This window comes from Macrotis lagotis, chromosome 1, assembly GCF_037893015.1.
Source record: "Macrotis lagotis isolate mMagLag1 chromosome 1, bilby.v1.9.chrom.fasta, whole genome shotgun sequence".
Taxonomy (NCBI): domain Eukaryota; kingdom Metazoa; phylum Chordata; class Mammalia; order Peramelemorphia; family Peramelidae; genus Macrotis; species Macrotis lagotis.
Genome location: NC_133658.1, coordinates 811718350 through 812006707, shown reverse-complemented (window position 1 = coordinate 812006707; position 288358 = coordinate 811718350). Strand labels below are relative to the sequence as shown.

The 288358-nt window shown below is 38.2% G+C and overlaps 5 protein-coding genes and 1 pseudogene across 10 annotated transcripts; 4 read left to right on the top strand and 2 right to left on the bottom strand.

Annotated features, from left to right (window-relative positions):
* Positions 1 to 33877: 33877 nt before the first annotated feature.
* Positions 33878 to 63150, top strand: NUF2 (NUF2 component of NDC80 kinetochore complex). The gene is made up of 14 exons (XM_074217016.1): positions 33878 to 33988; positions 37544 to 37678; positions 40303 to 40377; positions 43518 to 43594; positions 45130 to 45191; positions 46293 to 46390; positions 50639 to 50712; positions 52376 to 52469; positions 53772 to 53834; positions 57089 to 57226; positions 57899 to 58039; positions 59047 to 59222; positions 61959 to 62094; positions 63006 to 63150. The coding sequence occupies exons 2-14, from the start codon at positions 37556 to 37558 to the stop codon at positions 63129 to 63131; spliced, it is 1383 nt and encodes a 460-aa protein (XP_074073117.1). The 5' UTR covers positions 33878 to 33988; positions 37544 to 37555; the 3' UTR covers positions 63132 to 63150.
* A 26557-nt stretch (positions 63151 to 89707) lies between these two features.
* On the top strand, positions 89708 to 98661 carry LOC141508412 (ragulator complex protein LAMTOR3 pseudogene; annotated as a pseudogene).
* A 1099-nt stretch (positions 98662 to 99760) lies between these two features.
* Positions 99761 to 123682, top strand: CCDC90B (coiled-coil domain containing 90B). 6 transcript variants are annotated; one of them, XM_074217010.1, is made up of 9 exons: positions 99770 to 100226; positions 106280 to 106399; positions 106598 to 106701; positions 113600 to 113701; positions 114278 to 114319; positions 114419 to 114490; positions 114576 to 114629; positions 118305 to 118419; positions 123307 to 123682. In XM_074217010.1, exons 1-9 carry the CDS (start codon positions 100118 to 100120, stop codon positions 123360 to 123362), a joined length of 774 nt encoding a protein of 257 aa, XP_074073111.1. In that variant the 5' UTR covers positions 99770 to 100117; the 3' UTR covers positions 123363 to 123682. The 6 variants fall into 6 exon arrangements, with proteins under 6 accessions (XP_074073115.1, XP_074073111.1, XP_074073116.1 ...); XM_074217015.1 differs by lacking the exon at positions 99770 to 100226 and adding an exon at positions 100300 to 100551; XM_074217011.1 differs by lacking the exon at positions 99770 to 100226 and adding an exon at positions 100648 to 100752.
* A 6908-nt stretch (positions 123683 to 130590) lies between these two features.
* On the bottom strand, positions 130591 to 212753 carry ANKRD42 (ankyrin repeat domain 42). The gene is made up of 10 exons (XM_074217009.1): positions 212673 to 212753; positions 206059 to 206178; positions 189925 to 190060; positions 184887 to 185087; positions 176995 to 177120; positions 157356 to 157461; positions 154305 to 154480; positions 147140 to 147266; positions 138311 to 138455; positions 130591 to 130916 (listed from the first exon to the last, which is right to left on the bottom strand). The coding sequence occupies exons 2-10, from the start codon at positions 206167 to 206169 to the stop codon at positions 130827 to 130829; spliced, it is 1218 nt and encodes a 405-aa protein (XP_074073110.1). The 5' UTR covers positions 206170 to 206178; positions 212673 to 212753; the 3' UTR covers positions 130591 to 130826.
* Positions 212754 to 240753: 28000 nt separating this feature from the next.
* On the bottom strand, positions 240754 to 274383 carry PCF11 (PCF11 cleavage and polyadenylation factor subunit). Its single transcript, XM_074217008.1, has 16 exons — positions 273796 to 274383; positions 269784 to 269909; positions 267505 to 267693; positions 266656 to 266850; positions 261066 to 262192; positions 260350 to 260539; positions 259750 to 260233; positions 257984 to 259557; positions 253705 to 253804; positions 251589 to 251708; positions 250994 to 251102; positions 249187 to 249370; positions 247172 to 247327; positions 246797 to 246889; positions 246411 to 246446; positions 240754 to 244680 (listed from the first exon to the last, which is right to left on the bottom strand). The coding sequence occupies exons 1-16, from the start codon at positions 273985 to 273987 to the stop codon at positions 244465 to 244467; spliced, it is 5091 nt and encodes a 1696-aa protein (XP_074073109.1). The 5' UTR covers positions 273988 to 274383; the 3' UTR covers positions 240754 to 244464.
* Positions 274089 to 279063, top strand: LOC141507241 (uncharacterized). Its single transcript, XM_074214704.1, has 3 exons — positions 274089 to 274154; positions 274217 to 275375; positions 275541 to 279063. The coding sequence occupies exons 1-3, from the start codon at positions 274089 to 274091 to the stop codon at positions 275582 to 275584; spliced, it is 1269 nt and encodes a 422-aa protein (XP_074070805.1). The 3' UTR covers positions 275585 to 279063.
* Positions 279064 to 288358: the final 9295 nt, after the last annotated feature.

Here is a 288358-nt window from a genome sequence, read left to right as displayed (position 1 = left end):
TTAAGGTAAGAAAGAAAAGTAGTAAACTAGGGTGGAGCCAAGATGGCAGAATAAAGACAGGAAATCCCAGAAGCTCTCCCCCAGACTTCTCCAAATGCCTTTAAATGCCTTTAAATAATGATTCTAAGCAAATTCTAGAGTGGCAGAAGCCACAGAAAGACTGAGTGAAACAATTTTCCAACTCAAGACCACTTGGGAGATCCATGGGAAAGGTCTGCTACACCAGGGTAGGAAAAGGCTGCTGCACAGGACAGGCAGCACTAGAGCAAACCAACTCCAGTCATCCAGGAACAGCCTATGGGGCCCCTGGGTCCTTGGGGGCACCTGGCTCCAAGGCAGTGGTGGCAGTTTCCAGAGCTCTCAGCCCAGGGATTGCCAAGGACAACTTGGAAGGTCATCAGGAAAACTCTACCACACCAGAGTGTGGAACCCAGGCCAGCACAGGCCTCAGCGTAAACTAGACCCAGGAACCAGGTCCAGGCCTAGAGAGCCCCCGGCAGCTGCTTCCAGAGCACTCAAACCACAGATGGTAAGGGGGTCTGGGGAAACTGAAGAGGTCTCTCTGCTATCTGTCTCTGAGGTAGGACTCTGTTACTTTGCCCAGACTCAGATCCCAGAAATGGGAGCTTTACTGCCATAGCAGAGCAGAGACCCTCCTCACAGTTCCAGGGCAAAAGGGAGTACTTGTGGTCATCCACAGACCACAGCACAGGTCAGGACAGTGGTCAGAGTCTCTCATAAGGTCTGGGGTGGGGGAGTGGTTAGAATGTCCTTGAGAACCACCCTAACAATGAGTTAAAATCAGGTCATAGGCTGGGGGAAATGAGCAAATGATAGAAGGAAAAGAATCTCATTATAAACAGTTACTTTGATCCTATGGAGGATCAAAATACACACCCAGAAAATGACAAAGTCAAAGCTTCTGTAGCCAAAGCCTCCAAGAAAAATATAAATTGTTCTCAGGCTATGGAAGAGCTCAAAAAGATTTTGAAAATCAAGTAAGGGAGGTAGAGGAAAATTTGGGAAGAGAAATGAGAGTGATGCAGGAAAATCATGAAAACCAGTCAGCAGCTTGGTGAAGGAGAAACAAAAAAAAAATACTGAAGAAAATAACATCTTAAAAACCAGTTAAGGTCAAATGTAAAAAGTAGTACAAAAGATAAATGAGAAGAGAATGCCCTATAAAGCAAAATTGGCCAGATGGAAAAGGAGATAAAATTTTTCTGAAGAAAATAATGCCTTCAAATGTAGAATGGAGCTAAGGGAAGCTTATGACTTTGTGAAAAATCAATAAACAATAAAATAAAACCAAAAGAATGAAAAACTAGAAGAAAATGTGAACTATCTCACTGGAAAAAAACACTGACCTGGAAAACAGACCCCAAAGAGATAATTTTAAAATTAAAAGTCACGACCAGAAAAACAGCCTAGATTTCATTTTTCAAGAAATTCTCCAGGAAAATTGCCCTGAGATCCTAGAAACAGGGGGTAAAATAGAAATTGAGAGAATCTCTCCTGAAAGAGATTCCCAAAATAAAAACTCCCAGGATTATTTTAGCCAGATTCCAGAACTCTCAAGTCAAGAAGAAAAGCAGCCAGAAAGAAACAATTCAAACATCATGAAGCTACAATTTGGATTAGACAGGATTTAGCAGCATCTGCTTTAAGAGTTCATAGGGCTTGGAATATGATATTCTGAAAGGCAAGGGAGCTTGGATTACAACTGAAAATCAATTACCCAGCAAAACTGAAATACTCTTTCAGTAAAAAAAAAAAAAAGATGGATATTCAATGAAATACAGGACTTTCAAACTTTCCTGTTGAAACAACCAGAGCTGAAAGAGAGTTTGATGTTCAAATATAGGATTCAGGTGAAGCATAGAGATGGTGAATGGGAACAGAAAATTATCAGGGGTTTAATGATATTGAACTATTTATATCCCTGCATGGGAAGATGATACTGATAACTCATATGAACCTTCTCATTTATTAGGGCAGTAAGAAGTGGCATACATAGATAAGGCACAGGAGGGAGCTGAACATGAAGATATAACATAAAGATGGAGTGGGAGATGGGCAAGAAAGGAACAAGCCTTCATTCTCATTGAAACTGACTCAGAGAGGAAATAACATACACACTCAATAGAGGAAAAAGGAGAGGAAAGAGATAGGAGAAAGGGGACAGGGGGAGGGGTTGCAGGTGATAGAAGACAGGAAAGATAATGGGAGAGAATAGTCAAATATAACACACATTTGAGGAGGGACAGGGTGAAAGGAGAGAAAGAATAAATGGGGTGGAGAGGAATAGGATGGAAGGAAATGTAGCTAGCAAAAGCACCTGCTTTAACTGGCTTCATGACCCTTGGAAAGAAGTGTTCTCTCTGTCCATTCCACCAGTGGAAGATATTATATGCTTGGGGTAAATACCCCACCACAACTCACAAGTTTTAGACTCCCTTGGTTATCTTCAACCTGGTTTAGCCCGCCTATGGAACCAGATTACCAGGGTGTGGTCACTAAGCTTCTTGGAGCCCCAGGTGAGAGTTAGGTGGCTCAGGTGGACATCAAAGGTGGAAGCTCAGCAGTACTAGTCTATGTACCAGGTACTAGCTATGTATGTGCAGTGCTTTTTCAAAATAACATATTTTTTGAATCTTCACGATAATATTGGGAAGTAAGTCCTCTTATTATTCCCATTTTACAGTTGAGAAAACTAAGATAATAAGAGTATAAGTAATCTGCCTAAAGTCATTCAAACTGGGATCTATGGCTGGATTTAAACTCAGACTTCCCTTACTCTACGTCCACTGCTGAACTCCCTGAACTAACTTGAGTTGGAAGGAATGATCTCATAAACATTCCAATCTAACCCCTAACTGAAATGGCATTTGTCTTCTTCCAGATGTCCACTAAGAGGTCACTGGGCTCTTTTTTAAAGCCATCAGTGATTAGGGAATTCTCTACCTCTGATGATAATCTGTTTTATTGTAGGACAGTTCTAATGGTTAGCAATTTCTTAAGTCATGACAAAATCTTCCCCTCTTCACATCATACTCAGTGTTTCTAGTTTTATCCTGTGGAGTTAAACAAAATGAGTCTAATCCTTACTTCATAAAATAATCCTTCTGCTATTTGAAGACAGCATTGTGAAATTTCCCACAAAATCTTTTCTAATATTCCAATCTCCCTTGTTCTGACCCTCAGTGGGGATACAGTCCTGACTTACCTCAAATTCAGGAAGCATTCTTTCAGAGAATAATTTGCTTCAATGGACAGTACAGACCTGAGTCAAAAATCACACTGTGTGTTATCCAGATGAAACTAATGTAAAATGAACCCAAAGTTAGCCTGGGGTAGGAAATTTTACAATGGGGCAACATGTAGCCTGAATAAAAAGAAAGGGGTAAGTCTTTCCACTGCCTTGATGATACAATGGAAGAAATTGGTAATGGGAAGATTGTGAGTATGTACCTGTGCTTCTTCAGCAGGGCCAGAGTCATTCCTTTTAAGTAACCATTCCTAAAGGGTTCAGAGCTCCCCAATTCCCTCATTCACTGTGCCTAGGAAATGTTCTAGTTTGTAGGGATATAAAGAGACGATTTAGTAGCTGTGTGCTCTTGAGTATGTCACATCCTCTCTGAATCTGCTTCCCATCTACAAATGGAAATAATATTGGTGCCAACCATTCCTTCCATGTTGTCATTGAGGAAAATCCTCTTTGAACCATACGGTACTAATGGAAATATGACCTATTATTTTTATTGTTTGCTTCCATTTACATTTCCTCTAGAAATAAGAAAACCAGCTGAGTTCAGATCAAGTCATCAAGGATATTAGTGTTGCCCCCATATGATAATAACCCCAGCAGAGCCTGTTTTAAAATCTATTCCAAAGCCAGAAGTGCAGCCTTCAGTGGAAATACTGTGATGTGATGACTTGGGATTACAACATTGAGGATGGAGTCTTGGATAGAGTTCTGGGTTCAAATTTTCCTCCTGACAACTACTAGTTGTGTAATCATGAGAAAGTCCCTTAATCTTTCAGTGTCTCAGTTTTAATAATAAAATAGTCAATTTACCTTCCACTTATTCTGTATACATCTATATTTATATAGTTATTTATGTGCTGCCTCTCCCAATGGAATGAACTCCTAAAGAGCAGGGACTGTGTGCTTATTCTTCTTTGTATCATCAGCATTTAGTGTAGTGACTGAAATATAGAACTTCATAAATGTTTGTTGATTGACTAAATTTGGGGTTATAACACCTATCACTTAAATGCAGTGGAAAGAATGATGGACTGGGATTGCATCCCAGTTCTATCACTTAACTACCTGAATACTCTTAGGTAAATCACTTTCCCTTTCTCCACCTCAGTTTCTTTATCTGTTAAATGAGGGGGTTGGAGTAGGTGACCTCAAAGGTCCTTCTAGCTCAAAACTGATGATTCTATGATCCTAATACCTGCTTCATTGGGCCATGGGGGTAATAAAATGAGAAAATGGTACATTTACAAGCCTTAAAATACTATGTGAATAACCGTCATTATTGTTAAATACCAGCTCTGACACTTGTGAACTCTGTGTTCTAAGTCAAGTCACTTCCTTTGTCCAGGCCTTCACTTTCCCTCTCTGTGAACTGAAGGGGTAAGCCAGATGGTCTGTCACTTCTAGCTGTGACTTTCAGATTTAAATTGAAAATCTTGAATTATCTACTCAAGTGGAAACCCATGGTAAGTTTAGGTGATGCCTAGACAATACCTCTCTGATTATAAGGAAGTCAAGGTCTGGGAAGTACAGAGAGAGAGATGCCTCCCTGTTTGAAAGATGGTAAAATTTGCTTCATGGAAGATAAACTCCTTCCCTAGACTCTTTAGCAAATAGACTGAATGAGGAGCATAGGATAATTGCACACAGGCAGATACTTCTTGAACCTCTCCTGCAGCCACAATGAAAATTCAGTTGTTTTTGACACTAAGATATTTTAACAAGCTGAATTCTCCCCCATTCCCCCATATCCACAATCTAGGATTTGTTTCAAAAGCAACTGTTTTCAAGAGAAATCTTCTTTATACTATATTCTCTAATTATTGAAAAAGCAGTAAATGATGAAACACTACTGTGCTGTAAGAAATGATGAGCTCAAAGATCTTAGAAAACACAGAGACTTGCACAAAATCACAAAGAGGTAAATGAATAGAACCACGAGAACTAAGAGAACATAGTATACAGTAACTGAAACATTTTTTAAGAATAACTTTAAGAGACAGCTAGGTGGTAAAGCAGATTAAGTACCATCCCTGGAGTCAGGAAGACCTGAGTTCAAATTTGGTCTCAGACACTTGACACTAGCTGTGTGACCTGGGCAAGCCACTAACCCTGATTGCCTCAAAAAATTAAAGTAAAATTTAAAAAATGATTTAAAAAATGACTGACTGAATAGTCATTCTGACTATTATAAATACCCAAATTAACTAAAAAGGACATATTAATAAAGACACTATCTGCATTTAGAGTAAGAAATGATAAATAGGATGATTTTAAGAATATATTCCTATTTATATCTAAGGTAGCCATCTCTAGGGCAGGGGAGAGAAGGGAAGAAAAAAAACAAAATAACTTTCTTATGTATTTGAAAGGAATAGCAAGTTGTTCATAATAAATTTGCAGTTTCATATGCAATGATCTTTTTATTATACTATGCTATGGAAATGCTTGTTTTATTCCATAAATTAAAAATAATATAAATTTTATTTTAAACAAAGGAAAGATGGGGCGGCTAGGTGGTGCAGTAGATAGAGCACCAGCCCTGGAGTAAGGAGTACCTGAGTTCAAATCCAGACTTAGGCACTTAATAATTGCCTAGCTGTGTGGCCTTAGCAAGTCACTTAACACCATTTACCTTGCAAAAACCTAAAAAAACAAAACAAAAAAAAAAAGGAACGACAGTATAAGAACATATTGGGATAATAGAAACATAGAGCTGGAAAGAACCATAGAGGTCATCATTAGCATTAATATACCAACCTCTGCATTTTACAAATGGAAAACTTTGGCATATCCCTTGCCCAAGATTATATCAGTTAATAAGTATGGGTTCAAATGGGTTCAGAATTGAATGAATGGTTGGAAGTCAAATAGTAGTGTTTTTGTGTCAACATGGTAGGAATTCTCCAATGGAGGATACCAGAGATCTATGTTTGACCTTGTGTGATTTAGCAATTTTATCAATGACTTGAACAAAGGCATAGCTGGTATGTTCATCAAATTCACAGAGAACACAAAAGGAAAAAGGATAGCCAACATACTGGATTACAGAAAATGTTCCCCCCAAAAAATGTTGACAAAACTAGAACATTGGATGGAACCTAATAAATGAAATTCAATAGGAATAAATGTAAAGCCTTGTGCTTGGATACATAATCAATTTCACAAATATTAGATAGGAGAGAAGTATAGACAATAGCAGTTCCAAAAAAGTCTGGGAATTTTAGAGGACTACAAGCTAAATATGAATCAGTACTGTGACATAGTATTCAAAAAAAAAAGATGAAATCATGGGCTACATTTTGAGCACATTGGAAAGAAACAAACATTTATTAAATACCTACTATAAATATTATAAATATATAAATATATCAAATACATTTGTAAATATAAATATATTTTAAGTATCATAAACTTATTTATAAAAATTATAAATACTCTAAAAATAGATACTTTTATCATCCTTATTTTAAAGCTGAGGAAACTGAGGCAGGCAGCAAAGTGACTTGCCCAGGCTTAAATGAGGGCAGGTTCTAGAAGGTGCTGCAAAGAGCTACAGAATATGGCTAGGAGGTGATGCTATTAATGTGAAATACAAGTTCTATCTTCACTTCTGTTTCTCCATATACTCTCACCTACTTGATGTCAGTGACTATTTCAGTTTTTACATTTATGTAAACAAACTCCTCAGACACACTGGTTTCTACTGGCCCCATAGGTTGTAGGAGGTTCAAGAAAAGGATACCATAATGTCTCAGGATGTCAGCTTTTCAGAAGTTTACAAACCAACAGAGAAGGGCAGACAGAATTTATGTCATGGAACCTCCTTTCTCCCTAGGCCTAAATTTGCTATTAAAGGAATACTATTAACAGAGTTCCCCATTCTACCATGAAAGGGATTGTATTTGGGTAAGCAGAATGAAGGGATGTTCAGGCCCCTACCCTGTTACAGTTAGAGTACTCATTCCTCAAATAAGCAAGCTTATTGAGGTTACAAAGAGTCAAACATGAGTAAAAAATACCTAGACAACTATAACACTCTGGTCATTAGATTGAATTGACTCTTCCTCCACTGAATTTTCTGAAAAGGAAGCCCAGCATTCTGAAAACACTTTCTACCAATTTTCCTTCCAAAAAAATTGAGTTTCCCCCTAATGCTATGTACTTATATCCAAACTCAACTAAATAATCAGAGCAATTTTCCAAGTGATTTGGTTCAAAAGATACCTTTTCCTCAATTGTCTATATGATTTGCACATGTAGACACAACCCAAAAGTTATTTGGACACTTCATTCTTGTCAGGAATAGGATCCTTAAAATTATCAAGTAGGACACTTGCTTAACTAAGATGCAAGACATATTTCCCATGATTAGCACATAACATTCTAGCATTTCTAATTGCAAACAAATGCTCATTGCTCATTAAAATCTTTAATTTAATTACCAGGGACTAATGTTAATAAATTCCATTAAGTCAATAAGTACTTATAAATCACCTACTATTCCCCCATCATTGTGCTAGTGCTAGAGATACAGCGAAAAACACCAACAGTCCCTGTCTGATAATAATAATAGCAACTGATAATAATAAAATAATTCCTACTTCACTAGTATTTAAGCATCACATAGTGCTAGAAACAATGTATCATATAACAAATCTTATTGAATTAAAGTCAAAACAACCCTATGAAGTGAGTAGGTAAGTTTATAAGGTTTACAAAACATCTCTCCTCACAATCCTTTGAGATAATGGATACCATAAATATTATCATAGAATCATGGAATTTGAGAGTGGAAGAGAACTTCAATGACCATCTAGTCAGCCTTTGCACTAGAGTATATTTCCTGCTATAAAATCTGTTTTTGTTTTGTTCCAATGAGCCATCTATCCCAATTCTGAAAACTATTAGGTACAGAGTCAAAGCATGTCAAAGCAGACTTTGGGACACAGATATAATCCTGGGTCCATGTGCAGTATTAATGTAAAGATTGTCAAGTAAGAATTTTAAAAGTTAAATAAAGTAGAATTAAATAGGCATGAGTGGGGGCATCTAGGTGGTAGAAAAAAATGCCAGGCCTGGTCAGGAAGACCTGATTTCGAATCTGACCTCAGATACCCACTAGCTGTATGACCCTAGGTAAGTCACTTTATCCCATTTGCCTCAGTTTGCTCATCTATAAAATGAATTGAAGAAGGAAATGGCAAGCCACTCTGGTATCTTTGCCCAGAAAACCCCAAATGGAATACTGAAGAGTCAGGCTCAACTTAAACAATTGAATAACAAAGGAGAAAGTTAAGGGAAGAAACTCCATCATCTACAGCAGCTAGGTGAAACTTAGGGGACTTAAAGCACAGGTGAATTTGGTTAGAAATTAAGAACTTTCTATTTGAAAAAAAAAATTGAGATTTAATGACACATTTTATGTCTAGAGCCCCCTTTAGAATCGAGAAAGTCTTGGATTCCTCAGAATAATGTTCTTAAATAACTGAAGAATATGCTAACTTTCAGTTCAAGGTTAGTGAAAAATGTCATTTTTTTTCTCACATCCAATGTGACAGACCCCTTGGAAACTTTGGGATAAGCACCTGTAGTGTGGGTCAATGAATCCTAAACTACATAGGAGTCTAGAGATAAGAGGCCATACCCAGGTCAATGTTTTGTTTTTTCCTAGTTTGTTGGTAATCTTTATTCTCTTTAAGTAATCATACCCAGGTGCTTTTAATATTTTTTGTATATACAATTTTTATTATTAGTGATTTTTTATTGGTAGGAAAGAACACTTAAATTATTAATTTAAAATATGAATTCTCTTTCTCTTAATTTCATGTCCATTCTTTCTAACATACAGTTCTTGCACCTTAATACAATCAATCCTTAACATCTGTTTGGACTATCATAATAGCCTTCAAAACAGAACTTTTCTTCACATTGTTTCATCTCCAATTCATCATTCAAAACTTGATCAAAAGTTGCCATGCTACTTTTCTCATAAATCATCAGTGGTTCCCTATTACTTACAAAAAAAATCTTCAAACTTCTCTTCCTGGCATTCAATCTGATTTCTGATTTCATCTTATCTTTCTTTTTTTAAGAAAGATTTTATTTATTTTGAATTTTACAATTTTTTTCCCTTAATCTCGTTTCCCTCCCCCCCACACACAGAAGGCAATCTTAATAGATTGTTTTTTAACATTGTTTCTATGGTATATGTTGATCTAAGTTGAATGTGATGAGAGAGAAATCATATAAAAATAAAGTATAAGAGTTGGTAAAATTATATAATAAGATAACGGGTTTTTTTCTTAATTAAAGGTAATACCCTTTGGATTTTGTTCAAACTCCACAATTCTTTCTCTAGATACAGATGGTATTCTCCATTACAGATATCCCAGAATTGTGCCTGATTGTTGCACTGATAGAATGAGTAAGTCCATTAAGGTTGATCATCAGATTCTCCATGTTGCTGTTAGGGTGTAAAATTTTCTACTGATTCTGCTCATCTCGTTCAGCATCAGTTCATGCAAATCCTTCCAGGTTTCCTTGAATTTCCATCCCTCATGGTTTCTAATAGAGCAATAGTGTTTTATCACATATGTTAAGCCATTCCGCAATTGAAGGACATTCATTTAATTTCCAATTCTTTGCCACCACAAATAGGGTTGCTATAAATATTTTTGTACAAGTGATGCTTTTACCCTTTTTCATAATCTCTTCAAGGTATAGACTCAGTAGTGGTGTTGCTGAATCAAAGGGTATTCACATTTTTATTGCCCTTTGGGCATAATTCCAAATTGCTCTCCAGAAAGGTTGGATGAGTTCAAAGCTCCACCAACAATGTAATAGTGCCCAAATTTCCCACATCCCTTCCAACATTGATCATTGTCCTTTCTGGTCATATTGGCCAGTCTGAGAGGTGTGTGGTGGTACCTCAGAAATGCTTTAATTTGCATTTCTCTAAATAAGTAATGATTTAGAGCAATATTTCACATGACTATGGATAGCTTTGATTTCTTCATCTATAAATTACCTTTGCCTATCTTGACCATTTGTCAGTTGCAGAATGGCTTGTTTTTTAAAAATTTTGAGTCAGTTCTCTGTATATTTTAGAAATGAGTCATTTGTCAGAAATACAGTCTTGAAAAGGAAGATAAAGGCAGCTGGTTGGGGCAAATTTCAAGACTAAAGCAGCAAACTGGATCAAAACAAGAGGATGCAGTTCTAGTTGGGAGTGTTCAAATCAGGTTACACCTAAGAAAGCCACAATTCAGGGTTTGGTTGTTTGGTTTGGTTTTCTTAATTGTTCGGACTTAACAAAATAATGCAGATTAAAAATTTACCAGCACACCCCTGGTTCTAGTCCTAATTCTCACTAATCAACTATAGGATCTTGGACAGACCTCTGGACAAGCATTTGATCTTCTACTATCTACAGTTTCCTCCCCTATAAAATGGAAACAATAAAGTTTGCCTCCTTCCCATCTTTATCGTGAGACTGTTGTGAGATAATTGAGATATAAACACTTTAACAAAATAAACTCTGCTAATGTAAGGTGTACATCCTAAGTACTAGATGGGTTCTCAGAGATTTACTGTCCTGAACCATGCCCAGGTCAGTCTTGATAGGGAAGATAAAGGCAGCTGGATGGGGAAAATTTCAGGACTAAGGCAACAAACTGAATCAAGGTTAGCATAAGAGGCTGTCAGCAACCCTGAAAAAAAAGGATAATAATACTATATTTGTGTTTCCAAGGGATTTTATGTTTCACAAACCATTTGATAGAATGTAAGCTCCTTGAAGGTAAGGACTGGTTTTTTTGTCTTGTTATCACCAATACTTGGCAGAAATGACTGTCATATTTATTAAAAACAAGTAGGTGCCTAATAAATGCTTGTTAATTGAACTCTGTTGTCCCTGATTCCATTCCTTCCCATTTTCCTTTGCAGATTGCCCTTCCCCAGTGCCACTCTCTCATTAATCTTCATTTGTTCCACATCTAATGAATGCTTTTCTCTTGCTTACAAACACATTTGTGTCTCTCTCCTCCATCCTTCAAAACCCTCACTCAATCTGTCCCTCCCATTAACTATCAACCAATATCTTTTCCTTTTGTGACTAAACTCCTAGAGAAAGCATTTCCACTTCTTTTTCTCTTATACTCTTAAGTTTTTGCAGTCTGTCTCCTGGCCCCATAATTCAACTAAAACTGCTCCGTCTAAAGTTACTAATGATTTGTTAATTGCCAAACCCAATGAATGGCCCTTTCTCAATCCTCATCCTTCTTGACCTCTCTGTAGTCTTTGCTATTGTTGATAACACTCTTTTCCTTCCTCTCTCTTCTCCACAGGTTTTCAGTACATTACTCTCTCCTGGTTCTCCTCCTACCCATCTGACAGCCAATTCCTTGTATAATTTGCTGAATCTTCAATTAGGTCATGCCTGATAACCTCAGATATCCCAAGACTCTATCCTGGGCCTTCTTCTGTTCTCCCTCTTTACTATTTCACTTAGTGATCTCATCAGCTCCTATGATTTAAATACTCTCCAAGCTGATGACTCTTAAGATCTAGATGTCCAGCCCTCTCTCCTGATCTCCAATTTCATATTACCTTTTGAACAACTTGAACCAAATCCCCCATAGACACCTTCAGTTCAACATGCCCAATGCTGAATTTATTATCTTTCCCCAAAAAATCCATTACTCTATCCTAACTTCTATATTAGTGGAGATAGCACTATCCTCTCAGTTACCCAGGCTTACAACCTAGGAGTCATATTAGTATACTCCCTTCCTGTATTACCCATATTCAATCAATCCTGTCATTTCTACCTTCTTAACATCTCTTATATATATATGCCCCTTTTCTCTAATCTGACGTTACCACCCCCCTATACCCCCCAAGGTCCTTATCACTTCATGCCTTGACTATTACAATAGACTGATGGGTTTTTTTCCCTCATTCCAGTCTCTCCCCACTCTAGTCCATCCTCCATCTTCCTAAAGCACAAGTCTTACATGTAAGACTTATCTTACATTTCTCTACAGTACAGACACTGGCCTCCTTGCTATTCCTAGAATGGGACCTGCTCATCTACCTGCTCAATCATTTTTAGTTGCCAATCTCCCTCCTTCCTCATCCCCGCCTTCTCCTTACTTGGCTTCCTTCAAGTCTCAGCTACCATTCCACTTTCTTTCTCTGCCCTTTTTCATCTTGGTGCCTGAACATAGTTGTCTATAAGTTATCCTCTCCATTAGAGGAGATTCCTTAAGAGCAGGAATTATTTTTTTGCCTTTTTTAATCCCCATAATTTAATGCAGTATCTTGCAGGGAGGCTTTGAACAAATGCTAGTGAACTTATTGACTGGTTGACCACAACCTTGTAAAGTAAATAGGTCAAAGATTACAATTCACATTTTACAAATGGGGAAAGACTCTTAGAAATAAAGTACCTAAAGTCAGCTGCAGATTGGAATATCTTATTTTTATTTTTTTTATTTTTTTTTTAGGTTTTTGCAAGGCAAACAGGGTTAAGTGGCTTGCCCAAGGCCACACAGCTAGGCAATTATTAAGTATCTGAGACCGGATTTGAAGCCAGGTACTCCTGACTCCAGGGCCGGTGCTTTATCCACTACACCACCTAGCCGCCCCTAGATAGGAGTATCAAACTCAGTTTTTTTCGTAAAGCTCTCTGCCTCTGATATTGCTAATTTAAGATCCATGAGCTTTGTCATTCCCAGAGAATGCCATCCTCTGTGAAGATACTGTCAGTCTGACTCTAGATCCTATCTAATGGTTTGCTTATTGAGGACACTCTCTTCCAAACTAACTGAAGGGAAGAGTTACTGGTTTAATGAAGTGTGACTGAATTACAAGATACAAAATCAGTGATGAAAATGGATGCTGCAGGTTGCATAGCATCTTTCATTATGCTCCCTCTGGTGTTGAGATCTTCACAGAGTCCAAGGAAGAAAATTAAATTCATTTGGTCAAGTACAGTCTCGCTCAGTGAAAAGTCTTTAAAATGTCCAGAATATCTGTAGCAGGTGTGGAAAGGCAGCATGGGATCTTTCATTAAGGACTGGCCTTGGAGACTAAAAGACCTGTCTTCTATTCTTGCCTCTGATGCATATGAGATGTATATCCATGGACAAGTAAGCCTTTAGATTCAGTGAATTGTTAGTTAGTTCAGTGAATTGTTCAAGGTCCCACAGCTGCTAAGTGTCTGCATCAGAATGACTCCAAGACCAGCCCTATATCCACTACACAACCTAGCTGATTTGTATTGGAAAAGATAGTTTCTCTGTAGCTAAAACAGTGAAATTACATTTCTGCAATTGTAATACAACAACAAAAAAGATGCAGCATTTCAGGCAAGAGGAATTATTAACCATAAGAAGAAAATCATTTAGGTTCTCTGGATCTCAGAGATCTTTTCTGTAAAATGAAGATTGAATTAGGTAGTCTCCAATTGACCCCTTAATTTTAAACTGCTGTAGTGTTATGAATAAGCATGAGTAGAGGCATAGTCCATATCACGGAGTATAGCAAATAATCATAAGATTGTAGGTTGAAGAGCCAGAAGGGATATTGAAAGGTTATCTAATCCAATTCTGTCATTTTACAGGTGAGGAAACTGAGGCCTAGAAAGTTAAGAAACCTGACTTTAGTCACACAGGTAATAAATATTAGATTCAGAATTTGAAATTTATAATACAGAAATGACAGGCTTCTGACTAGGGAAGGAAAAAAATATTATCTGGTATCTTCCAAATCTAATCAAAAGAGATTTAAGATAAGAAAGATGAGAAGGGGAGAGGGAAAAAAATGTTTAGATAGTTTTGACCAACTTAGACACCCCAAAAAATAGGAAAAGGAAGGAAGAAAAAATAACAGCTAAGAAACTAAAAAATTTACATTAAACTAAATCCAAATAATGAGCCAGTAGGAAAGCATACAACTAAAAGTTCATATGGAAATGCCCAAAGTTTAGGCAACAAGCAAGCAGAACTAAAATAAAGACACAAATTTGACCCCATGTTGTATTCTTATAAAATTAGTTTAAGAAATGCTAGCAATTAGGATGAGCTGAATTTGACAAGGAAGGTAAAGAAAGCAAATGTTTTCATTTTTTGCTTTTATAAGGAGAAAGAAAGAAGGGAATAGGACTGCTACTTGGTGCAGAGAAAAAGTTGATAACTAACAACAGAAGGAAGGCAGAAATTCTCAAATATTATTTTCTGCTGTTCTCTGTCAATGAAAATGACTTTGGGGATAAAAAAGAACAGAACAAAAGCATCTAACATAATTTTTTAAATTTATTTATTTTTATCCATATGTAGATGCATATTTCCAAGTTGCAAAATTTTCCTCTACCTTTCCTTCTGACCCCTCTCCCCTCAGAGGCAAACAATCATGTTAGCATTTTGTGTACATATTTTGATAAACATGTTTACAAATTAGTCATTTTCAGCATGAGGAATTAGGATTATGGGAAATACATAAGAGATAATTTTTTATATAATGTTCATCAGATTCAGAAGGGTTGTTTTGTTTTCTTTTGTGTGTCTGTGTGTGTGTTTTGTTTTGTTTTGTTTTGTTTTTCTTCCTCTGGATGGGTATAATATAGTCCATAGACAGTCAAATACAGTTGTCCTAGCTCTCTGGAGGAGCTGCTTCCATCATGGATGTACATCTTATAATGTTGTGGATCTGTATATTGTTCTCTTGGTTCTACTCCCTTCACTCAGCATTGGATCCCATTAAGTCATTCCATGTTTCTCTAGAGTCTGACCATTTATGATTTATTATAGAACAATAGTATTCCAAAGTATTCATGTACCATGACTTGTTTAGCCATTCCCCAATTGATAGGCATCCCCTCAATTTCCAATTCTTTGCCATTATAAAAAGAGCTGCTCTGAATATTTTAGAACATGTAGAACTTTTCCCATTTTTTTATAATTTCTTCTGGATAGAGACCTAGAATTAGAATTGCTGGGTCAAAGGGTTTGAAGTTTTTTTGTTCTTTGGGTATAGCCCATATAGCTCTCCAGAAAGGTTGGATTCCTTCACAACTCCACCAGCAATGTCTGAATTGTTAGATTGAGCTAATATAACCAAAATGACAATTGTACCCAAATTAAGTTACTTATGTCCTAATCCTCCCACAACCTCTCAATATTGATCATCTTCCTTTTTTCTCATCTTGGCTAACCTAATAGATGTGAGATGATACTTCATTCTTGCTTTAATTTGCATTTCTTTTATCAATAGTGATTGGGAGCATTTTTTCATATGATTATATATAGCTTTAATTTATTCATTTGAATTTATTCATTTAATTTATTCATTTCAATTCATTTGAAACTGTCTGTTCATATCCTTTGACCATTTCAATTGGGGAATGACTTGTGATCTTATAAAGTTGATGCAATTCTCTATATATTTTAGAAATATGTTTTATCAGAAATATATATATTTTATATATTTATATTTTATATGAAATATATATATATTATCAGAAATATATTTTTATCAGAACTCCTGGTTGTGAAGATTATTTCCCAGCTTTCTGCTTTCCTTCTAATTTTGGCAGCATTGAATTCATTAGTGCAAAAACTTTTTAAATTAATATAGTCAAAATCATTCATTTTGCAGTTTATACTGTGCTCTAATTCTTGTTTGGTCATAAATTTATCCCTTTTCCATAGATCAAATAGGTAGAGTATCTGTTGGTCTATTAATTTATCTATGGTATCGCTATTTATATCTAAATCCTGTACCCATTTTTATCTTATTTTTGGTACAGGGTATGAAATGTGGATCTATGCCTAGTTTTTGTGATACTACTTTCCAGTTTTCCCAACAATTGTCAAATAGTGAGTTCTTATCCCAAAGGCTGATGTCTTTGGGTCTGACAAATAGTAGATTGCTGTAGTCATTTACTGCAGTTTCTTTTGAACCTATTCTAATCCACTGATCTATTACTCTATTTCTTAACCAGTACCAAGCAGTTTGGGTGATTGCTGTTTTATAGTATAGTTTTAGATCTGGTAAGCTAGGCCTCCTTCCTTTACATTTTTTTTTCATCAATTCCCTTGCTATGCTTACCCTTTTGTTGCTCCAGATGAATTTTGTTACTATTTTTTCTAGTTTGATAAAGTATTTAGTAGTTTGGTGTGGCACTGAATAAGTAATTTAATTTGGGTACAATTGTCATTTTGATTATATTAGCTAGATCTAACCATGAGCATTTGACTTTTCCAATAATTTAGATGTGACTTTATTTGGGTGTGAAGTGCTTTATAATTGTTTTCATACAGTTTCTAGGTTTGTCTTGGGAGGTAGATTCCAAAGTATTTAATGTTGTCTATAATTATTTTAAATGCAATTTCTCTATCTCTTGCTCTTAGGCTTGTTGTTCATATATATAGAAATGCTGATGATTTATGTGGGATTATTTTATATCCTACCACTTTGGTGAATTTGTTAATTATTTCAAGGAGTTTTTAAGATGATTTTGTTGTATTTTCTAGGTATACTATCATATCATCTGCAAAGAGTGAAAGTTTTGTTTCCTCATTGCCAATTCAGATTCCTTCAATTTCTTTTTCTTCTCTTATTGCTATATTGAATAGCAATGGTGATAATACTATATTGAATAGTAATGGTGATAACAGATATCCTTGTTTTACCCCTGATTTTTTTGGAAAGGCTCTGAGTTTATTCCCATTAAATATATTTGTTGATGGTTTTAGATAGATATTATTTATTATTTTAAGAAAAACTCCATTTTTTCCTAAATTTTCTAATGTTTTTAATAGGAATGCATATTGTATTTTACCAAAGGTTTTTTTCAGCATCTATTGAGATAATCATATGATTTCTCTTGGTTTTGCTTTTGAAATGTTTAATTATGTTGAATGTTTTCCTAATGTCGAACCATTCCTGCCTGCCTGATATAAATCCAACCCTGGTCATGGTGTATTATCCTGGTAATAACTTGATGTAGTCTCATTGCTAAAATTTTATTTAAGATCAATATTCGGGGTGGTTAGGTGGCATAGTGGATAAAGCAGCGGCCTTGGAGTCAGGAGTACCTGGGTTCAAGGTCTCAGACACTTAATAATTACCTAGCTGTGTGGCCTTGGGCAAGCCATTTGCCTTGCAAAAACCTAAAAAAAAAAGATCAATATTCATTAGGGAAATTGGTCTATAATTTGTTTTGCTTCTTCTTGGTTTAGGTATTAGCACCATGTTGGTATCATAAAAGGAGTTTGGCAGGACTCCTTTCTCTCCTATTTTTTAAATAGTTTATGTAAAACAGGAATTAATTGTTCCTTAAATGTTTGGTAGAATTCACTTGTAGAGTCCCCTCCCTTTCCTCCAACTGAGCATCTCTTAGACCTGCAGTATAAGTGAAGACCAGAGTATAAGTGACTTGTGTGAAAACACACAGAGAATAAGGAAAAGAAACTAAACGAAAAGAGCCTATAGAAGCTCCCAGATCTGGAAGCTTGCAGGAGAAAAAATTAAAAAGAAGATAATGGAGCTGCTGTCTCTGCTGTGGAGGGAAGGGTGTCAAACAGAATGGAAGACTTTATTCTGATATATTGCTTCATTTCTTATAGCTTTCTTCACCAAGAGTTAAAGATGAAGGCATCTTCAGGGGACAAGCTCTCACCTGTGTCCACCATCTACCCATCACCCAAGGCAGGCTACCCAGACTCCTCTAACCATCACATGCTGACTCACCCCTCTCAGTAATCAGTGGCTACTGGGCTCAATATGAGGACCCCCTTCCCTACTATAGAGTTTCTGGGCTGCTGGGTACTTCTGAGCTTCTTGCAGAGTGAGGCATGGCAAGTTCTCTGGAGACTAGTAGAGGACTTCTGCAAACAATTTGATCAAATAGAGACTCCTGAGTGGGGTAGTCTCTCATTTTGATCATGATTATGTACTTTGAAGGTCTTAAGATATATCACTAGTTCAGGAACCACAGCAGAGGTTGCCACTACTGGTGGCACTGCTTCTAACTCGATAATTATTTCCTCTGGGGCAAGGGGAACCATTACCACTGATATGATCAAGCAGAGTGTTATAATAGGATCTAATGAGATCCAATGTTAACTACCACCATTGGCATCATCACTATGGGAAATTTGGGGAGTCCTAGAGCAACTGCCACAGGTTTTGCAGTAGGAATATTTGTAGTGGGAATCCCTCAATTCCAAGTCCAAGAAAGTCACTTACAGAGTAAGGGGATGATGCCCCCTCTTTAGGGCATCCATAGCATTTTTTGCAGGAAATGGCAAAGAACCAACAGAAACAGGTAGAGTCAGAAACATCTGGCAGCTGTCTTAGAGCAGCTGACAGTCTGTGTTGAGCTGGAGACACAGGTGCATAATCTGCCATACCAAATAGAGGATATGACAGTCCACTTGTACCACATACTCCCTACTATTGAGCATACTTCATTTGTAGGACATAAACAGGGCTTCAGTACACATCTCAACCAAACCCCCAGGATCACTTCCTCATCAGAGAAATGGGGTAAATGGACCTTCCACTCATTAACTGGTTCCCTACATGGTTCCAACTTTTTTCACTTCTCTCATCCAAGTTATTAATAGTCTCCCATACCTGCCCTTGTTAATATGCTTTGGGAACCCAGTCAGTAGCTAGACTTTAGAAAAGACTTATCATGAGAATAAACAAGTGTCTGGAGCAGATCATATATAAATAGAAGAAAAGAAGATTGAGGGGCGGCTAGATGGCAAAGTGGATAAAGCACTGGCCTTGGAGTCAGGAGTACCTGGGTTCAAATCCAGTCTCAGACACTTAATAATTACCTAGCTGTGTGGCCTTGGGCAAGCCACTTAACCCCATTTGCCTTGAAAAAACCTAAAAAAAAAAGATTGAAAAGAAGATAAGGAAAGAAAGGCAGGAGGGGATTAAAAGTCATTTTTTTTTTTTTTTACAAAATGAGCATAAGTTTGACCAAGGTCTAACTGATATCAGATGGGAGTCATTTTAATGGCCTTAGTTGTCCCCCTTTGGCTACATAGTATTTATAACCTCACTCCTACCTCAATCTCCTCCCCAGTAAAGCTCCCTATAAGAACAAACTTAAAACTTATATGATCTATTTCTCTCATAAGGGAGGAGTTAAAACAGTCTTTTCTTGATGGAAGCTATCAATAAGCCTTTCTTTCCAGGATTTAATTAACCTCTGACTTGTTTTTGGCAAGTTAAAGAGCTAAAAAGTGGAGGTTTGACTCTGTGTATGTGTGTGTGCATGCATGTGCCTGTTTAAATGGTAGAGAGGTATGGGAGGACATGGTGGAAAAATCAGATAATTGTTTGTATTAGGCATTGACAGTGCTTTTTTGCAGCTAGGTGGCACAGTGAATAGAGCATTGGCCCTGGAGTCAGGAGGCCCTGAGTTCAAATCTGGAATTGGACACTTAATAATTGCCTAGTTGTGTGACCTTGGGCAAGTCACTTAACCCCATTGCCTTAAATAAATAAAAAAAGGACATTAGGATAAATATGACCTTGTTATAAAGTGGTATTTTGAGTAACAGAGGGTCAGTGCCAAAATGATTGCATAGAAACATTCAAAATAGTGTAGCTTTTTTTTGGATGGGGATTGGAGACACAATTTAAGACAACATTTTATCACTGAATTTATCTGACATTTATTTTTAAAATGATTTGATGATGACAAGAATAATCCAATGTAAACTAGAGGACATCTTTGGCAATAAAAACCACAAAAGTATAACTTATCTGGATGAGAAATCCAGAAGAACCTCATTCAGATGTTTGTTGACTTGAGAGCTCTAGCTCACATGCTATCCCAAGCCAGCTCTGAGTTGGTACTTGTTTGCAGATGAATCTCAACTGTACCCAATGAAAGTACTCCTGATGTTTGTTGTTAAATTAAATTACACTTGGTTTTTTTTTCCTTCCCCTTTTCATTTGCCTTTTTCTAATGCAACTCTTGAGTTGTATATTTGATATGTAATTCATTTCTGGTCTTTGTGTCAGGAAATTCTAGAAATACTCTATTCCTTTGAACATCCATCTTTTTCCCTGACAATATATGGTGAATTTTGCAGGGTAGTACATTCTGGATTGTAATCCCAGGTCTTTTGCTCTCTAAAATATGCTATTACAATTCTTCAGATGCTTCAGTGTTGAGGCTGATAGGTCCTATATGAGTCTGATTGTGCTTCCTTTGTATTTGAATTTTTGCTTCTTGCAAAATTCTCTCCTTTATTTGGGAGTTTGGAATTTGGCTAGTACAGCCCTTGGAGTTGTTATCCTGGAGTCTCTTTCTGGAGGGGTTCTGAGGATTCTTTCAATGGTTATATTGTTATCTTGTTCTAGTAGATTTGGTCAGTTTTTCTTTATAATTTCCTGCATGATGTTTTCCAGGTTCTTTTCTTGATCCAGGCTTTCTACTAATCCAATGATTTGTAGATTGTCTCCCCTGGATCTATTTTCCAGGTCATTCATTCTCCCTAAAAAGGTTCTTTACATTTTCTTCAATTTTTTCAACTTTTTAACTTTGCTTGATGGAATCTTAGTCTTGTAGATTCATTGGTTTCTATTTGTTCAATTCCAATTTTTAGTGTTTTATTTTCCTCAATTAGCTTCTGTATTTCCTTTTCCAGTTGGTTATATTTACTTCTAACGGAGTTTATTTCTTTGGTCAATTTTTCATAATTTTCCTGCATAACTTTCATTTCTATTTTCTATTTTTCTTCTTCCTCTCCTCTTTGGTTTTTAAATTCTTTTTTAAGCTCTATGATGAGCTTTTGTATTTTAGTCCAATTTATAGACTGTTTTGATACTTCCCCTGTGAATGATTTTTCACTGTTTTCTTCTTCACACATGGCATTGCTATCCTCTTTGTCTGTAAAGTAGTTTTCTATAGTGAGCATCTTTTAGCTTCTTTGTTCCTCTTTGTTGTTTTAGCTCTGCTCCTGAGGCACAGGGAGAATAGATCCAAGCTTTTTTTTTTTTTGCTGGGGCTGCCATTGGCCAAGATGTTACCTATGAAGTCCAGCCTTGCCTTTGCAGAGCTTTTGTTTCCTCCTTTATGTCCAGGTTCTGACTTAACAGTGGTTTGTTCCTGACCCAGTCCTGTCTTTTACCCCATTGTTCTCAGAGTTCAGACTTTGTTTGGACTGGAGTCCTCTCTGCTGGCTTGCTATCTAGCTTCTGTTGTTGTTGTTAAGCTGTTGGGAATGGTATTATTGCACTGTGGTTTTTAAAAGTCTCTCACTGACTTTTCTGCTCTCCCACCTCCTGGACTTTAATTCCCCTTTCTCCCTAAAGAGACAGACCTTCACTGAAGATCTTCCACAATGTCTACAGTTGAAAACTTTGAATGTTCTCTTTTTCTTGGTGGGATCTGTATATGAATGCCAGAGTAGAGGCTTTGTTTATCTTTGGTAGGGAAAAGCTCTTGGGAGCATGTTAGCTTCACGCTGCCTTCTTGGCTCCGCCCCGGGAAGTCTAACAGAAAATTAAAGACATACCAAGAGAATACCTAGCTGCCCTTAAACTTACTGAAGAAATTGCCTGATATGATTGCTTAGACACTACGGGGATATTTTGAAGCAACAACAGGAGTACCACCAGATAAAGGTCAATATTATCTTGATTTTGAAAAGGGAGAGAACAACATCTACAAACTGTAGGCCAGGGAATTTAACTTTGATTCCTGGAAAAGTTTCAGACCAGATCATTAAAGAAATAGTCTAGGAAAGAAAATGGTAATTATTAGACTAATGCTATTTCTTTTTTTTTGGGGGGGGGGACCTATTCCACTGATATACAAGGAAGATGTTATAAGGATTGTTTAATTGGACTTTACTGAAGACTTTGATAAGGTATCCCAAATTCTTCTTTTAAAAAAAGATAGATTGGGGCAGCTAGGTGGCACAGTGGATAGAGCACTGGCCCTGGAGTCAGGAGTACCTGAGTTCAAATCCTGCCTCAGACATTCAATAATTACCTAGCTGTGTGGCCTTGGGCAAGCCACTTAACGCCATTGACTTGCAAAAATAAAAAAAATTAAAAATAAAAAAGATAGATTGTATCACACTAAACAATAATACAATTAGGCATCTTAAAAACTAGGACAGCCATCATTCAAGTGTTCTAAGACCCAATACCAAACTCAATACTAAGCTTTAATATGGGGTGTTCCCAAAGTCTTAGTGTAGTTTTAAGCTTTGATCATTTAGAATTGCAATAACTGTATCCCAAGGAGATCATTAAAAAAGGAAAAAGGACCTACATGTTCAAAAATATTATAACAGCTTTTTTTGTAGAAGCAAAGAATTGAAAATTGAAGGAATGCCCATCAATTGGGGAATAGCTGAACAAATTATGGTATGTGAATGTAATGGAATACTATTGTGCTAAAAAATGATAAGCAGTCAGATTTCAGAAAAATCTGGAAAGACTTACAAGGACTGATGCTGAGTGAAGTGAGCAGAACCAGGAGAACATTATATACAAGTAAAAGTAATATAGTTATGATCAACTCTGCTAGACTTAGCTCTTCTCAAGCAATATAAATCCAAAACAATTCAAAAAGTCTCAAGATGGAAAATGCTATCCTCATTCAGAGAAATAACTTATGGAGTCTAAATGCATATCAAAAGATCGTGGTTTTTTAACTTTTCTTCTATTTCTTCTTTCACAATATAATTTATGTGGAAATATGTTTAACATGATTGTACATGTATAACCTCCATTAATTTGCTTATAGTCTTATGGAGAAGGGAAGGTAGGCAGAGAGGGAGAAACACTTGGAAGGACTCAAAACCTTATTTAAAAAAAAAGAAAATGGGGGCAACTAGGTGGCGCAGTGGATAAGAGCACCAGCCCTGGAATCAAGAGGACCTGAGTTCAAATACAGCTTCAGACACTTAATAATTGCCCAGCTGTGTAACCTTGGGCAAATCACTTAGCCCTATTGTCTTACAGTAAAAAAATTTTTTAAATTAATATTGGATCACTGCTTGCAAAGTTATCAAAATAAATTTTTGAAAAAAGAATGTTAAGGGGCGGCTAGGTGGCGCAGTGGATAGAGCACCAGCCTTGGAGTCAGGAGTACCTGAGTTCAAATCTGGTCTCAGACACTTAATAATTACCTAGCTGTGTGGCCTTGGGCAAGCCACTTCACCCTATTTGCCTTGCAAAAACTAAAAAAAAAAAAAAATTCTACTAACATTAAAAACTATAACAAATGTTGGGGACACCATATATTTTTCTCAGTGACCTAAATAAAGGCACGATTAGCATTCTAATCAAATTTGCAGATGACATTAAGCTTATAGAGAGAAAACTAGCACATTGAGTGGCCAAATTAGGGTTCTAAACAACTAAAACATTAGGTTAAATATAGAGAGATTTTTACTTGTCATGTTTTCATTGATACAGTGAATCCCTTTCATTGATACAGATGAATCACCTTTCACCATTGCATATCATCTTCTTCTCAACAATTTCTATTCGTAGAAAGTTGTTCTAAAGACTATTACCTTCAATTTAGGGGAAAAATTATCTTATTATGTAATTTTGATCTCATATATTTTCCTTAAGGTTATGATTTTTCTCTCAACACATTTAAATGAGATCGATGGATACCATAGAAACAATGTAAAGACTAACAGAATGCCTTCTTTGGGGTGAGGGAGGGAAGAAAGAATGGGGGGAAATTATAAAACCCAAAATTAATAAAATCTTTCTAAAGAAAAAAATTTGGGGGAGGGTGGCTAGGTGGCGCAGTGGATAGAGCACTGGCCTTGGAGTCAGGAGTACCTGAGTTCAAATCTGGCCCCAGACACTTAATAATTACCTAGTCGTGTGGCCTTGAGCAAGCCACTTAACCCCATTGCCTTGCAAAAAAAAAAAAAACTAAAGGGAAAAAAAAGAAAAAAAATTTTTAAAAAGAAAGTTCTTTACAGAACCGAGAGGTTAAATGACTTGGTTGATAGACTCTATAAAGGGATTCTAAATCATTTTTCCATCATAGACCCTTTCAACAGTCTGTATTCCTTCTCAGAATAAATTTTAAAATGCATAAAAATTGCATAGGATTAAAGGCAGCAGTGAATAAGCACTGGCCCTGGAGTCAGGAGAACCTGAATTTGTCTGCCTCAGACTCTTAATAATTACTTAATCACTTAACCCCATTGCCTTACAAAAACCTAAAAAAAAAAAAAAAATGCAAAGGATTACAGAAGAAAACAAGGATATTGAAATAGTTGTTAAAAATTAAATAACAACAAATTCATGGACCCAAGGTTAAGAACCCCTAGTCTACAGGGAACATCACTGAGATCTAGCTCTGTGGTTTCTCCTTTTCCATCTCCTATGCTCATGCTCAGTTAAATCATAATTTGAGTGATATATATATATATGTGTGTGTATATAAATATATATATATATATATATATACACACACACACACACACACACACACACTGTTCATCTATTTGTCTTTTTCCTGTATGGATCTCTTCAGAGTAGCCTTGGATTTCCCTAAAGAAGTTTTATAATGCATGAAATTAAAGTACCCACACCAAACATTACCCAGTTAAAATCAGATTCACAGGAATACCATTAGGCTGTCTTGGCCAGGAAAACAAGTCACAAAAGTCTGCAGGAATAAATGATGGACACTGAAAAAGCAATCCTAGACCTTATAATTTTAGGACTAGGGGAAGAGGTTCAATCTCAGGGACTGAGATACACATACATACACACACACACACACACACACACACACACTCACACACACACACACACTTATACTTTGAAGTTTTATTAGCACCTAGTAATAGTTCACCTCCTCTCCCCACAAATGAAGTCAAATGGGTTGAAGTTACATTAACCTCACATATGTCTTAACTCTAGTCAGAGGAAGTATATAATTTCCATTTAACGACCTTCAGTAATGAGAAACTTACTCCCTTTGTTCCTTCCTTCCTCTCTCCTAAAATCCCAAGACTAAAGGGAAGAAGTTACAGAAATGCAGACATGAGTTCAATGGAAGAAAGAAATTTCTAAGTAAGGCTATCCCAGAGTGAAATGGGCTACTTTGGGCAGGAATGGGTCTCTTCTCACTTGAGATTTTCAAGCAATGATTGTTGTGTGTCAGGAAAACTGTAGAGGACAGTTTTGTTCAGTTATATGACCTTCAGAGGTCCTTTTCATGATTTTGACTGCATGATTCCGTGATTTTTAAAATCAGTGCCTCTACAGGCCAAAATAAAAAGTTAGGGAAAAGGTTATTCCTTCAGTTGGTCTTATCCATTGCTGTCTTCAGTGACCCCATGTCATTATCTTCATTGACAGAAGGAACTATTGTTATTTACAGTAAGATTCCTTCTGCCTCTAAATTCCTTTAAATGTTGATCAATCCTGCATTGTTTCATGAAAAAAGAGTACTACCTTTGGATTTGGAGTCAGGAAACATGGGCTTAAATCCTAGGTCTGTGGTCTAGCAAGTCATTTACACTTTCCAGGCTTCATTTTGTTCATCTATAAAGCAAGGGGATTGGACTAAAAGATCAGCAGGGGCTCTTCCTGCTCCAATTACTACAAACTTTTGAGTATTATCTTTTCAAGGGGATTCTTGGAGAGTTAGTCCCCTAGGAAGGGAAGGAGAAACTCACTAAACTGAATATGGAGAGATGGTTGGTGCAAAGCTGGGCAAAACAAAGCTGTCAATTATTTCATGTGTCCCAGGGTGTGTTCCTTTTCCCAGTAGAGCCAATGAACCAGGGACATCTCAGGAAGAACCTCACAGGATGCCCATTTTAACCCCACCCCCCAAAAAGGAATTCAACATATTAGGGGGCCTTAATTGCATCTGGGGTTGCCAATCTCAGGAAGAGGGATAACAGCAGGAAAGGCATATATGATCCGGGCCAAAGTGGTTAGGAAAAAAATCACAGCTCACACTCTCAAAGACAAGTCAATAAAAAATGTTCATTATTTTTATAATATAGAAAATACAACCACATAGCCTTAGGGTGATTTAAGAAAGCTGCTCTGTATTAACTGGGCTTGAAGAATTTATGTCTAATGATCAATAGTTAGTCTTTATTTGCATTGACTTTTCAAATGAGCTTACTCTGCATTTCAGCCATGTTGTAGAATTTTGTTATTTTATAGATTAAGACAAACACTGCCTGTTATATTAGCCTAATAGCAAAGAATAAGGGGGGGGGGAGAGTTTTTTTAAGTACAAAGAGAAAGAAGAGTATCTTTTCATTTCAGGTACTTGTCAAAACATTCACATGTCTTATCATTTTGAATGCATTGAAGGATTAATTTCAAAGATGGAATCACTTGTGTTAAGAAAACCTGTAGGGAGACACATGGGCACATGGCCTTTACCTTCACAACTTCCAGAAAGGAGGTACCAGGTATCAATCAAGGGACTTTAAAAAAAGCTAATTGTATCACAAAGCACACAAGCAAAAATAGTATCTTGCTAGAGAAGTTGTTTTAGGTAAACCAATTGGAGCAAAGGACTAGTCAAAGTTGAGAAATGATTTCTCTAGCCAGGAGGTGTTTAGTGAAGGGAGAAAGGTTTTATATCTGGACAGAACATTTAAGCCCAGGGACAGAAATTTATGGAAGGCAGAAAGATAAGAGTCTTTCTCATCTAGTGAACTAAAAGATAAGGACAGGAACCAAGGTGTACACAACCATAAAGACCAAGTACAAGGGAGGCAATTTACAAGTAGTTTCTAAATTTGAATCCCAGGCTGACAACTCACTAGGGTAGTCATATAAAGAAGAAAACTACTACAAGTCTATCACTCCCCACAGCTAGAGTTGAGGCAGAAAAGCAGATTCAAAGAGAATGGGACACTTGCTTAGAAGTATTGCCAAACTCATCCTATCTCTGCTACAAACAGTCTGATCCAGATTCTAATAGGTTGGGGCTGACTGCCTCCAGAAATGAGATCTTAAGTCAGAGATGAGATCTGAAGTCAGAGATGAGATCTGAAGTCAGAGATTCTTCAATCAAGCATGAAAAGATGAACTAAGACACATTAAGACCTATTTTACCTAAACATTTGTTTGTAGGACCAATGCGAATGGACAAAATCCTTTAAAACTTCTAAATTTTTGTACAAAAATATTCATAGCAGCCCTGCTTGTGGTGGCAAAGAATTGGAAATTAAGTGAATGCCCTTCAACTGGGGAATGGCTTAACAAATTGTGGTATATGTATGTCATTGTTCTATTAGAAACCAGGAGGGATGGAAATTCAGGGAAGCCTGGAAGGATTTGCATGAACTGATGCTGAGCGAGATGAGCAGAACCAGAAAAACATTGTACAGCCTAACAGCAACATGGGGGTGATGATCAACCTTAATGGACTTGCTCATTCCATCAGTGCAACAATCAGGCACAATTTTGGGCTATCTGCAAGGGAGAAAACTATCTGTATCCAGAGAAAGAACTGTGGAGTTTGAACAAAAACCAAAGATTATTACCTTTAATTTGAAAAAAAAAAAAAGGTATTTTATTATGTAATTTTGCTATTTCTTATACTTTACTTTTTTTCCTTAAGGATATGATTTCTCTATCATCATATTTAACTTAGATCAATATATACCATAGAAACAATGTAAAGACTAACAAACTGCCTTCTGTTGGGGGGGAGCAAGATTAAGGGGAAAAATCGTAAAACTCAAAATAAAATCTTTCTTAAAAAAGAAAAAAACTTATAAATTTTCCTGCTTTTTTTAAGGCTAACCCCCATGAATATTCACCTCTACTTTAATAATAAACAGAAGAAAACAAAAAACCCTAAAGGAATATATATTTCTCAGCAAGTAGGAACAGAAAGAAAACATCTATATCCACTCCCAGTGGCAAAGGTGAATACTGAAAAATTTAGGCCAGGAATAGAAGTGCTGATATATAATTAATATAATATAGTATAACATAATATCATAATATATATATGTATATAAAATATAAAAATAATAGCAAAAATAGGCTTGCATTTTATATAGGACCTAGAATGCACCAGGCATTACAATAAGTTCTTTACAAATATTATTTGTGGGTGTCTTTCTTAACTCATTTTACAATTGAGGAAACCAAGGCAAATGCACATTAAATGTCATGTATCTGATGTTCCTTTGAACTTGCATCTTCTTGACAGAAGACCCACCTGTCTAACCATTGTACCACCTAGATACCCTTAGTCAGTGAGGAACCAATAAAGGGCCCCAGTGAGCCAAGCTTTAGAGTGAGAAATAGGTTGCAACAGACCTTAACAACACTAGTATCTGCTCAGAAAGGATACTGATATACTCTTTTCTCAATACAAAATTACCCAGCTGCCCTCTACAGGTAAGTAAAACATTCATTTTCTCCTGATCAAGAAAACCAATTCCTTTAATTCAGCTATTTTTAATTTCCATTTGCAATACCACTACCTCCATGAGATTTTGTTTTCCCACATTCTCAACCCAGCAACAAGGGTATAAATCACTATTCTCTTGTGCATATGATTTGGAAAAGAATGTTCATTATAAGCAAAGTACTGGCTAGGGCCTAGAGCCTTGTTGATGGTTCAGTCAAATCAGGAAATGCTTTCTGGGACTGGCAAGGCCTGCAATCCCTATACTGATAGTAATCTGAGCAGGGAAGAGGTTGGGATATAGGAGCAAGGGAGTGCAGTAGCCCTGATGTCAAAGGAGACCTGGATTCAAACACTGCTTCAGACATTTACTATGACCCTGGCAATTCCCTTTCCCGTTTGCCAGTTTCCTCATCTACAAAATGAGTTGGGAGAAAGAAATGGCAAAACCATTCCAGCATTTTTGCCAAGAAAACCCCAAAAGGGGTCACAAAGAGTAAGACATGAATGAAAACAACTAAACAACAACAAAGACCCAGGTTTGAATTTATCATATACTCCCTCTAAATCAGAAGTTCTTGCAGTCTGTGAAGGTATTATAATATACAGCTATCTCTTCCACATCACTAGTTTCTGTATCATGGTTTTGATCCATCATAGGTCACCATAAAAATTAAATGGGAATTTCTGGGAAGTTTTGAAGAAGCAGTAGACAATATGGATGTTTAGAAATTCAGAAACACATAAAATATCTATGCAGTATTAAATAATATCAACATATTTCATCTTTTAATATCATAAACTCAAATTTTACAATAAGATGCTTTTAACACCCCATAAAAGAAAAAGAAAAAATTCAAACCTTCTCTGGTATGGAGGCAGGGCCAAAAAATTTTGATCCTATTTTCCAGATTGTGGGGATACCACAACTTTAACTCCCTCATTTGGAAGGGCTAACTGTAATTGATTTCCTTTTGAATTCCATTGTTTTCTACATATAAAAGAAATGATTCCTTATTACCTTCAAAATCAAATATAAAATGCTGTATATGAAATCCCTCTTGACCTGTCTGGTCTGATTTCAGTATGATCACACACACACACACACACACACACACACACACACAATCTCTCTCTCTCCAAAGGGTACTTTTTCCAAATGACAACAAGGTTAGCAATAGGGCAGATTCAAGTCCAAGAAAGCTGGCTGGATGGGATGGCAAAGAACTCTCATACGGAGCAAAGATTAGATTTGTGGAATGAGTTCCAAGGGTAGAAAAGCAATGGGCAGAGGTTTTAAAGACATACATTTCAAGGAGATTTCAGAAAAACCTGTACTTATATGAACTGATACTGAGTGAAGTGAGCAGAATTAGAATATTGTACATCTTAACAGCAACATTGTTCAATGCTTCTCAGCAATACAGAAATCAAAAACAATTCTAAAAGACCTATTAAGGGAAAATGACATCCACATCCAGAGAAAGAAGTATAGAATTTGAATGCAGATCCAAGTATACTATTTTTACCTTTTAAACTGTTTTTTGCTTTTTCCTTCTTGTGGTTTTCCCTTTTTGTTCTGATTCTTCTTTCACAGCATGACTAATATGGAAATATATGATTGTACATCTGTGATTGGTTGGCTGTTGTCCTTTGTTAACAAAACTAAAACATATCCCTATATTAGAAAGGAGTTACTGTGTGTCTAACTGTGGCTGAACAGCTTGAAAAGAGCTCAGAATGTTCTACCACAGGTCCAACACAAATAGTGCATGTGATCACCTGGGGTAGTTACTCTAAACTTATGTATCTCAATTTTCCTTTGAGCTGCTCCAATTCTGCCTTGCTCATAGAGCACAACACCCACTCTGAAGAAGGCAGGTCAAGCTGGGTGGTCCTGTGCCAATGCCTCCCATGCTGCACATGTATACCTTATATCAGGTATCAGACTGCTTGCTAACCTGGGGTGAGGGGAAGGTGGGAGGGATAAAACTTTGTAAAAATGAATATCTTTAGATATTCATTGGAAAATGAATTTTAAAAAGTTTTTAAAAATATATCTCAGTTCATTAAAATTAAGACTGTCCAAAATGGAATAGATGACCTTGTGAGGTAGCAAGTTCCCTATCATTAGAGACTCTCATACAAGGGATACACATTGGTCTGGCAATGAAACTAAATCACTGATACTTCTCAGTTATGGGCCAGTTCTAAGACTCAGTCCTGCTTGCCTTCTCTGATTTTCACCTTTCTGTCCTTCTCTCCTGCCAAAAGTTTGCTTAGAATATGATCTAGGAGCACCGGCCCTAGAGTCAGGAGTACCTGAGTTCAAATCTGGCCTCAGACACTTAATAATTACATAGCTGTGTGGCCTTGGGCAAGTCACTTAACCCCAATGCCTTGCAAAAATCTAAAAAAAAAATATGATTCTAGGGTAAGCTTCAGTTCAGTCACCTATAAAATACAGATAAGAGTATTTGGGGCTGCCCATGTCATGATACTGTTATAAGAATCAAATAAATTATGTTAAATATGCTTTGTGATCATAAAGTATTAAAGTACCACATTTAAATTATCCATGAATTGTACGGCCTATAACAAAATACTTTACTAAAAAATGCAACAGTATATAAACATGCTACATTTCTGCATATCAAATCCTGTGTAAAACCTAATTGTCTGGTTCCTCAGGTCAAAAGACACTTAGATGGGCAGTATACAAAACCTGGAATTAGGAAGTTGTTCAGTCCTTGTAGACTCTTTATGAGCCCAGGTGGAATTTTTTTGGTAAAGATGCTGGAGTGGTTTGCCACTTCCTTCTACAGCTCATTTTAAGGATAAGGAAACTGAGACAAAGAAGGTTAAATGACTTGCCCGGGGTCACATAGCTAGTGAGGGTCAAAGGTCGTCACATTTGAATCCAGTTCTTCCCGTCTCCAGATCCAGTGCTCTTATTAACCACAAAGCTGAGGGAAGAGCCAAGTTCAAATTTTGCTTCAGAAACTTAGTATCTGAACCTAGATAGGTTGTTTAATCTTTATCTGCCTCAATTTCCTCTGCTAGAAAGAGTGTGTAATAGTACCTAAGTTCTAGATTTGTTATGAAATGAAATGCAATATATGTGGAGTGTTTTGCAAACTTTAAAGAACCAAATAAACAGAGATGATAATCATAACTGCCCACCTGGTCTAACAATCCTCCCCAATTCCCAGGTACTTTTTTGTGCTGGGCACATTTCAGCAGCCGTACAGAAGAAAATTGGAGGGTGTCCAGGGGAGGAACAGTGGAGAAACTCAAGATGTCACCTTAAAGTCAAAGTCCAAGTACGCAGAAGTCAAGTTAGTCCTGAAGGCCCAGACTTTGTTTGACTCCTACTTTCAAGATAAGGAATATTCCAGGACTCTTGTTGGAGAGTGGATCAGGAGTTGGACCTTACCAGTGGGTCGTCTCAATTCAGATACCAGAAAGTTGAAGGCTCTCTCTTTTACCACCATCACTTTCTAAGAAAACTGCTGTCACCAATAAATGTTAACAGAATTTTTACTGAGCCAGCCTCTAAACTGGGTATAAAGAGTAGGCCAGAGACAGTGACAGTAAACAGGCAGCATGTAAATACACATATATATAAACATATATATATATATATATATATATATATATATATATATATGGATATAGATATATATACACGAGGTACTTAAAAACATTGTTTCATTTGATTCTCCCCACAAACCTGGGAGGTTAGTGAGTGATGTTACTCTCATCCACATTTGACAAATGAAAAAACTGAAGCAAACAAAAGTTATATGACTTGTGTAGGGTCTCAGAGGCAGTGACTTAGGTCAAATTTGAACTTTGGCCTTACTGACTTCTATCCATTCCCCTCAAGAACATTTCCTCCAGACCATGGATGTCTAACCTTTTAACTCTTCTGGGTCATTCACCCAACAAAAACTTATCAAAGGTCACAATATAAAATTTCTTATTTATGACAGCAATGAAAACCCCTATTACCCATGAGTAGTATAATAATAAAATGAAATAAAGTGAAATATGGCATTTACTTTTTTTTTTTTTAGGTTTTTGTAAGGCAAATGGGGTTAAGAGGCTTGCCCAAGGCCATACAGCTAGGTAATTATTAAGTTTGAGGTTAAATTTGAACTCTGGTACTCCTGACTCCAGGGCTGATGGTCTATCCACTGCCACATAGTGGCCCTGGCATTTACTTTTCAAACAAAAATAACGTGTCATTTTTAACGTGAACACCAACCTGCTTCCCCCCCCCCCATCTATTTCTGGTTTGAAAGATGTTACTATGATTTTGCAAGACACTAGAGCAAAAAAAAGTTCCTGGAAAATATACATACTCTCCAAAGAGATATCATGAACTCTATTTGTGAAATACCCAAATCTTTTTCCTTAGACAGGTACATCCAATAAATCTAATTAAGATATTTGAATAAAAAAATATAAAAAAATAAAAAAATAAAGATACTTGAATAAAATCTTTAAGTTGTATATCTGATTGCAACCCTATAACTTCTATTTACAAGTTTGCAGGCAAATTATTAACTAAGAATGAAGAAGCAAATATACTGTAATGCAGAAGCTTTTTTATCTTGAAATCTATTTTCAACTAATATTCGTATGAAGTTATCTTATTTTACATTTATATTAAATGATTATTTTATTATCTTATATTACGAGTCATATATCGGTGATTCCTACACGCTTTTCTTTTGTAAAAGACAAAACAGACAAACAAAAGCTTCGGAGGTCTGAAACCAAAGACCCGGGTGGGCTTCACCATGTCCCCCCGCCCCAGGCTTCTTGCCGCCCTCTCCACCCCCAGCCCCGGCGCTCCGAGCCCGAGCCCCAGCTCAGTCTTCTTACACCCTCTCCGCCCTAAGCTGCCCGGCCTCCAGGACCTGCCCTCCGCCGCCCCTCTTTCCCTGGGCCCGCCGAAGGCCACTCTGTCGCTTAGGTTTTATAATTGACTATAATTTTTATAATTGACTTCTCCACCCCGACCAGAACGGGCAGCAGCTACAGGTAACGGAAAGCCGCTTCCGCAGGATGTCCTCCCCTCTCCGCCCCGGAAGAACTCCCGCTCACCTCAGAAAGAAAAAAACTCTGCCTCCCGGAAATAAGGACGATGGGAGCGGAAAGCAGCGCCGTGGGAAGGGGAGGGACTTCCGGGTCACTCCTTCGCGGCCGATTTGAAAACTTCACTGGTTCGTCTGGGTCTCGGCAAGGCGGAGGCGGCCGCGGCGGCCGGAGGCCGGAGGCTTTAACAAGTGAGTGTGCGGCTTTGCCCTCCGGGACGGAGATGGGGTGCGCCCTGGCCCGCCCAGCCCGCGGGAGCGGCGCCCGCTCCACTCGGGGCTCCCCCGGTTGTGGGCCCGGGGGGCGTTTCCTAGGCCCGGAGATGGCCCCGGCCCTCTTCTCCCGCCGCCTTTTCCACTTGTGCCTTTCTGAAATCTCCTCCCGAGCCCGTGTGGCCCTGGACCGCCCCCCTGGGGAGCAGCGCCCGGCCGCTGGCTGAGGCAGATCCTTGAAGCCCAGCCCAGTGCCATCCCGAGAGGCCGGAGCTGGCGGCCCTGGCACTAGCCCCGTGGTCAGCGGTGCCCCCGACCCCAAATGACCACTCGGAGGCCTCGGAGTGGCGATTCGGTTCTTGCAAGAAGCGGGGCAGTTCTTCCCTCTGTATGAGAGAGAGAGAGAGAGCAGGAAAAGCCGCATTACAGAAGCTGAAGCAGGGTTCCAAAGCCACAACCCGCTCCACCTCCTCTTTTCTGCCCACCCTTACAACAATTGGTCAAACTTGATGGTCCAAAGAGAAGGGCAGTATACCTAAACGTCCCAGGAGGGTCCGCCTTTGTTTACATCTCCTATGGTAGGGTGACATGATTTTTCTAGCCGGGAGATCCGCACGCCACGCTCACCTGATTCTTGAGAGATAGAAACCGAGGCCCATGGCTTAGCTATGTTTCTGAAGTCAGTATTTTTGTCCCTCACAGAAAGGCTGGCCGGACAAGCCCTCAGTCTTTGAGACTCTCCGTTCCTGCTTGTCATCTCCATCTCACCCGGAGACATTTAAATAAACTCAGGGGCAGCGAGGTGGCACAGTGGGCAGAGCACCGGCCCAGGAGTCAGGAGTACCTGAGTTCAAATTCAGCCTGACACAATAATTACCTAGCTTGTGTGGCCTTGGGCAAGCCACTTAACCCCTCTGCCTTGTAAAAAAAATAAAAATAAAAATAAATAAATTTAAATAAATAAACTCAGAATATTGGCCCAAACTAGGTAAACATTACGTGAAACATTCTGAAATCCCTTTGCTCAGAAATTCTATATTTTGATATAATAAAGGTAATTTGAAGAAATAGTTTGCCATTATATAGGTCAGTTTTTTAGTTTTTATAATTGACTTAATTCCTAAAATATTATTATTCATACATCAAATTAGTAAATTATCTACTAATTAAATAAGACAAAATAAATATAATCAAATACCAAAACAAATAGCATTCTTTCCACTACTTCAATAGATGGTTTTCAGGAATTGTAACCTTTAAAGTAATAGCAAAAGTTAGATGTTTGGAATACAAAGGGCTTTCTTCTAGAAATAGTTTAAGAATAATATAGTTTGTTCTTTCTTTACTATTTCTTAACCTCGAGTGGACTTCACTAGAAATATTAACCCTGAAATGCTTATATGTGGAATATTCTACTCATAGCTCAGTGGCAAACCTGCTTATGAGCTTCTAACATATGCAGGTCAGCCCCTCAGTCAAGAGAAATATAGCCTGTCCTGTATATATATGTATAAATTCAAATGGCAAACTATACTACACTAATTTGATTCATCTCATCACCTGAAAATTACTTACATCTCGCAAAGAGAAAGTAATGGAGAGGAGCTAAGCAGATTCTTAAGCCACCTCATTAAAATGTCTACCATGTCATGATGTCATGACACATAAGAAGACACACTTTTTAAAGTTTTTAGATTTTATTCTGTCATCTTGGTAATCTTATTATAAATAACCCTATCTAGGTTTACCTTAATTTCATTCATGAAAAGAGGAAATAGTATGAATTTAATTTCCAGAAATATTAAAAATAAATTATATTCTTGAATAAGATAAAATTTAGAAAGATATCAATGAGGGAAAATGAAAGGAAAAATAAATAAAAGAACATTAAGTATCATTGACAGGATAAATGGAGAACTTTGGGAAAGACCTTGACTTATTCTCACCTATTTATCTTTTTTTATCTAAGTGGCTCATGACCACTCCATTGTATTAGATGCTACTGAAATTCCTAGTATTCTGCCTGAGTGAACCAGCTACAGATAGCCATTTATCAAACTCAGGCAGTGGATCTGCTAGAGAAGGAAATGGTGAACCGCTCTAGATCTCTGCAGAGAAAATCCCAAAGATACTCTCATTCATGGACTTCAAAGAGTTGGGACATAACTGAATGACAGAACAACTGCTATATATTTCAGCTTTCTGTTATCGTGAAATCTCTGCGATATCTGATGGATGTCTAGTAATTTTAATTCATCCTCAATCTGTTCTACCAGAATGTTTTGTAGTTTATGAGGATAGTATTGCTGTTGCATTTTTTATATTGAGAGTAGGAGTTCTTTAATATTTCTCCTCATGTACTTTCCTTATAAAATGATGCTGGGTAATAAGATGAGACAGCAGGGTGTCCCAGTGCATTAAAGGTTAGATGTGGTGTTCAGGAAGACCTCGGTTTGAATCGCCCCTCAACTAGCTCTGTTACCTTTCATAAGTCATTGTCTTCTCTTCCTCATCTGTAAAATAGGGAGAGTAAAAGGACATGTGGGGGGCCATAATGAGAATGAGATGATTAAATGTAAGTAGAATACAATGCAAACTGTATTTTTTTTAGGTTTTCTTTTTTTATTTTTTTGCAAGGCAAATGGGGTTAAGTGACTTGCCCAAGGCCACACAGCTAGGTAATTATTAAGTGTCTGAGACCAGATTTGAACCCAGGTACTCCTGACTCCAGGGCCGGTGCTTTATCCACCTAGCCACCCCTCAAATGCAAACTGTCTTGTAAGGATTTGCTATCATCATCATCATCAAAAGTTGGCAAAAGCCTTGCTGTGCTGTAATGACCTGAGCCATTTACTATTGAACTCTCATCCTAAGCCAGCTCAGTATATGAAGCAATAGCTTACAGATTTGAGTTTATTTAGGGTTTGGCATAAAATCACCCTGGTCCTACAGTGTGATGGTCCATGAAGAGTTTTCCTTTTTTTTAGGCAAACTTTTCTGACATGGGGAATGAACTTCTGTCCCTATTAACCTCTTCTTCCCCCCCCCCCAACTAATTTGGTCACTTCTTTTTCAACTGTAAACAATGTTAGTTGTCTGCTTTGTGTCCCTTGTATGTGAATTTGACCAAATTTAAATCACCCTTTTATGTTTTTCATATTCAGATTCTGTTGCTAATCCTTTCCATATTATAGCCCTCCTTTTTTTTCTCTCTTTTTTATCTTTTGTTATGGACATCAATGCATAAAGTTCAATCTTTTCTTTATTAAGCAAAAGGATATAAATTATAGACCCATTCATTCTCCAAAACCTCCCTGGCTTAATGATCCAGGGTAGAAATGGGCATGAGCATGCTTGTACATACATATAGGTAGATGCAATCAAATTGATACATACAATAGCACCAGTTCCCTTATGGATACTTAATCATGCCTATCTCCACTTCTAGATGACATTTAAAGCCATTGAGACATGCAGTTAATGGTCAATTCCTTTCTAATCTATGTTCTGTTTTTTTCTCAATCACACTGGCAGGAGGGCCTCAACATGGAAACCCTGTCTTTTCCCAGATTGAGTCCAGCTGTGATTGTGACTCATGTCCAGAATTCAATCCTGACAGGAGCTGATGGCAAATCTTTTTCCAAGAATGATATTTTTCCAAATCCAAAGGTACTAAGTATGTCATAATGTGTTCATGCAAAATTGTTGGGAAACTAAGTGAATGTAATATAAACTACTCTAAAATCAGCCAAAGAAAATACCCCCTTCTTGTTGACTTTGCAATAGGCCTTTTGATACTGAAAATACAGTATATTTTCCACTACCTAGATTATTTTAAAATAACATGGAAATAATATATGGGGTATTTTTCCTGTTTCCATTGGCATTTAGATTTAGGAAATTAAATTGTTGCCTCAAAAGTAGCCTTCTTAAAGTATGTTAAATCTAAATACTCTTAATCTTGTTTGAGGGGAGTCATTTAATATATTATGAGCTTGAAGGAGTTTATTTCATATGGTTTTCAGCCACAGAAGAGCTTAAAAGCTGTTTCCCTGGGAAACTTGGAACTTTCTTTTCTTGTGTTAGACCTTAGGGGGGGAATGGCTTTATAAGACCATTTTTTTCTTTGCATATTGAGTTAAAAAGTGAATAAGTAATACATTAGAGATTACCAAAATAAAATTCTAAGACACTTTGTTAGTTTGCATATTATAGGAAAAAAAACTTTTCCTCCATTATTAAAGAGGGACTATCTCTTTGAAGGGAAGACACTATAAGGGAGCATCAAGTTTCTCCCAACTCTAATACTTCTTGATTAATTTTGTTGGGAGGAAGAGGTGGTCCTACTCCTATGATTTTGTTGTTAAAGGGAACTTCCTCCCCCAATATGGTTGTGTCGTTCCTCTCTAATTCAGTCTTAGGGAGTGGGACAGTGGTGTCAAATTCAAATAGAAATGGATCCCTCCTGGCCACATGCTGACTTGGAAAACCACAAATTAACATTGTTTTGTTAAACATTTCCCAATGACATTTTCTTCTGGTTCTTTGGAATTGGACTCCTCCGACCCAGAATGCCATGCCAAGGCTTTAAGTGTCTTGCCCATGATCACACAGCTAGTTTGTGTCAGAAGTTGGACGTGAGCTCATGTCTTAGACTCCAAATTTCACCCCCAATCCACTGCTTCATTCTCCCTCTTAATTTTTTTTTTAAATCAAATGAATTTTTTTCCAATTAACAAAAATCTATTTACCCTTTAAATTTTTATCTTCTCAAAAACCTATACTTTATCTCAACACGCTTCAGGTTCCTTTATCCTGCAAAATAACGTTACATGTTGAACTGTGTTTAGTCACTGAGGTAACATATTTACTAATTTTTATGAACAATTATAGAACTTATAGAGCAACTAGGTGGCACAATAAAAAGAGCTCTGAGTTTAGGGTTAGGAAGACTTGTGTTCTAGCCTCAAGACACTTGGCTAACTGTGTGACCCTGGGCAAGTCACTTCACCCTCTTTACCTCAGGTTCCTCATAAGCTGAAGAAGGAAATGGCAAATCACTTCAGCATCTTTGCCAAGAAAATCCCAAATGATATCACAAGGAGTCAGAAATGACTGGAAAATGACTGAATAATAGAGATAGGTTTTTAAGACTAGTTCAGCCTGTTTTACAAGGGATGGAACTGTAGTCAGAGAACATAGAATTATCCAAGATCACACCGCTTGTATCTAAGGCAGAATTTGAACCCAGTTTTCTCTGCATCCAAATTCAACACTGTCCACCAAACTTCTCTAATTTATGTCAATATGATGTGATAGGGTGTAGGATAGCACTTCTCCTAGTATTTTGCCAGTCTGGCAAAATAAAAAATCTAATGTATTAATATTGTAATTTGGATTTTATGGTAGTGATATTGTTCATTCATTTCAGTTGTATCTGACTCTCCAAGATTCCATTTGGGGTTTTCTTGGCAAAGATATTGAAGAGGTTTACCTTTTTTTTTACCATTTCTTTCTCCAGCTCATTTTACAGATGAGGAAACTGAGGCAAGCAGGTTTAAGTGACTTGCCTAGTGTCACATGACACTGAGGCCAGAATTGAACCCAGGAAGATAAGTCTCTTCGTTTGCAAGTCCAGTGCTCTATCCTCTGTGCCACCCAAATGTGAATAATATTTGTTACCAGATCTGCACTACTATGCTCGTTGGGATATCAGCTTTTTACCAGTCTCTGTCATCTGCTACTTCTTTGGATTGAGCTGGTTCATAGAACTTCTGGAAAGTTTTTAGCATGCCAGGCTTGGCCTGTGTAATCCTCTTAAATTGAAATTACTGGAACAAGATGTTCACTTGCAAATCAGGACATTAAATAATACTACTTGTACTAATGTCCCTGAATCACTTCTTACGTTTTCTCTACCTGTTGGAGGTTTTGCATTTATAAATTTGCACAACTCCCAACTAGACTAATCCTATTCTCTATTTCTCCTAGTGGAAGAAATTACAGGTATCTGCATATGATGTTTTTAAAGGAGTTTAGATATGTTGACTTTCGTGATGCTGCTTTGTGTGAACTTAAGCAAACAATAAATTCAAAGTCTTTATCATTCATTGTTTACAAAGAAAGTTCATCATGCTATATTGAAGTTGGAAATTAATTTGAGGGAGAATAGAATTGGGTAATTTAATTGTCCTTATCCTTTTTTTATAAATATATTCATCACCAAATGCTGTAACATTTATTTCAATTATAAGATTGATGGGGTTTTTAAGATAGATATTTTTCTCTTGCAGCCTGAAGTTGTGCGAAAGATTTTCTTGCGAACCCTACAAATCGTATATGGGATTCCACTGGACCTTTTTTCCATGGTGGGTTTGTTTAGAAGCTTAGATGACATAATGGATGGCAAAGTATTGTATCAACGTGGTTATTAAGATGAAACAAAAAAGTTCTTGCTGCTTCTTTCCTTAACATCATGCATAGTTGATTCTTTGGATGGACATTGCATTTCAATTCAGTTGAAGTTCAGCCTTTCAGTTCTGTTAGCATGAGGTTCAGTTAGATGGATATTTAAGGTTGAATTAACCCTACAATGGAGATCATCCATATTCAGAGATTATTTAAACCAGTCAATGTTTTTAGAACTGTCTTTAGAGATTAACAGTAAGCCAGTGCAGACTTCTGTTATTATCTTATTTTCAAGGAGCTGGCCTAAATTGGAAAACAGTCGAATAAAGGCAGCAATACATTTGAAAATATCAAGGAGTCCGTGTCTTCTTGAGTTACCAAATTTTCTATATTTGCCCTTCATTCTCGAAGAAGGCCATGACATCAGGAAGGTGATGCCATGACAAGGATGTGAATAAGATTTGAGTGAAGGGGTACTGTGCTAAGTCAACAGTCTCACTTTCTCCTCCAGAGCCATCTGGGTCCAGTAGCCAGATATGAATCAGCACAACTGGAGATGGCCTTGGATGGTTTTAGCTGCCTACCCTCTGGCATAGTGGATAGAGCACTGAACTTGGAGTCAAGAGGAAGGGAGTTTGAATCTGGCCTCAGACACTTGACACTAATTAGCTGTGAGACCCTGATTTTCTATAAACATTGAACCTGGAGTGTGCAGGAGACCCTAAGTGTGTCAAGAACACCCTCCCCTGAGCTGACATAATTTATTATTTGGACCCATACCAGGGTATGTCCTTGGAAGTCAAGAGAGGCACCAGGCTGAGAAAGTGCTTGTGTAGCTAGGACCCAGGGGAAAAGAATGTGGCTTTTGCCTTCACCTTGCTTTTCCCACCCTCTGGCCTCCCTTCTTCCCTGCCCCAAATGCTCCTTGCTCTTGTTTAGAAGTTCCCCTTGCATGTCCATTTCCCTGTAATAAATCTAGTTTCAATGCATGTCTCATGGACTTGTGGTATTATTTTCGGCTAACAAAACAACCAGGGTGGTTGGTATCTCCAGATGGAATGATTTTTCCTGTGATCAAAACCAAATTTGGTTCAGTTCAGTAGACATTTCTGCACTAGTCCTGCCTCAAGAAAGGGACTGCACTTGGCTCTGGAGTCACACAGACCAGAAGCAGAATTATCCTTTCCTTCAAGTAGTTTGCTACAAAGTGAAGGAAATGTCTGTCTTTTCAAAATTCTTAAAGCATGGCTTTGGAGGATTCACATCAGGAGATCCAGGTTTCTGTTTGATGGGGTTTGTGTGTGTGGGTGTGTGTGCTCCTCTCTGAAGACTCGACTTTCTTCTAAAATGAATAAAGGAGGGATAGACAATTGTCTTAACTGAATATTAAATGTGTATTACCTTGATGACTTTGGGATTTGGTTAATATAGAGTCAGTGTTTTCATTTTCTTTAGTTTGTACATAAAATCAGTGATACATTTATAGACATCAGGCATATACTGGGCATGCTCTCAAGGAACCTTTATTCTCACCCATAAGACTGAGTTTCTTGAGTTCAATGTCTGGCTCACAGTGGACACTTTAATATGTTTAGTTATTGCTTTCTTTCTTTATCAATCATGAGAACTCAGTGTGTGCTGGGCAGCTCAGGAAGTTCTGCCAAACCTAGGTATAAGGGACCTGGCCTAAGCTAGGATTAGGGCTAGAAAGGAAGAAACACACTTTAGCTTAAACTGCTATGGGCCTAGTCCCCATAATGCCCCTTGTACACCACTATCTCTCCGAAACTGCTGCCACTCCATCACTTTTTGTCTGTAATAGTCTACTAGAGGGTTTCCATTCAATAAGTTCAGTTCACTAAACACTTTTTAAGCATGCATTATATGCCAGCACCAGGGATTGGAAGGTGCAGGGGGTGCACAGCCTGTTTGGTGGAGTTGAAACCCAGCAGAGGAGCTGATGCAGAGTCTCCCATTGTGGCCAGTCCTCAGCTGCCAAAATGTTCTTCCCAAAGCACAGGTCCCCTCCCAAAATCAGCTCCAGGTATTCCCTTGCAACTTAAGCATCAAATATGAAATCCTGTATCTTACTTTCAAAGCTCCTACTTTTTCTGGCTTCTTCACTTAACTGTCCTCTCTGCAGCCCCAGTGACACTGGCCTTCTTGCCATTGTTTTAACAGGACAGTTTGTCTCCTGTTAGTCATGCCCATTCTTCATGGCTCCATTTAGAGTTTTCTTGGCAGAGATATTGAAGTGTAGTTAGCCTTTCCTTCTCCAGGTCATTTTACATATGAGGAAACAGAGGCAAAACAGGTTAAGTGATCTGCCCAGGGTCACACTAGGCAGTGTCTGAGGCCATATTTGAACTCAAATCCTCCTGCTCCAGGGTGGGAGCTCCATCCACTAAGCCACTTAGTTAAGCCCTCATCTCCTAAACACAAGTATAATCTCTCTTTATCCCTCCTACCTGGTATTCTCTCCTTTTCATCTGCCGCCTGGCTTCCCTGACTTCTCAAATCCCAGCTTCTACAAGATGTCTCTACCAAGCTTCCTTAATGCTTGTGCCTTCCCTCTCTGGATTGTCAGCCCACCAGTGAGCTTCTTGAGAGCCTCTTTCTATCTTCAATGCTTAGCAAAGTAGCTAGCACATACTAGGAGCTCAGTGAATACTTTTTTGACTGATCAATTCTGATTCATTTAAACTTGTCACCCTTTCCCCTGGGAAAATACACTTGCAGGTAGTGGCTGATGCCACTATATAGTCCATAGGATCATAGGTGTCTAGAGGGACACAAGACAGCTGCCCAGTGCTGTGCCACTAGTTAAAAGCTAAAGTTTGCATGAAACAAAGAAATCTTTATGCATGAGGTATAGGAGGAGGGACTTCCTGGCTCCTCCCTCAGACCTGCTTACTCCCCTGGAAAGTATATAGATCTGTCCATGGTTACCAACCTCAGTGTTCTGCATTAAAAGCCTTTTTATTTGGGGTTCACACTGAAGTTGTGGGATTGATGATCAAGGCTCTTGACGGTTGAAAATAAGTTGTGAATCTGACTACTATACTGACCCTCCTGACATTTCCTACATTTTTATCTTTAGATGCCAGTGAACGTTGAAGTTATGTATCCACAGATAATGGAAGGTTATTTACCATTATGTAACTTGTTTACTTATATGTAAGTAAAAATGTTTTTTTGAGTTTTTTTTAAACTTGTCATTGACTGCATCAGTTTAATCTTTTAAAAATTAACAACCATTGGAAAGATTTTGTTTTTCTTCTTCTACTTGGACTTTCAGATTTATGGACTTGAAGCATTTCAAGTAAAATATAGTCAGATTAAGTTCTTTCATTGTGAGAAGGAAACATTTGTTCCAGGTTATAACAATACTTTCAACTTGGGTTGTCAAGTTTCAGAATTGACTCCTCTATGTGGGCTCGGCCTAATGGCATCTTTGTGGCCAACAATGCCTGTCATTTTAGAAACCAATAATAAACCAACTAACTTATAATAACATAACCAGAAGATAAAATTGTTAGGTCAGCACTTTTGTGACTGTAATCCTTCTGAAAGCTTGTTGTCTGGCAACAACAAAGTCAACAAATATCCACCAATAAATATCCTTATGGATGTAACATGACTTAGAAACGACAGATTAAAATAAAAGATGATTTAAGGTTTGTGAACTAACTTGCTTAAAGTTGCACAGTCATGTAGGGAAAAGCTGGGGACTCAGACCAAAGGCTTTCTACTTTGAGTCAAATATTATTTCTTATATGACTTGCTGACCTTAGTCTCAAGAATCAGGATTGAGATTCTTCTTTAGTAGTTACCTGTCTTCCAATAATTCTCCTGAACCAACATAATGATTAACCTCTATAAATAGTATGGAAATTTTTACATATTATCTATTCTAACTACAAACCTGTGAATTAATACTAAAGATATTCATCTTTTTTAATAATAGCTAACATTTATAAAGTTTGTTTTAAATGCTTCTAGCCTTGAGCAAGCCACTTAACCCCATTTGCCTTGCAAAAAAAAACCTAAAAAAAATTAATAAAATGCTTCTAATTCATTTTATGATGACAATGACCCTGGGAAGTAAGTGTAATGATTACCTTCATTTTACACAGGAGGAAACTAAGGCTAAGAGAGGTACTCAGTGAGTATCTGAGGCTGTATTTGCACTTAGATCTTCTTGATTTCAGATACAGTGCTCTATCCACTGGGCAACCTGGCTTCCTTCTGCTTCACAGATAAGAAACTCTGGCTAAGAAAAATTGCCATATGTCCGTGGTTTTAGCCAGGTATTGTCAGAAAACATTTGAACACTAGGCACTCTTGATTTCCTTATTGAAAGTACAAAGACTGTAGAAATATGCAACTGTATGAATAATGCCAAATGAGAAAAGAAGAACCAAGAGCACTACATACATATGTTCAATACAACTATATAGGATCTAGGCTTAACAAGTATCATCCCAAAGACTGGGCAAATGAAGACAAAGTGCAAATTACTGATAATTTGTATTAGTGATTGTCTGCATTATCTGGGCTTGATAGTGCTATCCCAAGGACTGGGGAGAGGGAGGTAAAGTACATGCTAGCAATAATTGTATTATTGTATAATTGCATAATAATTGTATCTGCATTTGTTTCTTAATATAAAATTAAGTAAACATACAAATTTGTTTTATCCAAATCCTCAGGCAGTCTTTTCTTCGCATCTGCCGGGTGAATGATTTTGAGTTTGCTGATATTCTGTATCCAAGTAAGTTGAAATGTTTGTTCATAGCTAAATCTATCTTTTAACTAATGCATTGTTTACTTTCATATGCAGAAATATCGTAGGAAATTCATGATTAAAATATTCACATTTATTATGCCAATTATTATTTTGTAGCACTCTAATGAACCTCTTCTGAAGAAGAAACCCCCACTATGTTACAATAATGGTAAGCACTTGATGTGCTCCCAAGACCAATACTTCCTTCATTTTCTCGTTAGAAAAATAAGAGATACACATTGATCGAGAGCATTTATTAAATGCTGAGCATTGTGAACCTAAATTACAAAGGCAAATACTGTCTTTGCCCTCAGCAAGCTTACATTTTGTTTGACAAAACTTCACACATAGAGGAGTGATATCCAGTGTGGGGCACTTTGCCTGGAATAGAGATGTTGATTGAGGCAGTGGGGAAGTAGATGAACATACCCCCTCCTGGAGAAATGAGCGGAAGTGGTTCTTGAAGGAAGGCTGTTACATCATGAGCATACAGCAGGGCAAATGTGAGGAGCCCGTGAAAGAGGAAGAAGTGAAATGAAGCCTGGCTATCCTGAAATAATATTATTGAAGAGGCAGTCACCAATGAGGAGAGCCATGCTGCTGAGTGGAAGGTCCTCAAGGACATAATCTCTGCTTTAGGTTGAGGCTAAGAGGCAGTTGAAGGATACTGGAGGAAGGAGATGACTGGAGAGGAAGAGCCTAGCTCAGGGTCCAATACATAGGAAGTGTAATCTGATGTTAAGATTTGCTTCATTCTTCCATTTCACTTAAACTATTTAGTAAGCTAATTCATTTTTTTAAAGCCACTCCTCTATTCTTACCCCACTATTACCCCTCTGTGTACATATTGGTCTACACGAGCAAACTGGTTGCAAAATTTCAATGAGAAAAATGAAAACAGTTGTTGAATCTGCTGTTTTTTGGGATAAGATTAGTTATTAACTGTACATGAAAGTTGCATTATCTTTATTTTACAAGCTGAATGGATATTCTGCCAACAACTGAGAAATGAATTCTCAGTTTTAGACAGGCCTGATGTCCATAAGAACTAGATTTTTGCTAAGATTACTTTGTTTTATATTTCAGAAGGAAAACGTACATGTCGGTTTTTAAGTGCCATTATCAACTTCATTCACTTCAGAGAATCACGTCGAGAAATATACATGAAACATTTATGGGAATATGTAAGATGAAACTTAATTTTTTTTTTTTACTTACTATGGGAGCACTTTTCTAAAATCATTTCCTGAATTATAGATGCCCTTTGTGATCACAAAAAGCCAAGAGAATCCATTTGTTAATTCATTAATTTGTAGGTACATTTCAAGACACTGAGGAATAGCAAGTTGACTGAGACAGTCTATTCCCAAAAAATAACTTAGAAGATAAGACAAGTATAAAAATACAAAATGAAATATAACTACACAGAAGATGTAGGAACCAAATTGCTATGAGAAATCCAAGAAGGAAAAAACTTAAGACTGGAGGAGGCACTCCCTACACTTTAAGATTGAGTGGAAATTTCTAGGTGGAGTTGATGAGAAGTACATTCCAAGTGACAGTCTGGTTGGCATCACTGGACTGCACCAGAATATCTTGGCTTAAGCTTTGGCTGTATTCTTGATTAATCATTTATTGGGTGTGTCACATTAGGAAAATTTTTATCCTCTTTGAGCCCTCATTTCCATATCTGTAAAAAAAGGGAATACAAAATACTTATAAATACTTTACAATCACTCTTTAAAAAAGAGCTGGCTATTTGTATTCTAAGTATCAGGAGACTTACATGTTCCAATGACAGGACAAGTTAGAGGAACAGTGAAGAAGAAACTCCTTTGTCAGTAGTTTGTAAATAGGGTTAGGAAGGTTGGCAAAAGAAAATGTGGAAAGTCTTAAGTGGTTGTTTAAGAATTGTAAGGTTTAGGGCAACTAGGTGATGCAGTGAATAGAGCACCGGTCCTGGAGTCAGGAGTACCTGAGTTCAAATCCAATCCAGCCTTAGACACTTAATAATTACCTAGCTGTGTGGCCTTGGGCAAGCCACTTAATCCCATTGCCTTGCAAAAAAAAAAAAAGAATTGTAAGGTTTAATCCATGTTAAGTAGCCATGTGGCTAAAGGTTGAAAATAATCTACATCTCCATTTAGGGTCCTGTTAAAAAAAAATAAAAAGATATTAATTTAAGGAAATGTGTGGGCTTCATATGTGTGTGTGTGTGTATACACACATACATATATGTATGTGTATGTATATATATATGTATATATATATGTATATATGTATATGCCATCTAATAGTCATCTCGAAGCCAAGAATTTTAGGAATTCATCATCTAGGCAGAAGAGGACAATTGGCTTGTTGAGGAGATAGAAGACACTGTTATAATACAAGAAATTGGGAAACAGTTTGTAGATGTACAGCCTGAAGTCTTAGGAGTGGCTTAGAGCACAGTAACCTTAAAGTGTTCCAGAAGCAGAATAATGAGGAAGGCCTTAGAGTTAGGAAAGATGACCTGGATTTGACTTGCTATGGTAACACATATAAGTTGACCTCTCTGAGTTGGTTTCTTTATCTGTAAAATGACTGCAGGTAGACCTGAATTGGGGAATTTATTGAGTCCCTACTATATGGCACTAGGCATCACATTACAAACATAGACAGAAAATGAAACTATTCTTTTTTCTCAAAAAATATTTTATTTAAGGGCATAAATATAAAATTTGGGGGGTTTTGAGAACATGAGTTAATGAATGAAAAAGTATTTATTAATATTTCTAAATTAATATTATCAATATTTCTAAAAGGGGCAGCAAAGGGGAAGATGTGCACATAGCAAGTATGTGAGGGAATTGATTCTAGACAAAAGTTTATCGTTCAGAGCCTTAGGTCATGGGTGCAGATCTGATTTCCAGTGGGAAGAATATTGAGAAATAGCCAGATTTCAGGTGTGACATGGTTTGGAAAAGGCCAGAAAGTATTAACATTTAAGGGTATCAGGGAGGTTTTGTGTAGGAGGTCCAAGAATCACATGACAATGTATAGGAAACATTCTATAAACCTCATTGTGCTGTAAATTAGACAGTAATGACAAGTATTTGAAGGGTTGAAATGGGAGAAAGTGAACAATCTAGTATAGAACTAAGAATAAAGGGCAGAATTTGCAGAGGGAGATAGGCAGTTATATCCCAAATTCTAAGACTTTAGGGATACCATGTTTGTAGCATACATGTATTTACATGTGTATGTGTTTTTTTAAATCACCAGAGGTTTCAAAGAAACAAAATTAAACTGTAATACTAAAATTAGAAGAATGAGTTCTAAAACAAAAAAAAAAATTATTGTCACTTCTAAATAAATATTACAGGGTCAAGGGAATTAGACCAGTACTTGATGAAAAACAGAACTGTGGTATCTCAGGAAGGAGGGGAGAGCAAAACAGAGATGTAATGGGGAGCTTGGAGGGTAAGATCAAGGGCCAGTATTTGGGTCACATAATTTCTACCATGGGGCAATGCTTCTATCTTCATTACTTCCATTATAAAGTGACACTTTTAAAGAGTAAGGTAGAAGTAGTAACATACATAGTTTTTAAGAGGGAGGTCAAACTTAATATATCAGAAACTTTAATTCCATGAAGACTAAAAAGAAGAAATTTCTCAAAAAAAGAAATTTCACAATAGACAAGAGAAGAAAGTAATTAAAGAAGACAAAGTCAAGAAATCCTTAGAAAAATTCAGAAAAACCAAATAACTCATTGTGAAAAAATTTAACATCGAATGCTAAATCCTACATTTGTGGACCCTGACCTCTATAAATGAACTAAAAGATGTCAGTTGTTCTATTAAGAATAATAAAATAATTTTATGTTGTGAATTTTTATAAATTAAGGCATTTAATTAATTATGAAGAGGTCTTTTGCCCCTCTCCATCCATCCTCAGGAAGAGATGTGGCATCCCTTGAGTTCCCTTGTGAGAAGTCAGGGTCCACAGGTAGAAACCATTGCAAAGGCTATTAGTCCTTTTCAGTGAGTTTATTAGTTTTTCTGAATTTTTTCTTTGACCTTTTTTTAAACATTCTTTGTTATAAGGTATAGTTTTAGGGGCAGAGTAAGGAGATGCAAAGGATAATCTAGATGATAACAAAAGCAATTTTTTTTTCAATAAAAGGAGCCAAACCCCAGCACTGTAGTTATTGGACAAAGTAAACATCATTTGTTGTTTTTATTCTTTAATTTTTTCTAATTAAGAAAAAGTTATATTGATACTTTTTTGTGTTTTATACCACAGTCATATCCCAACATACAAATTGCCCACCCATCGCTTAAAATATTATAATGCTTAAGGTTAGATAATCTAAGGACCAATCTTGCTCTTAAGATTCTCTGATTCTGGGGCAGCTAGGTGGCACAGTGGATAGAGCACCGGCCCTGGAGTCAGGAGTACCTGAGTTCAAATCTGGCCTCAGACACTTAATAATTACCTGTGTGGCCTTGGGCAAGTCACTTAACCCCATTGCCTTGCAAAAAAAACTAAAAAAAATAAGATTCTCTGATTTTAATAAGGGCATTAACTATATAATCAATTCTTAGGTCTATAAAATTTTCCTAGGGCCATGGTAATTTTAAAAGTCTTCTGAACCACTACTAGTATTATAGAATAAATTCACAAGTCTATAAATGTTATGTAATAGCAGTTTGATACTTCTAATTAGAATAGGTTATTTTAGTTAAGACTTCATTCTGTTTATAGAATAGATTGTTTTAGTTATTAGTTTATTTACTACGTATTTAGTATTGCATATAAAAATCAGTCTAAATCTCTCAAATCTGCAAAAATGCATCAATAATGTTCTCTTTCACAGAAACTACTAAGGAAGATCAAAAGCTTCACTGGAAGTTGTCTTTATCACAAAAAAATGCAGTAATAAGCTCTAGAAACCATATTCCTATCTCTTTAAACATATAGAGATAGACACAGAAAAATCAGAAACTTTATTTTTCCTAAGGTATATAATACACTGGTAGTTCTTAATGCTTATTGAATATTCATTGAATAAATTTAATAACACAGTGAATTATGAGTTCAATTTTGTTCTCTTCTCTACAGTATAATGCTCAAAAACAATCTGAAAAGGCAAGAACAAATCCTTTATGTCCCCAATAGCTTTTCAAAATGTAGATTCAGATCTAAGAGGGAAGGTCTCACTGGTGGTGTCTTCCCTTTATAGTGTTCAATCCAATTTTTGTTTTTCTTATGAAATTCTCTATATATGACCAAGAATCCCTTTGTTACTAATCCCAGTCATGTCTTAGAGCTCACTTCTGATGGGTGCTATAGAATGCAACAGTAGTCAGATTACCACATTTTGGAATTTTTATGTGACAGGTTACATAGAAATGGACAAATGTTAGCTCATAAAATTACTTTTGCAGAAATCCGCTATGGACAAAATGCAGCAGCTACAAGTAGCGCAACAGGAAGCATTGGTGAAATTGGAGAAACTTGAGTAAGTAAAAGACATATTCACATGATAAAATGTTGAATTTAAATGATTGGTGTCCAGTATTGCATTCTAAAACTACTTCTTAATGTTGAGTAGAGTAGAGCAATACAGCTTTTCTTTTTTATTTTTTTATTTATTTTTTTTTTAGGTTTTTGCAAGGCAAATGGGGTTAAGTGGCTTGCCCAAGGCCACACAGCTAGGTAATTATTAAGTGTCTGAGACTGGATTTGAACCCAGGTACTCCTCACTCCAAGGCCAGTGCTTTATCCACTATGCCACCTAGCCACCCCTTAGCTTTCTTTTTTTTTAAAAGAAAAAGCTTTATTTTACTTTTACTAAAATAATCTCATTGACCACTTTTCTAGCTGTAACTCTACATTACATTACTTTGTCCAAGAAAAGTCATCTTGCCCTCCTAAATTTCTGAAAGTATTTCTCTTAGAAAAGAGAAAAGAAAAGAGAAAGACTAGACTCTTTTCTTCTGACTAGCTGATCCCAATCATTTTTTTTTAATGTGTCACTCACCAACTCATAAGTCAGGAAAAAGAAAATCATTCTGAAATTGTGACTTATAGACGTTCTATGTGAGTTTCTAAATAAATTAAAACAAAAGAGTAGCATTTTTCTTTCTTTCTTGGTATCTTTGTGTTCACCTATTTTAGGGAAGACCTTATCTGTCATCCCTTTAGAGGTCTATCAGGTCAATAGAACAAATTGTAATGATAGAGAATACTTGACCCTGAACTGTCTCCCCAACTCCAGAGGTAGCTAGAATAGGATCAGGTTGGGTTATAGTTGTCTGAAGTGGACTACCAGCTCTAATCAGCTCTTTATTTTAATAAAGTGGTGAAACACAATTCTTTCTGCTTGTATTCTCCTTGTATTCCTCCTTATTTTTCCTCTGAATTCCATCCAGCTTCTTAGGGAAATAAAGAGAAATCCCCTGTTTTGCTAACTTGTGACTCCTTTAATGATGTGAAATTGAAAGTGAGAGCTAAAGGAGTAGTCACAGACAAGAACTTGCTTATGGAACATAGATCAAACTGTCTTGCTTATATGTTTCTTCTGATGTTTTCTTCTCTGCATTTTAAAAAAAAGTGCTTCAGTAATCTTCCTTTCTTTAGCAGTACTATGACCAACTTGCCTTTTCCCCTCAAATGTCCCATTCCCAACCACAAATACACACACACACACACACACACACACACACACACAAACATATCGATGCATCATAGACCCTTTAGAATCATTATCAGTTGTTACATTAATTAGAATTCTTAAGTCTTTCAAGATTGTTGTTACTGTGTAAATTATTTTCCTGGGTCAGTTCTCTTCACTCTTCATCAGTTAAATAAAAAAATCTTTCTAGGTTTTTCTAAAACTTTTCTTGCAGTATACTAATATCTCATTATATTCAAATGCCAAAATTGGTTCACTCATTTCCCAATTAATGGACATTGCCTAGTTTCCAATTTCTTGCTCTTACAAAAATAACTGCTGTCAATATTTTTGGACACAAATCCTTTTATTTTTCTTTGACCTCTTTGGGCTGTAGACCTAGTAGTTGACTGACTTTTGGGGTAATTTCAGATTATTTCCAGAATGATCCTGTAAATTTATAGCTCCCTGATCTACCATGATCTGATTCCTCTCTCTTTATTCCTAGCTCTGTCCCAGCTGAAGAGCAAGCTGAGTTCAAGCAACTCTTAGATGATATCCAGGAGCTGCAGCAAACACTGAATGGGTTTCGTCAAAAAACAGTATGAGCCCATTGTTCTTAAAATCCTTTGGGAATTTCTCAACTTTGGACTGGTAGAATCATGGAATGTATTTGGTTTGTTTTCACCTGCTCAAATAAAGTTCAGACATTGTGCTTGTCATTGTCAGAGCCCAGAAGAGGAGCCCTGACTTAGAAACAGGGACTAGGCTGGCAAGGATCCCCCCAGAATCTGGAGCTGGTACAGTTCATTCTAAAAGAAATTCACCAAGTGGAGAAATAATGTATCCTAGGGATTAGGAAGCAGGCAAGGATATTTCTTAAATCCAGTCCAAGTCAAGACTCGTAGGCAGATAACGTTATCAAGTATGACATTAAAAAATGATATTTTAGCATGGAGTTAGTGATTTGGGCACATGATTTCCTCATTCTAGACCTCAGTTTCCCTATAATGTAAAATGTATATAAAATGTAACTTCTGTCAATTGAGTGAGTTAATGTTCTTAATCTTTTTTTTTTGTTTCGACTACTTTGGAGAAGCCCAAAAGTTTGTCCAAAGAATTTTTTAATTAGATCTGTAGAATTACAGAGGAAATCAGTTAAATTGAATTAAAAGTTCACAGTCTCTAGATTAAGAACCCTGGGATGGTCTGTAAGGTCTCCTTCCTGTTCAACATTCTTTGGCTGTGCTCTGTTGTTATAACTTTCACAGATAGAGTGTAGACAAGGAGTCAAAGGGTAAGAATTTGCTAGTGTTTCCTCAGCCCTCTCAAGGATGAGGGTGCTCTAGTTCTGAACACATGTTAGTGATTCTTAATACAAAAAAGTTTATGAAACAGAAGAAGGCATTTTATTTAGCTTCTGACTTTATGGAAGATCTTCAGGAATATGTCCTTTCCTTTGTTCTGATACTATGCTCATCAAGCAACTGTTTCTTCTACAATCTAATTTCCTGAAATGATTTACCTGCTAGGAGAGAGTGTTTTTTTCAAGTGACCAATAAGAGTTCTAATGCCAGGTATACCTCCCACCCTAAATTTATATTCTGGTGTGGTCATTAGATATGTGAGTTTAGTTAACATGAGCCTTTCCCACAGCCCAATCATCTTTGAATCTTCTGGCAAATACACATACACTGTGTATAATGATTCTACCATTCATGTGCTAGTGCTAATTGAATATTGTTAAAGCTATGTACTGTCTCTTAGATTGGATAGTTGTGCTAGTTATAAGTGAGGGAGTGGAGGAGTAAGGAAAAAATTGTTCTGTTTAAATCAGTGATTGATTTTATTTAAAAATATTTCTGGATGATTAAACAATTCTTAATTACTGTTTTCTGACCTAGGTAACAATACAGGAAGGAATTTCCCAAAAGAAGTTAGACCTTTCTGAGACCACTAAACATCTGGTAAAAATTTTCATTAATTTCTATTTAACTCAACTTGCAGCAGTGAACCTGGGGAGTCAGTTTGACAAACTGAGGCTGGTGATTGACCTATCAGCCACCCCCAGTCAAAGTGCAATGGAGCGTTCATTGGACAGCAAACATATCCTTATCTGAGGAATCCATCCACTTCCATAAGGTTTCCTTGTCCTAGTTGAAACAAGAAAACAATCTTTTGTCCATAAAGTGACAATAGTCAAGTTATTTTAAAAAGAGCATAGGACTAGAACTTACGAATTCTGAGTTCTACTCTTTATGTTGCCACTATGTGATCTTGGGGAAGTCATTTGTCTCTGGGCCTCAGCCTATTCATCTAAAATTAAAGTCACACTACATGCATATATTAAGCTCTTACTGTGTGTGCTGGACATTGTGTTAAGCCCTGACAATACAAATCCAAGCAAATAGACAAAGTCCCTGCCCTCATGAAGATTGCAACACATGAAAGGAGGTTCTGAAAGGGGAAAGAGGACCAGAGACATAATGGCATAAGGCCGACTGACCTGGATGCCCTCCTTAAATGGAAGTTCTGGACTGAGCCCTGCAATCAGAGGAGGAAACCCTGAACAGGGGTCCAAGATAAAAAAATCGCTGGGGGCATGATGGACTCTAGATGGGTTGTATGGTGGGAAATAGAGAGGTTGGCAAACAAGGGATAGAGGAGATCACAGAAGTCAAAATTTAGTTACATAAAATCAAATAAATTTTGCATAAATGAAATCAATGCATCTAGGATAAGGAGGGGTAATTTTTTAAACTGAATTTTTAGTAATAACTTTTGTTTTGGGGGTGGCTAGGTGGCACAGTAGATAGAGCACCAGTCGTGGAGTCAGGAGTACCTGAGTTCAAATCCGGCCTCAGACATTTAATAATTACCTAGCTGTGTGGCCTTGGGCAAGCCACTTAACCCCATTGCCTTGCAAAAAAAAAAACTAAACTAAAAAAAAAAAATAATAATAATAACTTTTGTTTTTACATTACCCAAAATTCTCCACATAATTTCTTCAAGAAAAAATAAGAGAGAGAAGGGAGAAAAAAAAATCAGGAAAAACAATCAGTACAACAAAAAAGTGTGAAAATATATGCAAGTGTTCCACACCTTGGGACCTCCCACCACTCCAGAGGATTTGGAGATGTCAAGTTCTTAGATATTTCTATAATCATATTATTTCTTACAGTACAATAAGGAATTACATTACATTCATATATCACAGTTCGCTTATCCATTCCTCATGTTTGGACATTAACATTGCTTCTAGTTGGTTCTTTCTTACCATAAAAATGGGTGGGTGGGTGGGTAGGTGTGGTTATATATTATGCTAATTAGTTCAATGAAAAGGTTAAAATATATGGGCATTTTAGTGGTGTTTGAATAATTCCAAAGCTTGCCAAAGTTATTGTACTGATTCACTGTTCCACCTACAAAGCTAGAGAAGTAAAACTATTGTTTCGGGGGGTGGGGGGGGACATGCATCAAATATTTCACTTAAAGGATCTGATAGTCCAGTATGTAGAGTAGTTACACACAAAGCGCTATTCTCCAAAAGTGCTCAAAGGATATGAAAAAGTTTGCAAAAAAATTGAAACTATTTACACCCATAGAAGACTGCTTTAAATAATTGAGAAATTCAAATTTTAAAAAAGTTTTACCCAAAACCCAGCAAAGTAGCTCCAAAACTAAAACAGTATTCAAGGAGTTATAAAAAGACGAGTTCACTGTTGGTGAAGTTGTTAATTAATCCATTCATTCTGTAGTGATTTGGAATTGTTTTAAAAAGTGATTAAAATATCTATACCTTTTGACTCAAATTCCTCTGCTAAGCATATTCCTGGAGGAGATCAAACTTAGGGAAAAAGTCCCTATATACATCAAAATATTCATGTCAACACTTTGTAGTGGCAAAAAATTTGAAACAGATATTTACTAATTGGAGAATAGCTAAAGAAATTATGGTACTGTTTTGTGATAGAATATGATTTTTGCTATAAGAAACAGTGAAAATGAAGAATTCAGAAAATTGTGGGAAAAATTAAATACAGAGTGAAATAAGTGGAACCAGGATACAAAGTGACTACAGCAATAATTAACAGGATTAGAGAACAATTGAAAGTTGTAGAGGTTTGGGACTATGGAGATAGAAAAATATATATGATCATACACAGTTAATGTGTTGATGGTTTTCTTGTCTTTTTAAGGTTTTTGTTATAACCTAATGGCATCTTGGTTAAGGGAGTGGCAGCATTATATTCAGAAATTAACTTATTGTAAAAACATAAGGTTCAAAAAAAAGTGATTAAAATGAAAAAGTTGAAAATACCAAAATCTCTGCAAACTTCTGTCATTAAACCTATAATCCTAGGGGCAGCTAGATGGCGCAATGGATAAGAGTACATACCCTGGAGTCAGACTTGAGTTTAAGTGTGGACTCAGACACTAGTTATGTTAACCATGGGCAAGTCACTTAATGCCAGGTGCCTCCAAAACAAAAAAATAAAATAAATTTATGATTACAGCAGGTGTGATTTTTAGTTTTAATAATATAAATATTATGGAAGATGAGGCTATTATCAGTGGAAATATCTTGCCATTTTGTTTTTTTAGTAAGTATAAAGTATTAGACATTATGAATGAAGTAATAAAAAGATATATTTTTTAGTAATTTCTTCATGATTTCTGGTTTTACAAATCCCCAAGTATAGTTCACTAGTAAAATTGGAATTATGGCAAGATAAGTTTGCATTAGCATTCACATGCACCAGCATTGAAATTATTCTACATTACAGGGAAAACAAAGTTAAACATTTTGTTTTCTGGTTCTTCCATCTGTGAGAAGTGCCAAGGCAAAGACTTTTCAGTTTCATGACAGGAGTATGGTATTTTATATTGTTCTCCAGGATTCATGCACTGGTTTATCATTGTCCTAGTTCAAAGCAGTATACCTCAGTTTGCAGTAGTGACCCAACTTATTTTAGGGGAAATGCCCAAGGTCATAAATCGATTGGGTGGCAGAATGTAGCCATAACACAACTTCACAGCCTCAGACCCAGTCCAGTGGTCTTGATGCTTCACAACTAAAAGCAACTTGTATTACCACATTGGCTATCCATTGATTTGATTTATCCATCTTTATCCTTGAATTTCCTTATTGTGGAGAAAGAACCCTGCTGTCTCAAATAGATTCTCTAATGTAATATTTTTTAATATGTTTTCTCAACAGAATGAATTAAAATTGTCATTGGTTACTTTGAAAGAAGAACAGGAGAGTTTGAAAACTAAAATTGTGGATTCTCCAGAGAAGTTAAAGAATGATAAAGAGAAAATGAAAGAGACAGTGCAGAAACTCAAAACTTCAAAGGTGAATAATTTTGGAGTTACTCTTTTTTTTAATATTTTTCCCTATGTTAAGTAGTTTATGGACATCTTTCACTGAATCATAGGTTTATAGCACTAGAAAGAACTTTGGAAACCATCTAGTCCAATTCCTAATTCATTCAGGAAAATTTTCAATTTATAAAAGATCTAAGCCCAACCTTAAAATCATTTCTCCGCCATCTGGTCCAACTCCCTGACTTGTTCAGGAGTGATTTTCCAATTCACAAATGATCTAAACCATCCATATAGTTATATCTTGCTTCTCTCCAGTCTTCTTTTTTGAAAGAAAGAAAGAAAGAAAGAAAGAAAGAAAGAAAACAATTGTTCTACATTTTAATATCTGTAGTTAAATTTTATTGGGAGAGAGTAATCAAAATCTATTGCCAAAAACAAGGTAGAAGATTATCTTATGAATTCAGTTATTAAGACTGTTAACATTGTTCCATATAAGACTAAGGACCTTTTGGCAATTTAGAAGTATAGCAGTGTGCATTAAACTTAGGAGACTTCTCTCACTAGGAAAATTCATTGCTCCATATATAGTTCTGTGTTCTCTGTCAAGTACAGATATTATTTAACAGCAAACAAAGTGACATTACTACAGTTTATATAAAGATTTTTAAACTGGTTTCTATCAAGTATTTTTTCTTTTTAGCTTGAAGTGACTGAGAAGTATGAAGCCTATCGAGATGCAATTGAGGGTATGCCTTCATTCCAAATGGAGCTACAGTTATATCAAAAGAAAATGCAAGAACTTGCAGAAAGCATGGACAAAGTAACAAGGATCTTGAAAGAGGTTTGTATTGTATAATGTACCTCAGCTGCCCTTTACTACTTCCTGCTGTGGAGATAAAACCTGGTTTGCAAAGATTCTGCTAGCTAAATTCCAGTTCTAGCATTTTCTTTTTTTGTTTGTTTAAGGTTTTGGGGGGTGGCAATGGGGTTAAGTGACTTGTCCAAGGCCACACAGCTAGGTAATTATTAAGTGTCTGAGACCGGATTTGAGCTCAGGTACTCCTGACTCCAAGGCCGGTGCTCTATCCACTGCAACACCTAGTCGCCCTAAGTTCTAGCATTTTCTGACAGGATTTTAAGTGATCTCCCCCAAATCCTCTGTTTTCATTAAGGCTGCTCTCAAAACCTGTCTAAGCTGTTCTCATAAAGATGAGAAAATAGGCATATAGTTTGAATTAAGATTTCTTAATAATCTCGGTGACAGTAGGAATGTCTATTTTTTTTTCCCATTAGTTTAGTGTACCCCAGATAATGAATATCCCAAGAAACATCCCTCAAAGTTCTCAAAATGGTGTTCCTTTCAAAATGGACCTCTGTCTTTGTGTGTGTGTGTGTGTGTGTGTGTGTGTGTGTGTGTGTGTGTGTGTACACTTCACTACTTTTTTCCCTTTTCTTTCTCATTAATGTCATTTTTCTCCTTCCCTATTATCACATTAGAGACTGTGGTAATAGAGTCCAAATATAGCAGCAAATAAATGATCTGAAATGGACAGCCATGATTTCCTTATACAATTCCTTCTGTATTTTGCAGTATAAATGGAAATGCTCTTTTTTTTATATTTTAAGTTTAGACCTTTTATTCCAGAGGGAGAAAAAAAAACCTATCATTCCCTGTTAACAATCAAGTTCAGATTCCTTTTTTCTCAATTCTCAAGGTAAAAGCCATTTAATCTTGTGTTAAAATTGTATTTCGTTGTTCCATGGTACAAGAAAAACAAAGAAAGAAAAAACTTCATTTTCCTAAACCCTCACTGGTTTGGTTGATCCTGAATACACTATCTTCCACAGAACCAATCCTTGGAAGATCAGATTGAAAGTGCTCAGACGGAATTAAAGAAATTGAAGACTGAGGAAACCTCATTGAAAAGATTAGTCATTGTAGAGAAAGAGAAGCTTGCCACGACCCAACTGAAGATAAATAAGAAACATGAGGATGTCAAGCAATATAAGCGCTTAGTACTTGAGTATGGTTTTTAATTACTTTCAATTGCATGATGTCAAATCAGTGTTCTAAAAGTTGGGACCTTTTAAAAAAATGATTGCTTTCATAATTAGTCAAAAACATAAACTTAAGTAACTATGATGTTCATTAATATCCCCCAATTTAGAAAAAAAGTAATTCCATTTCTTTTATGTAATTTTTAAAAAGAGGTCTTCTATTTACAACTTATTTCAGTTCCATTAAAATTAACTTTAAGAGCTGTCCAAATTATTTTCTTGTGTTGGACAAACTGGATCCTTTCTTGAAACTGTTTCCAAAGCAGTAACAATTAATATTCTCAGATAACTAGAAGACTATTAACTCAGTATTGAAATATTATAGGGGGAAGTGCTTCAACTGCCTGTCTTTACCATAGTAATGAAAATATCCTGTATTGTCAGTTGTTTTATTGCATCATAGGTTTGAAAAAAGAAAGGAGAGATGGAGTGGGACAGATGAAAGCAGAGAGAAAATAGACAAGGGAATGGAGATAAGGAGACATAAGAGGACAGTGGAAACAAGAATGAGAAAGAACATGATAGAAGAGAAGAAACAGGTCTAGAGAGAGAGAAAGTTGTTAAAAGAAGTGAGATAAAAGAGTAACAGAAGAAAGAAAGGTGAAAAAAGGAAAAGAAGAAAGGAGAAAGGAGAAGAGAGACAGTGGGGCAAGAGAAAGGATTAAAAAAAAGATGGACTTAGAAGAGAATAGAGGAAACAAAATGGGACAAAGAAAGAAGAAAATAAAGGTCAAAAGAGAAAGAATGGGAAGAGAGACAGGAGAGGAAAGGGGTGGGGGAAGGGAAAGAAATTGAAAAACAAAATTTTGTTTGCTCCATATTTCTAAAAGAGAAGGGAGCAATATAACTATTGCCTTCTCCCTGCCCCTTTCAAGAGTCCAGGATCTGTAAAGCAACTGACTCAGTCCTATGGCTCCAGACATGAGAACAAACAGGAACTCTGATCATTCCTCATACTAAGGTCATAAAGACAATGAAAATTTGGAAGCATTTTGATTTAAAAGAGAATTGTAGAGAAAAGGCAAATTTCAATCCAAAGGAATGACTTTCTAATGGTATATCTACAGGTATTAGAATTAGCAAAGAGACCTTTATGACATCTTTTAAATAAAACCATTTTATCCTATTTTTTCTTAATAGGTTGATCCCTCTTAACGTTAATATCATTCCTTCTCTTTTCTTGCTGCCTATAAATATGCCCATATCTTCCCTCATTCTCAAAAAAAACCCACTCCATCAATTTATCCATACTAAGTTATCATGCTATACTCTTCCTTTAAGTGGCAAAACTCCTTTAGAAGGCCTTGTACACTCAATCCCTTCATTTTCTTTCTTTTCTCTTCTTAACTATTTTGATTCTGGCTTCTGACTTCATCATTCAGCTGAAATTCTCTCTTCAGTGTTATCAGTGACTTCTTGTCAAATCTAAACATTTTCTCAATCCTTATACTATTCTCTACAATCTTTTATACCATTGATTACCCCCTTTTCCCAGATCTTCTCTTCTGTCTTAAGTTTTTGTGACACCATTTTCTCTTGGTTCTTCTCCTACCTATCTGGCCACTCTTTCTTAATCTCATTTGTAGGATGCTAACCATGGGATCCACAAAGGCTCAGTTCTAGATTCTCTCATCTCTTCTCCCTCTATGCAGTATTGCTGGGTGATCTCAGCATTTCCCAGGCTTTCATTAATAATCTCTATGCAAATGATTATCAGACATTTTATCCAGCCCTCACTTTCACATCTCCAGCTACTAACTGAACTTCAAACTGGATGTCCAATAAGCATCTTAAATTCAATATAGCCAAAGCTGCATTTTTTTCCCCAGGCTCAGTCACTTGACACTTACCTGCCCCACTTTCTTCTCCAGAGCTATTTGGATCCAGTGGCCAGCCTTGAATCAGGACAATTGGAGATGGCCCTGGATGTAAGGCAATCAGGGTTAAGTGACTTGCCCAAGATCACATAACTAATAAGTTTCAAGTGTCTGGGGCTGGATTTGAACTTCCATCCTCCTGATTCCAAGGCCAATGCTCTATCCACTGTCTCACCTAGCTGCCCAGCTGGTCATTTATTAAGCTTGAGAATCACCCATATTTTTTAAAAAATTATCCGAAAAATAACTTGGGATCTTCTAAAGCCACCCTTCATATTCTAACATACAAATGAAGAGATAAAAGATTCCACCTCAACTAACCACTTATGCAAACATAGTTAGTTGCTTTAGAAATTTGAAATGTTAGTCTTTTGCCAACAAAGATTAGAGAATGAATTCACTGAATTATATATATATATATAGAAAAATCCTGTTGTAAACGCCCACAGACCAGATTTAGCACTGTTTGGAGACATTGCATTGTATTGGAGTCTGACTATATGAGATATGATGAATTTTCCAAGGAATCTTAGTCTAGTCTGACAGAATTGGTAATTTATTAACTTAGAAGTTACATTTTAAGTACCAGTTTTTAACTGTTAAAACTCAGTAGTATGAAACGATTCTAACACTTTTGCTTAACTATCTGTTTTTATATCTTGAGTATAGTTGAAAGTTTTATTAAGCAAAGTTTTTTACTTGATAGAAATAAGAAAAACTCACTTTCAAGTATCTTGAATTTCCATATAAAGTTTGTCTTTTTCTATTTGACCATTTGCTCAAAAAAGCAGCCATCAAATTCTAACATTTTTATTTTTCCTGTAGGGAATGTAATAAGCTTCAAGAGAAGAGAGGAGCCATTTGTGAACAGGTGACAGCAATTAATTGTGATGTCCAGAAAATCAGACGTGAAATACAACAGCTCAAAGATGTCACTGAAAGTGAGAAACTAAAATTCCAGGTGAGGAGAGATTTGATGTTTTAGGTCAGGGGCAGAGAACCTTTGGGCCATATTGGTCTGGCATTGCCAAGGCAACCATAAGTGGGACTCAAAATTCAGTAAATCTAGTAGCTTTTTAGGGGGGAATTAATTAAATGTTTGACCAAATATAGCCCATGATTGATGTTAAAAAGATTCATATGCCCTTGGCAGAAAAAAGGTTCCCCCACCCCTGTTTTAAATGATGAATTGTAAATGCCAAGTAAAGGAAATTACAACTCAGGTAACCTTGGTGTACATCGGTGTTCTCTTCAGTCATTCATTTCTAGGCAAAGGATGAAATCATAAGCATAGCCAACAGACAGAATCTCTTCAAAATACTTGGTTCTCACAATTACTTTTAAGAATTCTTAAAAACAAATTCATTTCTTAGAAATTAAAGTTTGACTGAGGCTACTATCTTAAAAAATACTCTAGGGGCAGTTAAGTGGCACAATGGATAGAGATCGGCTCTGAAGTTAGGAGGGCCTGAGTTCAAATGTGGCCTCAGACACTTAATTACCTAGCTGTGTGACTTTGGGCAAATCACTTAACCCCACTGCCTTGCAAAAACCAAATGAATAAAAAAAAATTTAAATACTCTAAAGTAAATATTTGTTCTGATTTTTAAAAAAAAGGATCTGAAAAGTACCTGACTTGGGTACCACCTAAGACCTTTTATTCCACTTAACATTTTTGTGATTAGACTATTCCCAGACTATAACTCTCCTTCCCAGCCTTCACTTTCCCCAGAAGTGATGTCTCCACCACAAGAATGTTATGATCTGAGTCAGTAGAGCCTATGTATACTGTCACCACTGATTTTTATGAAATACTGAGGTAAAATGTAGTTTATTGAAAATAAAACTCATGGCCTTTCTTTTTCCCTCTAGGAAATCTTTCTCACCTTAAAAAGTGCTGTGGAGAAATACCATGAAGCCATGGAAAAAGCAGCTGAGGAGGGCAAAGCTAGAATTAGTGAAAAAGCTGCTGAGCTAGAGAAAGAATTTATCATTTAAACTATGCTGAATTGCTTTATTTTATTTATTCAGAGCTTATACAAGGCATGTGAAATTCCATAGTTTGAGAAACAAAATAACCAAGTAAGATAGTCTAAGTATTAAGCAAAGTATATTGGGGCTTTCTTTATAGAAATTAAAACTGCTTTGATGCATAATGATGTTCTAAAATTATAATGTACTTTAAAACTCCTTTTAAAGAAGTAGCTTGTCAATAAAGTAATTTTCCTTGGGAGTCATGTGTCTGGACTCTAGTCCTTTGTCAGAAGTAGTGAGGAGATTCAAACTCTTTACAAAGTAGAATTGGTCAGAAGAAAAGGGAGATACAAAAACTCGCTGAGGAAAATAATTCCATAAAAATTAGAATTGGGCAAAATAGATGACTGAGACATGAAGAATCAAATGAAAGAATGAAAAAAAAAATTGAAGACAATGTGAAATATTTCATTTGGAAAATAATTGGCCTGCAAAATAGATCCAGAAGAGATAATTTAAGAATTATTGTAGAATCTGAAAGCTATGATCAAAAAAAGAGAACCTATTGTATCCTGAAGAGATCATGAAAAGAGGAAGGAATCCCACATGTACAAAAATATTTATAGCTGTTTGTGGTGGCAAAGAATTGGAAATTGAGGGGATGCCCATCAGTTAGGGAATGGCTGAATAAATTGTGGTTTATGAATGTGATGGAACACTAATGATTGATCTATAAGAAACCAGGAGGGATGGGAATTCAGATGCCTGGAAAGACTTGCATGAATTGATGCTGAGTGAAATTAGCAGAACCAAAAGAACATCATGCACCCTAACAACATGGGATGATGATCAACCTTGATGGACTTGCTCACTCCATCATTGCAATAATCAGGGACAATTTTAGGGGCTCTGTGATGGAGAATATTACTGTATCCAGTGAAGGAACTGTAAAGTTTAAACAAAGACCAAAGATAATATCTTCAATTTTTAAAAATTGTCTCATGTATTACATAATTTTGCTATCTCTAATGTTTTGTTTTTTTCCTTTTGGATCTGTTTTCAACATACTCAGTTTTAATCTATGTACATCATGGAAGCAAATGTAGACTATCAGATTGCCTTCTGTTGGGGGGTGGGGAGAGAAGAGGGAAGGGAGGAAGGGAGAAAAACTGTAAAATACAAAACCTTGCAAAAAAAAGATTGGAAGATACTACCATTGTATATAATTGGAAAACAAATAAAATATATAATTTTTTTTTAAAAGAGAACCTAAACATTTCCTTTCAAGAAATTATCAAGGAGGGGGCGGCTAGGTGGCACAGTAGATAGAACACCAACCCTGGAGTCAGGAGTACCTGAGTTCAAATTTGGTCTCAGACACAATAATTACCTAGCTGTGTGGCCTTGGGCAAGTCACTTAACCCCATTTGCCTTGCAAAAATCTAAAAAAAAAATTATCAAGCAAAACTGCAGGTCAATGAGAAAATATTTCAAACAATCATAAAGTCATTCAGCTATCATGGAACCATAGGCAAGATAACATAAGATTTTAGCAGTCATTTTAAAGGATCAAAGGGCTTGTATGTGTAATTCTGGAGGGCAAAGAGCTAGGATTACAGCCAAGGATTATAGCTATTCAGCAAAACAGGATAATCTTTCAGTGGGGGACAATGAACATTTAATGAAAAAGGACTTGATAATGCAAATCTTCCCATGTTTTTCTAAAATCAGCCAACTCATTTCTTATGACATGGTAGTATTCCATCACAATCATGTGATAAAATTTGTTTAACCATTTCCTAGTCACAGCCATCTTCTCAAATTCCAATTCTTTGTCACACAAAAAGTGGGCTATAAATATTTTAGAACATCTAAGTTCTTTCCTTCCAGATTGTTCTCCAAAATGGTTGACTCAGTTCACTTCACCAACAGTATATTAGTGTCCCAATTTTTCCATGTTCCCTCCAACATTTGTCATTTTCCCCCCTATCATTTTAGCCAATCTAATCTTATTAGAGATGGGACCTTAAAGTTATTTTATTTTGCATTTTTCTAATTGACGATCTAGAGAATTTTTTATATGACTATATGTAGTTTTGATTTCTTCTTCCAAAAACTGCCTGTTCATAATCTTTGACCAATTGGGGAATGACTCATTCTTATAAATTTATTTTCATTTCCTATATAATTGAAATGTGACCTTTATCTGAGAAACTATAAATTTTTTCTACAATTTTATGCTTTCCTTCTAATCTTGGCTACTTTGGTTTTATTTGTACAAAATTTTTAAATTTAATATTGTCAAAATTATCCATTTTGTATCACAATGCTATATCTTTTATTCCTAAATTCTGTTCCATAAATATGAGAGGTAATATGTTCAATAATGTTATAGTTTAATAATAATTTATGGCTTCCTTTTATGTCTAAGTCATGTTTCCATTTTGACCTTATATTGATAGTGAAAAATATTTATCTAGATCTATTTTTGCCAGTCTGCTTGACAGTTTTCCCAGTAATTTTTCCAAATAGTTCTTTTCCTGAAAGCTTAGATCTTTATGTTTATCAAGCAAAAAGCTACTATACTATTGTATACTGTATACCTTCTCTATTCCACTGATCTACCATTATATTTCTTAGCTATTACCAGATAGTTTTAATAATTACCACCTTATAATGCAATTTAAAATCTTAAGTGATCTAGTACTATTAGACCTCCTTTTACTTTATTTTTATTAAGCCCTTTGATATTTTTGACTTTGATTTTTCCAAATGAATTATTTATTTCTAGATCAAAAATATAATTTTGGGGGAGTGGCTAGGTGGCACAGTAGATAGAGCACCAGCTCTAGAGTCAAGAATACCTGAGTTTAAATCCAACCTCAGATGCTTAAAAATTACCTAGCTGTGTAACCTTGGGCAAGTCACTTAACCCCATTGCCTTGCAAATCAATAAATAAATAAATAAATGTATTAATACAATTTAGGTAGTTTTAATTAGAATAACACTGAATAAATTAGTTTGCATATGAACCCATTAATTCACATGAATAATGATTATTTTTCCATTTATTTAAGTTTGACTTCATTTGTAGTAATTGTTTCATAATTATGTTTATATAGTTCCTGGGTTAATTTTGAATGGTATGCTCTCAGGTATTTTATATTGTCTATGGTTATCCATTTATACCTAAACTTTCAAGTGATTTAAATAGAAATGAGTTTTGTACTTTGTCAAAAGCTTTTTCTAAATCTATTGATAAAATAATATGTTTCTATTATTGATATAATCAGTTATGTTAAGAGTTGTCCTTATATTGAACCAGCCCTGAATACCTGGTATAAATCCTACTTGGTTACAATGTATCTGGAATATATTGCTGCAATATCCAAAGAAACTATTTTATTTAGAATTTTTGCATCAATATTCATTAGTGAAAAATGTCTATAATTTTCTTTCTCCATTTTTGCTCTTCCAAAAGGCAAATTATTTAATATTGGGATTAGTTGATTTTTAACTGTTTAGCAAAATTTACTAGTAAATCCATCTGGTCCTGATGCTTTTTTCTTGGGAATCTCATTTTTGACCTGCTTATTTTTCTAAACTAGGCTTATTTAGATACTCTACTTTCTCTTATGTTAATCTGGGCTGTTTATGTTTTTTAAGTATTCTTCCATTTCACTTAAATTATTAACATATAATTGGTTTAGACAGGATCTCAGGCCTGTAGCCAATTCACAGCTCAACCCTGATCCCAGTTCCAGGGTCAAGAGGAGTAGTCATGAGCAAGAGAGTTCTTGAGCTATGGTGAGCAAGGAACAACTTCCAAAAACTCAGACTCTTTGAATCTGAGCCCAAAAGCAAGCTGTCATCCTTAACCTTCAGCCCTGCATGTAAAACTACAGTGGAATGGCCTGGCCAGCACACCAACACCAAAAGAGAGCCACAGGGAGCCAGCAGTTCAGTCTCTCTAATTTCCTAGGAGACTAACAGTGACAGAATCCAATAGTAATCCACTGAAACTCAACCTTACATTAAGCAATAGTCTGCCTACATCTGAAATTTTTTTCCACATTGATTGCATTTCTAAGGTTTCTCTGCAGTGCAGATTCTCTAATGTTCAGCAAGTTTCTCTTTCTGTCTGAAAGAGGTTTTTCCACACTGATTATATTCATAAGATTTCTCTACAGTATTAATTCTTTTATGTTTGTTAAGACTGGTCTTCTGTGTAAAAACCTTTCCACACTGATTACATTCATAAGGTTTCTCACCAGTGTAATACTCTTCCTACATCTGAAAGTTTTTCCACATTGATTACTTTCATAAGTTTTCTCTCTAGGGTGGATTCTCTCATGTAAAGCAAGATGGGAGCTCTGTGTGAATGTCTTTCTGCACTGACTACATTTATAAAGTTTCTTGCCTATGTGGATTTTCTGATGTATAGTAAGGCTGTAGCTGCACCTGAAAGCTCTTTCACACTGAATACATATATAAGGTTTCTTTTTATTGTGGATTTGTTCATGTAATAGTTTACATGGGAGTTTAGATGGGAGGTCTGAGAGGAAGTTTTTCTTCACTGACTAAATTCATAAGCCTTCTTCCTAGTGCAGATTCTCTGATGTTCAGCAACAGATTTTTCTCCAAGTGACATCATAGGAACCATCACTCATGAATCTTTGCCTATGAGTTTATTCCACAGAAAAGTTTAGCTCTGGAAGAGTTTCTTTCATTTCAAGTCTGATCTCTTCTGAAACAAACATACAACAAAACATTCACAGACGCGTATACATACATACATAATTCCACCTTTCCTCCATGGGCAGAAAATAAACTATTTACATTCTGTTTCCCTGGACAAAGAAAAAAATTCCTCAAACTCAAATGGGCAGAAGCAATCATTTGAATATGCCATCAGCTCCCATCACAACTTCAACTTGGATCCCTACAACAGGTGAGGTTGTGGGACACAGGTGGGCTGACATTCTCTTTACATTCACAACTCAGACCATGAGCTCAATGGCTCGGAGTGATTTGACCCAAATATCAGTAGGTGAAACTAGAAGTCAAACTCTGTGACTAGTCTACAGTACTTGCTGTTGTCCTTCCTACTTGGAGAGGACCAAAACAGCATCACTATGTTAGGGTTTTATAGCATGTCAGTCTGTAGGTGATCAGACCAATTCAAGTTCGGAATGTTCTTCCATAGATCAGGCACAAATAGTCCATGTGAATACCTTGGGTGGACTCTTAACTCTGCACATCTAACACTTCCTTTGAGCTACTTCAGTTCTAATCAGATTGTCAATACTAGAGAGATTGTCTTCACTTTCGATCTTCCCTTTCACTTTCCTTATCTGCACTTTCAATCCTTTCTTCATAAATATGCCATTCATATTATTTCATGATCTATAATATCTGTAAACACAATTTCCCTGGTGATGACTTTCAATCTTATTTTTTTTCTGATACAAATCTGAGATCACACAATGAATGCCAGCACTGTTTTATGTTACTTGAGATATATTTTGCTTTGGTCCATTACTTTTTTGGAATAGGCATTCTTTTTTTAATTTTTTTATTTTAATTTTTTTTATTTTTGGTTTTTGCAAGTGTCACACAGCTAGGTAATTATTAAATGTCTGAAGCTGGATTGAACTCAGGTCCTCCAGACTCCAGGGCCAGTGTTCTATCCACTGCACCACCTAGCTGCCTCCCTACTTATTACTTTTTAAACAATTTATATTTAAATGGCCCTGTCCACTAAAATAAAAATAAAATCCTTGAAATAAACACATTTTTTAAAAAAATGCATGGCATTTTCCAAGTTTGATACTGTTTCTTACAAGAACCTGAGTCCTTTTGTAAGGAAGACAGCATGCTTCACTATTAGTCCTTTCATAGCTCTTCCCATTTAGTCATTCTGAAGCTCTTTGGAGCTTTGAGACAATTGTCCAAGGGATTTGAACTAAAAATTTGTTCACGGCATTTTAAGCAGTAAATAATGGCTCAACTTGATTACAAAGATATTTTTCCTCTTGGATAATAAGCATGCATGCACATGCTTCAACCATAACAGGTTTCTTTCTGAGGTGATTTCAAACTGTCCTGATCAATCATATATAATGCTTTTGAACATCATTCAATGAATATGTCAAGCTCTGACTCCTTTTTACTAAAGGCAACATATTCTTTCAGTTTCTCAACTTAACATCAAATTGTTTCCAAACTTCCAGGAAGGTCGGACATTCTTGTACAGGGGCTGTGCAGACTCCCACTGACTGGCAGTGTGTCCCTACACAAGAGGAGTGCCCTCATTATGGGTTCACCTTGCAATCACCTCTCATCAAAGCTATAATCACCAGATCAAGATGTTACTCTTGCAAGAGAGACAACTCTTTGAAAACCATGGTTGCTAGGCATGGACAGTAGAGTCCAAATCATCCTGGACCCCCCCCTCAACTACCCTAAAAAATCAGACCTTAAATTGCCACTTGTCACAATGTTGGGGTTGTTTTCTGATTATCCTCCACTTATGTTACTGTTCTATTTGGGAGATTTTCAAATTAATTGATTCACAATACGGGTTAGTTTTTCAGGAGAGTTTTAATAAGAGTGTAGCCATTTTGCTAGTAGTAGAAAAAAAGTTATCTTGAAGAAATATTCTTACAGAGTGGTTTTATATATAATCAATAATAAATTGTTATTTTAAAAAGTAAAATGTTATTAAAAAAAGTAAAATTGGCCAAATACATTCATCATTTAATATACTAATTGTCATGAGCCAATATAAAAATAAATCGTTTATATAGTAACTAACAATTCATAAACAAAACATAAAAATGAATTTCCATCCCTTAGCAAAAGAGCTTGTCCAATTATCCTCCCATTTTCCACTTCATATATGTGTGTAAGCATTTTCATGGTATTATTTAAAAATCAGAATACAATCAGGAAGATTTGAGTTCCAATCCCAATTTGGAAACTCACTAGTGCTATGTCCTTAGGCAAGTCACAGGACCTCCAGTTTATTCCATTTGCAAAACAGGCATAATAATATCACCTAACTTCTGGGGTTCTTATGAGGATCAAATGAGATAATATTTATAATGTGTGTGGCATACAGTAGATTCTATGCAAAATATTTGTTATTATATAATTATTATTTTGATTTTGACTATTCTCTACACAATTCTGCTCTCTTCTTAAACTGTTATTATCCGTACTTTGTATTCCTTTATTTCCCTATTGAACTAATTATATTTCCATTCCAAAATACTCATTTTCCTGCATCAGCTGAAAACAAGATTAAGGATGTGTTGCTTCTTCTCAAACCATCTCTGTGTTTGTAAATTAGATTCTGAGCTCTGTGACAGGGACTCAGTTGTAATCCTAGGGCTTAACATATGGCCTAGAAAGGTGCTTAATCAAGGGTTGTTGACTGACTGGGCCCAGAGCTCCAGCTTCTACCTCAGTCCCTATATTCTGATCTCTCTTCTAGATGTCAAAAGCATCTTTGGGCCTCAGCTCAGTTTCTGTCTCTTTCTTGCCCTGGCCCCTCATTGTGGCAAGGCAATCCTTTCACATCTCCCTGACTCCAGACTCCATATGCCACTCACCACAGCAGCTTTTACAGATATTCTCCTTCCTCCCCAACCCTCCCTTACGACTTACTTGTACCTGCCTTCCCCATCTACACACCTGAGGTCCTTCACCATGGCCTACTTCACTGAAAAAACTGGACCATTTAACAAGAGCCCTCTTATGTTCCTCATCTCACCTGAATCAAATGTCTTCTTTTCCTTTGTGATCTCAGTACCAGATAAAAAGATCATTTTCTCTACTTGCTAAATGGTAAGGTAACCTGTGGAAATAATTCCATTCCATCTCATCATCTATGTCATTATGGTCTGTCTTCTGATATCCCCATTTTTCACTATTTTTTCACACTCTCTCCCACACCAGTCATCTTTCCTATTGCCATAAATAGCACCATTCCTCTCTAACCCTCAAAACACCTTCACTAGATCCATATATCCCCCCGGGGAATAGCATCTGATACCTTACCTCCTTTCCAGGGTTGAGTTGACTATTTACAACTGGTGACTCCATCCTTTGTCTTGCTTTCTTTAACATAATGTTCAATTGAAACTTCTCTCTCCAAAATAACCAGTAATCTTGACACTGTTAAATCCAATGGCCATTTCTTAATCCTCATCTTTCTTGATTTCTCCATAGGCTTTGACACTGTCAATCACCCTTTTTTCTTAATACTCATACTCTCCTCTCCAGGTTTTAATGCCACTACTGTCCCCTGGTTCTCCTACCACATCCAAAACTACTCCCATTTTCTTTCCCCTAACCTTCCCATCTTCCTACTTTCCCAATGCTATCTGAAGCATCTTCCCAATAATCAAAGTTCAGAAATGAGCCTGCTCATGTACTCTCACACCTTCACCCTACTGACCCCTATGTTCAATCTTGCAAAGTCCCGTTGATTCCATTTTTGTGAGATCTCTCACATATACTACCTTCTGTCCCAATGCTGTCATTTTCATGGGTTTAGGCCACAATCAACCCCCCTTTGAGGTATTACAAGAGTCTGCCCGTTGGGCTAGCTGCCTCAAATCTTCCCCAGTCCAGTCAATCCAAGTTCATCTTCCTAAAGTGCCTGACCATGTTGAAAAAACTCCATGGCTCCTTAGCAAAAGAATCAAACAGAAAATCCTCCCTAGGTATGTCAAAGCACATCATCATCTACTCCTCTCCAAATCTTCCAGTCTTCTTTCACCCTATTTGGACCCCTCATCCATATATGCTCTAACCCAGTGGCAGGAGTCTTTCTGTCCTGTGAATAGGACAATCTACTACCTGACTTGGTGGGTTTTCCTCCCTCTTCCTGTTGCTTCAAATGCTTGCCCTAGCTTCCCTGAAGGCCCAATTAGAGTCCATTTTCCACAATAAGCCTTTCTAGTCCTCCTTAACTTTGGTATCTCCTCTCTCTTGACTAGCTCCAATTTATCTCTAGAAAGGTTTGAGAAAGATATAATTTCTAAGTAATTTAATCATTTTATTAATAAGGCCAAGATGTTTATTAATAAAAGGATGGTCATTTGGTCATCTCTCTTAGACCAAAGACCCCTCATAATTTTGGGCTCATAGTTTATATGCCCTTGGAAGAGTAGGTGTTCCTCAGAGAGTCAATTAACATTGATTGGTTAACAATTATGAGACAAAAAATATTGCAATAAGAGGGCAGGCTATATTGCAATAAGGTACATGATGCGTCACCCAAATCTTGATTAAAGATATTTATTAATTTCCCTATCACCTGACAAAAGGAAGAATCAACACTAACCAGATCTATCTGAGCAAACACAATGAGCAGTACTCAGTCTAAATTTAAAATTTCTTTTACTGTCTAAAGAGTTTTCCCACAGTGGTTGATTTCTGGATGAGAAAGTAGAAAAAGAGAAAAACCTTGGTTCTAATACAATATTTAGTTTCTTAGATACTAGAAAATTAATTGCTTCTCACAATAGCATGTTTCCACGTGACTGTTGGCATGGAGTCTGCCCCACCAGACAGTCCATAGGAGCATGGATGTTTCTGCACTTCTTTATTTCCCAGTGCTTAGCCCCAAAGTCTGGCACATAGTAGAAATTAATTGTTTGTTGACTTGAAAAGGTCTAAGAAAGACTTTCAGGAAAATTCCATGACCCCAAATTCCAAACAATGACTTCTTAGAGGATCATAAATTGATCCCTAGAAGAGAACTGAAAGGCCATGGAGTCAACCCCCTAGAAAGCCACTGTTAAAAAATACCTGGGCAACAAAAATGTGCATACCCTTTGATCCAGCAATACCACTACTGGGTCTATACCCTGAAGAGATGATGAAAATGGGTAAAAACATCACTTGTACAAAAATATTCATAGCAGCCCTGTTTGTGGTGGCAGAGAATTTGGAAATCAAGTAAATGTCCTTCAATTGGGGAATGGCTTAACAAACTGTGGTCTATGTATATCATGGAACAGTATTGTTCTATTAGAAACCAGGAGGGGGGCGGCTAGGTGCACAGTGGACAAATCACCAGCCCTGGAGTCAGGAGTACCTGGGTTCAAATCCTGCCTCAGACACTTAATAATTACCTAGCTGTGTGGCCTTGGGCAAACCACTTAACCCCATTTTCCTTGCAAAAACCTAAAAAAACTAAAAACCAGGAGGGATGGGAATTCAGGGAAGCTTGGAGGGATTTGCATGAACTGATGCTGAGTGAGATGAGCAGAACCAGAAAAACACTGTATACCCCAACAGCAACATGGGGGTGATGGTCAACCTTGATGGACTTTCTCATTCCATCAGTGCAGCAATCAGGGCCAATTTGGGGCTGTCTGCAAAGGAGAGTGCCATCTGTATCCAGAGAAAGAACTGTGGAGTTTGAACAAAGACCAAGGACTATTCCCTTTAATTTAGGGAAAAAAACTGATATCTTACTGTCTGATCTTGTTATCTCTTAAACTTTGTTTCTTCCTTAAGGATATGATTTCTCTCTCATCACACTCAATTTGGATCAACGTATACTATGGAAACAATGTAAAGACTAATAGACTGCCTTCTGTGGAGGGTGGGGGGAGGGAAGTGAGATTAGGGGGAAAATTGTAATACTCAAAATAAATATAATCTTTAATAGAAAAAAAAATTTTTTTAAATACCTGAAAAAGAATTCCAAGGTGGGTCCTCCTGCCCCTGAGCCTAGCACTTGCTCCATCAAAACCTCTAGAGGCCTTTTGAAATCACAGCTCTCATCTACCTGCTCTTAGCTCATTCACCTCAACAGTGGGGTCCTTAGGTCTTCTTGTTCCATTATCCAAGGTACTTTCCTTTGCACAAAATAAAAGATCACATCTTCTCTGATAACTGGAAGCCCTGGTTGAGGAGTTGGTTAGGGATGAGCTTGGAAAGAAACTTGTAATTTAGTTCTCTTAGGGAAAGAGGTGTGAATTCAGAGCTGCTCCTCTTTGAGAATCATTCTATTATGTTTACACAAAAGTACCCACCCGTGCATCAGTGCCTTGTAATACAAGTAACCCAAAACTGGGTGTGCCACATGCACAACACACACACACACACACACACACACACACAGATATATAGACACACAGACACATAGACACACAGACATAGACACACACAAGCACATACAAACAGATACACAGACACACATAGACATACATATAGACACAGACAAACACACTCAGACATATACACAGATAGACAAACACACACAAACACATAGACACAGACAGACACAGACACACAGATACATCCCCTCTATCTTGTTCTATTCTGGCAATAACTCCTAACCGCAAAACTAGGTAAAAGGGTGATTATACCAGATTAGCCTTGAGCCCCAGCAACAATTATCTTTTGCCCTCTCCTTCTGCCCAGATCCCCATTGCCAGAAACCTAGATAAATCTTGTATACTGTTCATTAGAGAAGTGTTTGCATCTTTGAGTGAGATTCTCCTGCTGGCAAATTCAACAAACCCTAGTTGGTCCAAATTCTGATTCTCTGCCGGTCTGTTATTCCTAGCCACACCACGGCCATGAAACCAAGGACCAGAGAGTGGTTGGGTGGTTCCCAGGACTCCTGAAAGACAGCTTCCCTAGCATTTATTTGGGGAGGATCTTTGAGGAAAGTTGGAAGAGAAGATCATGGACCCAGTTTGGAATTATTGGTCTTGGTTCACCTTCTTTATAGAAGGATGAGCTTAGGGGGCAATGGATGGCTGGGTGGGACAGTGGATAGAGCACCAGCCCTGGAATCAGGAGGACTTGAGTTCAAATCCAGCCTCAGACACTTAATAATTACCTAGCTGTGTGACCTTGAGCAAGTCACTTAACCCCATTACCCTGTAAAACTTTTTTTTTAAAAAAGGATGAACTCATTGGATAGTTTCCATTCTCTAGAAATTAGAGGCAGCTTACAGTAGAGAGAGCTCTGGGCCTGGATTCAGGAAGCCTAAGTGTAAATCTGGCCTCAGATAGTTACTAATATTGTGCCCTGTTCAATCAATTAACCTCTGTCTGCTTCAGTTTCCTCACTTGTTAAATAGGGATAGTAATATTATCTAACTTGAAAAGTTATGATGAGATTGAAGTGACGTAATACTGTACACTGGGTAAGGAGTAGAGCAACAAGAAGGAAGATTAAGGAAAAATCCTGCTCTATCAGGCACAAGTAAGAGTTGTGAGCCACAAACTGATGCATGTTAAAAAGAAAAATATTCCCCAAACTAGACCCATCCCAGGGAGAGGAGGGTTGCAAGGAAAAGCTCATTGAGCAACCTTCAGAGATTTGCAGACAAAATTCACATCCAGGTAGAGGTTAAACTAAATAACTTTTGAGATTAGTTCCATATCTCCACATCTAGGTGCTTCAATACTGATTTGATCTTTGACCTGAAATTACCATAACTGGTAAAACAAAACAAACAAAAAAATTCCTTCAGGAGCAACAAAGGAATCCCTCAGGTTTCTGTTCCACACTGCCTTTTATAGAAAACCAGACTGCAGGAGGACAATTTTAAAGACAAGAGACTTTTTCCTTTCTGTTGATTGATAAATCCTCCAAACCCTGCCCAAATGGAAATGAAAACTCAAGAGTCACTTGGGGAAGAGTCCTTACCCAGGGAGAGCAGGTTCTGGGCATTCTCCATCCTCATCTTCTTGTACAATTCTTTCTGAGGATGGTCGAAGAGGTCCCCCTCCTCCTGAGTGAAGTCCACGGCCACATCTTTGAATGTCACCCTCTCCCAAATTGTCAAAAATCATAAGAGGTAAGAGTGAAAGACACTTGAGAATCATATAGTCAAAGTCTCATCAATTCACAGGAGAAAACTGAAGCACAGAGAAGGGATTTTCCCAAAGTCCATATCCTTTATGAGAGCCTAACTGAATTTTGAGAAGAGCACTTTATATGATCAGTTAGAATAAATGTGAGAAATGTCATATTATGGAATGTCTCCCTATGGAAATCAGAGAGAAGGTACATCTTCTATTGTGATCTGCGGAGGAGAGAGAGAGAGGTGATTTGAAATTTCTTCTTTATCAGAACTGATGTAAGAGATACGTTTTAAAGAAAATTTTGTGAAGAATTTGTGAGAAGCTGGCAAGGGTATTCTGGGGGAAAACATTTTATATGATGACTTAATAGAAAACAAAGTTAAAGAAACTCTCTAGTTTGTTTTCTGAATGGCTAAAATAAAGTGCTACCTGTATGAAAACATGAAGAGGATTCTAAAGAGATAGTCATAAAAATCTGAACTGCACTGAGTGGTATGAGACAGTTTATAGTCAAGTGAAGAAGAGGGCTCTGTTGTGTCAGTGAGGTCACTCTGGGGATGATATCATAGCCTGAACAGTTTATGACTTTGCTTTATGATTGTCTATGGCATATATTCATTATATTCATTACAAAGAAATAAAGTAACTAGGATGGTGAAAGAAGGGTTCCTTCATTGATTAAAAAAAAATATTCATTGGTGGCAGCTAGGTGGTGCAGTGAATAGAGCACCAGCCCTGGAGTAAGGAGTACCTGAGTTCAAATCCGATCTTAGACACTTAATAATTACCTAACTGTGTGGCCTTGGGCAAGCCACTTAACCCCAGTGCCTAGCAAAAGCTTAAAAAAAAAAGTTAGAAAAAAGAAATATTCATTACCGTAAATTTTGTTGAATTAATTCATAAGGAAAATGTGATCATTTTCTTTCTGGGAAATAAATGATCTAAAAATACTCCTAGAAGTCTAGAAATTTAAGAGAATAACAGTCAAGAGGATGCCTGATGGGCCATATACAGGAGAGGCTGGTGAGATCTGAGTACCCTGACACTTGGGAGGGGTCATCTATGTTTCCAATTTGCTACATACACAACATGCTTTTGAATCTTTATGATCTTCCATTCAACTGTCTTCCATTTCTATCATAAGCACATGATTCACTTTATCAGAGATTCTGATGTTTAGAGTCAATTCTCAATCCTGTATACAAAGTTGTCCTTTCATTTTTCATCATGATTTTTTCTTAAAACATCTGATTTATAATCTATTTATAATACATATTTCACCCTTCACTTCTTTTATTAATTTATTTCTGAACAGCTGAAGAATTTGTGCTCTTTTACATATTTTGAGATTCTCAAGAATTTATAAATCTTTCCTTTTTTCTAAGGTCTCTGGAGTCACTCTTCTTTGCATAATATTCATAGTGTGAGTTCTCACTAAAGGAAGTCAGTCCTTTTATTTAATAATTGATCTCTAATTGATTCCTTAACACAACTTACAAAAGTATTCCAAACCTTTTTCCTTCTCAAATAGCTTCCTCAGTCATCCTTTATCACCATGGGTTCGGTTATGTACTCCAAATCTCTTTAAGAAAAGTCAACTCGTAAAGAAAAAGGGTAAAAACATCACTTGTACAAAAATATTCATAGCAGCCCTGTTTGTGGTGGCAAAGAATTGGAAATTAAGTAAATGTCCTTCAATTGGGGAATGGCTTAGCAAACTGTGTATATGTATGTCATGGAACACTATTGTTCTATTGGAAACCAGGAGGGCTAGGAATTCAGGCAAGCCTGGAGGGATTTGCATGAACTGATGCTGAGTGAGATGAGCAAAACCAGAAAAACACTGCACCCTAACAGCAACATGGGGGTGATGATCAACCTTGATGGACTCACTCATTTCATCAGTGCAACAATCAGGGACAATTTGGGGCTGTCTGCAATGGAGAATACCATCTATATCCAGATAAAGAACCGTGGAGTTTGAACAAAGTTCAAGGACTATTCCCTTTAATTTAGGGGGGAAAAACTGATATCTTATTGTCTGATCTTGTTATCTCTTATACTTTATGTTTCTTCCTTAAGGATATAATTTCTCTCTCATCACACTCAATTTGGATCAATGTACAACATAGAAACAATGTAAAGACTGATAAATTGCTTTCTGTGGGGGGGAGGGAAGTAAGATTGGAGAAAAATTGTAAAACTTGAAATAAATAAAATCTTTAATTAAAAAAAAGTCATTTCAGACATCTCATTTTTTACCTATCTGGGGAAGGAGTTATATTCCTAGCCAAACAAAAAAGTAGAGACAATGACAAAAATAAAACAGAAAATTTTGATTACTTGAAACTGAACAAGCATCTGCACAGACAATATTAATGGATCCAGGATAAGAAAAAGTAATCAAATGGTGAAAACTTTTGAGAGAAGTAATTCTTTTTCTATTATATATTAATAATCAATTATTAAATTAGGATTCTCCATTTCCTCCTACAGGGGCCAGCCCCTGTAGGTCAATCAATCTCTGAGGGTCATTGATAATAGATAAGATTGACAAAATCCTTGGAGTTTACAAAATCCTTGGAGTTTACTTACTCTGGGTGGGACCCCATCCAACTAGGAGACCTTACTTTTATTTAGATTGTAAACAGTATCTAATCTAGGTAAATGCAAGCCCCAAAGTATTAAGCCCATGTCCTTGTACCTTTCCATTGAAGTCTAAGATAACTGAACTCATATGGGGAAAAAACCAACTGGAGTGGTCTGGGTAGAGATAAACTCCTTTCTACAGATTGCTGGAGGCAGCTGTAATCAAACCACTTTTTCAGTAGGAGGAAATAGCTTACAGCCCATCTCATTTTAAGGTCAGCCCCCTCATTAATTGTTCAATAGTGGATGTACTGCCTTTTCCTAAGATATTTAATCATTCAGTGATCTCCGAGGTTGGCTCTTTGGTTACCAAAAGAGACCACTAACCATCAATTTTTTTGATTATCAGCTAACCTAATTAATTAATAAATTCATTATTAATTACCCAGAAATTCTGTCTCTCCAATTTTTCATTTCTCTCACCTCAGTATAAAACTCTCTGATAAGAGTTTGATAACCAAGATATATAAACATAAGACTAATAGCCATTCTCTAATAGATAAATGACAAAAGATATGCACAAAACGTTCTCAAAAAAAAGAATTGCCCAAGTATTAAAAAAAATGCTCCAAATTAATAATAAGAGAAATGTAAGCCAAATCAAAACTTAAGATTTCATCTCATAATCTGAAAATTGGCAAAGATCACAAAAATGGCAATAGTCAATCTTGAGTTATGGGAAGATAGACACTAAAGACAATATTGATGGAGCTGGGAAATAGTAGAAAATCATGAAGATATGAGTTCAAATGTGGCCTCAGAAATCTATTAGCTATATGACCCTGAACAGTCATTTAACTTCTGTTTGTTTCAGTTTCCTGATGTAAACTGAAGATAATAAAATAAGATAATAACACCTACCTCATAAAGGTTGTTTCAAGATGGTCAAAAGTGGGGTTTTGGAGAGCATAAGTCACTCTAGTGTGTCTGAATTACCTTTAAGGATTCTCTGATGTCTCCTTACCTCCTTCCCTCTTTGGAGAAGGAAACTCCCAGGATGGTCCATGGGTTCCATTAACTCACCCCTTTCTCCTCTTCCTTTCTCCTCATCCTTTCTAACAAGGGAAATAAATCCTAATTAAGAGTTTGGTCAGGTGGGGCAGCTAGGTGGCACAGTGGATAAAGCACAGGCCCTGGAGTCAGGAGTACCTGGGGTCAAATCTGGTTTCAGACACTTAATAATTACCTAGCTGTGTGGCCTTGGGCAAGCCACTTAACCCCATTTGCCTTGCAAAACCCTAAAAAAAAAAGAGAGAGAGAGAGAGAGAGTTTGGTCAGGTAAAGGCCCCTGAAACTCCTCTTGAAAAGGAAAAAAAAAGCACCATTTCTCAATTTTTCTGACTAGGGACCCTACTTGGTCTTACCCCAAACCCTTTGACTCTCTTTGGGTTCTAGGTTCAATTGTGTGTACATGTGACCACACACACACACACCTCTGTCGAACGGAAGGTCACGAGTGTCCATCCCCTTCTTATATATTGCCCTTTGACACTTCCCTCTCTCCTTCTCTTTGAGATGGGACCCCTGTCCTCTTGGCTGATCCTTGACCAGGACCCTCCATCTCTTGACTGTACTTTTTCAAAGGTTAGCTCCAGTGCTGGCAATGCTCTCCCTCCTCACCTCAGTCTCCTGACTTCCTTCAAGTCTACTAAAATTTCACCTTCTGAAAAAAATTATCTTGGTCCCCAATATTGTTAGAACCTTCCCTCTCAGAGGACCTCCCTTCTATACTGTTCAGAACTTGCTAGACAGTCTCTGATGTTGTCTCCCCCCGTTAGACTGGGAGCTCCTTGAGGGCAGGGACTATTTTTGCCTCCCTATGTAGTCACTGAAGTTTTGAACAGTATCTGGCAGAGTCTTCCTAAATGTTTGTTGACTTGACCTAACAACTGGTAAAGGAGAGGGATTCAGAGAGACCTGGGAAATCTTGTGTGACCTTGAGGCAGAAAAACATGAGGATAATTTCTGCAAAGGACAAGAGTTGGGGAAGCCTTCAGGACTCTGCCCCAGACCTATCCAGACAAGACTGGGTGTGAAGGGTTGCCCTGGATGGTCAGGTTCCCTTCTTCCATGGCCATCTAGTCGTCTGGTCCTTTAGTTGCTGGGATCAGATAGAGAACCAGTCCAAGAGAGTCAGAGAAGGGAGAATTTGGCCACAAGAAATGAGGATGGGGAGGGGGTGTTTTGGGAGGGGTGCTGGGTCAACACAAAGATATGCTCCCTATGGAAGAGAGACTATTGAGTGCAGTGCTCATCCTCATGAGTCATTTGTAATGAGGGAGAACTTAAAAACAAACAGGGTTGGGCAGCAATTTGGGGAGAGGGGAGAGCTGGTTTTGAGATACCAAAATGCCAATGAACAGAAGCAGAGCACAGGGCAGTGTGGTGCCACTGTATTCAATTTCAAGTTGATTTTTTTAAAGAAATGATCCCTAAGTAAGGCATTGCTAGCTTTATGCACTCAGCTGGGGCTATTCTCATTGAATCCATGCTCCTTGGTGGGGTAGCAAAGTCACCAAAGTAACTTCATTTCATTAAGTTTCTCCATCTTGTCTGTGACCTTTCTCAACCTCCGGGTCCTGTTTTCCCCACCTTTAGGGCTCCCCCAAAGTAGCAACAGCCAAAGTTCTTATGAACAGAAGTCACACCTAAACATAGAAGACTTTAAATATAAATCTTTCTGATAATACCTGGAGCCAGGAAAATTCCTTCCTTCTCTACCTCAGCATAGAAAAGGCCATCTTCCCCACTCCATAATCATAGCCCTAGGCTGACTGCATTTCTGTTCATACTCTGGGTGACTGCTATTTGTGAACCTTTACCATAAAACTGTTTTCCCCCATCCTTGAAGATTGGATTTGAGCCAGTACCTGCTTGGGCCAGGCCGTGGTCCTCTGCAGACTGAGCTGGAGAGAGACAAGGCTCCCAGAGGATGGGAGCCACCAGGGACCAGGGGATTCCTGAGACTGGAAGTTTCCTGACAAGGACTGGGGGAGGGGGAGGGCTTTGGAAAAAAGGACAGAGAAGCAGAAGGCCGGGCAAAGGGGTCCAGAGTGAGGTATCTGGAAGCAAGGTAGTCTAACCCAGGTCCTGGCAGGGAGGTCAGGGACACTGGAAGGACAGAAGGATTCCAGGTGGACACTAAGCCTGGGAAAGAGAATGACTGCATCCAGAGATCTAACTAGTAGCTGAGGAGGGCTCCTGGGCCCCCTGAAGTTGAGTTTAGGTTTGAAATCCCTCAGGGGAAAATGGAGATGGGAAGCCACAAGCCTGGGATCTGATAGAGAACCAGCCCAAGGGCAACAGGTTCATTAAGAGGGTCAGGCAGGTGCTTTGGTGAATTGGGGGGGCAGGAAAGTCAAATTTGTGGATCCTTATAGGGAGCCAGGTCGGAACCAAATTTCTTTTTGGGGGGGCGGTTTTGCAGGCAATAGGATTAAGTGACTTGCCCAAGGTCACACAGCTAGGTAGTTATTAAGCATCTGAGACTAGATTTGAACTCAGGTCCTCCTGACTCCAGGTCCAGTGCTCTATCCACTGTGACACCTAGCTATCAAATTCCTAACCAGAAGCTAGGGACAAGGAGATAGGACACCAGGATCCTAGTGGAAAGGTTGAAGGCAAGATTTCTAGGTTCCTATGGGTACAGCTTGAAGTTTGGGAAAAGTTGACTCCCATAGTAAAGCTGGGGAGGATAACCCTGTAAATTTGGGGAGTGATTGGGAATCTGGAAAAGAATTAAAACCCAGGAGATCAACCAGTAACCAGGCCTGGAAGGGAGGTGTGCTCCTGGCAGACTTGGAGGATACATCCAGGAGGTCAAATAAAGAGGATGAGACCCAGTTGCAAGAGCAGCCAACAGAAGCCAGGACATGTTCATGGTGTGGCTCAGACATATCTGGAATCTGTAATCACAGACCTGGATTCTAGAAGGCAGAGAGATCTCAGCTCCGAGGGAAGGAAAGGTGATCTTACCTCCTAGGGGGAAAGGCAGAAATATCTCAGCTCCAGGGAAGGCAGAGCCATTGATCTCACCTCCAAGCTTTCAAGCCCACCAGTCCACTCTGGGAGGGCCCTCCTAGCCCTACAGCATCACCCTAGAGCACCTGCCCCCAAGGTTTTCCAGGATGAGCCCTTTCCTCCAATGAGGACCAGGACTCAGGACACTACTAGCCTCTCCTCTCCAACTCTGACGTCCTTCTCACCCATCTTGTGGAATACCTCCACTACTGGAGTTACTCCCCTTTTCTGCCCTAGATACCTCCCAGATCTCTAAACTCCAATCCAGGGCTATATTACACCTGGGCCACCACCCTTTCTTGCCCCCCCCCCACACCAATTCCATCTTGGAGGAGGAATCAAAGAGTTCCTCTTCCTCAATCTCTCCACCATTTTCCTCCCTGCTTCACCTTGGTCTGGGGCTCACAGAGCAGAAAGATGCCAGGAAGAAACTTGGGCACCAGACTGCAAATGACTCTTGGAAAAACTGGGATTCTATTTATCAATTGTTATTGTAAATCCAGATTTGATTAGACTGCCTTTCTCCTAATCTAAATTAGAATGTGAGTTCACTGAGAGTCAGCTGTGTTCTCCCATCAGGATAACTAGGATCAGACAGACCTTAATGCAAAATACACTTTAAATTTGACTTTAAGGTGATATTGTTAGGAACTATAAGAATGTAATTAGATCAGAGTTATTCTATCCACTCTAAATGCAATCAATCTTGAGAGTTAAATGGACAGATGGATGAAGAAATGATTCCATGTAAGATAATTCAAAAATGCAAGGAACTAAATTGATGTCATTTGATGATTTTGTTTCATGTTTAAATCTATAACATTATGTAAATTAAAAACTTCTGACTTTTCTCATTGGGAATTTTGGGAAATTGTTGCATAAGAAACACTGTTAATTTGAAAAATTAAAATGATGCAATTGTATAGTTAGAAAATTCCTCTTTTGATCTGGATGCATGAAATTATGAATTAAATATCATTAATATGTTAACTACATATGTAATTGGTTACAGTTTACTTTAAAATGAATAATAAGAAGAAAAATGCAAAGAACCCTGTAAATTCTCCTTAGGGATGAAGTTGTTTGGAAACTTACCATGTGAGTGCCTTGGGACCTTCTCTGCTGAAAGAAGATTGTCCAGTTTCCAAAGGTGGTTTATGAGTAACTGAGACCTCTCATAGCTGAAGGGGAAGGAGGTAGGGGGTGGCAACCTGATTGATGACAAAGGGCTAGTGTCAGTCACCTGATGTTGGGCTCCAAGAAGGCTCCTTCTTGGAGAGTCTCCAAAAGGAGACTGTCTGAGAACTGAAGCTCTCTCCTTTCACCAACTACCATGTTCCTCACACAAGGCAGGACTTTCCTCTATATCTATAAGAAGAGGGAACCATACCAATGGGTCTTGGGGCAGGGTTGCATTCATTTATCTTGCCAGTCACCCAAGGTCACAATCTTACTCTCACTCCCATATGAAATCAAGCACCAGATCCCATCCTTTCTATCAGTGCAATATATCTTAGCTAAAGTACTTGGTCCCTCTCCTTTTCTAAGATGCTGCTCAGGCACCCTCCTCTATTTCAAGCCTCCTGATCCCTCCCCAATTGCTAGCACCATACTTCCCTGACTAGCTTGCATTTACATATGATAATGATGAGGATATTTGTCCTTTATTGCTGAAGAAAACCATGACATCAGGGGAGATGTGCACTTGCTGGGTTGGGGGTGGGGTTGCTGTGCTAAGTCACCAGCCTCATTTTCTCCTTGAGACATCTCCAGTGGCCAGATATGAATCAGGACAACTGGAAATAGCCCTGGATATAAGGCAATGGGGTTAAATGTTAAACGACTTGCTCAAGGTCACTCAGCTAGAAACTGTCCTGTATCTAAGGTCAGATTTGAACTCAGGTCCTCCTGACTCTAGGATAAAATAGAATGAAATGGATTGGAATAGAATGGATAGAAAAAAATATAATGAATAGAATAGAACAGAATAGAATAGAATAGAATAGAATAGAATAGAATAGAATAAAATAGAATAGAATAGAATAGAATAGGAATAGAATAGGAATAGAATAGTAGAATAGAATAGGAATAGAATAGAATAGGAATAGAATAGAATAGAATAGAATAGAATAGAATAGAATAGAATAAAATAGAATAGAATAGAATAGAATAGAATAGAATAGAATAGAATAGAATAGGAATAGGAATAGGAATAGGAATAGAATAGAATAGAATAGGAATAGAATAGTAGAATAGAATAGAATAGAATAGGAATAGAATAGAATAGGAATAGAATAGTAGAATAGACTAGAATAGGAATAGGCTAGAATAGGAATAGAATAGGAATAGGAATAGAATAGAATAGAATAGAATAGAATAGAATAGAATAGAATAGAATAGAATAGAATAGAATAGAATAGAATAGAATAGAATAGAATAGAATAGAATAGAATAGGATAGGATAGGATAGGATAGGATAGGCTAGGATAGGATAGGATAGGATAGGATAGGATAGGATAGGATAGGATAGGACAGGACAGGACAGGACAGAACAGAACAGGACAGGACAGGACAGAACAGAACAGAACAGAACAGAACAGAATAGAATAGAATAGAATAGAAAAGAATAGAATAATATAACAGAATAGAACAGAATAGAATAGAATAGAATAGAATAGAATAGAATAGAATAGAATAGAATAGAATAGAATAGAATAGAATAGAATAGAATAGGAGGTGGCTAGGTAGCACAATGAATAAAGCACCAGCCCTGGAGCCAGGAGTACCTGGGTTCAAATCCGGTCTCAGACACTTAATAATGACCTAGCTGCATGGCCTTGGGCAAGACACTTAACCCCATCACCTTGCAAAATCCTAAAAATATATATATAAAATAAAATAAAAAGAATAGAATGGAATTGAGTGGAGTGGAATAGAATAGAATAGAGTGAATAGAATTGAGTAGAGTAGAATAGGAGTAGAATAGAAGAGAAATGGATGTTTGTGTGTACATATATGTGTATTGTGCACATATTGTAAAAATATATGGTGAAATCATATAGAGGTGTAGATGTGATATGCATGAATAAACATGAGTGCACATGTTGTGTATTCATATGCACACACGGGTAAAGTGTGTCTTTGTGTACATGTATGTGGTTTGTGTGTGTTGTGTGCATGTGGTATGTTCATGTATGTGTTTTGTGTGTGTGTGTGGAATGTGTGTGTGTGTATATATATATATATATATATATATATATATATATTTACAACAGATAGATAACAATACATCCAAAAGAAAGGTGGAAGTTCAGAATGAGAGGCTGCCCCCACCCAAAGGGCAGAGGTCTCCACATCAGCCCCTTGGGCATGCTCAAAAGGTCAGTCTAGGCTACAATGCCTGTTGCAGATCATTGACATTAGTCTGTCAGTCACTCTGCTCTAAAAAATTCTTAGTTGCAATGGGAATTTGTATAATGAGTTCCTTTATTTCAAATATTTCTCCCTTGTCAATGATCTGCCCATCTTCTGAGATATCTTTTTCCTTCGAACTCCTTCTTACTAGTCAGAGGATTAGAGGTAGTTAGGGTGCAGAGAGCTGAGAAAAACCCAAGTTCAAATTCAGTCTCAAACATAATATTTGTAAATGGAGATTATAATAGCACTTCCCTTCGAGTGTTGTTGTTAGCAGAAATAATGGAATGATTTGTCTTTTCTTTCTCCAGCCCATTTTACAGATGAGAAAACTGAGGCAAAGAGAATTAAGTGACTTGCCCAGGGCTACATAGCTAGTAAGTGTCTGAGACATGGAGGTTTCCTAACTTCAGGCCACTATGTCACTCAACACCTCACCCCTGGTGATGAGTCTCTCCAAATTTACCTAGCCTGGCCTTTGAAAACACAGATATTCTTAAACAATGTAGGGAAAGCTTTTCCAAACAAACTTTCAAATTAAAAAAATGTTTATTAAAGGTCTCCCATGTGCCAAGCAAGCACTGTGATGATAGGGAAACATCACTGTGCCAAAATCCATATGACAAAGACCATGTTCAGTTTGGGATAAGTTAGCAGTATTATTTTTTTTTCTCCCATATGCTTTATATGGAGGACATTAGATAAAGAGGGGATGGTCCCAGCCCCTAGTGAGCTTACATTCTAACAGGGATGCATCTGTTAGAGTGCACTCTCTGTTGGCAGTGATATGGACCAGGATCATTACTATAATGGTGCATCATAGTGAGATTTTAGGAAAGGATCTGATTCCCCAGGAACATAAGAGAGATGCTTCTTATTCAGAATACTCAACCAGTGACTGAATTGTTAGGGCTCAATATATTTGTAAGATGGTGAAGAGAGCCAGCCTTGGAGCCAGGAAGATCTAGTTTAAAGTTCTGTCTCATGTCTTAATTCTTGTTGCTTCAGTGTCAATGACAGAGGGTTGCCCATTGTGTCTGTAGAGGAAGTTTCAATATCTGGAATTTTCCCCCTTCCCATGAAAGAAATCAAGAGGATCTGTCTATCCTGCTTAGGTGAGGATGTTCGGCATAGGCTCCAAATTTCCATTTTATTGTACCATTTTTATCAAGTATATATTTGCCATTTGTCTGATGGCTAATGAGCTTGCTTAGTAAATATTTGAAAGATTGGGAGAGGGGCAAAGGCAGCATTTCACATTAAGATGCTGTTAGGTTACAGTTTACGAAGAGTGATCAGAGCAAGAAAATTAAGCACTTAATCTGAAAGTGGACAGAAGATCAGAAGTTAGCAACTGTTGGTAAGATTAATGGAAAAAGAATGTGCCCATTAACCATGGCTAAAATTCATTATTGTACCCACTCATCTGGATTCATGAAAAGACTGAACTTGATGCTCAATAATTTAATCTCTTCCACATGGTCCTACTTTCTCCTTCCTTAACAGAGATTCCTTGGGCAAGAAGTATAATAGTGGGAATGTAATCTAAAGTCTTTTTACATTAGATTACAGTAAATTGAAAGATACAATGATCTGAGCATAACCAATTTATAAATTTGTCTAGTTGGAACCAATAAATGAGTCGTTGACATCACTCAATGACCAAAGGCCCTGAGGTAGAGCTTATTAGCTTACACACAGTTTTATGAAGTGGAAGAGAACAAAGACTAGAATTGAATAGACTTTGATTACAGGGTAGGCAGTATCACAAGGTAGGAATAACATAATTGGTTGGAAATTGGAAATAAGAGACTAGCAATAACTCCTTCCCCTCCTGTGACCAAGAAATATTCATTGTTTGAGTCCACCTCCAAAGTTAGAGATAGTGGACCAGACTTCTTTGGATAACAAATCAGATATCCCTGAAGAATAGCTTCTGGTGTGAAGATACTAAACCAAATTCTCTGGTGTCCACCTGTAACCCTCCAGAATAACAGATTTCCTTGAAGGAAGAATAGAACAGTGATTAGAGGGAGAACAGAATTTCTAAATTTAGCTCATAGGTAAGAAACCAAAGAAATGTGACTTGGGCAATCATATAAAATGGGTCAGTGATACAGAACAGAATCACTTACAGAAGAGAATCAATTATAAAATTATACAGAATCCAATATTTTTTAGTAACATTAGGACTTTCATCTCCATAAGTGCTTTTTGCTTTTTCAGAGAGGATTCCAATTCTGAAAAGCATGAAGGAATTTGTCAAACATTACTACCCAAATAATATCCATAGCATACATTACCTTCTACTTTCATGTCTGTATAAGCTGAGACTTATGTCTGGACAGAATCCCCATCCTCTCCCCCCAACCCCCACCTCTGTCCCCATCTATTGGAATCCCTAGCTCCCTACAGCTCAGCTCAACTCAGATGCCACTTCCTATGAGAAATCTTGAAAAAATAATTTGAAATTGAATTTGTAATATAATTGATTTCCTTTGTAATCATATGAATTTTATTCATTTAAAAATATCCCTAGACTTTACCAGTCTGACAAAAATACTTTTATGGAATCATAGTCTGAACTGGGAGGTTTCTTTAGAAGTTGAGTTCAAACTCTTCAATTCACAGTTGAGTAATAAGGTCTAGAGCAGATGTGTCCAGCCTGCTGGCCACAGGCTGCATGCAGCCCTCCAAGTTTAGCCCTTGTTACAAGTAGCTAGTAAATGAAGGAACATCACAGACCAGCTTAACCCTTAACTAACAAGGCTCCACTTTTTCACATAACTAACATTGTGCCCTCTCGTTTTGTTTTTTACACAAGATATGCATATAGAAATTAGGATCTTTATTTTAAAATGTTATATGACTTGCTTGTGATTGCAACAGACAACTTCCGTTGTAGAATTAATTGCTCTTTTGTCACAGGACTTTGAGAAAAGATTTCAAGATTATAGAAAACATCAACTGCATTTCGGTCTATTTGCTATTCCATCTTCAGTTAACGAGTTGCCTGCAAACTTGCAAATAGAATGTATTGAGTTGCAATCAGATGTGCAACTTAAATAATTAATCAAGTGTCTTTATTAGAATTTTATAAATTGGACCTGCCTAAAGAAAAATAAACAATTCACAAATATGTCCTGCTCATGACCTCTCTTTGGTATTTGTGAAGTACATTTTTCTCCATGTACAAAAGGAATAAATAGAATAAAAACTTCAGACCTGCATTTTGAAAATATTCTTCACATCACTATAACTGCTATCAAATCTTGATATATCGGATGTACTGGTATCGAAAAAGGAGGCTCGGCGTTCACATTAAAAATGGCATCTTCTTATTTTTGTTTAAAAAGTAAATGTTTTACTTTAATAATACACTCATTTTATATTATACTTGATTATTTTATTACATATTTTATTCATTGATATGTGTTACGTCGTAAATAATTAAAAATTAAATTATATATGCGACCCTTGACAAGTTTTCTTTGGGCGTAAAACCCACGAGACCCTAAAAGGTTGGACACCCATGCTCCAAATGCCAAGGCTGAGTCTCCAAGACTGGAGGGGAAAGCAAGAAGGCATCAGAGTCTTCGGTTCGCCTGGACTACATTTCCCATGAGGCCTCCAGCTCCCGAGATGCACCTCGGCCAAGCAGGAAGTACGCTTCCCAGAGGGTCGTTTGCGTCCGGAACAGATAATATCCTGTCCCAAGACCCGCGCCAAAAAACTGCCCGGGGCTTCCCTCCAGAAAAATCCCAGTTGCTCCTTGGGGCGGCTGCAGGAGAACACAGGTCCGGTAGCGGGACTGGGAAGGGCGGAAGGGAGGAGAAGGACGGAAGTGCGCAGGACCTTGCGCAAGGTGGGCGAATTTCACCGAGGCTCCGGCACACGTCATCGGTCCGTCAAGTGGCTAAAGCAGATTGAAGACTACATTTCCCAAGGAGCTGTGCGGGAAAAGACTCTCGCGTGAGCGGATCTGTTTCCGGGTCCTTCACCGCTCAATCCCGCCCCAGCCCGCCGGAAGCGCCGCGGCTGCAGAGATAGGAGGCTTCCGGCTCTCGTCCTTTCCGCGGGCCTCGGTGGTCCCGAGCAGCGCGGGGGGAAGGGTTCCCGCGCCACGCTTGCCCCTTCCTCCCTTTCCCTGCGGGCTTCCCTAGGCCTCCGTCCCCTCCGCCTAGCCCGGCTGGGGAGGATGCTACTGGCGACTCCGGGACGGAAGGAGGAGTCAGGCGGGCCGGGGAGGCCACGGCGCGGAAGGTGGTGCCGGCGACCGCCGCCGAGAGTCTGCTCCATGGGGCGCCGTGAAGAGCACCGGCCCTGCAGTCAGGAGGACCCGAGTGCAAATCCGGCTCAGACGCACAATAATTACCAGGCCTTGCGGCCTTGGGCAACACTTCACGCCGCTGCCTTAAATTAAAAAAAAAGAGAAAAACGACATCCTGCTCCATAGAAGGAACACTTGGCTTAGCATGTCCGGAACCGCCTGGGGCCTTCCTTGGTTACAGGTGTTTTCTCGCTCTCCTCGGGGGCACCTTCCTCAGTACCCCCAGCCGCCCCCCCGCACGAGCCTCGGGCTTGACCCGGTACCGGATGTGCGCCGGTGACCCGTGAGAGCCGGCTTACACTGGACGGACCCCCGTGACAGTGACAGGCGCGGACGGAGCCGGCGTGGGGGGCGTCGGGGTGCCGGTCACTGGGGTGGCAGGGGCGTCGGGGCGGGCCGGACCCTGAGAGCACCGGGGATCCCCCGAGCTGCAGGGCCCTGGGGGGGGGGGGCTCTTGTCACGGCCCAGTGAGCATCCAGGGAAATGGCAGGTAGGATGCCGCTCACAAGCAGCACAAAGGTGACAACACTGAATAAATCATTGTCACATTCAGGTACACAAACGTTTTACCCGGGTTTTAGGAAGATTTGAAGTGGGGCCCACTTCCTCCTATGGGGATGAAGTAGGATGGACAAAGGTCTAGAAATAAAGTAAAAAAACGAATTTGACTAAAGCAAAGATGGGAGGTGGGTAGGTTTGGGCCAGATTGTGGAAGGTCCTAAATGCTAAATTTAAGTTTTAATTTTATTAGGCAAACCACAGAAGCCTAAATTTTAAATTTCTAGTTAAAGGGTTATTATTTAAAATAGTTTAAGGACACAGTGAAGCAGAATATGAAACAATTCACTATTAATTCCCAAGGGAGAGAAGTATAATATTTAATCTTTATTATAGTCTTGTAGATTGGAAGACAAAGACAAAATAGTACCTGATTTTGAGCTTATATTCTGCTGGTGCAGATACAACCTGGAATTGAAAAGAGAGTCTGTTCCTAAAACAGGGTTCTTAGCAAGCATGGACTTCCTGCATATAAAACGTTCTTCTGAGGAGTTCAAGGCTTCACCAGATTTACAGAGGGATCCATGGTGTGAAAAATATTAACTCCCATCCTAAAGGTTTTATGGTTGTTAGGAGATGGATATGGAACTCGGAGCTAAATGAAGATATGTATATGAAAAGCATTAATAATCAGATCATATGCTGAAACAAATACAAAAGGTAAATTCCTTGAAAAGAATATGAGCTCAAAATGTAATGAGAAATCAACCATGCATTCATACTAACATTGTCTTGGTTTCTGAGATTTTGTATACCAACGTCTGCCTAAGCCAGAGTCTCCTCTAAAAAAATAATCAGCAAATGTTTATCCGGGTTTTTTTTTCTGTTCTTGTTTTTTAGGTTTTTATAAGGCAAATGGGGGTCTAGTGGCTTGCTCAAGGCCACATAACTAGGTAATTATTAAGTGTCTGAGGTCAGATTTGAACTCAGGTCCTCCTGCCTTCAGGGCTGTTGCTCTATCCACTGCATGACCAAGCCACCCCCTGGGGTTTTCTTTAGGTGCCATTAATAGAGAAAGCTCCTTGTGGGGAAGCCATTTACACTCTTGTTCATCTCTAATGATTGGGAAGTTCTTTATTATGAACCAGAATCACCTTTCACTACCTGTTAATTTCTAGTTGTTTCTTACCTCTGGGGCCAAAGTGAGTAAGTCCAGTCCCCTCTTAGGAATCACAGCCATTCAATTACCATATTTAGCCAACTAAGGTTGCTCTAGTCCAACCATCCCCAAAGTTCCTCTGACAGATGGTTATATGGCATGATCTTTGATCCTCTCATAATCCTGATCACTATGGTTTTTGATGAGCTCCAGTTTGTCAACTTCCAGGATATGGCACCTAAAAGTAAAAATGATGACTCCATAAGACATATGAAAAGACCTCACAAGTCATCAGGTCTAATCCTCCACTGACTAGATAGAATATAATTCACTGAGACAGTCATCTCAGACTGCACATGCAGTATCTAGTAACAGGGCCTTAATTGTATTAGACAATTTGGCTTCTCAAACTGTTGGCATTGATTTTGCAGTCAGCAAACTTTTATCAAGTGAATACTTTATGCCAAAGCACTGGGGATACAAGGAAAGAGTAAAACAAGTTCCTTCTCTCAAGGAGCTGAGAATCTGATGTGGGGAAGCATGCAAACAGCTATGTACAAGATTTAGATGGGACACTTATGTACACAGTCTCAGAAGAAAGCCATGGAAGTTAGGTGCAAATGAGTCAGGAAAACATGGTAATGAGGGTGGGGTGGGTAGAAGGGGATCTGGGAGCCAGTGAAACATCAAGGAACAGCAAGGAGGCTGGGGTCATTTTTACAGAGTTTACTGCAGGAATTAAGATGCAAGAAGACTAAAAGGTGGGAAGGGGCAAGATTTTACATTTGATTCTGGGAGGCAATAGGAAGCCACTAAAGTTTACTGAGAATTTACAGAATTTTAACTGAGCCATTCTTTAACCTAGGCAAAAAAGGGCAGGCCAGAAACTGCCAGTAATCAAGTAATTTAATTACTTTCATTGCAAGGAACAGATTTGCAAATCGGAATTGCTCCATCTTGTTACAGTTAAAGCAGAGAATACATATATGAATCGTAAGGGGGCAGATGGATCACAAAAACAATCATTTTTAGGGCTTGAGTGCTTTTCTCAGGATAAGCCCATTAGTGCAAAACAATACTTACAGCAAGTTTTGGAAATCATAATCACTGAAGTAGGACAACATAGGTGCCCTCAAGTTCTGTGGGAATGGTTATTGATTATTTAGTTTTGGGGACAATTTATTATTTTCCTTGCTATAAAACAGGTTAAATATTTTTGTGATTCATCACAACACAAAGCAAAAACAGGAAAGAATGCGGACTTATCAGTATTAAAGATTTTACTCCTGGGGGGTGGCTAGGTGGCGCAGTGGATAGAGCACCAGCCCTGGAGTCAGGAGTACCTGGGTTCAAATCCTGCCTCAGACACTTTAATAATTACCTAGCTGTGTGGCCTTGGGCAAGCCACTTAACCCCATTACCTTGCAAAAAAATATTTTACTCCAGACTGCTTTGTTATCTCTGATTCCCAAACCAGAGTAAAGGATCTCTAGAAACTAAATTATTAGTAAATTCATTACACATATAATATTGATTAGTATGAAAATCATAGCAATCATTTGACAAAGGGAAAAAGGGGTGATATGGTCAGACCTGAATGATCAGTTTGGGGAAACATTTTGACAACTGAGATTTGAGAGGGAGAGTAAACAACAGGATACCCAGATGGCTTTTACTAAACTCTTCTTCAGCAGTACTTCCTTAATCCCATAGTTGATTGTAATGCAAACAAATTTCTCCCTACTAAGTATCTTATTCTCTTCTGTCTTGATGTTAGCTTTGATCTCTTCTTGAATTCTGTCATCCTGTATATTTGTGTTATGTGCATTTTTGACCACATAATAGAAAACATGGAATCTGATTTCAGTATCCCTGGAAAACCTGTTTTCCACCTGTCCAAATCCTGTCGGTCCTTTCACCCTAGTTCCAGATTCATCTGATTTTCAATGGATATGTCGCCTACTTCTTTCTTCTCTGTACTACTATGGAATATATTCTGTGAATCACACTTCAATAATCTAATGGCTCTGGGATCTTATCACTGTTCATGTTCTTTCCAGTGATGAAGCTCAGTTAATATATCTGCCCATCCTGCATCCTTCCCAAATGTTTTCTATGTAGAGTTTACCCAATGTTCTGAGTACCTTCTTTACTTTATCCTGATATCTCAAAGAAACCAATGTAACACACAGGCTGTCCAGTTATCTTATGATCTCTCCATGCACCCCCCCATCTTCTTGTTCATTTATGCATTTCTAGATGACATCCTGTACTCAAGTTATTCACACATGAATTGAAGGATTCATTATTCTATATAATACATGTTTACTGCATCTGAGATTAGAATGTTTCATTCAAAGATATAACACAACCAGAATAAAATTGATATTAAAAATATTATAGGAGAACTTGGAGGTTATTAAAGGAGCTTCACAAATTTCACAAAGACAACACAGCCCACTCCTTTTTAATTCTGGCCCAATTCATTGTCCATGTATATCCTGTCTGTCCAAGATATAGTGATGAGCTTTATGTATTGTTCATTTATCTGCATTTCATAATCTGGCTAAGAGGTATTTTTCAAACAATTGTTTCTATGTAATTTAGACCAATTGGATGCAATCAACACAAAGTCATTCCCAAACCAGAGGATTTGGAGGACCTTACCATCTCTAGGAAATTCTTCAATTTAGATTTCTGTTTTGTTTTTTTCTTCTAAGACCCTAGTGAATACCTTTAATCAAGAATACATCTTATAATTTATGCCTTGTCTGCTAATTATGATCAGGATTAAACAAATCTCTGATGATTATGAGCAGTCAGTTTGTTGAACAAAGTTCTCTTGAAATAACTACATTTACCAAGGTTATTGGATCTAGATATAAAAGAGAAGATGGAATATATTACTATCAGATAGAAGAATTTATGAATGAGACAACATTGTGAGATGTAAAATGCATGGTTTTTGATACATTAAATTTAAAAAGTTTTATACAAATGAAACCAATGTAGCCAAGACTTAGAAGGAAATTAAGGGAATGTCTATTGGTTGGGGAATGACTAAACAAGTTGTGGTACATAAATACAGTAGAATACTATTGTATAAGAAATAATAAGCAAGATGATTCTGTTAATTCACATGAACCTCATTTATTAGAGCAGTTAGAAGGAGCATATGTAGACAAGGCACAGGAGGGAGCTGAATATGAAGGGATACTACATTATAAAGATGGACTTAATGGGTAAGAAAGGAATGTACTAGGAGAAAGGGAAAGGAGAGGTAGAATGAGCTGAGATATTTTATCTTAAGCAAGAAGGGGTGGCTAGGTGGCCCAGTGCATAGAGCACCAGCCCTGGAGTCAGGAGTACCTGAGTTCAAATCCTGCCTTGGACACTTAATAATTACCTAGCTGTGTGGCCTTGGGCAAGCCATTTGCCTTGCAAGAAAGTTTTTGTCATGTAGTATGGGGGGGGAAAGTGAGGGAGAATTCTCATCAGAAGTGGCTCAGAGAGGAAATAACACAATAGGGTATAGAAATCTATCTTATCCTAGAGGAAAGGGATGGGAGAAGGGGGACAGGGGAGGGAAGGTGGGGTGTAGGTAATAGAAGATCAAGGGAGAGTTGGATAAACACATTTGAGGAGGGACAGGGTGAAAGGAGAGAATAGAATGGGGGTGGGGAGGAAAAAGATGGAGGGAAATACAGCTAGCAATAGCAACTGTGGGAAAAAATATTGAAGCAACATCTCTGACAGACTTATGATAAAGAATGTGATCCATACCAGAGACAGAGCTGATGGTATCTGAACATTGACTGAAGTACACTTTTTTGCCTCACTAGTTTTCTTGAGGTTTCTCTATCCTTGTGTAGGGGAGGAGGGATTATGGATATTATGTGATATTAAAATTTTTTAAAAGGAAATGAACAAATTGATTTACAGATGACACTAGAGTGTATCTTTGATCAAAATGAGGAAATGGCTAAATCTTATTCTGTATTTCCAATCAAAAATTGGTTTCCCAGCCTCCAACTAATAGTTAAGTTCTCTGAATGTTGTCTCTGTATAAAAATGTCAATCTGCCATGACAAGGCCTGCCTGTTTCTTCCATCTGAATTTGACTTGGCCAATGTCAATACTACCTGATCTTTTTAATAGCACCAACAAATTACCTGGGTTAACAAATCACAAGATAAGAGACATCTTGGATGAGGAGAGAGAATTATCATAGGTTTATTTGTAAACCTTACCTCTCCAGCCCAAGTGGGATTCTTAGTAATAGGAATTTGAAACAAATGTTTTAACTTATGAAAGGACCATAATGTAGAACGATGTCATCTATATGAAATCTCATTGATTGCTTAACTCAATTTTATGATTCTTTGTCCTTTCTGTATAAAATGACCCTAAAATTTTGTATCAGGGTTGGCATCTTTAATGATGCCATCCATCTGGGGTTTTGGTAAGATACTAGAAAATAAAACTACATGGATAAAACTAATTTTTATTTCATTTCTAGCCTAAGAAAATTATGTTTAATACTATTAAAATGTGTGTTCTGACATTCTGTACATAGAACATTCCTGTAGAAATAGACATGTTCTGCTATTTCCTTATCTCTTCTTCCTTAAAAAGTTCCATGTACATTCAACAAATTTATTTAAAAGATTAAAGGGAGAAAGAGGAAGCGGTCGCGGCCGAGGACAACAGCGGCTTGGGCAGCCGGAGCTGGGTGCAGGGCCACCGGCAGGAAGGTCTCGTCATGGCGGATGGTTTGAAGAGATTCCTGTACAAAACGTTACCAAGTGTTGAAGGTCTTCACGCCATTGTAGTTTCAGACCGAGATGGAGTGCGGGTTATCCAAGTGGCTAATGATAATGCTCCAGAGCATGCTTTGAGACCTGGTTTCCTGTCAACTTTTACACTTGCAACAGACCAGGGCAGCAAACTTGGACTTTCAAAAAATAAAAGCATCATTTGCTATTATAACCCATACCAAGTAGTCCAGTTCAATCGGTTGCCATTGGTGGTGAGTTTCATAGCAAGGAGCAATGCCAATACTAGACTGATTGTCAGCCTAGAAAAGGAACTTGCCCCCTTGTTTCAAGAATTGAGACAGGTTGTGGAAGGTTCTTAACCTGAGTAAGGCCTAATTAACCATGGCAATGTTGTGGTCCCAGTGAGTCCAGTCTGGCAACTTTGACTTCTTCAAGTAATGTAACTCCACACACACACACACACACACACACACACACAGAAAAGACAACTTCCCCACCTTAGATTGAAGAAGTTTGTATTTATTATTTCTGAATCAGTGGACTGTTGTGTTGGGTTTTAGGCTCAATTCTTCTCTAGTATGATTTCTGGGGAGACCACTAAAATGGGTCATATCTATCACAGCTCCCATGGAGTTTAACTCAGCCATCAGTGAGGGATGAGATTCTTATCCAGTGCATCAGAATCGCAATGTAACTCGTGATCCATGAGCCCCCTAAGGCTCCCCTGTTATGTACAGTCCATGCTGGCTTGCAGTAGGCAGGCCCTGCTCTGTATATGCTATTGCTTTGTTGTGAATAATAGAGAACTTATTTTTGTGAAAAAAAAAGATTAAAGGGAGAGAAGGGAAAATACCCATTTATTGAATATATAGCCATTAAACTAAAATATAATACAAATATTCACTGCTGACAAAATAGAATCTCTTAATTGTGAAGTTATGCACTGTACTCCCCATGTATAAGGCACACCTTAATTTTGGGGCCCAAAATTTGAAAAAATAATATTACATAAAGTTATTGAACTCAAGTTTTATTCATCATGAAATTCAAGGACCTGCTCATAGCTTTCAGCATCTTTTGGATGTCTGGTGCATGGACGCATGCTTAGTCCATTCCATTCCATTTCATAACCTGAAGCACCAATTGTGTCCTTCTTTGAAATCAGTCACTTCTTTTTCATCAGCAATTCTTGCCTCATGCTGAACCTTCTTTGTGGACACAGGAATTCCAATGGTCCTTTGCTCTTCAATCCATCTCTTCATTTCCCTCTCTAAATCAGGTCATTTGGTTAACTTGCCTCTCATGGTTTTCTTCTGTTGGGGCAGTCTTCCCATAGCCAGCCTCAGATTGTTTTCTCAAGTTGGAGGAGGACCAAAATGATGGTCAGCAGCTCAATTTCCATTCACTTTTGCAAATTGGATCACTTTGAACTTGAATTCAACACTGTATAATCTTTTCTGAGCCATTTCTGGGCAGAACGTGGTAAAAAGGTAACCTAATCTACTGGTAACAAATGTGAAACAATGAATGTCAAGACAAGCAAGAAAAATCAGGAAATGACAGTTAAAAAAAATCTACAACTACTGTCTAAGAAACTCCCAGTTTTTAGACTCCAAATTTTTCAAAAAAGGATGTGTCTAATACATGGGGGAATACTGTACTTACTCTGAGGCCCATATACCCTGAGTTACATAATAGTGACATAATTGTCTCATTTCGGGCCAATTAACAGACTACTGCATACAGTTTATCAGCAAGAAAAGCACTTGCATTTTCTGTGATTCTTCTAATCTGAATATCACAAAAGAAAAATAAAAAATGTAGGCTATTTTGTTTCGTTTTCAAAGGTGCATCAAGAGGAAACACTCAGATCAAGAAGTTCATATTCTTGAGGAAGAATGAAGAATTAATTTACAGCCTGAGTATGTAAATTAATTCTTCAGAACTGGCTCTGCTGGTCAAATAGTTTACTTTCCAAAATTGAATGTCTCATATGTAAACCAGGGTTATTAACTAGGATCAGGTATCCATGAATTCATTTTTATTTTCACCCTCTTTGAACTGAAATTTAACATTTTTTAAATTAGGAATTTGTGAAGTAAAAACAAAAAAAAAAAACACAACATGAAGGGGCCAGGGGCTTTCCCAGACTGCCCAAATGGTCCGTGACCCCAAAAAGTTAAACATCTCTGGACAATTATAAGACTAACAGCTATCCTCCCCATAGATAAAAGGCCAAAAGATAGGAGCTGTCTTCAAAAGTATTGGAAAGTATTCACAGCGTAAAATGGTGCTCCAATAATAGAAAGACAAAGCAAAATAACCCTGAGGTTTCATCTCACATCCTGTAAATTGGCCAAAAAAGAAAAAATAACGACAAGACCTAAACATTAGCAACAGCCAGTGTCGGAGGTAAGAAGATTGGCACAATAATGTATTTTTGGAGTTGGTGAAATGATGCAATCACTTTGGAAGGCAATTTGAAATTATTCAAATAAAGTGATTAAAAATCCATTCTCTTTGCGCTAAAGACTCTTGAGGAAAACATCTATAAGAAAAAAAGTCTTCATATATATTCCAGAATATTTACAGCAACTTTTATTTTGTGATAGACTTAAGAATCGGGGTAGGGGGGAATCGATGCACATCCATTGTGGAATAAATATCTAAAGAAATCGTGGAGATAGAACAGAATGTTGCTGTGCTAGAACGGATGCTGGTGACGCATCAAAAGCAAAAGTACTACAAAAACCGCTGCAGCGAGAAGTCAGCGGAGCCAAGGAAATCGCATAGGAAGCAAGGTCAATGGAAATGGCAACAAGTCCAAAGGAAATGTCCCCGAATTCTAAAGATCCAAGTGGGGCTTTAAGTTGGAGATGCGGGAAGGACTACATTTCCCGTGAGGCTCGAGGCTCAAGAGGACTTCCGGCCCTCGAGACGCACGGAAGGGAAGAGCTGGGATCAACCGGAAGCACTCTCACCGACAAACCGCCGGACGGGTCAAGATTTTTCCTCCTGGAAATTCTTTGCTAGTCGGCGCGCGCCGGTCGGGAAAGCAGGAATGGGAAGAGTGGAAGGGACAAGAAAAGGGAGTATGCCAACCTTTGAATGCACCTTGCGTAAGGCCGGCGAGTTTCCCCGGCAGGCATTCCGGGTCCCCTGAGGAACAGGCCGAACGACCTTTTCTCCCGGTGACTGTAACGGAGCGGGACTACATTTCCCAGCAGGCCCTGCGGGCAAAAGAACTACGCTCCCCAGAAACCCTTGCGTGACCGACCTAGTCTTCCGGGCCCTCCCCGCCGTCTCCAGAAGCTATGAGGGCTCGGTGGGCGCCGGGGCTTCTTCACGGGGGCCTCTCGGGGGCCCTTTCCCTTCCCGGGAGACCCGTCGGCGGAGCGGGCGGCCCACTGGCCCCGTGCAGAGGTGAGAGAAGCCTCCCACCGCCCGCGAGCCCGGGCCGGCGGGGCCCCGGCACCGGGAGGAGGGCGGCGGTCCGTGTGTGGGGGAGGACCCGGGGCCGGGGCCGGGCTTGGGGCACCGTCCTCAGTGGCCCCGGCCGGCCCCGGCACGAGCCTCGGGCGGACCGGGGCCGGCCGTGACAGGGACAGGCGCCGGGGGCAGCGCGCGGAGCCAGAGGCCGGAGCCGGGCCGGGCCCTGGACCCTGCAGGCCCGGGCCGGGGGCGCTCGTCACGGCCGCGGCGAGCATCCGGGGAAGCGGCAGGTCGGAGGCCGCTCACGAGCGCGAAGGTGACAGCATCGAATAGAGCATCGTCCCCTTCAGTTAGGAAGACAAACGTTGTACCCGGGTTTGGGGGGGCGGGTAGGAAGATTTGAGGTGGGGCCCACTTCTTCTTGTGGGGAGGAAGTAGGATGGACAAAGGGTGTAGAAGTGGTGGAAAGAAACACAAAAGTAAACAAATTTGGCTAGAACAAAGATGGGAGGTAGAGGTAAGTTTGGGCCAGGTTGCGGAAGGTCCTAAATGCTAACTTTAGAAGCTTTGATTTTACTAGGCAAAGCATAGAAGCTTAAATTTGACATTTTTACTTAAAGGGTTATTTACAATAGTTTAAGGACACAGTGAAGCAGAAGATGAAGCAATTCATTATTAAATTCCCAAGGGAGAGAAGTATAAATTTAACCTTTATTATAGTCACGTAGATTGGAAGACAAAGAGTTTGAGTTTATATTCTGCTGGTACAAACACAATCTGGAATTGAAAAGAGAGACTGCTCCTAGAACAGGGGTTCTTAGCAAGCATGGACTTTTCTTTTTTAGAATTTATCTTCTGCACTTCTTGCATTTAAAATGTTCTTCTGAGGAATTCAAGGCTTCACCAGATTTACAGAGGGTTCCATGGCATGAAAAATATTAACTCCTATCCTGAAGTTTTTTTATGATTGTTGGGAGATGGGCATGGAACTCAGGGCTAAATGAAGATTTGGATAATGAATATGAGCTCAGAATGTACGGAGAAATCAACCATGCATTCTTACTAACATTGTCTTGGCTTCAGAGATTTTGTATTCCAAAGTCTGCCTAAACCAGAGTCTCTTCTACAAAAACAATCAGCAAATGTTTATCTGGGTTTTTTTTTTTTTTTAATTTTAAGTGTCATTAATGGAGAAAGCTCCTTCTGGGAAAGCTATTTACACTTTTGTTCAGCTCTACTGATTAGGAGCTTCTTTCCTTATTATGAGCCAGAATTACCTTTTTCCATCTGTTCATTTCCACAGCCCTTCTGTTATCTGATTTGGATTACCCCTAAGGCTGCTCCTGTCCAACCATCCCCAAAGTTCTTCTGACTGATGGTTATGTGGCATGATCTTTGATCCTCGAATAATCCTGATCACTATGGTCTTTAATGAGCTCCTGCTTGTTAATTTATAAAAGTAAACCTGATGACTCCATAAGAAGTCTGAAAAGACACAGTCACCTCCTCAGAGTGCATATACTATCTAGTAACAGGGTCTTAATTTCATTAGACAATTTGGCTTCTCTATCAAACTGTTGACATTGATCTTGCAGTGAGCAAACTTTCAGTAAGTTAATACTTTGTGCCTAAGCCTTCTCTCAAGGAACTGAGCATCTAATGGGGGAAGCATGCCAACAACTATGTACAAACAAGATTTAGATGGGACACTTATGTGGGCAGTCTCAGAAAGAAGGCATTAGTATTGAAGAATGGGAAAGACTTTTTGCAGAAGGTGGGTTTTAGCTAGACTTGAAGAAAGCCATGGAAGTTAGGAGGTGCAGAGGCTGGGGTCCTAGGGGAATCTGGGAGCCACTGAAAACATGAAGGAACATCAGGAGGTCACTATCCCAGAATATCCTGAAGGAATTAAGATGTAAAAACACTAGAAAGATCAGAAGGGACAGGATATGAAGAGCTTTGAAAGCCAAGCAGGATTTTATATATGATCCTGGGTGTAGTAGGAAGCCCTTAAAGTTTAATGAGGTGCTGATATCTTATTGTCTGATTTTTCTATCTCTTATACTTATGTTTCTTCCTTAAGGATATGATTTCTCTCATCACATTCAATTTGGACCAATGTATACCATGGAAACAATGTAAAGACTGACAAATTGCCTTCTGTGAGGGGTGGGGGAAGTAAGATTAGGGGAAAAATTGTAAAACTCAAAATAAATAAAATCTTTAAAAGTTTAATGAGGAACAAAGGGAATATGGTCAGACCTGAGTGAAGAGTTTGAGGAAAATCAGTTTGACAGCTGAGACTGGAGATAGGGAGACCAACAGGACCCCCCCCCCACACATCTCTTTTAAATCAACTGTTCATTAGCAGCACTTCCTTAATCCATAGTGGTGAAGTTGGTTTTAATGTAAACAAATTTATCCTTATTAGTATTCTTATTCTCTTCAGTCTCTGAGGTTAGCTTTGATCTCTTCTTTAATCTGTCTGTGCTACCTGTTTCTCTTTGTGTTATGTTCATTTTTGTCCACATTATAGAAAACATAGGATCTGATTTCAGTAACATGTTTTTCACCTGTCCAAATTTCACCCTAACTCAGGATCCATCTGATCTTCCCTGAATATACCAACTGTATATAGCAACTGTACTACAAGGAATATATACTCTGAAGCACACGTAAATAATCTAATGGCTCTGGAATCTCAACACTGTGCATCACTATTCTTTCCAGTGATGAAGATCAGTTATATATGCCTGCCCATCTTGCATCCTTCCCAAATGTTTTCTTTGTAGGGTTTACCCAATACTCTGAGGACCTTTGTTACTTTGACCTGATGTCACAAAGAAACCAATGTAATACACAGACTGTCTATCAATCTCATGCTCTCTCCATGTGCCATCCCCCCATCTTCCTTTTCACTCATACATTTCTAGATGACATCCTTTATTCAACTTCTGCACATTTCTGTCATAAATGGAAGGATCCATTATTCTATATAAGACCTTTACTGCATCTGAGATTAGAATGTTTCATTACTCAAAGCTATGTAAAAACCAGAATAATATTGACATTAAAAAATCATTTTAGGAGAATTTGGAAGTTATTAAAGGAACTTCACAAAATTTCAACAAAGGCAATAGAGCCCACTCCTATTTAGTTCTGGCCCAATTCATTGTCCATGTATGTAATGTCTGCCCAAGATATACTAATGAGCTTTATATTTTGGCCTTTTATCTACATATCATAATCTGAATTAGATTTATTATTATTTTTTTTTTAGGTTTTTGCAAGGCAAATGGAGTGGCTTGCCCAAGGCCACATGGCTAGGTAATTATTAAGTGTCTGAGACCAGATTTGAACCCAGGTACTCCTGACTCCAAGGCCGGTGCTTTATCCACTGCTCCACCTAGCTGCCCTAGATTTATTATAAGATTAAATCTTTATCCTATTAGTTATTTCTGTAAATAGTTAGGCAAAACTCCTGAGTTGTCAGGTTTTCTGGAGTCTCTACAATGTCACTCACAAACCAGAGGATATGAAGGCCCTCGCCATGTCTAGGAAATTCTACTTTAATTTCTATTTTGTTTCTCTTCCAAGACCCCAATAAATACTTTTTGGCAAGAATGAATCTTTCTAATTTATGCTTTGCCTAATAATTATGCTTAGGAGTTGTTAAAAAATGTTCTCTCTGTTAAATCTTTTCAAGAAATCTTGAAATATCTTAACCTATTTTCTAAGATTAATGGATACTTGATTTAGATATAAAGGGAGTTAGAAGTAAATTAGAAGAACATGGGACATATCTCAGATTTATGATTAGGAGAAGAATTTATGACTAAATGAGATAGCATAGTGAGATTGTAAAATGGATGGTTTTGATTACATTAAATTTAAAAGGTTTTAGTTCATGAATGTAAAAGAGTACTATCCATTGTTCTATAAGAAATGATGAGCAAATAGATTTCAGAAAAACCTGCAAAGACATCTATGGGCTGATGCTGAGTGAAGAACATTGTACAGAGTAACAGTGATATTGTATGATGGTCAGTATAATAGACATCTCTTCTCTGCAATATAGTGATCAAAAACAGTTCCAAACAACTTGTGACAGAAAATGCCTTCAAAGTCTGAATGAAGCTCAAATCATACTTTTTTTTCAATTTTTTTCCTTTTTCACAGTTTTTCTCTTGTTCTGATTATTCTTTCACAATATGACTAAATGGAAATATATTTAATATGGTTGTACATGTATAATCTATATCAAATTGCTATCTTGGATAGGGGGAGGTAGGGAGAAAATTTTTCAAAAATAAGTGGTGAGAACTATATGTAATTGGAAAAAATAAAATACTATTAAGATTTTAAAAAGTTGTAGTATATGATTGTGATGAAATACCACTATGCTGTAAGAAATGATCAGATTAATTTTAGGAAAACATGGAAAGACTAGCATGAAATAATGAAATGAGCAAGACCTAAGAAAATGTTTTATGTAATAAAAACAATATTGTTCCAAGAATAATTGAATAAATAAGTTAACTGAACATTATAAATATTCAACTATAAAAGAACATGCTATCTACCTCCAGAGAAAAAAATTGATATATAGAAGTATGCATTGGATGGTGATCTCTAATGTGGGGTGGGAAAGGAGGGAGACAATAACTTAAAATGCAACAAATTAATAAAATTTTGAAAAAAGGTATCTTGTTTAATTTTGATCTCTTCATGGGAAGTAACTTTAAAGCAATGTTTTGCTTTCCAACTTCAAGCATTTTTTTTTTAGGTTTTTGCAAGGCAAATGGGGTTAAGTGGCTTGCCCAAGGCCACACACAGGTAGGTAATTATTAAGTGTCTGAGACCAGATTTGAACCCAGGTACTCCTGACTCCAGGGCCGGTGCTTTATCCACTACACCACCTAGCCGCCCCAAGAATTTTTAACATTAAGGGTAGTGAGATTTTCTATGCATTAGTCAATTGTGTGATAAAAAAGATATGGCCTAAACTAGCTGAATTTCCTATCTGTGGTCTCTTTAGTTTCTATCTCCAATCCAAGCATATTTAGGACAATAATGTTTGAGTGATGTAATACAACTCTGCTTTCCTCAGTGGTGAAAAGAGTTGCTAAAAATCTTTGCAGATTTCCCCCATTTTTCTATTTTTCATCCTTCCATTTTAATCTTTAAATGCCCTCAGGTTAACATTGCTTATTATCTCTCTCCAGTCTTTCTTTAAACTGACTTCACCCTCCACTGCTTCTCTCTGGTTTTTCCCTTATTAGTCACACTGTGAAAGAAGAATCAGAACAAAAAGGGGAAAACCACGAGAAGAAAAAAGCAAAAAATAAATTTAAAAAGGTGAATATAGAATGCTCTGATCTGCATTCAGACTCTATAATTCTTTCTCTAGATGTCAATGGCATTTCCCATTGCATGTTTTTTAGAATCATCTTTGATCACTAAATTGTTGAGAAGAGCTAAGTCTGTCATAGTTGATCCTTGAACAGTGTTGCTGTTAAGATGTATAAAGTTCTCCAGGCTCTACTGTATTCATTCAGCAATAGATAATATTATTTTAGTTGATATCTGCGCCTCTATCCATCTGTCATTTTTTGCCATCAATAATTTAGTTAAATAGGTCAACCTAGATTTGATTTAATTGAATAGGGATGGTAAAACAAGACTGGCCCTCTAAATTTCTTTGATACAGTGTACTCTCAATGAGGCACTTCTCTCTATTGCCTTCTCTTCAGCTTAGAGCCTTGGAGAGCTTCCTAGAGCACTGACTTGCCCAGATTTCAACAGCCAGGCTGTGACAGAGATGGAATTTGAAGCTGGATCAGTCAAGTTAAGAGGGCAGCTCTGTACTTCTTATAGGCTTTCACTGTTGCTCAGATATAAGGTAGCAGCACAGTTAAAAATAACTTGTTTTCAACAAAAAATTATTGGGATAAAAAAGTGAGAGACCACTAAATGCTATTTTGACTTTTTGATAAATCATTTTCATAAGAAAAACCTGACCCATACATAATCTCTCTTTTCAGGTTTGCTGACCACTAGCTCCAGGAAAAGTTACAACATTCGGAGGGTAGACATAGCTCCTTTAGAGCAAAGGAAGTTAAATTTTGATACCCATGGATTGGTTCAGGATTTGGAAAGTCAAGGTGAGAAACCATTTATTGAGTACATACTTCCAAAGATGAAATAGTATTAAAGTCATATAATAATCTATTATCTTATCAAGTTGATTATGATTCATAGTATCATTTCTAAGCTACAAAAATTTATAGTGTGGCATAAAGTTCTATTCTGATAATCGATTTATTACTTTAAAAATACTAATACTTATTCCCTGCCCACAGGATTCGAGAAAGCACAAGCAGAAACCATTGTCTTTGCATTAACAGTTCTGTCAAATGTCAGCCTAGACACAATCTATAAAGAGATGGTCACTCGAGCTCAGCAGGTAATTGATTATTTATTATTTATAATATGTTAAGCCAAAAAAAACTCCTGCAAATAGTTCACTCTGCTGCCCTTTAACTTTTTTTTTAGTCTGTTTCCTATAAGATGTAAGATACAAAAATTCCTCCTCCTGGAAAACCCAAGTACATAATTAAGGCAGTAAAACAGATCTGTGGATATTCAGTTTTTAGAAATTAAAGCCTAGAATACTTAGAATAGTGGTTCTTCAATTTAAGAAGGGGTTGAGAAAATATAGAAATAATTATATTTCGAACTGAAAGAGATTTTGGAAATCACATAATAGCCAAACCCTACCCCTATTTCATTCTCATTTTACGTATGTTAACATGTAAGGACATAGAGTTTAATTGATTGCCTAGAAGCACATAGCTGATATAATTATAATGACCAAATAGAGCCCCCTGCCGCCCCTGCCCCCCCCCCCCGAAAGGGGTGAAAAAAAAATCTAAGTGGTAGACTGTAGGTTGGACTTTGTTAATGTTTTAGTTGGTTTTGTTTGATTGCATTTTTACCCTTTCTTCTTTGATTCTTTGTTTAAAGGAATGGCTTAGTTAGAGATTAGAAAGGAGAACATTTAATAAATAATCACTTGACTTCTTTATTCTTTCAAAGATCATACAGCTAATATCTCTGCCCATTAAGTCCTTCATATTTTAAAAGTCCCAAGTACATGTTTCACATTAGTTAAAGCTTTCTGCCTGCTTTTTATGGAATTTTAGAGCTGGAAGGAAACTTAGAGATTATCTAGTTCAAATATCGAGAGGCTAAATTAAGGTAAATATCATACAGATCTGATTTAATTACTTTATAAGTATTCATCAAAGCAAATGCCCTTTGATATATCCAAATAAAAATAGGCATTTGACCTAATAGCCGTCAATTTTGTACAGTGATTACCTAAGTTAATCACTAAACTAACTGATGGTTTCATCTTTTGCATAATGATTTGTTTGTTAACCATGCATTAATTGGTTCTGACTCAGTGTTATACAATATTTTCTAAAGAATGGAATCTGTTATTACTTAGAATTATATTTCAAAGAATATTTTAAAATGAATTCTGCCCTCCTTAGTACTGTAATCCATTGAAGAGATAGGAAGATTTTATTCTTATGACATTTTAATACTGTCTTGGGCTGTGGAGTGTACTCTGCTCTTTAAAGTTTTCATTTAACTTTTCAGGCTAAACAGACTCAGAATTGAAAGAATTCAAACCCTTTATTTAAGTTGCTTTTAAATTTATAAATGTATTGTTAATTTAGCAATTTTTTTTTCACAATTTTTCACTGTGTGAGGAAATAATGATATAATAGGAATAGTATTGACCTTAGACATGAGGGTCTGAATCTTCCCTCTGATATCATTTGTCTGATTGTGGGCATATGACCATCTCTAAAACTCAGTTTATTCATCTGGAGAATGGAGGTAATGCTGATAGTACCTACCTCACAGAGATGTCATGAGGATCAATTAGGAATTGAGGTTAATTTGCTTGGGAAAGAAAAAGGAAGACTCATCTGAGTCATGAGATCTTCATTTTAAGTATTTAAAGAACTATATTTGGGAAGGGGGTTAGAGTGGTTATTTTTGGCTTCAAAGGCCAGAACTGGGAGGAGTAATGGTGAGAAATTGCAAAAAGGTAGATTGAGGTTTGATATAATGACAATGTCCTAACAGACCCAGAAGTAGAATGGGCTGTCTCAGTGAGAAATGGACTCTCCCTCACTACAGTTTTCTTCAGGCAAAGGGTACATGACCCTATGTCTTCTATTGTTGAGATTCTCATTCGGCTATGGATTGGACTAGACAACTTCAGAGGGTCCTTCCAACTCTGAGAGTCTGAAGTCAAATGAGAAAATATTCATCATGATTAATAGTAATAATTGGGGAAACAGTTCCCCATAGTGTTGAGAAATTTTGGAGAAGTTGAGGAGCTGTTGCTATCTTCAAGAAGCTTACTTAAAACAGCTTCATAAAGAGTTCTTGCACAGGTAATGCTCATATATTTGTTAAGTGTATGTTAAATTTGTTAAATGTATGAAAGTCCTCTAAGAGGATGCTGTTTCTTAATGACAGTTGTGTTGCTGTTTAAAGTAATTTGAATCTTTAAAGTGATGCAGTTAGGGGTGGTTAGGTGGTGCAGCAGGGTTCTACCAGCCCTGGAGTCAGGAGTACCTGGGTTCAAATCCAGTCTCAGACACTTAATAATTACCTAGCTGTGTGGCCTTGGGCAAGCCACTTAACCCCATTTGCCTTGCAAAAACCTAAAAAACAAAAAACATTAAAAAAAAATAAAGTGATGCAGTTAAAAAAAAATACCCTTTCCCATTACCTTCCAGAGGTAGAAGAAGGAATACCAAATTTAGAATTGTCAAGAAACGTTTTATGATTACTCTCTGGAACTGTTTCATATGCCTCGCTATCATGAGTTGTAGCATATTTGAAGTAGTTCAATAAGAGGTTGCTTGACCCTAGTGTCTAACAAAGCTGCTATCGACTGTTAATTTTCTTGACTTTAAAGAGTGGGTTTTTTCCTCAGCCTTTTTCTAAAGGAGTAGGATTACTTCTCCATTTGTTGAATGAATGGTAGACAGTTCCTTTATACTGAATATATGTAAGAATACCCTTATAATATTCTTCAACAATAAAATTACATCACCACCTGTTTTTTTTTTGTTTTTTTTTTTTAGGTTTTTGCAAGGCAAATGGGGTTAAGTGGCTTGCCCAAGGCCACACAGCTAGGTAATTATTAAGTGTCTGAGGCCGGATTTGAACCCAGGTACTCCTGACTCCAGGGCCTGTGCTTTATCCACTGTGCCACCTAGCCGCCCCCTGCTTTTCTTTTATTAGAAAAATGAGTGTATTTTTGTAATAGACTCTCATACTGTTAATTTTAAGAAAGATAAGAAGTATTAGAATGGTAATATTTTATTAGCCAAGTTTCTTTAAACCAGTCTTATGATTTAACTTGTTATCTTTTCTACTACTTGTAACTGGTATCTCTAGCTGGATAAAGCCTTACAAATGCCACATGACTTCCTTGAAGGTGGGTTTGGAACCACCTTTTAAAATGTTCTCTCCAATATAAAGCATAGTATAAGGATGCCTAATAAATGATCCATAAACTATCCAGCTGAATTGATGCTTAAGGTGATCAGGCAAATACATTCCAACCAGTTGCTTAATTACCATTTTCTGACTTTCATATAGCACTTTGGGAATTCCTATTTTGTTATCCAAAAGAAATGACAAATCCATGAAACTTACAAGGCAACTGGATTTATTTCAAGAGAAATGGATATGCAAGTGGGACTCCTATGCAAATGCAAAGAATTCATAATCCAGACAGAAGCTTACATATTTATGAATTTGCAACAAAGGGGTGAATGCTAGACAACAACCCCTCCCATTTGGGAGTGGAATGGGAGGAAGAAAAGAGTGATACAGATTGAGGAGAAAGGACTAATCCCCTCAAAAAGGGAAGGATAAAGTTGAAAAAAAGAAAGAGGGAACTTAAGAGAGGATGGCAGAAACCAGTTTTCTTCCCTTGGGAACTACCTGTCTATGAAGATATAATGATTTGTTTATCTACAAGAGTCCCAGCTACACAGTTTCTTAGTCTGGTGAAGCTTGACTGGCACTTGCCTTGATTCCCAAGGACAGACCAGTCCAACTTTGGTTGCAAACAGCAAATTATGTCAACTCGGGGTGGGGGTGGGGGTGGGGGTGTCTTTGTGCCTGATACTTTTAGAGTGTCCTTCATACACCAAATCTAGTATTTCTATAAAATGTGACTGCTCAAGAAGACAAGTTCAGAGAGCTTCTTAACATCTTTTAAGTAATAGCTCGTGTTTCTGTAGTGTTGTAAGCTTGACAAAGAGCTTAACTTCATAAACCTATGAAAAGCAGGCAGTATAAGCATTACTCTTGTTAATTTATAGATAAGGAGATTCAGATGCAGAGAGTTTGTGACTGTATGGTTAACCAATAATTGTGAATCAGGATTCAAATCCAGGGCTTCTGAGTCCAGTTCCAACACTCTACTTTTATTGCTTTTCTGTCTTATGATAGGATTGCTTTTACAGCTAAAGAAGTGAATTTCAAGATTATTCTCTTACACTCTGATGAAACCTAGTCCTTTTTTTCATTCCTAGAAAATACTCTTACCCACTTTGGTATTTATATTCCCCAAATTTGACATTTATATCCCCAAATATATAACAATTTTCATATTTATTACTGTTCTTCAGATTATCAAAACAGTATGATTTTCATATATGTTAACGAATATTCTAATTTCCATGAATAGCATAGGGCCTAGCAATTTTATTGTGTGGTTTTTATTATTTTATTTTTCCCCATTTATATGTAAAAACAAATTTTAACATTCATTTTTAAAACATTAAATTCCAAATTCTCTCCCTCCTGCCCCAGCCCCTACACCCCTCCTTGAAAGCAAGCTATTTGATATAGGTTATAAATGTGTAGTTATTCAAAAGATTTTCATAATGGTTAAGACCCCCCCCAAAAAAAAAAGAAAACTTCAAAAAATTTTTAAAAGTTACCTTCAATCTGAATGTAGACACCATGAGGGGATGAATAGTATTCTTCATCTTTATTCCTTCAATATTGTCTTGGTCACTATTGCTGAGAAAAGTGAAGTCATTCACAGCTGATCATCCTACAGCATTGCTGTTTCTTTGTACAGTTACTTTGTACACTACATTTCACTTTGCATCTGCTCATGTAAATCTTTCCAGGTTTTTCTGAGAGTCTCCTGCTCATCATTAAAATTGCAGTGTAGCATTCCATCATACTTAACGTACTGCAATTTGTTCAGCCATTCCCCAACTGATGGGCATCCCTTCAATTTTCTATTCGTTTCCCCCTGAAAGAACTGCTATAAATTTTTTTTCATCTCTTTTGGAATACTGTTGGAATGGTAGAGTCATTGCTAGGTCAAAGGGTAGGCATGATTTTATAGCCCTTTGTGCATAGTTCTAAATTACTCTAATAGAATGGTTGAATCAGTTTACAACTATACCTACAGTACATAAATGTCTCATTTTTCCTAGCTCCCCTTCAACATTTATCATTTTCCTTTTCTGATCTATTAGCCAATCTTGGTTGGTTGGTTCTTGTCCTTTGTTATCAAAGAAAATCAAAATGATATCACTGTTTTGAGACAAATTACAGTGTGTCCAACTATGGCAAATCAAATCAACATGAGCTCAGAATGCTCTAAACTTACAGATGTCACATTTCCTTTGAACTGCTTCAATTCTGCCTTATAGAAGTTGTAGCACCCTTACTGATGAGGGCACACCATGCTGGGCTGCCCTCTGATAATGTCTCCCAAACTGTACAGTCAGTTCTAAAGTACTTCAATAAGACCTTCAGGGTGTCTCAGTATCACGTCTTCTGAATCCCTTGTAAGCACAGCTCTCCATAAAATAGTTTTCATAGTTGTACTCTCTGTAGTAATGTTGGAACTCTAGGCAGTTTAGTTTGAGAAAGGACCTTAGTGTCTGGTATCTTCTCCTGGCAGGTGATCTTCAGCATCTTCCTAAGACAGTTTTAAATGAAAGCAATTCATTTTCCTGATATGGTGCTGATAGACTGTCCAGGTCTCACAGGCATACAGCAATGAGGTCAGCACAACGGCTCTGTAGACGTTCAGTTTGGTAATCAGTCCAGTACCTCTTCTCTCCCACACTTTCTTTTGGAGCCTCCCAAATACTGAGCTAGCTTTGGCAATGCATGTGTCAAACTCACTGTCAGTATGGACCTCCCTGTAAAGGACACTGCCAAGGTAAGTGAACTTGTTCATAGTACTCAAAACTTATCCATTTGCTGTAATCAGTGATTCTACATATGGATGGTGGGGTGCTTGTTGATGTTTTCTTGATGTTAATTAGACCAAAATTAGCAGAAGTAGCAGAGAATCAAGTGATATTTTGTTGCATCTCAGCTTCAGAGGCTGTATTGAGGGCACAATCATCTACAAACAAGATCATGTACCAGCATGATCATGTAATTTGGTTTTGGCTTGTAGCCTTTTCAAGTTGAAGAATTTGCCATCAGTGTGGTAGCTGACCTTGAGGCCATGTTCATCCTCATTGAAGATGTTTGATAACATGGCTGAAAACATCATGCTTAAATGCTTGAGAGCAAGAACTCATCCTTTTACTGCATTGCTGATGGGGAAATCTCAAGAGCATCATCGTACACTATCCAGAACCCAGGCAAGCACATGGCATGAAATTGATGAACAATACCAATGAACTTTTTTGGGCAACCAAATTTTGACAAAATTTTCTATAAACCTCCGCAATTGACAGTATCAAAGACCTTGGTCAGATCTACAAATGTTGTATTCATTTATTGTATTCAGACCTCTGTTCTGTTCCTGGCATTTTTGTTGGAGTTGTCAGGCAGCAAATACCTTATCAGCAGTTCCTTGACTCTTTCTGAAGCCACACTGACTCTCAGGGAGGTGACCATCTTCCAGGTGAAGGATCTTACCAACAATGACTAAAAGAGAAATACCCTGTGATTGTCACAGGACAGTCTATTCCCTTTACCTTTATAGAGGTAATATAATTCATGGAGGCATCTTTGAATTCTTGGGGGATGACCTCTTCATGCCATATAACCTGGAAAATCTAATCTAATAGGTATAAGGTGGTACCTCAGAATTATTTTAATTTGCATTTCTCTGATCTATATAGAACCAGAAAAAAATTTTTAATACAGCTGTAGATCACATTGATATAGCACTGACAACCTCAATTGTTCATATATTTTGATTATTCAACAATTGGGGAATAGGTCTAGCATTTCTTATTTCAGTGTATAAATACTGTATTTTTTCTTAGGAAATTACTGTCCAGCAATTAATGGCACATTTGGATTCAATCCGGAAAGATATGGTCATCTTAGAGAAAAGTGAATTTGCAAATCTAAGAGCAGAGAATGAGGTAATATAAACATTTAAATAATGATACTTATACTGAATATCACAAAAGATTCTGTTTAAAGTAACATCTTTAACAAGATAAGTGGAAAAAATATATTTAATAAGAATATAATATAATAAAGAACATCTGAATCTTTATGTTTAATTTATAGTTGTTGACAGACATACAAATATACGCATACACAGATACACGGACATACATCTCTATAGTTACAGTTTAGGAAATTTCTCCAGCCTTGTGTACATTTATTACTTAACTAATATCAAAAAGATTTCATCAAACTCCTATTTCAAATTCATTTAAATTTTATACCTAATGAAACATTTTAGTTTTCCATTAATTTTCTCTGTCCCCCAAAGAGAAAAAATATTTCTTTACTTATCAGATTGAGATTTTCATTTCAAATAAAATTATAATACAAATTCTCATCTTCAGAGAATTTCTGTGATTTCCCTTTTTAATCATGGGACAGCTCTATTGTAGAAATCCACTGATTGAACATATTTTTTAGTAATTTTATGTTTCAGAATCGTCTTTTGATTAATAATAACATTCAGTGGTCTCTTTTATACCTAGAAAATGAAAATTGAACTAGCCCAAATTAAACAACAACTAATAGTAAGTAAAAAAAATTTGCTTTTACCATACAAGAATAAATTCTAAATTCCCAAAAGAGCAAGATGTCATTTTAAAATATACTCTTCATTTTCTTTACAGGATGAAACTACTCGAATGAGATCAAATAATAAACTGGACATAAACCTAGAGAGGAGCAGAGTGACAGATTTAGTAATATTCATTTAAGATTTCTTTCCTCATTATTTGTTCTTTTTCGTTTCTTTAATTTTTAATCTTTCTGCATTAAAATTTTCAGTTTACAGATCAGGAAAAGAAACTTATGGAAGCAACCACTGAATTTAGCAAAAGGGTAAGTTAGCATATGTTTCCTAATTAATTATGAGTATAGCAAAAAAAAAAAACCTAAATTATGCGTATAGCTTTCTTAGATCCATTATTTGTTGTTCCTTTCTGAGTTTAGGGTTTTTTGGTTATTTTATTTTTTCCAATTACAAGCAAAGATAGTTTTCAACATTCATCTTTTTGTAAGCTTTTCAGTTCTACATTTTTCAGTCATCCTCCCTTCCCTTGCTCTTCCCCATGGCAGTGAGTAATCTGATAGAAGTTGTACATATACAATTCATGTTTAACATATTTCCATAGTAGTCATCTTGTGAAAAAAGAATTAGAATGGGGGGGGGGATCATGAAAGGGGAAAAAAAAGTAACCTTTGCTCTGCATTCAGACTCTGATTTTTTTCTCTGGATGTAGATGTCATTGTCCGAAGCAGGTCTCTTGGGATTGTCCTTGATCTTTAAACTGCTGAGAGGAGCTAAGTCCATCATAATTGATCATTTCAGTGTTGCTATTAACTTTCTCCTGGTTCTGCTCACCTCACTCAACATCAGGCTTTTCTGAAGTTCCAGGCCCTCATGATTTCTTAACTCCATTACATTCATATAACCATAGTTAGTACAAAAAGAGTTGCTTTAAATATATTTGTGCAATCCTGGTAGTAGTATTGCTGTGTAAATGGTTTTATGGCCCCTTTGGTCATAGTTCCAAATTTCTCTTCAGAATGGTTTAATCAGTTCCAAACTCCACTAGGGGCACATTAGTGTCTCATTTTTCCTACAGCCTCTTCAGTATTGATCATGTTTCTTTTTTTGGTCATTTTAGCCAATCTGATAGGTGTGCATGAGGATAGGGTTTCTTAAACTTAATTGTCTAATAAAACTCCAGGTCCAAAACGGGATTAATTTTCTTTCCCCTAAATTCTCTCCCTTCTCTTCCTGATCACTGTATAGTGCAACAGCATCCTTCCAGGTCCTCAAGGCTTACAATCTAGGAATCATCCTGGATTTCTCATAATTCATATCCAGGCTTTTACCAAGAGCTGGTGATTCACTTTTGTAACATCTCTTCCATACACCCCCCTTCTCGCGTGTATAGAACACTATAGAGCACTACCTGTGGAGTCAGGAGTATCTTGAGCTCAAATCCAGCCTCAGAAACTTAATAATTGTCTAGCTGTGTGACCTTGGGCAAGTCACTTAAGTCCATTGCCTTAAATAAAAAATAAAAAAATATACACTCCCCCCCCCCTTTCTCTCCTCTGACACTGCCTCCATCCTAATGCAGGCTTCATCACCTTATACCTGCATTACTCCAATAACTTGCTTTTGGATCTGCCTGACTTAAGTCTTTGCCACATTCAATTCATCCCTCATTCAGCCACTAAAATGATTTTGCAAAAGCACATCCTGATCACATCACCTCCTCCTAGGTTAACTCCAGTGACTTCTGTTACCTTCAGGAGAAAATACAAAATGCTCTCTTTCTCTTTCAGAGTTCTTTGTGACCTAGTCCCCTCCTAATTTTCCAGTCTTTATATACCGTGCATCCCAACTCTTTAATCCAATATCAATAGTCTCCTGACTGTTCTATGTACAAGACCCACCACCTCCCAGTTCTAGAGATTTTCTCTGGCTATCCTCTCCTTCCTCTGCTCTGACTATTCATATCCATGACTTCCTTTAAGTTCTAACTAAAATCTCATCTTCTATAACCCCTCTTTGTTTTTTGGTTCTTGTGGCAATGGGGTTAAGTGACTTGGCCAAGGTCACACAACTAGGTAATTATTAAGTGTCTGAGGCTGGATTTGAACTCAGGTCCTCCTGCCTCCAGAGCACCACTGCACCACCTAGCTGCTTCTCTACAACCCTTCTTAATACTAGGGCCTTTGCCTTTTTGTTTCCTCTTTATCCTGTGTATAACTTGCTATGTATATATTTATAGGTTGTCTCCCCTGATAGATTGTGAGGTCATTGAGAGCAGGGACTCCTCATTTTGTATCCCAGCAGTCAGCCCAGGACCTGACACATACTAGGGGCACATATATGTTTGTTGATTGCCTGGGTTGTGGTTGGTTGGTTTAGTCATTCCCTAATTTATGGGTATCTCTAGGTTCCCATTCTTTGCAATGACAAAGAGCTGCTATGAATATTTGTGTATATATGAGTCCTTTTCTTCTTTCTTGCATTTGAACTCATCCTGAACCTTAAGAACCAAAACTCTTACCAGTATTTGTGCCTGCAGTTTTGGGTATTTATTTACATTAAGGCTGTTCTGAGGAATATTTTTACACTTTTTCTTTTACCTTTTCATTTTCCCTGACCACCTCTTCCTTGTGACTCAGGAGAAAGGTTTCTTTTGTCCTTCTCATTTGTTCTCTTTTCTCACCCATCATCTTGATGCATTAAATGACAAAGATTTGTTACTGGTCTGCAAATAAAAAGTTTTTCCTCTTTACTTATACCCAAAATCTAAACACTTGTGTGGCTGAACCTCCTACTTTCCTGAGGAAATGGCTGCAATTATCCTTTGTTCTTTTCTCACATCTTGATTTCCTTGACTTCTCCATAACTTTAATATCATTGACCTCTACTGATCTTCTTTCCATTTGTTTGATCATTCCTTCTCATTCTTCTTGGTTGACTCATCATCTGTCTTTTGCCTTAGAGTAATTGTTCCCTGGGGACTCTGTCCTAGATTTCCCTCTCCTCAATAAGTATGCTCTTGGGAATTTCTTCCTTTCTCCAGGTTTCAGGTGTCATCTTTATATGGATAACTGAAATACAGAATCCTGATCTCTTTCCTTAATTCATCTGTTGCTCATCAACTGTCTCATCTCCTAGTTTTTTAGGAGACAAATCCAGTAGTGAATAAGGCTGGCGAAGGGATTGGAAAACATTGCAAAATAAAAATGGGTTCAAAGAACTGGGGATCTTACACTTGAAAAGAATAGTCTTATGGTAAAAGAAAGATTTAATTTCAGTCTTTAAATGTTTGAAGAATTAGATTTTTTTTTTCCTGTGTAGTCTTAGAGCGCAGAATAGGATTAATAGGCAGATTAATATGGTAGATTTAGCATCACTTTACACAGGAAGTTTTTCCCAGGTAAGGAGTGGGCCTCAAACTGAAACTCACCACTTCAGGAGGCTTCCCTTGATGTAGGCTTTCAAACCGTGTCGTAGAACAGATTCTTGGTCAGGTATGAGTTGAATTTGTAAATGCTGTGATTCTATGAAGTGCTTTGTTCAGATCTAGATTTTGTGTTACATGAGAGGAGGTACTTTGTCTTACTTAATCTCTATCTCTCCTAGCATATTGTTTTGCATTTAGGAAAGACTCTTTGGCATTGGAGGACACGGCTGTTTAGTGGCAGGAAAAAGACTCAGGTTTCATGATTTCCCAGTGGAAGCTTTGTATGATTATACCTTGAGGCAGGGGAAGGACTCTATGATCTAATCTTCATATTTCTCCCAGCAGTTAGTACAGTGCATTGCATGCAGCTGGCACTTCTTGTTGTGCAGTAGAATATTTACCAGATAATTCTTTGTGTGACTTTTCCCAATACTTAGCTTTCCCAATGCTTTTAAAATAAAGAATTATATTTTTGTGTCAAAGAATTTAATTGTGGATTATGACAATTTAAAATAGAATGAAGAGATTGAATTAATAAAAATGGTATTTTCTATTTCAGGATACCCATATCAAAAACATTATTTCACAGACCAGGAATAGAATTGACATTGAAATTGCCTCACTAAAAACACTGATGGAGTCAAACAAACTTGAGACAATTCGTTATCTTGCAGGTGAGTGTTATTGGAGGAAGGGAATTTGATAATGTTTGTTTTTCCAGATACATACCATTTAAAGCTTAATCCAAGAACTAAAATGTATTGGTTTGTGGCAGGATGTAAAAATTCACATTTTAGGTTGTATTTCTAAACCACTTTGAAGGTTGATTGAGTATTTTTATCACAAGAACTTTTTGAAATAGGTAGTGAAATTGTATTGTACCTCTGTTTGATTTATAGAGAAGAAACTGAAAGGTTACATGACTTGTTCAAGGTTATTTTAGCTCAAAAGGGGTGGAACCTAGGATTCCAATTCATTCTTCCTGATGTCAAGCCTAGCTCTCTTTTCCCATCTAGTGCTCCTTTGTAGAAAGCACAGAAAGGTCCAGATGGGGCATATGGAGGCACAGATTTCCCATTCAGAAGAAAATTCCTAGTTATGGCTAGCTATACTAATATAACAGTGAAAAATGCCATTAGAAACATGTATGTTAGGGAACCATGATGTAGCAAAGCTTTTTTTTTTTTGGCAAGGCAATGGGGTTAAGTGACTTGTTGAAGGTCACACAGCTAGGTAATCATTAAGTGTCTGAGGTTGGATTTGAACTCAGGTCCTCTTGACTCTAGAGCTGGTGCTGTATTCACTGAGCCACCTAGCTGCCTGTAACATAAGCTTTTGATACTTTGGAGTGATTTGGTGTTTTGGATTGTATAATTAGTTGTTTTCCTCAGCCTGCCATCCAGGCTCAAGCTCTTGGGTTGTAAAGTTAGGTGCATTTTTCTTTTAATTAAATTTCACCATGTAGAGATCTCTGAAATATTTTACCTACCACTATTGAGAACTTGGAAGTATAAAAGAACTGAACCACCCTAAGATAGATATTTAAAACATTTATAAACATTTGTCAATTATGTGTATATTATTCTTCCACACTTTATATATTTCTTCGGGTACCTTTTGCTATTTTTTTTCCCCCTTTTCTTTTGTTTAGGAAGATTTGTTTGAAGTAGTACCAAGGATTCTTCTCCTCACCATCCAAATGTTATCATCTCTCAGGTTAACAAGCTTTTTTGGAAAACTTATTATAAAGAGTAACATGATCTCTTAGTAGTACCCTCCTCTCCCCCTCCCTTGGGTACTCAGAAGGGTTATGGTTGAGTCTTTGATTCCTAAGATTGGTGGCAATAATTAAACAGTAATTCTTTGTGCTTACTTATTTGGACATTATACTTTAGCAACCTCAATCCTTCTGAACACAGATCCAAATTATCTTTTAAAAAGCAAGAACACTAAAGATCATCTACTTAATTCTGATGAAGAGCTCTTAATTTTAGTGAGCCTATTTTTTAAAATTTAACAATGGTTCCTTAAAAGGCTCATTTCCTAGCCCATAGAAGATGGGAAATAGTGATTAAAAAAGAGAGAATGGAGGAGTGTTCAGAGCATATATATTTTTTGTTGCATTTTTTTGTTTTATTAAAGATTTTATTTTGAGTTTTACAATTTTCCCCCAATCTTATTTTCCTCCCCCACCCCCCACAGAAAGCAATTTGCCAATCTTTACATTGTTTCCGTGTTGTACATTGATCCAAATTGAGTGTGATGAGAGAGAAATCATATCCTTAAGGAAGAAACATAAATTATAAGAGATAACAAGATCAGACAATAAGATATCAGTTTATTTTTTCCTAAATTAAAGGTAATAGTCCTTGGTCTTTGTTCAAACTCCACAATTCTTTCTCTGGATACAGATGGTATTCTCCATTGCAGACAACCCCAAATTGTCCCTGATTGTTGCACTGTTGGAATGAGTGAGTCCATCAAGATTGATCATCACCCCCATATTGCTGTTAGGGTGTACAGTGTTTTTCTGGTTCTGCTCATCTCACTCAGCATCAGTTCATGCAAATCCCTCCAGGCTTCCCTGAAATCTCATCCCTCCTGGTTTCTACTAGAACAATAGTGTTCCATGACATACATATAGCACAGTTTGCTAAGCCATTCCCCAATTGAAGGACATTTACTTGATTTCCAATTCTCTGCCACCACAAACAGGGCTGCTATGAATATTTTTGTACAAGTGATGTTTTTACCCTTTTTTCATCATCTCTTCAAGGTATAGACCCAGTAGTGGTGTAGCTGGATCAAAGAGTATGCACATTTTTGTTGCCCTTTGGGTATAGTTCCAGATTTCTCTCCAGAAAGGTTGGATGAGTTCACAGCTCCACCAACAATGTAACAGTGTCCCAGGTTTCCCACAGTCCTTCCAACAATGATAGTTATCCTTTCTGGTCATACTGGCCAATCTGAGAGGTGTGAGGTGGTACCTCAGAGAAGCTTTAATTTGCATTTCTCTACTAAGTAATGATTTAGAGCAATTTTTCATGGCTATGGATTGCTTTGATCTCATCTGTAAATTGCCTTTGCATATCCTTTGACCATTTGTCAATTGGGGAATGGCTTTTTTTTAAAATATGACTCGGTTCTCTGTATATTTTAGAAATGAGTCCTTTGTCAGAAATATTATTTGTAAAGATTGTTCCCCAATTTACTACATTTCTTTTGATCTTGGTTGCAGCAGTTTTATCTGTGCAAAAGCTTTTTAACTTAATGTAATTGAAATCATTTAGTTTGTTTTTAGTGAAGTTCTTCATCTCTTCCTTAGTCATAAACTGCTTCCCTTTCCATAGATCTGACAAGTAAACTAGTCCTTGATCTTTTTATCTCTATAGCTGGACTCTTTGGGTTTATCAAACTGCACATTACTATAATCATTTCCTGCTATTGCACCTAGTCTATTCCACTGGTCCACCACTCTGTTTCTTAGCCAATACCAGACAGTTTTGATGACTGATGCTTTATAATATAATTTTAAATCAGGTAGGGCTAAGCCCCCTGATTTTACTTTTTTTTTCATTAAATCCCTGGAAATTCTTGAATTTTTATTTCTCCATATGAATTTAGCTACAGCTTTTTCTAATTCATTAAAGTAATTTTTTGGAATTTTGATCGGTAGGGCACTAAACGGGTAGTTTAGGTTTGGTAGAATTGTCATTTTTATTATATTAGCTTGACCTATCCATGAGCACTTGATGTTTATTCAGTTATTTAAATCTGATTTAATTTGTGTGAGAAGTGTTTTATAATTGTTTTCAAAACGTTTCCAAGTCTGCCTTGGCAAATAGACTCCCAGGTATTTTATATTGTCTGAGGTTACTTTGAATGGGATTTCTCTTTCTGGAGCATATATTCTTGACAGCCCTCAGATGTAAGAGCTAATGGTGAAGAAGATAGAAAATTCGCTTAACACTGTCTACTGTGTTTTATAATAATGGTAATCTTGCATTACCAAGAAACCAAGTTAAATTTTAAATCCTCTGTTTAAGAAGGGAAAGGAAGCTGTGTGTTTTGGCACATATTAATAATACATTATTGAAATAACAAAAACAATTACTCTAAATTAGATGTTAATATACTATTTGTATAACATTTTATAAGTTTCCTAGTGCTTTTGCATTTAAGTGTTGAAAAAGCATCTTATCAGAGGTCATCTTATCCTGCCTGTATTCAAATACAGATCTTTTCAACCACTTGATGACAGAAGTCATCCACTCCTTGTGAGCTTCTGAAGATAGGGTCAGAGGACTTCCTGTAATAGCCAAATCCAGTTTTAGACAGGACTAAGTAGAACTCTGCACCCGCACCCCCACCCAGGTCGCAGAGTTTTGCCATTTGGAGCCAGCATTATTCATTGCACTTTAGTAACCATCTCATTTGATAAATTTGTAGTCTTTTTCACTTGAGTAACACAGGATATTCAGAATAGAGCTATGATCTCATTGATCTAAGAATGCTGGCTGGCATAGATCACAACCCATCCAGACTGCCTGCCTCTGTACATTGATTTGCCATTTTCTTTCTCAAGTTCACTACAAAGCATCTTCCCATTGTGCTTTGGCATCTGTTGCTCATCCCATACTCATTATCATGTAACCAGATCAAGTTTTTTTACTCCTAGTTTTATATGGAATCCTTGACATAGAATTTTCTATAAAATTATTTGTAATGTCTTGCCTACACCCACTGTATACCCTTTCATTCAAAATTTTATAGTGTTGAGGGGGGGAAGGAAAAGAGAAAGACAGAGCAAGAGGAGAGAGAGAAAGAAGAGAAATATTTGCTATAAAATTTTTTGTAGATCTCTTGCATCTTGTCTTGTACTTTCTTTTACCCTTAAATGCCCTTGGAATGACTTTAGTTAGGTCTCTTAACCAGGTTTTCTGAAGGTTGTTTTCCTCAACTGCCTCTATGTTTCGTGACACATTAATGCTCCAAATCTTCTACTATCATTCTTCATAAGATTTCACAAATAAGTTTATATTGTTAAGTAGGATTACTCTTGCTTTCATATCTTGACGTGGAAATCAAGTGTTTGTTGAATAAACTGTTTCTTAGGTGTTTTTGGTCTTCTATGAATAGCAAATTAGAAATTACTTTAATTGTGCTTATGGCATTTCTTCCATCCATATCCATATTTCAGCAATAATAACTTGTTTAAATAAGTCTGCTTTTAATAATATGCCATAACTGCCTCATTTTTTATTCTTCTACTTTGTATTAATTTTGTTTTGTTTTGTTTTGACAAGTCAGTGGTCTGATTATTTGTAAAACAAGGAAAACTCTGTAAATTGTCCCATGATGATCATTGTCAGGCCTGCACTTCTCCCACATGGTCATCTTTAATGCTCCTTAGATGAGAAGGTGGAATACAGATCAGAAGGCTAATTGACTGACATCTTGGGTTTTTGCTTCCTGTTTAGTTGTAGGATAACAATGTTTATACTGGCAAAGTGACCATGACTGAGCTATGTACTAGTAATGATTTGTTTTTTTATTTACAGCTTCTGTTTTTACTTGCCTGGCAATAGCTCTGGGATTTTACCGCTTCTGGAAATAAAGCAGCTCCTCAGTATCACCACCAGCAGGAGAAAAAGTTGCTTTTTTGGTACATTTGAAGATCTTTACTTTTGGATAACACTTTGGAAACAGATTCAGTTTGGTGTGTCTCATTTCCTATTTGACTTTATTCCCTTATGCCAAAAAGTTGTCATTCAGGACCTAATTAAAGTATGGTGGAAAATTATTTTACAATTTAAACCTGCAGGTAGTTCTGCGTTGTGTCCTTGCAATAACCTATGTACTTAAGTAATTTAGGCATGGATTCATCTTGGACTGCTCATTTTTGGTACATATGAGTAAACCACTCCTCAAACTTAAGTACTTAGTGTATCTATATTCATTTTTTATCATGATCTGATAATATTTGTGGGAATTTTATTGTGGTTTATTTTACTAAGTAGTAAGATGTTTACATATTTAAGTAAAATAAAAGATTAGTCTAACTTTTTTACACATTGAATTTTAAATTTTAATATTTGAATCTGAAGTTTACTCTTAGTGACCAAAAACTATGCTTTTTAATGAAATGTTTCATATTCTCTTCAATTTTTTCATTTTTTGATTTTGTTTTATTATTTCTTGGTCTTTTATAATGATGTAACTTCCTCTTGTCCAATTTTAGTTTTCAAGGAGTTACTCTTTTCCATGGATTTATTGAATCTCTTGATTGGTTGACTTTATTTTCATTATTTTATTATTTTCTTGGATTGCACTTTCTTTTCCTAACTCTTCTTTGATCTCTCTTATTTGAATTTTAACATCCTTTTAAAGTCCTTCTAATAACTCTTTTTGAGACCTGTGACCATTTCGTATTTCTCTTAGAAAAAGGAATGGTTTTTTAACTTCATGATCTTCCTCTGAATATGAGCCCAGGTGGGATCTGGGGAACAATTTCAGTCAGAACTGTTTCTTCTTCTATGAAATAACACGTATCCTGCCTACCTCAAAATGTTTTACAATGATTTTTAAATCCTATGCTATTTAGAAATGGTATCTATGCATTGGAAGAATATGGATTAGGGTAGGACATGTCATTTTGAACTCTAGAAGATCTACATCATTAGAAAGTATAAGAATTTTTAATCCATTTTACTCTCTAGACTATTCTCCAGGTTTCAGTTTTTTAAATATTGAGAAGTGCTACTTTGAATTACTACAAATAACAAAAGTCTTGATGATAGACTTCCAGATTAGAGGGTTTTGTTTTATTTTGTAAAGAAAGATATGGTAAGCTTTTGGTTCGTTGTAAACTTAAAGTTACCACAAGATAGCATTAAAGTTTCCAAAACTTTTCTTTTACCTGCCTTTCGTCTTAAGTATGAAGACGAAAATCTTAGAATAGCTACAAGAAGTTGGAGAACACACAATCCTTCATGTTACTTTCTGATCTAGTGATCCCAATATGTTCCAGTGAGTTCAAAGATAAAAAGGTACCAGTGTACACTAAGATATTTTTAGTAGCTCTTTGTGTAATAGAAAAAAAAAAGTAGAACCAAATATGCCCATCAAATAGGAAGTTGTTAATTTATGATAAACTAATGTAATGGACTATTGCCATAAGAAACAATAATTCAAGGAGTTCAGCCATGAATGAAAAGCTATAAACTGATGTAAAGTGAAGTAAACAGACAGGAAAATAGTATATTCAGTTACTACAGCTCTGTAAATGAAAAGTCCTAAAAAAATCAAAATTGAAAACTAACTTATAACCCACCCTTCTTTGTAAAGGTAGAGACTATGGGTGTTTAATATTATCAGATAATGCTCATATTTCAGAACTTAAGATTTTTCATCTTGCTTCTTTATTATAAGGGATGACAATCTTAAGAGAAACAAGAGGGATAGCCTGGGAAATGAAGATGATGTGAAAACAAAAGATATCAACAAAATAATTTATAGAAATATTAATAGCTTAGTATAGAATTCAGGATTTTGAGTTAAGTGTTCAGTCATTTCATTCAGCTCTTCAAGCCTTCATTTGGAGTTTTCTGGGCAAATATACTGGAGTAGTTTACCATTTCCTTCTCCAGCTCATTTTACAGATAAGGAAACTGAGCCCAAGGTCGCATAGCTTTACTAAGTGCCTGAAGCTGGATTTGAACTCAGAAAGATGAATCTTCCTGACTTCAGGCCCAGCATTTATCCACTGTACTCCCTAGCTGCCCAGAGTTTGGAAGACTTGGGTTCAAATCTTGTTTCAAACATTTAAAGGTTCTATGACTGGACAAGTAACAACTTATCTGTTTCTTCATTCATCTGTAAAATGATAAGTTTGCACTAACTGACCTCTAAGGTCCCTTCTAGCTCTAAAGTTATAATCCCATAATACTCTTGAGGTAACTCAGCAAGCATGAGCAGTCAAAATAACCCTAATGTCCTTCATATAGACAAAGTGAGGTGTTCAGCAAAAACCTAAAGGAATTACCATCATATTAGCTGTACTGTTGTGTATGGGTCAACATGGAGAAGGGAGACCAAGAATGAGACTGCCCATGTCAGAGAAGTAAAAGATGAGCTACAGGTTTCAGGAAGCATGAAAGGAGAAACAATGAGACCCAGAAAAGACCAATCCTAGGTAGACTTAGGTACTGACCAAAAATTCTCAGGGAGATAGACCAAGATTTGCTGAAATAATGTAGAAGATAGTAGGTAGGGTCACCAGCAAAACTACTTATAAGCAACATAATCAGGCAAGTAAAGCCTCTTGGTCATTAGAAAACAGCCAAATAAAATCAAAAACAAAAAGCATGATTGCTACTATCAGATGTCTCCAAGCAATGTGTTTAATGATGTGGGATAGCTATAAAGCTTAAAAGAAGTATCACCTCACATGTGGTTCCTCCCTGACAATAAACAAGACTAAATTGGAACACTAAAATCTCAACATCCAAGTGCTTTAAGTCCTGGGGACCTCTCCAGCTGTGGGAACTGACTAGGGGAATGGCTGGCCTCCATCCACAGCCCACATGCACTTAAAAAAAATCACCAATTATCAAGGGCCAGCCCCTTCCACATTGACTGCAAAGTCCATGTGTGAAAGCAAGCCCGAATGATGCTTGGATCAGGTCACCACCATCCTGGATTCACAAACAAACCTGAAAGAGACCCTATTTTTTCTGCTGAATGGCAGCTGCAGTTAACAATGCTGGCAAGACTTGTTAATATTTTGCCCTGTTATTTTTTTAAACTCCATTTTAATATTCCCCTCCCTTGATTCACCAGTTATAAAATGACTGGAAGGAAAACAATAGCTGGTTGTGGCACACAAATATATTCAAGGAAAAAATGGGTATGCTCCTAAATTGGTTGCAATAGGTCTTATTTAGTTATCACTAAATGTCTCTGAGAAACTTGAGAACCATTGTGAATCATTTTTTACTTCTATCCTCTGAGGTTTAGGAATTAAGTGCCCTTTGTGCCTCTAGCTCTGGGTTTTCCAAACTAAGGCCAGTTTTAGAGGGTAAGAAGTGGCAGTGAATCAGAAAAAGAACTTTTCATTCATGACTGCCTGCTTTAATTTCCTGATGCCAGTATATATTTTTAAAGATAGATTTAAATTTTGTTTCCAGGGAGACACTGAGTAGCCCAATTATCGTCTTCTGATAGTAATAATTCATTGTTATCAATAGAGCAATCAATAGCACTGGTTCATTTCCTCTTTATATAGGATTTATTTTCATGTGACAATGAAAGTTATGTCAATTTACTTTCTTTGATCCAGTCAGCATCCTTGAGATCTTTCTTGGCCTCCATTTCCCTATATGGGTTGTCTCTCTCCAGTTGGTATGTCTAGTTCTTTCCTTGAAGGCAGAGATTATTTTCAGATTTTTATCACCCGTGCTTGGCACATAACTAAAACAAATCCTTTTTTTTAATTTATTATTTGCTGTATTAGAAATCCTAAGCTCAGCCATCAGAGTGGCACAAATGACTGCCCTAACATAAAGGTTATCAAGGAGGTTTCCTTAGTAAGCTAGGATACAATTGTCAGACACAAGGCTAGTTCTGGTTGTGGTGAGCACCAGGTCTCCTATGGCTCCCATTTTCCCCTTTGAGTTGTGTTCTCATAATGGTTGTGCAAGATCTGAGGAGGGCCTGAGTTTCCTCACTGGTAGTTTTCATATGCTGGGGTGACTGCCAAGTGTTAGGTCACTGGTACATAGAGCCTTCCATAATACTGTAATGAAATTGAGGAAACATTTGTATTCTAAATACCTATATGGTAGGGAGGGAGAGATGAAGGATCCTTAAATTTATTGAATAGGAAAATGACATAGTCAAGCCTGTACTTAACAACTAAATGGAGAGTAGACTGGACTAGGCAGACTTGAGGCAAGGTGACCAACTAACTGCTATTACAGCAATTTAAGAATGAGGAGATGAGAGCCAGAACCAAGGTGAAAACTATTGAGGTCATAGGAAAAAAAAAACATTGCAAAGGTAAAAGGACAGTCATTGGCAATAGATTAGAAATGTGGAGTGTGATAGGGGCGGCTAGGTGGCATAGTGGATAAAGCACCAGCCCTGGAGTCAGGAGTACCTGGGTTCAAATCCAGTCTCAGACACTTAATAATTACCTAGCTGTGTGGCCTTGGGCAAGCCACTTAACCCTGTTTGCCTTGCAAAAAAAAAAAAAGAAATGTGGCGTGAGAGAGTGAGGGGTCGAGGATGACATTTAGGTTGTGATCCTGTGTAACTAGGAAGATGGTGGTGCCCTTGAAGTAACGGGAAAGTGAGGAGAGGGACAAAGGATTTGGAGAAAAAGTGAAATGAGTTCTCTTGGACATAATGAATTTAAGCTGTCTATGGCGTGTTGTAGATGGCAGGCCAAAGGTCTCCAAAGTTAACTAATCCTCAGTTTTCTAACCTGTCTTCAACCCTTAACACTATCAGTCACTTCCTTCTGTATACTCTCTGATCAAGATTTTTGTCACTGTTCTCTCCTGGTTCTCATCTTACCTCTCTGACTACTCTAGTTTTTGTTGTAGATCTTCATGCAGGCTAGGCCTAATAACTATGGGTATCCCATCCATACACACACACACACACACACACACACACACACACACACATCACTTTGGTGTTCTCAACAACTCCTATTGCTTCAATGATCATTTTTATACATATGATTCTGTATCTGTCTCCTGAGCTCCAGTTTCACATTTTCAGTTATGTATTGACCTGTATGTGCCACAGACATTTCAAACTCAACATGTTCAAAAAGAAATCTTTTTCTCAAAACTCTTCTTTCCCAAATGTTTGATATTTAAAGCTTTTCACAACCTGACCCCTTCCTACTTTTTGATTCTTCTTACAATTTATTCCCCTCCACATAATTTAAGATCCAGAGACACTAGCCTCCTTGGCTATTCCTCAAACAAGACACTCCCTATCTTCCAGCTCCAGGCCTTTTCATTAGCTGTTTCCAATGTCCAGAATGCTCTCCCTTTTTATTTCTGCCTCCCCAATCCTCCTTCAGGATTAAGCTGAAATCCACCTTTTACAAACACACACAAAATATATGCATGTATGTATGTGTGTTTATATACACACCTTAGAAATTCTTAAGTTCAACTGCTTCCTCAAGGATTTTTTTTTGGAGAAGGAAAAAATTTATTATAGACTCCTGATACTCATCTTAATTGTTTGTAGAATTATCTATGGCTGGTTAGTTCAGTTTGAAAGATTCCAGGAGAGCCAACTGTCTTTAATAAAATTTAAACTCCTTTGAAGACAAGAACCATTTAATTTTTGACTTTGTATTCAAAAAGATCCAACATAGTGCCTTAATCCATAATAAGTCTATAATAAGGCTTGTTTTTCCATTGATTTCTCTTTTGTTCCAAAACCACACACTAAATAATGATCAGGTGAGTATGTGCAAGGGTCACACACACAAAAATAGATAGGATACACATGAAGCTGCCCCCACTAGTATATGGAATTACTCCTTTTACTATAATTTTCCTTTAGAAGTAACTGGATCCTGTAAATGTTCTATTCAATTAAACATTTAGTAAGTGCTTTCTTCCACAACAAGTCCCTTATCTCCAATAACACTATTTTACAAGACAATAAAGGCTCAACCAAGGCTTGATGACTTGCTAATAATTAAGTAGGCAGCTGGACCTTGGAGTCAGGAAGATGAGAGTTTGACTCCAGCCTCAGACATGTGTCACTTAACTCTGATTGCCTTGCATCCAGGACCATTTCCAGTCCTCTTGATTCATTCAGATGGCTCTGGAGGAGAAAGTGAGACTGTTGGCTTAGCACAGCAGACACTCACTCAAATCCAAGTGCTTGTCATGGCATCACTTTAGGTAGTACACAGCAGAGCTAGCTTTAACACAGAACAGTGATTCCTAGGCCAGTGTCCTTTCCATTATACCAAGTAAATCAAATGGTGGCAGATAAGAAACCAAAATTCTATTACTTTAAAAAAATTCCAAATGGTTATTTCAAGGGTTCTAACAACATAAAACTATGCCACACTATAAAATGGCATCTGATTTTTAAAAAAGAGAAGAAAATATAATAGCACCTTGAATAAATTTGTAAGGAAATACAAATACTAATTATTCTTAAATAGATTATTAATTCTCTTAGCTCTTTTGTTTTAGAAGATCTGATTACTTGTTGAGTTTCCTGGAAAGTTAACATTAATTTCATGAAATATGAGACATTTGGTTGTTCGTGTAAAATTGTACTCTACTCTCCCATGTAAAACTGCTCTCCCATTATTCAGTATCTTGACCCTAATTCTAGTAGATTCTTATTTTATAAAAATAAAAAGTTATTTTTTTTAAATGTAAAGGGGGAGATGATCACTAAATGGTGAGCCACTGGCATCAAAAACATGAAAAGCAAACTGGCAAAGTTAAGAGGGCACTTGATTTGAAATGGAGACATGGGCTTAAATCATACCAGTTATTTCTGGATTTAATCACTCCCAGAGTTAAAGTTTTCTCATATATTAGTACTACTTACATTAAAAAGTTGCTCTAAGGGAAGTACTTTGCAAGCTTTTAAAGAACTGTATAAATATATTTGAATTATCATCATAAATATCATTGGTAATGAAATTATATACATGGTACAATTCACTAAGGAATGCTTTGAAAAAGAGTGTTGCAAGGTTGTAAAATAACTTTAAAAAATAATCACAAAAGCTGGTTTATTTTGTTTTTGTAAAACCAATTTTATTAACATAGAAATCTTTTCCTGAATGTTTGACATTACCTGATAAGTTATTTGAAGAATGTATATGAGGGTGGGGGGAGGAATGACACTACACTAATACATTAAATTCACTACAAGAGTTTATTTATATTTATTTGCTTTCTGCAACCAAGTTATAAAACAGATCTTTGTCCTATGGAGAAATACTGAGCAATAGGTGATATGTCAATATAAACATGAAAAAAAATCAAAGGTTTTTTTCATCAAAAGTGGTATTCCTCACTTATGATCTTCTCATAACTGTCCCTCCAGAGGATGTCATCTTTTTTTTCATTTTTCTCTTGTCTTTGTTTGAATCAGAAGAGTCATCCTCCTGTGGATAATGAAAAAGATTTTCAAATAAAGTTATGATTTTAGCATAGACTTTCCCTCTCCCACCTTTTCCCCCAAAGAAAATCATTTATAAGATCTTTATTGAACAATGATAATCATACCTTTTATATGACACTTACTACTATTGGCCAGGTACTATACTAAATTCTTTACAATTATTATCTCATTGATCCTCACAACAACCCTGGGAAGTAGGTGCTATTGTTATCCCTACTTTATAGATGAGGGTACTAAAGCAAACAGGTTAAGTGACTTGCCTAGGGTCACACAGCAAGTAAGATGGAATTTGAACTCAGGTGTTCCTGATTTCAAGCAGAGCACCCTCTCCACTGTACCACCTAGTTGCCTCTAAATACATGTTCAATTATTGTGCAAACCATTATAAAATACCAATTTTAAATATTAACATATGGTACTTAAACTACATATTTTGTTAGCATACAATATTTAATTCAGAAGTACCTATTACACTATGAAAGAGATAAAGACAACAAAGACATCATTCCTGTACTCAAGAAGCTTTTCATCAAGCATGGGGAACTTCAAAGAATTAGAGAATTGAAAGTTACCTCAGTCTGATATTGAATCCAATCCATACCTAATGAGAGGTCAGTCTCTTGAATAGCTCTAAAAAAGGGAACCTCACTACATGAGACAGCACATTTTTGGATAACTTCAATTATCATAAAAACTGACATCAAGTCAATTTTTGCCTCTTTTTAAGTCTGAGATAATTGAAAGGATAGTGATGTAATATAGGAAGTAGTAACGCAAGTTATGAATGGTGGGGGATAGATAACTAGTTAACAGGAGGTTGGAGCCTGCCTTATGAAATTGGAGATCAGTGAGAGTTCGGCATAAATAGATTTGAGAAACCACCCTCTATGGGAATTGATGAAATTGACACCTAAAATAGGACAGAAGGGAAGAGAATAGAAGAAAGCCCAGCACAAATTCTTGTGGGGCATTCATGATTAGTGGGCATGACCTGGATGAAAATCTATCAAAGGAGATGGGATGAGCAGTCACATAGGAAAGACGAAAAGGGAGGAGAGGAGAAAATGAGAGGGAGAGAAAGAGGGAAAACTATCAAAGAGTAGAGAATTATCAACAATATCGCAAGTGGCAGAAAGGTCAAAAAAGAATAAGGATTAAGAAAAGTCCAGTTAGACTTGGCAATTTAGAGATAACCATTAATAACTTTGGATAGGAAAGTTTTGATTGAATAAAGATGTTGAAAGATCAGAGTATAGAGAGTTACAAAAAGAGTGAGAGAAAAGGGAATGGAGAAGGCACCTATTATAGACAATTATCTCAAGAACATGCAATGATAGTTTTATCAGAAATGAATGGATTGAGTGAGTTTTTGAGGATGGAGTAGACAAAGACATCTATAAGCATTAGGGAAGCAACCAGTAAACAGGGAGTCCAGATAAAGGAAACTTCTTGAGAAGAGAATAAGGTCCACCAATGGCTTAGAGAAGAAAGAGGACCAATTCACCTGTCACAGTTGAAGTTAACTTGAATGCTCTAAAATTGATTAAAGGAAGAATTGCATTTGTTCTCTTTGTCCCCAGGCACCAGAACCAGGGAAAGTTAGAAAAAAGACTAGTTTGACATCAAGAAAAAACTTCCAAGCAAGTAGAGCTGTCCCAATGTAGAAAGAGCTACCTGGAGAGGTAATGGGTTCTCTTTGGATTTCTCCAAACAAAACTCAATGACCACTTGCTGGCTGTTATAGTAGATATTCCTTTTGTATAGTTTGGACTAGATAACCACCGATGTCCCTTCCAATTCTCAAATAAACAGTAAAATTATACTAGTGGGGACCTCAAATTTCTCCTCTCAGAACTTGACAAATCTAACCAAAAAATAAAAGAAATTAAGGTGGTACATGACACTTACACAAAAAATCTCATCACAAATTCAGAAAATTTAATTAAATATTAAATATAAAAATATAAATGTTAAATCTTTTCCAGGTCATAATGTAACAAAATATTTCATAAATTCCATGGAAACATCAATTTAAAATTAATTGGAAACAAAAATAATCTAATCCTAAGGAATGAGTCAAAGAACAAATCACAGAAACAATCAATTTTCATTAGCAAAAATAAAAACGAGACAATATACCAAAATTTATGGGATGTGGTGAAAGGAATACTAAGTTGAAAAATTTATATCTTTAAACACATCAATTTAAAAAGAACAGTTCAATGAATTGAGCATAGAAAAAGAGCAAATGAAAAACCAATTTAACAGTAAATTAGAAATCCTAAAATTCAAAGGAAAGATTAATAAAATTTAAGGTTAAGAAAAATATTGAACTAAAAACTAGTTTTATAAAAATAAAACCAAAACAATAAAATAGATAAACCATTGAGTAACTTAATGTTTAAAAATGAAAAAGATCTGATCTCAGACACTTAATAATTACTTGGCTGTGTGACTGACCCCATTGTCTTGCAAAAACCAAAATAATAATAATATTAAAAAGAAAAAGAAAATCATATTACTAGTTTCAAAAATGAAAAGGGCCAGTTCACCACCAGTGGAGAGGAAGTTAAAGCTATTATTGGGATCTATTTTGCCCAATTATATGCTGATAAATCTAAGAATCCAAATTTAATAGGAATCCACATTTAACAGGGTTGAATATATAAATATAACAGAAGAGGAAATAGAATACTTAATAAACCTAACAGAAAAAAATTAAACAAATTAAAAAAGTGAGCTCCCTAAAGAAAAAAAAACAAAATACCAATTTTCCTAATAAATACTGAGACAAAAAATTTAATAAAATACTAGTAAGAAAAATTACAGTATTCCCCAGTTGACAAATGGTTAAAGGATATGCAGAGGCAATTTACAGATGAGGAGATGAAAGCAATCCATAGTCATATGAAAAATTGCTCTAAATCATTACTTATTAGAGAAATGCAAATTAAAGCTTCTCTGAGGTACCACCTCACACCTCTCAGACTGACCAATATGATCAGAAAGGATAATGATCACTGTTGGAAGGGTTGTGGTAAATCTGGGACACTATTACATTGTTGGTGGAACTGTGAACTCATCCAACCTTTCTGGAGAGAAATTTGGATCTACGTCCAAAGGGCAACAAAAATGTGCATACCCTTTGATCCAGCAATACCACTACTGGGTCTATACCTTGAAGAGATGATGAAAAAAGGGTAAAAACATCACTTGTACAAAAGTATTCACAGTAGCCCTGTTTGTGGTGGCAGAGAATTGGAAATCAAGTAAATGTCCTTCAATTGGGAAATGGCTTAGCAAACTGTGGTATATGTATGTCATGGAACACTACTGTTCTATTAGAAACCAGGAAGGACAGGATTTCAGGGAAGCCTGGAGGGATTTGCATGAACTGATACTGGGTGAGATGAGCAGAACCAGAAAAACACTGTACATCCTAACAGCAACATGGGGGTAGTGATCAACCTTGAAGGATTTGCTCATTCTCATCAGTGCAACAATCAGGGACAATTTTGGGCTGTCTGCAATAGAGAATACTATCTGTATCCAGATAAAGAACCATGGAGTTAAGGACTATTACCTTTAAATTAGAAAAAAAAAATCTGCTATCTTATTGTCTGATCTTGTTATCTCTTATACTTTATGTTTCTTCTATAAGGATATGATTTCTCATCACACTCAATTTGGATCAATGTACAACATGGAAACAATGTAAAGACTGACAAATTGCTTTCTGTAGGGGGTCGGGGAGGAAAGTAAGATGGGGGGATTGTAAAACTTAAAATAAAATAATAAAAAAAATTTGTAAAAAGTAAAAATAGAAAATTACACTAATATATCTCTTAAATCATATGCTATGATCAGGAGGAATTTAGATTAGGAATGCAGGGCTCTTTCAATCATTGGAAAAATAACAGCATAATTGACAATGTCAATAAAAAGTCCAAAATCATGATTTTCTCAATAGTTGCAGAGAAAAAAGCTTTTGACAAAATAAAACACTCCTAATTAAAAACACTAGAAAGTATAAGAATGAAGCTTTCCTTAAAATGTTAAGTAGTATCTATTTAACTCTATCAGCAAGCTTTATCTGTAATGAGTATAGGCTAGAAGATTTCTCAAAAAGGCTGGGTAAAGCAATGATGCTCATTATCACCACTATTATTCCATATTGTACTAGAAATACTGGCTAGAGCAATAAGAAAAGAAAAAGAAATCAAATGGGTAATGAAGAAACAGAAGCATCACTCTTTGCAGATGATATGATAGTAGCTGATTAATTAGCCAGCGAAGTTACAGGATATAAAATAAACATAAATTATCAGCATTTCTATATATATTACCAATAAAATCTATTAACAAGACATAGAAAAAGAAATTCTATTTGTAGACAATATAAATTACTTGGGTGTCTACCAGACAAAACAAACCTAAGAACTATATGAAGATAATTACAAAAGACTTTTTCACACAAAGTCAAATCTAAGCAACTGGAGGAATATTAATTACTCATGGGTAGATCAAGTCAATATAACAAAAAAAAGACAATTCTACCTAAGTTAATGTACTTATTCAATGCCATACCACTCTACAAACATTATTTTATAGAGCTTGAAAAAAATAACAGTTCACCTGGAAGAATAAAAGGTCAAGAACATTGAAAGAATCAATGAAAAAACATTACATTGGTGTCACCCCATTTGTGTTTTCTTGGCAAAGATGTTATAGTATTTTGCCATCTCCTTCTCCTGTTCATTTTACAGATGTGGAAACTGAAGCAATATGGGTTAAAGTGACTTCTGATTCACATAGTACGATCTGAGGCCAGATTTGTATTCACAAAGAGAAGTTTTCCTGATCACAGACACAGCACTGCATTCACTGAGGCACCTAGTTTCCTACTCCAGTAGTACCAGATCTCAAACTACATTACATGGTAATTATCTAAACAATATGGTACAAACAACAAAACAGTTGTAGATCAGGGTAATAAATTAGGTCTATAATACACAGTAATAGATGACCATAGTAATCCAGTGTTTGATAAATACTTGCCCAAGTCTTTGGGGGGCAAGAACTCACTAGCTGACAAAAATTCCTGGGAAAACTTCAAAGCAGAAACTAGGTACAGACCAACATCTCACATCATATACTGAGAAAAGGTCAAAATGAGTACATGATTTAAATACAAAGGGTAATACCATAATTATATTAGGGGAGCATGAAATAGTTTACCTGTCAGATCTATGGATAAAGGAAGAATTTATGAACAAATAAGAGATGAGAACATTGTAAGATATAAGTTGGATAATTTTGATTACATTAAATTAGAAAATTTTTATGTATACAAAACCACTGAAGCCAAAATTAAAAGGGAAGTAAAAAACTGGAAGAAAAGTTTTATAGCAAGTTTTTCTAATAAAAAAACTTCATTTTTCATTTCTCAAATATATAGAGCACGGAGTCAAATTTATAAGAATATAAGTCATTTCTCAATTGATGGTCAAAGAAAATTAACAGGCAGTTTTCAAAAGAAGAATTCAAAGTAATCTATATTATTAGAGATAAAATTCTCTAAATTACTATTGATTAGAGATATTCAAATTAAAATATCTCTGAGGTACCAACTAACACCCATCAGATTGGTAAAGAAAAGGAAAAATAACAAATGTTGGAGGGAATGTGGAAAAATTGAGAAACTAAAGTACTCTTGGTGGAGTTGTGAACTAGGCCAACAATTTGGTACTATGCCTACAGGGCTATCAAACTATAAATACTTAGCAATACCACTACTAGATCTGCAACCCAAAGAGATTAAAAAAAAAAGCAAAAGGCCCAGTTGTATAAAAATATTTATAGTAGTTTTTTTGTAGTGGAAAAGAACTGGAAATTGAGGGGATATCCATCAATTGGGGAATAGCTAAACAAGAAATGATATATGATTATGATGGAATTCTATTGTGCTACAAGAAATGAAGAACAGGAGGCCTTTCACAAAATCCTTAAATGACTTACATAAACTGATGCAAAATGAAGTAAGCAGAACCAGGAGAACAATGAACACAGTATCAGCAAAACATGTGATGATCAACTGTGGATGACTTAGCTATTCTCAGCAAAAAAAAATGACTCAAGACAACTCCAAAGGATTCATGTTGAAAAATCCTATTCATTGTGATGGAGTACTATGTTCTGGAAGAAATCGTGACTTCAGAAAAGTCTGGAGAGACTTACTTACATGGACTGATTCTGAGTGAAGTGAGCAGAACCAGGAGAACATTGTACACAGTAACAGCAACACTGTAAAATGCTCAACTGTGATGGACTCAGCCAGCTCCTCTCAGCAGTTCAAGGATCAAAGAAATTGCCTTGCACATTCAGAGAAAAAAACCATAGAATTTAAATGCAGATCAAAGCATATACTTGTTTTATATTTTTATTTTTTTTCTCATGGTTTTTTCCCTGCCTTTTGTTCCGATTCTTCTTTCACAACATGACTAATATGGAATTATGTTTGTTTGTTTAAGCAAGGCAATTGGGGTTAAGTGACTTGCCCAAGGTCACACAGCTAGGTAATTATTATGTGTCTGATACTGGATTTGAACTCAGGACCTCCTGACTCCAGGGCCGGTGCTCTATCCACTGTACCACCTAGCTGCCCCTAATATAGAAATATGTTAAACATGATTGTATATGCATAAGCTATATCAGATTACTTACTATTATGGGAAGTGGAGACAGAAGAGGAAATAGAAAAATGTGGATTTCAAAAGCTTCCCAAAAAAGATGATTTTTGTATGTAATAGGAAAAAATAAAATAACATTCAAAAAAAGAAAAATTCTATTTACCTCCAGAGAAAGAGTGGATGAGAAATGCAAATCAAAACATATTTAACTTTATTTTTCTTGTGGGAGGGGTTGGTCTATTTTTTATTTCACAACATAGCTAACATGGAAATTATGTTTTGCATGACTGCACATGTATAATTAGCATTAAATTGCTTGCCTTCTCAAGGAGGAGTCAAGGGAGGGAGGGAGGCAGGGAGAGAATATGGAACTCAATTTTTTTTTTTTGTTAGGATTTTGCAAGGCAAATGGGGTTAAGTGGCTTGCCCAAGGCCACACAGCTAGGCAATTAAGTGTCTGAGGCTGGATTTGAACTCAGGTACTCCTGACTCCAGGGTGGGTTCTCTATCCACTGCGCCACCTAGCCACCCCTAGGAACTCAAATTTTAAAAAAAACAAATTTAAAAATTTAAAAATTTAAAAAAGAAAATATAAAAATTCACCCCCCCCAAAAAAACCCAAATGTCACGACAGATATTTTTACATAATGTGGTATGAGAAATATAACTGAGTTCAACATGAGCTCACCACGGAAGCAATATTAGTGAGGCAAATTTGATCCATAGGGATTCGATGAAGACTGGCCTTTTCTCGGAATTCATCCAACTGACACTCCAGTTTCTCTCTACGTAATCGTTCACCTTCCAATTGGTCTTGTAGTTCTTTGATCATCCTGTCCAAAAGACAAATGAAAAAAGTTTATTTCTATAGTCAGCACACAACTATACTTGTGTGAGAAAGAGGGAATTTAAATGGAGGCAGCAGGAAGGCAGGTCAAAGATGGCCCAGTGCTCCTCTCCCCCAGCATTATTAATGGTCTCCTTAAAGTGAGTTTCTTCATCTTTTTTGTATTATGCACCCATTTGGGCAAGGCAAAGCCTTGGACTCTTTCTGAGAATGTTTTTAAATGCCTAAAATAAAATATGTAGGATCATAAAGGAAACAATATTGAAAGGGTAATCATAATATTTTTAAAAAAGCAAGTTTACAGATCTATAGGTTAAGAGGCCCTGCTTTGATGCTGATCACCCAAACTTCAAGATAAATGGAATAGGGGCAGTAGGTGGCACAGTGGATAGAGCACTGGCCCTGGAGTCAGCAGTACCTGAGTTCAAATCTGGCCTCAGACACTTAATGATTACCTAGCTGTGTGACCTTGGGCAAGTCATTTAACCCATTGCCTTGCAAAATCTAAAAAAAAAAGATAACTGGAATAACTAAGGTTCCAATTAGGGTATAATAAGAGAGGAAAAGGAATTCACTTGCTATAATTCAGCTAGAAAGAGTCACAAAATGTTTAAGTTGGAAAGGAGAAATCCCCTTTATAACTTACCAATAAATCATCATCCAGTCATTTTTGGAAGACCTCCACTGAGAGGTAACTTACTCTCTCCCTGAGCAATCTAATTCATTTCTGGATAGCTCTTATTAGAAAGTTCTTTCTGGTGTCAAGGAAGTCAGAGGATATGATTTTAAATCCTGCTTACTACCTATGTGACCCTGGACAAATCATTTAATGACTGAGCTTCAGTATCCTTCCACATGAAAGGACTGGGCTAAGTGGCCCCTGAAGTAGATTTATAATCTTATAGGTATGATCCTCTGACCTTACATGCACAGCTCCTGGATCTATAGTCAAATAGAGCTGGCCTAGTCCTCTTACCCATGAAATATGAAAATGGCATCTTACACTTCATCCCCATCTGAGGATTTACTTCTCCAGGCAAAACAACTCCAATTACTGCAACCAAGGCTTTTCATCATATTTTTGTCCTCTAGCTCTCCAAATTGTCAATGTCCTTCCTAAAACTTGGAAACCAATACTACATAAAAGTGCAGAGAAGATACAAGGACAGAGTATAGAGATAGCCAAGAAGCTTGCATCTCTTAGTGCAGAGCAGTACAGTTATCCACAATTTTGGATCTCTCGTGACAAGGACAGCATAAGAAAAACACACTCAATCCCCCAGGTCATTTTCAGGTAAACTTCTATCTGATCCTATCTCTGCCATCTTGTCCTTTTTAAGAAGAGCTATTTTCATGGATCCCTGCTGAATTTCATCTTCAGTCAGTCAGTAGCATTTGTTAGTATTCTCTATGTGCAAGTACTGGGGACACAGAAAACAAAATCCAACAATCCCTACCTTCCAAGCATCCTACTGGGGTGACGGAACAAATAATACACAAAATAAATACAAACTCATTTTGGGGGGCACTAAAATCAGAAAAAGGGGCACTTGCGCTTAGAAGTTAAGTTAGGAATTGGACAAGGCCATAGTGAGGCAGAACATCATAATCTGTATGAGAAAGACCATGCAAAGGTATAAAGTCAGAACAGTAAAGAACAAGACCAATTTCACTCAACTGAAGAATATTTGAAATTAAATAACATATAATAAGGCTAGAAAGGTGGGTTAGTGCCAAGTTATGAATAGCCTTAAATGTCAAACAGAGGCATACATATTTGACCCCAGAGGTAATAGAAGTCACTGGAGTTAACTGAGTAGAACTGTATTTCTAACTAACTAGATCAGATCTGTACTTCAAGAATATCTGCTGTGAGTAAAATAGATTAGACAGGAGAGGGTATTGAAGAAAGAAAACCAATTAGGAGGTATGTAATAGTCCAGATGACAGGTGATAAGGGCCTGAACTGAAATAATGATCATCTTATTAGAGAAAAGAGAACAGACATGAGAAACTTCTTGAAAGTAGAATCAACAAGTTTGGCAACTTACTAAATAGTGAGATGAGAGAGAATGATGAGGAAAAATGACCATGAAATTGTTAAGCTGAGTTAACTAAAAGGATGGTTGGAGCTCCTAACAAAAATAAGATGTATGATTTTTATTTAAAGATAATGAGTTCTGTTTTGGAAATGTTGAGTCTAGGATACCTTTTTGATTCCAAGTGGGAAATGCCCAATAGGTGATGCATGACTAGAGCACAAAAAAAGAGAACTGAATTAGATTGAGTCCAGTACTTCAGCCTGTCAAGCTCTTTTTGAATCCTGCCTTCCTTATTGTTTGAGTGTGTTAGCAATCACTCAGGGGGTACAATGAGTGTTACTGTTCTGTCAAAATGTCTGGCGTGAGTGGGCACATTTCCTGCTTCACCATATTTGGTGACAATATTTGGCTGACAAAATAAAAGGTTATTTTGATAACTGTCAAGATCTTTTTTTTCCTTGTTCCACTCTATCTCAACCCACAAAGGAATGTCAGTCTCCTATACTCTATTGTTGCTGTAACAAGATGAACTTCTTGTTCTAAGGTGCCATTGCCCCACTTACAAGGTTTGGCCATTAGCTGTGAGTATCAACAGATGATATCACCTATCCATTGTCTTCTAAGAAACCCCACTTTGCCTTTTAATCAGGTACCCCTGAGGGAAAGGAAAAAGTAGTAGGTGCCAAGCAAATCAAACCACCTCCACCCCCTTGACCATCCTGTCCCCTCAGGTCCTAGGACCTTGAATCCAAGAGCAGTGTTCTCAGCCATCATCCTGGGAAGTAGTGCCCCTGATTATTGCACTGATGGAATGAGAAATCCATTAAGATCGATCATCACCCTATGTTGCTGTTAGGGTGTTCAATATTCTTTTGGTTCTGCTCATCTCACTCAGCATCAGTTCATGCAAATCCTTCCAGGTTTCTCTGAATTCCCATCCCTCCTGGTTTCTAATAAAACAGTAGTGATATATATACATATATGTATATATATATATATATATAATCACATATTTTATATATATATGAATATATACATTCCATCACATATATATGTATATATACATACACACACACACACACACACACACACAAATTGTTCAGCCATTCCCCAATTGAAGGACACTCATTCATTTTCCAGTTCTTTGCCACCATATACAGGACTGCTATGAATATTTTTGTACAAGTGATGTTTTTACCCTTTTTCATGATCTCTTCAGGGTACAGACCCAGTTGTGGTATTGCTGGATCAAAGGGTATGCACATTGTTATTACCTTTTGGGCATAATTCCAAATTGCTCTCCAGAAATGTTGGATGAGTTCATAGCTCCACAACAATGCATTAGTGTCCCAGATTTCCCACATCCATTCCAACATTGATCATTGTCCTTTCTGGTCATATTGGCCAGTCTGAGGGGGTGTAAGGTGGTACCTCAGAGATGCTTTAATTTGTATTTCATCAGTAATGATTTTGAGCAATTTTTCATATGATTATGTATAGCTTTGATTTTCTTATCTGCAAATTGCCTTTGCAAAATCTCCTTTGAACATTTGTCAACCGGGGAATGGCTTATTGGTTTTTTTTTTTTTTTTTTATAAATTTTACTCTGTTCTCTCTATATATTATTCATTCTTTTATTTTTAAATTTTATTTTATTTAAGGCAATGAGTTAAGTGACTTGCTGAAGGTCACACAGCTAAGCAAATTATTAAGTGTCTGAGGTCAAATTTTTTTTTTTTTAGGTTTTTGCAAGGCAGACAGGGTTAAGTGGCTTTCCCAAAGCCACACAGCTAGGTAATTAAGTGTCTGAGACCAGATTTGAACCCAGGTATTCCTGACTCCAGGGCCGGTGCTTTATCCACTACTTCACCTAGACGCCCCAATCTGTCTGAGGTCAAATTTGAACTGACTTTAAGGCCGGTGGCTCTACCACCATACCATTTGACTGTCCCAATCCTCTCTCTCTCTATCTCTATATATATATTTTATAAGTGAGTCCTTTGTCAGAAACACTAGTTGTAAAAAATTGTTTCCCAATTTACTACATTCCTTTTGATATTGGTTTTGTTTGTGCAAAAGCTTTTTAACTTAAGGTAATCAAAATTATCCAGTTTGTTTTTCATGATGTTCTCATTCTCTTCCTTGTCATAAACTGCTACTCTTTCCATAGATCTGACAGGTAAACTATTCCTTGTTGTCCCAGTTTACTTATGTTGTCTTTTATGTCTAAATTCTGTATCCATTTTTATCTTATCTTTGTTGTTAGGGTGTGAGGTATTAGTCTAATCCAAGTTTCTTCCATATTAACTTCCAGTTTTCCCAGCAGTTTTTATTGAAGAGAAAAAGAGTTCTTATTCCAGAAGCTGGATTCTTTGGGGTTATCAAACAGCAGATTACTTGTAATTGTTTCCTGCTGTCTCTTTTGGCACCTATTATATTACACTGATTCACTACTCTGTTTTGTAGCCAGTACCAGAGAGTTTTGATGATTGATGCTTTATAATATAATTTAGATCTGATAAGGCTAAGCCATCTTCTTTTGCATTTTTTTCATTAAATCCCTTGATATTCTTTTTTTTTGTTTGTTTCTCCATATGAGCTTAGTTACAATTTTTTCTAGCTCAATAAAGTAATTTTTTTGGAAGTTTGATTGGTATGGTACTAAATAAGTAGTTTAATTTAGGTAGAATTGGCATTTTTATTATCTTACCTTGGCCTATCCATGAGCAGTTGATATTTGCCTAGTTATTTAGATCTGGTTTTATTTATGTGAAAAGTGTTTTATAGTTGTTTTTATAGAGTTTTTGAGTCTGACTTAGCAGATAGATTCCCAAGCATTTTGTATTGTCTGAAGTTATTTTAAATGGATTTCTCTTGCTGCTGTATCTTGCTAGTAATATGTATAGAAATGCTTAGGATTTACAGTAATATATAGAAATGTTGAAGATTTATGTGAATTTATTTTATATCCTGTAACTTTGCTAAAGTTGCTAATTGTTTCCTAGTTTTTTTAGATGATTTTTTTAGGGTTCTCTAGGTATTATCATGTCATTCGCAGAGGGAGTTTTGCTTCTTCCTTCCCAATTCTAATTCCTTCAATTTCTTTTTCTTCTTTTATTGCTGAAGCTAACATTTCTAATACAATATTGAATAGCAGTGGCATCTTTCTTTCACCCCTGATCTTACTGAGAATGCCTCTAACTTATCCCCACTACATATAATGCTTGTTGATGGTTTCAGATAGATACTGCTTATCATTCTAAGAAACCATTTATTCTTTTTTTTTTAATTAGAAGCACAACAGACTTTTTTTTTAAGGTTTTTGTAAGGCAAATGGGGTTAAGTGGCTTGCCCAAGTCCACACAGCTAGGTAATTATTAAGTGTCTGAGATAGGATTTGAACTCAGCTACTCCTGACTCCAGGGCTGGTGCTTTATCCACTGTACCACCTATCCACTCCTATTCTTTTTTTTTTTTTAAGGTTTTTTACAAGGCCATTGTTAAGTGACTTGCCCAAGGCCACATAGCTAGGTAATTATTAAGTGTCTGAGGCCACATTTGAACTTAGGTTCCTGACTCCAGGGCCAATGCTCTATCCACTGCGCCATCTAACCGCCCCGAAACCATTTATTCTCAAAAGCTTTTTCAGCATCTATTGAGATAATCATATGATTTCTTGTAAGTTTCATACTGATATAGTCAGTTATACTCACAGTTTTCCTAATATTGAACCAACCCTGCATTCCTGTGATAAATCCCACTTGGTCACAGCATATTATCCCAATAATAACTTGCTGTAATCACTTTAAGTTTTTATTTAAGATTTTTGCATCCATATTCATTAAGGAAATTGATCTACAATTTTCTTTCTCTGTTTTGACTCTTCCTGGTTTAGGTATCAGTACTATATTATTATAACAGGAGTTAGGCAGAGTTCCATCCATATATAAAATAGGTGGAATTATAACAAATATATACAATTATATACAGTTGGAACCAATTGTTCCTTAAATATTTGATAGAATTCACTTGTGAATACATCTGGCCCTGGAGATTTTTTAAGAAATGACTTGAATTTCTTTTTTCTGGAATAGGGTTTTTTAGGTATTTAATTTCCTCTTCATTTAACCTAGGCAACTTATATTTTTGTAATTATTCATCTATTTCACTTAGATTCTCAAATTTATTGGAATACAGTTGGGCAAAATAGTTCTAAATTATTACTTTGATTTCCTCCTCATTGGCAATGAGTTAACCTTTTTTTCATTTTTGATGCTAGTAATTTGGTTTTCTTTTTTTTAAATCAAATTAACCAAAGGTTTATCTATTTTATTGATTTTTTCATAAAACCAACTCTTGGTTTTATTTATTAGTTCAAGAGTTTCTTGCTTTTGATTTTACTGATTTATCCTTTGATTTTTAGAATTTATTTTTCACTTTCATTCTTTATCTTCTTGTTCAATTCTTCTTGTACAAAATCACTAATATGGAAATGTTTCACTTAATTGCACACATAATCTTACTATCTCAGGGAGAGGAAGAGGAGGAATGGAATTTGGGACTCAAAACTTTAAAAAACAAATGTTAAAATTGTTTTAAAATGTAATTAGAGGAAAAATAAATTATACATATATTAATAAAATCATTAGCATCAACATCACTAAGCCTACACTTCAGTAACATTAAAGTCAAAAACAGGCTATCAGCGGCAGCTAGGTGGTGCAATGAATAGAGCACTGGCCCTGGAGTCAGGAGGTCCTGAGTTCAAATTTGACCTCAGACATTTACTAATTAACTAGCTGTGTGACCTTGGACAAGTCACTTAACCCCACTACTTTGCCAAAAACAAAAACAAACAAATAAACAAATAAAAAAAACAGGCTAGCACAACACTGGTCTTCAAGTTAGAGATCCAAAATCTTAGTTCTACCACTAGATAACTTCACCTATCAGTGAACTTGAGCATGCTCCTATAGAAAGTAGAGATGGGGGCAGTGGTGGCGCAATGGATAGAGCACGGCCCTGGAGTCAGGAGTACCTGAGTTCAGATCCGACCTCAGACACTTAATAATTACCTAGCTGTGTGGCCTTGGGCAAGTCACTTAACCCCATTGCCTTGCAAAAAAAAAGAATAAAAAAAGAGATAATATTTGTATAATATACCTCACAGCATCATTGTGAAGAAAGCATATTGTAAATGTTAAAGTTATATAAATGTGAGTTATTAATTTATTCCATTAAGGTCACCAAATATAATATAAAAATGTAATGAATCTAAAAATAATGGTCTGACTTTATGCCTTTTAAAAATTCAAGGCAAACTGAAATCTATGTGCATCATCTAGGAAAGTATTGCACCCATGTGAAATACTTTGCAAAGTTTCCTGTTTGATATCAGGATCATATTGGAAACATTATAGCTATCATATGCATTTTCTAAATAGAAATTTCTCTTAAAACCCAAATCATTGAGCTAGGGTCAGAGCTTATATGTGGCAGAAAGTCTCTTTTTTAAAAAAAGTTTTTGCAAGGCAATGGGGTTAAGTGGCTTGCCCAAGGCCACACAGCTAGGTAATTACTAAGTGTCTGAGGTCGGATCTGAACTCAGGTACTCCTGACTCCAGGGCCAGTGCTCTATCCACTGTACCACCTAGCCACCCCCAGAAACAGTCTCTTTACGAAGTTACTTCAAAGTAGTCTGAAAGGTCCTGCAGTCCTACCTTCCACCTCCTATCTCCAAATATTTTTTCTACTGTCTTTCTAGGATTTGAATTTTCATAATTAGTGAAGAAGTTAAGACTTTTGTCTTCAGTCTTTGTCTTGTTTTAAAATGGAGAGGACAGGAGAGGAGAGGGGGAGGAGAGGGGAAGGGAGGGGAGAGGAGAGGAGGGGAGAGGAAGGAGAGGTGGGTGGGGAGAAAGAGAGTATATTCTTCCAGAGAAGACTGAAAGTTGCTAAGCAGTGGACCTTGTCACCTCTTCTTCCTACCTCTACTCTGTGGAGAAGAGAAGTAGACAAGTTAATAGTGAGAGGAAAGATTCCCTAACTGTGCAAGCTCACTCCTCCCAAATTCTAGCAGTAACAATCAGAATCATGCTATTAGGACTGCCAGGATATTAAAGGTCACCTACCTGTATGATGTATAAGACTCCTTTATATCATAAATTAACGTGAAAGAAAAGGTAAACAGTTTGCTACAGGGTAAAGAACAATGAGAAAAGAGGACTTACTGTGGTAGGAAAAGGAAAGGTGGAAAGACAAACCACTGCCAACACAATCCCCTAGAGTCAACCTATACTCCCTTGGTGGGGGGATGGGAGTGAAACAAACAGCCCAGGGAGATTGGTGTAGTTCTCTGGTTATGAGGCAGATGCCCCAACATCATTTTGCAAGGGTTCTTTACAACCTTGTCACACAAACTGTGATACAGCCTTGCTATATATTAGATGAGCTCTTGAAAAATTATCAAATTCTTCTCCTTTATCAGAAGTGTGAAGAAATAGAAAGGATTAAATCTAATACCATTTTAGTGGGTACAGGGTAAAAATAATGCTCAACAAGTTCTCAACTAGGATGTGGGAGACGTATCCAAAAACCTTTTTAAATGATTAATCCGTGAGGACATTACCTTTCAGACTCTTGTTCTTCTTTCTTCTGTTTTATGTCTTCTTCTAATATCCCTCCCAGCTGCTTATAGTTACTTTCTGCAATTTTTAGAAGTCGTCTCAATTCTATAACTTTGTCATAAGCTCTTACTGCAAAACAAATGTGGTGTTGTAATCTTGATTAGGTAAGGTCTACATGTGCTTTCTTAGGATGCTATCTCGCCTAGTAGGCATGTCTCCTTAATAACAATGGGGGGGGGGTGGCTAGGTGGCACAGTGAATACAGCATCAGCCCTGGAGTCAGGAGTACCTGAGTTCAAATCCAGCCTCAGACACTTAAAAATTACCTAGCTGTGTGGACTTGGGCAAGCCACTTAACCCCATTGCCTTGCAAAATAAATGAATGAATGAATGAATAAATAAGTAAGCAAATAAATAAATGACAAATGGGGATCTGTGCACAACAAGGGACTAAATTAAGGCCAACTTGAGTGGAGTTTTTTAGACTGACATATTGGGTGATTCAGTTATTATATTACTATCATAAACATACACTATGAATTATCAGTGTTCCTCAGGAAAGTGAAAGAGAAAACAGGAAAGAGTATCTGGTGGTATGACAAATAAAAACCCTACACATTACCACCTTCCTTGTACTCCCCAGGCCCCAGTCAGTAAAGGTCTGCTCTCTTAAACAAATTCTGCTTTCATCTCTAATGCACTTATATATCATTGAGTACTGTCATCATCTATGTATGTACAGCTCCAGATGTTCTATTCTGATGCCTGAACACAGCTATTGCAACATGGAAGCTCTGACAGGTTCTAACATGCTAAGTATGTAGTTGTAAATTTTGCCACTAAGCTATAATTTTTTTCATCATGGTAACCCATGACACATACACAAAAGTCCCATGAGGCTACCCTTCCATGTCCACCATGATAGTGGCAGAGAGATATGAAAAAAAGGTGCAAACAATCAGTTTTTAGATCATTTGCAAACAATAACTGTTGGTCCTCTAAATGTGAGTTCTTTCTCTAATAACAAACCAATGCTATGTTATTAGAGGACCTATATCATGTATATTAACATACTGACAACCTCAGAAAACCATTAAGAATCTTGGAACCAAATGACTTTTTTGCCTTTGGAGAGGTAAATAAAAGATCTTGCAAAATGAACTATTTAAAGTGCTTAAAGTCACAAAGTTACATTATTTTGGGGTCATTTGATCATCCTGCCTCTCTGTGATCCTAATGAGGATAAGAAAAATGATCAAAATAACTCCCATGCATCAACATCTATTGACAAAATTCTCCAAAGCAAGTCTACACATAGACATATATACTTGATGATGAGTAATATCTTCAATGCAAAAGTGGGTTCAGGAAAGGATATTGAAAAATCAGCTTGAAAGAAGTCAACCATCAACTAATTAGAACAAAATTAAAAATTAATACCAAATTAAAAGAAAGGATAAAAAAACATGAAGGTACTGGTTCTAATTACAACTTTAACCTCACCTATTTTAATTAAGATTTTGACTCTGAAATAGAAGAAATATATAAAAGTAAAGATTATTACCATTTTTATAGAAGTTTTTTTTTGTAAGGCAAACGGGGTTAAGTGGCTTGCCCAAGGCCACACATCTAGGTAATTATTAAGTGTCTGAGACTGGATTTGAACCCAGGTACTCCTGACTCCAGGCCGGTGCTTTATCCACTGTGCCACCTAGCTGCCCCTTAATAGAAGTTTTAATTTTGTAAAAGAGGACAGAAAAACGTAGACAACTCCTAAGTCCATAAATATTTGATTTCTCTGCCAAGCAGAGAGATACTATTGTCAAGGAAAACAAATTTATTGGTAAAACACTAAATAAATAATTTCAGAATATAGTGGAAAACAACAACAAAAAGGAAAACAAGCCTTCAAAAGGTCTAGATGAGATCCAACTAAATCAGATCATCCTAAGAACATTTATAAGGGAAACTGAAAAAAGACAGCAATAAGATGGAATTTGGAATAGAGGTATTAGGGGCAGCTAGGTGGCACAATGAATGGATAGAGCCCCAGTCTTAGGAGGACCTGAGTTCAAATCCAGACTCAGATACTTAATTGCCTAACTGTGGACCTTGGGCAAGTCCCTACCTTAAATAAATAAAATTTTAAAAAAAAGAATACATGTATTAGTGTTTCAAAAGAAATTTGGTTTAATCATGTTTTGGAGGCACTGAAGGATCAATTTTCAAAATATTTTAATGATGGAAGATAAGAGCAAATTTTTTAAAAGGCCAATATTATTACTCCCCAAAAATAAGGTGATCAAGAAGCTCAACAGCCTATGATTTCTTTGAAAAAGTGATATTTGTCTACACACAAGTATTCTTTTTTTTAGGTTTTTTTTTTTGCAAGGCAAATGGGGTTAAGTGGCTTGCCCAAGGCCACACAGCTAGGTAATTATTAAGTGTCTGAGACCAGATTTGAACCCAGGTACTCCTGACTCCAAGGCCGGTGCTTTATCCACTACGCCACTATGCCACCCCTACACACACAAGTATTCTTGATGAAAAGTTCAGAAGGGATAAGGTAAACGATCCTAGGGAATTTTCTATAACTTATCACATCTTTTATATTTTTATATTCACAAAATTGATTGAAAGGTAAAAATAACATATTCTCTCTCTCTCTCTCTCTCTCTCTCTCTCTCTCTCTCTCTCTCTCTCTCTCTCTCTCTCTCTCTCTTCTCTCTCTCTCCCCCTCCCTCTGTCTCTCTCTTTTCCTCCCTGCCTCCTTTGTATACCACAGTCCTATTATAGGCTGACCTCTCCAATGGAGTATTCCCCATACAGATTAGACATAGATGTGTTTAACATCGCTTCGGAGGATGATCTTACATAGAGTTCAAATAGAAGAGGGATAACCTATTAGTAACAAGTTCTTACAAATGCTCCTCTATGCAGACATGCAGTTCCAGTGTACTACAGAGCCTCCTAGTCATTCAAAAGATATTGGCTCATTTAATCCATACCAGAAAAAAAATCAAATAGATGGAGAATGTCTACAACCCAGATTATGATATGCAGAGAGGGGCAGAATGAATCAGTATATCAATACAAAGATATTGGACAGGCACTTAATAGAGATAATTGACTTGAATTGAATTGAATACAAAGAGAAAGTAGGTTGAACTGCATTTGGGAAATTACATAACATTTTCAATGATCCCCAAAAGATATGAATCTTTTAAATCAAGAAATCTTCCAGATATGCTACATGGTGTTGACTCATGAACTGTTACAACCTGCAAATGATCAATTGGTCAATCAATAAACATTTATTAAGTACACACTTGAGGCAGTTGGTGGCTGCTTAGTGAATAGAGTGCTAGTCAAGAAAACAGGTTCAGATCTGCCCTCATATACTTATTAATTGTGTGACCTTGGGCAAGTTTTTGACTTCTGTATGCTTTAATCTACTGGAGAAGAAAATGGCAAATCACTCCAGTGATCTTTTCAAGAAAAACCCAAGGATAGCATCGGCATCCTATGATCTGGATCAGAACCAAAGGTAATACAAGAGGACAGAAATGCAATGAAGGTATGAGTAAGATGTAATCTATTAACAACTTTGACATGTATAAGAAGTGTATCCAGTAAATGCATGATCAGGAAAAGAAGATGGTCCATTGTGTAGTAAACAGCAAGGGTCAGCCCAAGGTTATGTTTGAGCCAGTAAAAAGTTAAAAGACCTAGAGAAAGTCCTCCAGTGAAGTGGGAAGCATCTTGCTGCTGATTTATGTCAAGATAGAGGCAAGCATTGCACAGATTAAGACAGCATGGCTTTCCTGAGCCAATGCAAGGAGCAACCATATCAAACAAAAGCACAAATCCAGAGGGGTTTGAAGTAATTTTCATGTCTTAACCTGCTCGTAGGTTGCAAATTTATAATAGAAGGGACTAGTTGCCAGTACTTCACTCCTCCCAGTCCTGCCACTCCACTCTCTACACCATCACCCCTGAACATACTTTTATTTTGCATTCCATCTATATCTGTTTTATAATTACTTGAGAGGCATCATGGTGTAGTACTTGGTTCAGTTAAACCCAGCCCAAAGGCCAACTGTGTCCCAGTTCTTAATTTTGGACCATTTGAAGCTCATAAATCCTTTCTGATATGTATTGGTTTCACAATCTGGGAAAGTTTTAACTTCTCTCAACCTGAGTTTCCTAATCTATAAAATGACTATCATAACACCATCCATCTCACAAGAATTCTGTGAGGATCAAATGAAAAAGCAAATGTAAAATGTTCCACAACTTTAAAGTGCTATATAATTGTGAGCTATAATTATTACTTTCATGCGTTCCATTGTTTTCCTCCAAGAAAATGTAAATTCCTTTGGAGTGAGTGTTTTATTGTGTCTATATCCACAGTAGCTAATATGGCACCTGCCTCACGGTAGGCAATCAATATGTGCTCACTCAATGATTTGATAAATGAATATACTTTGCCCAAAGTAGCCATATAAAGCAGAGAGGTTCATCTCCTAGAACTTAACTTTGATTGACTAAATGTTGAAGGATAAGTCACCTAAATTCTCTTAACATTCAAGTTTCATCATCTGGAAGATGAAGATAATATTTGAGAAGCAAGCAGAGAAAGGAAGCCATAGATTCAAGCTCCAACTGGGGTATGTACTGGCTGTGTCAGGAAGACTATAAAGTCCTAAATAGCTGCAGATCTGCACTGTTTGAGGGAGTTTTCTCATCATAACCAATGAAATCATAGATCCAGGCCAATAAAACAAAAATCAAATAAACAAACAAAAATCCTATCTTTACATTATGTGGTTGCTGTGATCAAATTAATGGGAAAACAGTATTTCATAAATATTATTGTTATTATTACATAATAAACTAAAGCTAAAGAGGAACCATGTCTAACACATCATCACTATAATTTATCTGCTGCCTTGAGCTCATCAACTGTGTGAAATTAAGTATTTTCTCATCAGTATCTATAGATTCCTTTCCTATTACTTTTCCCTGTGAATCTATGAAACTTCCCCTCTTCTCACCAATTAGTATAAACATTTTTCATGCCTCACAATTAACTGTTGGATTTGTTACAATAGAAACTCTGGCTTAACCTTTTACTTTAGCAAACTGTCTTGGATTCTGCCCTCTTTCTTCAGAAAGATCTTTTTTTTTCTTTTTTGCAAGGCAATGGGTCAAGTGATTTACCCAAGGACACACCAGCTAAGTATTAAGTGTCTGAGATTGAATTTGAACTCCCAATTCCAGGGCGACACTCTTTCCACTGTGCATCCTAGCTGCCCCCAGAAGGATTCTTTTACTGGAGCCCAAGAACCTGAACCATTTCCCTGTCTTATCAACCCCATCATCCTCCACCACCATCAACAACACTCAAGGACAGCATATGATTTGACAAGTGCTTTCCTTGAGAATTAAAATTTTCCAGGTGAACAATATTTCAAGGAGATTATAAAGGCTGTTCTGATTATAGTAGCAAGAAAGTTCTGATGGTTTAGGGCCACAATGTGGCAAGTTCCTCTAACTATCCTGCTAATTTTTAATACAAATATTTTTGAAATCAAATAATATTAGTATTATACACACTAATTTTTGAATACTTTTATTTTCAAACTTAAAATTACTTTAGCTTTTTTATTTTTCTACAAAAAGTTAACATCTCTGACATGCTTTTTTAAAACCAGAAAGGTCATAAAATGCATAAAAACAAAAATTAGAAATATAAAAATGCAGAATAATTTTGGGAAATCATTATTATATAGACCTAAGAGAAATCACTAAGTTTGCTAATATGTGAATCAAATAGCAGAACACTAAAATTATTTTTATTTTAATAATGTAAAAAAATCTAAATTAAGAATGAATAAAGTATAATTTTTATAACTTCAAATACTACTATACAATGGAACATAAATAGGTATATGGAAAGAGGTACTTATAATGTAGATGGTTTTATTCCTGATGTGCCCCAAGAGTACTCTGAAAATGAGCTCTGGATTTGGAAATAGAGAATCTGAGTTTTAATTCTGGCCTTGTCATTTATGACTCTGGGCAAATCACTTCCTCTTTAGGCCTTAAGTTTCCTCACCCATAAAACAAGGGGGTTGAAGTCCCCTTAGATGTTCTCTAAGTTCCTTTCAACTCTAAATCTATCTGACATGAGGTCTAAGTATGTTGCAGAGTGAGTTCTCAAATATTTGGTAAAATATATAAATGACATATCTTGTGAAATGTACTTTTTCCAGCCCCATTCCAATCCTGTGAGTCCTCTGGGACTCTGAAAAGCCTGATCTGAGTCATGAAGCCACAAATTATTTTTTCCTCCTCTCAATTTTTATAAAAATTCATAAGGCAATTAATCATGTTACTGTGCAATAACTTTTTCATTGTTAGTTAAATTTGGAACCCTTAATCTAGGTTTTCTAACATCTTTTAGCTTTTTTTTTTTTTTAGATTTTTCAAGGCAATAGGGTTAGGTGGCTTGCCCAAGGCCACACAGCTAGGTAATTATTAAGTGTCTGAGGTTGGATTTGATACATGTTTATGTATTTCCCCACAAAAACTCCAAGCTTCTTGAATGATGATTTTCTGCTTTATTCACCATTGTATTATGCCCAGAGCACCAAACACAGCATAATGGACCCAGCTGGTACAAACTATTTTTTGATTTGTTTGATTTTCCTTATAATCATGTCCAGATCTTTGTAGAAAGCAATTATAGGGGCAACTAGGTGGCACCATGGATAGCAGTCAGGAGAAACTGAATTCAAAATCTGACCTCAGACACTTAAAAATTACCTAGCTGTACCAGGGCAGCTAGGTGGCATAATGGATAAAGCACCAGCCTTGGAGTCAGGTGTACCTGGGTTCAAATCCGGTCTCAGACACTTAATAATTACCTAGCTGTGTGGCCTTGGGCAAGCCACTTAACCCCATTTTCCTTGCAAAAATCTAAAAAAAAAAATTACCTAGCTGTGTAACCTTGGGTAAGACACTTAACCCCATTGCCTTGCAAAAAAAAAAAAAAAAAGCAGTTATATAAGAAGGGAAATGGTCCTAGGTTATAGTACTTCTTCAAGGTGAATAATACTGGTAATGATAAAAGACACATTGAGATAAAGAAAGCAGGCTCACTTCGTGCATCTATTTTTTCAGCTTCCCCCTGAGATAACTCATTTTTTGCATCAGTGCTTCCTTCAACACCATGTCTTTCAAAAAACTTTGCATCTTGGTCACCAATTTCAAGATTTTCTTCAATTTCATATTTCTGCAGCCCCGCTAAAAGGGACACTGCTGACAAATGGGCAAACCTGGAAACAAAAAAAAAAAATAAACAAAAAAAAACCACAAGCAGATATGATTCAAGATCCTACTTATCACAGGAAGAGCTGCTTACTAGCTCAGGTAATTGCATTACACAATTAACACAGTTTAAGGTGCTCCATGACACTACTCACTAGTTAACCAACCAAAAATGAGTAACAAAGATAAAGTATAACAATCAATATCTATTGTCTAAATGTTTAACGTCAATCAATGACTATTTGCAGTAGATCAGATGACTGACATGATCACTAGGAAAGAATATTCTAATCACAAGACATAAGCTTGCTTCCAAATAAATATATGAAGTATTAACTTATAAAATGCCTTTTCTCAGCATGTAGAACAAAAAAAAGGAATTGAACAGCACAGTAGAAAACCAGAACAACAGTAATACATTTTTTTCTATTCCCTACCTTTTGCTTTCCCAGATATCTAACCTGTCCAAATATTTCAAGTAGCTCTGGGCCCCATTTTTTTATAACTGACTTGGACTTCAAACCTCAAATTTTCTTTCCCCATTCAGTCCGATGCACTTTGCATAACTTTAAAACTTATAGGAAATAGAATAATATACTTCCTTGTACTTAGGATATTAGGCTGACAATACTTAACTTTCAGGTTGTAAGATAATGAACTAAGTCATCTAGTTCAACCTAATCATATTACAAATGAGGACATTAAGACCCAAAGAGCTGGAGTGATTTACCCAAAATCAAATAGAAAGTAGCTCACTCTTCCTCCATTTTGTTATTTCTCTATCCTTCCTTTTATTTCCATCTTGCCACCATTTAATCCTGAAATATTCTATTTAGATCTGGGAACCGCATTTAATGACAGATACAGACAAAGCTGGAGTGCTACCAAGGAGGAGATCAGAAATAATAAATTTGAAAACATGTCATATAAAGATTAACTGGCTCTAAACATATTTAGACCAGAGAAGACATAAAAACATAGTCACTCACATATATAGCTATTGGGTTACATATGTGGTTTGTTAAATGAATGGAAGGATAAATATAGGGGGAAATAATTTATTTGCATATACAGTGGGGGTGGTATAATTTGTGATATCTCTGTAATAGGGGGGCGAGAGGGGAGGTATAGTTCCCATGTGTGGATAACTAATAAATGAAAATCAGTCAACATAATATTGCCTGGTCTCAGTTGTTTAACTAAATGAAGACAATTATAAAAATGTGCATACATTAAAGGGACAGATTTTTGTTAAGATTAGTCAAAATAAGCCACTGATGGACTAACCAGTAGCTTTTGTGCCAGTAGCTATAAAGATCAATGTCAATTGCACAAAGTTGAGTCTTTACCAGAGGAAAGCTGTCAGTGCTAAAAGTTGCAGGAAACCAAACTCTTAGGAATAAAGATTATTGAGTCACCAATAAGGTGTTTCCACTCTTAAGTAAGTATCTGAGCTAACTAAGGATCCTTCCCACACAGTCAATTAGCCACAGTTTAGTGTTCAAGTTTAGATCTTCTTTACAATTTCTTCCTAACAGTTCAATTTCATCTATTTTCTATTACAGGTTTTTGGAAGCTAAGTTTCAAAAAACTTTTTTGTGAAGTTATGTTTATTTTTCCCTTAATTGCATTTAGATAATTTTGTTCTTAGGTCAAAAATACGGAGCTTAACCATTTGAATTGTAAAGGAAATGAAAATTAAACAGGTGAGGGTTATGGGTGGTTAGGAGTACTCACCACCTGCTCTCTATCTCTATGATTTTGACTAATATGACTATTATGCTCTGAGCATAAACTTGAAAAGGGAATGTGGTATGGCTGACATCAGAAAAGAAATAGAAAGGAAAGGTGGGGGAGGGGTGCTTCAAAATTTTAAATATTTTAATATTTTACCTCTAGATTACCAGCTCAATTTAATTTCCCTTGATCAAAGATGACAAGATGCAAGTTTCCAAATTATTTTTGAAAATTTTTTTGGAAAAAAAGAAAATATATGCACAGGTGCAAAGGAGTAAGACTCTTCTCTAGTGCTAATAATCTAGCCCTTTTTGATCTAAAGCTTTTTAACAGGACAAAAGACCAAATGCTTATGGCAGTCTCCTTTAAGTTATTCCCTAGAGGGAATAACGACTTGTTCATAGCATATCTTACTTATAAATTTTAGATCCCATCATGTAATTTGTACTCTAAACCCTTTGTTATTACCATTTCTTCCTCTCCACTAAAAATGGAAGCAAAGGTCTTCCATAACAAAACATTTAGTTACTTCTCCATTCTTGAAAGAAGATATTAAACAAAAAGGGGGGGCAGAATTTGGTGGGAGAGTTTAGCTTTGTGCAAACTAGTATACCGTTTTCTGCCAGAGAAATAATGGTATCTAATTCCAACATAAAGTGGTAAAAAGGAAGCGGTTAAGCAGGGGAGCAAGAGAAAAAATCTAGGTGGCTTTCCAGACCTTCTGCTATGTGACAATTCAAAGTGAATTCAAATGAGTTAAATGTCAATAATTCCCTTTAACTTCAAATGTTCTCATAGCTAAATCCAAGTATTAAAATATACTTCAAACACAACTATATATGACTTTTTCATACCAACACCCCTTCACATTAGAAAATAACTGAGGGGGAAAGGAGGAAGAGAAAGAGGAAGAGGGGGAGACAAGGAAGAGGAGGTAGAGAAGGAAGAGAAGGAAAAGGGGGAGTGGAGAAGAGAAAGAGGAAGAAAAGGATGTAGCACTGCAAAGTTGGCAAAGAGCTTTAAATATATTATTACATCTGATAGTCTCTCATTCTTAGTACAAGTTACGTTAGCTTTGAAGAGTACAGAGAACAAATATAAAATTTAAAGGGGGGAAATCCATATAAAATAGGTGGTCTTAACTACTTCTTAGCTGTGTCAGCTGCAGTCTCCCCTTCTTTGTTGGTAATGTTAACATCAGCTCCCATGTGAATCAGCCATTGCAAACATTCTATGTGACCTTGACCAGCAGCTAAAGTAAAACAAAAAACATAGATTATGGAATCAAACAAATAAGCAGTTATGCTTTCTTTTGTCCCAAAATGTTAGAACCAAAGTCTCATTGTTGGGGCAGCTAGGTGGCTCAGTGAATAGAGTGCTGGCCCTGGAGTCAGGAAGACCTGAGTTCAAATCCAGCCCCAGATATTTAATAATCACCTAGCTGTGTGACCTTGGGCAAGTCACTTAACCCCATTGCCTTAAATAAAATTTTTTAAATTAAAAATAAAACCTCATTGTTCTGTGAAGAGGATCTTGAGTTCTCAAAGGTTTTGCCAACTATACAAGCCCTGGCAGGTCTTGCTATGCTGAAAGGGTCAGCAATCAGTCTGAGCCTTGATTATGAGTCTATTCTCCAAAAACCGGCAGAGTGTGAAGTATGAAAATGTTAATCAACATTAAGTTGGTCACCAGGTGATGACATACAGTATTAGTTTTGGTCACAAAATATATTCAAGCATGCCTCCTAAGGCAAACAAGGTTTGCAATCTTCACTATTGGAGGTAGTTTACACATCTAGAAAATCATGGGGAAGTACTGAACATGGCAAAGTTCCAGAAAATCAAGCTCCATGTTACCTATTCAAAAAAATGACCCATCTACACCCAACAGGCTGGTCTCCTTAGTTTCAGTTTCTCTTCGGCAACTTGATTCATGCTGTTTTTGCCACCTAAAATGACTTATTCTCTTTTGTCTGTGAATCTGGTCTTTGATCAGTTGCTTCTCTTTTATTCAATGACTCTCATAATAGAGGATGGGATATTAATACATATTCTCTTTGTAAAGCATGGATACCTCTATTTGATTCATTTAGAATGGAGCAAGGCCTCTGGGTGCAAAAAGTTGACCACATCCCTGCATGGCTATACATAGTTAACCCCTGGAGACAAGTCTGTTTTGTGGAGTACAAATCAGGTTGGGAATGCAGTTAGGAGGCAATACAAGAATCCTGGGTCCTGAAAAAGAATCCATTGCTCTAGGAAAGGAAGGGCAGCTGAGTGGATAGTATATAGAATGCTGGGCCTGCAGTCAGGAAGACTCAACTTCCTGGGTTCAAATCTGGTCTTACTAGCTGTGTGACCCTAGGTAAGTCATTCAACTGTCTCAGTTTTCTCACCTGCAAAATGAGCTTGAGAAGGAACTGGGCAAATCCACTCCAGTATCTTTGCCAAGAAAATCCCAAATAGGATCACAAAGAGTCAGAAACAACTGAGATAATGAACAACAACAAAGAGAGGAGGGGAGAATGCCCATCAATTTGAGAATTGCTGAACAAATTGTGGTATGAATGTGATGGAGTACTATTGTTCTGTAAGAAATCATGAATGTGTGGACTTCAGAAAAGCCTAGAAAGACTACATGAACTGATCCCAAGTGAAGGAGAACATTGTACACATTAACAGCAATATTGTGTGATAATCAACTACAAGAGACTTGGCTCTCCACAGTATAATAAAGACAATTCTAAAGGACTTGTGATGGCAAACAGCCACATGTCTGAACACAGACCAAAGCATACTATTTTCCATTTTTAAAATTTGTTTTATGCTTTATGTTTTCCCCCTCATGTTTTCTCCCCTTTTGTTCTGATTCTTCTTTTTACAACAACTAATATGGAAATATGTTTAACATAGTTATGCATGTCTCTCCTATATCAGATTACTTGCTGTAAGGGAGAGGAGGAAAGAAAGAAAGAGAAAAAAATGTGGAACTCAAAATCTTACAAAAAATGTTGAAAATTATTCAGGCATATAGTTGGAAAACTAAGTTTATATAAAGATTAAAAATTAATTTTAAAAAATTATCCCCCTGTCAATTAAGAGGACAGTTGTCCAGATTCAAAAATTAAAAATATCTATAAGCTTTTTTTTTGTAGTAGCAAAAAAATCAGAAACAAAGTGAATGTCCTTCAGTGGGGAAAGGTTAAATGGTGGCATAAAAATGTAGTAAAATAATATTATGCCCTGAGAAACAAAATATGAAGACAGATACAAACATGGGAAGCTTTTACAAACTGCTAACAAAATAAGCAGAATTAAAAGAATATAAACTATTATTACAATGACATAAAGACAACACAAATATACAAAGGAAATCTTAGTAAATATAATAACCAATCATGAATCCAAAGGTCAGATGACTGTAATTGATGAATACATAACACAAAAGCAACCTGGTTACTATATTAATTAGGTTTTGGTTTTTGTTTTATTCTTGTTCAAGGGGAGGGTTTCAAGGGGGAAAAGAAAGACTTTATATATGTATAAAGATATGAGTGTATGTGTATATGTAGAAGTAATTTTTATGTAAAAAAGCAACAACATTAATAAAGGACTTTGGGGGTTTTTTAGTTTATACCATACTATAAATCACCAATCTAATTAGAGGTTGAATAAAGCATACATGGAGCTTCCTTTCCCACTTGTGGCTGATCATATGTACTATATGACTCAGTGCTGAGGGGCAGAACTGGCACTTTGAAATATGAAAACAATACTCTTAGTTGACAAGCAGGGAAGAGTTGATGGCTCAGTAGGTCTTTAAAAAAAAAAAACACAGAGTGACTCCACCCCAGCACTCTCTTCCTTCAATCTTCCAGATGGCATCTTAAAACTAGGACTTCCCACAGAGAGTGAGAAGGACAGCTCACATTATTCCCCACTTATGTCATTATGTATTCTCCCCTAGGTGATTCTTATCCTGAGGTTTCAGCTGTTCTTTCCTGATCTTAAATGAATGAGTATTGACCCTAAGATGAACATGTCCAGAATTGGTGGCCACCTTCAGAGTTCAAGAAGTTTGGTGCTCTACTTCCTTTTCAGGGAGTTCATGGGTGACAAGGGGAGGCATCATCAAAGATATTCCAAAGTATCTTAGAAATGGTGATCACTGGCAGAAAGATAATCCTAAACCTGATCCAGCCTGGCATAAGACACCTCCAACAGAACCAGAAAGCACTGTACACAGTAATAGCAATACTGTACAATGATCAACTATGAATGACAGCCATTGTCAGCAATGCAAAGATTCAAGAAAATTCTCAAGGACTTAAGAGGGGAAATACTATCCACCTCCAAAAAAAGAACTGATGGAGTCTGAATGAGATCAAAACATACCACTTCAAAATTTATTTTGTGAGTTTTTTGTCTGTTTTCTTTTACAGCATGACTAATATGGAAATCTTTTGTATGACTGCACATGTATAACTATATTAAATTGCCTGCCTTCTCAAAGATGGGGGAGATGAGGGAGAAAATTTGGAACTCAAAATTTTCAAAAATACTAAAAATTGTTTTTATCTGTAATTGAAAAAGAAATAATGATAATAATAATAAAACACCTGCAACAAGGAGTACCATCCAGAGCTAAGGTGAAATGTGGAATGTCTATTTGATAGTCCCATAAAATTGCTTTTCATATTTGAAAGTTTATGACAAACTGCTGGCAGAATTTAAGTTGTGATAAGTTATGTTTTTGATTTCTTAAGTCTTTTTTTTTAAGCTTTTGCAAGGCAGTGGAGTTAAGTGACTTGCCCAAGGTCACACAGCTAGATAATTATTATGTGTCTGAGAATGGATTTGAGTCAGGGCCTCCTGACTCCAGGGCCAGTGCTCTATCTGCTGCACCACCTAGCTGTCCCTGATTTCCTAAGTCTTGTCAATATGTATTGTAAATCTTTTGTTGTCTATTTGCATTATTTTGTGAATAGTACATAAATACCTGTCCCATACCTGATTCACATTACAAGTTTAATACTTTTTTCTACTCCTACTTTTGGGGAGATCCTAGACATAAAGGAAAACCCAAGTTAGAAGTAATTCTTTCCTCCAAGTTAGATATAATGAACCAAAGAGTATGAGAAGGAGCCTAGACCTGCTTGTCAGAGAACATTCTTCCTCAAGACTGACCCAAAAGAACTGTTTGTAGATGATGGGCTTCTTGGGGCGGCTAGGTGGTGCAGTAGATAAAGCACCAGCCTTGGATTCAGGAGTACCTGGGTGCAAATCCGGTCTCAGACACTTAATAATTACCTAGCTGTGTGGCCTTGGGCAAGCCACTTAACCCCATTTGCCTTGCAAAAACCTAAAAAAAAAAAAAAAAGATGATGGGCTTCTTAGTAGTGAAGGAAGCAGGTACTATGTTTCAGCCCCTTAGGCCTGACACTAGTTTTTTTAATTGTTAAAATAAGAAGAAATAGATTACATACCATGAAACCCCAGTTGGCATCACAGAAAAATATGCAACAATGATAAGAAAGGTAAGAAAAGACTAATATATATTTGAAGACTAGTAAATCAAGAATAACATACTGCAAAAATCCTGGGGGGGGGGGGCAGCGGCTAGGTGGCGCAGTGGATAGAGCACCAGTCCTGGGAGTCAGGAGTACCTAAGTTCAAATCAGGCCTCAGATAATAATTACCTTAGCTGTATGGTCTTGGGCAAGCCACCTATCCTCACTGCCTTGCCAAAAAACAAAAAACAAAAAAAACCTAAAAAAAATCCTGAAAGGGAAGAAAAAATTTTTTTAACATAATTTATGACTTGCCAGAATTCCTGCTAAAAATACTGTAACTGGGAAGAGATGTCAAAAAGGAAGCATAATGAACTAAAGAGATTTAAGGCAAAAAGTATAAAAAACTTGAAAGGACTAACGTAGGAATCAGCTATATATGTCCTGAAAGGAGAAGAAACTATTTCTAGGAATTAATGAAGCAATAAAAAAGAAACTAGCTATGAGCTTCAGTATTAACAAAAACAAAAAACCCATGAAAGAATTATCCTAAGGAAAGATAGGGGAGAAGGTGAGAGGTATTTAAGGATATCATATAATTGAGATCCTACAGGGAAAATTTATTTAAACACAGAGATGAAGTAGAACATTTCATAACTTTATTTGTTTTCTGGGCCAAATAAGGAAACTTGTAAAAGAAATTTAACAAATTAAAATAACAAATGCAATGAAGGAAGGGGATTAAGGCAAGGTAAAGAGGGGAGAAAGAAAGGACTGAGATGAAATGTAAAGGAAGATGTGACCTAGGAAAGTGGTAGTAGGAGACTAAAATTTTTAAACATGATATGATAGAATGAATGACAAATATAACAATTATAACCATGAACAAAATGGGATAAATTCACTCATTAAATGAAGGATGCTAGTAGAATGAATTATAAATCAAAGTCCAACAATTTGCTGTTCACAAGAAACACTCAAAATATAAAAACTTACTGAACTAAATAAGGGCTTGTGTGGAATTTATCATGTCAATAAATAATAAGGAGACAGTTAATAAACACTTAAGTGTTTACTATATCCCTGGCACTGTGCTAAGCAGTCTTAGTAGAATCTAAAAAAAGTAGGAGGAGCAAAGAATTTTTGATAAGGCACCAGTAAAAACAGTTATGGTTGAAACAAACAGAAAAACTTTAAGCATAATATGATTTAAAACACATTCAATTATTTAACAATATCAATATTAAATACATAAATGACATTGAGTCAAAGAATTTAAAAAGATAAACTCCCAAAAGGAAGTCAATTGGAGGAAGACCTAGAGAGTAAGTCAATAACTGTTAAAAATATCTTTTTTCAGAACTTATAAACAGGAAAAAATTAAGGATCTATAAAAAGAATATGAGAAAAATTAAATAGTAATAGCTCAATGGAGACCATAATGCTTATAAGTTGAGAACTTTTATAAAAACTGACTTTGTATATAAACAATACTGCACAAAAGGAGAAATATATATATATATTTTACTAGAACTGAGATTATGCTGGTTGATGAAACTACTGTGAAGAAACACCTCTATCAACGTTTATCTGCAACTGCTCTATAATTTACATTCTTAAGAGAGTTACCTAGGCCTCATTTCTAAAATATATAAAGAACTGAATCAATTTATAAGAATATAAATCATTCTTCAACTCATAAGTGGCCAAAGAATATGACCAGCAGTTTTCAGATGAATAAATTTAAAGCTGTCTAATGTCAAAGATGCTCTAAATCACTACTGATTAGAGAAATGAAAATTATAACATTTCTGATGTACCACTTCATACTATCAGTTTGGCTAGAAAAGGAAAATGATAAATGTTGGAGGGAATGTGGGAAAATTGGCAAATTAACGTATGGTCATTGGAGTTGTGAACTGATCAACCATTCTAGAGAACAATTTGGAATTATGCCCAAAGAGCTATAAAACTGTATGTATCTTTTTATCTGTATCCCAAAGAGATCACAAAAAAAGGGAAAATACATGTATAAAGAATATTCATAGCAGATAAGCTAGGTGGCACAATAAATAGTGCACCAGACCTGGAGTCAGAAGGACTTGGGTTCAAATACAGTCTCAGACACTTATTAATTACCTAGTTGTGTGACCTTGGGCAAGTTATTAGAACTGAAAAACTTACAAAAAATGAATGTTTAAGACTATCTTTACATGTAATTAGAAAAAAATTAAACACAAAAAAAATTTTTAAGTTACCTGACACAGCTTAGTGCCTTAAAACTTAGGTTAAATGACTTTTCCAGAACATTGTAGCCAACATGTGTCTGAGGGAATACTTCAAAGGTCTTCTGACTATAGTCAGTTTTCTATCTGGTATATCACATTGTCTCTCCAATAAAAAGAAGAATTATCATGTATTTTACATATTATAATTTAAAAAATTGTAACCAATAAGAGAAAAGCAAAACTCAGACTTAAATGGAAAATGAATAATTTAATTCTAATAATATTAACAGCTAATATTTCTATAGCTCCAATTCTGTGCTAGCATCATGCTAAGTACTTTACATAAATTATCTCATTTGATCCTAAATGATGAATGGGTCAAAGAATAAATCTTAAATATAATGTATCATTATATTAGGGGAAATTCTAATAATAAGAAAAAATACCAAAATTTCTGGAAAGCAGCTAAAGCAGTCTTTTAGAGGAACATTTAAATCTGTAAATACATATCAACAAAAAAAGAAAAAGGACCGATGGACAGAGCATAGAATAAGAACATCAACAAATTCAAAACACTTAAACACAAAATTAGGAATTCCCAAACTAAAAAATAAAATAAATTTGAGAACAAAGACTAAAATAATAAATGAAACTGAATTATTTCTTTTTTTAACTGATTTATTTCTAAAATAAACTTCACTATATAAGCAAATCCAGCTTTAAGACATTTAGCTCTGTGACCTTGGGCAAGTGAATTAACCCCACTGCCTCACAAAAAAAAAAGCAAATCATTAACTGATTTGACCACAAAAGAAAATCATTAATCATCTAAACTATTTGCCACTACTTAAAAAGAAAAAAAGTAGTTCAACTGAATTAGGTTAATATGACAATAAAAACAATCAAACACAAAAAAATTGTTTTATAAACCCAAGAACATAAACCACAGGAATGCAGAATCTCTATCTGACAGGTATTTCTAGGAAAACTATAGAGCAGTTTGGTAGAAAATAGATTAAGATTGACATTTATATCATATGCCACAATAAGCTATAAACTGATATGCAACTTAAAAATAAATAAATAATGAAAACAGGTAGATGAAAGCTTTCAATCTCTGAAAGGGGTAGAATTCTTAACCCTGAAAGGAACAGTCAGTGAATGAATGAATGAATGACATGAGTAAATGCATGAAATAATTATTAAGTATTTTTACTATGAGCAAAACACTAAAGAATTCATATTCTAATGAGGGAGATAAAACAAATGGAAGGTCACAGTTCTATGTCATATGGGAAGGTCCTATGGTTCTTTGGGTAATACCTGCTCTTTGATATCATTTCTACTGATAAAATCATATCTATTTCTGAAGTTAAGCCATCTAACAAAGACTTTGGTATCAAGAACTTTCCTTTCTCTTCAGTAGATTAGGCTCTAACAACACTTGCAAGAACAGTTGCCAGGTTGCATTTCCCAAAGGCTGTTTCTCAGTACAATGACCCGAAGAAGAGATTATTCCTATTCAGGATCTTGGGCTGACTCCAATGGGATCTGATAGCAGATAGTGATTAATGGTGGTGGTGGTTATTTGACTTTCCATAATCATAAAAGATAAAATAGAATTTCATTTATATAATACAAAAAAAGGTTTTTATGAAAAAAATCATTGAAACTAGTGTAAGAAGGGAAAGTAATTTTCCCTAAGGGAAAAATAATCCTTGTACCAAATATCTCTAATAAAAGTCTGATAATAGGGATTTGATACAAATGTGTAAGATTCATAAATTTCAAAAATATATTGAATATCAATCACAACGTTCCTAGTCATCAAAACTAAGAGAAATGCAAATAAAATAGTAGTGAGGTTTTAGCTTACACACAAACAAGAAATATTTGGGTTTTTGGGGGTTTTTTTTAGGTTTTTGCAAGGCAAACCAGGGTTAAGTGGCTTGCCCAAGGCCACATAGTTAGGTAATTATTAAGTGTCTGAGGTCAGATTTGAACTCAGGTACTCCTGACTCCAGGGTCAGTGCTCTATCCACTGCACCACCTAGCCACCCCTTCCAACAAGAAATATTGAAGGGGACATAGGAAGATAGACACTGAATAAAATATTGAGGGAAGTGTGAATTTCCTTTAGTATTCTGGAAAGTAATTTGGATATGTAAGAAAAATCACTTTTGACTTTTTGACTTTGGTGTGTGTGTGTGTGTGTGTGTGTGTGTGTGTGTGTGTGTGTGTGTGACCCAGTGATCCAGTATTGTGTATATACTCCAAGAAGATATATAACAAAAAGGAAGGTCCCAAATATAACAAAATATTCTTGACACAAACAGTAATAACAAAAAAACTAAAAAACAAACTGGGCATACATAAATTGGAGAACAGCTAAATAAATTGTCATAGGAAAATAATGGAATATTATTATGCCTAAGGAAAGGACAAATAGGAGGAATTTTTTTAAAAAAATACAATAAACTGGGGCAGCTAGGATAAGAGTGGATAGAGCACCAACCCTGGAATCAGGAAACTCTTAATAAATGCCTGTGTGACCTTGTATAAGTCACAACTCCATTGCCTTAAATAAATAAATTTTTTAAAAAATACAATAAACCATCAACTATTAAGTGTAGACTATGTTTCTGAAAATGTGCTAAGTGTTGGCACTACAAAGAAAAGCAAAAGACAGATCCTGCCTTAGAGTTCACAGCCTAGTAGTAAAGGACACAACATGCTACTATGTATAATTAAACCGGATATAGAATAAATTTGAGATAATCAGCAAAGGGAAGGCACTAGGATTAAGGAATATCAAAAGACTGCTTGTAAAACGTTGGATTTTAAGTGAATCTTGAAGGAAGCCAAGGAAACCAGGAGGTAGAAATGAGGAAGGAGATAATTTCAGGTATCATGATCAGCCAGGGAAAATACACGGAGTCTAGAGATGAAATTTCTAGTATGAGGAAGAGCAAGGAGTGTGAGGAGACCAAATGATGCTGAATCATAGAGTACATGGGAGTGAAATGGCTATAAGAAGACTGGTAAGCTAACAGGAAGAAATGTTAAAAAAAAATTTTTTTAATTCCTAACAGATGATCTTACATTTGATCCTAAAAGTGATTTTTAATAATTCAATAAAATGATTTTTTTGAAAAGGGGGATAATATGTGCCATAGGATCTATCCAAATGGAAGATTAATTTGAAAATTAAGTGGAGGATGGACTGGAATAAGGAGACATTTGAGACAAAGAGACCAACCAGCAAGCTAAATGCAACAGTCTAGGAATGAGGTTGAATAGTTAGGTGGCACAGTATATGGAGTGCTGGATCTGAAATCATAAAGATGAATCTACCTGAGTTCAAATCTGGCCTCTGACACTTACTGGCTCTGGACAAGTTACTTAACCCTTTGTTCCTCATCTGTAAAATAAGCTGAAGAAGGAAATGACAAACCACTATAATATCTTTGCCAAGAAAACCCAAATGGGGTCACAGAGTTGAACACAACTTGAAAGAACTGCATACCAAAAAAAAAAAAAAAATGTGTGAGGTAATGAGGCACTTCTCCAGGGTGGCAGTGTCAAATAAGAGAATGTGATATGTATAAGAGATGTAACAAAGCTAAAATCAACAGGACTTGGTAACATATGGGATTTGGAGCATGAGAGAATGAGCAATTAAGGATGATAGTTATGTTTTTAAGTCTGTGTGATTGGGAGGATGGTGGTTTCTAAAGAATTAACAAGGATAAAAAAATGAGTTTGGTTTTAGACATGTTGAATTTAAGATGTCTATGAGATATCTAATTCAAGATGTTCAATAGGCAGTCTAGAAGTCTAGAAGACAGAGGTTAGGTCTGGAGTAGTGGATCTGAGAATTATCAGTATACAGATAAACATTGAATCTATGAGAGCTAATGAAATTAAATAAAACAGTTTAGATGGAGAATAGAAAAGGTCCCAAACTGAGCTCTAAGGGATGCCTACCCTTAAGTGAGCATGACTTGAGGGAGATCCAGCAAAAAGAAACTGATATTTGATCAGAGAGGTAGAAGAAAAACCAAGATAAAATTATATCATAGAAACCTAGAGAAAGGAAGTATAGAGTAGAATTGATTGTGTGTAAAAAGCTGCAGGCGTCAAGAATGATGAAGACTGAAAAAAGGTAAATATATTTGGCAATTATATATTTGGCAATTTAAATATTGGCAAAAAATATATTTGGCAATTAAGAGGTCATTGGTAACTTTGGAGGAGCAATTTTAGTTAAATAATGAGATCAGAAGCCAGACTGTAGAGAATTAAAGATAGAGGGGAAAAAAGTAGAGGCACTGATTACTGAAAGTCTTCCCAAGTTCACTCACAAAAGGAAGAGAAATATGAGGCAATGGCTAGTGATGATAGATGGATCAAATGAAAGGTTTTTTGAAGATGGGGGAGACATGGGCATATTTATAGGCAGTAGGGAAACAGCAGAGAAAGTTTGAAGATAAGTGGGAGAATATGGCTGATAAAGGAGACAGGATGGAATGGGATCATTTGTGCAAGTAGAAGAGTTTGTCTTGGCAAGGAAAAGGGCGTTTGTGAGACAGGAATAAAGAGCAAATAGAGGGAGAAGACATTTGGGTAATAGGAGAAGAGGAGGGAAGAAGAGGGAGCTCTCAACAAATACTCTTAAATCTTTCAATGAAATTGACAAGGGTCTCAGTGAAGGAGGTGAGAATAGGGAGGATCAGACGAGACAGCCAAAGTGGTGAGTGGGATAGTGAAATAATGAGGGGAGCTATAAAAGGACTGCCTTGCCACAGAGAGGGCTAAGTTAAAATTATGTAACACACATTTGTACTGGATTCAAACTGCATGATTTTGTGATTTTTTTCTCCAGCTTTGTTGAGCAGCACAGGAAGAGAAGCAATGGCAACAGATGAAGGGAGTGATCCAATGCTGAATCTTGGCAAGGCAAGATAAGGATAAGTGGGCAAAGGATTTGAGAAAAGAGAGTATAGAGTTGGACAAGTTTATCAAAGGATGAAGATGAGAAAAGGAGGAGAGTGTAACCACTGTAGGTAGGGGTGATGGTCTGGAGCAGAACTGAATTGTCATGGAATTAGAGGTCATGATGAGAATGAAGAACAGGATATACACAATGCCTACAACAAAAGTAAATCAAAATATCACTAAAAACAACTGAACTCATCTTAGTTGCAAGGGACAATTCACAGAACCAAGAATATAAGATATATTACTCCTCTTAGAAGAAATATGAAGGTATTACAGATATGGAATGTAGAATATACTGTTAACCCTGCTAACTTTTTCATTGCTGTAGGAAAGATTCAAAGGAGGAGAGTATATCAAGAAATGATTGATTTCTTTTTTTAAGGCAGAAATTTGGAGATTAAAAAAAGTAGAGTAAGAAAGAGTAATAGCTGGGGGGCAGAGCAAAGATGGTGGCATGAGAATAGCCTTTCCTAGGAGCTCTCTCAAAAATATTCCAAAAACCTTAAAATCACTATGGCTCTAATTAAATTTTTGAGAGACAGAACCCACAGAAAGAACCAGTGAGGCTATTCTCCAGTCCAAGGTAACCTGGAAAATCATGGAAAAGCACTGTTCTATTGGGGTAGAGAGGGCAGCAGCACAGCCAGGATTACTGTACCAGAGTGAAAGAGCTCCAGTATTCCAGGAACAGCTGGCTGGGTGCCTGGGTGTCTGGGTACCTGGGTACCTGGGTCCCAGGGAGCACCGGCTCCCACAACAGAAGCAGTTTCATGACCTGGCAACCCAGGGAACACCAAGCACAACTTGGAAGATCAGTGGGGAAATCTCTGCCAGAGTGTGTAGGAGCCGGCATGGCCCTCAGCACAGCTGCAGCCATCTGCACAGCTGTAGCCCTCAGTGCAACCCAGAACCCAGGAAACAAAAGCAGGCCTTCAGAGCCAACTGGCAGCGGGTTGAGCTCGGCAGCTGCTCCCACAGTGCTCAACCCATGGAAGGTAAGGGGTTGGGGGAGACTGTCAAGGTCTGCCCTCTGTCCCTGGGACTGAACTCTTGTGCTTTGTCCATATGCAGACCCTGATTGCAATCTGGGGGCCCCCCATTGCCATGGAGCAAATACCTTCCTCCAGGACAGAAGGGTGTGCTTGTGGTCATCCACAGACCAGGGGAGCAGTCATAAGACCTTGAAGGAACTGAGGTCCTTGCAGGGGTATCCCAATAATACTCAAAAGCTCAGGGAGCACACCCAAACCAGGCACAAGCTAGGGAAATGAGTAAATAGAAAAAAAGGAACTTGACCATAGACTAAATTACTTTGGTTCCATGGAGGACCAAAACACACAATCAGAAGATGAGAAAGTTCCAGCTTCTGCAACTAAATCCTCCAAGAAATATAGCAGTTGGTCTCAGGCTATTGCAGAGCTCAAAAAAGATTTTGAAAATCAAGTAAGGGAAGTAGATGAAAAATTGAGAAGAGAAATGAGGGAGATGCAGGAAAACCATGACAATCAAGTTAACAGCTTAGTCAAGGAGATCCAAAAAAAAATGCTGAAGAAAAATAACATACTAAAAACTAGTTTAGGTCAAATGGAAAAAAAAAAGTTGAAAAAGTTAAAAAGGAGAAAAATACTTTAAAAAGCAGAATTGTCCAGATGGAAAAGGAGATAAGAAAACTCTGAAGAAAACAAATCCTTTAAATGTAGAATGGAACTAAAGGAAGCTGATGACTTTGTGAGGAATCAAGACACAATAAAACTATCAAAAGAATGAAAAAAATAGAAGGAAAAAGTGAAATATCTCATTGAAAAAAAACAACAGATCTGGAAAAAGAGACCCAGAGACAATTTAAAAATTATTTAGCTACCCAAAAGTCATGATCAGGAAAAGAACCTTGACTTCATTTTTAAAGAATTTCTGCAGGAAAATTGTCCTGATATCCTAGAAGCAGAGGGCAAAATAGAAATTGAAAGAATCCTCTGATCTCCTACTGAAAAAAAATCCAAAAAAATAATCCCGAGGAATATTATAGGCAAATTCCAGAATTCTCAAGTCAAAGAGAAAAATATTGCAAGCAGCCAGAACAAAACAAATCAAAAATTGTGGTGCTGCAGTCAGGGTCACACAGGAATTAGCAGCATCCACATAAAGGACCCATAGGGCTTGGAATATAATATTCCAGAAGGCAAAAGAGCTTGGAATGCAACTGAGAATCAACTACCCAGCAAAATTGAACATCTTCCAGGGGAAAAGATGAACTTTCAATGAAATAAGGGAATTTCAAATGTTTCCATTGAAATGACCAGAGCTGAACAGAAAGTTTGATCTTCAAGTATAGGTCTCAGGTGAAGAATAGAGATGATGGATGAGAGGGATTTGATGATGATGAACTGTGTGTGTTACTTCATGGGAAGATGACAGAGATAATATTCATATGAACCTTCTTATTTATTAGAGCAGTTAGAAGGAGCTTTTATAGTCAAATTTGTTGTAAGGGAGGGAGCCAAATTTGAAGGTATAATGTATTTTTAAAATGGAGTTAATGGGTGAAAAGGAAATGTACTGAGAGAAAAGGAAGGAAAAGTAGAAGGGACTAAGATATTTCATGTAAAAGGGTCAAGAAACAGCTTTCGCAATGGTTTGGAGGGGGGGAAGCAGGGGGAATGAGGGAGCCTTCATTCTCATTGGAAATGGCTCAGAAAGGAAACTACATATACATATATATATATATATATATATATATATATATATATACACATACATATATATACACACACTTATTAGGACATAGAAATCTAGAAGAAAAAGGAGAAAAAGAGATGGGAGAAAGGGGATGAGGGAAGGGGGGAGGTAAGGGATAGAGGAGAGGGTAGATCATGGGAGAGGATAGTCAGATATAACACATTTTCTTTTTTACTTTTTGCAAGGCCTGTCCGGGCCCACGGGCTCAGGTGGTTGTTGTTGTCTGGGGTGGGCTGTGAGCTTGGGGCCTCTTGGCTCCAGGGACAGAGCTCTGTCCGCTGCCCAACAGCACACTTTTGAAGGAGGACAGAGTGAAAGGAGAGAAAATATAATTGGTAGTGGGAAGAAATGGATGGAGGGAATTACAATCAGCAACATCAACTGTGGAAAAATATAGAAGTAATTTCTCTGATGGACTTATGATAAAGAATACAACCCACCCCAAAGACAGAGCTGATGGTACTGGAACACAGACTAAAGCACATTTTTTGCTCTTTCACTTTTTGTTTTTTTTTGGGGGGGGGGTTATGTTTACTCTTACAACGAGACTACTTTAGTAATGTGTAAATAAATACAAATGTAAATTTTAAAAAATGTAATTCATACCAGCCTAATCTCATTTCCTTTTTCTGTTAATTAAAAGAGGGGTAGACTAAAGGTATGCTCTAAAAATAGGGCACAGCATTAACAAAGCATTTGATCAAATCTCTTATGTTATTGTTGTGGGAAAAGAGATATATAAAGGCTAGTCAATAATATCATTGCATCAAATCAAAAAGAAATAATCAATTATACAATGCCTTCTAAATACCAGATACTATCTAAACACTTTTTAAAAAATAAATATTATCTCATTGGCATTTATGGAGAGTAAGTGTTATTATTATTCTCATTTTACAAAACAGGCAGACAACCATTAAGCAATTTGCCCAGAGAATATTAAGGGATACCCTGAACTTTTTTTTGAGTTGCCATATTCTCCAGAAACTTTGGACCCAGTCATTCAGGAGACTTTGAATGTATCAAGGACAAAGTCTTCTTTTCCATTTGACATACTTTGTGTACTAAATCAAACTTCCTGTGTGTCCTTGGGAGTCAAGAAAGGTGCCAGACAGTCTGCACTAGGCTTGTGCAACTGGGTTCCTTGTAGATAAGGAGGCCATCATATCTTCACTGTCTAGCAATGGCAAGACTTTTGCCACTCCCTTGCTCCTCCCCTTTGGGTGGAACTTTGCCCTTTTCCCATCTTTATTGCACCTTTTTCCTCCCATGCCAAGCTCCTTTAGGTGAAGATCTGGCATCAACTCCTCCCTTTGTCCTGTTGTTCTAAATATGCAAACTTCTATATAGATTGTGAACTCTCTGGATTCCACATGCATGTTCATTTCTTCTTGTAATCAACCTAGTTTTCATTTAAGTTTCATGAAGTTATGGTTGCCTGTTGACAAGTCACACAAGCTAATAAATATCTGAGGCTGAATTTGAACTCACATCATCCTGACTCCAAGTCCAGGTTGTTTATTGTCTACTTGACCACAAGATGATGAAATTTTATTCAAAGCAGTTTACAATGACAGTCCCACAAAAGAATTCACTTAGAGGGAGAGGGTCACCAGGTTCTGTCCATAATGTCTTTTCTTCACCTCTTCATTGTTAGCATTTCCAGATTTCTGTCTTCACTTCTCTATCTTTGTGTAAAATCTTTTCCTCCTCTCTTGCTTGTTACTGTCCCTGACCACTGCATTTATCCTACAGCAGTAAATAGTCTCTTTAGTTATGGTTTTCTTTCCAAAAATATTTCAAATTCTTTATTATTGAGCATTCTTTATTATTATTATTGGAAGGGGGAAGGTGAGGGGGAATGAGGGAGCCTTCATTCTCATTAGAAATGGCTCAGAAAGGAAACAAAATATATAAATATATACACACACACACACACACACACACACATTCACATACACATACACTTAATAGGGCATAGAAATCTAGAAGAAAAAGGAGAGAAAGAGGATGGGAGAAAGGGGCGGGGGGAAGGGAGGGGGGGGTAGGGGATAGAGGAGAGGGTAGATCATGGGAGAGGATAGTCAGATTATAACACATTTTCTTTTTTACTTTTTGCAAGGTGGTGGAATTGCTCATATTTGTAAAATAAATCATCCTGGGCTGCATCTTAGGTTCCAAGGATAATTAGAATACATTACCCCATTCTCTTTTCCTTTTTCTAGTGAGTTAATAACAGCCTTTTGTTATTTGAATGCCCTATCCTTTGTATTTGATGGTCTTTCTCTCCATGGCTTGAAGAATTTTGTTTTTCAGAAATGAATTGTTAAATTTAATCACTATGTATTTTGGTGTTTGTAGTTTGGGGTTTTTTCCTGCAGGTGATCTGCTAATTTTTTCAGTTATAATTTCATGCTTTTAAGTTCAGAAGTTTTGACTACTTCTATTATTTCCTTCATTGTGATGTTAAGGCTTTAGGTCTGGTTGTATTCTTTTAGTAGATCTATGATCCTTGGGTTGTTGCTATACATCTTGTCTTCAAGATTGGTATATTTTGTTGGCATAATGAGCAGATTTTCTTTTAATGGTTTTTGGTTTGTTTGTTTTTGCTTCTCTCTTTCTAGGTTGTCCTTCAATTCTAGTTATTTGCATTCCCAATTATTATTCTCTCCTTTGTTTCTTTGAAGAAGCTTGCCATTGCCCATTCCAGTTTTTCTTTTCTGCCCACTATTTTTGCTGTGCAGGTCATATATTCTGCCTTCCTAATTCTTTTGAACCATTCAGGAAAAGCATGATGTAATTCCATGTTCTCCTCAAATTTCACAGGGTTTTCTACCTCATCAGTATGAGATCATTTTCCCTTTGTTTTTCAGTATTTATTCACAGAACCCATTTATTAACTCTGGAGGTCATATTTCCTTATGTTGTTACAGTTTTTCCTGGTTATCTATCTGCTTTTTTTTAAGGTTTTTTGCAGGGCAGTGGGGTTAAGTGGCTTGCCCAAGGTCACACAGCTAGGTAATTATTAAGTGTCTGAGGCCGGATTTGAACTATTTTCAAGGTCTTTAAGTTTTCTTCTTTAGAAATCTTTGGTAATTTCAGTCTTTCCCTCCCTCCCCCTTATTTTCCATATCACTCACTTCCTATTTCCTCTCATCTAATTGTGATTTCCTTGGAGACTGGATCTATTTTAATGCTGAGCCACTCATCGGTCAGGCTCCAATTGGATACTTATCTTTCTTTCCCTCTGATTTGTTCTCTGATCAGGCATCAGAAATTCAGAGGTTTGCAGGGCTGTTTTGACCAGTACTGGCAGTTCTGCAGCCCTGGTGCTTCCCAGTGGCAATCTCTATCTGGTTTTTTGCTCCTGAAGAGCAGTAGCCAGACTGACTATTAAGGACCAAGCAAACTTCACAGCATGATGTATTTCCATGGCACTAGAAAGAGGGAGGATGGACTGGGGAGTTGAAGTGGCTATTACTGTTAAGCCTTTGGTGCATGTCTGGGAGTGCTAGTGTAATCTCACTGCTGGTAGAGAATGGGGATGCTGAATTCAGGGTCAATAAGTATTAGTTCATGGGTTTATGGGTTTTTTAAACATTCTTTTGGATTCTGGGTATCTTAGATCATGAAGACATCTGAATTAATTTTGTCTTTAGCACATAATTTATGCTATGGAGAGGTCTGAAAGGTATGGGGATCAGAGAAAAACCTAATCCTCTAACTGATCTAGAAGTCCCACCTCATAAAATATTATATATAAGAACATAATAGGATAGTGACTTGTTCCTATATTATTTCTATCTAAAACCCACTAAAAATTGCAATCTTCTAATATGTATATCCCTTTTTATGCAGACCACAATACTTTCATGTCTTCTAATTCCATTTAACTCTTGTATATGTCCATTCAACAATCATCAAAAGGGGTACAGTTTATACACTGGAAGCTTTTCTTTGGGTTTTTTAATATTATACCTCCTTTTCTGGTCAAAGCTCACATTTACAGAATATTTTACGATTTTCAAAGTGCTTTTTATCACAACTATGTGAATGCCCTAGGGACAGGGATTATATTACACATTATTTCATTCTTTCAAATGTCTATCATTGTTCTTTGAATATAGTTGTTGCTCAATAAATATAAAAATAAAATTTACATATTAGAAACCAGGAGAGATGGGAATTCAGGGAAACCTGGAAGGATTTGCATGACCTGATGCTGAGTGAGATGAGCAGAACCAGAAAAACATTGTACATCCTAACAAAAACATGGGAGTGATGACCAACCCTGATAGATTTGCTCATTCCATCAGTGCAACAATCAGGGACAATTTTGTGGTATCTGTGATAGAGAATACTATCTGTATCCAGGAAAGAATTGTGGAGTTTGAACAAAGAACAAAGACTATTACCTTTAGGGAAAAAATGCTCTAAATCACTACTGATTAGAGAAATACAAATTAACAACTTTGATGTCCTACTTCATACTATCAGGTTGGCTATTATGATACAAAAAGAAAATGAAAAATATTAAAAGGGAATATGGGCAAATTGAGAATTAATGCATTGTTGGTAGAGTTGTAAACTGATTTATTCTGGAAAGCAATTTAGAACTATGCCCAAAAAAAGGGCTATCAAACTATATACTGTATACTTTTTGACCCATCAATAACAGTACTAGAATATATCCCAAAGAAATTTAAAAAATAAAAGGAGAGAAAAGTGGTTTTATATATACAAAAATATTTATAGTATCTCTTTCAGAGGTGGCAAAGATTTGGAAATTGAGGGAATGCTCAATTACTGGAGAATGGCTGAACAAGTTGTAGTATCAAAAAAACCTTGAAAATACTTACATGAACTGATGCAAAATAAAATGAGCAGAACCAGAATATTATACATAGAAAAAGAAGTATTGTGTGATGACCACCTGTGAATGATTTTAGCTATTCTCAGCAATATAATTATCATAGTTAATTCTGAAGGATTTATGCTAAAAAATGCTATCCATCTCCACAGAAATAACTGATGAGAATCAGAATATAGATCAAAACATACTCTTTTTTTTTTACTTTATTTTTCTCATGGTTTTTTTTTTGGTTAATGTTTCTTTCACAATATGACTAATGTGTAAATAGGTTTTGCACATGTATTACCTATGACAAATTGCTTGCCATCTCAATGAGGAGGGAGGAAGAAAATTTGGAATTCAAAATTTTAAAAAATTGTTAACTATTTTTACATGTAACTAGGGAAAAATAAAATATTAAATAATTTTTTAAAAGAATTAAGAAGTAAAATTACTGACCTCTATGCAGAAGAGTAGATTCATTATCATCACGCTCATTAATATTGATTATTCCATTTTCCACTAATTTCTTAAGCATCTCCAAGTCGCCTTTATAAGCAGCTGTATGACCTGGAAATGCTAAATCTGTAGAAAAATTCATTCAATGTCAAGAAAATATTCAAAATTTCAATATGTATTTATATAAAGTTTCAAATATATGTGGACCAAAGGTAAAGAACAAGGTTTTTTAAAATTTGTGTATATATATATATATATGTATATATATATATATATATATATATATATATATATATAGGCTACATACACACACACATAGGTTACATATGTGTATATATATATACACACACACACACACACACACACACACAATTACTCTTTGCCTTTCCATGAACAATTTCAAATTTTAGCCTTTAATATTATCTCAAGTATATAAGACTCTCACATTTGAAATTAGTTTAGAAAATGAAATGTCAAGCACAACATTTATATGGCAGCTTATAAAATGCTTTACATGTATCACCTTATTTGAGCTACACAATAACTGTGGAATGATAGAGTAAGAATTATTAATCCTATTTCACAGATGAGAGTCGATACTTCAAAACCAAGACAGCAGTCATGTTGGGATAATTCATGTATCAGCACAGCTTTCTGTCATTTATATTCAAGATAGTAAGGAGACTGAGATCATGTGAAAAAAGTAGATTATCCCTTGTATCCTATATGTATCCCATAAAAACTATGTATACATAGTGAAAACAATGCCAAAAAACAAAGAAAAAAAGTCAACACAGCATTTAAAGAAAAGGCAAAGAAAAGATGAAAAGGATTCACTGGACAACTCAGGCAAGTAAGACAGTTAGAAAACTAATGTGCTATAATTATATATTTGGGGGCGAAGATGTATGTAATGAAATTTCTGATTACATGTACAGTCCTATTTTTGGTTCTTTAAATACAGAAATGTTCACATTTGTTGGTGTTTGTTTAGTAGAGAAAAACAAAAAAATCTAAAAAACTAAGTCATGGCACAAGAGCCAATTAAATCAGAGCTAATTATAAAAGCATTTGAAGAAATTACTTAACAGTTGAAAAACTACAAAGTACTTTCAATGACCCTGCCCAAAAGGTCCATTATTGATATGAATATTTTCAGTTTTATAAGGATCAGAATCATAGAATATAATACTATTGAAATAATAAAATTTCAAGTGACCAAAAAGCAATGGAAATGGACATAATATGTATTAAGCAGGCTGTACCACATCACTAATGATTACCTGTACATAAGAATTGAAGAGAAGACATCATCAATATCAAGTGCTCTTAATAAAGAAGGCCATTTACTCACAGTAAGAATGAGAGGAAATATATAGAAAGCCAAGTGATTCATTGGCTGGGACCTAGGAACTATTAACTAAGTTACTGTGGGGTTTCCACTAGGTTCTGACCTGGGTCCTCTTTTCTTCTCCCTCTAGACTACTTCACTTGATGATCTTATCATAATTCTCAAATCTACAAGCATATCTCATTTTATTTGTACTTCACTTTATTGCTCTGTGCAGATATTGCCTTTTTTTACAAAATAAAAAATTTATGGGAACCCTGCATTGACTGAGTCAGTCAATGTGATTTTTCCAACAGCCTATGTGCCCCATTTTGGTAATTCTTTCAATATTTCAAACTTTTTCATCATCATTATGATTATATCTGTTACGATCAGTGAACAGTGATCTATGATATTACCAGTTTAATTATTTTGGAGCACCAATATCAATAAATGTTTTGTGTATTCTAACTACTTCATTGCAGACCATTCCATCTCTTTCCCTCTCCTCACTCCTCCATATTCCCTGAGACACAATATTGAGATTATGTCAATTAATAACCCTACAATGACTTCTAAGTGTTCGAGTAAAAGGAAGAGTCAATTCATGTGGAAAACTTCTATTGTCTTATTTAAGAAATTGCCACAACCACCTTAACCATCAGCAACTACATCAATACTTAGGCAAGTCCCTCCATCAACAAAAAGATTACATCTTGCTAAAGGCTGAGATGAAGTATTCTATTTAATAATAAAATATTTTTAATTAAGATATGTACATTTTAGACATAATACTACTATACAGTATACAGCACAAAATAACTTTTATATGCAGCAGGAAACAAGAAAATTCATGTGGCTCACTTTATTGCAATATTCATTTTATTGCATTGATATGGAACCAAACCTATAATATCTCCAAGATATGCCTATACTTATGAAGTCTACTTATTAACTATTTATAGACCTATAAACTCTGTTGACCTCTAGTTTCTCATCTTCAACTGCCTATTAGTCATCTTAAACTGGATGTCTTACACAATGATATCTTAAATTCAACATGTCTAAAACTGATCATTACTAAACTTTCCTTCAAGCCCTCTTCCCCTGCAAACTTCCCCTATTACTGTCAAAGACATCACCATTGCCAAAGTCCCCCCAGGCTTAAAACCTAAGAATTATCTTCAACTCTTCATTCTCTCATCTTCCCTGTCCAATGTTGCCACAGCCTAATGGTTTCACCTGCTGCAGCTGTCTCCTCCTCCTTTCCTCTGATGCTGCCACCACTCTGGTGTAGGTTCTTCTCATCTCAGACCTCAATTACTGCAATAGCCTGCTGGCTTCCCCCTTCAAGACTCTCAAACTCCAATCCATCCTTCATTCACCCACAGAAATGATTTTCCTAAAGCATAGGTCCAACATTGTCAACCCACCTCATTTAAAAAACTCCAGTGTCTCCATACTACTTCCAAGATTATAAAATCCTCTTTTTTGGAGTTCAAAGTTTTTTTCATAACTTAGCCACTCTTCTTCCCTCACCCTTTTCCAGCCTTCTTACACCACACCCTGTCCACCATCCCACTGGCCTCCTGCACATTCTCCCTCTCTCTCCAGGCTCCACTCAGCCTGTTCCTCGTGTTGAGCATGTTTTCCCTCCTTATCTCTACCTAGTGGCCTCCATGGCTTTCTTCAAGTCTCAACTAAAATATCACCCACTACAGGAAGCCTTCCTCAGCTCTCTTAATTAAAACTTTCCTCTGTTGATTATTTCCTCTTTATCCTGTATATTGATTGCTTGGATTTAAAGTTTGCCGTTGTTTCTCCTGGTTAAGATCGTAAGCTCCTTGGGGCAGTTAGGTGGTGTAGTGGATAGAGCACTGGCCCTGGAGTCAGAAGTACCTGAATTCAAATGCGAACTTAACTTAATGATTACCTAACTGTGTGGCCTTGGGCAAGCCACCGAACCCCATTGCCTTGCTTAAAAAAAAAAAAAAAGACAAAAAGATTTTAAGTTCCTTGAGGGCAGGGACTCTTTTTGTATCGGCCAAGCTTAGCACTTAAAAATGCTTGTTGGAGCAGCTAGGTGGCACTGTGGATAGAGCACCCACCCTGGAGTCAAGAGGACCTGAGTTCAAATATGATCTCAGACACTTAATTACCTAGCTGTGTGACCTTAGGCAAGTCACTTAATCCCATTGCCTTAAATATATAACATTTTTAAAAACTATAAAAAATTCTTATTGACCGACTAATTCAGAGGAAGATCTCCAGCATACTTGGATGAATCTTCTATGAGGGATTTAGAGAAGAATAAAAATAAGAAATGTATGGAGTAAAAATGTATATAGAAGGGTTAGAACTTATGCTAATAAAGGAAAGGCCCCCAAATTAAAAAATCAAAGATCCAAAGAGTCATCTAAGTCATCCAAATCTAGTTTAATAAGCTCTTGTAAGAACTCAGCAGGTATCATATCCAAATCCCTGAGTACAATAAGGCTGACAAATGAAGGCCAGCTTATTGAAGACAGAGATGGATACAGGGTTTTCTGGAGTGGCTGCAGTGAAGGAGAACAATGCCTATGCTCCCATAATGGCATATACTGAAGTTAAAGAAAATTTTTATGAAGACCTGGAGACCCTTATCCTCTCAAAGTACCAAAAGGGGACAAGCTTATCATTGTAGGGGACTTTTAATACTAGAGTAGGCTCAGATTACCAGATGAGGCAGGGATGAATGGAGTTGGAAATAGCAGCAGCAATGGTGACTTTCTACTGAAGACTTGTACATCTCATGACCTTCTCTCATCAAAAACAGTTTTCAATTTACCTAAAAGCAATAAAACTTCCTGGATGCACCTTCATGGCAAACATTGGCATCTATTAGACTATGTGATTATAAGGATGAGAGAGTGACAAAGGCAATGTGTGGTGCTGAATGCTAGACTGATCACAGACTCATCCTCTCTAAGCTAAATATTCACATTCAAACAAAGAGGTGGCCCAAGACAAAATGAATACTATAAAAATTAAGAGATTAGAATATCTCTCTGAGTGGGAAGTTATTGATAACTTGGAGGGAAAACTGAGCCAACACACAGAGGGCAACAATGATTCAGAAGAGGAGTGGATAGGGGCAGCTAGGTGGCACAGTGGATAGAGCAGCAGCCCTAGAGTCAGAAGGACCTGAGTTCAAATGTGGCTTCAGACACTTAATAATTACCTAGCTGTATCTCTGAGGTACCACCTCACACCTCTCAGAATGGCCAATATGATCAGAAAGGACAATGATCAATGTTGGAAGGGATGTGGGAAATTTGAGACACTAATACATTGTTGGTGGAGCTTAGAACTCATCCAACCTTTTTGGAGAGCAATTTGGAATTATGCCCAAAGGGCAATAAAAATGTGCAATACCACCATTGGGTCTATAACCTGAAGAGATCATGCATGATAAAGGGTAAAAATATCACTTGTACAAAAATATTCATAGCAGCCCTGTTTGTGGTGGCAAAGAATTGAAAATTGAGTGAATATCCATCATTTGGGGAATGGCTGAACAAATTGTGATATATGTATGATATGGAACACTATTGTTCTATTAGAAACCAGGAGGGATAGGAATTCAGAGAAGCCTGGAAGGATTTGCATGGAGTGATGCTGAGTGAGATGAGAAGAACCAGAAGAACACTGTACACCATAACAACAATATGGTGTTGATGATCAATCTTAGTGGACTTGCTCATTCCATCAGTGTAATAATCAGGGACAATTTGGGGGTATCTGATGGAGAATATCATCTGTATCCAGGGAAAGAATTGTGGCATTTGAACAAAGACCAGACTATTATCTTTAATTTTTAAAAATAAAACTGTTATTAGGTAATTTTGTTATCGCTTATATTTTTTTTCCTTAAGGATATGATTTCTCTGTCATCACATTCAATTTAGATCAATGTATAGCATGGAAGCAATGTAAAGACTATCAGACTGCCTTCTGGGGAGGGAGGAAGCAAGATTAGGGGAAAAATTGTAAAATTCAAAAATAAATTATTTAAAACTGAAAAAATAATTATCTAGCTGTGTGACCTTTGGCAAGTCACAGCCCACTGCCTTGCCAAAAAAAAAAAAAAGAAGAAGAGTTGGCAGCTTTCAGAGATCTGTGCACAGCATGTGCTCATCTGGGTCAGAACACTCGCAAACACCAAGACTGGTTTGATGAAAATAATGGGGAAGCTGCTAAATGAAAAACAAGAACTCCATATGGTTACCAGCAGTATAGTTCATCCAATTCTAAGAAGACAGCATTTGGGGCAGCTAGATGGCACAGTGGATAGAGCACCAGCCCTGGAGTCAGGAGGACCTGAGTTCAAATCCAGCCTCAGACACTTATTAATTATCTAGCTGTGTGACCTTGGGCAAGTCACTTAACCCTATTGCCTTACCAAAAAAAAAAATCCCCCCAAAAAACAATACAAAAAAGGGCAGCCATTTAATTCCATCAAAAGTAAAGTACAAGAGAAACTTAAGAGAGATGCAGGACTCTTGGCTTAGTAAGAAAGCAGATGAAATTCAGTTTTATGCAGACAACAATCCAAAATGGTTTTATGATGCCCTGAAGGCTATTTATGGGCCAAAGACCTGTGGTGCATCTCAACTACTTGGTGTTGATGGATCTACCTTGATTAACCACAGGGACATGATCCTAGAGAGATAGGCTGAACACTTCCATAATGTTCTTAACAGACCATCATCAATGCAAAAGCCATTGACCATTTGCCTTAAGTTGAAGTTAATTAGTCCCTAGCTGAAGTTCCAACTGAAGAAGTTTTGAATACCATAAGGCTCCTTTCAAGTGGCAAATCACCTGGTGCTGATTCTATTCCAGCTGAGATATAGAAGTTGGGGGGGGGGTCCATTGCTCATCTAAAAACTGACCGAAATTTTCCAGGTTATGTGGCATGAAGAGGTTATCCCCCAAGAATTCAAGTATGCCTCCATCGTCCATCTCTATAAAGGTAAAGGGAATAGACTGTCCTATGACAATCACAGGGGTATATCTCTTTTACTCTTTGCTGGTAAGATTCTTGCCAGAGTCCTTCTCAATAGGCAGATCCTTCACCTGGAAGATGCCACATCCCTGAGAGCTAGCTAGTGTGGCTTCAGAAAGAGCCAAGGAACAGTTGATATGGTGTTTATTGCCTGACAACTCCAGGAAAAATGCCAGGAACAGAACAGAGGTCTGTATACAACATTTGCAGATCTGACCAAGGCCTTTGATACTGTTAGTCATGAGGGTTTATGGAAAATTATGTCAAAATTTGGTTGCCCGGAGAAGTTCATCAGTATTAGACAGTGGATGATGCTCTTGAGATTTCTCAGTCACCAATGGAATAAAACAAGGATTTGCCCATGCTCCCATACTTTTTAGCATGATGTTTTCAGTCATCTTATCAAATGCCTTCAGTGAGGATGAACATGGCCTCAAGGTCAGCTACTGCACTGATGGCAAATTCTTCAACTTGAAAAGGCTGTAAGCCAAGACAAAGGTGGAGAGAGTATTGGTGCATAATTTTTTGTTTGCAGATGAGTGTACACTCAATGTAGCCTCTGAAACCAAGATGCAACAAAGTGTAGATCGATTCTCTGCTGTTTGTGCTCATTTTGGTCTAACAATTAACATGAAGAAAACATAGGTGCTCCATCAGCCAGCACCTCACCATTCATATGTGGAAACACTGGTTACAGCAAATGGAGAAGTTCTGAATACTGTGGACAAGTGCACTTATCTTGGCAGTGTCCCTTCCAAGGAGGTATAAATTGATAATGAGGTTAACACACATATGACCAAAGCTAGCTCAGTATTTAGGAGGCTCCAAAAGAAAGTATGAGAGAGAAGAGGTATTAGACTGTCTGGACAGATTATCAGCACCATATCAGGAAAGTGAATTGCTTCCCTTTAAATTGTCTTAGGAAGATTCTGAAGATCACCCAGCAGGAGAAGATACCAGACACTGAGATACTTTCTCAAGCCAAACTGCCTAGCATTCCAACATTACTTCAAAGAGTGCAACTACAATGGTCTGAACACATTGTTAGAATGCCAGACATACACTTGCCAAAAATACTATTTTATGGAGAACTCATACAGAGCAAGTGCTCACAAGGGGGTCAGAAGAAGCAAACCAAGACACCCTGAAAGTTTCACTGAAGAACTTTAGACCTGATTGTACAACTTGGGAGCCACTGGCACAGGACTGACCAGAATGGCATGCCCTCATCAGTGAGGGTGCTGCACTCTTATGAGGAAGGCAGAATTGAAGCAGTTCAAAGGAAATGTGACATCCGTAGGTTTAGAGTATCCAATCCAGGTGTTCGCATGGACTATTTGTGCCAGTCCTATGGTAGAGCATTGTGAGCTCCTATTGGTCTGATAAGCCACAATTGGACACACTGTAATTTGTCTCAAACATAGTGATGCCATTTTAGTCTTCTTCAATAATGAATAATAAGAACCAACCAACCAATCAATAAACTAGAATATTTTAAATGTATTAATTACTTACTTTCCTGATTGCTTTGATTATCTTCTTCAAATTCAGCCCCTTGTAAAAATTGTACAATGTTATCTTTGAAGAATCTCTGTGCTAGGTCCATTGCATTTTCTCCATTATCATTAAAGACTTTTAAGGCCTGTTTCACACTGACCATTCTACTGAGCAGGAACTTAAAACAGTAAAGGTGACCTTCCATGGCTGCCAAATGAACTGTCAAATAAGGGAGGCAAAGTTAGCATCAAAACTGAAGTTTTTGCTTTAAATTGTAGTAACAACACACCAGTTTTCACTTTCAAAGGTCTGCATAGTTATGGCAGTTGAGTCTTTCCATCATATGTAATTGAACAGTTTCCTTCTACCCCACTTCTAATCACCTGTCGATTTTCAATAGGTCATAAGATGCTTGACCGAGGACCTACCTCAACTATTTCAATAGGCATTCTGCTGATTGGTTTTCCTGTCTCAAATCTCTCCCCACTCCAATGCAAGCTCTACTCAGATGCTAAAGTGGTCTTCCTTAAGCACATAACTAACCTGTCACCTTCTTGTTGAATAAACTTCAGAGACTCCAGATCACCTCCAGAATCAAATACAAAATCCTCTGTTTGGCTCATAACTTGACCCCTTTCTACTTTTCTAATCCTCTTATTTATCATTCTTTCTGCACATGCTTTGATCAAGATACACAAGGCCTCCTGCTTTTCTCCTTGCATCTGTCAGTCGATCTCCCTCCGTCTTTTTCTCTTGCTGTTCCTAATTACGAGAACAAAGTTTTCTTCAGACTTTTCAGACTATATGTTTCATCTCCAGCTCCTAGTTTTCCAGGCTGTCTTCAAGACTCAACTCCAATTTCACCTTCTGCAGAAGACCTTTCCTCCATTCCTACCAACTACTTGTGCCTTCTCTCTGTGATTACCTTCCATGCACTCCATATACAACTGGTTCTCTCCCATAAGAATTCAAGCTCCTTGAGGCAGGGACCCTGTTTTTGCCTTTATATATATCCAGGGTTTAGGTCAGTACTTGACACATAATGCAATAATCTTTTTATATTTTGCCTCCTTTAAATTAATAATTTGGTGAAGATAAATCCATTTCTTTTCCATTTATTTATTTTTATTTTTTGTTTTTGTTTTTGTGAGGCAATAGGGTTAAGTGTCACACAGCTAGTAAGCAACAGTTGTCTCAGGTTAGATGAACTTAGATCCTCCTAACCCCAGGTTTAGTGCTCTGCCTATTACACTACCCAGCTACTCCTTCCTTTCCATTTATAAGTTGGGCTGATAAATTTTTAATGTTATATTTGGTACTCTGTAAATACCAATTCTTATTTTAATTTGGGAGTTCAGACTATATTGTACAGGTTACAGTGAGTATGCAACCAAATACCTCTTCCAATGTCATTCCACATTCACAGAGAGCAGATTAGGAAAATTTCAATCTCAAATATGCTCATTTACGTGTGTGTGTGTGTATGTATGTGTATATATTTAAATTAAATATTTATGTAACTCTTTAGGCAACATTTTATTTCTACTGGGATTTTCAATTCAATCCCTCTGGTGACACTATAGGTGGAGAAAAGAAGTACATAAATATAGTTGAACCAAATTCATTGCAGCTTTCCAAATCAATGTTACCATATATGGCAAAAATTCAGCTCTTCAGTAGATTATCAGAATGTTCCCCTTTTTTTATGAGGCTACAACAGCCATGGAATTTTTATGATTCTGAATAGCTGAAAGAAATCAGGTTGAAACTTGAAATATGCAATGAGCAAGTGATTATTTGTATAAACATTTTAAAAATTGAAAATATAACTGTCTCCTTCACTTAACACCCTACTTCAGCACCATGTGGTAGCCCAAAGGTGATTCAATGTTCCCTAAGGTTATGAGAATAAAGTGGTTAAGATAAAACTGAAAAAGTTTCAAATATGCACCAGGAGATATTTTTCTTCACCCAGCCTACTAAAGGATCAGCCTACTAAATTTGGAAAGGTCTATTGTCAGAAAATTTCAAGAATTTTTTTTCAATTGCAATTCACAAAAACTTTCTAGTTGTTCTCTGAAGCAGAAAACCCACATATATTAAATCTCAAGATTCTTTAAGTATTAAATTAATTATGTCTCAGAGTGCCTCTCTAGGTATATCAGTAACCATCAGATGCATTATCATTATGACTTGGATAACTAGAGAAAGCAAGGCCTAGTGAAATTTTTTGGGAGGTTGACAGGTTTATATGAACCAAAGTATAAGGTATAAACCTAAGCCTCAATTACCCTACACTTGCTTGAATGAAAAAAAAGCCTATTTATTCTAAATAAAATCATCAAAAAAGAATTGGGGGGAGGGCAGTTAGGTAGTGCAGGGCAGTAAGTAGGTTGGCACAGTGAATAAAAAACAGCCCCAGTATCAAGAGGGCTTGACTTCAAATCTAGCCTCAGATCCTTGACACTTACTGTCTATGTGATGCTGGGCAAGTCACTTAGCTTTGAATGTCCTGTCCTACCCCCCCAAAAAAAAAAGAAAAAGAAAAGGAAGAATTATGAATGGTAGCAACTTAGAGTCAGCAGGGAAGGGTAAAACCTAATGAATAGTATACTACTAATAATAAAGGTAACAAATAGAAAGCACTTTACAGTTTGCAAAGAGCTTTATAAATATCATATTTGATAGCACTAGAAGAAAAGTATTATCATTTTTTTTTAAAACAGATGAGGAAATTATGGCACAGGGATAGTAGGTGACATTTCCACATCCAAAAAAAACCCCATTAGGAAGAACTGGAGGTACTTCAAGTTTTCATGACTCCTACTATCCTAGTTTCAGTGATTCATAACAACATGATATGGTCCCTCCCCTAAAGGTTAATCATATATAAAAAGAAAAACATAGAAATTCAAAGGTAATAGAAACATTTCAAGAAATTGTAAAACAATAACAAAAAAATAAATAAAAGTTCCCTATCTCTCAAATTCTCCCTATTCTGATTCAACCTCCCACTGAAACTCTTCTACTAGGTCTCCATCCCAAAGAGATCAAAGAAAAACAATAAGGAGGGGCGGCTAGGTGGTGCAGTGAATAGAGCACTGGCCCTGGAGTCAGGAGGACCTGAGTTTAAATTTAGCCTCAGACACTTAATAATTACCTAGCTGTGTGACTTTGGGCAAGTCACTAAACCCCATTGACTTGCAAAAATCTAAGAAAAACAAAACAAAAAAAAAATAAGGACCTTGTAGCAGCTCTTTTTGTGGTCCCAAAGAAATAGAATCAGAGGGGATGTCCATCAATCGGGAAATAGTTGAATAAGTTATGGTATACAGAATGAAGGAATATTATTATTTTCTAAGAAATGATGGGGGGGGCAGCTAGGTGACACAGTGGATAGAGCACTGGCCCTGGAGTCATGAGGACCTGAGTTCAAATCCAGCCTCAGACACTTAATAATTACCTGTGTGACCTTGGGCAAATCATTTAACTCCACTGCCTTGCAAAGAAAGGAGGGAGGGAGGGAGGGAGGGAGGGAGGAAGGAGAGAGAGAGAGAGAGAGAGAGAGAGAGAGAGAGAGAGAAAAAGAAATGATGAGGGGATTGATAAATGGTAAAAAAAAAAAGGCAGTTTTCACAAGAAAAAAATCAAAACTATAATCTAGAAAAAATGTTCTAAATCACTACTGAATAGAAAAATAGCAAATTATAACAACCCTGAGGTATCACTTCATATCTATGGTTAATATGACAGAGAAAGAAAAATTATAAAAGATGAAAGATGTGGGAAAATTGGGACACAAATACAGAGTTGGTGGAGTTGTAAACTGATTCAACTATTTTGAAGAGCAATTTGGAACTATGCCCAAAGTACAATCAAATTGGACATACCCTTTGATCCAGGAGAAATCCCATTATTAGATAAATTTACCAAAGAGATTTTAAAAAGGGAGTCAGGGGCTATTTATACAAAAATATTTATGGCAGTTCTTTTTATGGTGGAAAAGAACTGGAATTTGAGGGAATGCCCAGCAATTGGGAATAGCTAAACAAGTTGTAGTATATAAACGTAATGGAATACTATTGTGCTATAAGAAATGAGAAGCAGGATGATTTAGAAAAACCTGGAAGAATTTACATGAACTAATGCAAAATGAAATGAACAGAATCAGAAGGCACAGTAACAGCAATATCAGCTGTAAATGACTTAGCTATTCACAGCAATACAATGATCCAAAACAATTCCAGAGTTCTCATGATGAAACATACTATCCTCCAGAGAAAGAACTGATGGAATTTGAATGCAGATCAAAACAAACTATTTTTAACTTTGTTTTTTCTGTGTTTTTCTTTTGGTCTACTCTTTTTTTCAGAACATGACTAATATGGACATATATTTTACATGAGTGCACATATATAACCTATAACAAATTTTTCACCATCTTAGGGAGGGAGAAGTGAAAAAGGATGGAAAAAATTTGGAACTTAAAATTTAATAAAATTTATGTTAAAAACTGTCTTTATATGTTAATGGAAAAATAAAATATTTTTAAAAAGAAATAATGAGGGTGATGGTTTCAAAAAAACTGAGAAAAGTGGTATTAACTGATATAGGATAAAATGAGCAGAACCAGGAAAATAATACATAACATAAAGATCAACAACTTTTAAAGATTTGGAACACTGATTAATAAAATGAATGACCAAGCATGATTCCTAAGGACTCAAGATCTATGCTCCCTGATCCTAATAGAGAGATGATGGTCTTGGGGGACAGATTGAGACATAACATTTTGAAACTTGGTCAATACAGAAATTTGTTTGGCTTGATTAAACATATTTTTTACAAGAGCTTTGTTTTTCTTTCTTTTTCACCTGGAGGGTGAGGTGGGTGGGAGGGAGAGAAGGTTGAATGCAAACCATTTATTTCCATAATTTTGCATGGGCTGTCAAAAGAATATTGTTCAAACTCCAGAAACAGCCGTCAAAATTAAATATTCCTGTTACTAAAGAACCCAAACTCAAAGATTTGTTTCTTTTTAATTTTTAAATTGTACCTGGTAGGTTTCCATTCTGATCCGCATCTTCTAAAGTGGCTCCCCATTTAACAAGAAGTTGCAAACAGCCTACTCGCCCATGAAAAGAAGCATAATGCACAGGTTTCCAGGCACATTTATCAGCAACATTGGGATCCTAGAGACAACATTCACATTTACTAAATTTTTCTGCCCATAGGTTGGAGGCACTTTATGTCCCTAACACCTTAATTCTACAATTTAGAATGACTTGTAGTCTTTTAAAAATAAAAAGGTAGGGCAGCGAGGTAACAAAGTGAATATAGTACCAGCTTTAGAGTCAGGAGGAACAGAATTCAAATATGGTCTCAGATACTTAACTGTGAGAGCCTGGGCAAGTCACTTAACCCTGACTGACTCAAAAAAATAAAAAAATAAATTTAAAAAATGCCATATCTGAAAAGAAAAGCAGAATCTGGACAAAAACAAAGCAATTATTCACTTATGAAAATATTAATTATAATTCAATCCTACATGGGTGAGTAATCTGTCTCCAACCCATCCAAACCCACTAACTTTTCTATAAATCCTCCATAGAAAATCTCAAGACCTTCCTGTGGTTCTTTGGATATTTTATAGATACTAATGCAATAATGATTACCCCTCACTCTTACTACATGGTTAGCCCACCTCTTCAAAACATCTATGTTTCTTCTAATACTTCTTACATACAGCTCATCACTGAAGTACTGCAATCTGCTTCTATCCAACATGTCATCTATTTATTCTTTCATTGTCTTCACATTTATATAACTATTTGAAGTTACAATGTGCTTTTATCACAAGGATTTTAAAAGATAGGTAATGCAAGTAGTATTATTTGAGTTTTAAGGATGAAGAAATGAAGATTCATTTAAGTTATTGTGCCCATTGCTACTAAGAGACATGGGCAAGACCCATGAATAGGTCATCTGTCTCCACATAAAACACTGCTCTAATAGAGAATGTTGTCTCAAAAGTTGGCAATTATGACATCTTAATTAACTGTACTGATTAGGGATTAAAGAAGCTGGCTGTGAATATCTCTGGGTCTCAGTTTACTTAACTGTGAAATGAAGTATCTGGTCTAGAACAAAAATTTCAGTTTTATGGATTGTTACTTTACCAACTTCATAAATACCAATGAATTGATTATTTACTAACTGACTATTAAAAGAAATGGGAAGGGAGAGTAAGCTAGGTGGCACAATGGATAGAGCACCTGCCCCTGGAGTCGGAAGGATCTGAGTTCAAATCCAGTCTCAGACACTTAATAATTACTTAGTTGTATGACCTTGGGCAAGTCACTTAATCCCACTGCCTTGAAAAAACCAAAATAACAATAATAATAATTATTATTGTTGTTATTATTATTATTAAAGGGGGGCTTTTGAGTAACCATTTTAGGAAAGTAGAGCCACATATTACCCTGAATCTGAAGCAGCTACCCTCTGGGAAGAACCTACAAGTACAAATTGGGAAATAATTTTTGGAGGATACTTTAGACCAGACTGCATCTGGGAAATACTGGGGATGCCCTGGACTCTGAAGAGATTCTCCATCTAGAACTCTCTTTCTTAGATGTTCTAGTATTCCATTGGGAGGGAAAGTAGTATTATTTTTTTCATTTCCTTTTCAGGCTACAATTAGACAATCATTTTTTTCATGTGTTTCTTTTATAAGTCAAACTGCTTGCTTTGAGACAGCTTTTACATGGCTGAAAACTTGATTTACTCATATCTTCTATATTAATATGCCTTTGACAAGTAATAGTTGGCATAAGGGGCACAGATGTTGTATTCTCTGAATACTATTAGTCATCAATTCATCTAAAGCACACTATGGATCTATGTTCACTTTTTTTCTTTAAATTTTCAAGCAAACATATTAGACTGTTTTATTGTGACATGGGAGCAGCTGGGCAGCACAATAGATAGATCAATGGACCTGGAGTCAAGAAGATCCAGGTTCAAATCCAAACTCACAAACTTACTAGCTGTGTGATCTTTGTTTTTTTTAAGGTTTTTGCAAGGCAAATGGGGTTAAGTGGCTTGCCCAAGGCCACACAGCTAGGTAATTATTAAGTGTAATTATTAAGTGATCCTGCAAGTCATTTGAACTCTGTTTACTTCAGTTTCTCCTTCTGTAAAATGGGGATAAAAATTCCTCCATGTCAGAGTTGCTATAAAGTACCAAAAGAGATATATTTTTAAAAGTTATCACAATACCTAGCATCCCGTAGATGCTATATAAATGTTAACTATTATTATTATTATCATCATCATCATTACATGAGTTCAAATACTTGTCTGAAATATTTATGGACTAATGGCCCATAAATATATGCCTACTGACTTAGAAATTCTGGGCAATGACTCCTAGTAATTAGTCAAATCAAGAAACATTTATTAAACATCTTCTATTGGCCACACGCTGTGCTAAGCTCTGAGGATACAAAGAAAAGCAAAAATAGTCTCTGGCTTCAAGAAGGAAAAAAATCTAATGGGGAAGGCACTTTTTAGGAGCCTGAGACACTTCTTTGGGACTTTTTGTGGTTTAATTTCTTTTTAAGCTAACCTACTTGTCTTAATGAAGGGTGTGTTTGGACTCCTCATGAAATAGCAAGTGTGTTGTGTGGAATCACTGAAGAAATTTCAGGGGCTCAATGTATGCTGGAAACCCAAATAATTTTCACCTAGGACAGTATAGTTTCTCACCTAAAGATGAAAGGTAAATTTCCAATTAACCCCAAGTATTCCATGATTTTTGGAAGTTCTGTAAGAACCTTCTCTTTGATAGAGGAAGGCTCAATCTTCTTTTTTAGGGTGATTGGGCTGGTGCAAGCTTTTTAATGAGCATCAAGATTTGATAATTTTGAAAAATTATTTTTATTTATTGGCTTTTATTAACCATATATTTGAGGGCTAATATAAATCTCTTAAGATATTTAGCTATGATAGGCCTGACCCCCTCACAGATTATTAATTTCTGAATTATTTAAAAACTTGGTGCTTGATCATTGCTTAGTGACTTGACTTGATCTGATCACATGGATTTTGTTAACAGACTGGAGTCTGTCCAAGTCCCTAGAGTGCTAGAGTTCCTAGAACTGGTGAAATGGAAAACTAGGGTCAAAGCATCACAGGTCACTTGTTAAGAATAGCTTTTAGGGGTGGACCCAAGATGGCGACAAGAAGGGATCAAGTCTTAGGTACTCTCTGATAAAACATGAAACTAAGGACTCGAACTAAACTTTCCAGAGACAGAACCCAAAGAGGGACCCAGTGAGGCAGTTCTCCTACTCAAGGTAACCTGGAAAAGAGCAGAAAGGCTCTGCTCCCCGGGGTCGGAGAGGCGGCCCGCCAGAGGGGTGGCCTGCCAGAGCGAAAGAACTTCAGCCTCCAGAAGGCAGCCCTAGGGCACTGGGAGCCGCCGCTCACAGCAGCGGGGTTGTCTCCTGAGCTACACCCCAGGGAGCACCGGGCACAAAGTGGGGGAACAGCGGGGGACCTCTGCCAGAGTGAACACGTGGAACCCAACCCTCAGGGCACACAGGAAGCAGCCTGGTCTTTCGGCAGCCCAGACCTGGAAACAGAAGCAGGTGGATCCGGTAAGCAGGAGCCCCCAGGGCATGAGCCCATTGAGCTGAGGGAGGGGAGTGAAGAGAGACTGCAGAGCTCTGTCCTCTGCCCTGGAAAAGGACTATGGGGCTCTGACCACCTTCAGATCCTGATCGCAGTCTAGGCCCCCCCATAGAACAGCAGCGGCCCCCCCACCTTGGCCCCATGGCAGAGGGGGGGCGCTTATGGTCATTCACAGACCAGGAGGGAGGACAGAGCTTCACACATTGAGACCCTTGTGGGAGTGTCCCAAAAGCTCAGGAAGCACCCCCAAACCAGGCCCAGGCTGGGAAAATGAGCAAGCAGAGAAATAAGAGGAAGACCATTGAGAAATATTTTACGCATGAGCCCAAAAAGGATCAAAATACTCAGTCTGAAGATGAGGAAGCACAAGCTCCTGCATCTAAAGACTCCAAGAAAAACAGAAATTGGGTTCAGGCTATGACAGAGCTCAAAAAAGACTTTGAAAATCAAATGAGGGAGTTGGAAGCAAAACTGGGAAAAGAAAGGAGAGAGATGCAGGAAAAACATGAAAATGAAGTCAGCAGCTTAGTCAAGGAAATCTAAAAAAATGCTGAAGAAAATAGCATGCTAAAAACCAGCTTAGGTCAAATGGATAAAACAGTTCAAAAAGTTATGGAGGAGAAGAATGCCTTAAAAAGCAAAATTGGCCAGATGGAAAAAGAGATAAGAAAACTCTCTGAGGAGAACAAATCCTTCAGACTAAGAATAGAATTCAGGGAGATTGATGAATTTACCAGAAATCAAGAATCAATACTTCAAAACTAAAAAAATGAAAAATTAGAAGAACATGTGAAATATCTCAGTGAAAAAACAACTGATATGGAAAACAGACTTAGGAAAGATAATTTAAAATTGTTGGAATACCTGAAAGTCATGATCAGGAAAAGAGCCTTGACATCATTTTCCAAGAATTACTACAGGAAAATTGCCCTGATATTCTAGAAGCAGAGGGCAAAATAGAAATGGAGAGAATCCACCGATCCCCCTGAGAAAGAGATCCCAAAAAACCAAGCCCTAGGAATATTATAGCCAAGTTCCAGAACTCCCAAGTCAAAGAGAAAATATTACAAGCAGCCAGAAGGACACAGTTCAAATATCATGAAGCTGCAGTCAGGATCACACAGGACTTAGCAGCAACTACATTGGAAGCTCGTAGGGCTTGGTATACAGTATACCGGAAGGCAAAAGAGCTTAGAATGAAGCCAAGAATGAACTACCCAGCAAGGCTGAATGTCCTCTTCCAGGGACAAAGATGGACTTTCAATGAACCAGGGGAATTTCAAATGTTCCTTTTGGAATGGCCAGAGCTGAACAGAAGGTTTGATCTTCAGATACAGGACTCAGGTGAAGCACGGAGATTGGAGGAGAGGGGGGAAATATGAGGGACTTAATGAGGATGAACTGCATGTACTCCTGCATAGAAAAATGACACTGATAATACTCATATGAACCTTCTCAGTTAATAGAGCAGGTAGAGGGAGCTTTTATAGTTGAAGCACAGGAGAAAGCTGAATTTGAAGATAAAATATGGTATAAAAATGGAGTCAATAGAACAAAAGGGAAATGTAATGGGAGAAAGAAAAAGGAGAGGGAGAATAGGCCAAGATATTTCATATAATAAGATTTTTTTTTATTACAACGAGCTATTGCAATGATATGGAAGGGGGGAGGCAAGGGGGAATGAGGGAACCTTTGCTCTCATCAGAGGTGGCTAGGAGAGGAAACAGCATATGTACTCAATGGGGTATAGACATGTGGAGTAAGAAGGAGCGGGGAGCAGGGGGAAGGGGTGGGTATGTGAATAAAGGAGGAAAGGATGGACCATGGGGGGAAGAGTGGTCAGATATAACACATTTTCTTTTTTACTTCTTGCAAGGGGCTGGGATTGGAAGGCCTGTCTAGGACCATAGGGCCAGGTGGATTCTGGGCCTAAGGGGTGGTATGGGGGCTCAGGGCTTCTTGGCCCCAGGACCAGGGATCTGTCTTCTGCGCCACTCAGTGACCCTACAGCAGAGTCAGAGTGAAAGGAGAGAGAAAATATAGTACATGGTAGTGGAGAAATAAGAAAGAAGGGAGTTGCGATCAGCAATGGCAACGTTGGAAAAATATGGAAGTAACTTTTGCTATGGACTTACCATAAAGAATGCGATCCACCCATGACAGAGTTGTTGGTGTTGGAACAAAGACTGAAGCACATTTTTTATTATTATTATTATTATTATTTGGGGGAGGGTGCAGGGCAAATGGGGCTGGGTGGCCTGCCTGGGGCCACATAGCAGGGTGATCTTTGGGTGTCTGGGGCCAGATTTGGACACGGGTGCTCCTGACTCAAGGGCCAATGCTCTGTCTGCCACCCAGCCATCCCTACTATTATTACTATTTTATTTTATTTTGGGTCTTTTTTTTTTTTCTTCTTTTAGGTTTTTGCAGGGCAGTGGGGATCGGGTGGCTTGCATGTCACTCGGCTGGGTGATTGTTGGGTCTACGGGGCTGGATGTGGGCTCGGATGCTCGTGGCTCCAGGGCTGGTGCTCTGTCCATTGCGCCACCGGGCCATACCTACAATTATTACTATTACTCTTTTTTTATATTAATTTTTTTCTCTCCCCTTTATTGCCCAAGAAAGTCTATATTCATGGGGGGAGGGGTATTTTGTTTACTCTTAAACAAGAATATTTTATTAATGTAAAAAAAAACATTTGTACAAAATGAGAATAAAAAAATAAAATTTAAAAAAGAAAAAAAAAGAATAGCTTTTAGTTAACTAGAAGAGAAGGTAGTTAAAGATGGAAAGGAGGAGATGGTTTTGATACCCTACCAACTGATTTATCCCTCAGCCCAGTTGATGCAATCTGAGAAACGGGAAGAAAACAAAAAATGACAAGTTACTAATGTCCTAATATGGGGGTATAACATTATTTGGTAAACTATTAGACTATTTTATTCAATAACTTTGCTTTGAACTAATTGTGCCTATTGGTTAACTATTAAAAGTAAGCACAATATTAGAGGTTTGTGAGCACATAGACCCAGAGACCCTAAACTGGAACAGGTACCCTCCCCTTCCCTCCCAGAAAGTCAACCTGGAAGTGAAAATTGGAAGAGGTTCCCAGATGGGGCATAACAATAACAATAAGAAAAAAATATCTGAACCTGTTTGAAGAAAGACCTAATTACCTACCTAGAATAATCATCAAGATCAGAGCAGTCTTCTCATAGAAGATAAAGGACAACTGAAATCAAACTTATATAAACCTAAATTTTCTACTTTGCAAAATGAGAATTCTATTTCATGTTAAGAGATGGGCATCTGAAAAGCAATTAGCCTTAAAAAGTGTGCTAAGAGCCTTCAAGGAAATCTCCAATAATGTAATAGACATGCCACTCACCCCCAATAAAGATAAGTAATCAAAATAATTCATATTTCCCAAATAAAGTTAACCGTTTTCTAACAATGTGAGATCCCTCAGGATATTGCTTAAGTCCTGTCTATCTTCTTCCAGAGACAAAAAGTCTAAACATACTAACTCCCAAGTCTTGTTATACTTTATGTTTTCCAGATTAGCTGTTCAAGATGGCAGAACATTCCTTTAAACAAATTAAGCATGGGCTGTACCATTCTTATTATCCTGCTCTCCTGAGCCCACAGAACCTATTCAATAGCAGCTCCAAAGTCTTCTCTTGACACATGTAACTAAAATCATAGGTCTTTGGTACAGTCAATTTCCTTTTAACCTCAGGGGATCATTAATAATATGATACTGTACCCTACTGCATACTACCAACTTTTGCTATTAGCTCAACAGCAGTATTTGGAAGAAGCATTTGAACTTCCCAAGGTCACTTCCTTTTTTCTTGGCTTTTATCACAATACATAGACATTTGTCCTCAACTTATATTTTCTACCAACCATTGAAAAACAATCAAGACTTGGTTCTACAACTTCATACTCTTTAAAGTTGCCAGTGACATCTTATGTTGAGTATTCTTGCCCATTACCTTCACTCCTCCATTGGAATCATCAAAATTGCAAATGTACAGCAACTAAGTTGACAGGACATCAATATCTCGATTGACTTTTCTCTCTAGTAATGCACAATAAATTCATAACTAACAAGTGCAACTATTTATGGCTGGCAGGAACTTGCCACTTGTCAGAGTATAAGTCTTTGGTTATTTTTGATCCATACTTGGAACTAAGTGCCATACCAAAGGTTTCAAACTTACTGGTGTGAACTTGTGAATAAAATACCAGGACTCATAGTCAATGATTCCTCTACTAACAAATTCTATGAGTGACTTTTGATAGCCATCCTCCTTCTGGAATGAAACTGTTCATAAGCATGTTATAACACAAAAGATTGCTTAAATTTATCAAAGCCTCTTTGTAAAGCAGAAGGTACAGATCATTCCCCTTCTTACCTTTCTGCTTATGGTTCTTCTTATCTACAGTTATGGATGAGATAACTGAGAGGATTTGCTATGACAGCATAGCTCTCAAATTTCAGATCACAGCCATGAAATCCTAGGAAAAACTTTCACTTCCTGATGACTGACAAAGATATATGATATGGTCAAGGGACAAGGAAGCACTTTTATTTTCTCAGGGTCAGTACTCACTTCCTGATAATAAACTAAGTGACAAGATTCTACAGCACTGGTACTTGTCCCTGATAGAATTAAAGCAGTGGCTTTTCATTAATCCAATCATCTTCCTCATCAATTAGAACAAAAATACTAAAACAGAAAGTCAATGCAACCAACTGCCTTTTTTGAAAATCTACTGGGAACTGTGCAGAGACTGTAAAATATCACTGAATAGGTGAAAGCTATCTTTTCCTTATCATCTGGTACCATGGGGAACAAATAGTATACAAGTACAGGGATATAATACTGAAAAGACTGGCTGCCAGATAGACAGCCTAGAACACTCTGAACTCATAGGATGGCATACTGATCTACATCCTTCTCTTAATTGGAATCTAACACTCCACACACACACACAACCTAATCTTCCAAGTTTTCTACTACTACCTATAGTAAATACCTACAGTATTACAGATATATATATATATATATACATATATATATACATATATATATATATATACCACAAAATTTTGGGATGATACATATCTATGTATACATAGATATGTATAATTTGGGGATGGTAATAACTAACAATGATTCCTAAGGTTCATCTCTGAGGAGACAAAAATTTAAAATGATTTCTGAAAAGTTAAATAGCCAGGCATCTTCCAGCAGTCAGATCTCCACATGTTTCATTGGAGTCCCAGGGAAATGCAGTCTCAGCACATACCAGATATCATCTCTGGAACCCCAGCTCACTACCATGTTAACTCCTATGGTCTCAAACATCACCAACCACCACCCAGTCCATCTTCTCACTGAAGTACCACATACAAGGGTCCCCCATGGGCCCGAGGGCAACATCAAGTAAATAGCTAGGGCCACAGAAAGTTATTATAAGTTACAAACTCAAAAGAGAACAACAATGTCAAAATACCTATGAACAAAACCTCAAAGGAAAATGGGCTGTGGTAGCAAACCCAGAAAACTCATGGAAGAACTAAAAGTAGAAGGAAAATAGGGGAAAGTAATGAGAGTGATGTGAAAATTATGAAAAAAGAATAATAATTTGGAAAACTGCTTAAAAAAGAAGAATTGGCCAACTGAAAGGGGAAATTAAAAAAAATCCACTGAGGAAAACAACACCTTAAAGAGTTCAATTGGTCAAAAGGAAAACAAAGTATAAAAATTATCTGAGAAAAACAACCAGTGGTGGGATTCAGCCAGTTCGTACCAGCTCAGCAAAACCAATATCTAATTTTATGTTGAGTTCGGTAAGTCAGTAGTTAAAATGGTAAGTCGGTAGTTAAAATGGAACTTGTAATTAGGGTTCTTTCTAAGGTGGGTACCTGGGAAGCTGCCCAAACTGGAAATCACAAATTTAGATTCCTTACTCCTTTTTGAGTTCATATGTGCAACATGTTTTCTAAGTACCTGTAGTAATGTTCATTCTGTCCATTGGAGGAAAAAAATTGATGGAACTATACTTATATTTATTTAATCATTTCTTAAAACTCATCATACCTTTGATGAAACACTACATTTTTAATTCCCTCATTTTTGCTCTTTTAGTAAAAAACATATAAAGATCAAGTGTCAAACAATTAGGGGGTGACAAGTTATTATTTGTTTCCACTTTGTTATGCCCCAAATTCCCCTGGATATTATGAATGCACTTCCCTGAAAAGTGAAACCAATAGGAAGCTGGGACACAATGAACCAATAGAAATAAAGATTTCAAGGGTTATCTTATCACCCATTTCAGAAGCCATGGAAGTAGAAGAAAAAAAAGAGTTTAGAGTAGGTAGAATGAATTTTGGTTCTGTATATGTTCCAACATTGGATATGACTGCTTTCATTCCACAAGGATAAGTTTGCTTACTGTGAGTAATATAACATAATCTAGTTTCATGTACCTCTTTTATTGTTCTTATTTGAGTATTAAATGCATGCAATATTAAATTACCTTTCAGTATATCTTTATGTATATTTAAAATGGTACCTAGGGCAGAGAACCAGTTGTTAATTTACTTGAATCCCACCACTGAAAACAATACATTATAAGTTAAAATTGGTTAAGTGAAAGCCAATGACTCTATGAGCATCAAAAATCAAACAAATTCAAAAGGATGAAAAAATGGAAAAAACTGAAAAATACTTCATTGGAAAAACAGCTGACCTGGAAAATAGATCCAGGAGAGACAATAGAAGAATCATTGGACCACCAAAAATTATAACCAAAAGGAGAGCTGGACAGCATTTTTCAAAGAAATTATAAAGGAAAACTACCCCAATGTCTTGGAACTAGAGTGCAAAACAGGAATCTCTACATGTGCAGATGATACTTGTAATTCTTAAAAAATATCACCAATAGTACAACTAGAGAGGATATTCATAGAGGGTACAGGAATAAGAGGAATTTGAGAGAATGATATAAAAAAATTAAGAGATGTGAAAAAAGAGTACAATGGATACAGAAGGGAGATTAAGTAAAGTGGGGCGGTGGGGGATGGGAACTGACAAAAGGGAAGACAGCTCACAGGAGGTGGTAGGCAGAAAGAAGCAAAACACTGGTAAGAAGGGAAAGTAAAAATAGAAGAACTGGTTCAGAGGAAAATACTCAAGTTGTAATCATAACTGTGAATGTGAATGGGATGAATTCTTCCACAAAACAGAAGCAGATAGCAGAATGGATAAAAAATCAGAATCCTATATGTTGTTTATAAGAAACATATGTGAAGCAGAGATCATGCCTCAGCTGAAATACAAAAAAGAAGACAGCAATTCTGATCTCAGAAAAAGTAAAAGCAAAAACAGACCTAATTAAAAGAGATAAGGAAGGAAGCTAAGACACATCTAGATTTTTAAAGAAGTTAAGTGACTGGGGCAGCTAGGTGGCACAGTGGATAGAGCACCAGCCTTGGAGTCAGGAGTACCTGGGTTCAAATCCAACCTCAGACACTTAATAATTACCTAGCCGTGTGGCCTTGAGCAAGCCACTTAACCCCATTGCCTTGAAAAATCTAAAAAAAAAAGTTAAGTGACTTAAAATAGATTTTAATTATATATTAATTGTTTGGACAAACAAAATCAATGCAACAAGACTAAAATAGGGGACAGAGCTAAGATGGCGACAAGGAGGGATCAAGTCTTAGGTACTCTCTGATAAAACATGAAACTAAGGACTCGAACTAAACTTTCCAGAGACAGAACCCAAAGAGGGACCCAGTGAGGCAGTTCTCCTACTCAAGGTAACCTGGAAAAGAGCAGAAAGGCTCTGCTCCCCGGGGTCGGAGGGGCAGCCCGCCAGAGGGGTGGCCTGCCAGAGCGAAAGAACTTCAGCCTCCCGGAGGCAGCCCCAGGACACTGGGAGCCCTGGCTCACAGCAGCGGGGGAGTCTCCTGAGCTGCACTCCGGGGAGCACCAAGCACAAAGTGGGGGAACAACGGGGGACCTCAGCCAGAGTGAGCACGTGGAGCCCAGCCCTCAGGGCACACAGCAAGCAGCTTGGTCTTTCAGCAGCCCAGACCTGGAAACAGAAGCAGGCAGAGCTGGTAAGCAGGAGCCCCCAGGGCATGAGCCCATTGAGCTGAGGGAGGGGAGTGAAGAGAGACTGCAGAGCTCTGTCCTCTGCCCCTGGAACAGGACTCTGCGGCTCTGACCACATTCAGATCCTGATCACAGTCTAGGCCCCCCCATAGAACAACAGGCCCCCCCCCACTTCGGTCCGGTGGCAGAGGGGGGCGTTTATGGTCATTCACAGACCAGGAGAGAGGACAGAGCCTCACACACTGAGACCCTTGTGGGAGTGTCCCAAAAGCTCAGGAAGCACCCCCCAAACCAGGCCCAGGCTGGGAAAATGAGCAAGCAGAGAAATAAGAGGAAGACTATTGAGAAATATTTTGCAAATGAGCCCAAGAAGGATCAAAATACTCAGTCTGAAGATGAGGAAGCACAAGCTCCTGCATCTAAAGACTCCAAGAAAAACAGAAATTGGGCTCAGGCTATCACAGAGCTCAAAAAAGACTTTGAAAATCAAATGAGGGAGTTGGAAGAAAAACTGGGAAAAGAAAGGAGAGAGATGCAGGAAAAACATGAAAATGAAGTCAGCAGCTTAGTCAAGGAAATCCAAAAGAATGCTGAAGAAAATAGCATGCTAAAAAACAGCTTTAGGTCAAATGGATAAAACAGTTCAAAAAGTTATGGAGGAGAAGAATGCCTTAAAAAGCAAAATTGGCCAGATGGAAAAAGAGATAAGAAAACTCTCTGAGGAGAACAAATCCTTCAGACAAAAAATAGAATTCAGGGAGATTGATGAATTTACCAGAAATCAGGAATCAATACTTCAAAACTAAAAAAATGAAAAATTAGAAGAAAATGTGAAATATCTCATTGAATAAACAACTGATATGGAAAACAGACTTAGGAAAGATAATTTAAAATTGTTGGAATACCTGAAAGTCATGATCAGGAAAAGAGCCTTGACATCATTTTCCAAGAATTACTACAGGAAAATTGCCCTGATATTCTAGAAGCAGAGGACAAAATAGAAATGCAGAGAATCCACCAATCCCCCTGAGAAAAAGATCCCAAAAAACCAAGCCCTAGGAATATTATAGCCAAGTTCCAGAACTCCCAAGTCAAAGAGAAAATATTACAAGCAGCCAGAAGGACACAGTTCAAATATCATGGAGCTGCAGTCAGGATCACACAGGACTTAGCAGCAACTACATTGGAAGTTCATAGGGCTTGGAATATAATATACCGGAAGGCAAAAAAAGCTTAGAATGAAGCCAAGAATGAACTACCCAGCAAGGCTGAATGTCCTCTTCCAGGGGAAAAAGATGGACTTTCAATGAACCAGGGTAATTTCAAATGTTCCTTTTGGAATGGCCAGAGCTGAACAGAAGGTTTGATCTTCAGATACAGGACTCAGGTGAAGCACGGAGATTGGAGGAGAGGGGGGAAATATGAGGGACTTAATGAGGATGAACTGCATGTATAGAAAAATGATACTGATAATATTCATATGAACCTTCTCAGTTAATAGAGCAGGTAGAGGGAGCTTTTATAGTTGAAGCACAGGAGAAAGCTGAATTCGAAGATAAAATATGGTGTAAAAATGGAGTCAATAGAAAAAAAGGGAAATGTAATGGGAGAAAGAAAAAGGAGAGGGGGAATAGTCCAAGATATTTCATATAATGAGATTTTTTTTTATTACAATGAGCTATTGCAATGATATGGAAGGGGGGAGGCAAGGGGGAATGAGGGAACCTTTGCTCTCATCAGAGATGGCTAGGAGAGGAAACAGCAAATATACTCAATGGGGTATAGACATCTGGAATAAGAAGGAGGGGGGGAGCAGGGGGAAGGGGTGGGGATGTGAATAAAGGAGGAGAGGATGGACCATGGTTGGGAGAGTGGTCAGATATAACACATTTTCTTTTTTACTTCTTGCAAGGGGCTGGGATTGGAAGGCCTGCCCAGGACCATAGGACCAGGTGGATTCTGGGCCTAAGGGGTGGTATGGGGGCTCAGGGCCTCTTGGCCCCAGGACCAGGGATCTGTCTTCTGCGCCACTCAGCAACCCTACAGCAGAGTCAGAGTGAAAGGAGAGAAAAATATAGTACATGGTAGTGGAGAAATAAGAAAGGAGGGAGTTGCGATCAGCAATGGCAACGTTGGAAAAATATGGAAGTAACTTTTGTGATGGACTTATCATAAAGCATGTGATCCACCCGTGACAGAGTTGTTGGTGTTGGAACAAAGACTGAAGCACATTTTCTGTTATTATTATTTGGGGGAGGGTGCAGGGCAAGTGGGGCTGGGTGGCCTGCCTGGGGCCACATAGCAGGGTGATCTTTGGGTGTCTGGGGCCAGATTTGGACCCGGGTGCCCCTGGCTCAAAGGCCAATGCTCTGTCTGCCACCCAGCCACCCCTACTATAATTACTATTTTATTTTATTTTGGCTCGTTTTTTTTTTTTCTTCTTTTTGGTTTTTGCAGGGCAGTGGGGATCGGGTGGCTTGCATGTCACATGGCTGGGTGATTGTTGGCTTTACGAGGCTGGATATGGACTCGGGTGCTTGTGGCTCCAGGGCTGGTGCTTTGTCTGTTGTGCCACCTGGCCACACCTACAATTATTACTACTATTTTTTTTAATTTTAATTTTTTTCTCTCCCCTTTACTTTTTTTCGCCCAAGCAAGTCTATCTATATTCATGGGGGGAGGGGTATTTTGTTTACTTGAAAACAAGAATATTTTATTAATGTAAAAAAACATTTGTACAAAATGAGAATAAAAAATAAATTAAAAAAACAAGACTAAAATAAGGCAGAAACCTGGGAAACAATCTTTACAGCACATATCTCTGATAAAGATTTAATTTATCAAATATATAGAGAAATGAGTCAAATTTATTAGAATACAAGTCATTCTCCATTTGATAAATGGTCCAAGGATATGAATAGGTAGTTTTCAGATGAATCAAAGCTTTTTAGAGGAATGTAAAGAAATCACTTTTGATTACAAAAATGCAAATTAAAGCAAGTCTGAAATATCACCTCACATCTATCAGATTGGCTAAAATGACAAAAAAGGAAAATGATAAATTTTGGAGGGAATAAGGGAAAATTGGGACACTAATATTGGTAGAGTTGTGAACTGATCCAACTATTCTGAAGAACAATTTGGATCTATATCCAAAGGGTTATCAAATTGTGCATACTGATGGACTCTGAATGCAGATCAAAACAATTTTTTCACATACTTTACTTACTCATGTTTTTTTTCTTTTGATCTGTTTCTTATTTATATGATAGCACATGTATAAATTATATCAGACTGCCTACTATTTTTAGAAGTGGGAGGAATGAACAGACAGAAGGAGAAAAAATTGGAATTCAATATCTTGTAAAAATGAATGCTGGGGCAGCTAGGTGGAGCAGTGGATAGAGCACTGGCCCTGGAGTCAGGAGTATCTGAGTTCAAATCCGGCCTCAGACACTTAATAATTACCTAGCTGTGTGGCCTTGGGCAAACCACTTAATCCCATTGCCTTGCAAAAACCTAAAAAAAAAAAAAAAAAAAAAAAGCAAATGCTAAAAATTTTCTTGATATGTAATTGGGAGAAAAAATGCTATCAAAGAGGCAAAAAAAAACCCAGTTGGTCTCCAAGATGGAGTATATAAGTTGCTTACTGGGCACTTTCTACATCCCACTCATATTCTGACACTCAACCAGCTTTCACACTGAGCCTCTTTCTCAGATTAATTCTTTAGAGAAGAATCTTCAGAGAATTTCCCAAGCTTAAATTTTCTTGATCCACATGAATTGAGGGTTCATTCACATTGTCCTTTAATTCCACATAAAATTCTGCACAAGAAAATCTGGATTATCAGGATGCTCAAGCATTTAGCCCCAGCTTATTCTGGGGACTCTCAACCGGTACTGGAGGTGATTCCAGTCCACACCAGGACCCCAGAGTTATCTGTCTTGTCCAGACACAACAGAACCATTGTGTTCACCTTTAATTGACACCCACAATTCCCTAAAGTTAGAAGGAGATTATAAATCTCTCAAATTATACCCTAAATCTAGGCTGATATTCTACCTACTACCAGGGAGTTTGGTGCAGACCAATAAAGGAGTTAGAAAAAATGAATTTGTATTTAGCTTTTCCAATTATTAGTTGTGTGATTATAGAAAAATTTCTTAACCTCTCTAAGTTTCTGTTTCCTTATTTTTAAAATGGAGACAATAATCCTACTTGCAATACCCCTCCATAGAGGTGTTCTGAGGAAAGCACTTAGGGGACTGCTGCAATATGAGAAGGTGCAACCATCATCATCATCATTATTATTATTGCTGTTATATATTATAAAACATTAATATAAATCCCTTACCACTCTACTTCTGAGCATAACTTGTAATGTGTAAGAATGTCCATGCGTTGCAGCAAGGTGTGATGGTGTGCATCCACGATCATCCTGAACAGAAAGGTCTGCTCCATTCATTATGAGAGCCTAAAAATATACAAAATAGAAACTGTGAAACTGAATCAGAGACAATTTTAGGATATCTGTGAGGGAGAACACCATCTGTATCTAAAGAAAGAATTGTGGAGTTTAAACAAAGGCCAAAGACTATTACCTTTAATTAAAAAAAAAAAAGGTATCTTATTATGTAATTTTGCTATCTCTTCTATTTTATTTTTTCCTTAAGGATAGAATTTCTCTCTCCACACATTCAATTTTGATCAATGTATAGCATGGAAACGATGTAAAGGCTATCAGCCTCCCTTCTGTGAGGGGTGGGGAAGCGAAGCAAGATTGGGGGGGGGGGGGGGAAATGTAAAATTCAAAAAAACAATTAAAAAAAGAAAAAAGAAAAAGAAATTTAGCATTACACTAGAAGCGACAGAACAAAAATGACTAAAAGGGAGCTAATACCCCAATAAGCAAATAAGAGAACAACTAGCTACAAGTCACAAGGCTCAGATGATCTACATCCTTGAGTCCTAAAAAGACAATAAATAAAAGATACTGACCATGTCAATAATATATGAAAGAGCAGATGTAACTGTTCTGATTTTCAAAGATAAAAAGAAGAAAATTTAAGCTCAAAAATTAGGAAAAATTTTCTAACAATTAGAACTGTCTAAAAGTGAAATTAGCAGATTAGAAGGATGGTGGGTTCCTTTTCCTCCAAAATCTTCAAAGCTGTACAATTAATTGTCAGATTTATTAAAGCAGGGATTCCTTTGAGAATGGGATGAACTGTTACCCAGGTCCCTTCCAACTTTCAGATTCTGTAATTCTCTAAATCCTGGTACAATAATAACTTGTTTTCTTAAACACAAAGTACAGAAACTATCTGACACAAAATATAGAACCTTAAGAGTTAGAAGGGCCCAAGAAGGTCATTTATTCAACCCATATGAGAGGAGAAATACTCTCTATGCAACATTATAGGTGATTCTCCAACTTTGCCTGAAGACCTCCAGTGACAGAGAACTCACTACCTTAAAAGACTCCTTAGGTTCTTAGACTCCCTAAAGAAACTTAAAAGCCAAAATAGAGGTTAATTGGCTAATTTAAAATTCTTGTTAGAATGCTCCTAGCTGAGAGGTTTCTAGGAAGATATTGGAGTAAGGTAAGAAAACATTTGGCTCTCCAAATTGTCTTGACAAAAAAGGAGAGAGCATTGCCTCAGAGGGAATGTGGAGCAGTGGAAATAAACAGAAATCAGGGTAAAGCAATTGTCCTCCTAAGAAAATCTGATAAAACCCAGGGAAGAGGTTCTGCCCAAGTGAAATCAGAGCACTGAGGGCAGCTGGGGTGGAGAAATAACCTAAGTCTTAGAAACTTTTATTTCACTGACAATGTGAAGATCTAATTAATGGTGAAGTAGGAGAACTTTCCACTGTCAAGGGATATGTAGACCAGACTCCTCCCAGCTATGTCTTTGGGGAGAACAAGCTAGCACACATTTGGTGAAAGCAATAGCAGAGGGGCAGGGACTCTGTTGGCTGTGGGTACTTGCAGGAGAGCAGAGTCCCTTATTTCAGTTTTAGGACAGAGAAGACAGCTGAGGTTTGCAATCACTGGAGGAATCACAGGAGAGAAAGATCATTTGCAGGACAGTATGGCTAGGGGCCCTAGAGTGAATAGCCCAGGGTTGGGGTTCATGAACAGACCTCAGGAAATAACAGTAAGAAGAACCTGAGTTTTGAGGCATCAATCCCTATACCACAGAACTAGAACTTGATTACATTAAAGGCTGCTAAATGCAACATTCAAAAATAAATAAATATGAGAGAGTGAATGAACAAAGGGGAAAGAATCCAAACATACACAGCTACTATGGGGATACAGAAAATCTGAGTTCATATTTAGAGGAAGATATTGGAACTAAAAAAAAATGTCACTTCTTTTTCAATGAGAAAGATCAAATGGTCCCAAGCACAAAAAGAGTTCTTGGAAGAACTTAAAAAGATTTTAACAATCAAATATGAAAGGCTGAGGGGAAAATTAGAAAATAAAAAGAGCAATACAAGAAAATAATGACATTAAAGTCAACCAACTAGAAACAGAGATCAAAAACTTAAGGAAGAAAATAATTTCTTGAAAACTAGAATTGGGGAAGGGGAAGCTAATGACATTCTGTGACACCAAGAAATAATAAAACAAAATCAAAAGAATGAAAAAATTGAAGAGAATGTGAAACTTCTCATCAGAAAAACAACTGATTGGAGAACAGATTGAGAAGAATTATACAAGAATAGTCAAACTATCTAGAAATTATGATTAAAAAAGTAATCTTGATGCAATATTACAAGAACCTATCAGGTAAATTGCCCTGAAGTTCTAGAACAAGAAGGCAAAGCAGGAAAAAATGCACTTATCACCACCTGCAAGAGATCCCAGGAGGAAAAGTTACAGAAATATCATAGCCAAGCTTTAAAATTCTCCAGGTTAAGGAGAAAATATCAGAACAAGAAAAAACAATGCAAATATCATGGAGTTACAGTAAGGATGACTCAAGAAAGTCTAGCAGTTACTATGGTGAAAGACCATAGATCTTGGAATATTAGATTCCATAGAGCAAAAGAGCTCTATGGGGTGTTGACCATGAATAATTCATCTAAAAAATTTTAAATATAATCCTAAATGAAAAAAAGATATTAAATGAACTCAAAAACTTTCATGGTTTTGTGACCAAAAACAGCAGAAATTAAGGGAAAATTCAGTATATAACATCCAGGAGAAATGTTGCTGTTTTTTTTTAGGTTTTTGCAAGGCAAATGGGGTTATTAAGTGGCTTGCCCAAGGCCACACAGCTAGGTAATTATTAAGTTTCTGAGACCGGATTTGAACCCAGGTCCTCCTGACTCCAAGGCCGATGCTTTATCCATTACGCCACCTAGCTGCCCCTATCCAGGAGAAATGTAAGGTAAACATTATAAAGGACTCTATATAAGGTCTTTTATTTGGGTAGTTTGAAGGAAAGGCTTGGTCTGAGCTGAGTATGAGAGTATGATAGGGTGAATCTAAAATAATAAAACTGTATGGGGCAGTTAGGTGGTGCCGTGAATAGAGCACCAGCCCCGGAGTCAGGAGGACCTGAGTTCGAATCCAACCTCAGACACTTAATAATTACCTAACTGTGTGGTCTTGGGCAAGACGCTTAACTCCATTGCCTTGCAAAAAAAAAAATTCATAAAAAAATAAAACTGTAGGAAGAGATAAAATGGAGTACTTATCTCATACAAATGGGGTATAAAAGAAAAAACTGATACAGAAGAAACTAGTAGGGGGGGAAGGCAGTAACAAAACTTGGAAATGGGTTTTATATATATGTATATATATCAGGAAAGATATAAAAGTCTTCTAAATTCAAAAAGGAATGAGGGCAAAAGGAGAGGATAAGAAAGGAACTCTGAAGGGCTGGATAGGTTAAGGAATAGGAGGAGGGCAAGGTAGAAAGTAGAAGTATAGCAAAGAGGTGAAGAGAATTAGGTAAACAGATGAGAAGGATTGTGAGGAAAAATAGGAAGGAAGAAAATACACAAGTAGTTATAATTCATGGGATCAATTTACTCATAAAACAAAAGGACAGCAGATTTGAATTCAATAATATGTTACTTTCAGGAAACATGATAAAAATAAGAAATACATACAAAGATTTTTTTTAAAAGGGTAGGAGTAGAATTTATTACATAAAAAAGCAGGTATGATAATCATTATCTCAAAGTTAGTGCTTAAGCAGATTAAATCAAAAGAGAAAAATAGGGGAAACTATATGTCAGCAATATTACTTAATATTGTTTTAGATAATTTAAAATAACTAAATGGTATAAAATACTTGAGTATATACTTACAAAAAAAGACATAGGAACTAGATAACTGAAGTAATGTTTATGGTTCATGAGTAGGTGAAGTCAATAGAATAACAGAATTATATTTTTGCCTAACAAATCTATTCATTCAATATCATCCCAATTAAATTACTAAAACAAAATCAAAACAATGAAAAAATTGAAGAGAATGTGAAACTTCTCATAAGAAAAACAACTGATTGGAGAACAGACTGAGGAGAATTATACAAGAATAGTCAAGCCATCTGGAAATTATGATTAAAAAAAGTAATCTTGATGCAATATTACAAGAACCTATCAGGTAAATTGCCCTGAAGTTCTAGAACAAGAAGGCAAAGCAGAAAAAATGCACTTATCACCACCTGCAAGAGATCTCAGGAGGAAAAGTTACAGAAATATCATAGCCAAGCTTTAAAATTCTCCAGGTTAAGGAGAAAATATCAGAACAAGAAAAAACAATGCAAATATCATGGAGTTACAGTAAGGATGACTCAACATCTAGAGTAAAAAGGAGAGAAAGGGCAAGGGGGGGGGGAATGTGGGTGATAGAAGAGAGGGTAGATCACAGGAGAGAATAGTCAGATATAACACATTTCCTTTTTGTACTTCTTGCAAGAGGCTAGGATTGGGTGGCCTGCCCAGGACCATGGGGCCAGGTGGTTGCTGGGCCTCAGGGGTGGTATGTGGGCTCGGGGCCTCTTGGCCCCAGGGCCAGTGATCAGCCCACTGTGCCATTCTGCTCCCCTATAGCACATTTTAAAAGAGGGACAGAGTGAAAGGTGAGAGAAAATATAATATATGGTAGTGGGGAGGAATGGATGGAGGGAATTACAATCAGCAACAGAAACAGTGGGAAAATATGCAAGTAATTTTTATGATGGATTTATCATAAAGAATGTGCTCCACCCGAGACAGAGTTGATGGTATCAGAACACAGACTGAAACATTTTTTTTCTTTCCTTTATTTCTCATGAGGGTCTATATAAACATTATGTTTATTCTTAAACAAGAAATTTTAGAATGTATTAAAAAATCATTTGCATAAAAATATTCATAGCAACTCTGTTCATGGTGGCAAAGAATTAGAAATTAAGTAAGCGTCCTTCAATTGAGGAATGGCTTAACACAATGTGGTATATATTGTTCTATTAGAAGCCAGGAGGGGATGGGAATTCAGAGAAGCTTGGAAAGATTTGCATGGACTGATGCTGAGCAAGATGAGCAGAATCAGAGGAACACTGTGCACCCTAGCAGCAACATGGGGGTGATGACCAACCTTGATGGACTTGATCATTCCATTAGTTCAACAATCAGGCACAATATTTTTCTTCCTTAAGGATATGATTTCGCTTTCATCACATTCAACTTAGATCACCATGGAAACAACGTAAAGACTAACAGACTGCCTTCTGAGGGGAGTGGGGGGGAGGGAAGCAAGATTAGGGCAAATATTGTTAAAAAATTCAAAATAAATAAATATCCAAAAAAAAGGAAAAAAAGAAAAAATATATTATCTTGTCCACTACACTGCATAATGCTTTTGACATGGAAGATAAATATTAAATGTTAGATGAAGTAAAACATGGATCTTCAACAGATACAAATTCTTTAACCCAAAATAATGTTCTATTTAAAATAAGCAATTAGGGTGACTGAATAGAGAAGTATATAAAATAGTCTGGAGTCAGGAAGATCCAAGTTCAAATTCAACTTCAGATACCAGTTGTGTGATATTAGGCAAGTTATTTAACTGTGTTTGTCTCAAGTTTTCTTCATTTGTAAAATGAGCTGATGAAATCACTTTAATACCATTGTCAAGAAAACCTCACAGTCGGACCCAAATGAATCAACTGTACAATTGTAATTAGCAAGTGATGCTGTGGAGCAAAGTTGGGCTGGGTTCTCCCTGTACTCCCTCCTCTCACAAGATTTTTTAAAAGTAACTAATCATTGCTCCCAGACCATACCTTTTGTCCTGTCTATTAGACAAAACTGTGGGCTATATCTTCCCTTTGGTCCATCCTACTTCTTCTGTTGAAGGCTGAGAATTTGCCTAGGAAATCTGAGGTCTGAGCAGCCCACATAGTCCCAGTGGACTTTTCTCTAGGGTCTTAAAAAGTTTATAAATAGAGGCTATTAAGATACATCATCATAAAAATCACCAAATTCTCTCACTTGAACTCAGAAGTTCTCAGATCAGAAAAGAATTCTCACCAACAGAACTGGTCTCTAATACCCACTAGCTAATCACAGATCTCCATTTCCCCTCTTTATCCAGCACAGTACAGACAGATATGCAATACCAATATTCTTGATCAGTCACGAAATACAAGAACCTGCCAGACTAAGCCCTAGAAACAGCTGAAAGTCAGTGGCTAAGCCACATCTGGGAGTAAACTTTCCAAGATAATGCAGAAGCTACATAAAGTCTGAGCTTACTCTCTTCAGGTTCAACAAATATAGAGTCAGTAACAAGAATCTCAACATAATGAAACCAAGAACCACCACCTTTAGGATAAAATAATGAGAATAACAAAAACATTTCAATAAGATTCCACTTATGTGAATAGGTTAATCTTTAATTTTTTTTAATTTTTAAAATAATTTTTAAAAATTCATTTAACAAGAATTTCTCTTTACCTGCAAACAAGCATCTTGACCCCTGATTGCAGCAATGTGAGCAGCGGTCCAACCTCCTGGGGTTACACTTTTGAGGTCAGCCCCATGCCACAGCAACCAATGAAGACACTAAAGGGAATGAGAAGGTTAAAATACAATTACATCACACAGATTATTCCAGTGGAACTCAGAAAGAACATTTCAAAGATTCATCATTTGGTAGTTTTATGGGTACATATTCTCATGACCTGATTCACTAAATCTTTCATGCTGCCCCCAAACCCTACTTTTTTTTCCATGTTATTTCAAAACTTCATCTATATGGGCACTTTTCTAGAACAAAGATTGCCATCCTAACCCCAAGCAAACAGTCTTTATGAGCTTCATGACCAAAAAAGACTCCTCTTATAAGTAATAAATCTTTCTGAGTTTAGCAAAGATGACAGAAGACAAACAGTTAGCTTATCAAGTCTTACTGGAGAGTTTCCAACTTATAGAGCCTCCCAGAGAATGCATTCCACTGATACAACTTTCCAGAATCCAGGTTGTCGTCCATACCCCAATGAGCAAATGAAGTTTTAAGAGAGACTATACAAGATTATTTTAAAAAACACCAAATGAATCACTTGTGAATTTTTTTACTTAGTTTCATATAAAATGAGGCTAAATGGTTGTTCTAAATCAGTACTGTCAAACTCAAATACTTGGGAGTCAGGAGTACCTGAGTTCAGAACCTGCCTCAGACACTTAATAATTACCTAGCCATGTGGCCTTGGGCAAGCCACTTAACCCCATTGCCTTGCAAAAATCTAAAAAAAAAAAAAAAAAAAAAAAAAAGTATTGCTGGAACAGAAGAAAAATATATACAAAATAACAATTGTGAAATACTCAAGAATTCTGATCAACACCAACATAAGGATTTCATGATAAATTATGCTACTCATTTCCAGACAGAGATGGCTGACTCCAGGCATAAACTGAGATGTAAGAATTTGGCTAGACTACATATTTGCTAGGTCTTACCTTATATTTCCCAGAATGTGATAGCTTCCCCTGAGGATCAGGGTGTGAGCCAGCTTTCACCATCTGAAAGTGAGGGGGTGCAAGAGAAGATCAACTAGAAACCCAATGAGTCACTCACTGGAGCAATGGTCCCTAAGAGTATGGTAGAATGAAGCCAATATAGAAACTCTTTCTGTAACAGAGTGAAGAGTTCTCTGAGACTTACTGTAACAAAGGCATCTAAATCAATTAAAGGATCCAGAACAGAATTTCCCTTTGTCCCTTTTTAGGAGACTAAGATTGGGAGTTACTGTACCTGACTTTACAAACATGAATTCCTATTGCTGTTGATTCCCCTTGGGAATCTGCCAGGCAGGGAATAAAGTTCCTACAGGGAATGGTGTGATAGATTTGATCTGTGCAACACTTCATCACCATCAAGACCTGCACACTCTAGAATCAGCCTGATTCAGGAGTAATTAGATCCAGCCTTTTGGGTGGACCCATACCTGAATGGCATTATGTTTTAGTCTTCCTTAACTCAAACACTCACAGACATGGATAGATTAACTGGTAAAATTGAGTGAAAGATTAGGATAGCAGTTGCTATAAGGGAAAATACCGATGCAAATGCAAATAGGTGGAGGGTGGCCCTATATCTGCTTCCCTCCTAGGGAATGACAACTTCTACTATAAGGAGTTTTGAATGTGGTTTCTGAAAAGGGGGATTGAAAAAGCAATGGATCGCAGCCTATGAAGATATTGGCCGAGTCAGTAAAGGCTGTGATTTATTATTTATCATCTATAATAGTGTTTAGAAAGTTGTTTGAATCCAATTTTATATGATTAGAGATTGTTTGAACCTAAATTGTTGCCTGGACCTGAATAATTCTCCGGGAATGCTGAAGATAGCTACAAGGAATTTGGGGCTTAGATTCACCCAAAACATTCTTGCTATGGATTTCCATACCCAGTCTTGTTTTGGGTCCACAAAACCTGTATTTTGGCTTTGCCCAAATTTTACATTTACTTCTATCCATTTCAATCTCCCTTGCTTTCAACCTTCTCTCTTGGCAAAATTGTTTAACTGTGAATGTGGGATTTATGTATGAGTAACCTTGTCTAAATTCTATGAAAATGTTTATCTTCCACAGCCTAGATAATAGGGAGTGACATCTCCTTTACAGCTTGTTCTCTTCTACCAAATGACTTAATAAATTTCTTTCGAAATTTCTTTCATTTTTTGGAGTTTTTTCCCCCTGAACAATAGGATCCTTACTTAGGTCACACATTCATGCTTGAGATATTCCCTACAGTTCCCTCTCACTTGGTAATTCTGAGCCTTCCACATTTTTGTAGCCTAACTTAAAGGACTCTGGGGAAGATTTCATCTAGATCAATGCCAAGTCCAAGGTTCCCCTGAGGATTAGATCATTTTAGCTACTATAGAATCTCAAGTCATAAGCCTGAGCTCTGTGGGAAGGGAAAGGGAAACCCCAAGGATACAAGGGCTGTTGAATATAATTAGCAAGGTTACTCTAAATAAAATTTCAGGGGACTGCAAATGGATGCAAAGAGGTGCCCTGATTTTCAGAAGGAAATTCAGGGAGATCACCTTTACTCAAGTGGAAGTAAATGTAAAATATCATGTATACATCACAGTGGTGGGTTAATCCGAGAGTAAATTGTGAAAATGGATAGTCAAGCTCTTGGGGAGCAGCCTTAGGAATCCTGTCAGCAAACCTCCTGCAGATCATTGTGGGTGGGGTCCCTGATCCATATCATGTAGTGAGTATCAAACAATATTAAGTCCGGAGCGAAGAGGAGAAGGAAAGACATTTCCTCCTTTGCTATACCACCACCACAGGGTGACAAGAGAGGAGGATGGTTCCTCAGAAGTGAATTACAAGGAGCTGAACAAATTCATTATGCCTATCACTGCAGGGGTGAGTGGTAGGGGTCTATCAACTTTGTCAATGCTCCCCCTCCCAATTTCTGTTCACTTTCATCTTCCCTTTACTTTCCAAATCTACTGTATTGTATGTACAATACTACATGTACTGTCTTGTACTACAGTACTATATCTACTGTATTATATGTGTAGTACTGTCACTGTCTTGTAGGAAAAGACCCAAAAGAGGCTTCACTTCTTCAAGGTCCTGAGATATACCACTCTATTTATAATATAATGTTAACCTGGCCAGAAAAGGCTGATAAAGGTTCATATGACAGACAAGGAGGAAGAAATGAGCTCTGGGAAATACAAAGTCCTCATTCAAGTTTTGGAGAAATAGGAAAAATAGGAGGAACCCAGATTATTACAGATAGAGCTCAGAAAAAGTTACTGAAAAAGGCTTCCCCAAAATCTAAAAAGGAAGCCCAGAAGTTTAACAGACTTCCTAATTCTGGACTATGTACATTGTAACCCCAGTTAAATATCTTGATAGCCCCCATTTAAAAAGTCATCTAAAACCACTCCAAATGCCCTTAAATTATGACTCAAATCAAATTCAAGAGTGGCAGAACACACTAAGACTGAGTGAACAATTTTCCAGCCTGACAACTTGGATGATCCTCAGGAAGGTCTGTTCCACCATAATTGAAAAGGGTCACAATGCAGCCCAGGCTGCACCAGCCTTTACAGCAAACTGGCTCCAGACATCCAGGAACAGCCTGCCAGGTACCTGGATTCCTGGGGGTGCCCGGATCTGTAGCAATGGGGGCAATTTCCAGAGCTTTCAGTCCAAAGCTTGCCAAGGACAACTTGGAAGGTCAGTGGGAAAATTGCCCTGCCAGAGTAAGCATAGAGCCTAGGCCAGCTTAGGCCTTAGCACAGCCCTAGGTCCAGGTACCTGAAGAAGGCCTCCCAAGTCAACCAGCAGCTGCTTCCAGAGCACTCAACCCATGGATGTTAGCATTTATAATACTATATTGAATAGTAATGGGACTTCCAGGGTAGAGCCAAGATAGTGTGAAGCTAACATGCTCCAGGAGCTTTTTCCTACCAAAGATAAATGAAGCCTCTACTCTGACATTCAAACTAAAGATCCCACCAAGAAAAAAGAGAAGATTCAAAGAAGTTTTCAACCATAGATATAGTGGAGGATCTTCAGTGAAGCTCTCTCTTTGGGGGGGGGGGGGGGATATGGAAGTAAAGTCCAGGGGACTGAGAGGGGGGAAAGAACAATCCAGGTCCTGACTGCTTAACAGCAGCAAAGGTCCCAGCAGTTAGATAGCAAGCCAGCAGGGAGGACTCCAGCCCCAGTGAGAATACTGGGGTAAAATACAGTTCTGGGTCAGCAACAAACCACTTTAAGACAGAACCTGGACACAAAGGATGAAAAAACCCTCTGCAAAGGCAAAGACTACATAGGTAGCACCTTGGTCAACAGCATGACAGGGATCAGACCCCAGCCCCAAAAAACAAAACAAAAAAAGCTTGGATCTGTACTCTCTGTACCCCAGGAGCAGAGCTGAAATAGCAAAGATAGACAAAAGAGCTAAAAAAAGTGCTCACTAAAGAAAATACTTAACAGACAAAAATGACAGCAATGCCATGTCTAAAGAAGAAAGCAATGAAAAATTATTCACAGGTGAAGTATAAAACAGTCTATATAAATTGGACTCAAATACAAAAGCTCATCAAATAACTTAAAAAAAGAATTTAAAGAGGAATTTAAGAGAGGAAGAATAAAAAATGTAAAATGTAAAAAAGAAATGAAAGTCATACAGGAAAATGATGAAAAATTGAACAAAGAAATCAATTCAATTAAAAGTAAAAATAACCAACTGAAAAAGGAAACACAGAAGGTAACTGAAGAAAATAAAACCCTAAAAGTTAGAATTGAACAAATAGAAACCAATGAATCTATAAGACTACAAGATTCCATCAAACAAAATAAAAAGGCTGAAAAAAATTGAAGAAATGTAAAGTACCTTTTAGGGAAAATGAATGCTGGAAAAACAGATCCAGAAGAGATAATCTATGAATCATGGGACTACTAGAAAGCCTGGATCAAGAAAAGAACCTGGAAAACATCATGCAGGAAATTATAAGGAAAAACTGTCCAAATCTACTAGAACAAGATAACAATAAACCATTGAAAGAATCCACAGAGGACCTGTGAACTCATCCAACCTTTCTGGAGAGCAATTTGGAACTACACCCAAAGGGCAACAAAAATGTGCATACCCTTTGATCCAGCAATACCACTACTGGGTCTATACCCTGAAGATATTATGAAAAAGAGTAAAAATATCACTTGTAAAAAATATTCATAGTGGCTCTGTTTGTGGTGGCAAAGAATTAGAAATTAAGTAAATGTCCTTCAATTGGGGACTGGCTTAACAAACTGTGGTATATGTATGTCATGGAACACTATTATTCTATTAGAAACCAGGAGGGATGGGAATTCAGAGAAAACTAGAAGGATTTGCATTGAACTGATGCTGAGTGAGATGAGCAGAACCAGAAAAACATTGTACACCCTAACAACAACAATGGGGGTGATGATCAACCTTGATGGACTTGCTCATTCCATCAGTGCAACAATCAGGCACAATTTTGGCATATCTGTGATGGAGAATACCATCTGCATCCAGACAAAGAATTGTGAAGTTTGAACAAAGACCCAAAATTATCTTTAGTTTTAAAAAAAAATATTATCTTGTTATGTAATTTTGCTATCTCTTCTACTTTATTTTTTTCTCCTTAAGGATATGATTTCTCTCTCATCACATTCAACTTAGAAACATAGAACATGTAAACAATGGAAACAATGTAAAGACTAACAGACTGCCTCCAGTGGGGGGGGGTAAGATGGGGGGAAATTGTAAAACTCAAAATAAATAAAATCTTTCTTATAAAAAAAAAATTAAAATGACCCTAAGGTATCAACTCATACCTATCAGATTGACCAATATGACAAAAAAGGAAAATGATTAGTTTTGGAGGGAATATGGGAAAACTGGAAACTAATTCATTGTTGGTGGAGCTATGAACTGATCCAACCTCTCTGGAGAGCAGTCTGGAATTACGCCCCAAGAGCAATAAAAATGTGCATACTTTTTGATCCAGCAATACCACTATTGGGTCTGTATCCCAAAGCAATCATGAAAAAAGGGTAAAAATTCCACATGTACAAAAATATTTGAAGCAGCTCTTTTTGTATTGGCAAAGAATTGGAAATTGAGGGGATGCCCATCAATTGGGGAATGGCTGAACAAATTGTGGTATATGCATGTGATGAAACACTAATGATCTATAAGAAATCATGAGGGATGGGATTTCAGAAAAGCCTAGAAAGACTTGTATGAATTAATCCTGAATGAGATGAGCAGAACCAGAAGAACATTATACACATTAACAGCAACATCGGATGATGATCAACCATAATGGACTTGTACATTTTAGTACTTCAATAATCAAAGACAATTTTTAAAACTTGATGAGGGGCGGCTAGGTGGCGCAATGGATAGAGTACCCGTCCTGGAGTCAGGACCTGAGTTCAAATCCAGCCTCACTTAATAATAGGCCACCTAACTGTGTAGCCTTGGGCAAGCCACTTAACCCCATTGCCTTGCAAAAACCTAAAAAAAAACAAAGAAAAAACTTGTGATGGCAAATACCGTCCATATCCACAGAAGAAACGGTGGAGTTTAAATGAAGATCAAAGCTTAATATCTTTAATTTTTAAAAGCTGTCTTATGTATATGTCATTTTTTTCTTTTTTCTTTCTTTTGTTTGGATGATTCTTTTCTCACAACATATTCAATATCTATATTTAGCATGGCTATAAATATAGAGCTCATATCAGATCACTTAATTAGCTAGCTTTGTGACCTTGGGCAAGTCATTTAACCCCATTGCCTTGCAAGAAAATAAAAAGTTTTGGCAGCAGCCACCACATGAGGGGGAGGGGGAGGAGAGGGAGAATGGGAGGTAGAAAAATTGTGCAACTCAAAACCTTGCAAAAAAATGATTGGTAAAATCTATCATTGCACATATTTGGAAAAACAGATAAATAAAATATTTAAAATTTAAAAAATAAAGTGTTTTATATTTATGTTAAGATAGTTACTGTCTTTTTTTGGCAGGTATAATCTCAAGCATTTTGTACTATCTATTTATCTAAATTATCTAAAAGAATATTAAATAATAGTTGACCGACAAAAGTTATGGCATTTTGGTTAAGTCTGGTTAAGTCTGCCCCTGAAGCATCAAGCTTTCACAGGACATATCCTTCTTTCTATGGGCTTCCTGCCCCAAATACCTGAAGAGGAGCCCTAACTAAGCCTACCACCTGTTGGGTTTTCTACCTCCTTTACCTCAGACAACTGACATCATTAGATGTTGAAATGGCCCTCATCATTCAGTGCCTATCATAGTTGTCCGACCTTCCAAAAGCCATGATGACTTCAACAAATCAAAACTAACTGAGAAAGGAGTAGAGTTCTCCAGTTCAATGACACTGATTCTAGCCTCCAGGATGACTTATTTGATAAGTACACAAAGTCCTTTCTTGTTCCATTCCCTGCATTAAGTCTCCTGGACCTCAATGATCCTGCTGCCTCAGGGCATCTATACACCCTGGGAAAACATCTTGGTTTGGCCCAACTAGGTCTTTCTTTTTCCAGAAATGGTTTGAACAACTCTATCCCATGAAGGCTTTGGTACATCTTAGGATGAAATGAGGGGCCCTACTTTCTAATGACATAAGAGAGGTGAAGCTCTCTGCCTACCTATGACAAATGTGAATTTATACAGAAGGATATATACCTAAGACAACTTGAGGGCAGTCCTGATTTGCTAGAAGAAACTAAGACTGCCCTTTCCCCTGCAGGGGAAAAAAAAAAAAAAGGATAATCACTTAAACACAGGTCTCTTAAGGGGAAAATTTTGTATCATTTCCCTGATGGGGTTCACAAGGTCACTGAATAGTGAATGTTACAGGGAAGTGAACTTAGATCCTGGGAGAGGTTATAGACAAGATGCTTATGAAGCCTTATCTGCTTTACTACGGATTATTCTGATTCATGACAAAGAATCTATGACTATATCCAAGATCTCATCCTTTATGCAGTAGCCTGATTTCCCTGATGCTTCTTTGACTTATCATCCCCACCCTGAATCCAGGAGATCAGCTATGAACTGGAAAGTGTTGGTAGGGGCAGTTAGATGGTGCAGTGGAGAGAACACTGAGCCTGGAGTCAAGAGGATCTGAGTTCAAATCCATCCCCAGACAATTACCCAGCTATGCGACCTTGGGCAAGCCCCTTAATCCTAATGCCTTGCAAGAAAATATAAAGAAAAGTGTTGGCATTACCCACCACATGGACTGGAATACTGAAATCTGACATTTGGTCCCCCATATTTTTCTTTTGTTTCTTTCTTATTCTTTATGGTGATTTATTTCTTCAAGGAGAGAGGTTATTAATTTTGTTTTCTTTTTTTCCTTTTCTCTTATGCCAGATCCAGTAAAAATTAAATTGAAATGGTAGAATCCTTAGGGTCTTGCTCCACTGGGCAGTTAGGTGATGCAGAGGATAGAGCACTGGCCTTGGAATCAGGATGGAAAGTTCAAATCTGACCTCAGACATTTGACTCTTACTAGCCGTGAAATCTAGGGCAATTCATTTTACCCTGACTGCCTCAAATCCAAGACCATCTCCAGTTCTACTAATTCATATCTGGCCACTGGACCCAGATGGCTCTGGAGAAGAAAGTGAGGCTGGTGACTTAGCACAGCATCCCCTCACTCAAATCCAATTAATGTCATGGCATCACCTCCCTGATGTCATGGTCTTCAGAAGAGGCTAGGTGGCACAGAGGATAGAGCACTGGCCTTGGCATCAGGAGTACCTGAGTTCAAATGCAGCCCCAGACACTTAACAATTACCTAGCTGTGTGGCCTTGGGTGAGCCACTTAACCCCATTGCCATGCAAAAACTAAGAGAGAGAGAGAGAGAGAGAGAGAGAGAGAGAGAGAGAATGAATGAAGGTCAAACATACATCATCAACAAAAGATGAATTGGAGGCTTGAGTAAGAGTAAGCCAGGATTGAACTAGCCATGACAGAAACTTCTTGACAGCCAAGAAATGGTTATGAGATGGGAGGATTTAATTTTCTGAATGAAGGGACTGTCAGTGAAAATGGTCAATTTCTTGTCCAAAGAACAGCCTGGAGCCTAGTGTCATTGTATCCAAAAGTGGTGGGGTATAAGGTGTAAAAGACTGGTAAAGCACAAAATTAACATAAATGCATTCTCAAAGTCCAAAGCAATCAACTATTATTACTTTTTATTAAAAAATACAATTTTAAATGAGTTAGCTTTTAAACCTTAGGCAAGAAGCAGTATGACACAATAGATAAGCTGAAGACCTGACACGTCATGTTTCTGACCTTCACTAGTTTTATTATGACTCTGAATAAATTACTTAAGCTTCCAGAACCCCCAAGTAGCTGCTGACCTAAATAGATTGAAGGGGTTCTCTCACCATGAGAGCATGTCAAATTACACAATTAGACCCCCCAAAATAATCTTAAAGTGCTTTTAACTGTCTTCTATTTTAGAACATATGCTAGTTGAGAGGAGTCAGTGAAACACTAAAATTAAATGATGTTAAATATGAAATATTTTATGAGTAGCAAGGGGAAAAAATAAGCAGAAGGCTGAGGGGATCAAATTCAAGGACATACCAAATTATCCTATTTTTTTTTTTTACTGAATTCAAATGCAAATATATTTTTTAAACTTTGTAAATGGTGAGTATTTAAGTCATCTATTTGACATTTCAATGCTCCAGGCAACTAACTCAGACTAAATTGCAAATAGGATACAGATCTGATGGTAAAGTTTCTTATACCAATGGTCCAGTCCAAAGAAATAATTTCAATTGAATGCATGATACTGCTAAAATTCCTAACAAGATCATTTGTTTTTACTAAGTTCAAGAATTTTTAAAGTTCCTTACCTCTAAACTTCCAGAATGTGCTGCCCAATGTAAAGGGGTAAATTTATGAAGGGCATCAACTTCATTAATGTTGATTCCACTTGCTACAATTTCTGCTAGCTGTTTCACATCACCAGATTTCACTGCATCCTGTATATTACCAAAGTGCACTTTCTTTCTGACATCTGAAATATCATGGTTTAAAAGATTATAGAGTATTATAGTTTACATAGTCCTTTTATTTACATTATTGCAATCAAAATTGGAGTACACATCAATGATTTATACAAACTATGCAAAATTGTTTTTTAAATTGACCTACATTTCTCCTTGTGTTTTGGAAAATCATATAACAATGTTACTGCTGTTAAATGTATTTTAAATGTATTCTTACTTAGTTATTAAAATTTACTCCTTTTCATAGCTAAATTAACCTACAAAAAATTAACTTTTTTTAAGCTTTTTTTTTGCAAGGCAATGGGGTTAAGTGACTTGCCCAAGGCCACACAGCTAGGTAATTATTAAGTATCTGAGGTCAAATTTGAACTCAGGTACTCCTGTCTTCAGGGCAGTACTCTGCGCCACCTAGCTGCCCCCAAAAATTAACTTCTTAAAGAATGAGAATTACTGAAAAAGCATTTCATTTTTTGGTCTGACTGTGATTTCACCAATGTGGGGTATGGAAATTCTACCTACTAATGCAAATTCTGAATTGCTCAGGGTATAAAAAGGGGGTCAGAGGTCACAGAGCTGACAGGATTTGATCCCAGATTTTCCCTGTGTCTACCATGTTATGCTATCTCCTACTACTTCATTAGTGACACCAAAATTGCAAGTAACTAGACTCTGATGTAAGCACTTAAGATAAATTGTATTTCCTTTTTACAAAAACTATTGCTTATCTTTGCATGTAACTGGAAAAATTAATATAATGAAAAAAAACTAGTGCTACATGAAAGCTGATGTACTTGCCATAAAGAGGAAGCATGACTGCTTAGAGTTGTTATGGTTTATCTTTCATTCTACAAGAAATCCATGACATCAGGGAAGTGATGCCAGGACAAGCACATGAATTGGATTTGAGTGAGGCGGCTGCTGTGTTAAGTCACTAGCCTCACTTTCTCTTGAAGTCATCTGGATTCAGTGGCCAGATATCAATCAGGAAGACTGAAAATGGCCCTGGATGTGAGGCAATCAGGGTTAAGTGACTTGCTCAAGGTCAGACAAGTGGTTAAGTATCTGAGGTTAGGATCTGAACTCGGTTCCTCCTGACTCCAGGGCTAGTACTCTTATCTACTGTGCCGCCTAGCTACCCACTGTTTAAATAAATATGGTACGTAGGACTTGTGCTTTTAAGTGTTAGATTAAATGATGCCCTAAACTCCAGTTATGATTCTGGAAGACTTACAGGTTTCATAGAGCTGACCTCATTTGATGGTAGTTACTACAAGGATCCTCAATGAAGTAAAAGGACTTACTGATGAGCCTAGCACTTCAAAATATCAGAGGGATATGAATCCTTGACATGTTCTCTTTGGTACAGTGATCCTGCCTTCCTAGCTGATCCATGAACAAGATCTTTTATCTCTTAGCTTGGGGTATTTTCTCTGGCTGTCCTCCAGGCCTGGGCCACCCATCCTCTTCTGCTCCAACCACTGACCTCCCCAGTTTCACCTTCTCCAGGAAGTTTTCCCCTCTCCTTTTAATACCAGATCTTCCCTCTCTACCCTGGATATGACTTTAGGATGCATCTGTTTGCCTATTGTTTTCCCTATTAGATCAGAAGTTCCCTGAAGGAAGGGGCTGTCTTGGTCTTTGTTATCTCTGGTGTTTAGCACCCTGCCTGGCTCATAGTAGGTACTTGAAAACTATTTATTGAATGGATGGATGGGTAGATGGATGAACAAATGAATGAATGAATGAATGGTTCCTTGCTCTGGTAGCTTTCAAGGCTTTCCAATAGCTCTCTTTCTGAGGAGGAATGTTAAGGGGGTCACATCAAACTAAAGCAATCCACCCATCTATTCACATGAGCTCTCCATCCTGTATGCTGTGCAGCATATCATATTCCAAGTGACTTCCACCTGTTGTGCTCTGGATGGACTGAGGGAAGCAGATCTAAACAGAAGAGAATGATAAGAAATCACATGGAGAGAACGTCTTGCTTAAGAATCTCAAGCTGGACAAAGGAGAAAACAACTGATAGTTTTCAGGAACCTACTTAGTATCACTTCATTAGCCCCGGTGCTGCCAGGTTACAAGACAGGTATGTTACCTGGCCTCTGTTCTCCTGGAGTCTAAAGTTTTGTGGGGGAGACATTACTCTGTTATTTGGCAGTCAACTGTGTAGTTTAGTTTATTTATGCCCACATCTGACCTACAGGGAAGCCAGGTGATTCAGTGGGGAGAGAGAGTGCCAAGCTTGGAGTCAGGAAGACTCATCTTTTTGAGTTCAAATCTGGCCTCAGACACTTACTAGCATGTGATCCTAGGGAAATCACTTAACAAACAGAACTGCCTCAGTTTCCTCATCAGTAAAATGAGCTGGAGATGGAAATGCCAAAAAAAATGCCAAAACCCCAAATGGAGTCTCAAAAGAGCTGGGCATGATTGAACAAATACTTACCAAACTTCATTCTAGGTTTCTTGAGAACTGTGTATTTCTGAGTAATGAAGGAAGGAAATGCTTATTTACACACTGATCCAGGAGTGTGCAGAAACCAAGTGGGGAAAGGCATGGAGCAGGGATTGGGTATATTCCCAGAAGCCTTGCAGTTGCAGAAGTCTGAGCTCCAAGATAGTTAACCCTTCAGCCTGGCTTATAATAAGTTCCCTGGGAAAAAGTGACCGGGGGACAAGGGGTGCATTTGCACGAACCTATGATTATGCTGTTGTGCTGTTCCAGTTTGGACACAGACTGTAATGGGGTGGTCAGGGTGTGGGGTAGTGTGATAACAACACAACCTAGATTTAGTGGCTCAACTCATACCCTTATCTCTAAGAAATAGTATGCTCAACTGGAGAGCATAGAAATGATGACTAGACCTGGTTCCATTAGTAATTTGATGAAAACAATAAAGTACCACCTTTTTTTTTTTTGGTCTCTGTAAGACTCTATTTTTTATGAATATGATTCTACATGAGGAAGCTAGGACCAGAGGCTTTAGATAACCAAATATTGAGGGGTCAAACTACACAGGTAAGTCTCTTGAAGAAAAGGAATTTTCAAATTGTGCCTACTCCATGGGACCAGGTTCCTAATAGCTACCCTCTCCAGCATTGTTTCACTTCCCCCAGTCACTGATGGAATTGCCCTTGTTTCCTATTGTTTCTGACAGATACTTCCTTTGTCATCATTTGGGAACCTCTCTTCCACTGTGGTTCACTCAAACCTTATCTATTACCACACTGAAATTCTGGACATGAATCCTCTAGTTTCTTCAGTGAATGTTCAGTATTTATGTCACAATCTTCTCTCTCCCCCAACTCTTGTCCTAATAGCAGGAAACTTCAATACACAAAATGATACTCCCTCTGAAATACCCATGTACTCTGTCTCCCCCCACCCCAATTTACAAGGAGACAGTCATATCCTTAATCTTGCTATCACCCACAAATGTATCACCTTCATCTTCATGAACTCTGAAATTCCCATATCTTGTAACAATCTCATCATTTCACCTCTTGCTCTGCCTCACAGCCCCAACCCTGCTTTTCAACCTCCATAGAGTCCAATCCCTCCCACACTAATTTTTTCCCCAGGCTATCACTCCTGAACTCTATATTCTTTTCCCTATTCTTTAACTTGATCCTTTGGTAAACTCATTCAGCTCTATATTATTGTCCTCATCTCTCAAGTTCCTTGACCCTTTTTCCTATTACTAATCTATTTCTATCAAATCTAAACCATAGATTACTCCCACTATTCACTACCTTGACTCCCACTCACTTGAGGTTGAATGAAAAAGAAAACCCACAAAATCTTGTTGAGTCTATCACAAATTTAGGTTTCATAACTTCAGTCGAGTCCTTGCCGCAGCAAGGCAATACTTTTTATTTCTCCCTAAAATAATTCATTAACTCACCACAGCGACTTCTCCAAACCTTTTCAGACTGCCTCAAATCTCTCAAGAATCCCTTTCCCAACCTTCTCAGCTGAGAACCTTACTTTATATTTCATTGAAAAAAAATTAAGGCCAAGAGGTAGCTAGGTGACAATGAATATAATATTGGCCCTGGAGTCAGGAGGACAGGCGTTCAAATCCATCCTCAGACACTTAGTAATTGCTTAGCTGTGATTGCCTTGTCAAAAATAAAAACAAGAAAGCAAGAAAGCAGGCCTGTTCTTCTCATCTTCTTTTCTTACAGTATCTGGATGTCTACTGCCACTATGTCTTCTTTCAACCCTATCACATATGAGAATGTCTTCTCCTTGCCAAGCAAACCCCTTAACCTGCATAAAGGATCTCATTCCACCCACTATAATGTCCTCTTTCTCATCTCCACTCTCATTAATCTTCAAACTCTCCCTGTCTACTTGTTTATATATTGCTTACAAACATGCCCATGTCTCCTCCATGCTCAAAAACCTCACTTGTCCACCAATTCCTGATAACATCTCATATCTTTCTTCTCTTTTGTGATTACATTTCTTGGAAAGGCTGAATGACACCTTCATTTCCTTTACTCATACTTTCTTCTTATCTCTCTACAATCTGGCATCACACCTCAAAGCTGTCCCCAAAGTTCTTAACTGCCAAATCTAATGTCCTTTTCTCAATCTTCCATCCTTTTTTATCTCTCTGCAGCCTTTAATAGTTGATCACTCTTACTTCCTTTATACTCTCTTATCTCTGGGTTTCTATCATACTACTCAAGACTGGTTTTCTTCCTATGTGACTGCTCCTTCTCAGTCTCCTTTCCTGGGTTTTCATCCAGGTCATGTTCACTGTCTGTACCATGGAGCTCTTTTCTAGGCTCTTTTTCTCATATCCCTCAATATTATTTCATTTGGTGATTAACTTCCATGGATTCAATTATTATCCATCCCTCTTGCTGATGATTCTCAGATCTACATATTCAGTATTAATTATTCAACTCTCATTTCTAATTGCCTATTAGACAGTCAATTCAACATATCCAGATCTAAATTCATTATCTTTACCTCCAAACCTTTCACCCCTTTCTCAAACTCCCCTATTATAGTCCTTTATCATCTTAGGGGGACCACCATCTTCCCAGTCGATTAGGCTTGAAACTTATGCATCATTCAAATTCTACTCTCACTCCCCATATCAAATGCATAGCAAAGTCTTATAATTTTACACATAAAATATTAAATCATTTATAAGACCCATTCTCTCCTCTGACACTGCTACAATATTGGTTCAAGATCTGATCACTTCAGGGTGGCTAGGTGGTGCAGTGACTCTGGAGTCAGGAGTACCTGGGTTCATATCCGGTCTCAGACACTTAATAACTACTTAGCTGTGTGGCCTTGGGGAAGCCACTTAACCCCATTTGCCTTGCAAAAACCTAAAAAAAAAAAGATCCAATCACTTCATCATACCTAGACTATTACACTGGTGACTGGTCTCCTTGACACAAGTCTCTTCCTACTCCTAACTTTTCAGACTGATCTTCCAAAATCACAAATCTAATGATAACACATCACCTCCATTCCATAAATTTCATGGATTCTTTTATCACTTTCCTCTGGTGGGCATTCAAAGCTCTTTATAATGGGGCCCCCACCTACCCTTCCAGTATTCTTACATGTCACTCAGCTGCACAGTCTGTGATCCAGTGATACAAGCCTCCTTCTTGTACCTCATTCAGCATGTAAATTGTCTGTAATTCCCATATCTGGAATTCCTCCCCTCCTCATCTCACTCTCTTGACCTCCCTGGCTTCCTTTAAATCCTATGTATAATCCCATAGTCTACATTTGGTCTTCCCTAATACCTCCCCTTTGTAGATCCTTTCCCATTAATCCTGCAGATAGCTCACTTGTTCTCAGTGACTGGCATGTTGCCTCCCCTAAGACTAGAAACTTTAACAAGTTAATCAATATAGGGAATCAACCTCTAGTGTGCAAATTCCCTCTTATCGATGCAAATAGATGGGTAAATCATCTATAATTTATAGTCTTACCTGGATCCCTGAGACACTACTAGTCAGTGTCAAAGTTAAGAGTCTTAAATCCAGAACTTCTGGACTCCAAAGCTGATCCTCTATCATATACGTACATAATCAACAAAAGTTCTGATTTCATCATTTGAATACCAAAGAAAATTCTTAGTCGGCTAATTAAAAATGACACTAGCCTCCTTGTTGCTGGAACAAGACTGTCCTGTCTTCTAACTCCTGTGTATGGTTTTCATTCCTGGAATTTTCTCTTTCCACGTGTCTACCTACTGGTTTCTTTCAAGCCTCCACTAGAATTCCAACTTCTACAAGAGGCCTTTCCTGATCTCTGCTGATTATTTCCAAATTATCCCATATAGGTTTCCTTTGCAGACTTTTTTTTTTCTGTATGTTATTTCCCTAGTAAATTGCGAGTTACCTTTCTTAATTTTTTTTTGCTAGGCAATAGGGTTAAGTGACTTGTCCAAAGCCACACAGCTAGGCGATTGTTAAAGTGTCTGAGGCCGGATTTGAACTCAGGCCTCCTGACTCCAGGGCCGGTGCGCTATCCACCGCGCCACCCAGCCGCCCCATGAGTGACTTTGGAGTGGGATTTGTCTTTGGCGCTTCTTTGTGCTAAAAAAAGTGCTCAGCACGGAGAAATGGTCACTGACTTTCAGGAATTCGTGTTTGTTAAGCCTTTGAGTCTCTGTCTTCTTTCACAATATGACTAATATAGTAGAGAAAAAACTAAGAGTGATGCACATGGGGCGGCGAGGTGGCGCGGTGGATAGCGCACCGGCCTGGAGTCAGGAGGACCCGGGTTCAAATCCGGCCTCAGACACTTCATAATGACCTAGCCGTGTGGCCTTGGGCAAGCCACTCAACCCCGTTTGCCTTGCAAAAACCAAAACCAAAGCAAACCCTAAAAGTGATGTACAAAGCCCAACGCACACAGGGGCGGTCCTCATGTACAAACTCCGCACACGGACATGGGCGCGCTGTGGCCTCCAGGGGGCGCTGCAGGAGGGGCGGGGTCTGCGGCGGCGCCTCAGCCCCGCGGGGGAGGGGAAGCGCCGGGGACAGGGCGGCGCGGCGGCGCCCCGGGGCGGTTAACCCTCTGCCTCCCGGAAGGCAGCGCCGCCGGCGGGACGCACTCACTCGAGACGGCCGTGAGCGTGACGGAGGCGGCCGAGGCCGCGGGCGCGGGGCGCCCCTGAGGCCACCGAGACGCCCCCCAGCAGCCCTGGGCGCCGCTGCAGTCTCTGTCTCCGCCTTTGGTTTCCAGCTTTCAGCCTTCCGCTGCCCCGACACGGCCGGAGGGGGCGGCTCGGCTCGGCAGGCGGTAAACGCCCGCGGCGGCGCGTCACTTCCGCTTCCGCCAAGCCCGGCTACTCTTCCGGAGTCCCGCCCCCCCCGCGCACGCCCCGCCCTAGCCCCCCCCACGTGCCGCCCCTCCCTGAAGTCCGCTATGTCTGACCCTACACTGTCCAGGCCCCCGCACTGCCCCAGCCCCCGCACTGTTCGGGGCCCCGCACTGTCCGGGGCCCCGCACTGTCCGAGCTCCGCACTGTCCGACTCCCCGCACTGTCCGGGGCCCGCACTGCCCGAGCTCCACACTGTCCAAGGCCCGCACTGCCCCAGCCCCCGCACTATCCAAGCTCCTGCCCTGTTCTGGCCCCCGCAGTGTCCGGACCCCCGCACCCCGCACTGTCCGGGGCGCACACTGTCCGGGGCACTGTCCGACTCCCCGCACTCTCCGGGGCCCACACTGTCCGGGCCCCTGCAATGTCCAAGCTCCACACTGTCCGGGCCCCCCACACTGCCCCGGCCCCCGCACTGTCCAAGCCCCGCACTGTCAAGGCCCCCGCACGGTGCGGGCCCCAGACAGTGCGGGGGTCCAGGCACTGCGGGGGCCAGGGAAGTGCAGGGGCCGGGGCAGTGTGGCGCCACAACAGTGCGGGCCCCGGACAGTGCAGGGGCTTGGATAGTGCGGGGGCCAGGGCAGTGTGGGGGGCCCAGACAGTGTGGAGCTCGGACATTGCGGGGTCCTGGACAGTGCGGGCCCAAGATAGTGCAGGGGGCCAGACATTGCGGGGTCCCGGACAGTAGGGCCCCGGATAGTGCGGGGCTCGGACTTGTGGTTCCCGAATAGTGCGAGCCCCGGACAGTGTGCGCCCCGGACAGTGCGGGGGTCCGGACACTACGGGGGCCAGAACAGGGCAGGAGCTTGGATAGTGCAGGGGCCGGGGCAGTGTGAAGGGCCCGGACAGTGTGGAGCTCGGATATTGAGGGGTCCGGGACACTGTGGGGGACCGGACAGTGCGGGGATCAGGTCAGTGCAGGGGCTGGGGCAGTGCGGGTCCGGGATATTGCGAGGGCCCAGACGGTGCGCATCCCGAATAGTGCGGGGGCCAGGACAGTATGGGGCCCGGACAGTGCACGGCCCCGGATCGTGCGGGCGCTCGGACACTGCGGGGCTCGGACATCACGAGGACCCGGATAGTGCGAGCCCCGACCAGCGCGGAGCTCAGTCAGTGTGGGGCCCGAATAGTGCGAGTCGCGGACAGTGCAGGGGCCGGGGCAGTGTGTTGCTGGGACAATGCGGGCCCCGGACAGTGCGGGGTCCCGCACAGTGTGGGGGACCGAATAGTGTGGGATCCGGACAGTGCAGGATCCCAGATAGTGCGGGGCGCGGACATTTCGAGGGCGCACAGTGTGAGGCCCAGTGCGAACCGGGAACAGTGCGGAGTCCCTAATACCGCGGGTCCCGGACAGTGCCGGACCCGAATAGTGCGGGGACAAGGCAGTGCGGAGTCCCGGATAGTGCAGGTGCAGGGCGGTGCGGGGTCCCGGATAGTGCGGGCGCTCGGGGGCGCCGTGGCGCTTGGCCGTTTGCAGGGGCCCGGACAGTGCGAGCCCAAACAGTGTGGGGGGCTCGATCGGTGTATTTCCGAATAGTGCGAGCCCCGGACAGTGCGGGGGTCCGCACAGTGCAGGGGGTGGGGCAGTGTGGCACCGGAACAGTGTGGGCCCGGGACAGTGCAGGGGCTTGGATAGTGCGGGGGCCGGAGCAATGTGAGGGGCCCGGACAGTGTGGAGCTCGGACATTGCGGTGTCCCGGACAGTGCGGGGGCCCGCAGTGCCCGGAACCCTGCACTGTCCGGGGCGCACACTGTCTGCGGCTTGCAGTATTCGAGCCCCCACACTGTCCGAGCCCCGCACTATCCGGGGCCCTACTGTCCGGGACCCCACAATGTCTGGCCCCCTGCACTATCTTGGGCCCGCACTGTCCAGGACCCCACAATGTCTGAGCTCCACACTGTCTGGGCCCCCCACACTGCCCCGGCCCCCGCACTATCCAAGCCCCTGCACTGTCCGGGGCCTGCACCGTTCCGGCACCACACTGCCCCAGCCCCTGCACTGCCCTGGACCACGCAGTGCCCAGACCCCCGCACTGTCCGGGACTCGCACTATTCGGGCCCCACACTGTCCGCATCCGCACTGTCCGGTGACCCCACTGTCCGGGGCTCGCACAATGCGGGCCCCCACAGTGTCCAAGACCCGCACTGTCCGGCCCCCCGCACTGTCCAGGGCCCGCACTGTCCCGGCCCCTACACTGCCCTGGCCCCCGCAGTGCCCGGACCCCCGCACTGTCCTGGGCGCACACTGTCCGCGGCTCGCACTATTCGGCCCCCATACTGACCGAGCCACGCACTATTCGGGGCTCGCAATGTCCGGGCCCTTGCAATGCTCGACCCCGTGGTGTCCGAGCGCCCGCACTATCCGAGACCCCGCACTATCTGGGCCCCGCAATATCCGGGACCCCACACGGTTTGGGTCCCGCACTATCCGGGATTCCGCACTGTTCCTGGCTCGCGCTGTTTGGGTCTCGCACTGTCCGTGCCCTCGAAATGTCCGAGCCCCGCAATATCCGGGATCCCACACTGTCCGGGTCCCACACTATTCGGGCCCCCACACTGTCCAGGACCCCGCAATGCCCGAGTTCCACACTGTCTGGGCCCCTCACACTGCTCCGGCCCCCGCACTATCCAAGCCCCAGCACTGTCCGGGGACCGCACAGTTCCGGTGCCACACTGCCCCAGCCCCTGCAATGCCCTGGCCCCAGCAGTGCCCGGACCCCCGCACTGTCTGGGGCTCGCACCGCAGTGTCCGAGCGCCCGCACTATCCGGGACTCCGCACGATCCGGGTCCCGCACTATTCGGATCCATCACTGTCCGGGGCCCCCGACATTCGGGGCGTGCATTGTCCGGGGTCCGCACTATACGGGACCCTGCACTGCCCCGGCTCGCAGTGTTTGGGCCTCGCCCTGTCCACGCCCTCGAAATGTCAGAGCCCCGTACTATCCGGGTCCCGCACTATCCGGGTCCCGCACATTTCGGGGACCCCCCTGTCCGGGGCTTGCGCTGTCCAGGCCCTCGCAATGTCCGGGACCCGCACTGCCCCAGCCCCTGCACTGACCTGATCCCCTCACTGTCCAAGCCCCTGCACTGCCATGTGGTGGGCCCCGGACAGTGCAGGAACTTGGATAGTGCGGGGGCCGGGGCAGTGTGGGGGGACCAGACAGTGTGGAGCTCGGACATTGTGGGGTCCTGGACAGTGTGGGGACCGGACAGTGCGGGGATCAGGTCAGTGCAGGGGCTGGGGCACTGCGGGTCCCGGATATTGCGAGGGCCTGTACAGTGCAAGCACCGAACAGTGCGGGGCCCAAATAGTGCGGGACACGGACAGTGCGGGGGCCCAGATATTGCGGGTCTCGGACATTTCGAGGGCACAGACAGTGCGAGACCCAAACAGTACGAGCCGGGAAGAATGTGGAGTCCCGGATAGTGAGGGACCCGGACATTGCGAGGGCCCAGACAGCGCGCATCGCGAATAGCTGCGGTGTCCCTGACAGTACGGGGCCCGAATAGTGCGGGGGGCTGGACAGTGCAAGGCGCCGGATCGTGTGGGCGCTCGGACACTGCGGGGTTCGGACGTCGCGAGGACCCGGACAGTGCGAGCCCCGAACAGTGCGGAGCCCGGTCTATTGGGAGCCCGAATAGTGCGAGCCGCGGACAGTGTGTGCCCAGGACAGTGCGGGGGTCCTGGCACTGTGGGCCCAGGGCAGTGCAGGGGCGGGGCAGTGTGTCGCTGGGACAATGCAGGCCCCGGACAGGGCGGGGCCCCGGACAGTGTGGGGGGACCGAATAGTGCGAGTCCGGATGGTGCGGGTCCCGGACAGTGCGGACCTCGGGCCGTGTTGGGCCCGAATAGTGCGAGCACCGGACAGTGCGGGGGTCTGCACAGTGCAGGGGCTGGGGCAGTGTGGCGCCGGAACAGTGCGGGCCCGGCACAGTGCAGGGGCTTGGATAGTGTGGGGCCGGAGCAATGTGAGAGGCCCGGACAGTGTGGAGCTCGGACATTGTGGGGTCCCGGACAGTGCGGGGTCCCGCAGTGCCCGGAACCCTGCACTGTACGGGGCGCACACTGTCAGCGGCTTGCAGTATTCGAGCCCCACACTGTCCGAGCCCCGCACTATCCGGGGCCCTACTGTCCGGGACCCCACAATGTCTGGCCCCCTGCACTATCTTGGGCCCGCACTGTCCAGGACCCCGCAATGTCCGAACTCCACACTGTCCGGGCCCCCCCCACTGCCCTGGCCCCCGCACTATCCAAGCTCCCGCACTGTCCAGGGCCCACACGCACTGCAGTGTCCGAGCGCCCGCACTATCCGGGACCCTGTACTGACCATGTCCCGGACTATCCAGGACTCCGCACTGCCTGGGTCCCGCACTATTCGGGCCCCGCACTGAACGGAACCCCACGCTGTTCAGGGCGTGCGCTATCCGGGCCCTTGCAATGTCCGGGACCCGCACTATTAGGGACTTCGCACTGTTCCCGGCTCGCACTGGGTCTCACACTGTCTGCGCCCTCGAAATGTCCGAGCCCCGCACTGTCCGGGATCCTGCACTGTCCGGGTCCCACACTATTCGGTCCCCCACAATGTCCGGGACCCCGCATTGTCCGTGGCCCGCATTGTCCCAGCGACACACTGCCCCAGCCCCTGCACTGCCCTGGACCCGCAGTGTCCGGACACCCCCGCACTGTCCGGGGTGCACACTGTCCGCGGCTCGAACTATTCGGGCCCCCACACTGTCCAAGCCGTGCACTATCCGGGGCTTTCTCTGTCCGGGAGCCCGCAATGTCCGGGTCCTCGTGATGTGCGAGCCCCCGCAGTGTCCGAGCGCCCGCACTATCCGGAACCCCACACTGTCCGGTTCCCCGCACTGTCCGGGACCCCGCAATGTCCGAACTCCACACTGTCCAGGTCCTCACACTGCCCCGGCCCCCGCACTATCCAAGCCCCTGCACTGTCCAGGGCATGCACTGTCCCGGAGCCGCACAGCCCCGGCCCCTGCCCTGCCGTGGCCCCCTCAGTGCCCGGACCCCCTGCACTGTCTTGGGCGCACACTGTCCAGGACCCCGCAATGTACGAACTCCACACTGTCCGGGCCCCCACACTGCCCTAGCCCCCGCACTATCCAAGCCCCTGCAATGTCCGGGGCCCGCACTATTCAGGTGCCACACTGCTCCGGTCCGTGCACTGCCCTGGCCCCCGCAGTGCCTGGCCCCCTCACTGTCCGGGGCGCACACTGTCCGGGGATCGCACTATTCGGCCCCACACTGTCCAGGCGCCGCAGTGCCCGAGCGCTCTCACTATCCGGGACACCGCACTATTCGAGCCACCGCACTGTTCGAGCCCCACACTGTCCCGTGCCCAGCCGTTTCAGCGCGTGGTGTCCGGGACCCGCACTATTCGGGACCCCGCAACGCCCCGGCTCGCACTATCCGGGATCCCGCACTGGCCGGGACCCCCAAATAGTGCGGGACACGGACAGTGCGGGGACCCAGATATTGCGGGTCTCGGACATTTCGAGGGCACAGACAGTGCGAGACCAAACAGTGCGACCCGGGAACAATGTGGAGTCCCGGATAGTGAGAGTCCGGGACATTGCGAGGGCCCAGATAGTGCGCGTCCCGAATAGTGCTGGGGTCCTGGACAGTGGGGGTCCCGAATAGTGCGGGGCCCAGACAGTGCAAGACCCCGGATCGTGTGTGCGCTCGGGCACTGCGGCTCGGATATCGCGAGGACCCGGATAGTGCGAGCCCCGAACACTGCGGGGCCCCAATCAATGTGTGGGCCCGAATAGTGCGAGCCACGGAGAGTGTGCGCCCAGGACAGTGCGGGGATCCGGGCACTACGGGCTCAGGGCAGTGCAGGGGCCGGGGCAGTGTGTCGCTGGGACAATGCAGGTCCCGGACAGTGTGGGGGACCGAAAAGTGCGAGCCCGGACAGTGCGGGACTCGGGCAGTGTTGGGCCCAAATAGTGCGAGCACCAGACAGTGCGGGGGTCTGCACAGTGCAGGGTTTGGGGCAGTGTGGCACCGGAACAGTGCGGGCCCGGGACAGTGCAGGGGCTTGGATAGTGCGGGGGCCGGAGCAATGTGAGGGGCCCGGACAGTGTGGAGCTCGGACATTGCGGTGTCCCGGACAGTGCGGGGGCCCGCAGTGCCCGGAACCCTGCACTGTACGGGGCGCTCACTGTCCAGGACCCCACAATGTCCGAGCTCCACACTGTCCGGGCCCCCACACTGCCCCAGCCCCCGCACTATCCAAGCCCCTGCACTGTCCGGGGCCCTCACTATTCCGGCGCCCCACTGCCCTGGCCCCTGCACTGCCCTGGCCCCCGCAGTGCCTGGACCCCCGCACTGTCCGGGGAGCACACTGTCCTGGCCTCGCACTATTCGGACCCCACACTGTCCGGGCACCGCGGTGTCCGAGCGCCCGCACTATCCTGGACTCCACGCTATCCCGGACACAGCACTATTCGGGTCCCGCACTGTTCGGGACCCCGCCACTTCGGCGCTGTGGTGTCCGGGATCCGCACTTTCGGGACCCGCACTGCCCGGGCTCGCAGTGTTTGGGTCTCGCCCTGTCCGCGCCCTCGAAATGTCCGAGCCCCGCACTATCCGGGTCCCGCACTGTTCGGGGCTTGCACTGTCCAGGCCCTCGCAATGTCCGGGACCCGCACTGCCCCTGCCTCTGCACTGACCTGATCCCCTCACTGTCCAAGCCCCTGCACTGCCGTGTGTGCGGGCCCCGGACAGTGCAGGAGCTTGGATAGTGCGGGAGCCGGGGCAGTGTGGGGGGCCCGGACAGTGTGGAGCTCGGACATTGCGGAATCCTGGACAGTGTGGGGGACCGGACAGTGCGGGGATCAGGTCAGTGCAGGGGCTGGGGCCGTGCGGGTCCTGGATATTGCGAGGGCCTGTACAGTGCGAGCACCGAACAGCGGGAGCCCCGAACAGTGTGGGGGTCCCGGACAGTGCGGGGGCCGAATAGTGCGGGACACAGACAGTGCGGGGACCCAGATATTGCGGGTCTCGGACATTTCGAGAGCACAGACAGTGCGAGACCCAAACAGTGTGAGCCGGGCACAATGTGGAGTCCCGGATAGTGAGGGCCCCGGACATTGCGAGGACCCAGACAGTGCGCGTCCCGAATAGTGCGGGCGTCCCGGACAGTGCGGGGCCCGAATTGTGCGGGGACTCGGACAGTGCAAGGCCCTGGATCGTGCGTGCGCGCGGACACTGCGGGGTTCAGACATCGCGAGGACACGGATAGTGCGAGCCCCGAACAGTGCGGAGCCCAGTCGATGTGGGGACCCGAATAGTGCAAGCCATGGACAGTGTGCACCCAGGACAGTGCGGGGGCCCGGGCACTGTGGGCCCAGGACAGTGCAGGGGCCGGGGCAGTGTGTCGCTGGGACAATGCGGGCCCCGGACAGGGCGGGGTCCCGGACAGTGTGGGGGACCGAATAGTGCGAGCCCGGACAGTGCTGATCCCGGACAGTGCGGGACGCGGGCAGTGTTGGGCCCGAATAGTGCGAGCACCGGACAGTGCGGGGGTCCGCACAGTGCAGGGGCTGGGGCAGTGTGGCGCCAGAACAGTGCGGGCCCGGGACAGTGCAGGGGCTTGGATAGTGTGGGGGCTGGAGCAATGTGAGCGGCCCGGTCAGTGTGGAACTCGGACATTGAGGTGTCCCGGACAGTGCGGGGGCCCGCAGTGCCTGGAACCCTGCACTGTACGGGGCGCACACTGTCCACGGCTTGCAGTATTCGAGCCCCCACAGTGTACGAGCCGCGCACTATCCGGGGCCCTACTGTCTGGGACGCCGCAATTTCTGGCCCCCTGCACTATCTTGGGCCCGCACTGTGCAGGACCCCGCAATGTCCGAGCTCCACACTGTCCAGGCCCCCACACTGCCCCAGCCCCCGCACTATCCAAGCCCCTGCACTATCCGGGGCCCACAATATTCCGGCGCCCCACTGCCCCGGCCCATGCACTGACCTGGCCCCCGCAGTGCCTGGACCCCCGCACTCTCCGGGGCGCACACTGTCCGGGGCTCGCACTATTCGGACCCCACACTGTCCAGACACCGCAGTGTCTTAGCGCCCGCACTATCCGGAACCCCACACTGTCCGGTCCTCCGCACTGTCCGGGACCCCGCAATGTACGAGCTCCACACTGTCCAGGCCCTCACACTGCCCCGGCCCCCGCACTATCCAAGCCCTGCACTGTCCGGGGCGTGCACTGTCCCGGCGCCGCACTGCCCCGGCCCCTGCCCTGCCTTGGCCCCCAGTGCCCGGAACCCCTGCACTGTCTTGGGCGCATACTGTCCAGGACCCCGCAATGTCCGAGCTCCGCACTGTCCGGGCCCCCGCACTATCCAAGCCCCTGCACTGTCCGTGGCCCGCACTATTCTGGCGCCACACTGCCCCGGCCCCTGCACTGCCCTGGCCCCCGCAGTGCCTGGCCCCCCGCACTGTCCAGTGCGCACACTGTCCGGGGCTCGCACTATTTCGGTCCAACACTATCCGGGGTCCACACTGTCCGGGGCTCGCACTATTCGGGGCCCCCACTGTCCAAGACCCGCACTGCTCCAGCCCCTGCACTGCCCTGGTCCCCACACTCTCTGAGCCCCTGCACTGTCCGGGGCCCGCACTGTCCTGGCGACACACTGCCCCAGCCCCTACACTGCCCTGGACTCCGCAGTGCCCGGACCCCCGCACTGTCCTGGGCGCACACTGTCTGCGGCTCGCACTATTCGGGTCCCCACACTGACCGAGCCCCGCAGTATTTGGGGCTCGCGCTGTCCGGGTCCTCGTAATGTCCGACCCCCCACAGTGTTCAGGCATCCGCACTATCCGGGACATCGAACTGTCCGGGGGTCCGCACTGTCTGGTGCCCGCACTGTCCGGACTCCGCACTATCCGGGACTCCGCATTGTTCCCGGCTCGCACTGCTTGGGTCTCGCACTGTCTGGGCCCTCGAAATGTCTTCGCTCCGCACTATCCGGGACCCCGCACTGTCCGGTTCCCACGCTATTCGGGTCCGCACACACTCTGGGACCCCCGCACTGTTCGGGGCTCCTGCTGTTCGGGTCTTGCAATGTCCAGGCCCTCGCAATGTCCGGGACCCGCACTATCCGGGACTCCGCACTGTTCCCGGCTCGCGCTGTTTGGGTCTCGCACTTTCTTGTCCCTCGAGATGTGCGATGCCCGCACTATCCGGGAACCCCACTGTCCGAGTCCCGCACTGTCTGGGACCCCGCACTGTTCGGGGCTCCCACTGTCCGGGGCTCGCATTGTCCGGGCCCCGACACTGTCCGAGGCCTGCACTATCCGGGCCCACGCACTGCCCCAGCCCCCTCACTGTCCGGGCCCCCGCACTATCCGGGCCCCTGCAATGTCTGGGGTCCCCACTGTCCAGAGCCCCGCACTGTCTAGGGCCAGCACTGTCCGGGGCCCGCACTGCCCAGCCCCCACAATGCTCCGCACTGCCGTGGCCCCCGCACTGTCCGAGCACTCGCACTGTCTGGGCCCCCGCATTGTCCGGGCCCCGCACTGTCCGAGCTCCACACTGTCCGGGGCCCGCACTGCCCGAGCCCCACACAACTAATGGCGCCGGGCCTGCGGCGGGGCTGAGAGGCCCCCCGGGCAAGGGCTCTGGACTGCCCGGCAGCCGCCGCCCCGGGGCCTTGCCTCCCGGGTAACACGAGGTTGTGCCGGCCGGGGGAGGCAGACAGGAGGACGGGCGGATGGACGGACGGACCGCCAAGTGTGGAGTCAGAAAACACGAGTTGACGCGCCTCCCCAGGCCTCCGGACCCGGGGCTCCCTCAGGCCCCTTCCCAAGGTTTGCTCAGGATTTAAACTAGAATTGACGGAGCGCTTCCGGGCCCCTCCACCTGCCTCCCTCACACCTGCGGCCAGGCCCTGGCGGGGAACCGTGGTGAAATCCCGTTATCTTGTGTGTGTGTGTGTGTGTGTGTGTGTGTGTGTGTGTGTGTGTGTGTGTGTTGAAAATGGACATCAATAAAAAGACAGCAACATAATCATTGAGGCTAGACAGAATTAAGGTGGCTTTGTGTAACAAAGAGCTCGAGAGCCGGAGCTGGCACTAAGTCACAGCTGTTAACTGTAGTGTTGGCCCTACCTGGAGGCGGGAGACCTCGGTTCAGGATAGAGCTCAGGCCCTGCAGCCAGGTAGCTGTTCAGTCATGCCCCTACTCGCTGTGACCCCTTTTGGGGTTTTCTTGGCAAAGATATTAGGAGTATTTTGCTGTTTTTCTCCAGCTCGTTTTTATAGATGTGGAATCTGGTGCAAATGTTATGAAATGACTTGCCCCGGATCACTCAGCTACCAGAGTGTATGAGGCTGGAGTTGAACTCAAAAAGGATAAGTTTTCCAGATGTTGCATTCAGACAGTTAATAGCTATGTGACACTAGGAAAATCACATAACCTTTGTTTGCCTTAAGCCACCGGAGAAGGAAATGGCAAACCACTCCCAACATCTTTGCCAAGAAAACCAGATGGAGAGTATGGTCCACAACTTACAAAACAACTGAACAGCAGTGCCATACATATGGTTGTCTTCTTTTGCAGTCTTGTATAAGAACCTAAGCATTATAGGCAGAGACCATGTTAGGACAAACCCAGTCCTTTACTAAAATTTCTCTAGTATCCCCTACTCTCCATAGTACTAGACACATGCTATAACTCGGATTTATGTGCCAATGCACTTTACCCGTTATCTGATCCTCACAATCCTATGCTATATTATTAGATATTGGATACTTAAATATTATTCCCATTTTGAGATGAAGAAATTGAGCCTAAGGATAAATGACTTCCCCTGGATTGTACAACTGTCTTTGGCAGCTTCTACATAACAGCCAATTGAATATTAAACTAGGAGTCAGCTACTCAGGAGGATTCACTGTCACAAAGACCTGAGTCCATATCTAGCTTCAGATGATGCAATTATGTGACCAGATCACTTAATCTGTTTGTTTCCTCATTTGCAAAATGGCTAGTATGAACATCCTCCTAGAAATGTTAGAAAAATGTGATAGCATTGTAGTATAAGAGCTCTGGAATAATGGATATTGTGGTTCTGGCTTTGCCATCATTTATTAGTGTGACTTCTATAAGTCACTTTACTAAACCTCAGTTCCTTTCTTTAAAAGCAGGATCTAGATGATCTACAATAAACCTCCAGGACTGAGGTTCTATTTTCAGTGAGGAAAATAAGAGGAAGAGAGTTGATAACTTGCATTGTGTGTTATTGGAAATTAGCATAACTAGACTTTTTTTTGTAGAAGTGAGAATAGTATGGAGTTAATTGAAATATAGATTCAAGATCAAACTGCAGCATAGAAAGCCAGGCTAATGTTTTTGTTTTCTGTAAGAAATAGGGAACCACTGGAGTTTTTACAGGAGTGATATAATTAATGGCAGCAATATTTAAGGAAATTACTCTGACAATTATTTGTAGAATGTTTCAGAAAGGAGAGAATCAGGAGTCCAACCAGCCACAACAGCTTTTCTTATAGTAATCCACATATAAGAGGTTAAAGTGCCCAGAAGCACTAGATGTATAGTGAAAAGAATATTTGATAAGAGGGGAAAAAAGTTACAGTTGGGTAGCTGGTTCATCTGAGAAAGGATGAAGAGGAAAAAGTCAAAAATGGTGGGGGGTGGCTAGGTGGCACAGTGGATAGATAGAGCACTGGCCCTGGAGTCAGGAGGACCTGAGTTGAAATCCAGCCAGCCTCAGACAATTACCTAGCTTTGTGATCTTGGGCAAATCACTTAACCCCATTGCCTTGCAAAAAATAAATAAAAAAAAATAGTCAAACATGGCCCTAAGTTTCAAGGTGACATATGAGGACAGTGACACAACAAACTTTGACCTCTTCCACTGGAATTTTGACAATTTCCTACTGTCTGCTCATCACTTGGGGAAGCTGCATAGAATTACACAGGAAATCAGTTATCAGTTCTTTTAGATCTTATAGACCACCTTGATTAAAGGATTTTCAATCCACATTGGCAAAAGTAGTACTCTAGAATGACAGCTCATTTTAGGTATTAAATTTTTTTTCCTTTCTAAATTAAGTTATAAAATCTAGAGCTAGATTAGAATGGTATGATAGAAAACACAACAATAGCCAAGAGACTTGTAGTTAAGTCTAGATTCAACTATTAGGTATATGACCATGAATAAGGTGATCAAAACTCTTGAATGTGTTTACCAATTTGTAGGAGGAAGAAATCTGATAGAGGTTAAACACAAATGTAATTAGGAGCCATCTTCCAAAAGGATCAAAAACTACAAATAGTTTGCAGAAGAACTGAAATAATTAAAAACCACATTAAAGAATATTCAGTACAAATTATAACAGTTCTATATCTGATCTTTCCCATTGGCAGTGGTTACCACATATTGTTACTATGACTGGAACAGTTAAAAGAGGACAGATGGGACCAAAAAGATCCTTTCAAATTATAAATTGACTAGCAATTCCTGACTTGTTTTGAATTGTTTGATATGAGTTCTAGCAGTGACAGTACTGGATTGTGTCACCTAACTTATCAGAACCCAGGCCACTAGGACTATAAACTGCAGATTAATATGCTAAACTATATTGGAGTATTTCAGCTGTCTCCACAGAAGAAATCATAGATATCATCCTAATTGAAAAACTTTCCTCACACTTTGAAACCAGGTTTAAACCAAACTTTAAAATCTGGCTAAATGTATAATGGTTTTTGATTCCAGGTTTATAACAACACACTGATTAAGAACTAGCTATCATTCAGTTTTGCTCATTAAAAAGACAAAAAAAATTATGGGTTTAACAGTAAATCTCCACAACCTTGTTAAAATGAGAATATTTGAAGATCCTTTTCTAGTAATATGATCTATAGAAAGGTTTCAAGGACAAGAGTTTTGAGGTTTGTTAAATTATTTGGGGGCAAGACTCTCTTTTGTGTGTCATGGATCCTTTTGGCAATCTGTTGAAGCCCCACATCTCTTCCTAAGACTGGTTTTCAGTGTGTACAATGAAATATATAGAATTTAATCAATTCTACTGGAAATAAGATGCCATCCCCCCAAGCTAGATGGATCTGTGGGTCTCAGGATAAGAGCTTCGGTTATAAAAAAGATTTGTTTGTAGATTAAGAGCCACCCTTAAAACAATCACAACTAATCACAATTTAGTATTTTCATTTATATTCAGATTATAACAGTATCTTAAAGTATGAAGCATTCACAAATTAAAATTTAGTCATACATTCTAAAGCCACTCATGAAATAAAGAGATACAAACTTGTTACTTCATCATTCTATTTATTACATGTATGAATATTAACATCTCACGGTATCTGATTTATCATCTAATCCAGTCAAAATCAACAAAGGAAAAGATTAACCATGCTTCAAAATGAACATTCTTACATTTCCCCCCCTTTGACTTAAAATAAAAAATGTTATGTTCATCTCCTTTAAATTGCTTAGTTTGAAAAATGTCATTAAAAATCACTTTCAGCTACTAAATATACTTGTTAATCAAATGCTTGATGGCACTGGTGTCCACTTTTAAGAATAAAAAGTTGCTTCATTTGTTTCTGTCAAAGTGACATTTGGTTTGGGTTTTGGTTTTTTTTTGTTGTTTTGTTTTTTTTTTCCCAAATAATCTGGATATGTATGCAAGTTTGCCCTGTTGAGTTTAAAACTTTTTTTTTGAAATCTAGACTTTACTATTTGAGAAAGGTCCTGCAGTGCTGAAATCCCTTTTGAAGGATGAAAATTAACTTCAGGTTCGTTGGTTTTTTTTGTTCTTTTTTAATCATAGGAGGCTACAAGTAAAAAGGTCTATGTTGAGGTCGCTGTTTAATTCCACCCAATGAAAAGTACAGAAAACACTGTCTTTTATTTGATGGTGTGCATAAACATTACACTCCATAGATAGCAAAAATATTTTTATTTATAATTTACAGTTTCACAAGTGAAAATTGTACATATTTTACACATACAATTTCATTTTGTTAAATTTGCACGCATCTACAGAACTTTCACACAACGAGCACCTGAAACTGTGCAGGCAGTAGGAAATGCAAATACTAAAATGTATTTATTAACCAAATGATAGCTAAGGACCCTGCCTCAGCTAAGTAATTTATATATATATATACTTAGATATATATATATATATATATATATATACATATATAAAAATTTTTCACCGTCTAGATTCAACTATAACACAGCAGCTCCTTTTTTTTTTTTTTAAGAAAAACATACCTCTCATTTTATTTAAACTGACTCAACTGTATCAGGTTCTGTTTTAATTTCAGTAGATGTAGCTACACTCTCATCTGTACAAGCTGGTGGAACATCAACTGGTTCTTCTTTAACTTTGGAACTGTCACAGGGTTCCTGCAATTCCTTTTTGACAATGTTCAACATAATATTCAAGGGATTTTCAACAGGTGTCTTGCTGGGAGATGGTGTACAATCAAATGAAGATGTCTACAAAAGTAAGAGTATCACCCAATTATTAATAAAGTTTATAACAATTCAGTGTTATAAAATCTTATGCACACCTAATCTGTAGTGATGGGGATGGAAAAAACCTAACATTATCTTGCTTATGTCCTCACAAAAGTGCAACTTATAATAAGTACCAGTTAATCTATGGCTGGGCAACAAAGTGGGGCACAGTGGAGAGACGCTGAAGTCAGGAAGATGCATCATCCTGAGTTCAAATCTGCCTCAAAAACTCACTAGCTGTGTAACTCTGTTTGCCTTAGTTTCCTCATATTTAAAAAATAAGTGAACTTCAAAAGGAAATGACAAACAGCTCTAGTACCACTAGCAAGAAACAAGAATTGGGGCGGCTAGGCGGCACAGTGGATAGAGCACCGGCCTTGGGAGTCAGGAGTACCTGGGTTCAAATCCAACCCCAGACATTTAATAATCACCTAGCCATGTGGCCTTGGGCAAGCCACTTAACACCATTGCCTTGCAAAATCTAAAACAAACAAACAAGAAAATGAGGTGTTTAGAATATTCTCAAGATTTTCATTTGGGGGGGGGAAGATTCTTCAATATTCCAGAAAAGTTAGACTTTGTGGATAAAGTTACATTTGAGTTGGACCTAGGAAAAAGGGTAAAATTTTAACAGATAGCAAAGATATGGGGGGGAACAGGAAGACTGACAAGATTCGTCACCAGACTTAAGACGTTGGACTAAATGATCTTTTAACTTTACAGAAGCCTGGAAAAGCAATGTGACTAGCTCCAAGTTCATCCAAATGGCAGAGGCAGGATTTGAACCTAAATTATATACCTCTAAAGGCAATATTCTTTCCATCACACCATACTGTGAAAGCCTGAAATGCTAGAATGGAGTTGAGACTTATGTAGTGACAGGAATTGTATTCAGCATTTAACAGTAATAATGAGAAAGGAGTTAAATCGTGATGATAGTAAGTCTCAAACTTTTAAGAACTGGGAAGAGCCTTTACATTTTAAATATGAGGAAACAAAGACCCAGAAACTGTGTTGGCCCAAGAAGCACATTAAATAAAAAATAAACAAGATCTCCTGAAACCTCAACCTATTACTCTCGGTCTACACTACACCTGTTTCCAAAGCCTTTTGTGCGTAGTGTTGGTAATTATAGTGACCACAAGGCAAGAAGTGAAATCAAGAGAATTTAAGGACTTGTAAAAAATGAGAAACATGACTCAGGTTTTAAAGAAAAAAGATGCCATCAGAAATAAGGAAGATCTGGGAAAAGAAATACGGTAACTTTCAGTGGGGAAAAAGCTCCATGAGATGCTTCATTTATGTTTGTCTCACTTTTTTTTAAAACACATGGCAAATTAGGACTTTAACTCAAAGGATCAATCTCAGGTTTCATACTCCTCATTATTAAGAAAAATTAGACAAAGGAAAGCTTAAATAGCCTGTTTCCTATCAATTCAAACTATCTCTACCTTTGCTTTTCCCTTCTGATATAATATGGCAATAACATTTAGGTCAATAAAATGTTATATATTTTTTTAAAAAATGGAAGGGAAAAATCATTAGTATCCAAGTCTCCAAATATCATCTGCCACTGAACTTTCTTATCCAATTCTAAAGAGTGCTCTTATAAACAAAGAATCATCCTTGGGTATTAAAATGGAAAAAAAAATTAACATGCTTATAGTGTTTATAAGCAAGCTTTCATAGGAAATATCAGAAGAACTTACATTTTGATAATCTTCATAACATGATGGATGGTAAATCTGAAACAAGGAAAAAGACCATTTAAGCTACATGATTTTTTTTTTAACATTTACATTTATTTCAATTGGAAATAATCTGAGCCAGCAATTATTTCTAACCTTTCAATCATCAAGTAGCTAAAAAACTGACTCATTTTTCTTCCCATTCATAAAACAAATTAAAATCATCAATACTTTGAACACTAAGATGTTACATGATAATGAATTATAAAAACTGAAATGAATATTAGCCACAGTTCAATTTTTAATGTATTAAATATAAGCCTTACATCTCCAACTATAAATGAATTCTAAAAATAATGACTTCACGCATTTTCAGTACACCTAGCATCAAAAGGATTCGAAATTACCTTTCCATCTACTCGGATAGCATTTTTTAGATGCCATTCCTCTTCTTCTTCATCCCAGTATTGTTCAAATTGCTCCTGACATATTTCACAGCTCTGAAAAGACAAATCAAATAAAGATAGCTTACTAGTTGCTAGTAATACTATCACCAAAATTTCATTACATGTAAGAAGAAATTTAACAAGAGTTCTATGAATTACAAAATCATTATTAGATTTTTTTCCTGCAAAAATATATCGGATAAAAATTGTCTTTGAAGTTGTCCAAATGAGCACAAAGTATAAGATTTGTGTTAGAAAACCTCAGAATTAATCAGAATCTATATTACTCCTACATTTATGAAACTCAAGTCAAAAGAATAAAAATTTTCAATTTACCTCTACTGCCCCAGCTGGTCCAGCAGGAACACTTTGAAACTCCTTTTCTTTAGCAGCTTCTTGAGTTTTCAACACAACCTCTTCATGTACCTTCTCAAAGAACTGGCTCTTTGCACGTTCCTCCAAATCAGCTATTTCCTCAAATTCTATCCAGTCCTTAAAAGATTATCATAAACTCTTAACATGGTATTTTTTTCCTATTTATTGTTAAACACTTTGTGTTTTTTGTTTGCACCCTTCAAATGTTTTTTTTTTGTTTTGCAAGGCAATGGGGTTTAAGTGACTTGCCCAAGGCCACACCCTTTAAAAATTTTTCAAATAATTAAATATTGGTCTAAAAAACATTCAAAAGAAAGGGGGGGGGGGGGTAGGGGAAGAGATATAAGCAGATATAAGAGTTAAGAAGGAAAGAATTTAGTCATGATGTGTTACAGCAGAGGTGCCAAACATGCAGCCAACATTTCCATATGGCCTGAACCAGATTAAAATGTAATTGGAAAATATTTAACAAAATGAATAAAGATACACTAAATCCTATTTGGCCTGCTGGGATCCATGGGTAGAGTTTGACACCATTGCCTAAAAGCATCAGATTGGGGAATTAGCTAAGGGTTCTAATCAAAACAGTACTTTCCCCTTAGAGCAGGGGTGGGGAACCTTTTTTTTTTCTGCCAAGGTCCATTTTGATAAATGTAACATTATTTGTAGGCTATATTTGGTCAAACCATTCATTTCTAAAAAGCTACTATTTCAAATTTTGAGTCCCACCTGCAGTTGCCTTGGCAACACTGGACCAATATGGCCCACCAGGCCATAGGAGGTTCCCCACCCCTGCTCTAGAGATTTAACCAGTGGGAACATGTCTAGCAAAATTTCGATTTCACCTCACATTTAGTGAGAAATCTCTGAACATAGCCAAAAAAAATTTTTTTTTTTATCAAAAGAACAATTTTTTTTCTGCTAAATGTGTTCACCAAGTATATAAACTTGCTAGTAAAATTGTCAATCTTTGTTCTACCAAAATGGTTGGCATATCACAAATCTGAACATAAAAATTCTCTGAAAATCAGTGATCTTACTTCTAGAAAAACACCCACTTAATGTGAACAATATTATGTTGTGTTATGCAGTTTTAAAAGCATAGAATTAGGGGTGGCTAGGTGGTGAAGTGGATAGAGCCCTGGAGTCAGAAATACCTGAGATCAAATCTGGCCTCATTAGGATTTCTAATAATTACCTAGCTGTGTGGCCTTGAGCAAGCCACTTAACCCTATTGCCTTACCAAAAACAAACAAACAAATAAATAAATGGATAAATGAATGAATGAATAAATAGATAAATAAATAAAGCATAGAATTAATACAGGATAGAACTAAGATCATCTCATTTAGTCTCTTAAAGATGAAACTCAGGCCTAGAAAGTGGCAGAACTAAAACCAAACCAGAACCCAAGTTGCCTAACTCTAGCCTAACAACGTTGTCATTCCCATGGATAGAATGAAAAGACTCGAGTTCTAATCTCAGCCCTGTCACTAACTCAACCTATTAATTTTGGTCAAACTATTCTGTCTCTCTAAATTATATTTCCTGTCTGGGAAAAGAGGTATCAGCCTCGATTAGCAGCCCTTCACCCAAAATCTATGAACTTTTCAAAGTATTCTGATGCAGTTATTTCAATATGATTGGTTTCCTTCGTAATCCTATGTGTTTCAGGGTATCTTATGCTTCAGATTTCCAAAGGGCTGCTTTACCCAAAAGTTAAAAAACCCATTGGCCTAGATGATCTGCAAATTCCCCTTTTTTTCAGCTGTATATAGGTGACTTTTCAGAAAATAATAGTATTCAATTTAATAATTAACCCTATGTTAAGAAAGCAATGGAATCATAACAAAAGTAAAAAAATAGTTCCCATCCTTGAGTTTGCTTATCCAATTTCATATAAGTCACACTCATTCCCCCCCCAAAATAAACAGAACAAAAATTTAAAAATTCTATATCATGTATAGATTACTTACTGTTAGACTGTAGTACCACCTCCTTTGAGTAACTTTTCTGCTAACATCCTTTTCAGTTCTATTTTGTCGGTAATGCCAATCCAAATGGTCTGCATATACATCAGTCTGAGATGTTGTAAACCTCATTCCACAAGAATAACACTGGATACCAGTATATAATCGATTTATAACACTATCATAACGCCTATTGAAAGGAAAAACATCTTTATAGTTTCTGTAAGGTACTGAAAAATCAAAATAATTACAATAACTTTCATGATTTTCATATTCAAAATACAGTAGGTTATAAAATAATCAGATTCTTCAACATCATCTTATAAATTGGCAATAGAAAGATGAATGGTGAAAAAAGTTTAACCAGTCACAGATCAGAGATGAAAAGCCAGCACTGCAGTGGTACACACAAAATATTACGCTTCAGAGGAAGGCCTCCAGTAGCATGAGTAGATCTAAAAATGATTTCTAAAATGGCATGGCTTTCATTTTGGAATGATCCATATAAATAACTCACATTCAGACAACACTTTAAAGTCTGAAAAGCCTGTGAGAGTTAAGGAATTTTATAAATTAGGAAACTTCTGGGAAATAAAACTAGAAAGTATCTGAGTATTATTTGAACCCAAACTGACCAAATCTAAATCCAAATCTATCTATCTACTAAGGCACAGATCCTCAGAATATGTTTTCCAAATAAAATAGTTTTAATACATCATTCCATAGTACCCATTTGATTTAAAAAATACTTAGGCAAAATGTTCTACTGTGAGGTTCCCTCTCCTTCCATCCTGAGCCTGTTCTAAAAATCCAGATTAAAAATAGCCCAAACACCTGCCAGCAAATAAGAAAGCAGCCAGGCTATTCTTAGTTTGGGAGCAAAGTCAAGTACACAGTGGGTCCCAAGGGCCATTGCTTAATTCCTCAGAACTTCTGAAGATTTCAGTAACCAAGTTACAATCTGAAAGAGGTCCACTGTATTGAACCATATCAAAATGGTAAATGAAAGGATTAACTGCAAAGGCCAAATGAAAAGGGAGATAGGGAACAAGAAATCCTAATGAACAGGTTTCTCCTTAACTCCTGCCCTACTACTCTAAATTGTTGCCAAGATTTCTAAACCAGGAAAATGACCATAATTTAAGATGAATGTCTTACGTGCCAATATATCAAGAACAGTGATTTGTCAATGGAGGAACACCTTCTAATGGCATATTATTACAACTTGTTTATGTTTATATTTATATTTTTCTAGGTACCTGAAGTTCAAAGAGATTTGAGATTTAGTAACTTGCATATGCTCTCACAAGCTATTGTGTGACACAGGAATTGAACCCGGGTCAAAACCAATGCTGCTGATCATAAATATGTGAGATTAATAGACTAAAAAAATATAGTACCTAAAATTTATCATTCATACCAGTACGCCCCAACCCTATATAAGAATGAATATACTATGAACACAACTAGTTTGTAATCAGGAAGAAAGAACAACAATACAAAGGGGGAAGTTTGGTCTAAGGACCAGCATATATGAACAGAGACTAATGCTATCATGCCAAGTAGGGAATAGCTATCTATCTATATCTAAATATGTATCTCTATGATCTATCTATCTATCTATCTATCTATCTATCTACTGAATTTTCAAACAGAATAACAATTACTTATTATAAAAATAAATAAGTAAAATACCTTAAAAATATAGTTTTTGTTTGTATAAAAGTGCTACCATTTTATAACAAAGGCACCGCAATTAATTTTTTCCAGCCAAAATTTAAATTAATATAGACTGTGTCAATAGTATACATACTGTTTCAGTTCTTCAACTGTGAAATTAGTGAGGTCAGGAACATCTTGATCTTCACTTTGATCCTCTTCTTCTTCCTCAGGCGGGGGCTGTGTAGCAACTTCATTTACTTCTTTAATTTAAAAAGAACATACACATTTCTTTATGCATTCTGAAATCATCTGAATGGATTCTTTATAGGAGAAAACTCAAATGTCAATGGCATAAAGAACAACATTACAAGCAATATTTTAAAAGTCTACCAATTTTGCCTATTAATGATATATGCAAAAGTTAATAAAACTACAACCTGGTATGGCATGTCATAATTTATACAGGAAGAAATTCTAGTTATGAAGCTTGTTACAATGCTAGTTTATTTTTCAAATAATGACAAAGATCATTTTTGAAAAAAACCTAATTTGAAAAATTAACGCTAAACAAATTGCATTAGTTTTTAAAAGTCATAATTTCATACAAGATGAAAAATTACTTATTACATAAAGTTTAATATCCTCTCTGGCTCCTAAATTCTAAGATTTTAGCTAAGAATTCCAAGACATAAATCTTTTCCTTCACAATTCAAAGAAGCTTTGTCAGAATACCAAAGTGTACTTACGAGTTGTTGCTGAATCAGGCTGGGATAATTTAAGTATTCCTGTTTTTAACAGTTTAGAGAAAAGTTCATTCACATCCACCTGGCTGAGATGATTATCAGGGTATGCTCTTGGAAGAGCACCTTTAAAGTTGAAAAAGAAAAGTGCACTTTAAGATAATTTCCACAGGCAAAATAGATTCTTAATAAAATGCTCTTTGTTTGATGAGACACCTAACAATGAGCAGAGTGAGTAGTCCACTATCAATTAGCATCTCTACTCTTCCATTCTGGTTCCTAACAATAAACAATGAATCTATAAGACACACTAAACAATCCACAAGAGACCACCTACATTTTACTTACAGTTCCCAACCCCACTCCCAAAAACATGCTTCCAACTATTGACTTATATGTTAAAAAACAATGAAGCCAGGTTTACAAGCTTATCCTTCCATAAAAATAAATGAGAACCACTTTGCATTCCTTTGTCAAAAATTATGAGAGAAAATCTGATGTTAACCTTAAAAATGAAAAAGTAATAAACCAATTGAGAACCTATCTTATGTTTCTAGATAATAGCTTACACAGTTCCCCATGCCCATCTCACCACCATTACTCCTTTGCCAAGGAAATTCATCAATAAGACATTTTTTCCTCATTCCTAAAACTTGAAGGAAGCACTTGACATGGATAATTATTCTTGTTTATAATATAATGTATCTGATCAAATGCTTGGAACTGAAATCTGTGTATGACCATGTGACTAAAGCCAGATGTGAAATCAGTATTGTGTAAACTTGGGCAAGTCATTTAACCTCTGAGTGTCAATTTCCTCATCTGTAAAAGGGGAAATAGTATCCCACCAAGTGTCATGAAACAATTTATAGAAATGCCAAAGTGCTTTTGATCTTTATGTTAATTCTAATGCCTGCTTCAGAAAGTATTAAATGAATCAGAAAACCAAAATGGAATTTGGCTAGAATTGGCTGGTTACTTTATTGACTTTAGCAATTCCTATAATTTATAATTGACTCAAATATCTTACCACAGAATGATGTTATGCTTCTGAAGATATTCTTTTATGGATAATTTAAAATCAAAACATTGGTTGATTGGTTGTTAACCAATATGAATCAAAGCAACTGCTTTGCTAAGTAACTGACTATGCTGGCCTAATTCTTAGTCCTGGAAATTTGTATTTGATCTTTTTCACTATGTATCCATATTTAAAATCATAGGAAACTTTTTCATTCAATTATAAGACAAGTAATGGACCTTGCTGATCAGTCCACATTAAGATAAATGTATTAGATCTAGGGATACACATATAGTATTCTACATAGCACCTAGTCCAAAAGGCACTCAAATTACGAACTGCATTTTATGGCTGCTAAACCAACATATCTACAAGCTATAGCTGTACAAATATAATATACAAATATAACCAATATATTACCTGTTGCAAGTTATACAAACAATCTTTGGCTTGCTTGTACATTGTTTACTTGTTAGCTTCCTCATTACATTGTGAATTTCCTGAAAGCAGGGATTATTTTACCTTTTTTTTGTATCCCCAAATACTTAGCAAAGAGACTGGAACATAGTTAAGTGCTTAATGTTGCTGACTGATTATTTGAGATTAAAATGTGTTGTTATTTATGTAATTCTACCTCAACTATACTCATTTTTCTCAACTTTCTCCCCCCCTTCTTAAGAGTACCAGAGGACAAAGAATTAATTGCTAATCATCTCTGCCTATAAAGTGTGATGGTCAGGGGCAGCTAGGTGGTGCAGTGGATAGAGCACTGGCCCTGGAGTCAGGAGTAACTGAGTTCAAATCTGGCCTCAGACACTTAATAATTACTTAGCTGTGTGGCCTTGGGCAAGCCACTTAAACCCCATTTGCCTTGAAAAAATCTAAAACAAACAAAAAAAAAAGTGTGAAGGTCCATGAATTAAGGCAAGCTGAATGGCCTGAACAAAAAAAAGAACTTTTATGTATGATTTTGACATGTATTAGATAAGAATTTCCTAAAATTAATATGCTCTCTCAAAAACACCACCTTTTTTTGAAATCGAAAAAAGTTCACCAATCATTAAGATAAAAGATAGGAACTCAATTTTTAGTAGTACATACCTGCTGGATTCTGAACAAAAGTACCAGGATTTTGTGGATGAACTGGTAAAAACTGTTGTCCTTGTCCAAAATTTACAGGCTGAGTAACACCAGAGAGAACCTTTAAAAGAATTGATTTTGTAAACATGTGTACTATTTCTATATTTGTAAAAGTTTCACATAAATTCTTAAAATATTCTTGCTATAAACTTGCACAGATGTTTCATGCTATATTTTTATTAAAAGTTTTTCCTAATGATAAAGTATGACAATTTCATTTGAACACATCTTGACTTATTTTGGGAGGAAAGTGATGATATATAACCATAAAATAAAATTCATGTGAGAAAAGAAACAGCATTATAGATAAAAGAGAATGAATTTGGTGGAAATTAAGAAATATATTTTTCAAATTTAATCAGTACTTTCAAAAATAGTTTTAACAAGTTGGAATAACAATATTTAATTTTTTCTGCTCTTATGAACAAATCTAATTATAAACTAATTCACTACAGAAAATAATTGAGTATTAGAACAATCCATTTTGGAGACAGTCCAAGGAAATACTTCCTAGTAAGACTTCTACTACCAAATCAGTCTATAGTTCTAACTCCTGGACATACATATAGTCAGTTTTTAAGTATATGAGGACTTAATCATTTATGCAGTCTAACATTCAAAGTTAAAAAGCAAGCAAAAAGTTATAAAGAAAGCTGTAAGAAAATTTTAGATTGTGGGTAACATTGTATCTAAACATAACTGACAAGTGACATTGATATCACTTCTGAAAACAGCCATTAAAATGAAAAGATCTTTCTCTTTCATAAGGAGCCAGTTTTTAAAAATAATTTAAATATGGCTTAGCTTTTAATTTAAATATAGCTATAACCTTATTATAAATAAATTGAAAGGTCAAGCACTTCTTTCAAGTCAAGTTAACAAAAGTTATTAAGTACCTTCTATGTGACAGGCACTGCAAGTAAGGGCTGGGGAAATTAAAAAAAAACACCTAGCCTTTGCTTTCAAGTTCATAGACTAAAAGAGGAAGAGAACGTGAAAACAACAATGTTTAAATAAATGATAGAAACTATACATAAATAATCAAAAGAAAGAGTACTTAAGAAAGACTTCATGGTAGAAGGTGGGATATTTTACTAATGATGGGAACAAAGTCAGGAAATGGAGATGAGAAAGAAAGGTATTTGAGGCATGGGAGCCAGTCAGTGAAATTTGGGAAGATGGAGTGTCTTGCTCTAGTAACAGGGAGGCCAGTTTCACTGGATCACAGAATATATATATGGATTAATAAGGAGAGAATACTGGAAAATAGGGAGAGATATTTGATTCTAGAGGTAATGGGGAGCAACTGGAGTTTACTGAATGGAGGAAGGTGTAGAGAAAGAAGGAAGTTAATTCTCAAGTCCAACCTGAACTTTTGGAAGATAAATTGACAGCTGAGTGAAGGATGCACTGGAGTAGGAAGATCTGAGGGAAAGATGAAATAGCACTACTGTAATCTCAAGAGTGGTGGCAGGGGACATATAACAGAAGTTATGAAGGCTGAAACTATAGGACTTGGCAAGAGATTAAATATGAAAATGACACCTAAGTTTTAAGCCTAGGTGACTGGAAGGTTGACTGTGCCTTGAACAGAAATAGGAAAGGTTTGGAGGGGAAATATAATCAATTCAGATTTGAGTAATTCAAGATGTCTACGGGGAGCTATGAATTTGCACATTAAGTGGATAAGTAGGTGTGAGAATCGCTCACACAAATATATGGGAATCCAGGTAGCAGAGATGATCAAGTGACAAGAGAAGAGGGTCCAATTAAGAGACTTTGGGGACATTCAAAGTTACCAGGCATATCTTTGATAAAGATGAAAGTTCCCATTACAATATGCTATTTGAGTATATGGAGGGCAAAATGAGCGTAAGACTCTTCAGTCAACAAGGGAAGGATATCTGTCTTGTCAACTTATCCCACAATGATTAGCATAGAAATAGACACAGTAGAACTCCTGAATGAAACTAAAAGTGGGTCCTGCCAAAGAAGTCTTTTTTAAGAAAATTAAATCTCGAGATTTAACGAATTCACTGAAACAAGAACACTGCAAAAACAAAAGAAATCACATTCCCAGACTGCATGGTCTAGATGTGAGAAAAGAAATTAAAAAACAACGAAAATAAAAATAAAGAAAATAAGAGCTGACACGCTCTATTTTAGGGAATGATTTGAGATTTAGATTTTTAGGTAGAATTTTTGTGGTCTTGAATACAAAGAAAAATTTTTAAAAATCAGTTCCACTTTTTCCCTATTCTCTTTACTTTGTCATAAAGGGTAAAGTCATCAATATTTAATCAAAAATTTTTTGATATTCCCATTAAATGCTACACCTGTTTAATAGTTCCCTAATAAGAAATTATCTCAAAAATAGGGCATATTCACAGACATCATCATTTCAATTTCAAATTACAAAATAGTCAATTATTGCCATGCTGTAACAGAAAATAAGAATTTAACCAAAATAAGTATCTAAAACATGAAACACACTGCAAATAATTAAAATATCCTCCAGATAAATTGCATATGGAGAAACAAATCAACAGCCATGAAATGAAAAGTACTGATCTATTAAGATCAGAGAAATAGTTCCCTCCTCCATTTTATAGGACCATTGTACTAAAAGTACTATAAAAATTTATAGATGAGACCAGGAAGAATAAAATGCTGTTATGCGGTGATGAGAACCAGAATTCATACCTAGATTCTTTTGTCTCCATATTCTTTCCACCAGACCACCCTACCTTAATTATTATGTCTTCTTTCTTAGAAGCTAAATCTTGAGTTCTCACCACTTAAATCTTATAAAGTAGGAAAATGGTAGAGGTGGGAATAAAAATGAGGTGAAATCGAAAAGAAGGCACTTAAACAAAATGCTAACAGAAAAGGAAGCTACAACTCAAAAAATACCTGCTTGCTCTTATGTCAAATATGAATGTATACAAAGTATGAATGGATGAATCAGGTCTATATAGGGCAAATTATTTATATTTTTTAAAAATCTCAATATTTTCAGATTATTGAAGAATAAAGCTGCTCAATATCAAATTCTAGCACATTCAAAAAACCTATTTATACACCCCCCCCCACTCTTTTTAGTTTTACAAGGCAATGGGCTTAAGTGGCTTGCCCAAGGCCACTCAGCTAGGTAATTATTAAGTGTCTGAGGCCGGATTTGAACTCAGGTACTCCTGACTCCAGGGCCAGTGCTCTTTCCACTGCACAACCTAGCTGCCCCTTAAGTTACATTTTTAAGAGCAAATAAAATTCATTCACTCAAATAAGAAATAGAAAACTAAGGAACTTGGTTTTTAATAAATAGAAAAGACTGTTTGGTACTTTTATTTTTGCTATACAATAAAAGTTAAGCTCAAAGTATTTGATAATTGTCAATTATTTTAAATATTTTCCTCAAATAACAGATCTACTCTGATAAAATAGGGTTTTTACAATATTAATCAGAGTCTAGTCTAGAAGAATTATCACTTTAATTAATGACAGGCTACTTAATAAGAAATTCTCTTTATTTAGAGAATTATGACAAAATGACAAATTCTGAGTTTAAAAGGAATTATTTCAACTAATGAAATCCCTAAGTACACACTCTGGAGTATCTAAGATGTAGGAGACAACTAATGGAAAACCGCAGGGTGATTAAACTCGATCACCTTGAGCAGAATCAAAAATTTAGCTAACTTTATCTAAAGTAGATTATTAGGAGTAACAAGAATAAAAATAAGAGTACTGAAAATTATTAATGTCCTATTTTATAAAAATTAATAGTCTAGCAAATTCCTTGGAAGATATATAGGATCTAAAACTCAGCTACCAGGATAATTGCCAGAACTTCATTGTATGGAGGTCTATCTGAACATCTCACAAAATAGTTAAGGAACTTTATCTGAACACCAAAGAAATAGAAATATCAGTTTCCTAGTTTATGTTAGTGCAAAAGGACCACCATGGAAACTAATCCCTCCCACAACTAGGCAACTAAGAAACTTGAAAGTCAAGAGCCAAATGAAATGAAAGCCAAAATGAGCTTACTCCCCTGAAAGTTTCCTCAAACCTTGGTCTTAACTCGGAATCCATAAATTCAAGAAAAGAAGTTTTGGATTATTATTTTAACCTTGGTCTTTTTCCTTCAACCCTCCTAGTATTTTATGAGGAAATAAAAATCTACTTAATTCATTTGCATGACACATAATTGAGAACAATTAAAATTAAATACACTCACCTGTTGAGATGGCTGAATATTTCCTACTGCAATTGGTGTGGGCAGATTACTAAAGTTTCCAAACTGAGGACCCTGAAGATTCTTTTCATCAAAATAATGTCCAGATGCTCTGTTAAGTGGATTTGAGAAACCTTGTGCTCCAGGGCCATGTGGTCCATTAAAATTTGGTCCCTGAGGTGTATCAAACATTTGCTCATGCCTTTGGAATTGCATTCCTTGAGATGGTGCATTAAATGCATTATTAGGAGGGTCATTATATGGACCAGTCTGATTAAAAGAGACTGCATCAAGCCTCTGTGAAGGATGATTGTCAAACCTTGCACCTTGAAGACCAAGAGGAATATCAAATCTAGATGCTTGCTGGTGTTGTGGCCCATCAAATCTTTGAGGTCCTGTATCAAATCTTGGTTGTACCTGCTGACCAGGAGGCCCATCAAATCTTTGTGGGCCTTGTTGACCAGGAGTTCTTTCAAATCTAGGACCAGGTTGACCATGCAAGCCATCAAATCTTGGCAAAAGAGATGGCTGACCTGGCTGACCATCAAATCTTGAAGCATGACACCCCTCAAATCTTGGACCACCTTGACCTAGAGGTCCTTCAAATCTCATACTACCTCCTTGTACAGAAGGACCCTCAAATCTCATTCCACTTCCCTGCTGAACTAAGGGTCCTTCAAATCTAACCCCAACCCCTGGCTGACCGTGTGGTCCTTCAAATCGAAGGCTTCCACCAAGTTGATTATGTTGTCCTTCAAATCTCAGACCTGCCACTGACTGGCCATGGGGACCCTCAAATCTCATACCACTGCCCTGCTGAAGCAAAGGGCCTTCAAATCTGATTCCACCGCCTGGCTGACCATGGGGCCCCTCAAACCTAATCCCACTTCCCGATGCACCATGGCTCCCCTCAAATCTGAGTGCCCCGACAGGCTGACCTCGGGGATTCTCAAACCTTAGAGCTCCTACTGGCTGACCATGAGGTCCCTCAAACCTAAGACCACCCACGGGTTGACCACGGGGACCTTCATATCTAAGACCACCCACAGACTGGCCAGCTGGACCCTCAAACCTCATACCACCTGTGGGACCCTCAAACCGTAAGCCAGCAGCTCCTTCAAACCTTAAGCCACCTCCTCCTGCCTGTCCAAGTGGTCCTTCAAACCTCAAAGGAGTCCCTCCTGGTCCTTGAGGACCTTCAAATCTCAAAGGACACCCACCTCCTAGCTGACCTTGTGGTCCTTCAAACCTCATAGGTCCCCCTCCCCCTATTTGTCCCTGTGAGCCTTCAAACCGAAGAGAAGCTGGTGCTGGAGGTCCATCAATTCTAGGGTTTGGCTTATTGGGTCCTTCAAAAATCATTTTAGTTGGGCCATCTCCCCTTGCCACAGATGGTCTAGAAGGTCCATCAAATAATGGTCTGTCTTCAGCTAATGCTGTAAGTCTCTGATTTGTTGTATCGAGGCTTGAATATCTCGATGCTGGGCCATCTGCAAATGGTTTATCTGAATCTTCATATCTAGGCCTCTTAAGTGCAAAACGCTCACTGAATGGAGACCTTTGCTCCTCTCGGACACCTTCAGAAAGAAAAGAAAATTTAAATTTCCTTAAATCTGAATACACATCAATACATGTGAAAAGTCCTTTTATTAACACTAAAATATTTATCAACAATAAACATCTCAATTTGGTACTGTTCAAACAATTTTACTTTACTAAAATCCATCAACTAAGAAATTTCAAAAGCCAATTTATTTTATACTCTGTACCTTTAGCAGAGACTTGCTCTTCATGCCTCCTTCGGCCATCATGGGGGGAAAGATTCTCTGCATAAGTACGGCTTCCAGATATTGGAGAAAGTCGCCTTGATCTTTCACTAAATTGTTCTTTTCGGTCAAACTGTGCTCCACTACTCCTACCTGTATGTTTACTTTTGGACGGTTCACATTCTATTCCAGACAACAAAGCATCAGTCAAATGGTAATCAAAAATATCAGGATCCAAGAGATCAAGTCTAGGAAATGAATGCTGAACCTGTGTCCTTTTGAGTTTAGCTTTATGCTCATAATATGTTAATTCAGCATCAGATAAGAGAGGTTTCTTTTTTAATCCACCTTTATTTTCTTCCGTAGGGCTATCCCATACATTGCATCTGTGTTTTCCTTCTTGATACTGAAAGAGCTGACGAATCTGATGAACAACAACAAGGAATTCATCCTGTGTAATTTCACCAGATGTTAAACTATCATTTGCCTGCACAAAAATAAAAAAATTTTATAAAAGGAAAATTAGTTTTAATGAAAAATATTTACAAATTTCAAAAACAAAAAGATAAGCATAACAACTATAGAATGAATCACCACAATTACCTTTTTAAGTAATTCTCTTTTGCTTGCAGAAGTTAATTCTTTAGGAATCTGAAGATTGGCATCTACACTTAATCGATGTTGTTGTTTGGGGGCCCGAGATGATAAAATTCCTTTATTACTGCCCCAATTCTCTCTATGCCTTAGATGAGGTGGTTTACTAAGTCCCTGATGCTCTTCACCCTGTTGTAAGCTGAATCAAGTATATTGTGTTAAACTTACGATTTTTCTTATTTAAATTTTAGTGTAAGTTTCCTTTGGTTTAGGAATAAAAATAAGCTCTTCTATGTGACATTTAAAAGCCCTTCATAACCTGGTCTCATCTTACTTGCCCAGGGTTATTACACATTTATATATACATACTGTGAGCCAAACGTTTCTCTTTACTCTTTTTCTTCGTGCATGGTATTCTCCATCTCCCTTTTCTATGTCTTTGCATTAGCAGTTCTCTATTCCTGGAAAAGGAATCCTTCTTATAACTAACTTCCCACTTTTTAAGGCTTCCTTGAAGACTTGGCTCAAAATATCTTCTACAAGAGATGTCTTTCCCAGACCTTCCTCCTACAAAGTCTCACTGTCAAAATTATTTTAAAACTATTTTGTATGTGGTTTTATACATACATGACATTTCTTTCAGCTAGAATATAAGTGAATAAAAACATTATCACTCTAGAAAAATATATAATATGTACATTTCTAAGCAAAGTATAGTAACTTACCTTTTATTTTCCTCCCAACCAGATTTCCATCTTTTTGTAGACTTAGAGCTTTGCCAGTTTTCCACATTCTCCTTTGGTTCAGATCCTGATTTTGTAGAATGCTGATTTACAGTTTCTTGTGGTCTCTCTTCTTGAGTCTTTTTTACTCGCCTAGGATCTCGGGTGTCTTGCTTAGCACTTCTCTTATTAGAATTTCTTTCATCACGAGAAACTTGTGTAAATTCTTCTACATGTGACTGTTTAACTCCTGATTGGCGAAGTTTTCCAGTTTTGGGCGTAGAAGTAGAAGGAGAAATGCTCCTTTGCCTTCGTTTGGGTGAACGCCTATCTCTCCTTTTTGGAGAATGTGTGATTGGTGATCGAGACTTGGGAGATCGTGATCGAGATCGTTTTCTAGTACTTGACCTTCCTGTTTTTGTCCCTTGTTTTTCTGATTCTTCAGTACCAGCATCTTGTTTCTGTACAATGCCATTTATAATTTTATTTCTACCTCCAGTGAGTCTGTGTTCAGATGACTTCCCATGCTCTTCTTTATCTTTTTTTTCTGAAGATTTTCTCTTCTCTTTTGAGTCATCATCTTTACCATCGGGCTTATCCTGGAGGTGTTTTTTTAATCGGGGATCTCTTTTGCTCATTTCGGGTACCCCTCGACCACTTTCAGATTCCTGATTTTTTATATCTTTTGTATGAGAAAATTTGTTTTTCAAAGGTGAAGGAGATTTAGATTTAGATTTAGTATCTGACTGGTCAAGTTCTTTCTTTGTGATTTTTTCACTTGATTTACTTTTTTCTTGCTTTGATGAGTTTTGCTTATCAGTAGGTACAGATTTATTTGCTTTGATATCCGGTTGATTCATTGTATTTACTAGAAAATCTTTCCTGTGACTTTGCTCTTTACCATGAGAAGAATGTTGGCTAATCCGATTAAGACGAGGATCTCTGTTTGTTACTTTCATATCCTGGAGCTGTGAGGATGAGGAGGAAGAGGGTCGACTCTTTTCAGGCTGTGCAGAAACCTGATGAGAAGTTTTAACTGCCATGGGTGGAATTTGTGAAACAAGTAATTTGGAAGGTGCTGATCCAGGGACTATGTTAGATACCCCATGCTGAACACTAAGAGAAACTGCCTGAAAAAATAAATAAATTTAGCCATATAAATATTGTAAAAATTGCAAATTAGTTGTCAAGAATTCTGAAACTAGAGAAAACAAATTCTCCCAATGCTCAGTCCAATTATTCATCCACTCAATAATCACTGAATACCTAATGCCATGCTTTGAAGTGAGATTGCAAAGAAAGTAGGGTTTTTTTTTTTGAGCCATCCTGTGATGCCCCATGAATTAGTTGTCCACTATACACACTACAGACCCACCTGAACAGAAACAGGGAAAAGATGAGATGTTTGGGAAATATCACAAGTCTAGAAAAGGTATGATGATGCAGATTTTCAAAAACATCTGCTGCACAGCTCTCTGCCAAAAGCAGAGTAATTAATAACTTCTTGACTTGCTTCAGTGACAAGCAAAAGGTGAGAAGAGGAAATCAACAATGAGAAATTCAATTCTAGATCTGACTCTCACAAACAGGGAGGAAATATTTGCTAGGGTAGAAGTGATGGTGACAGTGAAAGGAAGAGGTTTGTGATACAGGAGGAGGTGAAATCCAAAAATAATTTGACATGCACCCTAGATTTTATAAAAGCAGATTTCAAAGGATTCAGAGGAAAGGATCCCATGTTGGACAAATGGTTCTGGGGAATTCAATCCAGGAAGGATGGGAGATGCTTAATAATCTCTCCATCTTCTCCACAAAAACAATGAGACATTTTATTAAAAATTTTGCTAAAATCTAGGTAAACAGTAGCCATAACATTTCCTTCAAGTGAACACATAAGCATCAACTATGTACCAGACTCTGCTAAGTGCTGGGGGATTAAAGGAAAGGTACAAGGAGAGTCCGTGCTCTTAAGGAACTCATGGTCTAATAAGGAAAAAATATACAAACAAGATGAATACAAGATAAATTAATGAAAATCTCAGAAGACAGACACTACTACCATAAAAGAATTTTTGCAAAAGGAGTAATAATTGAAACTTGAGGAAGCCAAGGGGAAGAAGTAAAAGGAAGTAAAAAGGACCTGGAGTAAAGTAATGAGCTAAAAAAGAAGGAAAGTACTTCTGGACTGCAGAGTATATGGAAGAAAATGAAGTATAAAAAAGTATAAAAAGATTGGGGGGGGGCAGCTAGGTGCCTAGGTGGATAGAGCGCTGACCCTGGAGCCTGGAAGACTGAGTTCAGATGTGGACTCAGACCAAGCTGTGAGACCTTGGTCAAGTCCCTTAACCCCATTGCCTTGCAAAGAACAAACAAAAAAACTGGAAAGACATGAAGAAACCAGCTTATGAAACTCCTGAAAATGAAACAGGATTTTTATATTTGATTCTGAGAGTAAAATGAGGAATCACCAGAATTTATTATTTTGGGAGAGTAGAGGTTTGAGTCAGACATTCACTACTTGTTTTGTCATCCTGTTTTTTAAAAAAACTTTCTGAAGACAATACAGATAATTCCAGTGAGAAAAAAAATGTGACTTACATGAAGAAACTAATGGAGACAAAGAAATTTATCAACCTAATGAAATAAGGCAAGCTAAAAAAAGGATGAAAGCATCATCCTGTAAAAAAATAATATCAGGAATGCTGAAGTTCAGAATAAATAAAGGCTAATGAGGGAAGCAAAGAACAACAAGAAGAATTTTCTTACTACTTTAAAAAGGAAGATCAAAAGGATAGACCCTTTTGCTTGGAGTGCCTCAGATATAATATTAAGTGACAACAGAAAAAAAATCTATTCTCCCTTTCTGAAAGATTTGCAAATGTCCTTTCTTAAAAAAAAAAAAAAGAAAGAAAAAGAAAAAACCAAGAGAATGGTTTGTAAACCAGAGGCCAGTAAGCTTTATTTCCATTTCTAAGAAAACAGAGAAAGGGCAGCTGTGTCAAAGAATCAATACATCTTCATCAAGGAAGTATTATTGCTAATTTCATTTCTTTTTTTAAAAAACAGGATTATAATACTATAGATGAAGAAAATGTTTTTGCTATAATTTACCTAAATTTTAGGAAAGCTTTTGATAAAGTCTCTCATACTGTTTTAAAATCAAAAACTAGTTGAATGACTGGATTGAAAAAAAGTTGTTAATGGCTCAATAACAATGTGGCAGTTAGTGTCCAGAAGTACCCCCTGGGATTTCTAGTCTTGTGCTAAACATGTTTAGCATTTTTACAACAACTTGGATTAAGGTATAGAAATATGCTCAAGGGGCTGCTAGGTGGCGTAGTGGATAAAGCACTGGCCTTGGAGTCAGGAGTACCTGGGTTCAAATCCAGTCTCAGACACTTAATAATTACCTAGCTGTGTGGCCTTGGGCAAGCCACTTAACCCCATTTGCCTTGCAAAAAAAAAAAAAAACTAAAACAAAAAAAAGAAATATGCTCATCAAATGTAAACAAGATAAAACAGGGAAGAATAATCAACATAAGATCAAGATAGGTAGAACACTAGATTGGATTTCTTAAAAGGAAATTCAATATATAAACTCTTGCAACTGGGTTCAAAAAAATCAACTTCATAAGAATAAGAAAGAGACATGAAATGAGAACAGTTAATTCTGAAAATGATGGGGAGTTTTGGGTGAGCTACAAATTCAATACGAAGAAGCCAAAAAAGGTGAATACAGTCATAGGATGCATAGAAGCAGGTATAACTTGTAAGAAATAAGAACATCTCACTGTGATGTTTGTCCTTTGTTCTCAAAGAAGAGGATGACATAAGGAAAGTGATGTCAACAAGCACATGAACTAGATTTGAGTCAGGGGGCCTCATTTTCTCCTCCAGAGCCATCTGGGGTATTACCCTCAGTTTGGGGTATCATGATTTAAGGAGGATATTGCTAAGATAGAGAATATTTAGAGGGTTAAGGGCTTTGAGTCTTAAAACAAATGAAGAAACAATTCAAGGAACCTCAAAATTCAACATATAACTCAGGGACATAATTGTCTTCAAGTATTTGATATAGACTCAGTAAGGATTACATTTGTTCTATGTACTTCTGGAGTAGAACTAGGGACAAGAGGTACAAGTTGCAAAAAAGACAATTTAGGTTTATGTCCAGAACCCCCCCCCCAATATTAAGAAAGGTTCAAAAGCTGAAGGCTGCCTAAAGAATTGGTAAAGTGGTAGATTCCCCCTCCTGGGAGGTCTTCAAGCAGAAGCTGGACAATCACTTACCCAGCATTATTGCAAAGATTCATTTTATATATGAGAGTAGATAGCCACTATGTTTCTTTCCAACTGAATTTCCTTCAAGAAATAACCTTCCATCAACCAAAGTCATTAACTATTCTGCAATTTTTAAACCTTAAAATTCAGAGGTCAAACAAGCCAAAACTAAATAAAGCATATGAATCATTAGCCATATATAAGATAGATAGATAGATAGATATGGCCCTATCCTTAAGTCTTCATCCCTCAAAAATTATGTAGCAGTAAAAAACTGCTTCTTACACAGGAAAGTAAAGAAGATACACTCACAGGATCGTGGATTTAATACCAGAAAGACCCTATAGAGGTTCAATGTCTAAACTTCTATTAATGAAGTAAAAGATCAAAACAATAAGCTGTCTGAGGTGGTCTCCTTGTTGTAAAGAGCGTCCTTTCTAAAGGGCTTATAAAAACTAATTAGCCAAAAAAACCAGAATTAAGTTTATAAAAAACATGAAAGACTATACTAATATTTTCCACAATATACAAAGAAATTATGATTTAAATGAGTATCAAAACTTAAGCTATTTAAAGGTCAGTACTGACAAAACTACCATTCTAAAGATCTCTCTCAAATCCTTTTAAGACAGCTAGGTTGTACAGTGGAAGGAGTCAAGAGTCAGACCTGTAGTCAAAAAGACCCTAGTTCAGTTTAGGCCTCTGACAGTCACTAATTGTATGAACCTAAGGCAAGTTACTTAACCTGATTGCCTCAGTTTCCTCAACTGTAAAATGGGGATATAACAGCAGCAAACCTCGGGGTCGTGAAAAGCAAATGAGATATTGTAAAAGTGCTTAAGTACAATACCTAGCAAAAAATAAATGTTTGTATTATCACTGTAGATAAAAACAGCATTTTCCCCAACCAGATGTTAGAATAAATCAACATTCAAGTTCACTTTGGAGTTTTAGCTTAACAATAGTAAGAATTCTAATATAATAGAATTCACTTTGGAAACATTTATTCTATAAAACATAATTATTGAGCAGATTATTATGATTTCTTAAAATTATATAATTTCTTATAATTATTTCTTACAGCAATTAAGTATAATTGTCTTTTTGGGAGAAGAAAGCTAAATGATGTAAACTTAAATTAGTTTATATTACACCTGACACTTATAAATAGTATATTTCAATTTGCAAACCATTACTTTAAGACAAGAAAACAATCTGAAACAATAAACAAATAATTAGGTTATTTTCGAGGAAGGATTAGATTTAGAATAAAATATGTTGGGGCAAATATGTGACCATCTATCCCACTTACCAGCTGTGCCTTAGTTTGTTCAAGCTCCAGCTCCAATTTTTTCTGCTGAAGTTCTAACAACTGTTTTTGCTTTGCCAGCAATTGTTGCCTTATCAGTTGTTCTTGGGTCAAATTCTTTTGGATATCAGGGACAATTGGAGGAGTGGAGATACCAGGGGAACTGACCACTGTGCTAGGTGTAGGAGGCTCTTCAGGCTAAAAAAAAAAAGAATAGTGTGAAAAGAAAAATATATATTATAGCTAAAGGTGGCTCAAAAATATACTAAATCGTTAAAAAAATTTAGTTATTTTACTATTTGAACTGAATTGAATGGTCAGCTGTCAGTTTTAAAATAACATCAAGAAAATTTAATACCTAAAATATTTTCAGGTATGTTACAAACACCTAAGCATATCAAATTAATATTAAATTTTCAAAACTGGAAAAGGTAAAAAGTTATGATTCATACAGTATTGTAAAGAGAAAGTTTGAAGTCTTAAAAACTGATCATTACCAACCAAATTCCAGAGGATTAATTATGAAACATGCTCCCTTCTCCTGATGAGAGGTGACAAGACTCAAGTGAAGATCAAGTTTTTTGTATATAGCCAATGTGGGAATGTTTTGCTTGACTATACATGCTTATATGTTTTGTTTTTCTTGATTTCTCAAGGATGGTGATAAGAAATCACGTTGAAAATTAAAATTTTTAAAAAAGAAATGCTATTATGCCAACTTAAAAACAAATTATAGAGTGATTTTCTTTTCAACTGAACAAATTTAAAATTCCATATCGTGGTCTTATTACATCAGAAAAATGAAACTAGTGAAAAGAATGTTAACTATGTAGCATTCATATGAAAACTTACCGATTTATTTAAAAATTTAGGATTCACATGGATGCTAGAAGTATTCACATTGGGGGGTAGAGGCTTAATTGGCCAGGCAGGATCTAATGAATTAACTCTGACATCCAAGGCATAGAGTTTCTTCAAAGGGAAAATGTCATCCCATGTGGAGCGTAATTTAAATAAACTTTTCCTAGTATTTTCATCCACCTAGAACAACAGAACAATTCTATTTCGTGTTACGTTACTATAGAAAGTTTTATACATAAAATGCAATTATCCTTTTGAATTGCTTAAATACCTCTCCATCCTGTATATGAAGCTATGCCTCTTTTCTGTGTATATTATCGTTAATCTTTAACTTACTAATTTATAAATCATTAGTTTTTTTTCTCCTCCAAGAAAAGTAAACTGGAAAGGCTGAAGATAGTACTACTACAGGCTCTTATTCTAGGAAAACCAATTTGGGCTTTTCTTTTATAACTCTGCAATTCAAAATGGCAACTGTAAAGTGTCTTACTTACAATACAACAAAGTTTCCCATATATTAGCTTTAATATTCTGAAAGCAATTTACTGTGATTCTAAAATGACTATTTTTCATGGGGAGCAGTTCAAGTCATAAGAGAAAGATTTATTAGAATGAGTATCAAAAATGCTTCCATTTTTTAACTTTTAAATGGTCAATACATGTTTAGAATTAGGCAATTCCAATCCCTAGCAGAGTACCTTGAACAGGCATTTATACATGTATGAATTTTAATTTCTCTTTCAGAGAGAACAGTTCCTATTACAAGATTTCTCAAGAATGGTGAACTAAAAGACAAGACATCTCAGCCAATTGTTCATTACTTGCAGTAAGGAAAGAGAGCATAACAGATAAAAGAGAAAATCCGTAACAGAAACTAAACTAAAACCTTCCAAAAGTCAATTTCCAGAACTGTGCTAACAGCCAAATTAAGTAACTTTACTTTCACACTTTATTTTACTTGTCCTCTCTTTGAAAATGCTAACAAGCATTTAAAATTAAGCAGCTAAAAGAAATTCTGGAATTTCCACAGCCTAGATTAATCTCTGAATAATCAAAAAAGTCAATGGTAATTTGACTATTCTGACAAAAATTTGACAACTTTTCATCTATGAAAAAAACACATGTGAATCTAGCCTAAGAGGTAAATGAATTTAAACTGAAGATTGATGACACATGAAAATGAAGATAGACAAATAATTATTTATTCTCTAAAAAGTAATGACCACCCCAGCACTCAAAGTTTTCTTTCCTTATCAGTCTCCCAGAAGAAAGGCCCTTTAAACAATGGTCTCCTAATAAGAAATGTCATTTATAATAGCCTAAAATGATTATTTTCAATTCAAGTATATACTGCAATTGGCAGGTCTTTCCTCAAGTCTCCGAGATACATTTTCTATTAACACCTAATTAATTTTTAATATACAAGTAAAATCTAACACTGAAGACTTAAAAAAAAATTGTTTGATTCTATAAACCCAATCCCAAATTAATTTCTCCAGATAAAAACCACTCCTATTAAAATAAAAAAAAGTAGCCATTGTTTGTTTTGCAAGCAACAGAACACGAGGTATAACCAAATTTCAAATATTCCCATAAGCGTGAAAGATACACAGGCTCAATTGAAAATCAGGGTAGTATTTAAACAAATTCAAAACTTTACTCATTCTTCATCAACATTTTAAATACCGTATAAACTGCACTTGATTCAAAACATGAAGTATTTCAGATGACTTCATATCCACGGGGCTCAAGAACCAACTAACCAAAAAACTATCTCAAACAAGAGAAAAGGATTGTATAGTAGGATAAACTAACATTTCAAACTCAAGCATTAACTTAGCTTGGAATACACTTTTACTAGCAGACAGTTATAGACAAGTCATTTCTGACTACCAAAAAACCCCTCAGAAAAATACTGAACCAACACTTACATAGATAAGGGTATTCAACAACCTACCACCAGCACTAACAAATATGATTTATTTTCATCTTTCAGATCATTTTTGTGAATATTCTAAGTGACAAAACAACTGATTTTAATTTAATGATTAATGCAAAATAAGGAAAATAATTCTGAAAGCAAACTGTCTTTACTGTTAACTCCTAGAAAGTAACAGAACCACGTCCTTTTTAAATAGTAAATGATAAAAGAAAAATATTTAAAGAACCAAACATTTATCCACCCAAGAAAACTCAACACAAAAACAAGTATTTATTTAATCTGGAACATTTTTTATAAAAATTCAGAATGTTTCTAAATGCATATATACCTTTTCAAACACACAAATAAATGTTGCAACTAGGTTTTTAGTAAAGGCAGTAAGATACTCTCTTCCAACGTTCTTCACAATAGAATCCATAAGATACATAACTGGGAGCTTCTCTGTAGAAGGAGCCTGAAGTAATAAAAAGAAACTGAGAAGTTTAGTATAAGGAAGTATCATTTTAAAATTTGTTTGCAAATGAATTTCCAAACCCACAAATACAGACCTATGTTTGGTTGATACTAAGTACCACTGGGATGACATTAATCTATATGAAGCTCAAATGTTCAATTAATTTCTCTTAAACATTTGTGGAGCAAGAAAAACAAGCTCAATTACTGGGAAAGGAAAAAAGTGAAAATGGAATTACTGGACACAATGCTGTTTCAGGTTCATGTGGTAGTAAACTGTGTTTTAAAAGTGAGAGAAAATGAGGTTGAGGGTGACCAAAAAAAAAAAAAAAAAGGAAAGAAAATACCATTAATTCTCTTCTGCTGGAACCCAAAAGTGTTGTTTCATGATCCACACAAACTCAAAATAGTGTGCCTAGGTTTCATGAAATAACAGAATTCAGATTTCTGGCAGAAAGCCGAAGGTAATTTCAGTAGGCATATTTTATATGTTGAATTCTATGTAGCCTTTGTTTTCTATTACGTCACACTGGGAAAGGATTTTACAGTCCTAATGAACAAGAAGACTCAGGAAGGTTTCGCATCTGAGACTAAAGACAAACCACTTTTTAAACTGCATGTGACAAACATGCAGCAAGTTGGGGGTTTGTTATTATTACAAGAAAAACTGGATCAAGCAGCAGGTTGAGTCATGTAAGTCAGGTTGAACTTGACACAGGCAACCACGATTTGATTTGCACCGAAGATGCTCTTCATGGGATGGACATTTCCGTCGAGCTGTTTTTGTTCTTTTGACATGCACAAACCACTGAATCTAAATTTGTGCACAGTCAGTGTGGTGATGTTGATACAGTTAGGGCTTCCAATGCAAAAGAATTGCTGCTGCCCAAGTTCAATTTGCAATTCCTACCCATTCATTCACTGGCTTTTAGGAGCAGAAGGCACACAGCAAACTTCCAGAAAGCATCAGCAGGTACACAGACTTGTTGAGGAGCATTAGAGGAAGGCAAACCATACAAACTGTGTGTTGATTATACTCCTCACTTCATTTTTCCCCCATGGTTAAAAACCTCAAGTCATTCCCATTCACCACCACCACCACCTTACCCCACCTCCAAAGTGTCCAAGTTTTCTCAAACCCCCAGCAACCTTTCCCCCTAGCTAAGTGTAGCTAGGGTAGGGGTCACAACTCTTGAACACAATGCTACTTTATTTCACAAAACCAACTGCCCATACAAGTGTGTGGAAGTGCTCTTGCTTTATATAAATATAATAAATATATTTAATGCCTATACAACTGAATTTGGATAAAGAAACTTGCATGGAATGTTTCCTTACAATCCTAACTGGATTTTTTTAAAGGTCTACAAGGCCACTACTTTGGTAAACCATAGCCAAGTATCAAACATGTCAAATACTTTATGAATGTCTTTACCCTTAAAAGGTATTGCTATACCATTTTAATCCTTGTTTTTTATAACGTGGTGAAGAGGTCAATCTTTTTAAAACCACAACCTGTCCAGAATGCTACTTCTATTGTTGTGTATGTAAGCAGTATATAAAGGAGATGGAGTCATTTTATGTAACAGTCAGTCACTTGTAGTTAAAGGCTGTCTTATGGTAGGGGGGGGTGGAAACTGAATTTCAAGTTTAGTAGTTGTGACTCTACAAAAGGTTACAAAACACTCCTTGAGGGCAAAACCAAGCCACTTGGATACTAAAATGAAACAGGACCCATCCCTCCTCCTCCTCCTCCTCCTCCCCCTCAATAGTCCCAACCCTCCTTAAGATTCCAAAATTGTGGCAGAATGAAGACCTTACATCTTTTCCTCAAACTGGCTTTAATTGGGAAAAGTGTAGCAAACTCACGACTCTCATATTGGCACTCAGCCCCAAGAGCTCTCTGTTCATCTATTTTATCACTGTGTTATTTTATCCACAAACTAGATGTTTTAATGTGGTTACTATTTGGGGGGGGGGATTAATTTTCCAGTTCTTGAAGGTCTTCTGGATCCATCGAAACCATTCTTTACGTGTCAACTTGCGCTACAAAATCAGGCTACTTGGAAAGTAAAATTGACAGATCACTTTAAAAAACATAAAGCAAGCTAAGGTTTCAGTAATTAAAAAGATCGATCAAATTCAAGTTAAGAGCTAGGCCTTCAACAAGGCTAAAATGGTTTAGTCTTCAAGTCCCATGGTGTCTGTGATATAAATTCCATTAACTAAGGGGATTTTAACCTCTCTACATGTTTTTGTATTTTCAAACCTTCCTGTTTTAATTTTGTGCTTTAAAAAGGCCAAAGAAAAATAAAACAGTTGATGCACAAAGGCTATCCACATGAAAACAAAATTTTGAACCCTGAAATCCTTGTATATAGCTGTCAAAATTGTTAGCATGTTGGGGCCTTCGGTTGTTTTTTTTTTAAATATTCACTGCTTTCTTTTCCCCTCCAAATTAAGTGCTGAAAAGGGTCATCTGAAAAAGTGTAGCACTGAACACTTAGTTGCTGTAAAGGTTGGAACCTAAAGAAAGAATGAACCCCAAGTCATGGAATTTAAAGAACTTTGTTTTTAAACACACAACCACATATTTAAAAATAAGTCTTGAAAACAGATTCTACACCTTACAATGGTAAATAAAAAAGACAAATACATATTTTATATGTTTTATTCACAAATTTTATAATACCAGTCACACATTTCAAAACCATTTATTTAAAAAAAAAAGTCAGACCACTCATTTTACACTAGACAGAAACCGTCTCTAGACAATATCTTGGTGGTTGTTGTCAAAGTGGCCTTTTAAAGGAGTTCTCTCTCCTGAGAGGAGAGCTCGTCCTGTCTTAACTGTAGTCGCTAACAGTAACTAGGAAAAACTAAGCCATAATAAATACAGGGTTGAAAATTCCTTTTAAAACTCATCCTTGGGAGGCTGTGTTGTCTCTCACTTTGTATTATCTAAATTTTAACAGTAACTATTTAAGTGACATCACTCGAGACTCTCCCACTCCCACCAGTAAGGTCCACGGAATAGGAAGACTAGAGCCTGATAAGGTGGCACAAAGGATCACCTCTGTGGGTGGGTGCGTAAAATGTAAACCTTCAGTTAAGGAAGAGAAAAGAGGATCAGGAGCTGCCCTTTTGTCAGGAAGGCTACGTGAACCAGGCCCCCTCTCCAGGTCTGCTCTCTCCCCTCCCCGCCTACCATCAGGACCCCCACGCCTCGTCACCTGCGGCTATCTCAAACTCTCCACTAGGCCGGGCCAGGGCCACGAGGGGTGCTCCGGCCACCCCCGCCCCGGTACGGGGCTGACGGGTGTGAGCAGCTGCCTGGCTGGCAGGGAGTGGATCCTCCTCTCTTCCCCTCCGCATCATGTGCCTCTCGGGCGCCATGTTGGGCTCCTACAAGCGGCTGCTCCACTCGGGGGCCGATCGCCCCGCGACCCCTCCCGCCGCCCCCCCCGGCTCGCTCCCGAGTCCCTGTTCACCTCCTCCCAGGTCCCAAGACACCATGACCAGAAAAGGGGGGGGGGTCGTGCGTGGGGATGGGCGCTGAGCCCACTCCCGCCGCCTAAGGCTGCATCGGAGCCGACTGGCACTGCCCCCCGCCCCAGCCCGACCACGGTCCATCCGAGAGATAGGTGTATAGAATAGGAGAGGTCTGCACGGGGGGAGGGGGGTGCCGGGAAGCGGAAGTGGGGCGCCCCCTCCCCCTCCCCGCCCCCTCCCTTCCCCGGGGCCAGGCCCCGCCATGCTGCGTGTAGGAGCCTGAGCGGAGGTGGGGGAGGGGAGGCTGTGCCCCGTGGATCAGAGTGGGACCTGGGATGAGGCAGACGCTAGTATTAGGGATTAGAAGAATAGGAGGCTGCGGGGTGTATAAAAACCTTGGCGGTTTGGGCCTCGATGAGGGAGACGATCTCCTTGGCGAAAGGCAGGTTCTCCTCGGCCAGAATGGTCAGCATATTGATGTGCGGTTTACTGTTGAAGGTCAGGTCTTCCAGGGACGACTGATAATCCCGACAGGCGTCCTCCCGGGCCCCCGCGGTGCCGGCCTCGGCCGGCGCCGGCTCCGACATCGCGCCGCGGCCGCCGCCGCCGCCGCCGCCCGCTTCGCCCGCCTGCCTCGCGACTCCTCTTCCTCCTCTCGTCGGGTCCCCCGCGGCTCCGGCTTCACCACATGCTGCCCGCGGAGGGGGGGTGGGGACGACACCGGCGGGAGCCTCGGCTGGGAGCCGCCGCCGCGGCGCGGGGGGGAGGGGGCGCTGCCTAGTCCACTCGCCGCCGCGGCTCCCTCTTTCTCCACAGACACAAAATGGCGGCGGCCCCGGCGGCTCCGGCTCCGAAAATGTCTCTGTTCCTAACCGCTGCGTCGTGCGAAATGAGCGAGGGGGAGGGGAGACGCTCGGGAAGGGGGCGGGCCCCGGCGGGACGGCCGCTCCCGATTGGCGCTCCGGCGGGCCCGGCGGCCGGCGCCCCTCCCCCCGCCCGACGTCGCCGGCGCCCCGCCTTCTTCCCCGGCGCCTCCAGCCTGTGGCGGGGCCTTTCGCAACGGTGGGGCGGAAGAGAGGCCTCTCCTCATTGGCCGGTTCGTACGAGACTGTTCGGTCATGTGTTGCCATAACAACCCGTTCCGAGAGGCCCGTTCGGCCCCCGCGGCTCCAGCCCAGCGGCCTCGCCGAACCAGTTTGGGAGCTGCGTGGCCGCGTCCCTGCCCCCCTCCGAGGCCGCGCCGCCCGATTCGGCCTCCTGCTCGGGCACCGCCGTGCCCGCGGCGGGGAGGGGAGGGAGGCGCCCGGAGCGGGGTGTCCTCACGGCCCGAAAAGAGAAACAGACGGACGATCCCGCCCAAAGTGGTCCCGGGGGGGTGGGGGGGCGGTTGGCCCCGGGGGCCAAGGGCTCCGCCACCGCTCGGAGGGAAGGGAACTGAGGCGCATTGCACCCCGGGGGCTCCTAAGACTCCTTGACCGCCGGGTGTCAGCGAGAGAAAAGAGAACAACAGAGACCCCCCCCCCCCCCCGACCCCGGAACGCTGCCTCTTCCCGGACCTGGAAGCATTATTTTCCCCCCTTCAGAGCAGAGACGTCCCTGAGCTGGGTCCGGGAGGAAAGTCTGGGCCCTCCCGGGCTTCCTTCCCTCCCCAGGGCTCATTGTCTGCCGCTCGCTTCATTGTTTCCCTTGCAAAGCTACAATGCATCCGAGCGAAAGCTACTTTGTTGCTCCCCAAAGCGCCAAGGGAGCTTTCAAGACTGTATCCTCGGCGAGTCCCACGTCGTTATTTCCCTTCCATTTCCCAGCTCGGGAGCGGGGAACCGAAACCCAAAGGTCAGAAGAGAGGGGGGAGGGGAAGCGCCCTTGTCCCTGAAGGTAACACCAGGCTTGGAGCTCATCTCATTCATGAGTCTCCTGAAATTCCGGGTTTCTCCTGCAAAGTTGCCTTACATTCCTCCTCCTCCTCCTCCTTCAGGTGAATGTGTTCTCTTAATTTTGACATCTGCCAGTTGATCCTTTAAACACATAAATGTGCCAAGCAAACGTTTCAAAAAAAGTTTTCATAGGCCTATTCGTGTTATCTCTAGAAAGTGGGGGCACCCATCCAGGGATGGGTCGTTTTGTTTTGTTTTGGCTACAGAAACTAAAGGATCTGTGACAGATAAGAAGGGCTTCCACAAGTAACCAGCACATAATCCTTTCCCTCAAATGTAAGTAGAAAATGAACATCTTTAAGAGCAGGGATGATGATTATTACTGTGTGGGCAGTTGTTTTGTCTTTGTATCTTCAGCACCTCGCAAAGGGCTTTACACTCAGGAGTGCAAAGATGTGAGTCTTTAAAATTGTTAAGCAGAACCACTACCCTGCAGACCTATTGTTGGAATTAGTAACCAATCCTATTTGGGGAGTGAAGGGGCAATAAAAATCATTCTTTTTAAGATTCACTCTACATGTAAATCAATTCCATCTAGATAAAATTACAAGTTCATTTCATATATTTAACATTCACTTGAAATGATGTGGATTGCTATTTTTCAGATTTTGAAGAGCTTTGCTAAAGTAAAAATTTCAGAATAGTGAGAGTTTTTTTTGTTTTCCCTCTATACTGCTGTCCTGTATTTACTTCCCTTCAACTCAATTTAACTCGCTAATACACTAATAGATTCTTTTCTCCTGCACAGGGCTGTACTTTTTTAGTACAAAAAAAATGCATTGGGGAGAAATAGAACCTCTTGTGTTGATTACCAAAGTTCTAACAATCCAGAAAATCTGAGAAATGGATTCTTTGGAAAGATGACCTGATCCAAACCTCCCGGTATTTATAAAACAACCTTTGAATTTAGAAATCCATATGCCAAAACAACTTGCTATTTTGGTTCCCAGCCACATTTCCCCCATGAAACTCATGCTATATATTGCTACAGGAAATTCAGTAACAATGTTTCATTGATGTTTAATGTATCTAAAAATATTTTATGCAAGTATTTCTTTTTGAAAATGATTTCCTATGTCTTACAATGTTCTTTGTGAATCCACATTGAAACTGTATCATAGGAGGTCATGCATAAAAGGGTTCTTATACAGCCCAAAATGCTCTGATGAAGAAATTAAGGTCCTTGAAGGTTCGTTGTCTAATCTAGATTACACAGGTTATGTGCAGTCAAATAAAGTCAACAAGCATTTATTAATCACTTACTAAACAAAAGGTATATAACAAAAAAAAGACAAAAACAGTCCCTGCCTTCAAGGAGTGCCTCAATGTAGAATCACCATAGGAATCCCAGTTCTACAACTTCAAATCCAATATCTTGACTCTAGATCCAGAGTTTCTATCCACTATACCATGTCAATTCCTAGAAAAGTACTAAATTCAGAAAAAATCTAATCCATTTTATCCCCTCCCCTAAACATCTGTAATTTCTATCTTAGAGGTACATTATAACATTAAAAATGAGTTAAATGTAAAGTATTTTATAAAACTGGAGGAGGAGATCACAGTAGTTTTAGACATGTTGAATTTTGAGTGACATCTATGTGGCTATAGCCAATAAGAATTTGGAAACATGAAACTAAATCTCTAAAAAAAAGATTTATAGAGATATAAATTAGGAAGTTAACTTCATAATGGTGATTAATAAATGGCATCCTTGTCATTAAAATTATTACCAAGCTAAGGAAACAGAGGGAAATGAAGGAAAGGGACCTAGGGCAAAACTTTAAGGAATAGCAAAATTTAATGTTGCAAAACAAGGTTGAGGAACCAACATTAGAGACAGAGGAGTCAGAGGAGATGGAAGAGAATCATGAGACTTCAACATCATGGAAATCAAGGGAGGAAACAATATAACAAAGTAGATGGTTCACAATGTTAATTATAAAAATCATAAAAATCAAGGGACTTCAATAGCTCCAGTCTAATCCCCTCATTTTGTATTCAAGTAATGATAATTTTGCTTTTTATAAGTCACATGCACAATTCACTCTGGGGTGTAGGAGTTCAATTTAAAAAATCCTTTTAAAGTCATCCATTTAATGCAAATTAATATATACCAAAATCAACCCATGTCCTCTGAGTTAGAGGTTCATTATCTTTGCTACCCTTTTTATATGCAAAAGAACGACTCAAAACCCAGTCCAAGATACAATGAATTTACACATTTTTTCATCCTTCACCAAATTACAAAATGATCCATTCAAAAATAAATGGTACTCCTTCACCTAGAGGTATAAGTGCAATCTGAATGAGACATATCTTAACATCATTTCTATGTCTTATTCTTATGTCTCATTTGTTTCCTGTTCCCTACCTGTTACATCCTGAAATTTCACCAGTTTGAAAGAGGCACAACCTTACACTGTCATTCACTTTCTGTACTAGATACATTGATTTCTGGCTGTTTTTTTTACATTTCTTCCTAGTATTGTCCTTAACTGCTGAAATATACACTTGCCTCAGAAGTAAGACTACAAACTCCTAGGAGGCAGAGATTGAATTAGAGGCTAAGTGCTTAATAACAAATTAAATACATTGAAGAGATAGTGTGTATATATATATATCTTTTCAATGATAACAGCACTCTTTTTTGTCCATTTGCCAAAGGAACCAACTTATGTGAATCATCATTGAAAATATTTATTTACACTCTGGGTTGTGTTAAAAAGGAATAAATTGAAACCACCTGTGCTTGACTTGTAAAGAAGCCAAAGATAGTCCCTGCCTTCAAGGGGTTTACAAACTAGTGAGAACTACATTTGCAAAGCAAACTATATAACTGGGAAATAAGAGAGGGAAGGCATTGAGATTGAGAGGGATTGGGTAAGGCTTTAATAGAAGGTGGGCTTTTGGTTGATTTAAAGGAAGCCAGGGAGGTTACTTTAGTGGAGGGGGAGTTTTCCAGGTTTGGGGGACAGAGACAATGTTGAGAGAGAACCAGGAGGCCGTGATCACTGTGTCAAAGAATGCTTGTTGGGAAGTAAAGTAGAAAAAGACTTGAATAGATTGGGAAGGGCTTTGAATACCACACTGAGGCTGGGGATGGGAAGACAGGATCATCAGACCTGTATTTTAGGAAAATCAAAATCAACTAGTGGATTGTATTAGATGGATTAGTGTAGGAAGAGACCTCAAGCAAGATCCATCTGTAGGCTATTGCAGTGATCCAGGAATGAAGTAATAAGGGACTACATTACAGTGGTAGCAATGTCAGAGGCTTGGAGGGAAGGCCTTGGCACCAAATTGGGTTTGGGGAAGAGGGGAGTTAAGAGACAGAAATCTAGGGGTGACTCCTAGGTTGTGAACCTGAAATTGGATAAGATTAGCCACAGACCAGGCCCAAGTGATTCTACCAAAGGGATATTTCTTCTCATTTCATTTGTGAATGGAACTCCATTGGACATAGAAGTGTTTTCTACTTAATTTTTTTTCTGTCTGCACTGACCATATAGCCTTCACTACCTCATCCCTACTCTTTGAGCTATTGCCCTTCCTCAACATATCTCCCCGGGCCTACACCCTCCTTAAAAGCTCAGTTCACTCCTCAATTGAACTGCTCACATTCCTTTAGAGGGCTGCCCACTCTAGAGTGAGCAGCATCCCTCAAACCTTCCTGCCCCGTAGTCTTTTTTTTTTACTACTTCCCTTGTCTACTACTTCTGCTGCTTGTCTTGCTGTGAAGCTAGCCCACTGGGGGGGGGGGGGGGAGCATGATTTCCCCAAACATTCCCGCCCTCCTCTTCTATTGAAACTCACTATCAGGATGGCTAGGTGGCACAGTGGATAAAGCACCTGCCCTGGAGTCAGGAGTTCAAATCCAGCCTCAGACATTGACCCTGGACAAGTCACTTAACCCCATTGCCTAGCAAAAACTAAAAAAAAGAAAAAAAAGATCCACTATCTTACTGCTTCTGCAAAGAACCTAACCTGTGATCTTTTTATAGTAACTTGTAAACTGTTTGAGCAACCTGTCTAGGCCTTTCTTACCTCCCGGAGTCTGAGAGATTGGTGAGTTCTTCCCAAAAATGATCCCCCATAGACAGATCCCAAACCCCATTTCTCCAAAGCCCATTTCTCCCGGGTCCATCTTTAAGCTCCTTCCCTGTGAAGCCCTATTTCTAATATGCCAATGCATATTAGAGAATTTTGTACAGCTACTCCCACTCCTCTTCATATGTTGTCCTTCATTACAATGTAAGTTCCTTAAGAATGGGGAAATAGGGGCAGCTAGGTGGCATAGTGGATAAAGCACCTGCCCTGGAGTCAGGAGTACCTGGGGTCAAATCCGATCTCAGACACTTAATAATTACCTAGCTGTGTGGCCTTGGGCAAGCCACTTAACCCCGTTTGCCTTGCAAAAATCTAAAAAAAAATGGGGAAATATATTTAATAATCTATTTCCTCTATACTGACCATGTATCTTCTCCTACCCCCATCCAGTTGTGGGATTCAAATAAACAACCAGTTCTCTGCCTTAATGACATTTTAATTATACAGAAAATAGACCAAAAAGTAGTTTAATATTTCATGCATTTAATATTAAAATAAAAACAATAAAAGAAGCACACAAACTAAATTATGTTATATTACTCATAGTAAGCAAACATATCCTTATGGAGCAAAAGCAACCACGTGACCACAGCAGCCAATATTGGATTTGTAAAACCGAAACTCATTCTACCTATTCTCTATTTTTTCCCATTATTTCTGAGATGGCCAATAAGATAATCCTTGAAATATATATGTCTGTTGGTTCACTATGTCCCAACTTCCTATTGGTTTCACTGTTCAGAAGACCCCAGCGCACTCAAACTATCTCCGGGGAAATTTGGGGTGTAGCACAAAGCAGAAACAAGTGATAGCTTGCCACCCCCTGGATGGCATCTTTTCTCTTTTAAGTTATGTTTGTTTACTGAAGTAATCAAAATGAAGGAATTAAAATGTGATGTTTCATCAAAAATATGAGTTTCAAGAAATGAATAAATATTACAAGCATAGTTCCATCAAATTTTAGAAAACGCTCTTGCCCAGATGAACATTAAAAAAGAATCAAGAATGTAAATTTGTGGTTTCCATGTTGGGTGGCTACCCAAGCACCCACCTTAGAGAAGAACCTTGATTACAAGTGCCATTTTAACAAGGGATAATACTGAACTCAACCTAAAATTAGGTATAGATTCTGCTGAACCTAGTGTACTGCCTGAATTCTACTACAAATTATTGAAATGAGGTCAATGAACCTTTAATAAAGTACCTTGCCCCTTCCTGAAACCCTACGAACAAAACAATGGATCCCTGTCCTAGTTAGAAAGGATTGTCTTTGAAATATTGTTTCTTGTCAACATATCCCCAAATACCTCCTCTCTATTCTCTAAGCTACCTACTCTTCCCACCTACATATCCCTATGTACTCCTGAGTTGCTTGTCTTCTGGTGAAGTGAACCTGCTCTTGGGAAAATGTGATCCCCAAGTAAACTCTCATGCTCCTATACATTACTTACTGGTCATCCTCTCATGGCTGCTTATGTTGTTGTACATGTAGCTGCTGCTGGTTTCCAACTGTCTTTCCCTTCACTTTTGCTGTACTACATGTATACCATATATGCTACAGCAATTCTTAAGTTAACCTTTTAGTCCCTAAAATTTCTTCTGGGTCAGTCAGCCTTCTAAATGAATTCTTTAATGTTCTACCCAAACTTTTAGTCACATTTTTTCCCCAGCATCACTTTAATATCTCCTTTGCTTCATATAATGTCTGGAACAGAGTAAGTGAATAATAAATGCTCTGTAATTCTTTCATTCGCTTGGTGATATTTCCCCAGAGTGTCACAGATAGTCCAATTGAATCAGAGACAGCAGTAGAACTCAGGTCTCTTGGACTCACAATTAAGCCCTTTTTTTCTGTGCAGCATTGCTTCTTTGTAACTAAGTACATTTGTTTCTTGGAAATCACTCTAGCTTAGTAGGAACATGAGTTGATTTGTATAGTATAATTATATATTAAAACATGTATTTATTTCTACATTGATATATGCCATTGACAGTCACAACTGCAATACTAAATGAGTGAACCATCCCATAATTTCTAGTGATATTTCATATTTATGTAGCACTTTAGAGTTTGCAAAAGAGCTTTCATATAGATTTATATACAAATATAAATATAATATATAAATATCTTATTTTTCATACCTATATTTATATATATATATATATATTTTTATCCTCACAGCAACCCTAGATAGGTCTTTTTTTTAACTTTAAATAGCAGATGAGTTTACAAATTAAATGATATGATAAGGTCACATCCTTTATGAGGTTGCACAGTGAAGGTGGACTTGGAATTGTGAAACTCTAGATTCAGACTTCTGCCTCCACCAGTTAATGAATTGTGTGGCCTTGGGCAAGACATTTAACTTCTCTTTGCCTCAGTTTCTTCATCTGTAAAATGGAAATCATAACAATGGCCTGCCCAACAGGGTTGTTGCTGGTATCAAATGAAATTGTTTGTAAAGCACATTATGTGCCAACCTTAAATCTAAATATAAATGTTAGATAACAGGTGCTAAAGCAAATATAAGAGTCTCAGTCTTCTAACAGATATCCTGTCATCATGCTATTTCCCTTGCAATTGGAGGAAGTATGCCCCACTATAGAGAAAGTTGTCCCATCTGACATCAGGCAAGTCATTTAAACCTCTTTCAGATTCAGTTTCCCAAATAGTGGATTAGACTAGATCAGAGGTGCCAAACATGTTACCTATGCAGTTGACCTGCAACACTCCCTAGTGTTCCAGAACCAGATTAAATTGTAATTGGGAAATTTTTAACAAAAAAATGAAAATATAATAAAACATAGATAATATATTTTCCCCAATTGATGTTTTATTTTCTAATTACATGTTATGAAAGTTTTTCAACATTCATCCACATGCAATATGCATATAAATTACATAATTTCCTTCCATCCTCCCTTCCCACTCCCCTCAACAGCAAACAGTTTGGTAACATTTTGTGTGTGTGTGTGTGTGTGTGTGTGTGGTGTGTATATACATACATATATATATATATTTGTGTTTAACATTGCTTACAGATTAGTAATTCTCTGTATGAGGAATTAGGTCTAAAGGGGGAAAAAAGAAAGCCATGAGATAGGAAAGAAAAACATAAGACAAATTTTTAAAATGTGAACGTATTGTCCATTCAGATTCTGTAGTTTTTTGTTTTGTTTTTCTTCCTCTGGATGTGGCTAGCATTGTCCATAACAGATCTCCCAGGATTGTCCTAGCTCTCTGAAATGCTGAGAAGAGCTGCATTCATCAAAGTTGATCAACTCACAATGATGTTGTTAATGGGTACAATGTTCTCTTGGTTCTGCTCCAGATAATATATTTTAAAACTAATTCAGTGCTCTCCACAGAGATCTTTATGTATGGATTAATGACTGTTTACTACTGACTTTGTGTTTCTAATGAATTTTACACTACTGGACTAGGTGATCTAATTTTTAGAAACACACATTACTGGATCTGCTTAACAGAAAAGATGTATAGCCAACCTGGTATGGTGCATTAAGAATGTTAATAGCATTTACGTAATTTTAGATTTGTAACCTTAATTTTGAAGGACCCCCTGACCAAAAAAAAAAATGTGCACTGTTTAACTCGTAATAAAAATTTATAACATAGATAATGATTACCCTATGGTCTCTGCTTCATCTTCCCAACCAGCTTCTAGACACATAGCATCTCAACTGCTCCCACTCCAAAACTGTCTTCACTCATGTTTTCAGCTATTAATTCACCAGAATTTCTATTAATAATTTTCTGTACCCATCTATACTCCATTTACATTATGCCAAAAAAGACTCATATAAACAAACAAAAACTCCTGCTATACCTATATTTCCTAATTTTTAAGCCAATTTCAGAGTTGTGTGTGTTAGGTTATTTTAAGTAGTAATCTAGGAACATATAGAGTTAGAAGATAATCTTAGTCCAACCACCTCTTCCTCTAATTCTGAGGAAACTTAAGACTCAGAGAAGGCAAGTGGCTTGCCTTAGGACACACAGTAGGACCTAAAATTTAGATACGGTCATCTAACTACAGAAACCAATAATGGGCTTTTCCACTGTAAAATACTTAGTAGCAAAAAACATAATATATAAAAAACTCATGATTTATATAAACTATATAAGCTTAAGGAGGATGGAATCATATAATTAATCTCTTTAAAATTAGTACATACTAGACACTCACATTTTCAGAAAGAACTAATATAATACCTAAATAATTTAGGCAAGTAACATTTTCCAATCCAATCTAATAAGCATTTATTAAAACAAGGCAGGTTTAGAGGTTGGGGATACAAAGACAAAATGAAAAATATCTCTCAGGAAATTTAATAACTTACTATGTATGTATCTTCATTTTTGCATTTTTAATGCTTTTCTATAAGTAGAATTTGACAATTAAAGGGAAAAGACCACCATTAAGAAGTTGTTGCCTAATCCTAAATTATAATACATGTCTCTGAAAGGCCAATGGATGTCTCACAAAAATTGATCAGAGAACATGTCCAGCTCTAATAGAGAAGATCCATTTCAGCATATCAGATCTTTGCTATGATAGCACATGGATCATAGGATCATAGATTTAGAACTTAGAGATTTTAAAGACCTGCAAGTCTGACCCCCTCATTTAAGAAGTGAGAAAACTAAAGAGTAGTAAAGTGAACTTGACCAAAGTCACACAATTATAAGTGTCTGAAAAAAGGATCTGAGAATTTCAACTATCCTAAAGGCAAGTCCAGTGCCCCATCCATTCTGTCATATCATCTCCAATGTAATTGAAGGCATGGTGGCATAATAAAAGTAATGTGCTATGCCTTGGGATGATGCAGTAGCTCCTAGTTTGTCACCATTATATTTGTATCTAATACTGTAGTTGTTGGGTGCTTATTTCCATTAAAGTCTTGCACTCCTACTTCATGCTGGCATAGATGTGACTTTGGGTTCTTAAAGGCTTTACCAGTGAAATGCATTGTCTGTACATTCTACCAAACTGGAAAGACTTTTGAGTACAGTCTTAGAAGACTGTCTCCACTTTCCAAGGACAATCCTAGCTAAATTCAGAAACATTAATTACCAGTTCACTGACTACTTAATAATTAATCCCTTAACCATGACAACAACTGAAACAAAGAAATCAGAGGTATTTGTACCCCATCTGTTCCTGCAGCACTAGTGATGGAAAAGGTGGCAGAAGATTCTTAGAATCTCTCAATTTTTTAACCAGATTTTAAATTTTTATTTTTAAAGCATTTAGTATCCCTACTCTTCTTCCTCTAAATTGAACACTGAAAAAAAAAGAAGAAAAAAGAAAACCCTTAGTATAAATATTCATAGTCCAGCAAAACAAATCTCCACATTTTTCATGTCCAAAAATCTATGACTTATTCTATATCTCATTCCATCACTTCTCTGACATGAATTGGGTAACATATTTCAAGTGGAATCCTCTGATTCCTGGTTTATCATTGCACTGATCAGTATTTGAAAGTTATTTTTTCTATGCTGTCACTGTATTGAACTTCACCTGTGAACTAGTCAAAGGAGGGAAGAATATTCATTCACTCACAGTAGGAGGTGCAATGTATTGGGGGGGGGTACAAAAATAGTATTCATTCAGGGAAATAAGGAAAGAAAAGAAAAACAAAGGAGGGGTGGTAAGAGAAATAAAAGGGATAATAGATTAAATGATGGAATAGTACCAAAACTCTTTAATTTTGGATGTACAAAAAAATATTTTTAATTGAGCTTTTTTATGGTAACAAAGAATTAGAAACTGAGGGAGGTGCTTGTCAATTAGGAAATTGATGAACAAGCTATGGTATGTGAATATAATGGAATATTGTGCTGTAAAAAAATGAAGGGGATAGGGGCAGCTAGGTGGCACAGTGGATAGAGCACTGGCCTTGGAGTCAGGAGTACCTGAGTTCAAATCCAGTCTCAGACACTTAATAATTACCTAGCCATGTGGCCTTGGGCAAGCCACTTAACCTCCTTGCCTTGCAAAAAAAAAAAAACTAAAAAAAAATGAAGGGGATGGTTTCAGAGAAATCAGGATGCAGATTGAAGTGGGCAGAACCAAAAGAACAAATTATACAATAAGAGTTATATTGCAAAGATAAAAAAAACTTTAAAAGACTAAGGAATTCTGAACAGCAAAATGATCAATCACAATTCCAGAAGGACTAGTGATAAAACTTCTCCCCCATTCCTAAAAGAATATAGATTGAGATTATTTTTGAGTGGGAATTTGTTTTGCTTAGTTCAACATACTTGTAGTATGAGGTTTATTTTTCTTTCTCATTGAGATGAAGGAAAGATAGGGAAAGAAAATAGATTTGAATTTTTAAAGTTTAGTCTAGCCATCTACCAAGAAAAAATATCAAGTAAATTCTCTTAATTTTGCTCACTTTATTCTACATCAGTTCACTGAGGTCATCCCATTTCCTCTGAAACCATCCATTTCATCTTTTTTTTTTTAATGGCACAATACTCTCCATTTACATTCATAAACTACAGATTGTTTAGTCATTCACCCATAGGACAGTATTTTCCAAGTTTCTAGTTTTGAGCTACTCTGAAAAGAGCTACTGTAAATATTGTGGTACATGTGAATTCTTTTTCTCTCTTTGATCTCTTTGGGAATCAACATAATAGTGTTATTACTAAGTCAAAGGTCAAGTACAGTTTTAAATTACTTTTGGGGCAAAGTTCCAAACTGCTTTCCAGAATGGGTGGGCCAATTCACAGCTGCACTCACAGTGTACCAGTGTTTTAAATAGTACCTGTTTCCTATAGACTCTCCAACATTTTAGAACAGCTTCAAAAAGACAAGGATAATTTTTCCTTGAGAAATAATTAATATTTCAAACTTACATTTTAATGTCATAATAACAAGAATGATTGTCTCAGTAAATGTTATTCTTTTTTTCCCTAGAACAGCTGACCCAGAATTAGATCTCATGTCCTGCCTCCTAAACCATATTATAACTGAGATCAGCAAGTAAGGGTATGACAAGCTTTTTCACTTCTTTTTCTGTTTTACTGCTGTCAACAAAATTTGGCTTTTTGAATTTTTACAAAAAGCTAGGCTATCATTTATACTGAAAAAAAAAAGTAGCATACATCAGAATAGGCTACTTTAGATACTTAAGAATTATGGATCAGTCACTTCCCTACAAATGTGTCATCTAAACATGGACTACTGAAAACAGCTTAAGCTGTTTAGGGGAAGAAATACACTAAAGCCACTGGCCTTGCTTCAGTTTCCTACATACAGCATAAAATGAGAAATTGTGAAAGCATTTCATAAACTGCAAATATTCTTCAAATATGTTATTTTATCATTATTAATGCCACTCTCCTAGTCTTAAATTTACTGACAGGCTGAACAGACACCTTCTATGTCTTTGTTGGCATTACTGTGTTTTTGGCCCCAGAATCTGTGCTTTCACCCACACTATAGAACCTTAATTTTTGCTCTCATTTTGAAGGGAAATGCTTGTTCAATTGAGAAATAGCTAAGTGTAAAAGTTGGAAAGTGAGAAATTAATGTAGAGTCTTCTGTCTTAAGAGTTTGAAAAGAGGTAAGAAATAGTCAATGCACATTCATTGAAAATTCAGGCACTCTGTTCAAAATCCCAATGATATTTTGGAGTTTCCTGTTTAGACTTTCAGATCCTTGGACCCAGAACCTATGTCCTGTTTAACCTGAGTAGATGTGGCAACCTGACCCTCTCATAAAATCACATCAGAAAGCAAAGGACTTTTCCACGGAGGGTTCCCCCTCACTGGAGGTCTGTAAGCAAAGGCTTAAGACCACTTGTTAAATATGTTGCAGAGAAGAGTCTTTGGTGGACCCAATTTACTTTCTCAAATATTTGAAGGATTATAATAAGGGAAAGGAAAGTCTTTCTTGGCCAGGGAGTGCAAAATCAGGATGACAGGAAATTGTGAAGTGGGAAATTTAGATTTAATATAAAAATAAACTTCCCAATGACCAGAGATGTCTAAAAAGTACTATAGGCTATCCACAACATTATGTGGAGAATAGCATGCACTCTTATAGGTGGAGTGTGTATGCATACTCTTGAGGCAAGGATTTTCATTGATCCTTGAACTGAGGGAGTGTGATTAGCGTGAAGAAAAGGGGAAAAGCCAGTTGGATAGCTTGCCCAAGAGTATGCCCAGGTGTCCAAGGCATACCTGTGAATACCCATGCTCAAGAATGTTCTATCTCATTAGAGCTCTTCAAGCAAAGACCAGATGACCATTTTTCAGAGATAGTAATAATTCCTTTGAGATATGTGATTTAATGGAGTAGGCAAGAGGCAGTGACAACTAAGGTTGGAGAGCAGCCTTCTAGCCTAGATAAATCTGACCTGAAGTCAGGAATAATCTGAATTTGAATCTTGGCTCTGATAACTTAATTTTTTCACTCTTAAGTCACAAAACTATTTTCTCATATTCTTCTGCCTTGTGAGGTTGCTGTGAGATAAAAACATGCTCTTAAAATGTGAGTTTTTAATCATAATTTGTATATGCATTTTCTACTAGATGGAAGGTAAAACCTTTTATTTTTATATGTCTTTGGCAGCAGCACAATGTACTGATGCCTGGCTGATAAGTTGGTTGAATTGAAAGGTTGCCTTTAGAACCATAATCACTTTTACCATAGTAGCTCTAGCAGCAGGAAAAAAAAAAAAAAAACTTTAACAGAACACAAGATTCCCAATTGGCAACATAAGTTATCTGAATGTTTCTTTGAAAATGGGTTGTAGTAGTAAGCATGGCTTCAGTATTGCTAGATTTAACCTGCATTCCTAGCTTTAATGATCTAGTTAAATTAGCATTTGATGTGAACTATGACCCTTGAATAAAGCTGACAAAAAAAAA

What these genes read in the sequence shown, in the direction of transcription:
- LOC141507241 (XM_074214704.1), top strand. Translation starts at nt 274,089, where the DNA reads ATGCTGCCCGCGGAGGGGGGGTGGGGACGACACCGGCGGGAGCCTCGG. An exon ending in GGCTGGGAGCCGCCGCCGCG is followed by an intron (nt 274,155 to 274,216) that starts GCGCGGGGGGGA and finishes CTTTCTCCACAG; the next exon opens with ACACAAAATGGCGGCGGCCC. An exon ending in TCCTCCTCCTCCTCCTTCAG is followed by an intron (nt 275,376 to 275,540) that starts GTGAATGTGTTC and finishes TTTTGGCTACAG; the next exon opens with AAACTAAAGGATCTGTGACA.
- NUF2 (XM_074217016.1), top strand. Translation starts at nt 37,556, where the DNA reads ATGGAAACCCTGTCTTTTCCCAGATTGAGTCCAGCTGTGATTGTGACT. An exon ending in CTGAGACCACTAAACATCTG is followed by an intron (nt 53,835 to 57,088) that starts GTAAAAATTTTC and finishes TTTTCTCAACAG; the next exon opens with AATGAATTAAAATTGTCATT. An exon ending in TAACAAGGATCTTGAAAGAG is followed by an intron (nt 58,040 to 59,046) that starts GTTTGTATTGTA and finishes TATCTTCCACAG; the next exon opens with AACCAATCCTTGGAAGATCA.
- CCDC90B (XM_074217010.1), top strand. Translation starts at nt 100,118, where the DNA reads ATGAGGGCTCGGTGGGCGCCGGGGCTTCTTCACGGGGGCCTCTCGGGG. An exon ending in CCCACTGGCCCCGTGCAGAG is followed by an intron (nt 100,227 to 106,279) that starts GTGAGAGAAGCC and finishes CTCTCTTTTCAG; the next exon opens with GTTTGCTGACCACTAGCTCC. An exon ending in GACAATTCGTTATCTTGCAG is followed by an intron (nt 118,420 to 123,306) that starts GTGAGTGTTATT and finishes TTTTATTTACAG; the next exon opens with CTTCTGTTTTTACTTGCCTG.
- PCF11 (XM_074217008.1), bottom strand. Translation starts at nt 273,987, where the DNA reads ATGTCGGAGCCGGCGCCGGCCGAGGCCGGCACCGCGGGGGCCCGGGAG. An exon ending in TCGAGGCCCAAACCGCCAAG is followed by an intron (nt 269,910 to 273,795) that starts GTTTTTATACAC and finishes TTATTACTTCAG; the next exon opens with GCTCCTTCTACAGAGAAGCT. An exon ending in CTATCCGAGTAGATGGAAAG is followed by an intron (nt 246,447 to 246,796) that starts GTAATTTCGAAT and finishes TCCTTGTTTCAG; the next exon opens with ATTTACCATCCATCATGTTA.
- ANKRD42 (XM_074217009.1), bottom strand. Translation starts at nt 206,169, where the DNA reads ATGAATGGAGCAGACCTTTCTGTTCAGGATGATCGTGGATGCACACCA. An exon ending in TAATCAAAGCAATCAGGAAA is followed by an intron (nt 177,121 to 184,886) that starts GTAAGTAATTAA and finishes ATTTTTCTACAG; the next exon opens with ATTTAGCATTTCCAGGTCAT. An exon ending in ATCTACTCTTCTGCATAGAG is followed by an intron (nt 157,462 to 176,994) that starts GTCAGTAATTTT and finishes GTTTTACTTTAG; the next exon opens with CTGCTGGTCAAGGTCACATA.